A 267,577-nucleotide genomic window follows, 5' to 3' on the forward strand; every position below is an offset into this window, starting at 1 on the left:
TGGAACCTAAGACACAAATCAACCTATCTATGAAGCAGAAACAAACTCACAGATATAGAGAACAGACTTACGGTTGCAAAGGGGTAGGGTGAGTGGTTGAGGAATGGAGAGGGAGTCTGGGGTTATCAGATGCAAATTATTTATATAGAATGAATGGACAACAAGGTCTTACTGTATAGCACAGGGAAATATATTCTTACTTTGTGATAAACTAGAATGGAAAAGAATATAAAAAAGAATGTATATAACTGAATCATTGTGTTGTATAGCAGAAATTAACACAATATTGTAAATGAACTATACTTCAAATAAATAAATAAAATAGCCTCTATTTTAAAGTGGTCTGACTGTAGACAACTGGTTTGTAGCACACGTCATACTTGGTTCTCCATACAGGTTCAACAGCACCCAAGCTGGTCTATAGTAGAGGCTTTCTACTCCAACAAGATCAGTCCTCAATCATGACCTTGGATGTCACAGCAATATCAAATTGCCATAAAAGTTTCTTAGTATTTACTTTCAATTTCTGGACTTTTTGTCATGAACCGGTAACAGTTTTTAGACTACCAATTAGTCTACCAATGAATCAAGTACAACCCCCAATCCTCTTTTTTTTTTTAACACATGACTTCATCCAATCATTCATTTACTCAGCAAATAGCAGCTGAGCATCACGCATGTACCAGACATCAGGGCTAGAGGAGTGAATGCTTCAGAGAAGGTCCCTCCCCAGACAAACAAACATGCAATATAAATTCAGATTGTGACAACTGGTACTCAGAAACACAAAGCAGAGAAAGGGATGGAGAGAGGAGGACGGTAAGGATGCTATTCTGAGACACTCTGAGTAGGTGGAAATGGTGAACATCTGAGTCAAGAAATGAACAAAACATGGGAGGGGGCTGTGTATGGTCCTGGGAGAATTTTGGTATTTGGAGGAAAAGAGAAAAAGGTCAGTGTGCCTGGTGGAGAGACTCAAAGAGAGAGGAGTTAGGAAATGAGGATGCGTGGGACTTCCCTGGTGGCCCAGGGGTTAAGACTTTGCCTTCTAATGAAGAGCATGAAGGGTGAGCTCCTTGTTAGGGGACTGAAGTCCCACATGCCTTGAGGCCAAAAAATCAGAACATACACAACAGAAGCTATACTGTAACAAAGCCAATAAAGACTTTAAAAATGATCCACATCAAAAAAAAAATCTTAGAAAAAAAGAAAATTAGAATGCAGAAGTGAGGGGTGGCTAGATCACATAAGGCCTTTAGATAAGAAGTCTGGTTAAGACTTTAGATTTTATTCTGTGTTATGAGGAGCTGTTAGAAGGTTTGGGGCAAGAGAGTAAGTTTGATGTGCAAAAAAAAAAGGTTGGATCCAGTTAAAGTGAATAAATTTATAGGAATGACACCCAAGGATCCCCATCTTATGACATTCACAGCCTGTGTAGACCTCTCCAACTTAAAATAGGCCTGACCTTTGTAACTAATAGAATATTGCAGAAACGGAAGAGTGTGACTTCAGAGGTCAGTTCATAACAGGCCATGCAACTTCCTTCTTGCTTTTACTCTTGGGAAAAGACTGAAAGTCAGCTGCCATGTTGTGGAGATGCTCAGATGACCCTCCGAAGAAGTCCAGGCCCAGGGACTGAGCCCTCATTTCCTGCATTGGTTGGTGGATTTTTCACCACCAAGCCACTGGGGAAGACCATGGAAAAATCCACATGATGGATAATTGAGTCCTCCTAACAACCAGCCCTGACCAGTCAGCCACGTGAGTGAGCCGTCTTAGAAATGGATGGTTCAGCACCAACCACCACTGCCCCTCACCACAGCCCAGCCGACATCCTGACTGTAACCTCTTGAGAGATTCTGAGCCAGAACCTCCCCACTAAGCAGCTCCCAAGTCTCCAGGCCATGGAAACTATGAGATAACATGAGGTCTTTTAAGATGCTGACCTTTGAAGTAACTTGCTATGCAGCAACAGATAACTGATACAGGGAGTACTTTTGGAATCTTGGAGACCATTTTATGCAACATAGAGGGTAAGGGGATTCTGAGAGAAAAGCTGACTGGTACACCAAGGTGAATAGCACTTTGAAAGGGTGCCAGCCCCAACCTATATCAGTGAGAATTCTAGAAAGCAAGATGAAAGTTGCATCAGGGAGATGGAAGAGAATGCAGAGGTTGGCTATCACACGGAATACTTGGGAAAGCTCAGGGAAGGTCCATTTTCCACTTAAAGCGATCTCTAAAAAGAGAATAACCAATCCTGGTTGGACATAAGGCTGGAGAACTGTGAGTAGACCACTATTCATTCAAACAATATTTGCTGAGAACCAAGAATGTGGACAATATCATATACTAACAAATATATGTAGAATCTAGAAAAATGGTATGGTGAACCTATTTTCAGGGCATGAATATAGATACAGATGTAGAGAACGGACCTGTGGTCACAGCGGAGGAAGGAGAAGGTGGGATGAACTGAGACAGTAGCAATGACATATATGTGCTACCATGTATAAAGTGGATAGCTAGTGGGATGTGGCTGTATAGCACAGGGAGCTCAGCTCGGTGCTCTGTGATGACCTAGAGGGGTGGGAAGAGGGTGGGAAGGAGGCTCAAGGGGGAGGGGGCATATGTTTACATATAGCTGATCCATGTTGTTGTACAGAAGAAACCAAAACAACATTGCAAAGCAATTATCCTCCAATTAAAAATTTTTTTTAATGTTTATGGAACAATAAAAACTTTTTTCTTTATGCTCAAAGAACAACAACAACAAAAAAACAAGAACATGATAAGTGTCAGAAATGGAATAGGACACATCCCATTTGGATGGATGTTTCTGTCATGGGGGTCGGAGACACCAACAGTGATCAAATAATCCCACCAGCAACTAGGAGGTGCAGGTGAGCAAGTACATTGAAGGAGAAAAGGATATAAAAATATATGGCAGGGACATGAAAACTAGTTTGAGAAAGTTTTCCTGAAACTGAAATGTTTGAGTTGGATCTAAAGGAGATCTTCCTGAAAGGCTTCCTGAAAAAGTAATGTTTGAGCTGGATCTGAAGGACTAGGAGGATTAAGGGGCATTGACAGCGGGGAGGAACATTCCAGCAGAGGGAGCAGCATGCAGGAAGCCCAGAGGCCAAAAAGACAAAAAGGCCTTTGAGGAACCAAAGGCCAGTATGGTTGGATGCAGAGAGCAGAGGGAGTGAAACCAGAGAAGGCCAGGCAGTGGGCAGGGCCAGGCCAGGCCCAGCCTCACAGCATGTTAAGGATTCAGGTTCTTTCTTTTTAATATTTAAGATTTTTTAAAATTTATTTATTTTTTAACTGAAGGATAATTGCTTTGCAGAATTTTTGTTGTTTTCTGTCAAACCTCAACATGAAGGATTCAGTTTTTTAACCTAGTAGCAATAGGAGACAGAGAAGGCAATGGCATCCCACTCCAGTACTCTTGCCTGGAAAATCCCATGGATGGAGGAGCCTGGCAGGCTGCAGCCCATGGGGTTGCGAAGAGTCAGACATGACTGAGCAACTTCACTTTCACTTTTCACTTTCATGCACTGGAGAAGGAAATGGCAACCTATTCCAGTGTTCTTGCCTGGAGAATCCCAGGGACGGGAGAGCCTGGTGGGCTGCTGTCTATGGGGTCGCACAGAGTCAGACACAACTGAAGTGACTTAGCAGCAGCAGCAGCAGCAGCAATAGGAGACCAGAGAGTCCTGGTTCTGCCATTGGTTCCCACTAAGATCAACTGATGTTATATTGACTCTCCAATTCACTTTTGTGTTTTCTTCCCATCGTATCCATTTGGGACATCAACCAATTCCCCAGATGAGATGATTGTTGGTTGACAATGGTAGAAGATGGTGTCCAAAGGAGGCTCAAATTGATGCTTTTGAATGTGGTGTTGGAGAAGACTCTTGAGAGTCCCTTGGACTGCAAGCAGATCAAACCTGTCAATTCTAAAGGAAATCAGTCCTGAATATTCATTGTAAGGATTGATGTTGAAGCTGAAACTCCAATACTTTGGCCATCTGATGCAAAGAACTGACTCATTGGAAAAGACTGATGCTGGGAAAGATTGAAGGCAGGAGGAGAAGGGGATGACAAAAGATGAGATGGTTGGATGACATCACCGACTTAACAGATGTGAGTTTGAGCAAGCTCTAGGAGTTGGTGATGGACAGAGAAGCCCGGCGTGCTGCAGTCAATGGGGCCACAAAGAGTTGGACACGACTGAGAGACTTAACTGGAAAGGAGGTTCATCTGCATTTGTGCTTACAGATCAATGTGATCTCTGAGTTACCAGCCCCACAGCTCCTCCAGAAGTAACACTGGGGAGTCCAGGGAGGCAACTGTGGCCTGGCAGGATTGCTGCAAGGACAGCAAACCAGTTAATCCTAAAGGAAATTAACCTTGAATATTCTTTGGGAGGACTGATGCTGAAGCTCCAATACTTTGGCCTCCTGATGCAAAGAGCTGACTCATTGGAAAAGATCCTGATGCTAGAAAAGATTGAAGGCAAAAGGAGAAGGGGGTGACAGAGGATGAGATGGTTAGATAGAATCACTGACTCAATGAACATTAATTTGAGCATACTCTGGAAGATAATGAAGAACAGGGGCGCCTGGCGTGCTGCAGTCCAAGGGGTCGCAAACAGTCGGACACAACTGAACAACTGAACAATAACATCATTGCTCTGGGTTGGAGCTTTGGATGAAATTCAGCCCACCTGTCATTATTCCACAGAGTCTCCTTCAGGATGAAGGCTGTGTCTCCAGCCTTGCATTGTGCCTGAGAACTCAAACAAATATTTGCATTTATTAACTTTCCTAAATTTGTCAGATGATGTTCAACATTACCTACGATGGATGTTAATTTTTCTTCAAAGCAAGCACAGTTTTCTTGACTCTGAATGTGCATTCAGGAAATGGAAATGATCATTGCTTCAAGTGAACTGTTGCTCTGGAAAATTATAACATTTCATGCTGCTATGGGGACAGTCCACAACTATAGATTTGCATGCCAAGGCAATGTCATTGGGAAATCAACTGCGTGCTCAATTGCTCAGTCATTTCTGACTCTTTACAACCCCATAAACTAGCCCATCAGGCTCCTCTGTCCATGAGATTCTCCAGGCAAGAATACTGGAGTGGGTTGCCATTTCTTTCTTTAGGAGATCTTCCCGACCCAGGGATTAAACCCCTGTCTTCTGTGTCTACAGCATTACAGGCAAATTCTGTACCACTAAGTCACCTGAGGAGCTGGGAAATCATGGGGTTGTATTGAAAGGACTTTGACATTGTCAGCAATCATTAAAGCAACAAGCCTGGTTGTCAGAGGGGGCAGAGGGACCCAGAAGCTACACCATGTGGTGCCAAGTCTTCCTGGTTCCCAGCTCATTGGTGATCATCTCCAAACTCTGAAAGCAGATACCGTGGGATGAATGCTGCTGTAGCCAGTGAGGACAGTTTGATCCGTAATGAGATACTGCACCTTCCTCTGGCCGTTGTCACTGCACAGACTTGTCATCTGTAAAGAGAATGGGTCATCTGTGACTGATTCCCCAACATCCATTATCCCTGAACAGTCATTCTAGGTCAATCTCGGAGCTCAGTCTCCTGGTCAGTGACTGATTTAGAACAGCTGTGCTGTGCTCACTCTCTCATTGTGTCCAACTCTTTGTGACCCTATTGACTGTAGCCACCAGGCTCTTCTGTGCATGGGATTGTTCAGGCAAGAATAGGTTGCCATTTCCTTCTCCAAGTGATCTTTCCAACCCAGGGATCGAACCTAAGTCTGCTGTGTTTCCTGCATTGGCAGGCAGATTCTTTACCACCGAGCCACCTGGGAAGTCCCTGATATAGAACAGGTGGGAAAATTCCAGACTCCAGAGAAGACAGAGCAGGTCTTCTGGGGCTGGAGCCCTCGGGATAAGGAGCTTTCTTTCTGAGACTCCATTTCTTCATCTGCATCTTCCTTAAAGAGCTGTTTTCGAGGATTAGTTTCCGCTTATTAAGAAGTAAAACGGGTCGTTTCCCTAGAACAGTGACTTATAAACTTTTTGATCTCAGGACCACTTTGTATTAAAATATTATTTTAAACCAAATACCTTTTGGTTAGGCTTCCCAGGTGGCACTAGTGGTAAAGAACCTGCCTCCTGATGCAGAAGATGTAAGAGAGGGGGGTTCGATCCCTGGGTGGTGAAGATCCTCTGGAGTAGCAACCCACTCCAGTATTCTTGTCTGGAGAATCCCATGGACAGAGGAGCCTTGTGGGCTACAGTCTGTAGAGTTGCAAAGCGTCAGACATGACTGAAGTGACAACACACACATTCATTTCAAAACACAGTTTAAAAAAACATGATATAGTAATGTAGTTTAATGAAAAATAACTATATATTCCAAGACGAAAACAATTTTGTGAGGAGTGACATTGTTTTCCATTTTTGCAAATCTCCTAATGTCTGATATAACAGAAGACAGCTGGACTTTCATATTTGCTTCCAAATTCAAGCTGTAGGCTCGGGGTTGAAGTACATGAAGAAAATCACACAGATTAAGTGAGAAAATAGAGCCCCTGCCTCTAGAGAGGCTTCCAGGATCCCTCAGAAATTCTTGGACCACATCCTAGTATGCTCAGAATCACTACTCTAAAAAACCAAATATCCACGAGTTGATCCAGAGACAAGGTACTGTGTTTGCTAGAAGAGAAATCTTCCAGATAGGATTTGAAACCGAGGGTAGTCATCAGTTAGGTCTATTAAACTCGAACTTGCTTAATAAATAATGGACTATAACCTGTCTTTATTCATTGGGTTCACTTTAATTGTTGTACAAATATTTGCGTGTCCTCCAAGCCTCATGTAGTCAAAACAATAAGATGTTTGCTGGAGTTGTTTCTCAGGAACTTGGAGTCAGCTGTGTCCAGTTTGAGCTTGAGCCTGTTGAGTCTGGTTAGGACTACTGACCCTCCAACTGGTCTTGCCCAACAATGCAACCTCAGAACATGCTAACACCCCATTTTCTGAACATCCATCGCATGAAGAAGCCTGTAGCTCAGTTGCACCTGTGCAGAAAGACAATAACCTCACCATTCTCTTATTTCCAATCACCTTTTCCCTGAATCTTTATCCCACTAGTGTTCTGAACCCCAAGCTCTGAGGGAGACAGATTTGAGATTTATTCTCTCATCTCTTCACTTGGCTGCCTTATAAGTTAGACCCTTTCTCTGCCATAAATCTCAGTGTCTCAGCATCTGTCTTGCTGTACATCAGGCGAACAAACCTGATTGGTTAACCACGTAAGTTGGCTGTCCAGTCACAGAACAGGAGTCTGGGGATTTTAAAACTTCATTTGTCAATAGACTTCCATGCTGTTTAGACTTCCATTTAGTTTAGAACATACACTGACATTCTGAGGGACAGTGCCTGTGGTACACTGACAACTGACTCAAGGAATCACAGGATCTCAGAGTCTAAAGGACTCTAGAATTCTCTGCCAGTTCTGTGTCCTATCTCGTAGTTCAGGTTCTGTTCAAGCACCTCCCCTCAAAGGATGTTTGCTGCTCATGGGACAGTTCAAAGAAGCAAGGGGATTGGGACTCACCTGAACAGAGTCTTAACCTACCGTTAAGGAACTTCCCAAGATCACACAGTTCATTGTTGACACAACCCAGTGTTTCCTTACTTTGTATGTTAACTGTTTTTGAGCCCAGTTTATAAAATCATTTGTCCTTGTATGTGTCTACATTGAAGAAATATTTCCTTCTGGAAATAAACCAACCACTTAGTTTTGCATGGTATGATTTAAGCAGCCATAGCAAGTTTAGGAGCTAAGGGACACTTCTACTAAATGAACTGTTTGAATCGGCCTGTTAAGTTAAAGACAAGCATGGTTTCCAAATCAAAGGTTTCTTTAGTGTGTATTGAAGTCACTGCAGCTCATATGGCCAGTTGGAGCACTCCCACCTGTCTTTGAATGGCCCTTCCCTTAACCCCTTGCAAAAGTCACTGTCGGGAGCAGTGGGCAGGAAACCTCCTGTCCGGAAGGTCCATCCAGTGGTGAGATATTGATCTTCGAAAATCTTTTTGGCAAAGAGCCTCAATGATTCTGTTTTATTTTTTACATTTTTATTATAAAAGTTTTCATAACAAAAGCATAATGAATGGGATAAACCCCCATAGACCCTTTCCTCCAATTTAGTAATTAGCACTTTTGTTTCATCGCACTTGCTTTATCAAACCATTCTTTATCCCTCCCTTCTTCCTTTTCTTCTTTCCTTCCTCTCTTTCTTCCCCCCTTTGGTATTTAAATCTTATCCTCAATACTCTGTCATTTTGCCGTGAAAAATTTCCGTAGATATTTCTAAAGTATAAGGCCATTTTCCCACAATACCGTCATGTCATTTAACTTACACATTCCTTAGATGTATTAGTATATTTATACTCTAATTTCTCCACTCATTGTCTCCGATGTCCTATGGCTCTTAAGTTCTTTTTAAATCTGGAACAGCCACTACCTCTTCCCTCTGTTCTTCTTACGCCCTTGACTTGTTTTAGAAACTGGACCAGTTTTTCTATAGGATGCCCCACATTCTACATTTCTTTCATTTTTTTATTCTGAAGTCCTTTAACATATTGGTTTGTCCCTTGTTTCTCCTGTAAACTAAAGATGAGGTCTAAAGTCTTGATTAGACTCTTTGGCAAGAATATCTCACAATGGTACTTTCTATTGTATTCTATTTATGGATGTACTTTCTATTTTATCTCATACCATCCAATCTGGTTGTGCTACATTTAGTGATGCAGTCTGATCCCTCCATTGTAAACTTCCCTGTCAATCATTCTCCATTAGGTTTTGCATCAATTCAATTTCTGGGCCAATTATACAATTAGAAGTCGAAAATAGTGATTTTTTTCTACCACTTAAATTCAATTATTCCTTCTAAGTTTGTTAGCTGGGATTCTCCTGCAAAAAGAACTTTTCTTCATCATCTAGAGCTATTTAGGAACCTGAAAATGCAGTTCATATAGAATAAGCAGGATAAATGCTTATTTCTTTCCTTTTAATGATCAACTCTCAGAGTAAGGAGTTTGCTCTGGTCTACAACAAATACCAGACTGCGTTAACTAGCTTTAACAAATACCACAGATTGGGTTAACTAGCAGACACATATTTTTTTACAGTTCTGGAAGCTGCAAAGTCCAAGATCAAGGTCCCATCAGATTCGTATCTGGGGAGGACCCTGTTCCTGGCCTGTAGACAGCCACCTTCTTGCTGTGTACTCACATGATGGAGTGAAACAGAGGGAGCTCTGGTCCCTTCCTGTTTTTGTGCCATGCTGTGCTCAGCCACTCAGTCATGTCCGACTCTCCAGTCCATGGGGATTCTCCAGGCAAGATACTGGAGTGGGTTGCCATGCCATGCCTTTCTCTGGGGGATCTTCCCAACCCAGATATCGAACCCAAGTCTCCCACATTGCAGGCATATTCTTTATTGTCTGAGCCACCAGGGAAGCCCAAGAATACTGGAGTGGGTAGCCTATCCCTTCTTCAGGGGATCATCCCAACCCAGGGATTGAACTGGGATCTCCTGTTCTTAAAAGGACACTAATCCCACCATGGGGGCTCCACCTTCATGACCTCAACTAAACCTGAGTTCCTCTCAAAGTCTCCACCTCCAAAACTTTCACATTAGGGGTTAGGGTCTCAGCATATAAATTTGGGGAAATGCAAACCTTTGGTCCATAACAGTGTTGATGCCCCAGCTACCAGTAGTGGCTTCAGTGAATTTTGTAGAGCTACTATTTCCATTCTTCATTCTCACTCTGATTTTATTGTGAACCCATTGATTCATATATCTATATATATATATATACACATATATATGTATGTATATATATATTTGTTTGTTAAGTTGCAGCACATGGGATCTAGCTCCCTGATCAGGGATCAAACCTTGGACCCTGCATTGGGAGCCTGGAGTCTTAGCCACTGGACTGTCAGGGAAATCCCTCATTGTGGTTTTAATTTATGCTTCTCTACTGACATGATATTGAGCATCTTTTTATATGCTTCTTTGATATCTATATATCTTCTTTGGTGACTTGAATGTTTAAATCTTTTGCTCATGTTGAACTGGATTGTTTGTCCTATTATTGAGTTTTTTAAAAAGTGTTCTTTGTATACTCTAGGTACAAGTCTTCAAAAAAATTTTTTTTTAATTTTGGCTATGCTGGAATGGGAAAGACTAGAGATCTCTTCAAGAAAATTAGAGATACCAAGGGGACATTTCATGCAAAGATGGGCTCAATAAAGGACAGAAATGGTAGAGACCTAACAGAAGCAGAATATATTAAGAAGAGGTGGCAAGAATACACAGAAGAACTGTACAAAAAAGATCTTCATGACCCAGATAATCACGATGGTGTGATCACTGACCTAGAGCCAGACATCCTGGAATGTGAAGTCAAGTGGGCCTTAGGAAGCATCATGACGAACAAAGCTAGTGGAGGTGATGGAATTCCAGTTGAGCTCTTTAAAATCCTGAAAGATGATGCTGTGAAAGTGCTGCACTCAATATGCCAGCAAATTTGGAAAACTCAGCAGTGGCCAGAGGACTGGAAAAGGTCAGTTTTCATTCCAATCCCAAAGAAAGGCAATGCCAAAGAATGTTCAAACTACCACATAATTGCACTCATCTCACACGCTAGCAAAGTAATGCTCAAAATTCTTTAAGCCAGCCTTCAGCAATACATGAACCATGAGCTTCCAGATGTTCAAGCTGGTTTTAGAAAAGGCAGAGGAACAAGAGATCAAATTGCCAACAACCACTGGATCATCGAAAAAGTGAGAGAGTTCCAGAAAAACATCAAATTTTGCTTTATAGACTATGCTAAAGTCTTTGACTGTGTGGATTACAATAAACTGTAGGAAATTCTGAAAGAGATGGGAATACCAGACCACCTGACCTGCCTTTTGAGAAACCTATATGCAGGTCAGGAAGCAGAAGTTAGAACTGGACATGGAACAACTGGTTCCAAATAAGAAAAGGAGTACTTCAAGGCTGTATACTGTCACCCTGCTTATTTAACTTCTATGCAGAGTACATCATGAGAAACGCTGGGCTGAATGAAGCAGAAGCTGGAATTAAGATTGCCGGGAGAAATATCAGTAACCTCAGATACGCAGATGACACCACCCTTATGGCAGAAAGTGAAGAGGAACTAAAAAGCCTCTTGACGAAAGTGAAAGAGGAGAGTGCAAAAGCTGGCTTAAAGCTCAACATTCATAAAACTAAGATCATGGCATCCGGTCCTATCACTTCATGGCAGGTAGATGGGGAAACAGTGGAAACAGTGGCTGACTTTATTTTTTGGGGCTCCAAAATCACTGCAGATGGTGATTGCAGCCATGAAATTAAAAGACACTTACTCCTTGGAAGGAAAGTTATGACCAACCTAGACAGAATATTAAAAAGCAGAGACATTACTTTGTCAACAAAGGTCCATCTAGTCAAGGCTATGGTTTTTCCAGTAGTGATGTATGGATGTAAGGGTTGGACTACAAAGAAAGCTGAGCTCCAAAGAATTGATGCTTTTGAACTGTGGTGTTGGAGAAAACTCTTGAGAGTCCCTTGGACTGCAAGGAGATCCAACCAGTCGGTCCTAAAGAAGATCAGTCCTAGGTGTTCATTGGTAGAACTAATGTTGAAGCTGAAACTCCAATATTTTGGCTACCTGATGCGAAGAGCTGACTCATTTGAAAAGACCCAGATGCTGGGAAGGATGGAGGGCAGAAGGAGAAGGGGATGATAGAGCATGAGATGGTTGGATGGCATCACCGACTCAAGGACATGGGTTTGGGTGGACTCTGGGAGTTGGTGATGGACAGGGAGGCCTAGTGTGCTGCAGTTCATGGGGTCACAAAGAGTTGGACACGACTGAGCGCCTGAACTGAACTGATGCTGGGTCTTTGTTGCAGCACTCAGGCTTTCTCTAGGTGTGGAGCACAGGCTCTAGAGCACGCCTGCCTAGTAGCTAAGGCACACGAGCTTAGTTGCCCTGCAGCATGTGGGATCTTAGTTCCGCAACTGGGGATCAAACTCAAGTCCCCTGCGTTGGAAGGCAGATTCTTAACCATGGACCACAAGGGAAGTTGCCTAATATATTTATTTTGTGTTAATCGGTTCTAGTCGTTATCCTTTCTGACACACAGATTGTCCCATTTCAGGCCACGACAGCCTCACAAACTGAGTTTTTGACATGGCCCCGTTAGTCTTTAATGACGTCCTTTATTCTGGCATGAGAAGCCCCAGGATCAACTCAAACATTTCCTGCTTCAAATTTGAACTCAGCCATTTCTCTACAAAACCTTGTTTGTTTTAGCAGGAAATGGCATGTTCATTGTATCGAGCTGTTATGCTTCTGTTAATTTATTTAGGAAATACATATTTGTCAAAGAGAAAAAGCCTAAAATATTCACAGTGATTTTTCTGCTTCAAATTTAACATCATTGGGGTTTCTCTTAACTTCTTTGATTTTATATTTGTGTGTCTTTGCTGTTATACTATAAATCTTCATTCCTAAGAACAATTTTTATTGCTGCAATGACTCATTAAAATATGATACACATATAATAATTTCAAAATTGCAATGCCAATATTGCTATTAATAAGACTATTGAATGAAGTTTACATTTTCTTTGCAGTTTGATTTTTTGACCTTAGAATATATCCCAATAATGATGTACAGTTCAAATGTTACATTCAAAAGTGACTTGAAGTAGCTCTAATATTTTTGTGATACGACATCAAGTTGACATGTAATTTAGTACTAGTTTTTATTTGTTTTCAATTTTTAAGGAATGCTTCTTCCCACTGCCCCTCTCTCCTTTTGATTTAATTTTCTTTGTTGAATTTGTAAAATAATTCCTGATTCCAACCTCAAAGCTTTCTAGCAAGATATATTCAGAGAAGCCTCATTTCCTTTCCTGTTTCTGCCTCTCATTCCCCCTTCTTCCCAATATTTCTCCCGTTATTCGTCCTTCTTGCTTTGAAAAAGCAAGAAAATATGAGAAAGCGTTTGTGTGCATGTGTATTTCCTCCCTACCTTCACTCAAAAGGTGATATACTAGGATGTCCTTGGTGGTCCAGTGGTTAAGAATCCATCTTGCAAAGCAGAAGATTGCAATGCACTGCAAAACTAAGATTCCACCTGCTGAATCTGAGCATCTTAACTACTGAGCCCACGTGCCACAACAGAAGATACTGCATGAAGTGACGAAGATCCTGCGTGCCACAACTAAGCCCCAACGCAGCCAAATAAATAAATAGATATTGTTTAATGTGCTATACTAGATACACTGTTTTTCAGGTGATATTTTCATTTCTTTTGCCAATGTATCTTGGATAGCCCTCCATATATATATGTATATTGAGATGTTGCCTCATCACTTTCATGATATATTGTGCTCCATTGTCTGGGTTTTTCATAATTTAGTCAAACATTTCGTTATCGATGGGTATTGGGTTGTTTCCAATCTTTTACATTATAAAGAATATTGCAATGAATAACATAAACATGTCATTTTGTTTGTTTGCAAATATATCACCAGAATTCTTAGAATATATTTTTCTAGGAATATATAAATATATATGTAATAAATATACTTTATGAATAAATTTATAATTTATTTATATGTATATTTTATATTTATAAAGTATTTTCTATTTATATTAAATTAAATATTTATATAATAAAATATTTATAAATATATATTTCTAATAGAATTGCTGCATCAGGGGATAAATGCATATGGAATTTTGCTAGATACTGTCAAATGGTTCTCCATCTACCAAGAATATAAGAGAATTCCAATTTTCCCCACACATCTGCCTATGGTGTGTGCTGTCAAAGTTTTCACTTTTTGTCAGTTCGATAGGTGAGAAATGTTATCACAGTGTGGTTTTCTCATTTTATGAGTCAGGCTGAGCATCTTTTCACATCTTTAAAGACCATTCACTTTTCATTTTCTATGAACTGTTTGAAGCTTTCATCCATTAAAGTAAAAATCACTGGAAGCTCCCTGGCAGTTCAGTGGTTAGGATTCAGCCCTTTGACTGCCATGGCCTGGGTTCAATCCCTGGATGGCAAACGGAGTTCCCATAACCTGCGTGGCATGGTCAAAATAAAGATAAAAAAATAATATAAAAATCACTCCTTTTCTTCTCAACTTTTGGAATTTCTCTCTATAAATTTTTTAATCTGTAATATAGGTTGCAACTATTTTTCCCTGTCTGTTATTTGTTTTTTGGATTTGCTTATACTATTTTCATCTTTTAAGAAGTCTTTGCTTTGTTTTGGGTAGTTGAATTCACAGTCTTTTTTTTTCTACTGCTTCTGGATTCCAAGTCATAATTAATAAGGTTTTTCTCCCCTTCTACATTACAAAGGAGTTCACCTACTTCTTTTCTTGCATTTACATAATTTAATTTATAATTTAGATCTTTGGTTCACATGGAAATTATCTTGACATACTACATGAGTGACAGAATATTTTCCTAGTGTCTGTGATTGATTATGTTTTCAACTCAGTTGAAATGATAGATGTTCTGATTCATTGGATATTCATCATTAACATAAGATAATATCTTTTTCCAAATTTTCATCACCTGGTCATTGATAGGTTAAAATTCAAGAATATTCTAAAAGTTACAAGTCAACATTATGGGGGAGAGTTGTTAGCTTCTTTTTATCCTGTCATTTTAGAGCTTTTTAACCGTACTAGTTACATTTTTATCTCAATACCAGTGCAATGCATAATGTTATACAGGAAGCCAGGAAGAGAAAACTATTCTTCTCAGCCAAGCTGCTGAGACCATCTGCTTCCCCTTGATTTTGGATGCAGTATCATATACCAGATACAGCTGGGGATAGAAGAATCTAATATTTGCTATTGACAAACACAGTGGCTCACACATGTCACAAAACATTGCCCCTAAAGGACTTCCTTGGTGGTCCAGTGGTCAACATTCTGTGTTTCAAATGCAGGGGGCACAGGTTCAATCTCTGCTCAGGAAAATAAGATTCCTCATGCCACACAACATGGCCAAAAATAGTAGTAATAATTGGCCCTGAGAACATTTTCTGTCTTGTAACCCCATCGGAGGAATTGCTCTAAGTTACTTTTACTAATGCTGAAGTTGACACTTTAGATACATTAATTCAGAATAATCATGCAATGGATATTTCTGAACTTGGTTCAGTGATTTTTAAAGAATTTATAATGATGATAGCATAATAAAATGAAACTCAATTTGTGAAAATTTCCTAAGTATTTTGAAAGGTGATATATGCATTTAATTCAAACAGAAATGGAATTGTCAGCAAATTTTTATCAACAGCTGAAACTTTTCTTCTGCACGTTTTTGTCATAAAATCTGTGATTCTTCACCTCTTGAAGATAACTGAGGTTATCAGCAGATTGCAGAGCATGAATCTCTGTGTTGTTTTCTCAGTAATGGTGAAAGACCCCACATTTGCCAAACACTTTCAGTGGCCTCAGTAAGGGGGCTGAACCACAGCCATAGACTTCAAGGAAGTACATCTGTCTAAGAAAAAATCAAAATGTCAGCCTTAGGGACTTCCCTGATGGTCCAGTAGTTAAAACTCTGCCCTTCCACTGCAGGGGCTCAGATTTGATCCCTAGTCAGGGATCTCCTGTATGCCATGAGGCATGGCCAAAAAAAAAAAGTCTTGGCCTGATTCATGCTATCCTCTATTCAACCAAACCAGCTATGGAATTAAAGTTAAGTAATGCATTGATTACCAGTAAAGTGATTGATGGTGAAGGAGCAGAGTGAAAGAGCCAGCTTAAAACTCAGCATCCAAAAAATGAAGATCATGGCATCTGGCCCCATTATTCATGGCAAACAGAAGGGGAGGAGGTGGAAATAGTGGCAGATTTCCTCTTCTTGGGCTCTAAAATCACTATAGATGGTGACTGCAGCCATGAAATCAGAAGTTTGCTTCTTGGCAGGAAAGCTATGATAAACCTAGACAGTGTGTTGAAAAGCAGAGACACTACTCTGCCAACAAAGGTCTGTATAGTCAAAGGCTATGGTCTTCCCCAGTGACTCAGATGGAAAAGTGTCTGCCTGCAATTCGGGAGACCTGGGTTCCATCCCTGAGTCAGGAAGATCCACCCTTCCAGACAGACAGGGTGCTGCAGTCCATGGGGTAGCAAAAAGTTGGACATGACTGGGTGACTGAAAAACAACAGAAGTGATTGTTAACTAAAAATGACATTAGTGAGTGGATAGAAAGATCATCCCACAAAAAAATATCACAAGGAAGGCAATAATAAACAAAAGAAATAGTTGGAAACAAATATTTAGAGAGAATCAATAAAACCAAAAATTAGTTCTTTAAAAAATGTATAACATTGACAAACTTCTGTGATTTGGAAAAAAAAAAAGAGAGAGAGAGAGAGAATTCACAAATAACCAATATCTGGAATCAAAAGGAAATGATACACTGGGAATTTCCTGGCAGTCCAGCAGTTAGGACTCCATGCTCTTCTCTGCTGAGGGCCTGGGCTTAATTCCTGGTCTGTGATCCCACAAGCTTCAGGCCACATTGCCTCCCAAAAGGGTACACTATCAGTGTCCTAGACATTAAACAGAAAATAAGATATGATACACAAAAGTATGGCAATAAATTTGAATATTTACACAAAATGGACAAATTCTTAATAAAAGAATAGCAAAATTGACTTAAAGGGACCAAACGCCCAGTTATAAAATAAATAGGTCTTCCCTGGTGACTTAGATGGTTAAGAATCCGCCTGCAATGCAGGAGACCTGGGTTCCATCCCTGGGTTGGGAAGATCCCATGGAGGAGGGCATGGCAACCCATTCCAGTATTCTTGCCTGGAGATCCCCATAGACAGAGGATCCTAGCGGGCTACAGTCCATGGGGTCATAAAGAGTTGGACACGATTGAGTGACTAAGCACATAAAATAAATAAGTCACAGGAATGTAATGTAGAGCACAGGAGATATGTGTGCTCAGTCTTTCAGTCATATCAGCCTCTTTGTGACCCCCTGGACTGTAGCCCACCAGACTCCTCTGTCCATGGAATTTTCCAGGCAAGAATACTGGAGTGGGTTGCTTTTCCTCCTCCAAGGGATCTTCCTGACCCAGGGATTAAACCCACGTCCCCTGAATCTCCTGCACTGGCAGAAGGATTATTTTACTGAGCCTCCTGGGAAGCCCACAGGGGATATAGTCAACATTGTATTTGCTATAGAGGGTATAATCTATAAAAATACAAATCAGTTTGTTGCACACCTGAAACTAACATAATATTTTAAGTCAACTATACTTCAATAGATTCATTTTAAAAGAACAGGAAATACAGCGCCTGAAAGTTTCTACAACCATTGAAGAAATTGAATTGGGGGTAAGAATTTTTTCCATTAAAAATTCCAGACTCATAGTTCTAATGAAGTGGATGAACCTAGAGCCTATTATGCAGAGTGAAGAAAGTCAGAAAGAGAAAGACAAATATCATATATTAACACATATATATGGAATCTAGAAAGATAGTAACAATGACCCTACTTGCAGGGCAGCAAAGGGGACGCAGACATAGAGAACAGACTTTTGGACACAGTGAGGAAAGAAGACAGTGGGACAACTTCAGAGAATAGCACTGAAACATATACCTTACCATATGTAAAATAGATACCCAGTAAGGAGTTTGATATATGATGCAGGGAACCCATAGCCAGTGCTCTGTGACAACCCAGAGGCATGCGATGAGGAAGGAGGTGAGAGGGAGGTTCAAGGTGGGCCACATATGTATACCCGTGGCCGATTCATGTTGATGTATTGCAGGAGCCAATATTATAAAGTAATTATCCTCTAATTAAAATAGTTTTGAAAAGGAAAAAAAAATTCCTGACTCGGCTCTCCTGGTGACCTTCACCAAACTCTCATACAAGACATTATTCTAATCTCACACACATTCTTTCAAAGAAAAGAGAATTTGCCAACCCTATTTTGTGAGGCTAGCGTAACTTCAATACTAAACCCAAAGAAGACAGACAAGAAAGAAAGAAAATAAGCCAGTCAATCTATTCTTGAACGTGAAGACAAAAATTCTATTAAAAATCATTAACAAACCAAAATAAGCATTCTATTTAAAATGGATAAAACAACCAAGTAGAGTTTATTTTTTTATACCAGGAATGTTAATTTGGGTTATCCTTTAAAAAATTAATGAATGCATTCACAACATCAGAAAGTAAAGGAGAAACATCAAATATTGGTTCAATAAATGCAAAAAAGCATTTGACAAAACTGAATACATATTAATGACAAAATTCAGAAAACTAAAAACCTACAGAAAAGGCATTAATAGTAAAATGGTGAAAAGTCTTCGTTTGCTATCAGGGACAAGACAAAGATGCCTGCTCTAATCATTACTACTCAACATTGTAAAGGAGTCCAGAAATACACAGTAAGGCAATAAAAAGAAAAATACAGTGAATTAGGAAAATATAAATAGGAAACAGAGGAAGAATAACCCTGTGGTATTGGATTGACAGCCTAATGATGAATTCGTATGAAAATAACATAAATGCTAATTGTATCATATGTGTTTGTTTATCAGTATTTATTTTTGTCATTGTTCAGTCTCTCAGTCGTGTCCAACTCTTTGCAACCCCATGGACTGCAGCACACCAGGCTTCCCTGTTCATCACCATCCCCCAGAGCTTGCTCAAACTCATGTCCGTTGAGTTGGTGATGCCATCCAACCGTTTTATCCTCTGTTGTCCCTTTCTCCTCCTGCCCTCAATCTTTCCCAGCATCCAGGTCTTTTCTAATGAGTCAGCTCTTCGCATGAGGTGGCCAAAATACTGGGGCTTCAACTTCTGTTTCAGTCCTCCCAATAAATATTCAGGACTGATTTCCTTTAGGATCGTCTGGTTTGATCCAAGGACTCTCAAGAGTCTTCTCCAGCAACACACTTCCAAAGCATCAATTCTTTGGCACTCAGCCTTCTTTATGGTCCAACTCTCACACCCATACATGACTACTGAAAAAAATATAGCTTTGACTAGATGGATGTTTGCTGGCAAAGTAATGTCTCTGCTTTTTAATATGCTGTCCAGGTTGGTCGTAGCTTTTCTTTCAAGGAGCAAGCGTCTTTTAATTTCATGGCTGCAATCACCATCTGCAGATATTTTGGAGCCCAAGAAAATAAAGTCTGTCACTATTGCCATTGTTTCCCCATCTATTTGCCATGAAGTGATGGAATCAGATGCCATGGTCTTAGTTTTTTGAATGTTGAGTTTTAAGCCAGCTTTTTCACTCTCCTCTTTCACTTTCGTCAAGAGACTCTTTAGTTCCTCTTCACTTTCTGCCATAAGGGTGGTGTCATCTGCATATCTGAGGTTATTGATAGTTCTCCCAGCAATCTTGATTCCAGCTTGTGCTTCATCTAGCCCAATATTTTGCATGATGTACTCTGCATATAAATTAAATAAGCAGAATGATAATATACTGCCTTGTCATACTCTTTCCCAATTTTGAACCAGTCTGTCATTCCATGTCCATTTATAACTGTTGCTTCTTGACCTGCATACAGGTTTTTCAGGAGGTAAGGTGGTCTGTTATTTCCGTCTGTTTAAGAATTTTCCACAGTTTGTTGTGATCCACACAATCAAAAGTTTTAGTGTAGTCAGTGAAGCAGAAGTAGATGTTTTTCTGGAATTTTCTTGCTTTTCCTATGATCCAACAGATGTTAGCAGCTTGATATATATATATAATTATATATTTAAATCGGGCTTCCCTGGTGGCTCAGTGGTAAAGAATCTGCCTGCTAATACAGGAGTTGTGGGTTCAATCCTTGAGTTGGGAAGTTTTCCTGGAGAAGGAAATGGCAACCTACTCCAGTTTTCTTGCTTGGGAAATCCCATGGACAGAGGAGCCTGGTGGGCTACAGTTCATGGGGTCGCAAAGAGTCATGACTTAGCGACTGAGTACACACACATACATTTATATGAATGTCAAATTGTAAAATAAAAAGAGTCCTGGCTATCTAGCCTTGTGGTTTCCTTCAAGGAGGACTTTAACCACACAAATTTGGGGGTTAATTTTTTTTTTCAGTTTTTGAAAAATTTTGTTTTTAGAACTGCTTCACGTCACAGCAAAACTGAGCAGAAGTACAGGGATTTCTCATATAGCACCTGTCCTCACGCATGCATAGCCTTTCCCCTTTATCAGCGTCCAGAGGGACACAGTTGTTAAAACTGATGAATCCACCCAGGCACGTCATAGGTCCATAGTTATATTATGGTTCACTCTTGGTATTGTACCTTCTGCGGGCTTGGAAAAATGTATGTATGTAAAAACGGTATGTATTTGTTGTTGTTTAGTTGCTCAGTCGTGTCCAACTCTTTGTAACCCCATAGGCTGTGCCCACCAGGCTTCCTTGTCTATGGGATCTCTCAGGCAAGAATACTGGAGTGGGTTATCATTTCCTTCTCCAAATGACATGTATCCACCATTGTAATATCATACAGAGTAGCTTCACTGCCTAAAAATCCTCTGAGCTCTCCCTAGTCATCTGTGCCTCCTAAACACTGTCAATCACTGATCATTTTACTGTCTTTTTATAGTTTTGCATTTTACTAGCATACTTGGGGATTAATATTTTTTTAGATCACCTTTGTCTTTAAGATCTTTTTGTTGTTCAGTCGCTCAGTTGCATCCAACTCTTTGCGACCCCATGGACTGCAGCACGTCAGGCTTCCCTGTCCTTTACCATCTCTAGCCAAAACAAATCACTATGTGTAAAATTCAAGAGTAATAAAAATAAGTTTCTGTCTTAGAAGTGATAATGAAATCAGAAACTTCTAGTGTTGAAAGAGACTTTACAGTTTGTCTCGTTGATAAGGAAATCTTTTCTTTTTGTAAGTGCAGCTGGGGGTGGCAGGCTTAGAAGACCTGCTTCCTCCACACTGGAAATAATATAAGGGCATGGTGTCAAACAAATAGGAATGACCCACTTAGGGTGACTGATCTGGGCTGATTCAATGTAATTGCATGTTTACTAAATGGTATCCTAGCACCAGCTAGTGGCAAGAATTAATGAAAACATTAAACACAATGAAAACATTGCCAGGGAAAATAGAAAGACATTTGTCAAAAGGAAATCTAACAGTTTCTCAACCATTTTTAGGTGCCTTTCATAGTACATAGAAAGGGAAAAAGTGGAAACAGTGACAGATTTTATCTTCTTGGGCTCCAAAATAACTGCAGATGGTGACTGCAGCCATGAAATTCAAAGATGCTTGCTCCTTGGAAGGAAAGCTATGACAAGTCTAGACAGCACATTAAAAAGCAGAGACATCTCTTGCTGATAAAGGTCCATATAGTCAAAGCTTTGGTTTTTCCAGTAGTTATGTACAGATGTGAGAGTTGGACCATAAATAATTGATGCTTTGGAAGTGTGGTGCTGGAGAAGACTCTTGAGAGTCCCTTGGACAACAGGAAGATCAAACTAGTCAATCCTAAAGGAAATCAATCCTTAAGATTCATTGGAAGGACTGATGCTTAAGCTCTAATACTTTGGCCACTGGCTGCAAAGGGCCGACTCATTGGAAAAGACCCTAATGCTGGGAATGATTGAGGACAGGAAAAGAAAGGGGTGACAGAGGATGAGATGGTTGGATAGCATCAGCAACTCAATGGACATGAGTTTGAGCAAACTCCAAGACATATTGAAGGACAGGGAAGCCTAGCATGCTGCAGTCCATGGAGTTGCTAAGAGTCAGACACAACCTAGTGAATGAACATAGTAAAACATAGTACATGATTTTTATCCTCTCAACTAAGTAACACAAACATCTTTATTTTAAATGCTGAAGAGTGCTATTTAGCTAAAAATGGATGAGCAACTTACACAGCAGGGTTGTCAGAACTCCTGGAGAAAAACCAGGATAGGAGTGGCTAAGGAAGGCAATGAAAAACCTTTGTATTTGGGGAAAACAAAAACAAAAAACTACCCTTGAATATGTACAGCTGCAGGGAGTGTGTAAGTACGTACCAGTGTCTTGGTATCTCACCCTGAAGGATATTCTAGCTGTCCTTGAGAGCAATTATTAACCATTGGAACCCAGCTCATGTATCACATCCAACACCCTGTGATGGAAAATCTAGAATTTCAAATAGACTCACCAATCACATTCTGAGCCAGCTCTGACATTGTCTTGCAGGGTCTAAATAGACAGAGAATTAAGGGCTTCAATGGCAAAGTTAACATTGGTAACTAGCCTGCTTGGCCACTGTCATAAAGCTTACTTCTGTGACTCAGTCATGTCCAACTCTTTGTGATCCCATGGACTATAGCCCGCTAGGCTTCTCTGTCCATGGAATTTTGCAAGCAAGAATACTGGAGCGGGTTGCCATTCCCTGATCCAGGGCATCTTCTGGACCCGGGGATCGAACCCGCATCTCCTATGTCTTCTGCATCGGCAGGCAGGTTCTTTACCACTAGTCCCATATGGGAAGCCTGTTTACACACCCAGAAAATCTGTGGAGTCTAAATACATTTAGTATGAGTTCATGATGGTCATGAGGAAGGATTAAACTTGATGCAGTGCTCATACAGTTGGACACAACTGAGCAACTAACACTTTCACTTTGACTAACGCGCATCTTCTGTGACTATAAAGGAAAGGAGTGGAAAACACACTTTTGTTATCCAAGGGAGGTTCCTGTCAGACTAAAATCCCAGAAATAAGAATTACCTTTGTAAAAGTTAAAACACAGTTCAAAAGATTGTTATTGAAGAATAAAACTTACTGGTAAAGGCTTTTGTTCTGTAGTGGTCCTAGGATCTAACACATATTTCAAAAAAGATACACAAACCTGCTGTGTAATTTGTTTATACAGAGAAATTATATATGTGTGTGTGTGTGTGTGTGTGTATTAGTCACTCAGTCACATCTGATTCTTTGATTCCATAGAATTCTTGCCTGGAGAATCCCCATGGACAGAGGAGTCACAAAGAGTCAGATACGACTGAGCGACTAAGGACACACACACACATGGACTGTAGCCCGCCGAGCTCCTCTGTCCAAGGAATTCTCCAGTCAAGAGTACTGGAGTAGGTAGCCATTCCCTTCACCAGGGGATCGTCCCCACCCAGGGATTCTACCTGGGTCTCCCACATTGCAGGGATTTTTTACCATCTGAGCCACCAGGGAAGCCCCGTGTGTATACATATATATGAATATATGTATAAAATCCAAACACACAATGGAGTTCCTATGGGTGTGCTTTTGCCTTCTGAAAGATAATTGGCTCAAAGTATATAACAATATTGAGAGGTTGTTGCTGAGCCGTGAAAGATGCTGGGATTCTTGGCCTCTAGAGGAGAGGAATTCAATCCAGGGCCCTTGACGAGGCTTGATCACTCAGAACTTTTGTATAATAAAGTTTTATTAAAGTATGTCTGGGGAGGCCTTACAAATAGCTATGAAAAGAAGAGAAGCGAAAAGCAAAGGATAAAAGGAAAGATATGAGCATCTGAATGCAGAGTTCCAAAGAATAGCAAGAAGAGATAAGAAAGCCTTCTTCAGCGATCAATGCAAATAAATAGAGGAAAACAACAGAATGGGAAAGACTAGAGATCTCTTCAAGAAAATTAGAGATACCAAGGGGACATTTCATACAAAGATGGGCTCGATAAAGGACAGAAATGGTATGGACCTAACAGAAGCAGAAGATATTAAGAAGAGATGGCAAGAATACACAGAAGAACTGTACAAAAAACATCTTCACGACCCAGATAAACATGATGGTGTGATCACTCATCTAGAGCCAGACATCCTGGAATGTGAAGTCAAGTGGGCCTTAGAAAGCATCACTACCAATAAAGCTAGTGGAGGTGATGGAATTCCAGTTGAGCTCTTTAAAATCCTGAAAGATGATGCTGTGAAAGTGCTGCACTCAATATGCCAGCAAATTTGGAAAACTCAGCAGTGGCCACAGGACTGGAAAAGGTCAGTTTTCATTCCAATTCCAAAGAAAGGCAATGCCAAGGAATGCTCAAACCACCGCACAATTGCACTCATCTCACATGCTAGTAAAGTAATGCTCAAAATTCTCCAAGCCAGGCTTCAGCAATACGTGAACCGTGAACTTCGAGATGTTCAAGCTGGTTTTAGAAAAGGCAAAGGAGCCAGAGATCAAATTGCCAACATCCGCTGGATCATGGAAAAAGCAAGAGAGTTCCAGAAAAACATCTATTTCTGCTTTCTTGACTATGCCAAAGCCTTTGACTGTGTGGATCACAATAAATTGTAGAAAATTCTGAAAGAGATGGGAATACCAGATCACTTGACTTGCCTCTTGAGAAATCTTTATACAGGTCAGGAAGCAACAGTTAGAACTGGACATGGAACAACAGACTGGTTCCAAATAGGAAAAGGAGTACGTCAAGGCTGTATATTGTCACCCTGCTTATTTAACTTCTATGCAGAGTACATCATGAGAAATGCTGGACTGGAAGAAACACAAGCTGGAATCAAGATTGCCGGGAGAAATATCAATAACCTCAGATATGCAGATGACACCACCCTTCTGGCAGAAAGTGAAGAGGAACTCAAAAGCCTCTTGATGAAAGTGAAAGTGGAGAGTGAAAAAGTTGGCTTAAAGCTCAACATTCAGAAAATGAAGATCATGGCATCCGGTCCCATCACTTCATGGGAAATAGATGGAGAAACAGTGGAAACAGTGTCAGACTTTATTTTTTGGGGCTCCAAAATCACTGCAGATGGTGACTGCAGCCATGAAATTAAAAGATGCTTACTCCTTGGAAGGAAAGTTATGACCAACCTAGATAGCATATTCAAAAGCAGAGACAAAGGTTCGTCTAGTTAAGGCTATGGTTTTTCCTGTGATCATGTATGGATGTGAGAGTTGGACTGTGAAGAAGGCTGAGCGCCAAAGAATTGATGCTTTTGAACTGTGGTGTTGGAGAAGACTCTTGAGAGGCCCCTTGGACTGCAAGGAGATCCAACCAGTCCATTCTGAAGGAGATCAGCCCTGGGATTTCTTTGGAGGGAATGATGCTGAAGCTGAAACTCCAGTACTTTGGCCACCTCATGCGAAGAGTTGACTCATTAGAAAAGACTCTGATGCTGGGAGGGATTGGGGGCAGGAGGAGAAGGGGACAATAGAGGATGAGATGGCTGGATGGCATCACTGACTCGATGGGCGTGAGTCTGAGTGAACTCTAGGAGTTGGCGACGGACAGGGAGGCCTGGCATGCTGCGATTCATGGGGTCTCGAAGAGTCGGACACGACTGAGCAACTGAACTGAACTGACTGAACTGAAAGTATAAAAGAGATAGATAAAGCTTCTGACATAAACATCGGAAGGGGGCAGAAAGAGTGCCCCCCTGCTAGTCTTTAGCTGGATGTTTTATGTCTGTTCAGTTCAGTTCAGTTTAGTCGCTCAGTCGTGTCCGACTCTTTGCGACCCCATGAATCGAAGCACGCCAGGCCTCCCTGTCCATCACCAACTCCTGGAGTTCACTCAGACTCATGTCCATCGAGTCAGTGATACCATCCAGCCATCTGTTAGAAAGCTATTAATCAGATAAGAGAGATACCTCAGGCTGAGGGAGTTTCACCAGGCCCCTCTCTCACAACACACATTTTTGAGATAGGATGGCATGAGGTGTGTCCTCCCCCAGCCACAAAACAATTGATATGAATACTGGTTTGTTGAGTTATTATCAGCCCAAGGTTAGAGAAAAGAAAAAAAGTTAGTCTTACGTGGAACCATTTTGAAGAAAGGCAAATTCCAAAGCAAATATATAGTTTCATTAACATAACTTAAGAAAAACATTTCCATGAGATAAACGGATTGGTTAGCTCAAGGTTTGAGAAAAGTTAAGCTCAGCTGGAACAAGGTGTCATCGTGGCAACACAGAATTTTAAAAGAAACCTCCTTTTAATTTTGTATAAAGAAGGAAAAAATTCTGATGCTTGTAGTGTGTTTCCTCCCGCCACTTAAGGGAGAGATAAAAAATGTCTGATACTTGTAGCCTATTTCCTGCGTTTGGAAACCCCTGGCCTTCCTGCCTGTTACCTTCTCAATATTTTTTTATTGCTGTATAATTGCTATACAATGTAGTTAGTTTCTGCTATACAGCCATGTGAATCAGCTTTATGTGTACATATATCCTCTCCCTCTGGAGCCTCCCTCCCACCCCTCTCAGTTCAGTTCAGTCGCTCAGTCGTGTCCGACTCTTTGCGACCCCATGAACCGCAGCATGCCAGGCCTCCCTGTCCATCACCAACTCCTGGAGTTCACTCAAACGTCCATCGAGTCGGTGATGCCATTCAGCCATCTCATCCTCTTCTCCTTCTCCTTCTCCTCCTGCCCCTAATCCCTCCCAGCATCAGAGCCTTTTCCAAAGAGTCAACTCTTCACATGAGCTGGCCAAAGTACTGGAGTTTCAGCTTTAGCATCATTTCTTCCAAAGAACACCCAGGGCTGATCTCCTTCAGAATGGACTGGTTGGATCTCCTTGCAGTCCAAGGGACTCTCAAGAGTCTTCTCCAACACCACAGTTCAGAAGCATCAATTCTTTGGTGCCCACCTCTCTAGGTCATCACAAAACACTGAGTTGAATTCCCCGTGCTACACAAAAGCTTCCTGCTGCTAAGTTGCTTCAGTAGTGTCCGACTCTGTGCGACCCCATAGACGGCAGCCCACCAGGCTCCCCCGCCCCTGGGATTCTCCAGGTAAGAACACTGGAGTGGGTTGCCATTTCCTTCTCCAATGCATGAAAGTGAAAAGTGAAAGTGAAGTCGCTCAGTTGTGTCTGACCCTCAGCGACCCCATGGACTGCAGCTTTCCAGGCTCCTCCATCCATGGGATTTTCCAGGCAAGAGTACTGGAGTGGGGTGCCATTGCCTTCTCCCAACAGCTTCCTACTAGCTACTTTAAACACAGTAGTGTTTATGTATCAATCCTACTCTCCTAATTCATCTCACCCTCCCCTCCCTTTCCTGTGTCCACATATCCATTTTCTACATCTGTGTCTCTTCTCGCCCTGCAAACAGGCTCATCTGAACCATCTTTCTAGATTCCATACATATGTGTTAATATATGATAATTTGTTTTCCTCTTTCTGACTTACTTCACTCTGTGTGACAGACTATAGGTTCATCCATTTCAGTACAAATGACCTAATTCCTTTCCTTTTTATGGCTGAGTAATATTCCATGGTAGATATGTACCACATCTTCTTTATCCATTCCTCTTTTGATGGACATCTAGGTTGCTTCCACGTCCTGATTATTGTCAACTGTGCTGCAATGAACACTGAGGTGTGTGCATCTTTTTGAATTATGCTTTTCCCAGGGCATATGCTTTATAGACAATGTCTTTTAATGGCTGTGGCTTATAGGACTTTCAGATGTTAAAGACTCCCTTCTTGTTGAGTTCCATTGTGATGGTAAGCTCTTCTGGAGCTCAACTGCTACTCACAGGTGGAAAAGAAGCTCATAGACTCTGCATCTCCAAGAGTCAGGCAGCCTGCCTACCTCCCTGAAGACCAAAATAGGAGAATCACTAATCACAGTCACAGCCAAGCCCAGCTCTCCCTCCAGTTAGTCCTGCATTGTTGATGCCTCCACACCTACCTCAGCCCCAGTGCCTAGGACTCCCAGTTCACCGAGTCTACAGTCAGTAGGACCACAGTTCCCATCACATTCATACCTCCCGTCACTCACTGGTTCATCTGTTTTTTCAACATGTGCTTATTTAAAATAACTATATGTTAATATACAGTATTTGTTTTTCTCTTTTTGACTTCCTTCACTCTGTATGACAGACTCTTGGCCCATCCACATCTCTACAAATTATCCAATAGTTCATTCCTTTTTTATGGCTGAGTAATATTCCATGGTATATATGTATGACATCTTCTTAATCCATTCGTCTGTGTATATATATGTACCACCTGGTCTTTCCAGGTGGCGCTAGTGGTAAAGAGCCTGCTTGCCAGTGCAGGAGACATAAGAGACATGGGTTTGGTCCCCGGGGTTGGAAAGATTCCCTGGAAAAGCAAATAGAAACCCACTCCAGTATTCATGCCTGGAAAATCCCATGGACAGACAAGCCTGGCAAACTACAGTCCATGGTATCACAAGAGTCAGACACAGCTGAAATGACTCAAGACGGATATGTACCACATCTTTATCTATTCATCTGTATCATATATTAAGGTGTATAAGTGGAATCTAGAAAAATGGTACAGCTGAACCTATTTCCAGGGCAGGAATAGACATGTAAACATAGAGAAAGGACATGTGGATTCAGAGGGGAAGGAGGGTGGGATGAACTGGAAGATTAGGATCGACATACACTAACTACAGTGTGTAAAACAGCTAGCTAGTGGGAAGCTACTGCATCACACAGGGAACTCAGCTCGGTACTCTGTGATGACCTAGGTGGGTGGAACTGGGGGATAGGGAAGTGGGAGAGAGGCCCAAGAGGGAGACTATACATGTGTGTATATATACATATTTATATAGCTGATTCAATTCATTGTATAGCCGAAAAGAACACCAACTATACTCCAATTTTTAAAAAATAATAATATATATTAATAATAATTACATATATATAGCTGATTCAGTTCATTGTACAGCTGAAAAGAACACAACATTGTAAAGCAACTATACTCCAATGAAAAAATAATAAATACATAAAACCACTGTATGGTGAATGCTGACCTTTCAGAGATAAAACCCTCAGAACTGTCCTTACTGGCTTCACAGTTTAGCAGCAAGAAAGACCATCAACTGACAAACAATACACAGCAAAGGGAAATAGTCTTTACTTTCTAAATCACGCTAGCACCAGAGTAAGAGATTTACACGATGACCGCATTTAATTCTTGCACAAAAATGGTGTGAACACCAATACCATCTTCATTTTACACACGCAGAACAAAAAGAGGCTCCAGAAGGATGACTGATTTGCCACAGGTGATAAAGTTAGAAGTGGTAGAGATAAGGTAGGATGTCATCAGACTCCAGAGTCTGTTCTAATGCTTCTCTAACAGGCAACTTTTTTTTTTTTTTTTTTTTGGCCCAGTGGGATGCAAGCATCTTAGTTCCCCAAGAGGGATTGAATTCGGGCCCTCAGCAATAAGAGTTCTGAGTCCTAACCACTGGACTGCCAGGGAATTCCCTCTAACAGGAATTAAAAAAAAATAAATTTAAAAACCTTGCTCATCCTCTAACCCAAATAGATTTATGTATTATTCCCCATTGACATATATTAGCCTGGAATCATAAATAGCTATTTTATACTTTGGTTTATAGTTCAAATACTTCTGACTAAGCACACACACAAGTTTACAATAACAGAGTTAGTTCATTTCTTTCCATTGGTCCCCAAAATCGATGAAACTATCAGTCTTATCATATCACACTCACCATATTCTACATTTTGCTTTTGTTGAACATTTCCGGAAAAGCGCAAACACCATTCCATTGCCGCAACATGAAAGTTTAAATTAGTTGTTTTGGAGAAAAATGAGACCAGAAGAACATGTCCCTCTATGACATCTGCAGGGTTCCTCAGCCTCAGCACTATGGGTGTTTGGGGCTACATGCTTCCCAATCATAGGGGCCGTCTTGTCATCATGGGATGTTTAGCATTGTCCTTAGCCCTACACACTAGATGCCTGTTGGATATGGATGTGTGTGTGTGCTCAGTTGAATCCTATTCTTGGCGACCCCATGCACTGTATCCCACCAGGTTCCTCTGTCCGTGGAATTCTCCAGGCAAGAATAGTGGAGTGGGTTGCCATTTCCTCCTCCAGGGGATCTTCCCAACCCAGGGATTGAACCTGCATCTCTTATGCCTGCTGCATTGGCAGGTGGATTCTTTACCACCCAGTCTCCTGGAAAGCCCCACTAGATGCCTATATCACCCACCAAGTTGTGACAACCAGAATGTCTCCACACATTGTCAAACATGCCCATTTGACTAAATCACCCCCCAGGTGAAAACCACTGTTAATAATAATGACAACCTGAGAGCTTTCTGTATGCAGCACTGCTGCAGAAAGGAGACACCAAAGTCTTGAAGTAAATAGCCGTTTACCGTGTCAGCTGATCTGCTTTGACTCCCTGGGGGGGACTAAACTGGACAAGTCTGGACAAAGGCTACCTCCCAGGACCAACAGAGGCGGCGCTTGCTAATTTGAAAAGTGATTAAAAAGGCCGGAAGGTCACTCTGGTTCACTGGTTAAGACAGCTGCACCTGGTGGGTGGGAGCTCGCTGTGTGGTCCCGGCCCACTGCCAGCCCAGGTGACTCCAGTCTCTCCCTTCTCAGTTTCCCTTCCAATTTCCGTTGTGCACAGTGCCTTTCTTTACTTCTGTTCTACCCTGCATGACTAAATCATAATTATTCTCTTAGCTTCCAGCGATTAGTTAAAGAATATTAATCTGCGATTTGTTTGTACTGTTTAAATCAGCAGAGCACTGGAGGATGAAAAGGGCAACTTGAGTTTCCCAGTTTGTCTCTGTGGGATGCAATGGTAGAAAGAAAAATCACCTTTAAATAATCTTGCTAAACGAGAAGAGGTAACCAATTTTTCATAAATCTACACAGGGCTTCCCTAGGTAAAGACCCATCCTAAAGGGACTGAGACCAAGCCAATCACAATGTCCAGCACTCGATGTTCATACGTATTTGAAGAACCTACTATCCTTATGTAACATCTTCACCCAGCTTGCCTCTGATCAGATGCCTTGCCCTTTCCAGAAACTGCACCATTCTCCAGACTTTGCTTAATCTTTGTTCCCAGGTAAACTGCGAGCCCTGTATTTTAACACCGGTAGAGGCCTGTTTCCATGCAGCAACAGTGAATGGGATAAACCATGGAGGACAAATGTGTCCTGGTTTGTCCAGGACTTGCTGGACTTTGGAACAGAAAGTCTGGGTCCCAAGAAATCCTTCAGTTCCAGGCAAACCGGGTTGACTGGTTACCTTATCTTTGAAGGCAACCTCTGTATCTCATCTCCAGTGACCTTAACCCTCTCTTTACACACCTCCCACCATTAGGTCAGGAAGTGATACTGCATGTTTTGTTGTTTTTTTGTTCAGTCGCTCAGTCATGTCCGGCTCTTTGCGACCCCATGGACTACAGCTCACCAGGCTTCCCTGCCCTCACACTCTCCTGGAGTTTGCTCAAACTCATGTCCGTTAAGTCGATGATGCCATTCAACCATCTTATCCTCTGTCGCCCCCTTCTCCTCCTGCCCTCAATCATTCCTAGCATCAGGATCTTTTCCAGTGAGTTTGCTCTTCGCATCAGGTGGCCAAAGTACTGGATCTTCAGCTTCAGCATCTGTCCTTCCAATGAATACGCATCTTTTAAATACTTGAATAAGAGAAAACGGAAATTAGCTGCAACTCTCTAGCTGGCCACGAGGGGGCGTAGCATTCCGCGTAAACGGCTGCACATAAAGGAAGGAACGTTCCAGGTTAGGAGGATCAAGTTCAAACGGCTCCGTCAGTGAGTGCCCTAGGGGTAGAAATTTTTAAAAAGTCAAGTCAGTATCATTTCTGCCTCTTAAAATAACAAAACAAAAACCAGTGCTCATGAAACTGATGCTCCAGGCGACTTCCTCGGTGGTCCTGTGGTTAAGAACTGGGCTTGCAATGTAGGGGACGTGGGTTCCATCCCTGGTCAAGGAACTAAGATCCCACCCGCTGTAGAACAACTAAGCCACGTGTGTCACAACTACTGAGCTGGGGCGCCACAGCTAGATAGTCCGAACGACACAAGGAAAGATCCACATGACACAATGAAGATTCCATGTGCCGCAACTAAGACCCATTGTAGCCAAATAAATAATTTTTTAAAAAGAAAAAAACATGGAGAGAACAAGATGGAGGAGAAGTAGGTGGACATGGGAGTACATCTCTCTCCAGGGATACATCAGGAATACACCTTTAGACACAGAAGTGCATGCAGAACACCAGCTGAGAGCCGACAGGAGTACCTGACCAGCAGAAAAGAATATATAGAACCATGTAAAACTAGGTAGGACAAGGAACTAGGGGAAAAAACAGGAGTGTTAGTAAGACTGGACCTGCCCTTGGTAGGTGAGGGAACTGAAGCATGGGTCTGATCCCCACACGAGGGCAATTGTCTGATTCTGGGGAGAACCATTTAAAGCTGAGAGTGCAACAGCTGATCTGTGGCAGCCTAAATGGAATGAGAATCGGACAGTCCTTGCCGCAGCTATACAAACCTCAGACAGGGATGCAGGTCCCCTGGAAGGCATAGCAGCTGGGACCTGGAGTTTAGGGATTGTGGAGCAATCCCAGGGCAAGGGCTTGACTTCGGAGAGATGGATCCAGGGGATGATCAAGGGGATGTGAGAGAGGAGATTGTAGTGGGAAATGCCTGTGGAGGAAGGCTGGGCAGCGATGGAAGCAAAACAATACTGCTGAGTCACACAAAGCGGGTGGAGCCATCACCATAGCGTCTCTCTCCCCACACACCAGCACCAGCAGCTGAACAATAGAGAGGCTGGCGCTGAACTACAGAGTAGGACCCCACCCAGGGTGCCCCTTTAAGTGTTTGACGTGCAGAAAAACAGGGAAGGACCCCAGGCAAGGGAGCCCTCTAAGTGCGTGAACGGGTGGAACTACAGAGAAAGACTGGCCCAAGAGGCCTTCTGATCACCAGCTACAAGAGGCTCAAAAAAGACTCATGGGGCCATAACTCCTGCGGCAGAGGCAGTCTGTCCTGCACACTTGGCACCACCAGGGGCCCCACAAGCCAAGGAGCTGTGCCACCTTCATGCTCAACTCTCAGTGGCGCAGAGCTGCCACAGGCAAAAAAAATCTTCCTTCTATGCGCGCAGGGTCGCTTCCGTCATGTTCCACTCTTTGCGACCCTGTAGACTGTGGCCTGCCAGGCTTCTCTGTCAGGTTTTCCAGGCAAGAATACTGGAACATATTGGCCAATACTGGTTGCCATATCCTTCCAGAGCACTATATTTCCTGCTGCCCTAGCCGCCAACTCCCCTGAGTACCTAGTTCTGCCCAAACCCCTGCGATTCAAGTAGCTGCACCACCTCCACACCTGGCCCTCACAGGGGAAACCCAAGTCCTCCAGGGCAGCCTCAGGAGCAAACCCCAGTGACGACCCACATGCAGAGGTGGAAATAAAACCACAATTGAAACCCAGGGACAGAGTGGCTAATGAAGAAGATCCAAAACCTTCCCCCCAGCTGTACAAGCTGCAGATTAAATCCACATGATCAACTAGGCAGAATCTGTCTATGGAATATATAAAAGGCATTGAGAGCTCCCACAAAAGAAAACACGCTAGTTCTGACAGCTGTGGACATTGGAGGCAAGAACACACAGGAGTAGGACCAGATTAGAATCCGAGTTTCCCCCACAGCAGGTCCAGAGATCAGCACAGTGTTGGAGGGCATCCTAGGGAAGTGAGGCAGATTGTGACTCCCAGAGAGGGAAAGGACTCTGACAGCAGTGACTCAAGAAAGACATTTATTATTCTTACGTTTTGACTTGCTCTGTAAATTCTTTTGGATTCTTTTCCTCCTTTTTATCCCCCCTCTGTTATAGTTGTCAATTTTATTGGCACTATGAAATCTAATTAAGCTTTTGAGCTTTTTGTTTTTTTCTCAGTCACATTTTTTGTTGTTGTTATAAATCTCTGCCTCTTCATTGGGCTTTTGCAGGTCTGTGGAGTTTTCCTTTTTTTTTAATCTCTCTCTCTTTTTAATTTTAATTTTTTAAACCTATTATTATTTTTCTACATTTATTCCTTTGCTCACTTTTCCTATTGTTCTTTTCCTCTTGCAGTTAATCTCTAATGTATATAAATCTTCTTTATCCACCTCTATTTAACTTTGCATATCTATCCTTTCTTTCCTTTCCTCTCAACATATTTGTTTGGAGAAGGAAATGGCAACCCACTCCAGTGTTCTTGCCTGGAGAATCCCAGGGATGGCGGGGCCTGGTGGGCTGCCGTCTATGGGGTCACACAGAGTCGGACACGACTGAAGCAACTTAGTAGCAGCAGCAGCAGCAACATATTTGTTAGTTTTATTTTCATTGCTTTGCTCCCTGACAGGCACCTTGCTATAGTTTTGTTTTCCAGTTTGTGTTTTAGTTAGTTTTGTCTGGTAGATATACTTTTTGGTTTCCTTGTTGACTGGGTCAATATATTGTACTTTATTTTTGTTGGACTGTTTTGATTTTGCTTATGGGTGTATATGTATACATGTATATTCAGTCACACTTTTTATTGTTGTTATGGACCTCTGCCTTTACATTGGGCTTTTGCAGTTCTGTGGAGTTTTCCATCTCCCCCCCCCTACCCCGCCCCCCGCCTTTTTTCCTTCTTCTTTTTTCTTTTTAATAATTCTAATTTTTAATTTTCTTGAACCTATTATATTTGTTCCACATTTATCCTTTGTTTGCCTTTCCTACTATTCTTTTCCCCTTGCAGTTAATCTTTAATGTATATAAATCTTCTTCATCTACCTTTATTTAAGCTTACATATCTATTTCTTTTCTTTCTCTCCTTTCCTCTCAACATATTTGTTGGTTCTGTTTTCATTGCTTTATTCACCACTTGGCACCTTGTTTTAGTTTTGTTTTCTAGTTTGTGATTTAGTTTTTTTCTTAACCGGTAAATATAACTTTTGATTTCCTTTGTTTGCCGGGCCAGTCTACTGTACTTTATTTTTGTTGTACTGTTTTGACTGTGATTATGGATGTATATGTGTATGTGTATATTCCATTATTTTAATTATTATGTGCCTGATTTTGTAACTGCCATTTGTCTGGGGTTCATCTTTGGTTTCTCCCTTTTGGATATTTGTCTTAATCTCACTTAATGCCATAACACACCATGTGTGTAATCTTCATTCCTGACCAGAGATCAAGCCATGGAGCCTTTGAAGTGGGAGCACTGACTCCAAGACTCTAGACTCAGTTCAGTTTGGTTCAGTCGCTCAGAGAACTAATCCTAGGGAGTATTAAATAATGAGAACTCACACAAAGCAACCACTTGAATATAAGACCCAGCATCACCCAACCACCAGTAGCACTTTGTGCAGGACACCTCATCAAAAGGACAAACAAAGCAAAAATAAAAACTCAATCATCAGCAGACAAGATTACCACCTCACTTAACCTTGCCCATCAGAGGAAAAACAAACAAACAAAAGCTCAGCACAAATCTCACCCTATAGGAAGCTTACACGAACCACTGGACCAACCTCAGGAGGGCAGAAACAAAAAGGAAGAAAGAATTCAACCCTGAAGCCTGGTAAAAGGAGACCTCAAACACAATAAGTTAAAAGAAAATAATGAAAAGGCAGAGAAATACTAAACAAATGAAAGAACAAACTAGAAACATAGAAGTCCAAATAAATGGGGAGGAAATTAGCAAACTACCTGAAAAAGAATTCAGAATATTGATAGTAAAGATGATCAAAAAACTTGAAAACAAAATGTAGAAAACGTAAATCAATTAACAAAGATCTAGAAGAATTAAAGAATAAACACACAGAGACAAACAACACAATTACTGAAATTAAAAATACTCTAGAAGGAATCAATAACAGAATATCTGAAGCAGAAGAACAAATCAGTGAGCTGGAAGATAAAATCGTGGAAATAGCTTCTAAAGAGCAGAATAAAGTAAAAAGAATGAAAAGAACAGAGGATAGTCCCAGAGACATCTGGGACAATATCAAAACACCAATATTTGAATTATAGGAGTCCCAGAAAAAGAAGAGAAAAATAAAGGGTATGAGAAAATTTTTGAAGAGATTATAGTTGAAAATCTCCCCAACATGGGGAAGGAAATAGTCTATCAAGTCCAAGAGGCACAAAGAGTCCCATACAGGATAAACCCAAGGAGAAACATGCCAAGACACATACTAATCAAACTAACAAAGACTAAACACAAAGAAAGAATATTAAAAGTAGCAAGGGAGAAGCAAGAAGTAACATACAAAGGAAACCCCACACACTTAGCAGCTGATCTTTCAGCAGAAATTCTGCAGGCCAGAAGGAAATGGCAGGATATATTTAAAGTACTGAAAGGGAAAAATATACAACCAAGATTATTGTATCCTGCAAGGATCTCATACAAACTTGATGGAGAAATGAAAAGCTTTTCAGACAAGCCAAAGTTAACAGAATTCAGTACCACCAAATCAGCTTTACAACAACTGTTAAATGGGTTTATACAGCCAAGAAATACAAGAGAAGAAAAAAGATCTACAAAATCAACCCCAAACAATTAAGAAAATGGAAATAGGGACATATATATCAATAATTACTTTAAATGTAAATGGATTAAATGCTCCAACCAAAAGACACAGACTGGCTGAATGGATACAAAAAGAAGACACATACATATGCTGTCTACAGGAAACCCACTTTAGACCTAAAGACACAGATAGACTGAAAGTGAGAGGATGGAAAAATATATTCTATGCAAATGGAAAGCAAAAGAAAGCTACAGTAGCAATCCTCATATCAGACAAAATAGACCTTAAAATAAAGAAGATTGCAAGAGATAAGGAAGGCTACTACATAATGATCAAGGGATCAATCCAAGAAGAAGACATAACAATTGTAAATATCTATGCACCCAACATAGAAGCACTTTAATACAGAAGACAAACACTAACAGGCATAAAAGGAGAAATTGATGGTAGCACAATAATAGTAGGAGACTGTAACACCCCACTCACACCAATGGACAGATCATCAAAACAGAAAATTAATAAGGAAACACAAGTCTTAAATGATACATTAGGTGAGATGGATCTCATTGATATCTTCAGGACATTCCACCCAAATGCAGAAGAATACACTCTCTTCTTAAGTGCACATGGCACATTCTCTAGGATAGACCTCATCTTGGGTCACAAATCAAACCTCATAAATTTAAGAAAATTTAAATCATTTCAAGCATCTTCTCTGATCACAACGCTGTGAGACTTGATATCAATTACAAGAAAAAAAAACTGTAAGAAACACAAACACATGAAGATTAAACAACATGTTTCTAAATAACCAACAGGTCACTGAAGAAATCAGAAGGGAAATCAAAAAATTTCTAGAAACAAATGACAATGAAAACACAACAACTCAAAACCTATGGGATGCAGCAAAAGTAGTCTTAAGAGGGAAGTTTATACCAATACAATCCTACCTCAAAAAAACAAGAAAAACATAGAATAGACAACCTAAATTTATACCTAAAACAACTGGAAAAAGAAGAACAAACAAAGAAAAAAAAACCCCAAAATTAGTAGAAGGAAAGAAATCATAAAGATCCATGCAGAAATAAATGAAAAGGAAATGAAAGAAACAATAGTAAAGATTAATAAAACTAAAAGCTGGTTCTTTGAGAAGATAAACAAAATTGACAAACCTTTAGCCAGCTCATCAAGAAAAAAGGGAGAAGAATCAAATCAACAACATTAGAAATGAAAAAGGAGAGGTTACAACAGACAATGCAGAAATACAAAGGATTATGAGACTGTTATAAACAACTATATGGCAATAAAATGGATAACTTGGAAGAAATGGACAGATACTTAGAAGAGTTCAATCTTCCAAGACAACCAGGAAGAAACATGTTATGAACAACCCAATTACAAGCACTGAAATTGAAGCTGTGATCAAAAATCTCCCAAAAAACAAAAGCCCAGGTCCAGATGGCTTCACAGGAGAATTCTATTAAACATTTAGAGAAGAGCTAATGCCTATCCTTCTAAAACTCCTGCAAAAAATTGCAGAGGAAGGAACACTTTCAAACTCTTTCTATGAGGCCACCATCACCCTGATACCAAAACCAGACAAAGACAACAAACAAAAAAGAAAACTACAGGCCAACATCACTGATGAACATAGATGCAAAAATCCTCAACAAAATTTTGGCAAACAGAATTCAGCAACACATTAAAAAGCTCATGTACCATGATCAAGTTGTGTTTATTCCAGGGATGCAAGGATTCTTCAATATATACAAATCAATAATGTGATACACCATATTAACAAATTGAAATATAAAAACCATATGATAATCTCAATAGATGCAGGAAAAGCCTCTGACAAAATTTAGCACTATTTATGATTAAAACTCTTCAAAAAATGGGCATAGAAGGAACCTACCTCAACATAGTAAAGGCTATATGATAAGCCTACAGCAAATATTATTCTCAATGGTGAAAAACTTAAAGCATTCCCCCTAAGATCAGAAACAAGACAAGGGTGTCTACTTTCACCACTATTATTCAACATAGTTCTGGAAGTCCTAGGTACAGAAATCAGAGAAGTAAAAGAAATAAAAGAATCCAGATCCAGAAGTAAAGCTCTCACTGTTTGCAGATGACATGATAGTGTACAGAGAAAACCTTAAAGATAGTATCAGAAAATTACTAAAGGTAATCAGTGAATTTAGCAAAGTTGCAGGATACAAAATCAATATACAGAAATCACTTGCATCTCTATATACTAACAAAGAAAAATCAGAAAGAGAAATTAAGGAATTAATCCCATTCACCATTGTAACAAAAATAATTAAATATCTAGGAATAAGTTTACCTAAGGAGACAAAAGAACTGTACACAGAAAATTATAAGACACTAATGAAAGAAATCAAAGACAATGTAAACAGATGGAGAGATATTCCATGTTCCTGGCTAGGAAGAATCAATATTGTGAAAATGACTGTACTACCAAACACAATCTACAGATTCAGTGTGATCCCTATCAAATTACCAATGACATTTTTCACAGAACTGGAACAAAAAATCCCACAATTCATATGGAAACATGAAAGACCTCAAACAGCCAAGGCAGTCTTGAGAAAGAAGAAGGGAGCTGGAGGAATCAACCTTCCTTACTTCAGATTATACTACAAAGCTACAGTCATCAAGACAGTATGGTACTGGCACAAAAACAGAAATATAGACCAATGGGAAAAGATAGAAAGTCCAGAAATAAATCCATGCACCTATGGGTACCTTATTTTTGGCGAAGGAGGGAAGAATATACAATGGGGCAAAGATAGCCTCTTTAATAAATGGTGCTGGGAAAACTGGACAGCTACATGTAAAAGAATGAAATTAGAACACTTCCTAACCCCATACACAAAGATAAACTCAAAATGGATCAAAGACCTAAATGTAAGACCAGAAACGATAAAACTGTTAGAGGAAAACATAGGCAGAACACTCAATGACATAAATCAAGCAAGATCCTCTATGACCCACCTCCTAGACTAATGGAAATAAAAGCAAAAGTAAACAAGTGGGACCTGATTAAAACTTAAAAGCTTTTGCACAGCAAAGGAAACTATAGGCAAGGTGAAAAGACAACCCTCAGAATGGGAAAAAATAATAGCAAATGAAACAACTGATAAAGGATTAATTTCCAAAATACACAAGCAGCTTATACAACTCAATACCAGAAAAACAAACAACCCAATCAAAATGTGGGAAAAAAAACCTAAACATACATTTCTCCAAAGAAGACATACATATGGCTAATAAACACATGAAAAGATGCTCAACATCACTCATTATTAGAGAAATGCAGATCAAAACTACGATCAGATATCACTGCACACCAGTCAGAATGGCCCTCATCAAAAAGTCTACAAACTATAAACACTGGGGAGGGTGTAGAGAAAATGGAATGTTCTTGCATTGTTGGTGGGAATGTAAACTGGTACAGCCACTATGGAAGACAGTATGGAGATTCCTTAAAAAACTAGGAATAAAACCACCATATGACCCAGCAATCCCACTCCTAGGCATTTACCCTGAGGAAAGCAAAATTGGAAAAGACACATGTATCCCATTATTCATTGCAGCACTATTTACAATAGCTAGAATATGAATCAAAAATAGCTAGATGTCCATTGACAGATGAATGGGTAAAGAAGTTGTGGTATATAAACACAATGGAATATTACTCAGCTATGAAAAGGAATGCATTTGAGTCAGTTCTGATGAGGTGGATGAACCTAGAACCTATTACACAGAGTGAAGTAAGTCAGGAAGAGAAAGATAAATATTGTATTCTAATGCATATATACAGAATATAGAAAAATGGTACTGAAGAATTTATTTACAGGGCAGCAATGGAGAAACGGACATAGAGAATAAACGTATGGACATGGGGAGAGGGGAGGAGAGGGTGAAATGTATGGAAAGAGTAACATGGAAACTTACATTGCCATATATAAAACAGAGAGCCAATGGGAATTTGCTGTATGGCTCAGGAAACTCAAACAGGTGTTCTGTATCAACCTAAAGGTGTGGGATGTGGAGGGAGATGGGAAGAAGGTTCAAAAGGGAGGGCATATACGTATACCTATGGCTGTTTCATGTTGAGGTTTGACAGAAAACAACAAAATTCTGTAAAGTAATTATCCTTCAATGAAAAAAATAATTTAAAAAAATAAAAAAGAAATTGACCCTCTAGTCCGAGTACCACCAGGTCCCTGAAGCCTTGAATACATTATTTTTGGTCCTCACAAAGATCTTGCCAACTGGGAACTGTGGTTAAGTAGCTTAAAGTCACAAAATTGGGTGAAACCTCACAAAACCCAGCATGTTTCCACTATATCACATCACCCTATTAGTTCAAAGAGCCATGAAATGGGAGCATTCAAAACTGTTCCCTTGGGGCTTCCGAGGTTGCTTGGTGGTAAAGAATCTGCCTGTCAATGCAGGAGACACGGGTTCGATCCCCAGTCTGGAAAGATCCCACATGCCGCGGAGCAGCTAAATCCAAGTGCCACACAACTATTGAGCCTGTGCTCTAGAACCTGGGGAGCTGCAACTACCGAGCCCACACGCCGCAACTACGGAAGTCTGCGTGTGCTAGAGCCCGTGCTTCACAACAGGAGAAGCCACCGAAATGAGAAGCCTTTGCACTGCGATGACGACGAGTCCCCACTCGCCGCAACTAGAGAAAAGCCTGTGCAGCAATGAAGACACAGCATAGCCAAAAATAAAATGAAAATAAATGCATTAAAAAAACAAAACCAAAACTGTTCCCTTGACTTAAGACAGGGAGGGGGCTGTGACGCGGATGATGCCTGAAGGAAATCTTAGTCCATGCCCACCATGTGGAGCCCAGGGGAGGGGTGTGGGGCATCACTTCCCAGTGTGCACACCAACAAGAGGCTGGGTAGGAAATAGGAGCACCCCGGCCCCAGAGTGATGAGAGGCAGGGATCCCCAGTGTTTGTTCCTTTCCTTTTTCAGGACAGCTGAGAGCAGAGGTTATTATCAGTGCTGCACCATGTTTGGGAACTCAGAGCAAAGCAAATGTGACTTAGGCACAGAGTCTGGGGCTGTTCAGCCTGAGAGCTAACCAAGGAGTCCATAATGGAAACCTAGGGAGGAGGGCCAGGTGGGAAGGCTTGGTGCTTCAGGCACCCAGCCACCTGTGACTGCCGCCTGCCAAAAGGAGCTGGCAAAGCCAAGGCAAACTAAATTCAGAACTGAAATACCAAGCATACCCCTAGGGGGAAAAAGAAATACATCTGATGGTCGATGTTAAAGCAAAGACAAAGAAAGAGCATGGCAATTCTACTAATAGGCAAATTAAATGTCTTAACCCTGGGTTGGTGGGGAGGTGGGGTGTGGGCTTCTCTTAGAAATCTAAATTCAGTTTGATTTAGATTCCTTGCTGCTTTTCACACCTTACAGATGTGTTCAGGAGTCCTGGGGTTCACTTGCTCTTTCCTCTCTTTTTTAATAAGAAAGCTCAGCAATAGGTTTCACTGTGCAATAGAATTGATTTTCTCTTTTTTTGTCAGTCTCTACCATTTGGGCAGTCACAGCTTGGGAGACCTGCTGAGCTGTCAGGGAAAGGGCTCATCTTTGCATTACTTTAACCAAGACAAATATGGTTTTAAAAACTATAAACTAGATTACCATATCAGTCCCAACTTACTTGGCTTCCACCAAACGAACAAGGCTAACATTTCTGAATTGCAAATAATCCTTTCCTGTGGATATATTTTTATCCAGGGCAATATCCCTCTAATTCAAGGCTTGAAAATTGAACCCCACATGATTTCAAGAAGATGAGCACTTTTAAGTTGCAAAGCATGTTGCAGCCTAAAAAAGAAATATATATCCTTCCAAGAGAATCATCTCTCCGGTAACCAAAGGGGGAAAAAAAATTTCTGACTGACAGCTCTTTTCAAGTGCAAATGAGAGTGACAGCAAGAAGTTTAAGATTCTCATTAAGTGTGATGGTACTTTTACTCTTTCCATGTAAATATTGATATGTAATCTGGTCTCGCCCTCCAAAAGTCACTCATGCATACAAAGATGCTCGGTTTTTAATAAACGTGTTCCTTTTCTAAGTCCTGTAGTCTTTTCTTTATAACACCCTTCTCAGAGGAGCAGACAGTGTGATCTATGACCAATTTCAAGATGGAAGTACAGAAGAGCAACCAAAATATTTGCCCATAAACCAGCAAAAGGACCAATGTGTTTACATAAAAGAAAGTCTTATCCCGTTAAAATTTTTTTCAACAGGCGTCCTGAAAAGGGGTACAAAAGACATACCTCCAAATAGAACTGGAATGTTGTAAATCCACTGTGGAAGGGGATGGGACACAGGGGGAAAACTTCAGCCTGGGTTTCTCAAACTAGCAGCACCTGTAGGACGTTTAATGGCTTTTTGGTGTACAGACAGCTCTCCAAATTTATTTTAAAATTCAGCATATTTTAAATTTTATTATAGTTCTTTATGTTGTAAACAAAATAAGGCACATTTCTAAAATTAAGAATAATACTCATTTTTGTACTTCTCTGGTGCCACAGGGGATAAGAATCTGCCTGCAGGGGATGTGGCTTTGATCCCGGGTCCAGGAAGATTCAGCATGCCACAGAGCTACTAAGCCCATGCTCTGCAACTACCAAGCTCTCAGGCTCTAGAGCCTGTGCTCCACAGAAGCCACTGCAATGAGAGGCCTGTAGTGGTAGTCCCCACTCTCTGAAACGAGAGAAAGTCATTGTGCAGCAACAAAAACCCAGCACAACCAAAAAAAAAAAAAAAAAGAATAATAATTGTTTATATCAGTGAATAGAATAGCACTGTCCCTTCTTTTAAAAAGGTATCCAAAATAAATAAATAAATAAATAAAAAGGTATCCATAGTATGTTAATGATGGGTAGGTTGAGCCAAAAGTCTGGCTCCAAATTCAACCGGTTTCTGTTTTTCTATTTTTCATTAGTTGCTTTATTGGCTAGTGGCAAAACCAATACAATGAATATGAGTTCAAGCAAACTCCAGGAGATAGTGAAGGACAGCGAAGCCTGGCGTGCTGCAGTTCATGGGGTTGCTAAGAGTCAGATATGACTGAGTGACTGAACAACAACAACTTTCTCTTGCCAGTGATAAATCCCAAATTAGCTTAATCTAAAAACAGAATTTATTGGCTTGCATAATCAGAAAGTTCAGAGGTACTCCAATTTTAGGAATGACTGGATCTAGGTGCCTTAATGAAGTAATCAAGAACGAGTCCCTCTTCACCTCTTGACTCCATTTTTCTTTTTGGTTTTATTTTCCGTGTGTTACCTTAATTCTAGGCCCTCTGTCCATAAGGCAAGAAAGATGACCCCAAGCTACTCTAGACTTACATACCTTATTATGTAAAGTATCACATGATATACGCATAATATATTAATATACATACCTTATTGTCTATATTTCCAAAAGGACAGAAAATATCTCCTTCAACAAAAATTTTGCCCCCAAAAAGGGAACTTCTCCAGTGGTCCAGTGGTTAAGACCCTGCATTTACACTGCAGGGACCACAGGTTCGCTCCCTGGTCAGGGAATTAAGATTCCACATGCTGCATTGTAGGCCAAAAAAAAATTGTTTTTAAAGAAATAAACCGTAGAAAATCTCCTGAAGGGCAGATCCATGACAGACTCATCCTCCTAGATCTAAAACAATGTCTGTCCCAGGAAATGCAGGAACCCACTGGGCAGGCCTAGATTCCTCACCATCCTTCAAATTGGTATGGCAGCTACATGAATGACATGGTCTGGGAGCAAGGAAGGGCAATTTCCCACAAAACATTTAGGACATGAGTTTGAGCAAGCTCCAGGAGATGGTGAAGGGCAGGGAGACCTGGTGTGCTGCAGTCCATGGGGTGCAAAGAATTGGATACAGCTGAGCAACTGAACAACAACAGCAAATTAATATCAAAAGTGGGGCCTAATGTCTGGCAGGGAAAAATAACACTTGTCCAGTTCATACACTAAATGAGAAGTTCCTGACTAATAGTTTGCATTGTTGAGAATGGCAGTGGGTGGCTCACTCGGAGTGTATTGAACAAGCTAGAACAAGGATCAGAAATCACGGGCAGGTCTCCCAGGAAAGCTACTTTCCAGGGCTCATTCCCAGGCTACCACAACCAGAATGTCACATTCATTCTGGAAGATTCCCATTTCCGCTTGGGAAGGAGCCGAGTGTGAATTCCTGTCCCCTTTTCAGTTGCTGTTGGTATAGCAACCATTTCTTCCTGTTGCCTGAAGCATTTGGATGTGATATTAAGATTATTTTCAACAATACATCAATGAGTTATTTCTTCAGTGAGTATAGAAAAGTATTGGTTTTTCAGGGGAAAAAAGCAAACACTTAACTTTTGAACCACGTGCACCAGATTTTTGTTGTTTTTCAGTTGCTCAGTCATGTCTGATTCTTAGCGACCCCATGGACTGTCGCATGCTAGGCTTCTCTGCCCATGGCAAGAATTCTCCAGGCAAGAGTACTGGAGAGGTACCCATTCCCTTCTCCAGTGGATCTTCTAGACCCAGGGATCAAACCTGGATCTCCTTCTTTGCAGGCAGATTCTTTACAGTCTGAACCACGAGGGAAGTCCAGCAAGTCAAGAGATACCTGGAATAACAGGGCAAATTTGGCCATACAGTACAAAATGAAACAGGGCAAAGGCTAACAGAGTTTTGTCAAAAGAATACGTTGATCATAGCACACACGCTTTTCCAACCGCTGAAGAGATGACTCTACAATGGACATCACCAGATGGTCAATATTGAAATCAGATTGATTATGGTTTTTTGTAGTCAAAGATGAAGAAACTCTATACAGTCAGCAAAAACAAGAACTGGAGCTCCTTATTACAAAATTCATGCTTAAACTGAAGAAAGTAGGGAAAATAACTAGGTCATTCAGGTATGGCCTAAATCACATCCTTTATGATTATATATTGGAGGCGATGAATAGATTCAAGGGATTAGATCTGGTAGACAGAGTGCCTGAAGAACTACGGACAGCTGCTGCTGCTGCTGCTAAGTCGCTTCAGTTGTGTTCGACTCTGTGTGACCCCATAGACGGCAGCCCACTAGGCTCCTCTGTCCCTGGGATTCTCCAGGCAAGAACACTGGAGTGGATTGCCATTTCCTTCTCCAATGCATGAAAGTGAAAGGTGAAAGTGAAGTCGCTCAGTCGTGTCCAACCCTCAGCGACCCCATGGACTGCAGCCTACCAGGCTCCTCCGCCCATGGGATTTTCCAGGCAAGAGGACTGGAGTGGGGTGCCATTGCCTTCTCTGAACTATGGACAGAGGTTTGTAATATTGTATAGGAAGTGGTGACCAAAGAAAGAGAAATGCCCCACAGTTTGGTCTCCTTATAAATCCAAATCCCTTATGGACTTACTGTTAAGGACCATGCCATTTCATCTTCAGGTAAGAGGTTCCAGCTTGTGGAATATCCTACTTAAGCACAGCACCAATCATGATAGAAATGGTCTTTATTGGATTATCAAGTTTATGGAGAACTGTTTTCGTTATCATTCAGTTCTAAGAATTTCTTAATTTCCGTTTTTCATTTCCTCTGCATCCTATAGATTGTTTTAAGATACAGTTTTCCAGACATATGGTATTTTTGTAGTCATACTGCATTCTGAAATTCTAATTGCATTATGGCTGAAGAACTTGGTCAATATGGTGTATGTGATCTTGGTTCCTTTGGAATTTATTGAGGGTTCTTTTATGGCCTAATTCATGGTCTACTTTTTTGGATATTTTTTCCTTATGTACTGGAAAATATGCAAGAAAAAGATGGGGTTTTTTTTTTTTGGTCCCTTCTCTTTCACTGTATATTATGCTGAGCAAAGATCTGAAAATTCAAAAACTGCAATTAATAAATTCAAGATGTATAAATATCTGTATGTGTTACATATATATGCATACATATCATATACATCAATGCTTCAGCCCAGCAGGGACTTGTGGTACCCTTAAACACCAGTGACCCAGAATTTCCACAGGGAAAGGGAGATAATCATTGTTTAAGAGCATTTCGGGGAAGAACTGAGAACAGAACTTTGAAATCTTTCCTCCCACGTGATCCCTTAGTGACACTGCAGCTTCCACCATCCAGAATCGCATATACCCACAACCACATCAAGACAGGTTTTAGCCAGAGTTTCCAACCTTTTGTTACTATTTTCTGTTCTTACTTTATGGAAGCCACATCTTTGTGGCTTGTTCATTTTTCAATAGTTTCTCCAAGGTTGGTTTTGGGAGGAAAGAAAGAGCAGCCTGTATTATCTTGCCATTTTGACACTCTGCAGATCAAAGAAATGTATTCACTTAGCATTCTTTTCAGAGTCGTCTGGGATACGTTTGCTGTTGGTATTTTCCAGAGTACTTCCTGTTCATTTTATTGCACACTACGCTCAAAGTATGTAAGTCAATGACAGACATCTGACTGTCTTTACAACTGAAAAGTTGAGATATAATTCACATACTGTACTTCTTTAAAGTTCAAAATTCAGTGATTTTTAGCATATTTACAAAGTTGTAAATCATCATTATCGAATTCCAGAAATTTTTCATTACCCCCAAAAGAAATCCCATGCTTATTTGCAATTACTTCCCATTATCGAATTCCAGATATTTTTCATCACCCCCCAAAGAAATCCCATGCTTATTTGCAATTACTCCCCTTTTCTCTCTCCCCCTAACCCTGGCAAACATTAATCAGATTTCTGTGTTATGAATTTGATTTACCTATTCTGAATATATATTATAAATGAAAGCACACAAATGTGATCTTTGGTGTCTGACTTCTTTCACCTAATATTTTCAAGATTCATCAGTGCTTCATTCTGTTTTATGACTAAACAATATTCCATTGTATGAATTACAACACATTTTGTTTACTCGTTCATTACTTGATGGGTGGTTTGCACTTTTGGATATTACACACAATGCTGTATTGATTATTCATGTACAAATTGTTGTGTGGACATATGTTTTCAATTCTCTTGGATATATATCTAAGAGTGGAATTGATGGGTCCTATTGTAACTCTGTGTTTAACTTTTGAGGAATTGACAAACAGTTTTCCAAAGCTGCAGCACCATTTTCGAGTCCCACCAGCAATGTATGAAGGTTCCCATTGATCTAATTGCTCCCTGCCAACACTTGTTATTGTCTGTCTTTTTGACGATAGCCATTCTGGAGAGTATAAAGTGGTATCTCACTGGGGTTTTGATTTGCATTTCCCTATGACTAATTAGGTAGAACAGCTTTTCATGGCTTATTGACCATTTAAAAGTCTTGTTTGGAGAAAAGTCTCTTGAAGTCTTTTGCCTTTTTGAAAAACTGGGCTATTTTTCTCTTTATTGTTGAGTATACGTTTCTGGATTCTAGACCCTTACCAGATATATGATTTGCAGATATTTTCTCCCTTTGTCTGAGTTGCCTTTGTACTTTCCTGACAGTGTGCTTTTGATGGACACAAGTTTTAAATTTTGATGTCGTCCAAGTTATCTTTTTTTTTTTCCTTTAGTTTCTTTTGTTGTCATGTCTATAAAACCATCTACTCAAGTTTCATTTCATGAAGATTTACTCTTACATTTTCTTCTAAAACCTTTACGGTTTTAGCTCTTACATTTAGATATTTGATCATTTGATCCATTTTGAGCTGATTTTTGTGTTTGGTGAGAGAGGTAGGGGTTCAACTTCTGTCTTTAGCCTGTGGCTTTTCAGTTGTGCTGGGCTTCCCAAGTGGCCCTAGTGGTAAAGAACCCGCCTGCCAATGCAGGGGATGCAAGATATGTGGATTTGATTCCTGGGTCAGGAAGATCCCCTGGAGAAGCAAATGACACCCCAGTATTCTTGCCTGGAACATTCCATGGGCAGAGGAGCCTGGTGGGCTATGGACCATGGGACCACCCAGAGTTGGACATGACTGAGTGACTGAGCACATGTTCACTGTTTCAGCACCATTTGTTGAAAAGACTATTCTTTCCCTATTGTATTGCTTGGCACCTGAGTCAAAAATCAATTAACCATAAATATATGGGCTTATTTCTGGACTCTCAATTCCATTTTATTGATCTATGTCTGGCCACAACAACTGAGCCCACACTCCAGAGCCCTAGAGCCGCAACTTCTAAGCCCACGTGACTAGAGCTCGTGTTCTCCAACAAGAGAAGCCACTGGAGTGAGAAGCTACGCACCACAACCAAGAATAGCCCCCACTCACCACCACCAGAAAAAGCCCTCCCGCAGCAACAAAGACCCAGTGCAGCCAAAGAAACAAATCTTCTATTTTTAAAAGAAGAGTAGGTCATATTAGGGACATTGAATGACCCATTGGGCTTCCCTTGTGGCTCAGCTGGTAAAGAGGAGAAGGGAAAGGCTACCCACTCCAGTACTCTGGCCTGGAAAATTCCATGGACTGTATAGTCCACGGGGTCACAAAGAGTCAGACAGGACAACTGAGAGATTTTCACTTTCAATTTCAAATGAGCCATTTGAATTTGATTGTTAAGATTTTTTTAAATGAATTTTACCTTCAAATACTTTTCTCTCTGAAGTTCTGAGAGAATAAGAATAAATTGTTTCCCTTATTTTTATTACTTTGGCAAGGTATAATGTCCACTTCAGCTGCATCTAGTTTCTTTCTCTGCATCAGAGTGAGGGACACTCTTCAGGTTCATTTTCACACTACACTGAACTCGTCATGTCATCTTTCATTTATTCATTCTACAAACATGCTTGAGTACCTACTATATATAGGTAAGGCACAGTGACAGATACAGAGGAGATAGAAAGGGTATCTCTGGTGAGCATCTTGCTAGTATGTGACAGACGTGGTGACAAATACTTCATATACATTATCTCTGTCTTCACTACCCCCTGCTGAGGCAAGTTTATCATTATTATGATTATACCTTTGGTATTATTCTTGTTATTCACCAAGGCCTAGAAAGGTTGAGTGGTTTGTCCAAGATCATCCAGCCAATTAGTGGTGGAGGTAGGATGCAAACCCAGGACTAGCTAAGTGCAGAGTCCAAAACAGCCCTGAGAACTAGAGCCGGCTCTCCATATTACAGAGGTAAGTAACTCGCAGTCTCTACCGTCCTGCTTCTAATAGCTTCCTGGGGACAGACTGACATATATACCAAGTAACTGGAGGATGTATGCTAACACAAGGGTGGTTTAGAAGAGATACACATTCCAGGGGATCCAAAGAGGGCTTCCACCTGGGGATCAAGAAAAGCAGTAAGTTGAAGGCAGGAAGAAGAAGGAGGAGGAGAAAAAGAATAAGGAGGGTGAGGAAGAGAAGAGGAAAAAGAAGGAGGAGGGGAAGGAAGGAAGAAGAAGAAGAGTAAGAAGAGGAAGAGAGGGAGAAGGCAGTAAGTTGAATCTTGATGGCTGGGGACACTCCAAAGCAGTGAGCGAGGGAAGAACATTCTGAAGAGCAGTAGTGTCGAAGTGAGGCAGGTGCATGATGAATTTGAGGAAATGTGTAAACTGTCACTCACTATGTTTGCATGTGTGGGGAACTAAGGCTGGATGGGGAGATGGGAGCAGATGCTTGGGAGAGCAGAGCAGAGGAGGGTACATTTTAAGATGTGAAGGAGAGGGTTGGGAGGGGTGGATTTCTGCACACAAGGAAGATAACCATCCAGGCTGAGAGGCATTTCATTATTGTCTCTGTGAAGGTCAGATGGGTCTGGAGAAGGCAGGGACCTGAAAAGCTTGTTCCTCACCCTTTCAGCTCAAGGTTCTGGATCCAGACTTTCATATGTGATTGAGATATGGTTAATTAGATCCTTATATATCTAAGATTTAAGACAGGATGAAAGTTGTCCTTGAAAACCATTACGGAACTGGAAAGTTGGTGTTTACACCCAAATTCACTTTCAAATCTGACTAAATGAGGGTAATTTACTAATCCCATCAGTACCATCTATTGTATGTACTGTGTGACAGGTGTTGTGACAGGACTAAACTTAGCCCTGGACCCTGTCCTGAGATAATTAATAGTCTAGAGAGACAGAATGACATGTATACTGATAATTAGAATTACAAGGTAGGAAGGTGTAAATGTGATAAAAGCAGGCCATTAGCCCTGGGAAGTACAGGGAGTTTAGAGATGGGGGTGGAAGGGGCGGGATTTCTCTCCACCATGGGATGAGGAAGGACCAGGGAATGGCTCACAAACAGGCAGGTGAAGACAGAATAGGATGTGAGCACGTGGACCCACAGGAGAGGGGTTCTTGGGAGAAGAAGAGCTGGGAAGGAAAGCAATATGGAGTGGGGGTAGGGATGAGTCAGAGGGAATAAAGAAGACAAAGCTGCAAGGTTAGTTAGTGATCCTCACTTTCGGGAGAGCAGACTGTGCCTTAATCCACTGCCTGTGAGTTCCACTCCCATAGAGCCAGGACCAGGGTCTGTCTTGCTCTCATTAAATTGATGCTGAGTGAATGGATGAATCTTCACTAAGTAAACCTCACTTCAACATCTGGTCAGTTTAGTGATAGAGTTAGCAACTTTGTCATGATTCTGGCTCGGTTAATCTAAACGAGAACAGGGGGATAAAATCAGACAAAGAAGGCAAAGTGAAAGGAAAAACAGGGTAAGGTACATCAGGTTCTGTTCCTATGGAGTTTCAAAAGAAAAAAGTTACTTAAGAGTAAATAATTCTACAATTGGTGCTCTATTTATTTGTATTCTTGTTTTTGCTTTTAGATACAATTTCATATAATATTTTTCCTAATAAATGCTGTGTGTGTGCACATGCATGCTGGAAAAAAAAGAACTTTCCTCTAGGAATTTGTAAGTGCTTTAGTAGAAATACATTTCTTAATGTGTGTTATAAAATATTCCAAAGCAATAACAAATTTTCCCAAACTTCACATCAAGACTTGTCTGAGTTGCACATGTTAAATTGTAGCTAAACATGTGAAAATGCTAAAAGAGGTATAAACATGATGAAGCTTGTCTTTTTTTTTATTTAATGCATTTTTTTTTCCTTTTCATAAAATAATCCTCACTTAGAAGTTCACATGCACGGATAAAGAACAAAGTGTAACAGAGTGCAGAAGATTCAACAGCAAGTATTTCATGCTATATTTTAAGGAGAAATACTGTAGGTCTGTGAAAAACCAAGTTTATCTGCAAGCATGGCCTCCAATATAAAAATCACTGACAGGAAAAAAAAAATTCTAGCTGTTCAGTTTAGTTCAGTCGCTCACTCATGTCCGACTCTTTGCGACCCCAGGAACCGCAGCACGCCAGGCCTCCCTGTCCATCACCAACTCCCGGAGTCCACCCAAACTCATGTCCATTGAGTCGGTGATACCATCCAACCATCTCATCCTCTGTCATCCCCTTCTCCTCCTGCCTTCAATCTTTCCCAGCATCAGGGTCTTTTCAAATGAGTCAGCCCTTCGCATCAGGTGGCCAAAGTATTGGAGTCTCAGCTTCAACATCAGTCCCTCCAATAAACACCCAGAACTGATCTCCTTTAGGATGGACTGGTTGGATCTCCTTGCAGTCCAAGGGACTCTCAAGAGTCTTCTCCAACACCACAGCTCAAAAGCATCAATTCTTCGGTGCTCAGCTTTCTTTATAGTCCAACTCTCACATCCATACATGACTACTGGAAAAACAATAGCCTTGACTAGATGGACCTTTGTTGGCAAAGTAATGTCTCTGCTTTTTAATATGCTGTCTAGGTTGGTCATAACTTTCCTTCCAAGGAGTAAGCATCTTTTAATTTCATGGCTGCAATCACCATCTGCAGTGATTTTGGAGCCCCCCAAAATAAAGTCAGCCACTGTTTCCCCATCTATTTCCCATGAAGTGATGGGACCAGATGCCATGATCTTAGTTTTCTGAATGTTGAGCTTTAAGCCAACTTTTTCACTCTCCTCTTTCACTTTCATCAAGATGCTCTTTACATTCTAGCTGTACTGTTATCTAATATTATTATAATATACTTAGTACCAATGCTACATTTCCATTCTATTAAGCATGATCAGATGCCATTTTACGGTATTATTATATCTTTGTGATGATTAATTGTATGTATCAAGTTGGAGGGTGTTTTGGATGAGATTAGCATTAAGGGACTTCCCTGGTGGTCTGGGCTTCCCCGGTGGCACTAATGGTAAGGAACCTCTCTGCCAGTGCGGGAGATGTCAAAGATGTGGATTTGATCCCTATCCCGAGTTTGGGAAGATCCCCTGGAAGAGGACATGGCAACCCACTCCAATATTTGTGCCTGAAGAATCCCATGGATAGAGAAGCCTGGAAGGCTACAGTCCATAGTGTCGCAAAGAGTGGGACATGATGACTGAAGCGACTTAGCAGCAGTAGCAGTAATGTTCTCCACAGTGGCTGTACCAATTTACGTTCCCACTAACAGTGTAGGAGGGTCCCCTTTTCTCCACACCCTCTCCAGCATTTATTGTTGGTGGATTTTTTATGGGGGCTTCCCAGGTGGCGCTAGTGACTGAATGGCTTTCTTTGTTTTGCGTATGTTTGTTCACCCTCCGTATGTCACCCATAATAAAAAGTGAATTGCATATGATTTTTACTTAACTAGTTTTTTTTTAATGTGTATTTTTGGAGTGTTTCTCACAAAGTTAGAGATATCCCAACTACTCATTTTTAACCCAAAATATCCCTCTTGTCAATTATGAAACTTTCAATTATGAAGCTTTTATGCAGTTATTTATATAAACAATCAGAATAATAGATCTTAGAACTAGAAGGACTCTTAGGGGTTTGGTCTAGCTCCTTAATTTCACAGGTATAAAAATCAGACCAAAGATATTATGCACCAAACTTTAAGAATGTGTATGACCTTTAAGAAGTCATACACACTCAAAAATTCTTAACCACAAATTCTTAAAAACAAAAACAGAACACTAAAATAGTTTTCTAATACTGAATAGAGTATTAAAGAAACACTGGAACCAGCTTTACATTGAAGAGCCTTTCATAATCCTACATAAAAGATTAGTTTTGTTGTTGTTCAGTTGCTCAGTCATGTCCGACTCTCCGACCCCATGGACTGCAGCACGCCAGGCTTCCCTGTGCTTCACCATCTCCAGGAGCGTGTAAGGAGTAAAATATTTCTTTGCTTGGCTGTAACTATAATTGCCATGCTGCTGCTGCTGCTAAGTCACTTCAGTCGTGTCCGACTCTGTGTGACCCCATAGACAGCAGCCCACCAGGCTCCCCCGTCCCTGGGATTCTCCAGGCAAGAAAACTGGAGTGGGTTGCCATTTCCTTCTCCAATGGATGAAAGTGAAAAGTGAAAGGTAAGTCGCTCAGTCATGTCCGACTCTCAGCGACCCCATGGACTGCAGCCTACCAGGCTCCTCAGTCCACAGGATTTTCCAGGCAAGATCAACTATAAAACATGGTTGGGGTGTTGCAATTTGCGATATCACCTGAGTAAAAAAGAAGCAATTCATAGGAATGACTGTTACTTTTAATCCTATCAGGAGAAGAAAACGTTCCAAAAACATTGCCCAGGGTGTGTGGCTTTCTCAGGCATTGGGTGCTGTCTCTGAAAGTAGATATAACCCTGATTGGCATAAAAAGATGTTAAGAGGTTTCAGTCTTACTAGTTAATTTTTTTCGACATTTGTTCCCACATATTGTTAATATTAAACTTTCCATATTGCCATCTTTATATACTGCATCATGAAATACATATGGAAATAGGCAAGGTCCCTCTTTAGTCCAAGTGGAATCTGAGTTTGCTGATACCTTTAGTTCAAGTAACAACAATATGAGGTTCAGTTTTTTCTCATTGTTAGAGGGTTCCAGCTGGTTTTGGGCAAGATTCCTCCTTGGTTCTGTTAAGCATAGTCCTGATCTTATAATGGAAATACATTTGGCATGAACAGCATTCTTATTAAAAATAATAGGGGGAATGATATGTTATGGATACAACATCCCTATTTTGATCAGTGTATTCAACCTTTGTGCCAATAAATTTTTTCTCCCTTATTCAGAATGAAATTGATTTGCGTTCATAGATTCTCAGTAGGGGCAAAAATTGGTTTCTTGGGAGATACAAAAATCTAAGCCATAAAACATTTAAAAATTCTTGGCCGTACATTCTAAAAACAAAACACCAAAAACTTTTCAAAGTCTGAGACAAATATATTTAAGAAGAAATATAGGAGCTAAATTTATATTTAAAAGCCATTTATAAGCCCAGAAATAAATGGTTGCATATAAAGTCAAATTATTTTCAACAAGGGTGCCAAGATCATTCAATGGCAAAAATACAGTCTTTTGAGGACATTATGCTAAGTGAAATAAATGAGTTACAAAAAAGACACCTTAACACTACTGAACTGTACATTTAAAAATGGCTAAGATGGTAGATTTTATATTATGTGTATTTTACCACAATTAAAAAAACTGTTTAAAACCTTCATAAAATATTAATTTATTCCGTGTTACAATATTTGTTTGCTCGTAAGTGACTACAGCCATGGCATTTCACCAGAGTGTAAAAATCTCAGTTGTACAGCTCTTCCTGATCCAAGATCGAACTCAAGCCTCTTTTGTCTCCTGCATTGGCAGGTGAGTTCTTTACCGCAAGCGCCACCTGGGAAGCCCCCAGACAGATATAAGGTATAGCTATGATATTAAATTTCATGGCAGGGGAGGGACATTAAGGGGAAAAAATGTCTAAAAAAAAGACCTCTGAGATGGGGAAGGTAAGGAAAAACAAGTTGAGAAATACTCTTTTTCCTTAATGAGTTACTGCTTTGTACTTCAAAGGGGCTTCCCTTGTGGCTCAGCTGGTAAACAATCCGCCTGCAATGCTGGAGACCTGGGTTTAATCCCTGCGTTGGGGAGATCCCCTGGAGAAGGGAAAGGCTACCTACTCCACTCCAGTATTCTGGCCTGGAGAAGTCCATGGACTATATAGTCCATGGGGTTGCAACGAGTCGGACACAACTGAGCGACTTTCACTCACTCACTCACTTCAATTGGACAGACTCATGTCTAATGGTTAGACTGGAAAAAAGCAAAATAATCTACAGTAGGATTTCTCAGCATTTGGACATTTGGGGCCAAAATAGTTCTTTGTCATGGAGGGGGCTGTCCTGTATATGGTAGAATGTTGAGCAGCCTTCCTGGGTTGGGAAGGAAATCCCTGGAGAAGGAAATGGCTACCCGCTCCAGTATTCTTGCCTGGGAAATCCCCTGGAAGAGGAGCCTGGAGGGCTACAGTCCACGGGGTTGCAAACAGTCTGACATGACTGAGCCACGAACACACAGACACACACAGACACAGACACACACAGACACACAGACACAGACACACACACACTGGCCTCTGCCACTAGAGTCCACTAGCACCTCCAGTCCAGATATAACAACCCCATTTATCTCCAGACATCCACTTGGGGCAAAACCACTACTCCACAATTAATGCAAGTTAATCATAACTTGGACAAAGGGTAGGTTCTGAATAGGGGCTCAGGCTCAGGTGTCTCAGCCCTGGCAGGTATCAACAGGTGTTCTTTTCAGCGGTGACCTGTGTATGAATGCTTTATATTAAATGATGATCTCTGTGACAAAGGAATGCCATGCCTCCTGAACCTGTTTGGGAAGCTTTGGGAAGGTATCATTACTTCTATTGTTAGCCAAAGAATCTGGTGATGACAACAAAGTTTAAATGTTTGGGAGGGGTGGAGGAGGCAAACAGTCAAATTAAACTGGAAGAAAAATGAATTCACAGCTCAGGCCTAGAGTTCTTGCTAACATGGCTAGTGGAGGTGATGGAATTCCAGTTGAGCTATTTCAAATCTGAACAGATGATGCTGTTAAAGTGCTGCACTCAATATGCCAGCAAATTTGGAAAACTCAACAGTGGCCAGAGGACTGGAAAAGGTCAGTTTTCATTCCAAGCCCAAAGAAAGACAATGCCAAAGAATGTTCAAACTACTACACAATCGCATTCATCTCACACACTAGCAAAGTAATGCTCAAAATTCTCCAAGCCAGGCTTCAACAGTAGGTGAAATGTGAACTTCCAGATGTTCAAGCTGGATTTAGAAAAGGCAGAAGAATCAGAGATCAAGTTGGCAACGTCCATTGGATCATCGAAAAAGCAAGGGAGTTCCAGTAAAACATCTACTTCTGCTTTATTGATTATGCCAAAGCCTTTGACTCTTGGATCACAACAAACTATGGAAAATTCTTAAAGAGATGGGAATATCAGACCACCTTACCTGCCTCTTGAGAAATCTGTATGCAGGTGAAGAAGCAACTGTTAAAACTGGAAATGGAACAACAGACTGGTTCCAAATCGAGAAAGGAGTACGTCAAGGCTGTATATTGTTACCTTGCTATTTAACTTATATGCAGAGTACATCATGCAAAATGCCAGGATGGATGAAGCACAAACTGGAATCAAGATTGCCAGGAGAAATATCAATAATCTTAGATACGCAGATGACACCCCCCTTATGGCAGAAAGAAGAACTAAAGAGCCTCTTGATGAAAGTGAAAGAGGTGAGTGAAAAAGTTGGCTTAAAACTCAACCTTCAATAGCAACCCACTCCAGTATTCTCCCCTGGAAAATCCCATGGACAGAGGAATCTGGTAGGCTACAGTCCATGGGGTCACAAACAGTCAAACATGACTGAGTGACTTCACTTTTACTTTTCAGAAAACTAAGATCCTGGCATCTGGTCCCATCACTTCATGGTAAATAGATGGGGAAACAGTGGAAACAGTGTCAGACTTTATTTTCTTGGGCTCCAAAATTACTGCAGATGGTGACTGAAGTCATGAAATTAAAATATGCTTGCTCCTTGGAAGAAAAGTTATGACCAATCTAGACAGTATATTAAAAAGCAGAGACATTACTTTGCCAACAAAGGTCCATCTAGTCAAGGCTATGGTTTTTCCAGTGGTCATGTATGGATGTGAGAGTTGGACTATAAAGAAAGCTGAGCGCTGAAGAACTGATGCTTTTGAGCTGTGGTGTGGGAGAAGACTCTTGAGAGTCCCTTGGACTACAAGGAGATCCAACCAGTCCATCCTAAAGGAAATAAGTACTGAATATTCATTGGAAGGACTGATGCTGAAGCTGAAACTCCATACTGACTCCAATCAGTTCTTCACTTGATGTGAAGAACTGACTTATTGGAAAAGACCCTGATGCTGGGAAAGATTGAAGGCAGGAGGAGAAGGGGATGACAGAGGATGAGATGGTTGGATGGCATCACCAACTCAATGGACACGAGTTTGAGTAAACTCCGGGAGTTGGAGTTTCCTCAACTCCAACTTCCCTGTCAGGGAAGGACAGGGAAGTCTGGCGTGCTGCAGTCCGTGGGGTTGCAAAGAGTTGGACATGACTGAGTGACTGAACTGAACATGGCTAATGTGCTTTTATTTCACAGTTCACGTTTAAATTACAAGACAGTGCACAGGTTTTTATCAATCTATATTATTTATTGAGGGAACAAGTGTCTACCACTGTGCAGATAATGCAGGCATGTGCAACCTTGTTTTCACTCTATGGGGTGTGGAATATGTTTAGGACTTAAAATACACTCATCCACTCACACCACTAGCATTTGACTAATTGCTGACAGTGATTGTGTGGATTCATATGAAGATGAAACCATCAATATGGGCTCTACTCCTATACTGGGTTTAATAGTGTCCCCCCTCCCCAAAATTTATTTACACTCAGATCCATGTGATCTTATTTGTAAACACTGGGTTTACAGATGTAATTTGTTAAGATGAAGTCATATTAGACTTCTTGTTGTTCAGTTACTAAGCTGTGTCTGACTCTCTGCCACCTCACGGCCAGTATCACACCAGGCTTCCCTGTCCTTCACCATCTCCCAAAGTTTGCTCAGACTCATGTCCATCAAGTCAGTGACGTTATTGGACTAGGGTGGGTCTAAACCCAATGACTAGAATCCTCACTGGAAGGCCATATGAAGACACAGAGAGACAGAGGGAACGTGACCACGTGAAGATGAGAGATTTGGAAAGATGTATCCTCCCAGCCAGGGAATGACAAGGAAACCACCAGAATCTAGGCGAGGCATGGATAGAGAAGGACAGGCAAGCCTGGCACACTGCAGTCCATGGGGTCTCAAAGAGTCAGACATGATTTAGCAGTAGCCTCCAGAAATATGAGAGAATACATTTCTATTGTCTTAAGCCATCCTGTTTTGTGATACTCCGTTAAGGCAGCCCGAGGAATCTAACGTAACTCCTACGTGGGGATTTCATCAAAATGCTGAAGAGAGAAGAGGCGATGAGTGAATTCTAGATGAAAATCAAGGTGAAGGAAAACAGGGAGCAAAGAGTTTCCAGGACATAGGTGTGGGTGGTGAGAAGTGGGAAATTAGTGTGACACATGGTTCATGTTGATGATGAATGAGCTCTGTCTGGGTAGGTAGGACGGGCTGTCCTGTCTGTGCACACCCTGGGAAGGGACACACAAGAGTTTCCAATCTGCAGAAACAAATGCAAGTCAAGGCTTTACCTCGTCAGGGCTATCTGCATATTTCTCTACCTGATTTATTTTCTATTCCTTCTCATGCTGCTTGCTATTTCCTGCTGAAAAATATTTTCACTTTATGTCTTTGTTGCCAACATATATGTTTTATTCATGCTCTCATGGTGATGTATCAGTGAATTAATTCTGCCTTCAAGGAAGATGCAGTCTTTAATAAACTTCCCTTTGTATTCTCTAGAACAAAACTACACTGGCTTTGAGCTTGTTACACAAGCGGTTCTGAAATAGGAGTGAATGATGCTACTTAGGGACTTCTGTGTGGGAAATTCAGTACTTTTTAACAGATTTATTAATGTGTTTGGTTCTAAAAATGTGGTATAAGAGATGTGATGAAAAATCTAGATACAGTACTCTGAACCTTTTTAGAGGATGGATTACATTTATTTTAGGGGTCATGAATTTTTAGAAATGTTAGCATGTTGTAGTTGATTTTCTTTCTTTCTATATAATTCTTTGCTGCTGTTCCAATCCAAAAAATGTTACTAGACAAACCACAACTGTACAAAATAATAATTCATTCACTTTTGTGCAGCTCCTCCCCAACATTCCTCCCTTTAAAAAAAAAAGTGATTTGAGGGACTTCCCTAGGGGTCCACTGGTTAAGATTCCATGCTTCCAATGCAGGGGTTGCAGAATCGATCCCTGGTTGGGGAACTAAGATCTCACAAGCTGCAGGGTGCAGCCAAAAAGTAAATAAATAAAATAAAAAGCGTTTAATATTAGTTATATTACAAAACCACTATAATAAGTCTAGTTAACATCTGTCATCACACATACAGAAATTTTTTTTTCTTGTGGTGAGAACTTACAAGATTTTTTCTTAGCAACTTTCAAATATGCAATACAGTACTATTAACTATAGTTGCCATGCTGTACGTTTCATGCCCAGGACTTATTTGATGACTGGAAGCTTGTACCTTTGAACTACCTTCATCCATTTTGCCCACCCCTCACTCCCACCTCTGTTCTCTGTATCTATAATCTTTTAGTTTTATTTGATGTTGTTGCTGTTTTATTTTTTAGATTCCACATATAAATGAGATAGTATGATATTTATCTTTCTCTTACTTCACTTAATGCCCTTGAGGCCCATCCATACTGTCATAAACGATAAGATTTAATTTTTTATGGCTGAGTAGTATTCCATTTTGTTTGTGTGTGTCTATTGCATTTCTTTATCCATTCATCTATTTATGGGCACTTGGGTTGCTTTTGTATCTTAGCTATTATAAACAATAAACAATGCTGCAATGAATATGAGGGTACATATATCTTCTTGAGTTAGTGTTTTCATTTTCTCAGATAGAAATCCAGAAGTGGAATTGCTGGATCATATGATAGTTCTGTTTTTAATTTTTTGAGAAAACTCCATGTGGCTTCCCATAGCAGTTGTATCAATTTACATTAACACCAATAGTGTACGAGTTTCCTTTTCTTTACATCCTTGCCAACATCTGCTATTTCTTATCTTTTTGTTAGTATTCACCATAGGTATGAGGTGATGTCTCATTGTGGTTTTGATTTTCATTTTCCTTATGATTAATGACGTTGAGCACCTTTTCATATGCCTGTTGTCCATTGGTATGTCTTTGGAAAAGTGTCTATTCAGATCCTCTGCCCATTTTTTAAATCAGATGGTTTTTTGGTGTTGTTTTTTTTTTTTTTTTTTGCTATTGAGTTGTATGAGTTCTTTATATATTTTGGATATTAACCCTTTATCAGATATATTTTCTCCCATTCAGTAAAGTAATATTGAAAAATAAAAAAAGGTGTGGGGAGCAAACCTTCATGGAACACATACGGAGCAACAGGATGCTATTCTTATCTTAGTCTATGGCCATACCACCTTGAATGTGCCCAATCTGGTCTACTCTAGACTTACACTGTGCCCTGCTGCACTTGTAAGCAAGTCCAGTCTGCTCCACTAGACCCTAAGTTCTTGGTGTGGAGGTTGGTGTACCTCTGTGCTCTTCCTAGTGCCTAGAAAGTGTATTGCTAGGAGCACCTTGATGCCTGGGAAGCGGTCTGGCCAGCAGAGCAATTGTGGACTTTGACCCTGGACAAGTCCTTGAATTCTGCCTCTCTACCACTGTGCCCCCCACAGTCTGTGCTTTAGTGTCTTCACCTGAAAAACAGCAGCCACTGCTGCTGCTGTCCTGAGGATTACAAGAACATAGTATCAAGTTCACGCACAGATTAACCCTCAACAAAGGTTCCCGCCTTTTCCCCTTCTTACCATTACATCTCACCACTGTTAAGATTCCTCTACACATCTGGAGGCTGCACAAGTCTTTTCACTGAAAACGTGCAGCCAAAAGTGTCCATCATGCAATAACTTGTCTCTTTAGTCGCTAGAGTTTCTATCTTTGAACTTCATTCATTTATCTTTAATCTGAACCCAGAAACCAAGTTTCAAATCTTCTGGCTGCTGGTGCGCTTGCTCAGACGTCATTCCTTGTTTGGGTAAGTGACTTGGCAGAAGATGGTGAGCAGGGAGGGTGAGGTGGAGAAACTGGGAGAAGAGACTCTGGATCTCATTCAACACAACTTGCAGTCAAGAGGAAAGGGGGCTCAGTATTTCTTAAAAAAAAGTAAGTGATGTGTTATTTGACCAAAACATGAGTTCATTTGATGTTGTTGCCCTTAGACACTTCATCCTTTTTCTCCTCATGTTCTTCCCTGATAGTCCAGGGAGAGTATTTAGAATGGTCTCTTTATGCAGGTGGCTCAGCTGGTAAAGAACCTGCCTGTAATGTGGGAGACCTGGGTTTGATCCCTGGGTTGGGAAGATCCCCTGGAGAAGGGAAAGGCTACTCACTCCAGTATTCTGGCCTGGAGAATTTCATGGACTGTATAGTCGAGAGGGTCGCAAAGAGTTGGACACGATTGAGCAATTTTCACTTTTCACTTTATGCAGGTATTTAAAAAAATACTTCCCAATTACTACCCCAACTATCTTGGGAATAAACAGTTGAGAGCATGTAGTGACAGAGTTGCCTAGAGCAGTTCTCAAGTTTCTTTTAGTTTAGGGGAGTAAGTTAAATTGTTAGACAGCTTAGTAGGGAGTTAAGCTGTCTAGGTTCAAAACCTGGTTCTGAGGACTTCCCTGGTGGTCCAGTGGTTAAGAATGCTCCCAATGCTGGGGATGTGGCTTCTATCCCTTAGTCAGGGAACTAAGATCCCACATACTTTGGGGCAACTAGGTCACGTGCCACAACTACACAGGCTGCAAGAAGATCTCACGTGTTGCAATTAAGACCTGATGCAGCCAAAAATAATATTTAAAAACAAACACACCAATCACCCCTCTCCCCCCAAACCTAGTTGTTTCTAAGCTTTCCTGGCCTCCATTTCCTCATCTGTAAAGTGAGGACAGTGGTAATCACATATGGTTGCTATGAGGATGAACGAGAGAGTCCATGTAAAATACCCCGAAGCCAGTGGAGAATTACCATTGTTATCATCCAGGTAATCTGAAGTCCACTGACTTTCCCATTGGCAATGTGCTATAAGTTCTTTAATTTTGGCAGTAAAGTCTTTCATCTTTTTAGGAGCACTGCTGTAGCTCTCCTGGCTGGATGCTTAGCGGAGCTCTGTGGTTCCTATTGTAACCATATGCTGTCTTTCCAAAGCACAATGTCTTTGGTCCACACATATTTGCTGAAATCCAGCCACATCAGAAGAAGCAGGGAGAAGACTTTTTTTCCCATTAAAAGGCTCTGTCTAGCATTTCTTCTCGGAAAAGGCAATGGCACCCCACTCCAGTACTCTTGCCTGGAGAATCCCATGGACGGAGGAGCCTGGTGGGCTGCAGTCCATGGGGTCATGAAGAGTCGGACACAACTGAGCGACTTCACTCTTACTTTTTCACTTTCATGCACTGGAGAAGGAAATGGCAACCCACTCCAGTGTTCCTGGAGAATCCCAGGGACGGGGGAGCCTGGTGGGCTGCCATCTTTGGGGTCGCACAGAGTCAGACACGACTGAAGGGACTTAACAGCAGCAGCAGCAGCACAGTTCTGGGTATTGGGATGACAAATGACGATTGTCCTCTATAATGGTTCTGCATGCCAAGGTACAAAACTGGCCAGGACCTGTGCTGGATGTATCTGTGTAGAATTGAGTTTCATTCTTGTTGTAGATCCAAAATCTGCATTTTTACATTTCCATCCCTTGATACAGAAATGGCCATGAGATGTGATGAAATGTCTCAAAATCCTTCCTTCTTCCTTTAGCAATATTTTTGCTTTTTAAAACCTTTTCAAAGAGGCAAAAGAGTGATATTTAGCATATCAGACAGATAATGAACACTCATGAAATCACACTGTATTATCAATAGTTCATATATTTTTTGGATTAAATTGAGGAAATATTTATCATTTTTCCTGAGACGTGGTACAAATTGAAAAATATAAAATATTCAAGAGACATATGCAGATAGAAAATACACAATGGCTGAAGAAGAGGTGGAATTTAGGAGTGCTAAAGATAGGCTCAATGTAGCAGGCCAAATAATGTCCCCGGAATACAAATTCAAGCTTCCCAGGTGGCTCAGTGTTAAGAATCCACCTGCCTATGCAGGAGACTTGGGTTGGATCCCTGGGTGGAGAAGATCCCCTAGAGAAGGAAATGGGAACCCACTCCAGTATTCTTGGGAATGCCTGGGAAATCCCATGGACAGAGGAGTCTGGTGGGCTTACTGACTCAAAAACAACAAAGATATTTTCATGTCCTAGTCCACTATGGAAAGAGGATTTTGTGATTAAGTGGGATTTTGAGATGAGATTATATTGGCTTACTTGGGTGGGTCCCAAATGCAAATACATGTATCCTTAGAAGAGGAGGGCAGAGGGAAATTCAACTGCACACAGAGGAGGTGAAGAGAGGATGGAGCACAGTGTTAAAGATGCTGGTCTTGAAGACTGATGTGGCCACAAGCCTAGGAATGCTGGCCTTTGCCAGAGCAACAAGAGGCAAGATTCTCCTTTAGGGCCTCTAGAGGGACAGTGGTCTTGTTGATATCTTGGTTTTGGCTCAGTGATACTGATTTTAGACTTTTGGCCTCTAGAACTGTGAGAGAATGTATTTCTCGTGTTTTAAGCCACCCAGTTTGCAGTAATTTGCTGCAAGAGCAACAGGAAACTAAAACACCCATTTAAATGAACGGCAAGGAGGACAACCACTCTTTTCTATGTTCCACCATCTCTTGGCATGTTGCTTTCTAGTACACCTTCTGGTTCAGTGTCACTTTTAACTTATATGTTCCTTTATTTTCTTTTGCATTCTTTTGAATGCCAGATGGCACATAGCTTTTATTTTTTTTTAAGTTTATTTGGATACTGGTGTTTTGATTATGGTGGAATATGGGTGGTGGAGTCTCCCTCACTTATTTATCTGATGAGGTTATTATCTTCATTTGTTCACTATAGTGGACTAAGTCGTTAGCATCATCCCTTCACAATAAGACGATAATGCATGTGGACTCATCATGTTTTCTTAAAATTAAACCCTAGTTACATAAACAGATTTGTAGGCTCCTTCAGAAGTTTCAAAAGAGAGACCAACTGCATCTAATTTAGTGTGTCTCCTCCTTAGGGTGGGTCCTTTCCACAGGCGCCTTATGCCGCCCATTTCATTTAGATTCTTCCTGATTCCATTCTCAGGGCTTTATCTTCCAGGTTGTCATGGCCTTAAATACCATCCATATGGGATAGAACACAACTTTCTATCTCATCTTCAGCCTGCAGCTTTCCCCCCAACTTCGGACTCCTTGCCGACAACTTCCTGCTAGACGTAGCTCCTCGGAAGTCTATAATAGACAGCTCCGACTCAACTAGGCTCATCTCCATGAGAGCATTCACTCATCATCATCCAGGCTGTCTACTTCCTCATTTGTAAACAGTTAAGTTCCACAGGACAAGGCCAATGTCATGTTCTGTGCACTACTCCCAGCACGTAGCACACTGCTAGCCACATGGCCAGCAGACAAGAAATACTCTTGTAGAGAAGGCAATGGCACCCCACTCCAGTCCTCTTGCCTGGAAAATCCCATGGATGGAGGAGCCTGGTAGGCTGCAGTCCATGGGGTCGCTAAGAGTCGGACACGACTGAGCGACTTCACTTTCACTTTTCACTTTCTTTTTTTTTTTTTTTTTTTAAACTGTTGAGTTACTGTTTGAGTATTTTCTCCTAGTCTGTGGTTTTTCTTTTAGTCATCTTAAAAGGCCTTTCATAGAGCAAAAGTTCTAAATTTTTATTAAGTTCAATTTATCAAAAATTTTCTTTTATGGATTGTGCTTTTGATGTCAAATTTAAGAACTCTTTACTTAATCTTAGATCCTGAAGGTTTTTTTCAAGTCCATGAGTCATGGACTTGAATTCATAATTAAATCTTTAGGGAAAAATTTGAGAGAAAACCTTCAGGATCACTTTTCACTTTCATGCATTGGATAAGGAAATGGCAACCCACTCCAGTATTCTTGCCTGGAGAATCCCAGGGACAGGGGAGCTTGCTAAGAGGCCGTCTATGGGGTCGCACAGAATCGGACACGACTGAAGCGACTTAGCAGCAGCAGCAACGAAGGAACAAATAAACCCAGCTGCATCCTCCCCTTGGAGCTGGATCTTTGCGGGGTAGGCTAGACTGCTCCTTTAGAGAGGAGTGAAGAAAGGGGTCTATGTTTCCTCATTTGACAGGGACTTAGTGATGAAGCCATTTTCTTTTTCCCTCCAGGTCCTCGTAGTAACTTTCGATTGCTCAGAATCCTAAGCCTTTGGTGCAGGCAGACTGGTGGTGGCAAGCCCGGGCCTGGCCACCGGGGTCCTCGGGGTCCCTGTGAGGACGGCCGTGTGTCGGGACGTGTGCAGTCCCGGTGGTCGTGCCAGCGAGAACCGAAGTCGGGGCTCCCGGGCGAACACATCTCGGAGCCAGGGCGGCCCGGGTCGGGGTCCTCCGGGCGTCTGAGGCCGGAGTCGTGGTCCTCCTGTGGAGGCGCGTCGGGGGTCTGCGCAGTCGGGGGTCGCGGCCCTCGGCGACGGCGCGGGTCCCGGAGGTCGCGCGGCCGGCGCCGCCCGACGTCACTTCCGACCGGAGCCAAGATGGCGGTGGCGCGACCGCGGGCGCCGGGGCGGGCGGAGCGGTGGCGGCGGTTCGGGCAGCGGCTCTCCGCGCTCTGAGGCGCGGGGCGCGGCGGGTGCAGCCAGGTAAGAAGCAGCCAGGGCGGGTGGCTTCCGGGACGGCGGCGGGCTCCGCGCCGGGACTCCAGTCTCTGTCCGCGAGGAGCGAGGCGGCGGCGGCGGCGGGAGCGACACGCCGGGGACCCGGGCGCGCAGGGCCGGGCGGGCCGGCGGCGCGCCCCCTTCGAGGTCTCAGCGTCCCGCGCTCGCGGGGCCCCCTGCAATGAGGCGCGGTCCGCGGGCGGCCGGAGTCCGTCCCTCCCGCGCTGAGCACCCGGGCCCGGCCTTGGGCCCCGGCGCGGGGAAGTTGTGGGGTCCGCTTTGTCGCCGTTGGTTAGCCGCGCGCCCCGCGGGGAGTACGCGGGTGGGCTGCCGGGCGGCGGCGCCGGGCGGGCGGCTGCGACTCCAGCGGGATCCCGGTCCCGGGTCCGCGAGGGTGCCCACCGGTCCCAGGGCCGTTCCAATTTCAAGTGGTCTTGCTCTTTTTTTGTGTTCCAACAGAACGTGTCTCTCACACTTGCATTCTGAATTTGTTCAGTGTTTCGCGTCTTTGTGTTTCCTAAATCCACAAAGTGTAGTTTAAGCTCGGAAACGTTCTCCCTCCATAATCCCATCACAGACCCACCGGTGTTTTGTGTTTAACAGCGCATTTATCTCTTACGCATTTTGTTACTGAAGATGCCCACGAACCTATATTTGATGGTAGCAAGAAAGACACAAAGTCGACCAAGCAGGTCAGCGTCTTTCCCCTCACCTCCGTGGTGGCTCCCGACCCACGCGTAAACCCCTGTCCACCGTGTGTCCAGACACGAGCTTCGGAAACAATTCCACGTTGACCCGGGGAGTCCACAGTACCTCCACTACGCAGCTGTAATTTCCCCAGAGAGAGGACACGCATGCTGGCCCCTCATCTTCCATTGAGCGTTGTTGTTGGGGTTTTGGTTTTATTTCAGAACGCGTTTTGGTGAATCCCAGTTAAGTCTTTTAAATCCCTCTGATCAGACACTAAAATGGCCCTACCCAGAAGGCGATTAAAATATTAAAGTTTTTGTTTACTACAGGTTTATTGTTAAAAGCAGTCACAGTCTTTTAATAACAAACAGACCTTTTCAGTGGTTCTCTTAAGATGCCAGACTTCGTCTCGATTTGATCAGCTGCATGCAAGTATGTTGGGGAAATGTAGGCCTTTAAACCTTTTTTTTAAAACATGTTATGAAATGTGCTGTATAGATATTAAGGAGGAGGAACTGAGAGACATATTGTATGTTCCTTTTTAGTAGGGTCTTGTTTTTGAGGTGGCATGCAGCTGCCCCTTCGTTCTCCTGTAGGCTTCCTTACAAACACTCGTTTGCCCACATTGTTTACACGTAGAATCTCAGTATAGCCTTGAGAGGATCTTTAAAGAAAGTCCAGCTCTCATTTCAAGCATTGGAAACTGAGATTGAAATTCATAGTGGGACTGATGTTTGTGCACAGCTTCTAGTATTCCAGGGCTCTTTTTACACATCTTTTTTGGTTTGGTTTGAATAAGTTAATATATTTGAAGTGCTTAGAAAATCACCAAGTGCATAAAGCGCTCAGTAGAGGTTCGTTTTTGTTGATTCTGAAGATGTTTTTTTTTTTCATTGAAAAGTCGGCAGGTTCACATGTGTTTTTTCTCATTTTGTGGACAGTTCCTGAAACAACTGGGCGTAAATCTGTAATAACGTGTTAGTTTTGTAAGTACAAAATGGAACAAAAGATTCTCATTCTAGGAGAGTTTGAAAATGGAGAAAAACACAAAGAAGGAATAGAAATAGAAATTCCCTTCCCACTCAGATAACCACTGTGAACATTTTGGCAGACCTCCTCCTTTCTGTCTCTTGGTGTGCATGTGTATGTTTTCTTTCCTTGTTTATATTTATTCACTTCTGTATGTTTGCGCTTTGTACAGGATAGATATCATATGCTATATATTGTTTGTAATCTCTCTTCCTTTATGATATTGTGAGCGTATATCCTTGCCACTAAATCTTCAATGCGATTTTTAATGGCCACATTGTGTTGGGTGGGCCATAATTTATTTATCAATTCCGTATTGATCAGTAAGGTTTCAACAGCTTGAGATTTTCTTTTCGTTAAGATTTGTTTAAAAGGTTTTTCTATTATGGATTTTCAAGCCCTGTCATCTTTTAAGATACGTGAAAAATGTAAATTCTGTTTTTTAGCCTCTAAAGACTCATTTTTCCTGCCAGTGCAGTTTGAAGAAATAGCGCTCCATTTCAGCTCCGTTTTATTCTCCCTCATCTGGGTCTGTGCAGTTACAGACATACATCTGCACAAATATTCTTTTGATGATTATTTTACCTTAGATGTTTGTTTATTCATGGGACTGTTTCTTTAAGCTGCCCATCTCTTTTCAAGTTCCAGATCTGATTTACAAACCTTTTAAGTCCTGTTAAATCATAGACTTTCCGGGATGGAAAGCACCTTAGGTTATTTACTATTTTCATGTCTTCTGACTTGCTTTTCATGCTATTTTTAATCCTCGCACAGAAGAAAAAAAAAGCCCGTGGGCTGCCTTAGAAAACTCCGTAGTGGGGAGCAAAGAGGGAGTAGGTGGACAGTGGGGGAAATTGTCAAGCTTGTGTGGCAACATGTAGATCCAGGGAGTTTCCAGGTGATGGGGACGTTACCCGACAGTGGTGACTGCAGATCCTGCTGACATCTGTCCAGGGCTGTGCAGTTTGCCTAGAGCTCATCAGCTTTGCCTTCGCTCCTCCGAGCGTTTGCTTAGAGGTCTGGGATACTGTTCTGGCTCTCTCCCTTTGAAATTAGATGCTTATACTTATAGCCAATAATATCATCTTTATAGGGTGACTGTAAGTAGTACTTAGATCCCATTGAAACAAGGTTTCTTATCCTCAACATGGTTGTGGGGCTGGATCATTCTTTGTTGTGGGAGCTGTCCTGTACCCTGTAGGATATTTGGCAGCATCCCTGACCTTTGCCCACCAGATGCCAGTGGCACCCGCCGCCCCCTCCCCCCACAAGTTGTGACAATCCATAAACCCTCCAGACATTGCAAGATGTCCCTTTAGGGCAAAATCACCCTTTAGGGTGAATACCCCAGTTTTTAGCCACTGCTTTAAAGGAAGGCCCATCTCACTGGATGGTTGAAGCATAGAAGCGGTTTATGGAATCTGTTTAGTCAAAGAACTATTAAGAATATATGCCGCTGGTTTATGTGAAGTTCCACTTGAAGCCAGGGAATAGGCTTGTTACAGGTAGAAGTTCTTTTCCTGAGTTTGGTTTTATGACTTTGTCCATTTGATTTTTTTTTTTTTTAATCTTTTGGCCGTGCTGCATGGCACATAGGCTCTTTGTTCCTCCATAAGGGATTGAACCTGTGCCTCCTACATTGGCAATGCAGTCTTAACCATTGTACTACTAGGGCACTCCCGATTTTATGACTTTGTTGAATGGTCACTTTCAGCAGTTTTGCTTTGGTGCCCCTTTCATGGCAAGAGATAAAGAAACTTGAGGTAACATGGAAACTATGGAGAAGTTTTCCTGATATAGGATCAGCATTCCCAGTATGTAGATTAAATGATTATGAACTTTAAATTTTCATAGACTTGAAACATGGTGAATAATTTAAGCTTGTGGTCTATTATACTGCATAGCACAAAAACAGCGGTCTTCTAGAAAATGGAACTTAGTGGAGCAGCCCCTTGAATACTGCAGGAAGAAGCCTAATTTTTTCTAAAATTTCCTTTTTTTTTAAAAAAAAAAAAAGAAAAAAAAAATTCAGGGTTATGAACTGAAAGTGAAAAATTTGTCCTGAAGAAATAAAATTTACTTTTGCAGTGTTTAGCTAACTTTGTTACTTTATAACTTAAAGATAGGTTATTGATATTTGTGACAAACCTGCACCTTCCCCTGGGGAAAAATGTAAGTTGTCAAGTCTTCATTTGAATTCTTTAAAAGAATAGATAGTATAGATTGAATTTTTATCGTGGCATAAGTAGTCTTTAATAAGTTGTAATAGTAATAATAATAATGTTAGAACTCACTGATAAAACAAAAAAAGAGAGGTGCTCTTAAACCACATTTGGTAATGGAGTTGTTTTCTGAATGACAGAATATCTGAATGTACAGAATCACATTCATTCACTAGAATGAATGTTTATGTCATTTAACTGTTCTTTCTTAAAGAGAATGCCTTTCTTTCCCTACCTCCACTTCCCTGAAGCATGAATTAGATTTATTGTATGTAATAAAAATGTGGTTCTTTTGGAGTGAAATATGCTTATAATATTTTTCTCAGTACAGTATAATATTTTTTCTTAGATTCTTGGTTCATGTCATCTACTCTGTTTTCATTTATTAGTCCTTTGGAACATGCAACTGAATACTTATATATTTGCCAGCCATTTCGGTGAAAAGAATATTTTGTACCTCTTGCAATAAATCATATGATAGGCTTTGCTTTGAAAGAGCTAAATTATTTCTTGGCATAGCTTGCCTGAAATATGGAAAGCAAAATGCAACTGTTAGTTTGATTACAGTGGGCAGCCTGTCTGGAAATTGGTAACACCTACAGATTTTATATATGCTTGTATGTAGTTCCACTAAGACTATGTTAAATTCTGGTGGGAAAATTTTCTGGCATTTTCAAGTAATTTAAATGATGCCATCAATATTTGAAAAGAGTTGTGAGATTCATCAGCCCTTATTATATACAAGTATGAATGCTGCCCATTTCATAAGGCCTTTTAAGACCACGTAAATTAAACATACATTGGAGGATCAGTATGAAAACTAGATCCTAAATATTTCCCATTCCATGAGATTTATTTTCGGGACTTTGCCATCATCCTGAAAGGCCTAATATTAAAGTATACCTAAAAGAAGGAATTTTAAAAAGGAAGGAGTCTTAGGACAGATGTGTGAAGCTCTGTTACCTCTTGTTAGAGGTTGTTGAGCAGCTCAGTTCCCTCGTTTTGGGAGATGAATATTGTGTCAGTGCAATTCTCTGATAATAGAGTGCTGCCTTGATATACAGAATGAACTATATCCCAGGTGTGTTCAGGGACGGCATTATTTCTGGCAGTGGGAGGGGTAGGACAGTTATCCTCTCTCTCCTCTTTGTATTTGAAAGTGAGTACAGTGATTACCTCTATCTTTTATTCAGATATTTTAAGATGAACAGATGAATATGTGAGCAAGCAATTTGAGATTCTTTAGGTTTTTCAAAAACAATACTAGCATTTTGCTTAAATTTTTTTTTTAGAAGGGTTTTTTTTTTTTTTTTTTTGAGGGATGTTGTTGTTCTTTAGTCTATAAGTCACTTCCGACTCTTTTGCAACCTGTGTACTGTAGCCCGCCAGGCCCCTCTGTCCATGGCATTTCCCAGGCAAGAACCCTGGAGTGGGTTGCCATTTCCTTGTCCGGGGAGTATTCCCTACCCAGGGATCCAGCCCACATCTCCTGCATTGGCAGGCGGATTCTTTACCACTGAACCACCAGGGAAGTCCATTGAAGGCTAATGTGGTACAAGGGTTTCTTGGAAGAGAAATTCTTCCAGGTTATTTCTGAGTCCTAAAGTTTTTTTGCTTATCCCATCCTCCCTCTACTGAACATGGTGAAAGGGGAAACTTTTTTCCTACTTTATTCCATGCCTTTCACAAAGCCCAGTCCTTTGTTTTCTACACTCTTGCTGGGTATTTTTTCCCTTGGGATTTCCTCTGTCTCTGGGTCTTCCCCTGGTGGCTCAGAAGGTGAAGAATCTGCCTGCAATGCAGGAGACCCAGGTTCAATCCCTGGGTCAGGAAGATCCCCTGGAGAAGGGAATGGCTACCCAGTCCAGTATTCCTGCCTGGAGCATTCTATGGACAGAGGAGCCTCGAGGGCAACACGACTTAGCGACTAACATGCTTTCCTCTGTCCCTAGGCACCCCTTGTGGCTGAAGACTTCTAAATCTCAGTCCCCCTCCTTGAAGACAGTCTGTGCTGGGACTTTTTTTCCCGTTTGATGGTGGTTTTCCGTGGATGTCTGGCCCCTCTTCTCAGGGTCTGTAAAATGGAACTCGCCACCTTCCACTTAAATGCTACCTGTACTCCTGGCTTATCTGTCTTTAAAATACACTCATTCTTCTTGCAGTCACATTCCAGATTTTGTTGAACTCATCTTCACCATCTCTTTTTACCTCCTCTTAGGTTAGAAAACACATTCTGTTCATTCTTCCTCTGCAGCGTTAGTCACATTTTTCGTTTCTTTTCTGCTATCATCAGGGTTTCAAAGGTTTATTGCTTATCATCCAGATTCTTAGCCGCCTTGCCTGGCTCCAGTCTTTCTGGCTGCCCTTTCCTCTCCTGCCTCCTCACTCTTAACCTGTCAGTTTAACCTTCCTACACTGTTAGGCCTCACTTGGTTTGTGGCAGTTCTCAAACTTTCTGGGCCGTGTTACCCACCCCAGGGCAAAGCTGCCCTCCTGATGTGCAGCCCTGGAAGCAAGCTGTTTCCCTGGGCTCCTCCTGCCCGCATGCGTTCACTGGCTCTGTTTCTAAGAAAATCCTTGTTTCCATCTTTCTCTAAAGGCCCTCAGGACTTGTGTCAGGAGGGGACTGGGTGGATACTGACTTCTCCTTCACTATCTTTGAGGAACATTTCCTACAGGTCAAGTTTACTTTTAACCTGGAATTCAGACACCACCCTTTATTCTGGGAAAGATTGAAGGCAGGAGAAGGGGATGACAGAGGACTAGATGGTTGGATGGCATTACTTACTCAGTGGACATGATTTGAGCAAACTCCGGGAGATGGTGAAGAACAGGGAAGCCTGGCGTGCTGGCGTCCATGGGGTCACAAAGAGTCAGACACAGCTGAGCGACTGAACAACAACAGATGCCCCCAAGAACTGTCCCATCTGCAGTGGGACAAAACTGTGGAGCTCGGCACAGACCCTGACTAGAGGGGCACTGTCTGGCTTACTCCAGCCGCTGGCACCAAGAGGTGGTCCTTCATCCTCTGTGTCATATATTGAGTCCCCAGGTAAGGGGAGGCATTACTCTTTACCTTAAAACCAGAACCACTAATTATTTATTTTGAGAAAATGTGTTGTTCAGTTACTGAGTTGTGGAGAAGTTGAGGAAACATACTTTCCTTTAACAATAAAAATTCATATATGTATAAGAACTTTTTTTTATTTATTTTAATTAGAGGCTAATTAGTTTACAGTAATGTATTGGTTTTGCCATATATCGACATGAATCCGCCACGGGTGTACACGTGTTCCTCATCCTGAACCCCCCTCCCACCTCCCTCTCCATACCGTCCCTCCAGGTCATCCCAGTGCACCAGCCCTGAGCATCCTGTCTCATGCATCTAACCTGGACTGGCGATTTGTTTCACATATGATAATATACATGTTTCAATGCCATTCTCCCAAATCATCCCACCCTCGCCCCTCTCCCACAGAGTTCAAAAGACTGTTCTATACATCTGTGTCTCTTTACTTAAACTGTAGAGCAGTACACAAACATCACTCTGCAAACAGTTTTTGTTGTTGTTATTTAGTCGCTAAGTCATGTCCAACTCTTTTGCGACCCCATGAACTGTAGCCTGCTAGGCTCCTCTGTCCATGGGATTTCTCAGGCAAAAATACCGGAGTGGATTGCCATTTCCTTCTTCAGGGGATCTTCCCAACCCAGGGATCAAACCCAGGTCTCCTGCATTGGCAGGAGGATTCTTTACCACTGAGCCACCGGGGAAGCCCCTGCAAACAGTAGGTGTTGCTGTTACTTTAAAATGCTGTTAAGACTAGAAATAGTTACATATTTAGAGGATAGACTCCAAACTTCAGGTTTCATTTAAAGCAGGAGAGTTGCTCCCTACCAAAATAATAATAAACTCTTGGGAGAAAATCTCAAGAAATACACTGATTGTTGACCCTGCCATCTTAGCAAAATATAGTTGTTACTCTTATCTGGTGTAACTTGTAATTTTGCTATAGGTTGTTCACTCACGAGTTTCAGAAATCTCCTTGTCATTTATGTGTAGTTTGTGGAGGGTGAGTTTTCCTATATACTTGATTGTATGGGAGAAACCAGAAAGCCTCTGAGCAGCCACTTGTAAGATGACTATATTGACGCTCAGGTTTGAAAAGATGCGTACTTGAGTGGCAAGACCAGTTCCTCACAGTACTGAAGCGTTCGTCCCCTTTACAGAAAATTCACAAGTGTTTTGCAGGGTTCCTGAAAGTCCCTTAATTTTTAGTGTTTAATCACATCAGTTACATCTGCATTGGGAACTCCAGTGGAAGAATAGTAACTCAGGGGGGTTAATTGAAAGTTCATTTTATTTGGGGAATTGTGAAGTGAGCTGTCATGGGGCAACTCCTTGTAGAAAGTCTGTGTTTGAGTTGGAAGCTTGGCATTTGAGTGTGAGGAAAGAATCAGCTTAATTTTCTTTGTTCTTAATGCAACCAACATGGGAAAATGTTACAAAAGCATCATTTTATAGGAAATTCTTTGAGTTTAATGCTGTTTTGCAGAATATATGGAGAATACATAGTCAATAGTTGGTTAGTTATAATTTTCAGCAGAGAGATGGGAATTTTAATAATGATCTTGAATCTGTGCATAGTTCTCATCAGACAGCAGGGACTGGCTAGAAAGCACTTGTAGAATTTTTGTAGAAACCCAAAACAAAACCTAAAAGTTTTGATGTAGTAAATTACATGTTCAGCATAATATAGTGACATAGGTGTATACATTTAATCAAAATCATAAGAAAGTGAAAGTTGCTCAGTCATGTCCGACTCTTTGTGACCGCATGAACTGTACAATCCATGAAATTCTCCAGGCCAGAATACTGGAGTGGGTAGCCTTTCCCTTCTCCAGGGGATCTTCCCAACCCAGGGATCGAACCCAGGTCTCCCACATTGCAGGTGGATTCTTTACCAGCTGAGCCACAAGAGAAGCCCTTTCACTTTCGAGTAAGAGAGTGCATGTGATAGCCATCCCTAACATTACCAGGTAAATGATAAATAATCAGCACTTGCTATATATTTGTTGCTAGCTCTTTATTAGTGAATGCTTAGAGAGGTGTTTCTTGAAAATTTTCCCTTATATTAAAAAAAATTTTTTTTTCAAGTAAAGGAGAGAGATTCTAGGGGAAGAAAAGGCCCCTGCTGCTGCTGCTGCTAAGTCACTTCAGTCATGTCCGACTCTGTGTGACCCCATAGACAGCAGCCTACCAGGCTCCCCCATCCCTGGGATTCTCCAGGCAAGAACACTGGAGTGGGTTGCCATTTCCTTCTCCAGTGCATGAAAGTGAAAGTGAAGTCGATCAGTCGTATCTGACTCGTAGCGACCCCATGGACTGCAGCCCACCAGGCTCCTCCGTCCATGGGATTCTCCAGGCAGGAGTACTGGAGGGGGGTGCCATTGCCTTCTCGTACCATAATCTAAATTTGCATTCATATTACTCTCCTAGTTTATCTGCTGGTCTCTTATTAAATATTCTACTATGGTATTGTTTAACTTAGAGATATTTCAGACAAAAGTAATCAACCTCATCCCATCAGAGCTCTGTGGCTCTAAAGCCATTCGAAACAGCAGACCTTCTCGTCTTCCTCTCAGTTCTGGGGGAACTGTGTTGTCAATATCAAGTTCTCCTGTGTTGTGTTAGTTGCTCAGTCGTGTCTGACTCTTTGCTCTCTGTGGACTGTAGCCCACCAGGCTCCAGTGTTCCTGTACTTTCCCAGGCAAGAATACTGGAGTGGGTTGCCTTTTCCTTCTCCAGGGGATCTTCCCAACCCAGGAATTGAACCCAGGTCTCCTGCATTGTGGAGAAGGCAATGGCAACCCACTCCAGTGTTCTTACCTGGAGAATCCCCGGGACGGTGGAGCCTGGTGGGCTGCCGTCTATGGGGTCGCACAGAGTCAGACACGACTGAAGCGATTTAGCAGCAGCTCCTGCATTGTCGGCAGATTCTTCACCATCTAAGCTACCAGGGAGCCCGTCAAGTTCTACCTGGAGTAAATTCTTTAAACTCTGCCTCCTTATTTAGGTTGGTTGTCAGGACATTCTGCTCTATGAATTTGGGGACTCAGGCCCTGGGATATTTGTCTGTGGTTTTCAGGGTATCACTGAGGAAACCAGTTTATTGAAATGGGATAAATTACTGATTTATTTGTGAGCATTAAGTTCTTTATATCTCTTAATACACACTTGAGTTTGGGAAATTCCTCTCTCGATGCGCTGTTATACTGTTGCTTTTGCCTTGGCTAGAAATCATTCTAGAGGGTGAGAGGCATGAGCAGTTTTAAGCTGTAAGAGTTCATATTGTCCGATTTACCAAAGGGTTATTACCTGATAGCTCAGTTGGTAAAGAATCCGCCTGCAATGCAGGAGACTCTGGTTCGATTCCTGGGTCTGGAAGATTCTCTGGAGAAGGGAAAGGCTACCCATTTCAGTGTTCTTGGGCTTCCCTGGTGGCTCAGCTGGTGAAGAATCTGCCTGCAATGCGGGAAACCTGGGTTCGATTGCTGGGTTGGGAAGATCCCTTGGAGAAGGGAAAGACTACCGACTCTAGTATTCTGGCCTGGAGAATTCCATGGACCGCAAAGAGTTGGACACGACTGAGTGACTTTCACTTCACTCACCGAAGGGTTGCCAAATCTTTGTTGTATTCTCAAATCTGTTTTTTTCTCTTCACACACACACACACACACACACACACACACACACACACATACACCCTAATGAAAGTGATAAACATACCAGTTTTGATTTTTCACTTTAGCTTATTTAATTTGGTGACATTGTCTTTTTAAAGTAACGTTGGTATATTTTTCAGTGTGAAACTAAATGTTCTGGATGAGTATTCCAGTGATATGTATAATTTTAGAAAAGGAAAATGAATGACTTCATTTAGCAAATTCCTAGGCAGATTCAGTATTTATGAATTATGTGATTGTTCTAATCCCCAAGAATGGATGCTAGATGTTTTTATGTTGATAGCTAGAGTTTATAAATTGTAACTTGGTGATTCCATTCTTCTGGTAGGAATTGTGAATGGTAGTTTTTGATAGTACATTAGCTGTGTTTGTTAATGAAAACTGCCTTTGAGAAGTTGGCATGCTTTGGATATTTTAATTATTTTTCTAAAAGTTTCTTGGGACTGCAAGAATCTTTTGGTCAGAGAAAGTTAAGATTTACAGTGTAAATCTGTAAATCTACTTTGCTAAAAGGTTGATCATCTCAGTGTTTGCCACAATGACATTCATTTACCATGAGAGATCTACTTTATGTAGTGATTAGTTTTAGAATTATTTTTCTTTTCTTATGTAGGTCATAAACATTCCAAGACTTCTTTTACACAATGATATTTTTAAACCTTTTTTTTCTTTTAGTCCATGTTTCCATATTTTTGATTTTTAAAATTTTGCTGCGGTCATGCCAGTTCTCTTATTTCTGTTTTACTATTTGTCCATAAATTGTGTGTTGCTTTCTGAGTCTTGAAAGTTCGTTTCTTCTGAGTCTTGATGTTGTTGTTCAGTCACTAGGTTGTGTCTGACCCTTGGACTGCAGCATGCCAGGCTTCCCTGTCCTTCACTATCTCCTGGAGTTTGCTCATATTCATGTCCATTGAATCAATGATGCCTTCCTATCATCTCATCCTTTCTCGCCCCCTTCTCTTCCTGCCTCAATCTTTCCCAGCATCACAATCTTTATGAATCAGCTCTTCCCATCAGGTGGCCAAAATACTGGAGATTCAGCTTCAATATCAGTCCTTCCATTGAACACCTAGGACTGATCTCCTTTAGGATGGACTGGTTGGATCTCCTTGCAGTCCAAGGAACTCTTGAGAGTCTTCTCCAACACCACAGCTCAAAAGCATCAATTCTTCGGCATCAGCTTTATTTATGGTCCAATTCTCGTATCCATACATGACTACTGGAAGAACCATAGCTTTGACTAGGCAGAGTCAGCAAAGTAACATCTCTGCTTTTTAATATGCTGTCTAGGTTGGTCATAACTGGTTAGTTGCTGTCACGTGAAATGAGCGCAATTGTATGGTAGTTTGAACGTTTTTTGGCATTTTCTTTCTTTGCGAGGCATTTTCTTTCTTTGTGATTGGAATAAAGACTGACCTTTTCCAATCTTTATGTTACAATGTGGAATTTGTAATCTAAGAAAATAATTTTAAAATAACATTAGTTAATAATTTATTTTCCAAATAGCTCCCCAAACCTAAATTGAATCAAAAGAAAAGACCCTTATGCTGGGAAAGATTGAAGACAGGAGGAGAAGGGGATGGCAGAGAATGAGATGGTTGGATGGCATCGCTGACTTGATGGACATGAGTTTGGGCAAGCTTCAGGAGTTGGTGATGCCAGGTGTGCTGCAGTCCCTGGGGTTGAAAGAGTTGGACAGGACTGAGTGACTGAACTGAACTGAATATCAGTAACTTACAGGTGCGTTTCCCAGGTGGTGCTAGTGGTAAAGAACCCGCCTGCAATGTAGGAGACATAAGAGACACTGTTTCGATCCCTGGGTGGGGAACGTCCCCTGGAGGAGGGCATGACAACCCACTTCAGTATTCTTGCCTGGAGAATCCCATTGGCAGAGGAGCCTGGCAGGCTACAAAGTGGGGTCGCAGAGTCGGACACAACTGAAGTGACTTAGCGTGCACATAGTGAATGTGCAAATCAAGTATTTATATTCCTAATTCTTTGCCCTTCCTCTCAGACTTAGACTAGTCTTAAAGAATCTGCTATTGCTTTTTCTTTAAAGGCTTTTCATATTGTTTGGTAGGCTTCACAAGTCTACAAAGGACAGATACGACAGTTTGATGTGTTATATGTAGTGCATTAATGTTAGTCTGTGTCTTTCTTTTGTTTGATCTGCATTATCTCAGATGATGTGATAGAAGTATGGCTGGGCCTGCAGGGATGGTCTGACCCTGGAACTGCCTGTTTGTATGGGGTTTCCTGCATAGTTCTAGATTTTCTGGTCTCTGGCTACCGTGTCAGATGACAGCAGCTTAATAGTTGTTCAGATTGTCTTAATCTCCTAAGGGACCAGTATTTGAATAAAGACCCTCCTAATTATTTTATTGTTGCTGTATTCATACTGATTATATATAGTTAAATCATCTTTATGATATTACTAAATTAAATATTTGTACAGATGATTTATCCTAGAATTTGGAAGCAGTATCTTTAAAAGTTAAGTACATGTATGTTATTAAAACCTTTGATCAGTAAAATCAAGATCGAACTTTTAGTTTTCTAAGAGTATGTGCTGTTAGTGAAGTATATTTGGTGATAGAAATTCACATGCTCTAAATTTGTGAATCTGTCTAATGTAGTTTATCTGAAAAACATCAGCAGGTGGAATGGAAGGAAATGCAGACATTTTAAAGAAGTTTTGGTCAGGCATAGAAATCCAAACAAGAAACTAGGAACCTATGGTCCCAAAAGTCCAGGATTTTAAGTTTTTCATTATTTACTACTGGAAATTTGGAGGCACTTAATTATTTAGCATTTTATTTAAAGTTTGATAGAATTCCTCAGTTTCATTGGTAGGTGTGGAAAGATTCCTCTCGGCCGCTATACTGGTATGATTGATACTTGCAGTTACCATGTTTGATAAAACACAGACCCTGAGATAACTGTGTTAGAAAGGTAGGTATATAAATCAGTGCTGTTAAAGTCAACACTGAATGTAAAAGTTATGTAGAACTGCCATGCATTTCCACAGGGGTTTTGCAATCCTGGAGGAATTTAGGGAAGTTATTCCAATAACAGAGTTTAGAATCTATAGTTGCTTTAAAATGTATTATCATGGTGCAGCTAGTACATGATTACTACAGTTCAGAGGTTCTCCACCAGAAGGGGATGTGGGGATGTGTGGCTCAGAGGGAGCTGCTGGCATTGATTTCGCAGTGCAGAGCTAAGTGGCCTTAATGAAAGGGACAGTCTTGCACTGGAGTGAGTACTCAGCTCCAAATGCAGTGGTCCTGTGTTGAGAGACACTGCCAAAATCTTAGTTCTTTTCTTGTAACATCTCTTGTTTTTAGTATAGTTGAATATCCTAATTTAAAATATCATTTGAGAAGTCAGTGTTAGATTGCGATGTTTTTCATTATTGTAAAATATTTTAGATATATAATCTGATAGTATTGTTAGTCAAGAGAGAGAAAGAAAAAAAAAAAGAGGGTCTTGTTTTTAGCAATTAGGATTAGAAGTGATAGAGAGGAGGGTCCAAGCATACAGCATCAAGAATAAATAGTGAACCCTTAAAGATGTTAAGGTCTCTCTAGTTTTTGGAAAGAAATGATATTGTTGCTGCTATTTAGTCGCTAAGTTGTGTCTGACTCTTTTCGACCCCATGAACTGTAGCCCACCAGGCCCCTCTGTTCATGGGATTTCCCAGGTAAGAATACTGGAGTGGGTTGCCATTTCCTTCTCCAGGGAATCTTCCTGACCCAGGGGTTGAACCTGCATCTCTTGCGTTGGCAGGCTGGTTCTTTACCATTGAGCCACCAGGGAAGCCTGAAGAAAGGATGCTGCTGCTGCTGCTAAGTCGCTTCAGTCGTGTCCGACTCTGTGCGACCCCAGAGATGGCAGCCCACCAGGCTCCTCTGTCCCTGGGATTCTCCAGGCAAGAACACTGGAGTGGGTTGCCATTTCCTTCTTCAGTGCATGAAAGTGAAAAGTGAAAGTGAAGCCGCTCAGTCATGTCCTACTCTTAGCGACCCCATGGACTGCAGCCCACCAGGCTCCTCCATCCATGGGATTTTCCAGGCAAGAGTACTGGAGTGGGTTGCCATTGCCTTCTCCGGAAGAAAGGATGAATGCCATCTAATTTGGACAGAGAAGGAATAGGCAGTATAGAAAATCAGATTATTATTAACTCATGTAACAATCTGAATTACAAGTTTTTCATTAAAAAGTTGAGATTCATTGAAATAAATGAAAGAGTAAGATGTTTTAAGTACTTTAATATTTTAGCTCTTCATTTTTAGATGTCACAGTATCTGAGTTGTTTGGTTTGTGCCTGTGAGCTGGCAACTATGAAAGGGGAGGAAAAGGGAGGGAAAATGTATTAAATAAAGAGGGAAAATAAGTGAAAAGCAGATGGAAAGAAGGAGATAGCTTCTCAGAAAATGGCTGCTGTATCCTTCCATGTCCTTAGGATGAAAACCCTGGTGTCATCTTTGACTTCCTCTTTTTTTTTCATACATGGCATCAAATCTGGCAGCAAATCCTGGGGACTCTATTTTAAAAATAGATCAGGATCTGCCGACTTGTCACATCTCTGCTCTGTGGGCCAAGGCCCCATCATCTCTTGCCTAAATGGGGACATTAGCCTCCTAAGAGGTCTGCTTGCTTCCACCCTACTCCCGTATAGTCTCCTTTTAAATCTAAGACACGCCAGGTCGCTTCTGCCACCGTAAGCCTCCCAGTGGCTTTCCATCTCTGGATGAAAAAGCTGTAGCCATTCTGGTGAACGGTGCTTACCTTGCAAAGCTCATGTTTCAATCTGTCTCTCCTGTTCCCCACCCCACTCTGTGCCATTATGTCCTGCACTTGGCCTCTTGTCTGCTGTGTACAGTCTTCCTCCTCATGATGCTTTTCCTCCCTCCCTTGTTGACTCTCAGCTCCTCACCTGCTTTCTCAGTGAGGCCTTCTCTGACCATGTGATGGATTCACTGGCCAATGTTGAGATAGAGATTATAATCCTTGTCTCCCTCTCCAGGTGCCTGTTTTCCTCTAAAGCACTTTGATTATCTGACATACTACACGTTTTGCTTGCTTATTTGTTAGAGGGCAGGGATCTGTCTGCTCACTACTCAAAAGTAGAGCCTGGCATGTAGTAGGTACAAGGTGAGGCAGGACTAAAAAAGCTGGTGAAATATGGTTCAGAAGCCATAGCAGAAACCAAAGTTACTGAGTAATTTTAGCTTCCTTGAATCTCTGTCATTAGTTGAGAAACTAACCTTGTGAAAATTAACTGAGCTGGTTTATGTGATGGTAGCCCAGAGCCTGCTTGTCTTAGAAGAAGCTTCCTAATGATAATCAATGATTCTTATGAGAAGGAAAAGACGGAGCAAAGGAGATGGTAAAACATCTTTCCAAAGATCTTTCTCATTAAAACATTTGCATTTTACTACAGGGGTTTTTTCCTTCCCCCCCAAAGCTAGTTCTTCATGGCCAGTGTTAGTAAATCCATTTATAAAAGTGTAGTGAGAGGGTAGATGAAATCCCTGCCATTTCTTTCACTCCTGGGTGCCTCAGGTGTCACCAGGGCCCTCCTGGTGGAACTGAATAGCCATAATAGAAAAGGCTTAATTTCAGTGAAGAATATGTATGCTAAGGAAGGACATGTTAAATGTATGTGAGAAAGATGCTGAATATTATAAAGTTAAAGGAATGAACTTCATGGGTTAATTACCAGTTTTCTGAAATCATATTCACTGCATATTTACTTCTGCAGAGTATATATTGATTTGGCTAGCACAGAGCTTTCTAACAAATTGCAAGTTGTCAAATACATTACCTGTGCCAGTTATGAATAAAAACTAGTTCAGGTGACTAGGCCTTAACTTAAATATAGTGCCTTTGATTGTTAAAGGTGTTCAGGTGAGTGTGGCTAAAGACCTCAAGGAGAAAAACCTGAAATAATCCTTATTAATGAAACCGGGAGAAATATCAAAGCACTGTTCTTGATGATAGGGGGCAGGCAGTATATTTTAGGATGAAGAATGTCCCTAAGTTATAATTTCCTGGGGTATTAGCAGTTAGAACATGAAGTACAACGTAAGTCTTGTGACGTCTAGGAAAGAAACATGAATGTAGGTAAATCCGTGAAGAAATAGAATTCTATTTAATGATGTGTATACATGCATGATGAAAACAAGAATATTACAGTGGCAGTGCTACTCTCATGATTTCCATGTATTATGAATGACTCCTAAGACAGAAGGTTGCAGAAAGGACCGTCTTCAGGGATTGTTCTTTAGAAACAAGTATGTCATTTGCGTTTGCAAGAAATAATTCTGTCTTTCCATTCCTATACTATGAATAAATTGAAGAAAAATTTTAAAGGAGTAATTGTAGTTCTTTCCAAACAGCTTTTATTAAAATATTTGCATTTTACTACAAGGTTTCCAGTCTTTTTCTCAAAGAGAAATCTCCATGGAAATGTTAGTAAACTCACCCTTTCTACTTGAGGAACTTGAAAAACAAAATAATGTATAGGGGTCTAATTGTGTTTGTATTCAACACAGTATTGATATAAGTCAAAGAAGAACCTTTACATCGCTTAATAAATTACTCAGCACTGCTTTGTGTTTCTACTAACAAAGCTAATTTATTTCTTCTTAGGTGTGCTTCAGTTCCAAAGCAAAAATCTGATGTCATTCTAATGAGTCTGCTTTCAATTGTAGAGTACAATGAAGCCCCAGTAAAGGGTAGTAAGACATCTATTTTATTGTAGATAATAAATCTGTAAAGTAAGTTCTTAGCGTAGATTGAAGTTGATCTAGCATGGAGTTGCTTTATGAATAGTCCTTTGAGCAGACTCTACAGTTCTGTATGTGGTTTTAAATCACTGTAAATTTGTAGGCAGGTACATATCACAATTGTCTGTTTTTCTTTTTAGGGCTCATGTAATCAAAGAAGTTTCTTTGTTGTGTGTATCTTTTCAGAACACAACAGGAATTGAAAATGAATCAGGTGAGTTTAAAAATAAGAATTTATACAAATACATTATCTAGATGTTAGTCCAGTTCTTAATTTTTAAAAGATAGTAACACACACCTTCATTCCTCCTAGATTTTCCTTTCTGTTGCTTAACAACATTCGTTAGTTCGTCATTTTCATAGTGTGTGTGTTCATGGAATGGAGTGTGCATTGTCTTGCGTGAGTTGGTGTTTCTGTGGCATCTTAGGGCTTCAGTTCAGGCTTCCTTTTTCTTTGCTTTCCCTGGTGTTATTTTGTTTTTGTTTCGAAGCTTATTAAGCTTCCATTTTTAGTGCTTTTTATTTTGTAATAACTCGTTGGTTGCAAGGAGAAAATTGAAAGTTATTTTTAGAGACCAAAGCTAAATGGGAAACTTTAAGCCTTCTGTCCTTTAAAAACCAATTTAGAATAAAAACAAGAGGATGGATATTGAAACATAAGATGTGTTTCTCCCTACAGGAGGGTGTGGGGTTACCTGGAGATTAAATAATTCTGTAGCCTTAAGGGAGTTCTGATAAGTAGAACCAGTTACGTAGATTTTATATATTCTAACGTAGGATTCTTGTTTTCTAGTCTTAATATCTTTTCACTTGCAGTTACAGGAATGTATGGATATTAGAAGCGTTCTCTCTTGACATCTTTATAAAACTTTTTTTTTTTAATACGAAGGAAAGAACTTAAATATGTGAAGTCTGTAATTTTTGGTGCTTAGCTTAAAGCTCTCAGGCTTGAAAACATTTTGTACTCTTTATCAACTGAAACTTCAGACACCTTTTTTATCCTTTACAGGTGCCTCTTGCTGGAGATCACAAGTCCAATTTCATTAGGTGACCAGGTTTAATACATTCATGTCCTCTGTTGGGATTGAGAGATGTGAAATTTTTGGAATGGATTCTTTTGATTTCTTTTCATTACTTTCTTTATCAAAAATTTGTTGATTTTAATGCAGAGGACCATACATCATAAAAAATGAATCTGGCGAACACATGGGCACATGGTTTCTATTATTCTTAAAGCTTGCAGATTTACTGACATGCTTTTGAAGGCAGATTATTTTTGAAATGGTGAGATGGGGGAGGGGAAAAGAGAACAGAATGGATTTTTTTCATAGTCACTGTTCATCAAAGTTCTGTGCATATACATGTCATAAAGTTCATTTATTTTCCTCTTTTAAGATTGAGTCTTAATGCTGACCTTGTCTCCTCATGGAACTTGCTTTTCCACTGTCTCAGAGCTGTTGTTAGAGGAGCCTTGGTTCTGGACTGGAATGATGGTCAAACCTTCCAAAGCGGAATCGAAATATTGACATCACTTAGGTGGCAGCACTCTTCAGCGCCATTTATTTCAGGTGGCTAACCGTACTAAGCTAGTAATATTTTATTTAAAGCATATTTAGACCTGTGTGACACCTCACACTTTTGCTTTAATATTGCAGTTATAGCAGAAGAACTTGCATTTAAGGAAAGTCCACATGCCTTTCAAAGAGTTGGAGCAATAACCAGTTCTTTTTGGCTTTTTGACAATTTCTTGTAGAGGACTCCCTTTGATGCCAAATATCAGTGGGAAAGGGTCCTCTTATGTTTCTAATGGCTAGTGCATTTCTGATTTGGGTGTAACTTTAGTGGTTTGGTAGTGATGAAACTTTTATTTGGATTATAAAAATGTCTACTTTTTATAGTAAAATTTTCAGCATCTTTAGTTATATTTTTATTCTTTGAAGAGTATTAGTCTCATGATACTGAGACCTGATTATTATATCATGACATAAAATCTGTGAGTATTTTTCAACAACTGTCCCATCTCCATGATTTTTAAAAATTATGAATTGTTTCAGGACATTTGCTGTTTTTCCCTTTTGTGTTTATTTTTATTTTCAGCTACTGAAATTGAGCAGTAAGTGCCTGAAAAGCCTCAAAATAACTACACAAAAATTTAGATATTAAGCAAGTTTTAACTTGAACAGGGTTAATTTTTAATGAAAATCTTGATGATGACTTTAGGGTTAGATATTTCTCTCTAGGGCCTGGTCAACATTGCTTTGGTGAATCTTATGGTTGGTATCTAAGTTTCTAAGACAATATCATGGAGTCTGTTATTTATACATGCCTGACGGCTGAGTGTTAGGGACTGAAGGATCCTCGGAGTCAGCATACCATATTGTTTACAAGTGAGTCCTTTAGAAAAAACCACAAAGTCCAAAGCCTCCTGGCATTTTAAGCACCGACTGTTGAAGCAGTGTTTTGAACTGCTGTCTTATCAATCAGTATTCCAAGGCGTTGCAGGTGTAGCAGGCCAGGCTGTATCTCCACCCTCAGCCCTGGGATCCACAAAGCTCTAGGCCCACATGCTCTTTGCTTATTTTCTCTTTCTGTCTGTTCTCAGCACTTAACCTTTTCTTACTGTCTCTTATCTTTCTAATTTAGAACCCAGACTTTCCAGCCACTGTCTCCCCTCACTCTCCATTTTCTTTTCTTTCTACTTTCAAATCATAGATACCTTTGCTTGCTTCACTATCATTCCACACCCATCCCTGTTAACTTTGAGATGTTCCACAATTCTTACCTTTTCCTAAATTTTTCTAGGAGAAACCAGAACTTTATAAATGGCTGTCCCAGAGTTTAGAATGCTTTACTTTCTAGAACATCCAGGGCCACCAAGTTCCATAATATAAATATGTTCATAGTGGCTTAAAGTAGATGTGCTAAAGTTTAATGCCACTTGCTATCTAGTGAGTACTTAATCAACATGCCAGGCACTGTAGTGTGTGTTACATATATATTATCTCAACTCAAGTCTTTGCAGCCACTGTATGAAGAGTGTGGTGGTTTGGTCACTAAGTTGTGTCCAACTCTTGTCTAACTCTCTAGGAAGAGTAGGTATTATAAGTATTTTATGGATGAGGACATTAAGGCCAGAAGCCCATGATCTCTCACATAGTAAGTGACAGAGCTCTGAGTCACACCAGGCTGGTCAGATTCCACAGCCCAGGTTCTTGATTCCCATGCTATACTGCTGTACTGGTCAGGATGAGCTGTGTGATGCTGTACTTACAGACAGGCAGCTCCAAAATCTCAGCATCTTACACAGCAACTGTTGATTTCTTGTTCTTGCTAACATCCAGTGTGGATCTCAGTTCAGTTTCAGTTCAGTCGCTCAGTCGTGTCCAACTCTTTGCGACCCCATGAATCGCAGCACGCCAGGCCTCCCTGTCCATCACCAACTCCCGGAGTTCACCCAGACTCAGTCCATCGAGTCAGGGATGCCATCCAGCCATCTCATCCTCTGTCGTCCCCTTCTCCTCCTGCCCCCAATCCCTCCCAGCATCAGAGTCTTTTCCAATGACTCAACTCTTCGCATGAGGTGGCCAAAGTACTGGAGTTTGAGCTTTAGCATCATTCCTTCCAAGTAAATCCCAAGGCTGATCTCCTTTAGAATGGACTGGTTGGATCTCCTTGCAGTCCAAGGGACTCTCAAGAGTCTTCTCCAACACCACAGTTCAAAAGCATCAATTCTTCAGCGCTCAGCCTTCTTCACGGTCCAACTCTCACATCCATACATGACCACAGGAAAAACCATAGCCTTGACTAGACGAACCTTTGTTGGCAAAGTAATGTCTCTGCTTTTTAATATGCTATCTAGGTTGGTCATAACTTTCCTTCCAAGGAGTAAGCGTCTTTTAATTTCATGGTTGCAGTCACCATCTGCAGTGATTTTGGAGCCCAAAAAAATAAAGTCTGACACTGTTTCCACATCTATTTCCCATGAAGTGATGGGACCAGATGCCGTGATCTTCGTTTTCTGAATGTTGAGCTTTAAGCCTGCTTAAGAACCAAGGATGACCGAGGCTTTGTGTCAGTACACATGTCTTTTACTTAATTGGCCAAAGTTACTCCTATGGCTACATCTAATTTAAAACTCAAGAGGGGAAAGCAGTGCAAACCCATCACATGTTTAGGAGGAGAAGAGGACTATACTCTTTAGGTAGAGCCCCAGTGATTTCCCCTGCTTTATCGAGATATTATTGATGTATAACGTTGTGTGGGTTTAAGCCCTAATGGTTTAATACAGGTGTCTTGATGACTAACTTATTGAGTCACACAGTTTTTTTTAAGAACCATTATATAACTCATTGTTATGAATATATGAAACTTTCTGTCAGTATAATAGATTTATGATTTGCTATTGTTTTAGTTGCTGTCGTGTCCAACTCTTTGCGACCCCATGAACTGTAGCATGCCAGTCTTTTCTGTCCGTGGGATTTTTGAGGCCAGAATACTGTAGTGGGTTACCATTTCCTTCTCCAAGGGATCTTCCCGACCCAGGGACCTAACCTGCGGCTTCTGCCACGTCTCCTGCATTTCAGGTGGATTCTGTACTGTTGAGCCACCGGCAGCAACTTAATATATTGATCAGTCATCCACGGTATTGTCAGTAATGAGTAGCAAAGCAATTCAGCCTTCCAAACTTGTTCTAAAATTTTACATACTGAAATAAGCTTTTAGTCACTGATGCTGCAGATCCAACTCTTAGAATTGTGATAGGCTGTCAGAATAATGGAAAGATCCAGAGTGTATTACTTTAGCTATTCTGAATGTTCTCTCATCCCCTCTTTTGTCCTGCATAGACTGCATCCCATGTGTTGTGAATTCTGCCTGCAGGGAACTAGACAGGCAAGGGCTATGCTTTGTAACTTATCTTCTCTTAGAGGAAGACAGTTAAAAAGCAGGATGACAAACAAGATAATTTCAGATAGTGAAAAGTGCTGTGAAGACAGTGAAATAAGGTAGTGTTTATATAGAATATAAAGAATGGTGCGTGACAATGGGGGAAGGTTCTCTGGATTACATGGTCAGGGAAGGCTGTTCTGAAGAACTGATTAATAATAGAACAGAGACTCAAGTAATAACCAGGAACCAGATGTGTGTAGCTCTGGGGAAAGAAAGTTATTGGCAGTGTGAACAAATAGTGAGTGCATAGACGGAAGGTGAGAATGAGCTTGCTAGTTCAAGGAACAGAGAGCAGCCGAGGCTGGTGCTTGGTGAGCCTTAGGGACTTTGGATAGGATGAAGTTGATGTGAGAGGTGAGGGCCAGTTCTGTAGGGCTTCCCGGGTATTTTCAAATGGTAAAGAGTCTGCCTGCAATGCAAGAGACCTGGGTTCAATCCCTGAGACAGGAAGATCCCCTGGAGAAGGGCATGGTAAACCACTCCAGTATTCTTGCCTGGAGAATTCCATGGACAGAGAAATCCAGTGGGCTCCAGGCCATGGGGTCACAAATAGTCAAAGATAACTGAGTGACTAACACTTTCACTTCACTTTTAAGAGCCATGAGAAGTTATCTTTTATTCTGAATGCAATGAGGGGGCCTTCTCTGGTGGCACAGTAGATGGGAATCTGCCTGCCAATGCAGGAGACATGGGTTCGATCCCTGGTTCAGGAAGCCACATGCATCAGAGCAACTAAGCCCATGTGCCCACAACTACTGAACCTGTGCTCTAGAGTCCAGGAACCATAGCTACTGAGCCCATACACCTAGAGCCCCTGCTCCGCAATAAGAGAAGTTAACGACAGTGAGAAGCCCGCACGCAGCAACAAAGACCCAGTGCCAGCAGAAGTAAATACATTAAAAAATAAATGCAATGGGAAGCCACCGGACAGAGACATACTCTGATTTCCAGTTTTTTAGAATGTCACTCTTCCTGCCCTGGGGAGATGAGACTGTTAGCGGGCAAGAGTGTGCTAATATGTTTGTTCACTGCTGCTGCTGCTGCTAAGTCGCTTCAGTCGTGTCCGACTCTGTGCGACCCCATAGATGGCAGCCCACCAGGCTCTCCATCCCTGGGATTCTCCAGGCAAGAACACTGGAGTGGGTTGCCATTTCCTTCTCCAATGCATGAAAGTGAAAAGTGAAAGTGAAGTCGCTCAGTCATGTCCGACTCCTAGCGACCCCATGGACTGCAGCCTACCAGGCCCCTCCGTCCATGGGATTTTCCAGGCAAGAGTACTGGAGTGGGTTGCTATTGCCTTCTCCGTTTGTTCACTATTAATACCATACTTGAGGACGGTTTCTTCAGCTGGACAGCCTAATGGACCTGTCAGCCTTCTGAAAGAGGGCACTTTTAATGTGTTTTTGGAATTGTTTGACTGCTGTTCTCTTGCAAAGATAGTGTATGTGATTTTCTTGTTCTTTGTCTTATCTGCTTATCCTTTCTGCAGTTTCACTCATTCCTTAACCAAGTACAATTTAATGCTATTTCAGGAGACTGAAGCTCGTTTTATTTTTTTCCCCCAGCATCTAGAACAGTAACCAAGAATATTGTTTGCAAGTCTAAACAAAGAAGAATTGTTCATGGAATTTGAGTGTTTTAATACTCTCTGATTCAGATGTTTTTGCTGGTGACAGTTGCTGTGGTGATTAGTATTAGTCTGTTGTGCAGGAATATGTGAATATTTTTCAAGGTTTCATAGTATTGTGAATATACTATGTTGTGTACTTAATATTAAGGGATATTGAATCTGAACTCTCCTGTCACCTACTGCTGTTGCCCCGCACCCGCCCCCCCGCCCCCCGCCCCAACCTCCACCCCAGTGCTGGTTTTGGTCAAATCGATATGTAAGAAACAAGATGCTTTAATTAAATAGGTTAAAACTGATACAGTGACTTGCAATCAATCTCTGGGTGAAGTGTATAAAAGGAGTTACTGATAGAAATTTAAGTGAAATGTCAGTAAAGCTTGTTTCTTCTTATACTTTTAAAAATAAAGACATTAGTATGAGACGTCACATGCAGTCTTATGTAATAGCAGCCAGTGCCACTGCTCTGCTATGTACTAAACCCAGTGACTGTTTATCTGAGACTGTGGAGAGAAGGTGGAGCAGACTGATTCCAGGCCACATGTGGTATTGGATCAGACCTGTGGTCATTGTGAGGACCAGAGTGGACTTTACTTAGGGAGATGGGACATTTTTGGAGGTTTTTGAGCAAAATAATGCTTGACTTGGGTTAAAGAAAAACCTTGAAAAATTTTTTCTATGGCCTTGACATTTTTTTCTTTATTTTCTTTTTTGTTGTTGTTTAGTCACTCAGTCACATCTAACTCTGTGATCCCATGGACTGCAGCACATCAGGCTCCTCTGTCCTCCTCTGTCTCCTGGAATTTGCTCAATTCATGTCCATTAAGTTGGTGGTGCTATCAAACCATCTCATCCTCTGCCACCTCTGTCTCCTTTTGCCTTCAATCTTTCCCAGCATCAGGGTCTTTTCCAGTGAGTTGGCTCTTCTCATCAGGTGTCCAAAGTATTGAAGCTTCAGCTTCATCAGTAGTCCTTTCAATGAATATTTAGGGTTGATTTCCGTTAGGATGGACTGGTTTGATCTCCTTGCTGTCCAAGGGACTCTCAAGAGTCTTCTCCAGCACCACAGTTTGAAAGCATCAGTTCTTTGGCGCTCAGCCTTCTTTATGGTCTAACTATTACATCCATTCATGACTACTGAAAAAAACAAAATTTTGACTATATGGACCTTTATTGGCAAGGTGCTGTCTTTGCATTTTCATAGGCTAAGTTTGTCATAGCTTTCCTTCCAAGGAGCAAATTTCATTTTAGCATGATTTAAAGAGAGAGTGTAGGATTCACTTAGTTATTTTACTTTAAAATCAACTTTAAGGTGTAATTTATGTATAGTAAAATATACTCATTCAAAAGAGTGTTGACAAATGTTCACACTCATGTCACTACCCACCACTCTCAATATATAGGGCGTTTCCATCACCCCCAAAAGTTCCTTCTTGCTGCTCTGCACCCCTCGGCCTCCACCCCAGGTGACCACTATCTTGCTTTCTGTCCCTATGGTTTGGTCTTCTCCTGTTCAAGACTTTCAGGTAAATGAAATCATATAGTGTATGTTCCTTCGTGTTTATCTCTCTTTGGTCAGCATATGTTTTTTAGATTGATCCATTTGTTCTGCATGTTAATGGTTTATTTATTCCTTTTACAGGAAATCTTTATGGGAGACCATTTAACCATCTAGATAAATCTGTTTGTAATATTTCTAAAGATTTGGTGAAACTGTGGGATGGCTGCTATCTTTCATTTTTGATGTCTCTCCTGCTTTTTTTGTAATCCTAAAAATATGTATGGTGTAAAATATCAAAACCACTTTTGCGTTGTAGCATATCATTAATTTAGAATTTTAATTTTTGTAGGTAACTCTAAATACCAGTTTGATGTTAAAGACTTAAAAAAGCCTTCCAAGTAAAGTGATTCCAATCCGTTAAAAAAAGCCTTCCAAGTAAAGTGATTCTAATCCGTTATAACTTGAACCTCAATTAGAGAACGTGTAGTTCAGGCAACTAATGCATTGAATGATGACAGCACTTAAATCTCACTTTGAATCATGTATTCTACTAGGTAAATAGCAATTTTTATAAAATCCAGGACATTGTTTTTTGGTTAGAAAATGTTAGGTTATTTCTGGAATTTGAAAAAGAAATTAGCCACTCGAACAGCATTTCCTTACATAACTGTGGAGGGAACTATGACAGAAGGCTTATCTTCTTGTTCAGATGTTAATACTTCATTAGAGAAGGTTACAGGGTGGTTCAGCTCTGCCTCACCTTTGCTGTCCTGTGACTCATATTTCTCCTTCAGTCCTGGCTTTGCCTCTCCAGCTGTCTGAACTTGGGCAAGTCACTGCCTTCCCGGTGTTTGTTCTCACCTGTTAAATAGGGATAGTAGTGGTTCCCGTCCCATGTGGGCAGGAGTAAGCAAGTAGTAAATGTGAAGCACTGAGGCTTTATCACATCTTGTCACTCCCCTGCTCTGAACCCTGCAGCGCCCCGTGCTCTCCAAAGGCTGGTCTCTGAACCTTGGTGGTGAAGGTTCTGCAGCATCTGGTGGCGGCCGCCTCTGCTTTCTCCTGGCTCACTCTGACCTGACCTCTTTTGGTTCGTAAACTTGCCAAAGCCTTTGTCTCCTCAGGATGTTTCTCTGGAATGCTTAGTCCTCCCACATGGCTCATTCTCATCTTTCAAGACCAAGTCTCTGTATCATTTTCTCTGAGATGTGCCTGCCTCACCCCCAGCTACCCTAACTGAAACAGAGTTCCCTTCTTATCTCTGATTATCACAATGAGATGATTATCAGAGTTCACTGGTCCCAGTGGGAACTCCCCACCAGTCTCCTGCATTAGCCGGTGGGCAGGACCCTGCCTCCTCCTTGTTGCTTTCTTCAGTTCCTAAGGTAGCTGGTGCCGGCACGAGGGGCACCAATTGGAAATCTGTTGGAAAAGTGGGAATTGCTGCGCTATTTCAGGTTTAACGGATGGGCAGTGGGCATTGGAGGGAGGGATCAGATACAGCAGATTTTAAAGGCTCACCAGCAGTCTTTGACTGTTGACCTCCCTCCGTTCCCTGAGCCTTTTCCTGGCCTTTCTGACACCACGCCTGCCTTTGGGATGTCTTCGTCTAGGTCTCCTCTGCTCCTTTGACCCTCAAACAGTGGTGTCCTGAGGGCTGGTCCTCACCATTGTCTTGCTCTCTGCTCCCTAGTCTCATCCACTTCCTTGGACTCTGTTACCAGCTGAGTGCGTCTCCTCTTAAAGCCATCATGGCTCCGGTACCTCCTGGCACTTGACTGTCAGACACTTGTTTGTTTGACTGCTCGCAGTGACCACTGTTCTGAGCTAGGCATCTTTGCTGGGCTCTGGGTGTGAGGCAAGTGAAACAGACCTGCGCTGTGTGTTTGGGACCTGTTTGCTAGAGAGACCATAAACCAGGCCAGACTGTAAGTGTGTCAGAGTATAGTGTGCAATGAAAGGCAAGAGTGGGAAGCAGGCCTGATAGGGACCCTGCTGGGTAGGACTGTGGGGAACAGGCTTCCTCTGGGTAGGGAGGGGCGTAGAGTGTACACACACACACACTCACACACACACACACTCCCTTGGGAATCCCCAGGCCGGAGATTGCAGCAGCTCCACCATCACACACACACACACACACACACACACACACTTGTTTGGGAATCCCCAAACATTGCTGAGGTCGTAGCAGTCCCACCATCTGGGGCTTAAAAGCAAAGGGTAAGAACTCTGTTTTCCTTGTCCATTCTTACAGGAGCCCAAATGGGACAACAAGCTGTTGCTTTTAATATACCTCAGTTTGTTCTAGTCTCTTTTACTTGTTCTTCTTTAGTGATTAGCCATGAAACCCTTCAAAAAAGCCAAACCCTTGTGCCTGTAGGGGAACAGCCCCTCCCATCGTACTTAGGAAGCTGCGGGAGGTGAGGGGGCCTGACTGTGTGGCTCCGGCCTCCTCCCTGATTCTCTTGTCACCACACACTCCAGTCCTCTGCCTATTGGTCCTGAGCTAGGAGGTACCAGAAGGTCAGGGGTGGTCTTCCTTAGTCCAGCCATCCTCAAGATTTTTGTTTATGTCGATTATGTATTTAGATATTTCCTGTGAAATTGAAACAGGTTTTAGGGAGAAATAGATTCACAGGAAATTGTAAAAGTATTAATAGTAGAGCCTTGTGTGGTCCTTTGCACTCAGCTTCCCCTGATGGTAATGTTTTTACTCTAGTGCAGTATCAGCACCATGGAATCAACATGGCCCGGTGATATTAGTCAGACTGTAGGCCTTATTCGTGACTCAGAATATTGAAAACACAAGGTTAAACAATTGCACATTCCATTAGCCAGTGGAATGATGACATCATCATATGTCAAAGGCTCCAGAAAATTCCCCTGTACACACCTGAGAGTCAGAAAGGCAGGTGACATCTTAGTATGATTATAAAAATGGCCCTGACCGTATGGATGCCCAAAAGGGACTTTCCAGGCATCTCCGGGTTGCAGTGATGGTTTAGTAGTGAAAATGTGAACACCTGTATGGGTTTACTTTGGCTCCATGACTCTGTGATTTGGGAAAATTACTTGACTGGGCTCCTCTGAGGCATGGTGTTTGAGAGTCTTGCCCCTGAAGCTGACTGTTGAGGTTTGAATCCTAGCTTTGCCACTTACTCGCTGTGAGCACAGTCAGGTTTCAGTTTCATCTGTAAAATGTGGTTATAGCAGGACCCACAGCTAGCTGGTAGTGTAAAGATTACATGAGGTGCTGCAGAAAGAGCTTGGGATTGTGCCTGGTTAGTACCCTAGGTACTGTCAGTGTTTGCTGTGAATATGGTGAGGACTCTCTGAGGCCATGTGTGGAAAGTGTTTGGTAGTGCACAGCTTGGCCCAGAGGAAGGAGCGAAAGTCCTGGTCCCTGGGCTGCCACCATCCAGCCTGGAAGGTCACCCTTGGTCAGAGGAAGAGTATTACAGGAAAACATAGAGGACCTTTGAGAGGCTCTACAGCAAGGTCAAAACTGGAGACTCCAAATACCTGTGAGGTTTTTTGTGTTAGAAAGCAGAGCAGGAGCAGTTCCTCTGCTGGTAGTCTTGAGGAGGAGGCCTGGGTCAGCTGTGTTAACCGTTGTGTCTTCACTGCCAGCATGTGCCAGCACTCGGGAAGTGTTTATTAGTGACCGAATGATGGGCAGGAGGCTTGTGGCAATTGATTGGGGCAGAGAGGGGATACTCACTTTCTTTGACTTTGAGATAGGAATTTGTGACATAGAATTAAGGAGATCAGTTTATAATTAATAACGACGTAGCTTACTAACTTAATCTTACTATGGTAAATCTGATACTACCATTCCAGATCAGTTCACTGATAACTTGTTTCACTAAGTAGGGAATTCAAGGGTTCTTACGCTTTCTGTTACATAACAGGTAAGTAGAGAATCCTCATAGTTTCCACTGTATTTGTCACAGTGATCAGTGTCAGAAACCTTTGAAATGGGCCTGGGCCTTGATTCTGGGCTATTTCAAATCCTAAAAGATGATGCTGTGAAAGTGCTGCACTCAGTATACCAGAACATTGGAAAACTCAGCAGTGGCCACAGGACTGGAAAAGGTCAGTTTTCATTCCAATCCCAAAGAAAGGCAGTGCCAAAGAATGCTCAAACTACCACACAGTTGCACTCATCTCACACGCTAGTAAGGTGATGCTCAAGATTTTCCAAGCCAGGCTTCAGCAGTATGTGAACTGTGAACTTCCAGATGTTCAAGCTGGTTTTAGAAAAGGCAGAGGAACTAGAGATCAAATTGCCAACATCCATTGGATCATCAAAAAAGCGAGAGAGTTCCAGAAAAACATCTATTTCTGCTTTATTGACTATGCCAAAGACTTTGACTGTGTGGATCACAGCAAACTGGAAAATTCTTCGAGAGATGGGAATATCAGACCGTCTTACCTACCTCCTGAGAAATCTGTATGCAGGTGAAGAAGCAACAGTTAGAACTGGTCATGAAACAACAGACTGCTTCCAAATCAGGAAAGGAGTACAGCAAGGCTATATATTGTCATCCTGCTCATTTAACTTCTGTGCAGAGCACATCATGAGAAATGCTGGACTGGATAAACCACAAACTGGAATCAGCATTTCTGGGAGAAATATCAATAACCTCAGATATGCAGATGACAGCACCCTTATGGCAGAAAGCGAAGAACTAAAGAGCCTCTTGATGAAAGTGAAAGAGGAGAATGAAAAAGTTGGCTTAAAACTCAACCTTCAGAAAACTAAGATCATGGCATCTGGTCCCATCACTTCATGGCAAATAGATGGGGAAACAGTGGCTGACTTTATTTTTCTGGGCTCCAGAATCACTGCAGATGGTGACTGCAGCCATGAAATTAAAAGATGCTTGTTCCTTGGAAGAAAAGCTATGACCAACCTAGACAGCATATTAAAAAGCAGAGACATTACTTTGCCAACAAAGGTCTATCTAGTCACAGCTATGATTTTTCCAGTAGTGGTGTATGGATGTGAGTTGGACTATAAAGAAAGCTGAGCGCTGAAGAACTGATGCTTTTGAACTGTGCTGTTGGAGAAGACTCCTGAGAGTCCCTTGGACTGCAAGGAAATCCAACTAGTCCATCCTAAAGGAAATCAGTACTGAATATTCATTGAAAGGACTGATGCTGAAGCTGAAACTCCAATACTTTGGCCGCCTGATGCAAAAAACTGACTCATTTGAAAAGACCCTGATGCTGGGAAAGATTGAATGTGGGAGGAGAAGGGGATGACAGAGGATGAGATGGTTGGATGGCATCATTGACTCAATGGATATGAGTTTGAGTAAACTCTGAGAGTTGGTGATGGACAGGAAGGCCTGGTGTATTGCAGTCCATGGGGTCACAAAGAGTTGGACATGACTGAGTGACTGAACTGAATTGAACTTGATTCTGGGACAGCAGAGATGGGGTCCTGGGAGGCTGTTGGCCCCTCTGGAAGGAGGAGTGTGCAACCTGGCCTCTGCCCCTCTCATTCTGTGTGATTCATGCCTCTCCAGTGGCATTACCCTGCGTCCCTCCCCCGCCACAGCTATGGCCGTTCCACTGTCCCCTGCCCAGCTCTGGACTCGTCAGTCTCTGCCTGTCTGATCCCTGAACTCACCACACTTATTCCTGTCTCAGAAAGGTCCTCTCCTGGCCTGTTTTTCCTGCATGCTGTCACCCAATTTCCTTCTTGCTTCTCGAGAGGTCTCCCATGAGCACTCTGTCTGAAATACCCCCTTTCCTTTCTCCCTTCACTGTGTCATCTTCTCATTCTTGATTTCTCTTCAGAGCATCAGTAGCTACCAAGCACTGTATATCTTTGTTTAATTTTATCCATCTTCTTCACTAGAGTGACACAGTATTGAGGTATGTGTGATGCTTAAAACATTATTTGGCCCACAGAACGGACTCAGAAATCTTGTAATAAATCGAGACGCTCCAGTGTCTTTTAGACAAAATCAACCTGAGACATAGTCCCAGGCCTGTTATTCTTTAGTGTACGAACCAAGGTTACCCTGTTTTGAGTATAGTGTTACATGTGATATATTTTATATATATTTATATATATATATATAACCCCAGTTTCCCAATTATGGAAATGTTGGGAAGTGAAATTTTCTTTAAAATATGCTTTTATTCCAAAAGTTTACTTGTCAAATGATTGCTTGAAATTGAGAGCATGCCACGTTTTCTAAAAAAGAATCCTTATGTTGACCCAGAAATACCTATCTCAAATTCAGGCATGCATAGAGAAAATGCTTTCAGATAGATGACTCAGCTGTGCTTTCCTAGCCTTCTTTTTTCTAAAAAGTTCAAGTTAGCTTGCAAGAATCACTTATTCATTCAAGTATATAAGTGACAAGTGTTTCAGGTCTGCTGCTGAGTATTGGGAATGGAGCATGGAGTAAGGTGGATGCCATCTGTCTTCCCTGCAGTCTGATGGGGGAGGTACAGTAAACATAATTATACAAGCAATTATTTAAAATTGTGATAAGAGCTATGAAGGAAAAATAAGGAAGGAGAGAGGATGGTTCTGTTTAGGCAAGCCATCCTACCTCCTCCTACTTCCAACTTCGTAGAAAATGTTCCCTGCAGTTTCCAGCAGTAAGCACCACAGTGGAGGTTCTGACAGCCGGAGAGGTGAGAGGAAGGCCCTGGAGCTGGCCAGTGTCTGGAAGGAGGTCCTCGGGTTCTCGTTGAGCCCTGTTGTAGTGTGAAGGATACTAAAACAGGAAAAAAGCTTTCCTCTTCTAACTAAAGGAGCCCAAATTAAAAATCATGGATTTGCTGAAGGCAAGTAAGTATGTATATGGGAATTTTTCTTGTTTCTTTTTCCTGTGGTTCTTCTGCTGACGTCCTTTATATTCCCAGGTGTCTCAGAAATTTTAATATAGATGGCCTCCAACTTAGACTCAAGTTACAAATTTGCTGTGGGGATGACCATTCCTCCCTTAGGTTACCATCTCCTGTTGACATTTCTATGGAAATTTGGAGATTTTAGGGCAGAAGTTGTCAGATTGTATTTCAGCAGAATCTTCTCCTTTTGAACTCTTTGCTTTACTGAGGTATAATTGACAAAATTGTAAGATATTTAAACTGTGTGTACATTGTGGTGGTTCAGTATACCTACACATTGTGAAAGGATTCCTACTGTCCAGTTAATTAACACACCCATCAGCTTGCATATTTCTCTTTTTCTTTCTTTTTGGGAGGAGGAAGCATTTAAGTTCTACTCTCTTAGCAATTTCAGTTCTGTACTACAGTGCTATCAACCAGAGTCACCATGTTTTACATTAGCACCTCAAAGCCGATCTAGCAGAATTTTAACTGTAAACACCACAGTGGTTATAGGCTTGGGCTCTGGGGATAGACAGAGACTCAATTCCTATCCTTGGGCAGCTTGGACCACTTCCTAAGCCTCAATTTCCTCTTGTGTGTGTGTGTGGTAGTGGGGCAAGGAGCTGGGAGGAGGCACTAACAGGGCCTTCCTGTTGGGCTGTCTGGAGTAAACTCGGTCTTGCACACAAGATGGTTAGCACAGTGCCTGAGGCCCAAGGAAGTTCCAGTGCACATTGAGCCTTTAGTAGTTACCGTAATAGTGCCTGGCAGTATCAGTTTGAGTTAGCTGACACACTGTCTTTTCAAAGTTCCTGGGAAGGTTAGATGGTGTCACATCCTTTAAAATCTTTTCTAGGGTTCACTCCGAAAAAGGGGAAGGAAATTCCCACTTATGTACTAACTGGCTATGTGCTAATGACTGTGGCTATGACTTGTTAATATTGTTTAATTTATCCAAGTTAAACATAATTATTATGTAGCCTGGATATCAGTTACCAATGTAATACCTTTTCCCTCTTTTGAAAAATTTAGTCACATTTCCGAAATTCTGGTTTATAGATTAAAATTTTTTAAAAATGAGAGCATTGTATTTAGAAGTGAGAAATTTGTGTGCTAAATTTATTCACACTTTATCTACTAAAAAATACCATAAGATCATTTTCTGGGGCAGTTTTGATATTCCCATGTTTAGGAAGGTGTTGAACTTGTGCTTGGTGATACTGTCAGGACCAAGGCTTAATCAGGCAGGATGGAAGTGTGTGTGCTTCTGGAGAGCATGCACCGTCACATCTGCCCTGTCCAGGGAATGATCCCCAGGCCTTATGTGCCCACTTTTGCACATTCCAACTCAAAATAGCAGAGTAGACCTTCACAATGACTTGCTTGTTGTTGTGGGATCTATTTCTTTCCAAGCAGCCTGTTGATATATATATATATATTTTTTTTTTTTTAAGTTGAAATGCTAGGAGTACAGAAATTCGAATGATACTCTCTTCTTGGCACAAAGCATTCTTAAAACTACAAGATCTTCACTGTGGGAAAATTAATCACTTTATCTTGGAGTTTGCTGCTTCCCTGGTGGCACAGAGAGACAGGAAAGAACCTGACTGTGATACAGGAGACCTGGGTTTGGTCCCTGGATTGGGAAGATCCTCTGGAGAAGGGAATGGCAACCCACTCCAGTATTCTTGCCTGGAGAATCCCATGGACAGAGGAGCCTGGCAGGCAACGGTCCCTGGAGTTGCAAGGAGTCGTACATGACTGTGTGACTGAAACTTCCACTTTGCTGTTTGCCTATGTTGGTTCCTTTGAAAGTCCTTCAGAAATATTTCCCTCTGCAAAGTGAAATAAAGAACATTCAGACTACAAAACCTATCATTCTTAGCAGGGTCGTGATCTGCACGTCAGTTCTTTAGGGTTTATGTGGTGCCAGTTAATAGCCACCTGATCTTCCTTTGATTTGAAAGTTAGTTTTAGAATAACAGTCATGATCAATGAGTTGACTCGGTTCTCCCCTTTCTATTCCCTTAGATTTCTATTTTTTTTCTATTCCTTTAGATACAAATCTAATAGAAATTTATTTAATATTTACAATGAATTTTTGCATATACTTAGTAATTTCTAAATTCTCTATTTCTCTGAGACTGTAATTTTGTGGAGATGTTGCTGTTTAGTTACTTGGTGTACGGTGATACAGTACTGTTTCCTGGAAAGGTCACACTTCTGTGGAGGGCCCAAAATAAATTGTAGTGTTCTTGCTGGAAATTGTCAAGCTTTTGTTGCTGGAGGAATGAAAGCATGGATGGGATGGGGGTCCAGTTGGCTGGCATGGCCTTTACAGCATGTGCCAAAAGTGTTCACTTAAATAGAGAGTGTTAATTTTTTTTTTAACATCCTAAGATGCTGATGGTAGTCTTTGATTTAAAAGTAAGCTTAAGATGTAATTTGCTACCAGATTCTGTGGGAGATTAAAACAGTATGGTGCCGAAGGTTTACATAGTTTTAAAATGGTCACAGGTGGCTGGAGCAAACGAACACAGACATGCTTGAAGGTTACAGTGGTTTCCTTTGGAGACTTACAAGCAAAAAAGCACCTCCTGAAATGCTTGACATCATCGTTTTAGTCTGGCTTGCCAGCTTTAGGTTTCCCTTACATTTTTGCATATTTGTTTATTGGACCAGAAAAAAAAAGTCAAAACAGAACTGGGTTTTCTTCTTTTTGCTATTATTCTTCTGTTTCTTAACTTGCAGAACGCAGCTGAGCCTGTGGTAGCCACGGAGACCCTGGCCGAGGTACCTGAACATGTGCTTCGAGGACTTCCGGAGGAAGTGAGGCTTTTCCCATCTGCTGTTGACAAAACTCGGATTGGTGAGTGCTAGGTTCAGGGGAGGAGAGGGCAGGGAGAGTGGGCTGTGGCCAGGCTTCCTCTGGGGGCTTCTCAGGTGGGGAGCTCACTCCAAAAGCAACACATCTATACTCTTGGCTTGTTTTGAAGAGTTTGTTTTCCAGTTAAGAATGCAGGGTGGACAGGAACACCTTCACATGCACCCACCCTCCTTCGTGACTCAGCCTGAGCAGCCCCTTCCTCTGTGTCTCCCCAGGGCTCTTCTTCCCACAGAATGTATTCTGCCTCTGATTTCACTGTGATTTGAGTGTGATGATGGTATTATATTTATTTCATTATTTTGTATTTGTTTTCATATCCATCACTTGCATTGATCGTGAGTGCCTTCGTTTCTTATTTATCTTCATGCCTCCAGTAACTGACGCTCTTCATGGGCCTCAGTGGGTATTTGAGTGAATGATGAGTGTGTCCCAATGCTTCTTGCTAGAATTTCTTGTTGAATATAGCCAAGCTTTTTTGTATTGAGTCTTGTTTTTGTGTTCTAATCTTTAGATAGAAGGCTAAGGAAATAAGTTACAAAAGTTAGAGTACAGTCTTAGAAGAAATCATGTTTATGTCCTGTTTTCTTTTTTTAAAGATGTTCTTCTGATATTCTGATATATATGTGTGTGAATAAACTTTTAATAAATGCTTTTCCTAATTCTCGTTGAAAATTATTCAGTGAGTAATTTGTTCATGAAAGTGGTTGATTTTATCTCTCCACTAATTAGTTATTAGCTGGGATATCAAATGGAATTCATAGCAGACTTACAGGTGGTAGAATTAGTTCATCATAGCTGAGCCACTGGCTGAGACCACAGCCTTCATCTATACATGAGGAAATTGAGCCCAAAAGGTAAGGGAACATGTTCAAAGCAGTGCTGTCAGTAGAAGATACCGTGGCACTGGGTCCATTGACTAGGGCGTCTCCTGCTGTTCACCCACTGCTTCTGCATCTTGTTTGCCTTATGGTCACTGTGAAGACTATAGAAATACCCCTGAGAATACCACAAAGCAGTATACATCTTGGTTGTTTTAAACTCTGAAGAGTGAGTTAAGCTTTCAGGAAACATAGCAGAGAGCAAACAAACTTCGAAAATATTTACTACAGGGCACTATGTTTCTAACTGTTTAAGGGTTTTTCTTTTTCTTTTTTTTTTGACAATTTGAAATCTGTAGAAAAGGAGAAAGAGGAACTTTGCATTTTTACTGCATTTGATATTTTTTCTCTTAATTGTTGTGATTATCTCTTCTCCACGTGTTTGTGATTATGCTATCTGGGTAATTTTACATGTAAAAATTAAAAAAAAACCATAAGATAATCTTTCCTGCTTATAAAACAATATAGATTCTTTACAGGCTATTAGGAAAATACAGAAGACTGTTAAGAAGAAAAATAAAAATCCCCTTTGAATACTTGATTTAATTTGATTTTCTGTGATCTCAGTTAACATTGTTTTGCTTTTAGAGTGACTAGTCTTTTCAGTATTTTGTGAAACTGAATTGCTTTTAGTGCTTTAGTCTTTAACCACAATGCATTGTGAAACTGTTGGTTTTATTTTCTAGGTGTCTGGGCCACTAAACCAATTTTAAAAGGCAAAAAGTTTGGGCCATTTGTTGGTGACAAGAAAAAAAGATCTCAGGTTAAGAATAATGTATACATGTGGGAGGTAAGAAATGATCCTTGTCCTTTGCTTATCAGAGTTCAATACATTTTTAAAGGATTTGAAAGGATTTATTTTAAAGGATTTATCTTCTCAGGATTTGACCTTCTGAAATTAATCAGTCAACTTAACATGTTCTTTAAAATAAAGAATAGTTTTAATAGAAAATGTGTTTCCTTGGATACAGATTGCTGTTTACATTTGTAGTTTGAAAGTGCTTTGCTGTCTTCGACAATAAATGTCAAATTGGTGTTTTATTTGCCTTGTTCAGGTTGCTTTGCTTTGCTTTGCAGCTAAGAGTTTGGTCTACCACTTTATAGGCTTGCAGACGAACGTCAGTAAAAGACACACCAAGGTGGCTACTAATATCAATAAAGTACAGTTAGGATCTTTTCTGTCATTTAGAAAGTAATCTCTGTGTTGCTGAAACATTCAGAGTTGGACATTCTTAGCACACTGTGTATTTATATAGTTGTTGTTGTCTAGTCCCTAAGGAGTGTCCAACTTTTTTGCTACCTCATAGACTGTAGCCCACCAGGCTTCTCTGTCCATGGGATTTCCCAGGTAAGAATACAGGAGTGGGTTGGCATTTCCTTCTCCAGGGAGTTTCCCTGACCCAGGGATGGAACCTGCATCTCTGGCATTGGCAGGCGATTCTTTACTACTGAGCCACCTGAGAAGCCATGTTTGTATAGTGGTTTGACTTTTTAGAAAGGCTTTCATTCTGTTCGTTTCACATTCTCTCAATGATCCTGGAAGATGGGGAGCGTTCACACACTCCTTATGCGGGGAAGCTGTCTAGACCAGAGGGAGTGGCTCCCTTCTTGGGCACACGTGCAGAGAGTGTTGTCAGAGCAGAACCACAACCCCCATGTGTCCTGCTGCCTGACAATAAGGCAGTTAGAAATGTTTCATTGGTTTGGTGGTGGTGGTGTAGTCACTAAATTGTGTCCGACTCTTGCAACTTCATGGACCTGCCAGGCTCCTCTGTCTGTGAGATTTCCCAGGCAAGAATACTGGAATGGGTTGCCGTTTCCTTCTCCAGGGTATCTTCCCCATTCAGGGGTCGAACCTGGTTGGATTGAACCTAGGTTGGCTGTGTTGCAGTCCGTCTCCTCCATTGCAGCTGGATTCTTTTACCGACTGAGCCAGGGTTCAAATCCTGCCTTTGTGACCTGGGTAGGGCCCTTAACCTTTGGGCCCTAAAACCCTCCATTTAAAAATGGGGAGAATTAAAAATAATCTCATGAAGAAAGCTGTGAAGATAAAAATATCTTATTATTGTTTCTTAAAGAGTTGCCTATGAATTAAGCATTTCTATTAAATTTAATTCCAATCAGCAGCCTCCATGAAACTCCTCAGGTTCTTGTAGAACTCAGTGGCATGACTCCCAGCCAGAGAAGTTTTTTTGGTGGTGAGGAAAAGCATTCCTGTCAGATTGTCTTAGGTGGAAATCACATCTGTTTCACTTGTAAACATATAAAAGCCTAAAAATAAAATTCGCCTGGGAAATGTCTGGAGACAGTTTTAGTCAAGAAGTTCTGTGGTGTTTGTCCGTCTGTGGTATGTTGCTCTTTTTCTCAGTGCTGTGAACAGTGTTTCTTGCCTTGAGAATTCTAAGTTTCTCTCAGTAATTTTGAGAGTTTCTCTGAATCCCTTATAATAAATACAGTGATATTTAACCCAAGGGGACTTAGGAAATGGTGATTTACCATGGGAGTAATTACTTTGTTATTTCACAACTTTCAAGTTAAAAGAGTGCTGTATTTGTGGAAAAAATGCCCAACCAAAAAAAAAATTTAATTATTCAAGATAATGGCCAAATGCTTAAAAATGTCTTAACCACAAAATTATGTTCCAAAATAAACTGTATTTTTAATTTTAGAAGTTTCACAAGGGAAACCAACAGACATGCTTTATCAGGTTAGCATTCATCCTGGTGAGGAACCAGAGAACACCTACTCTAGTTCTGTGTGTATCTAAGGTTGAGCAAGTGTCATTAATATTAAACCTAAGTTTGTGGTACCTGCTTTACTCAACAATTTGATATTGTTGGGCATTTTATATAAGTTACTAATAGTGCCTTTTGTAAATTAGGTTTCATTTGCCTTGAAATTCCTAAAGTATGAATTCGTAGTAGCTTGTTTAAAAAGTATAATTTGGAGCCATGATGTATTAGATATTAGCGATTCAGTTTTTCCTGTTAACTTGTTAACATCCCATTGTTAATTTAAGATACTTCTCCTTATGTTCTGCCATAGTTGGGATTCTTTATAAAACTGCCAGTTCTTGTTACTCAGGTTTAAAGATTTAGTTCTTGTCAAGGCTGGATTTTCTTCCCTGCAATTAAAAAAAAAAAATTTGGATGTTGTTCACATGGTTTCAACTCTGAGGTCTATAGTCCATATAGAAACCTCTAAATCTTTTTGCTCTGTTAAAATAGAAGTAGATATATTTGACATACACATGTGGAAGTATGTATTTGGCAAAGTATAGGAAACAAAAATTATAATGTACATATTTCTTATAAAGAAAATAAAAATCCAGGTAAAATTTAGTGTTTCCCCATTAACTTATTCTAACTTTGGTGTTATCCTCTGACTTGCATCAGAATGCCTCCTCTTAATGTCACAGATACTGCTTATCATTAAAATCTCATTTGGCATTTGTTCTTCCATTAAAGCCCCTTAAGACCAGTTTATCTTTTAGCAACCTGGTCTTTTGCCTCCACTGGAACTCCATGAGAAAGTGTTAAATTGCTTTTCTTGAGCCTTTGACTATCTTATGCAGCCTTCAGTCCTCTAAGTTTCCACTGAAAGCATGCTATTATATCAGAAATAACAGGAGGGAAACAGGAGAGTATCCTCAGGGTGAATGCATGGAACGTCAGGTTCTGGAAAGAGGAGAGTACTCTGTGGTCAGTTCCTGGTGGGGAACTGCTGGCAGGCCAAACACTGGACTTCATGTACCCCACCACCGCCACACACACACACACACACACACACACACACACACACACACACACACACACACTGAGCAATGTGCAGTATTCTGAAGCCTTTCACATTCACTTCTGTGGGGCTTAGATTGTTTCTAATGAATAGAACTTTTGTTTTAATATGTATTTTTAAGAACAGCCTTTAGTTTTTAGATTACTTTAGGTTAACAGGAAAATTGAGCAGAAAGTTGAGTTGCTGTATCTCCTTCTCCCCCCTGCCCCCACCTCCATGAGACATGCACACACAGCTTCCCTCACTGGCTTCATTTCCACCAGAATGGGTTATTTGTTACAGCAGACACACCATTATTGCCCAGAGTCCATGGTTTACATTAGGGGCCACTCATGGTGTTGTACCTTCTAATAAGCCTTTTTTAAATTATAAAAGTAATATATGGTCATTGCAAAATAATATAAACAGAAAATTATAAATGAGAAAGTAAAAATCACGTGTCAACACCATGGTGTGCATTCTGTTAACTCTGCCTCTTTGCCTCTTGTTTTTCTTCTGTCTCACACAGGTACCTATACAAACACCATATCTAGACATTTCATACACAGTTAAGATCAAACCGTATATGTATGCAGTTTGTAACATGCTTTTGTATCTTAATATGTTATAGATGTGTACATGTCAAATGTATATCCCTCGTCAAATGCTTATCCACGTCATTATTTCTTATAGCTACCTAGAATTCCATTGTATCCTTCCACTGTTAAACCAGTGGACATTTAAGTAGTTTTAATCTTTGCATGATATTAATAATTCTTTGGGAGAGAAGGATTGGGAGTTTGGGATTCGCAGATGCTAGTATAGGATCAGAGAACAAGGTATACTTACTGTGTGGGAGAGGGCACTATATTCAATATAATGAAAAAGAATATACTTATGTGTATAACTGAATCAATTTGCTGTACCAGCAGAAATGAACACAGCACTGTAAGTCATCTCTACTTCCATAATATTAAAAAAGAAACCCAAATTCTTCCAAGTATGAAACTAACTGTATATACATATTTGCTCACTTGTCTGGTTATCTTCTTAAGATAAATTCCTAGAAGTATAATTGTTGAGTCAAAAGTTATGTACATTTTAAGTTTCGGTAAATTTTCCTAACACCTCAAAAGGGATTGCACTAATTTATATAGCCACCAGGGGTGAATATTCCTTTTTAGCTTTTTAAAACCAGCGTTGTTGATGTTTTTTGATAGTTTTTTCCCCTCTTTCTTATTGATGAAAACTGATAGTCCACTGCTTTGATTTGAATGTTACTATTCAGGCAACAAATTTTGAGTCCAGATAGTAGAGAGAAGAAATAGAATTGCATTTCAATTAAAATTGATAGAGAATTTATTTCTGTATAATGAGACTTTAAATATTGAATAGTTTTTTTTTCAGAAGTGAAAACAAACTTTTTATCATTCAGCACTGTTATGATCAGATACTAACAAGCAGATTTCATAATTTTTGCTATCTCAGTTCTTCTAATTTCAAAGTATTTCTAATTTAAAAATGGACAAAACTATAAAAGAGAATAGAGAAGTCACCCAGCTGCTTCTGTAGACCCTTTTGTCAGAAAGTACCACTCAGCTCTTACTGCTCCTTTCCAACTCCTACACCATGCAGAATGTCCTAAGAAAAGACCTAGCTCATGGGGGAAATCCAACCTGCCATCTGTTTTTGCAGTCTAAGAGCTGAGAATGGTTTTTACGTTGTCAAGTGGTTTAAACAAAGATCAAGTGTTTTTTGACACATGAAAAGTATATGAAATTCAAACTTCAGTTCATTAATAAAGTTTTGTTGGAGCACAGCAATGTTCATTTGTTTACATATTGTCTGTGGCTGCTTTTGCCCTGTAGTGGCCAAGTTGAGCAGTTGTGACTGAGACCGTATGGCTTGTAAAACCGAAAATACTTCCTAGCCCTTTGCAGAAAGTCTGCTGAGCCCATGTCTATGTGTGTAAGAGAGAGGGAGTGAACGTGGTGATGTCTGGGGTCTTAGGTTTACTGTGAAGCAGTGTGATTAATAGAAGGGCAAAGATTTTGAACCTGTTACTTAAAAGTGGGCTAGCCATAGAGTTGTTTGTCACAGAAACTGCTGTACCAGTCTTATTCTTCTCTTAGTACCTTCAGGAGGGTGGGGATGTTGAAGTACAGAGAATTAAGCCATTTTTCTGAATAAGTGAACTTGTTTCTAGATTGACAGCGTGTTAATGGTGCAAGGAGAAAATTGAGAGTTTATTTACTTATTTAACCCCTCTTTGTTAAGCTTACCATGTGGCAGGCACTGTCCTCAGTTCTGGAGCACTGAGCTTGGCATATAATACTTGTGGTATTATATAGACGAATGGCAATACCATGGGGATTTTTGTTTGTGAAATAAAGAATACCAGAAACACCCTAAATCTTCCCACAGATGACAGATCTGAAAGCAGGTGGCCTGCCTGGGGTTCTGAAACTGTCAGTCAGGATGCCCAGGTTTCATGGTTGCCTGTTCGGTGATCTTCCCACTAGCAGAGTCTACCTAGAGAGTCTTAGTCTTTGGCATGTTGTGGACCCCTTCGAAAATCTCCCCAGCAAATATACAAATGTACATAAACACAGAACATTTTGCGTACGATTTCTAGGGTTATATGAAATTTTTAAATGGCTCAGTGGTAAAGAATCTGCCTGCAATGCAGGACACATGGGTTCGATCCCTGGGTCGGGAAGATCCCCTGGAGAAGGAAATGGCACCCCACTCCAGTACTCTTGCCTGGAAAATCCCATGGACGGAGAAGCCTGGTAGGCTACAGTCCATAGGGTTGCAAAGAGTCGGACACAACTGTGCAACTTCACATTCAACTTTCACTTTCTTCACTTTGTAAACAGAGACTATTTACAGAGGAAAAACTATTGATTATATGGAAGTATCTCTCCTTAGGATCAAGTCAGCTAAGTATTTCTCGGTCTTTATAAGGATGTGGAAATAGATTTGTTATGTGACATTGTTGATTTAGAGCTGGGGTGTGAGTTGGACCTGCCTTGGCACTGTCTTTACCTGAAAGGACAAGAGTCTCACTCTCCTGTCTTGGCCCACCCTCACTTCATGGTGTGGTGGTACATGTGCAGTCTCGTAACTTGCACATATATTGAGCGTAATTCTGTCACATTTTAGAGATAAGTTCTGTGTATCAGTCGCTGAAGTTAACTTTGGTTGGAAACCAGTTGGGATTCCAACTAAGGTAGAAATTGCATGAAAACATTTTCATCCCAGTTCCAATTACAAGTGAGACTCAGTGAACATGAGAAGGAAGATGTATGTGTGATGATGATGACAGTGATGGGAAGAGGATGGGAGTGTGAGCCTGGCATTCAGCAGAGCGTGGCTGCCTTCCTAGCCTGCTCTCCCCACCCTCTTCCCTTTTTACTTAGAGATTACACTAAATTAGTGGAGGGAAGGTAGAAAATTCAGATAAGCAGAAGAGGGAAAATGAAAATTATGAAGAATCCCATTTTCCGAGGAAACCATTAATAACATATTCATGCATTTAGATTTCAGATCATTTTTCTCTTCATGTATTCATATGTTTAAGCCATATTTTTTATAAATGGCTTTATTCAATCATCAGTGTATTATGACTGTCTTTTCTACTGATTATTTATATTTCTACATCTTCTGGTCATCTTTTTCTCCTAATTATAGAGATAATATGTGTTTACTACTGAGAAAATTCTTAAGAAATACAAAGATTACAGAAAGTAAAAGTTTCCATATCAGTCAGTCATTCATACAACAGTATTTTTTAAGTTCTCTCTAGTATTCCACTATATTCCAGTATTACCATACTGAGCTAATCTGTGGTGTTCTCCATTTCACAATGAGTCTATGGTAAACCACACTGCTGTGGACATCTTTGTACCTACATCTTGGTGTGATTGCCTAATATCTCATGAGAATAAATTCCTAAAAGTGTATATGCTGATTAAAGTATGTGCATTTTAAAGTTCTTTAGTCAGTATTGCTTAGTTTGATCCAAAAAAAGATACCAATTTATTCTCTGATCAGCATTTTGGGAGAATTTCTGCTTTCTAATTCTGTGGGTTTTTTTTTTTTTCTCCTTAAAAAACAATTTTTAACCATTTTGCGAGTTTAAAAAATTACTTATTTTTGATTATTAGGTAAATTTACTTTTTTTCCTTGAGATTTTGGCCATGTGTATTTCTTTGTGAATTACTAGTTCGCAAATTAAAAAAAATTGAAGTGTTCATCTTTTCTATAAAATTGAGCATTTTAGTTTAAGTGTGACTTAGTAGATTACTTAGTCTTTTTTGTAACAAAATGAGCTCTACATAAAAACTTTACTCAAGTGGAACACCTTGCTCTTTGCAAGGGTCATTATTGACCTGCGAGCCAGGAAATTGTGGCACAGTCTTATTGTTATCCTCCAGGTGGTAGGTAGACGCTTGTTACTTCTCTCCAGGTGCCTTGGACTGTGTGGGATTTTCCAGCACCATCTCTGCAGTGTTGTAGCTGTGTCAGTATGTGCGTGGGAGTGTGTGGGGACTCTGCTGTCTCCTATGATAAATCAAAACAAGACTTTTCATCCCTAAGTTATTAAAAAGTAGGTAACGTGTATGGACTGACACTCTTTAAAGACCAACTAAATATTCCCATTTTTGTTATTTTATCATACTGGCAAACTTGGCAAAAGTATCTCATAAGCATTTTAAAGCACTTTAAATTATTTTGGTGTGTGAAGTTTAAATTTTGTGTTGTGATTCTGTCTCTTCCACACATACCACTTGGGGCTGCACTTTCTCTTTGTTTTCAAGGGTGAAGAGTGTGTGTGTGGCTGCTTGTGTGTGCGTGAGCCGAGAGTGAGTGTGACAGTGAGTTTGAAAAGGAGTCAAATGTGACCTGTAGCCTCTTTTCAGGTGGTGCAGAGAGGTTAAAGTAAACAACCAGCTGCTGAATAAACTCACTGTGGGTTCTTACAGAATAGTGAAAATACTCTCCTTGACATTTTGTGGGGAGTAAATAAAGTAACTGCAAAGCACTTTCTAGCATGATCCTTGTCGTGTAGGTGCTCATTAAATGACAATTACACATTTGTATATGATAATATCATTTCATTAATCTCATAGTTATTTGTTGAGAGCCTACTCTCTGCCAGGCACTGGGCAAAGTCTTAGAGGTACTACAGGGAATGCAAAGACTCAAATGTTTTCTCATGAAGCTAATACTCTGGTGTGGGGAAATAGTTACTAAGTAGGAAAATAGGAGCATAAGTACCATGAAGAAAAATAAATCAGGAGATGACTAGATAACTGGGGGTGCTGATGGGAAGAGAAGGCTTCATAGTTTTAGCTGGGATGGTCAAGGAAGGCACTGATAAACAGAGGTCAAGCAGCACTGGGATTAAGGCCATCTTTAGTACTCACCAAGTGAGTGACTTTGGGAAAGTTATATAATCTTTGATCCTTAATTGCCACATGTGGCAAAAAGGGGTAATAACCTGATGCATAAGGTTAAATGAGATAATATGGAAAGCATGCAGCATTATGCCAGATGTGTAACCCCTAGCAGGAAGAAAGTGTTGTTCATGGCCAGTAAGGTGGTCGTCGCCCTGGCAGTCCTGGGCTGGGAGACAGGCATGCCCAGAAGAGCCAAGAGTTGGGGCTTTGTTCCTGAAGGAAAGAAACCTGCAGTAAACAAACAGTGTTTAATGTGAAAAGAAGACATGAGCGGTGAGGGTCTTGACTGTAGGAAAGAAATGGAAGCATCAAGATTCTCTCCTTTCTTCCGAAGGAGAAAGTAGAAGACTCATTTCTTTTGCTTTGTTTTTGACAGACTGTCACCATTTGATTCTATTTCAGTGCCTAATCAAGTGTTTTACAGTCTAAATTTGGGAAAGTAGAACCTAGATGTATGTATGTCTGTATCTACAAAGTAAGAAACAGCTGCTCAATAGACTCTCTTTAAATGAAGGAATGAGAGCCAGAGGCTTCTAGGAGGAGCAGTTGATGGACAGTGGATGATCAGGGACGGCTTCTGTCTTGCAAGTGTGGAGTTGATCTGACTCCTCAAAAACAGGTCGGGATTTTGGTCTTGTTTCAGAAGGAAACTGGTATTTCCCAGAATACAGATTGTCTAGGGAGAGAAGTATTTAAGGTCAACAGAGTCTGCAGAAGAAGCATCATGCCCTGTCACCCACATCAGGTTCACACTGCATGCTTCCTTACTGAAATTTCTGTCAGCACTGCAGCAAAGGCACCTGCGGAGCTGTGGACCCCAGCAGGACTGGGCCCCACTCTCGAATTGCTGAACAGCCCAGGAGGCTCAGGGCATTTGGGTGCTGAGGAGCACTGCTGCAGGCTCACACTTGCTCTGTTACATGGAGAGGAGAGCTATCATTAGGCTTCATGTTCGTGTTTGCGAAGGATTTGGAGACCATCAAGCACATTTATTATATAGCACATAAAGTTTAGGAGAAAAAAATTACATCCAAATAGAAAAATAACTAATGAGGATTATATAATTTGGGACCTCAGTTTTCATTTTTATTTTCCTTTTTTATGCTGATTATTCTGTTGATGTGAAATGCTTTATGGAGTACTTCCATATAATGAACAGGAATTGTCTTAGAAGTTGAAAATGGAAACATTTAAAAGATACCCCTATTTTAACAGCTGTCCTTTTCCCCCATCCAAGGTCTATTACCCAAATTTGGGATGGATGTGCATTGATGCCACCGATCCAGAGAAGGGGAACTGGCTGCGCTATGTGAATTGGGCTTGCTCAGGAGAAGAGCAAAATTTATTTCCACTGGAAATCAACAGGGCCATTTACTATAAAACTTTAAAGGTAAGAGTGTTAGAATTAGTCTGCTGTTAGATACTCTACATGCATTTCTTCAAATGCTGTCCTTAGTCATGGCTATCAGTAACGACTTTGCAGACCTTGAAAGGGTTATATTTGAAAGGGATTCACCACCCTGAAAGGTCTGTGTTTTAATTATACAGTTGCCACTGCTTATGTGAGGAAGGGCACTAAAGCATGAAGATTGTGTTAAGTAATTATACACGGCATCTTTATTGATACTGATGAGTTAAGCATGTGGCAGATACTTCTCTCCTCTTAAGACACAAGTGCACTGGGAGCTGTCTGACGGGCCAGTTTATCTAACTGTACGAAACTCAGCAGCTCCAGCGGTTCTGTTAAAGAAAACACATTCTTAGTCTTCAGTCTAGTGTAGCTTTGGATTAGCTTTTCTTTTGCCTAAATCTTTGTAATATAAGTGTATTTATTAATTATTTTTGGCTGTGCTGGGTCTTTGTCACTGCTCAAGCTTCTCTTTTGTCACAGTGAGCGGGGGCTACTCTCTAGTTGCAGTGTAGGCTTTTCACTGTGTGGCTTCTCTTGCTGCAGAGCATGGGCTGTAGCACGTGCAGACTTCTGTAGTTGCAGCACGTGGGCTCAGGAGTTGTGGCTCCCGGGTTCTGGAGCACAGGCTTAATGGTTGTGGCACGCGGGCTTAGTTGGTCCATGGCATGTGGGATCTTCCCAGATCAGGGACTGAACCTGTGTCTCCTGCTTTGGCAAGCAGATTCTTTACCACTGAGCCACCAGGGAAGCCCTGTCGTTTCCCTGAATTTTATTCAGAATGAAAATTACACAGAACATGTTTCTTACTTCTGGTAAAGTTTTATTTGGAGACATTAATAGTGGAGATGAAAAAAAGAGGAAAATCATTTTTTAGAGTTTGTGGTGAGGTCAGAGGTCACTGAGTACATTCAGGAAAGTTAGAATTTGGAAGGGTTGTTATCTCTGCAACAAGCAAGCCCACATCTGTCTCCCTCATTTCCATGTTCTCCTGGAAGGCAAATCTGCACTCATCGTACAGGGAAATGTTCCCAAAGGCCGAGTCTTGAAGCTATAAAGAGAGAGGATTGTTGCTCTTTGCGTTCTGGATTAGATATGTTTACTAAAATTGCTGCAAGGCAAGTTTTTCTTTATTCACTTACTTTCATTAAAAATGACATAGATTGTAGGCCAGTCCTTGAAAAAAATTAATCTCCATGGAGCTGAAAACTCTTTTATGAGCAAGCATTTAAGATGATGGTCATCTTCGCAGCATGCTGAGTTTTGACTGTATCTCGCACTAGAACTTGGCAAGTTATCTTAGAGCTGTTTAGTTTTCCTTTGCTTTCCTTTGTATTTTTCCCTGTTGGCTTTAGCCAACAGGGTTGTCCTTTTTCTCATCTAAACCCACATTCTTACTTCTAGTTCCTGCAGGAAATACTTCTTTGTAGTACTTTCTTATTTAAAACTTCTGTAACCTTCTTTCCCATTTTCTTTCTGCTGGATGATTTTTCTGGCATGATTTCCTAGTAGGCATTACTGTACAGTTTTGTTACACTGGAGTCTGAGATTGGATTCACACTTTGATTCAAGAATTCATTCTGTTTCTCAAATTTATTTAAAGTGGAAGTTACATCTGATTACATCAGTGAGGAGAATCCTGGTGGAGAGGAAATACCAATGAAGGGTGCATATGAGACAGTCAAGGGAGTGGAAATGAGGTTCCAGGGCAGAGGAAGGCCAGGGAGACGTTGGGACACTTGGCAATGCTTTCATCAGACTTGAAGTTGAGGTGTGTTCATCTCTGATGGCAAAGCCAAGAACCTTTCAGAAGCAAGAGAGAATAGTGTTTGGGAGTGAACTCTGGAGCCAGACTCCTGGATTAAATCCTCACTTGCTCTGTGACCCAAGGCAAGTCACTGTAATTTTACCAGATGTGAAAACTTAGGCAAGTCACTTTCTGTGCCTCAGTTTCCTTGTTTGTACGTTACAGATAATTATATATTGACCTCAGAGGGTTATCAAGAGGATTGCATAGATGATTGTGGGTAGAGTTCTAGCACGTGATAAGTACTAAATAAATGGCAGCTGTTAGTTTTGGCAAGGCAAAATAGTGTCATGAGTAGGAGTAGGGACTGGAGCAGACTGCCTTGTGAGCAGATTTTGCCTTCAAGAGAAGCACAGGGAAGAAGACAGGGAAGCATGAGAAGTTACACCTTCTGTCTTAATTTTCTCATCTGTAAAAATGGAGGTAATAGTAAAATTAATAATGTTGTTATTGTTTAGTTACTAAGTCATGTCTGACTCTTTTTTGACCCTATGGACTGTAGCTCATCAGGCTCCTCTGTCCATGAGATTTTCCAGACAAGAATACTGGAGTGGGTTTCTATTTCTTTCTCCTGGGGATCTTCCTGATCCAGGGATCGAACCCAGGTCTCCTGCATTGCAGGTGAATTCTTTACCATCTGAGCTACCGGGGAAGCTGAACATTAATAATACAGTCATGAAAATTAAAGCCAACATGTGCAAGATTCTGTGAAGAGTTCCTTGTCTAACCTAAGTACTCAAAGTGCTACTAACTACCTGTACTGTCATTTTTACCTTTCTTTGTTGGAAGTCAGGGAGCTCTAATCTTTGTAGGCCTCCTCCATTCCTGACCTTTGATTTTGCTCAAGTATGCATCAGGCATTTTAGATTCTTTTACTAGTGATTATATTCTGCGAGATTAAGCTTTCTGTGGGTTCAGTTCAGTTCAATCGCTCAGTCGTGTCTGACTCTTTGCGACCCCACGAATCGCAGCATGCCAGGCCTCCCTGTCCATCACCAACTCCCGGAGTTCACTCAAACTCACATCCATCGAGTTGGTGATGCCATCCAGCCATCTCATCCTCTGTCGTCCCCTTCTCCTCCTGCCCCCAATCCCTCCCAGCATCAGACTCTTTTCCAATGAGTCAACTCTTCGCATGAGGTGGCCAAAGTACTGGAGTTTCAGCTTCAGCATCAGTCCTTCCAATGAACACCCAGGACTGATCTCTTTTAGAATGGACTGGCTGGATCTCCTTGCAGTCCAAGGGACTCTCAAGAGTCTTCTCCAACACCACAGTTCAAAAGCATCAATTCTTCGGCGCTCAGCTTTCTTTCTTCACAGTCCAACTCTCACATCCATACATGACCACTGGAAAAACCATAGCCTTGACTAGACAGACCTTTGTTGGCAAAGTAATGTCTCTGCTTTTGAATATGCTCTCTAGGTTGGTCATAACTTTCCTTCCAAGGAGTAAGCAACTTTTAATTTCATGGCTGCAGTCACCATCTGCAGTGATTTTGGAGCCCCCCAAAATAAAGTCTGACACTGTTTCCACTGTTTCCCCATCTATTTCCCATGAAGTGATGGGACCAGGTGCTAGGATCTTAGTTTTCTGAATGTTGAGCTTTAAGCCAACTTTTTCACTCTCCTCTTTCACTTTCATCAAGAGGCTCTTTAGTTCCTCTTCACTTTCTGCCATAAGGGTGGTGTCATCTGCATATCTGAGGCTATTGATATTTCTCCCGGCAATCTTAATTCCAGCTTGTGCTTCATCCAGCCCAGCGTTTCTCATGATGTACTCTGCATATAAGTTAAATAAGCAGGGTGACAATATACAGCCTTGACGTACTCCTTTTCCTATTTGGAACCAGTCTGTTGTTCCATGTCCAGTTCTAACTGTTGCTTCCCGACCTGCATACAGATTTCTCAAGAGGCAGGTCAGGTGGTCTGATATTCCCATCTCTTTCAGAATTTTCCGCAGTTTATTGTGATCCACACAGTCAAAGGCTTTGGCATAGTCAATAAAGCAGAAATAGATGTTTTTCTGGAACTCGATGATCCAGCAGATGTTGGCAATTTGTCTCTGGTTCCTCTGCCTTTTCTAAAACCAGCTTGGGTTAGGTTTTGTAAATAACTTACATGTGATGATATTCTTCTGGACTCTGTATCACCTTCTCAGCTATCAATTGGATAGTTGAGAAATCTCAACACTGGTTTTGTTTGTAATATGATTAAAAACTGTTTTAAATTCCTGAGGATTGTTAGCCTGCTCTCCATTCATTCACCTATTCATCAGTTCTTCATTGTTGTTGTTCAGTCTCTTAAGTTGTGTCCCGCCTCTGCATTCCCATGGCCTTCGGCATGCCAGGCTTCCCCGTCCTTTACTATCTCCCGGAGTTTGCTCAAACTCATGTCCATTGAATCGGTGATGCCATCCAACCATCTCATCCTGTCGCCTCCTTCTCTTCTTGCCCTCAGTCTTTTCCAGCATCAGGGTCTTTTCCAATGAGTCAGCTCTTCTTATCAGGTGGCCAAAGTATTGAAACTTCAGCTTTAGCATCAGTCCTTCTAATGCATATTCCGAGTTGATTTCCTTTAGGATTGACTGGTTTGATCTCCTTGCTGTCCAAGGGACTCTCAAGAGTCTTCTCTAGCAGCACAGTTTGAAAGCATCAGTTCTTTGTTGCTCAGCCTTCTTTATGGTCCAACTCTCACATCTGTACATGACTGCTGGAAAAACCATAGCCTTCGCTATATGGACCTTTGTTGGAAAAGTGATGTCTCTGCTTCTTAATATGCTGTGTAGGTTTGTCATAGCTTTTCTTCTAAGGAGCAAGAGTTTTAATTTCATGGCTGCAGTCATTGTCCACAGTGACCTTGGAGTCCAAGAAAATAAAATCTGTCACTGCTTCCACTTTTTCCCCTTGTATTTGCCATGACTTGATGAAATCCAATGCCATGATCTTCGTTTTTTGAATGTAGAGTTCCAAGCCAACTTTTTCACTCTCGACTCTTTCACCCTCATCAAGAGGCTTTAGTTCCATCTTCACTTTCTGCCATTAGGGTGGTATCATCTGCATATCTGAGATTGTTGATATTTCTCTCGGCAGTCTTGATTACAGCTTGTGAGTCATCCAGCCCAGCATTTTGCACGATGTACTCTCCATAGAAATTAAATAAACAGGGTGACAATATATAGCCTTGTTGTATTCCTTTCCCAATTTGGAACCAGTTGATTGTTCCATATCTGGTTCTAGCTGTTGCTTCTTGACCCGCATAAGGTTTCTCAGGAAACAGGTAAGGTGGTCTGGTACTCCGATTTCTTTTAGAGTTTTCTACAGTTTGTTGTGATCCACACAGTCAAAGGCTTTAACATAGTCAGTGAAGCAGTAGATGGTTTTCTGGAATCCCCTTGCTTTCTCCATGCTCCATCAAATGTTGGAATCTGATCTCTGGTTCTTCTGCTTCTTTGAAACCCAGCTTGTACATCTGGAAGTTCTTACTTCACATACTGCTGAAGCCTAGCTTAAAGGATTTTGAGCATTACCTTGCTAGCATACGAAATGAGTGGAATTGAACAGCAGTTGGAACATTGTTTGGCATTGCCCTTCTTTGTGGCCATTGCTGAATTTTCAAAATTTGCTGGCGTATTCAGTGCATCTCCTCAACAGCATCATCTTTCAGGATTTGAAATAGCTCAGCTGGAATTTCATCACCTCCACTAGCTTTGTTCATAGTAATGCTTCATAAGGCCGACTTGACTTCACACTCCAGGAAGTGACCACATCATCACAGTTATCTAGGTCATGAAGACCTTTTTGTACAGTTCTGTGTATTCTTCCCACCTCCTGTTAATCTCTTCTGCTTCTGTTAGGTCCTTGCCATTTCTGTCCTTTGTTGTGCCCTTCCTTGCATGAAAGTTCCCTTGGTATCTCCAATTTTCTTGGAAAGATCTGTAGTCTTTCCTATTCTATTGTTTGCCTCTATGTCTGCATTAATTTTGCAAATGCTGAGTGTCTGCTACACAGTAGGTATTCTTGTGTAGTAATGAACTGAACGGACAAGGTCTCTGGTGTCATGGAGCTTCCAGTTCATGGAGGAGGTGGCAGATAATAAACAAGTGAACAAGTAAACAAGGTAACTTCCAAGAACAGTAAGTGCATTGAAGATAATATAATGTGATGGAGTGACCAGACGGTCAGGGAGCTGCTTTAGCTCTGGTAGGTCAGCAAAGACCAAAGGTGGGCACACTTCCTCTCTCTCTGCGCAGCCCTGAGATGGAGCCAGCCATGAGAAGGTTTCTACAGGAAGTGTTTCAGGAAGAGGGTTCCTGGTAGAAGCAGAGGTATTGAAGTGGGAGTAAGATAGATGGGGGGCCAGCGGTTGTTTGGTTTTTCTTTCTTTCCTTCTTTTTTATAAAAGGAATAAAAGCTAGTTTGGTTGGAGAGAGGAGAGGAATGGTGGAGGAGGCTACTGAGATAGGCCAGGATCAGATCAGGGGTGGGGCTTCTGGCTTGTATGGAAACTAATGTTAGTCTTCAGTTCTATTCACCCATTTGAGAGTTGAGTCTGTCCGACTGTTGACTTTTTAAAAGATCATGCTGCAGGATAAGATTGTAGGTGGGTAAGCATTTGTGTGTTCTCATAATTCTGGAGTATTTCTCTTAATTTGTCCTACTGTCAGGAATATTGGTGGAAATTATTGCCTGTAGCTAATTGCCCTGGTAACATTTCAAGTTTATATTTACTAATATTTAGAGAAGAGAGAGTGCTTAATTCTATAAGCACTCTTATAGAACCTGTCAGAACCCAAAGGACAAGTTTAAAGTCTTTTTGTTGTTTTTTGTTAAATATCAAAATAATTTTTAAAAAAGTTTGTTTGGACTTTTGACTTTATGTTTTAAAATGTGGGTTTATATTTCCCATGTCTCGGGACATAAATTTTCTTATAAAACCTTAAATGTGCTTAGCAATGCAGAAGAAACAAACAGTACAGTAGAGACGCAAGCAATCGTTGATTTTAAAAGGTGTGTTATTTTCCCCTTCATAAATGCCTGTTTTTTGTTTGGCTGTCTTACTAAGTTGGGAAGCATATAGCTCAATAAGGTAATGGTTGTCTCAGTTGGTACAATTTTGAAGTGTGTTCAATAGCTAACAAATCAGGTTGCTCCTAATCTAGCTGCTCACCAGCTCATTAACCATTTAGAAATTTTGTATTAGTGGTAAAGACAGATATTGGAATGTTTTGTGTTTTTAGCATCTACGAAAGAGTACCCTCCTAAGTAGAGAGTTTGTGCTGATATTTATCAACTTCTTCCCGTTGCTAGTACAGTTAGTACTGTGCAGGAGGTCGAAGTGGAATAAATGTGAACACTTGGGCTGAGTTGAGGAGGAATCTTGAAGATGTCTGGTGGGTTCTTCTAGCCAGTGTTCTGGTTATATTGTTTTGTTTAGGAATAAATGGGTGATAGATTTTTCCTCACCCCTTTTCATGTTCTTTTTTACTTTGATTTTATTTAACACTACATATTTCTGCCAACTCTAATCACTTCAAGTGATTATATATGTATATATATATATATATATATCACTTCACCATTTCATAAATATGTGACTTGTAATAAAAACATAGAGAGGCATAGAATTAGTTGACTTATAGAAGCTCATTCCTTCAACTGCTGCTAAGTCACTTCAGTCGTGTCCAACTCTGTGTGACCCCATAGACAGAAGCCCACCAGGCTCCCCCATCCCTGGGATTCTCCAGGCAAGAACACTGGAGTGGGTTGCCATTTCCTTCTCCAATGCATGAAAGTGAAAGGTGAAAGTGAAGTTGCTCAGTCGTGTCCCACTCTTAGCGACCCCATGGACTACAGCCTACCAGGCTCCTCCGCCCATGGGATTTTCCAGGCCAGAGTACTAGAGTGGGGTGCCATTGCCTTCTCCGCATTCCTTCAACAGAAACAGGTTATTTCATAAGGGTGCCAAAAGGCATCCGTAATGGATATTTTAATGCATTAAAATTTTATATGTTTTATATAATTTTATACATGTTTTAGTTTTTTGGTTTAGGTATAACTGATTCAAGAAAGGAAAACACATTGGTTTAAAGACAAAAACAGCAGGTTTTAGCCATCCTTGGGGAAACAAAGGAAACAGTGGCTGGTTCTTTTATCTTAAAGAATTTAGAATATTTTACAATTTGGATAACATAAGCACTGAGTTCTGCAAAGAATGAAACAAAATATTTACTTTCAAAGGCTTTATCTAGAATAGAAAGTATGTTGAAGAACTATGTTGTTTCTAAGCTGACATCTTAGATGGAATTTCTCCTGCCCCTAAAACGAACGTATCCAATCCTCTTTTGTAAGTACAGTGCAGTGATATCAGGAAGCTTACACTAGCAAGGTATTTTATTAGCTAATCTGTACATTCCAGTATGAATCTGCCTGCAATGTGGGAGATCTGGGTTCGATCCCTGGATGGGGAAGATCCTCTGGAGAAGGGAATGGCTATCCACTTTCAGTATCCCTGCCTGGAGAATTCCATGGAGAGAGGTGCCTGGAGGGCTACAATAAAGAGTTGGACACGACTGAGAAAATAACACACTTTCACACTTTATTCAAATTTTGTTAATTGTTCCAATCAAGTCTTTTTAGGCAAAGAAAACTCATGGCATTCAGTTGTAATGTTTCATTAGTCGCCTTAGTTTGGACAGCACCTTAGTCTTTGTTTTTTATAACCTTTCAGTTTTGAGAGAACTGATCAGTAATTTTGTAGAATGTCCCCACAGTTTGGCCTTCTGTTAAGCTTCTTTATGATTAATTCACGTTTATGTATTTGGGTTAGAAATCTCTAGAGGTGATGCTGTGTTCTTTTCTGTGCATCATATCAGGAGGCATATGATGTTGACTTAGTATACTGTTTTTCACTTGGTCATTAATGTTTTATGGGAAGATACTTTGAGACCATGCAAATACTATATTATTTCTCAAACTTTCATCTACTAGTTTTAGCATCTATTGATGATTCTTGCCTGATCAGTTATTACTGTCATGAATGTCTAGTTGTGATTTTCTAATTCCATTATTTCTTTTTCGTTGATTAGTTGGGATCTACTGAAGGAAGAGCTTTCCTTATTTACTTGACTGTCATCCATTCATATCAGTTTGGACTCATGGATTTTTATTTTATTCACGGGGTTATAGGTGGAATCTTACTTGTTTTGATACTCTTGGAACTTTTTGACAGTTGAGTCATTGTGAGAGAAACCAATAAGCCATTTGCTTCAGTTTTATTTAGGAGTGTAATCTTTGCACTCAGTATTATCTTTTCTTCAAGATCTTATTCTCTAGGTAAAATCCGCATGATGGTGTATACATGGCTTTAAGAATGTTTTAGGAGCTGACACGTGAGGTATTTATAGGCATTTCCTTCTAAATTTCAAAGTTGTCTTGTAGACTCGAAGTGTAGTACAGAGGGTAAGGCAGCGAATCCTCCAAGGACCGGAGCAGGTTGGTAGCAGCGCAGAGATAACGCGCTGCCAGGGCGCTCACGTCCTCCGCACCGCCTCTTTTAGCATCTCCGTGATATAATTAGCTTTGCGTTTATAAGTGTGCAGCGGCATGTGGTTCTTATGCTTAACTTGCTCTTGGACTCTTGAAACCTGCGCTGATGATTAGTTTTCAGCACTTCTCTTTCCAGACTGCCCGGTTCTTTTAAACTACGCTTTACATTTTCTCATCAGCTTAGATTTCATGGGCAATATGGTTCCGTGGTTTTTTTTTTTTTTTCCCCTTTCTTTCTGCGAGGGTAATCTTGAGGCTTCTAACAGTAAGATTCCGAAGCATAAAGGAATTTTAAGTTTAAACCGGTCCTATCAGAACCCGACCTCCACCGGACGGACTCCAGGGGAGGAGGCGGCCAGGAAGTGAGGTCCTCCCTCCAGCAGAGGGTCCCTTCCCCTGCCGCCCGGCTCGCTGCCGCCGAAGCGGAGGAGCCCTTCCTGCCGGGTTGGCCTGCGGCGCGCCGCCCGGTCAAGAGCGCCGCCCGCCTGCCCCGCCCCGCCCCGCCCCGCCAACAAACGCCGCTCTGATTGGCCCGTCGCCTGTCTCTTCTCTTCCCGCAGCCAATCGCGCCGGGCGAGGAGCTCCTGGTCTGGTACAATGGGGAAGACAACCCCGAGATAGCAGCTGCGATTGAGGAAGAGCGAGCCAGCGCCCGGAGCAAACGGAGCTCCCCGAAAAGCAGGAAAGGTAGGAGCCCGCCGCTGTCCCGGCTCCCCGCGCGTTCCGAATCCGGGCCCGGGAGGCCGCCCGCGGCTCTCCGTGACCTTTTCCGGACCTGGTGCCGGCCCCCCCGGCGCTGCTGAATCACGGCGCCGGACGCCGCGCTCGGACTCTTAGCTAACTTGGGGCCGAGGAGCCGGCGCGGAAAAGTGAGCGGACGCGCACCGAGAGAGAGCCGGGGCCGGTTGTCATTTCCCTCTCCCACAACCCGGGTCGCGGGACTTGGGGGTGGGAGCGGCGACCGGTCCCTCCAAGCCGTGCATGCCCGATATATTCTTAGCTTTTTGTGCTATTCGCCAGCGACGCGTCACAGAATGTGTTCTGAGAGTGACATTTCCAGGTCCGCAGATTCGGCGGCCTCGTGCCCATCCTCCCGGACTGTGCAGGAGGGCCGGACGCGCTGCGGCCGATGCGCTGGCCTCCCGGGGCAGGGAGAGGACGCTGCTCTCGCCACCCTGGCCCCCACTCGCCGTGGCACTGCCGTCCCGGCTACACCACTCCAACCTGGCCGGGCAAGGCATTACCACTCCGACCCGTAGTCCTCCCCGGGCCGGGCCCTAGGCCACTCCACTCCACGCCGCGCAAGACCGCGCTGCGCACGACTGCAGCACTCTCTCAAGATTTTAGCACAGATATTGTTGAAATTAGGCCGTTAGCAAAATGGAAGTTGAACAGTGTGCTGTTTCTTTACTTTTGACTCAACTCCAATAGTTTTATTTTGTTTTCAAACAAAAGGTCTTTAAGTGTAGTCACACTTAAATAGAAGGCGGGGGATAATTTCTGGGAGGGAAATAGTCTGGTTGGATATATCATATTTCCAGCTGGCATTCTACACTTTCTTTTTTCCTTTTAATGGAGAATTTTAATATTAATTCGTGAGTCTTTCATAGAGCCCAGTTTGAATGTATGCCAAGGCACGGTATGGTAGTTTGTCAGTAATAGGAAAAATTTTTTTTGTGTTTTTGGTGGGTTTTTTTTTTTTTTTTGGCTCACTTTACGTCTTAAGTAAATTTTTGTAGCCATCTGAACTTGAGTCCGGTCCTTTACTTAGAACACTGAAGAGTGAATGGTGGAAGTCATACTGTAAATGAACTCATAGTGTAAACTTGATTTTGGAAGAATGTAAAAATAATATTTTAAAATGTAGGCAAGAAATCCATTCTGAGTGTTCCATTACATATTCTTTGTATTTCACAGTATAGTCAATAATCCGTCCAGGGTATTTTTTTGGGACTTCTCCTGACTACATGTTCTCTGTTTAACCTTGTATCTTAATAGTTTTTGATCATTAAGTGCTTTGATCATGAATCAGATGATCATGGTCTAGAAAATTTGCCAGGTGTTTTTACTGTTGTCTACTGTTTTATGTGAGTGCTCAGATTTTTGTTGATATTAGGCCTAATGCAAAATTGTTTGCAAACTCTTCAGGTAATTCTGATTGTTCCTTTATTTAGTGTTTGTTTTGTGTATAATTAATGTCACCAGCCTTTCCAGGTAAGTTGTGATTTGCAGGGGCTGGAGTTTGGAGGGCAGGAGATCTTTACTGTTACTAAGCATAATTAACTCATATTTAAATATAGTCATAGGTTAATAACTTCATCCTAAGGCTTTTCTTTGTTCAGCGTACTTTGGTGTGCAGGTTTAGAACATTTTATTACCTTTTTCTTTTCTTTTTTATTCCTTAATTTTTAAAATTTGAATGTGAAGGAAAAAACTGAAAGTAAACTTTTGTTAGTGGTACGTGAACATACACATCTTCGTTTTTATACCTGTCCATATTGCTGGGGTTTTGTGTTGAGTTCAGTAGTTCATATTTCTTATTACCCAGTTATTTATAACTACTCCAAGCTGTGTATAACCCACTGAATCTTAAGTTTTAGTTAAGTACATGAACCTCACTCTTGAAACTTAACTGTTTTGAACAGCTTACTGGTAAGGAGTCCTTTTTGCTCTTTATGATCTAAAGTTTAAATAGTCAAAACGTTTTTGTTACTCTCTGTAAAGCTAATTTATGGCTTACAAAGACCTGAAATGGAGAAAATTTTTATATTAACTTAGTTCTTTTTAGGTCTAATTTAAATGACTTCAGACATTTAAATACCTTTTCAGGCAATGAGGTCAGAGAATAAATCAACATATATTTCATTCAGTAGTTATATTAACTTAGTATTTCTGAAAGCCAGATGTTGAAGACGGGCAGCTGACAGGTAGATGGACCATGGACCTAACTTCATTTAGGTCAGGAGGCAGGCAGAGAGAAACAAAGGGTTGAATTCTTCACAGTTCTGAGCCTCTGCTCCTTTGCATGACAGCTGCTATGCCTACAGCTGTGCATTGCATGTGGTGCCTTTCAGAGTTCATCAGCTCGCTGGTGGATCATGAAGCGTGTTCTGGGCAGTAAAAAGCCCCGATTCCTTTACATACAAAGCGGCCCCTTCTCTTCTCTCCCTCTCTGTGTCTCAGTCACCCATTGAACTAATGTCTGCTAAGCCCTGCCATGTGCCAGTCACTCTGCGAGGTCACACAGGGCAGTCAGTGAGCAGAACAGCAGCAGTAGCTTTTCTCCTGGCACCTGTGGAGACAGGAGCAGACAAATGTTCAATCAGTAAGTTGCTGATCAGTGCCTAGGTGGTTGGCATGGAACAGGCCCTCAATAAATATTTGTTGATGGGCAAACAAAGACTCACACAAACCTGTAATGAAGGAAGGGAACATAGTGCTATGAGAACACAGTTCATATTGTCTCTGACCAGGGAGCATGCAGTTTTGCCAGTGGCCAGAGACGTACATATGTTAGACACTTTGAACTGGAATTATGCATTCTTTCCTTTGTAAGTAAGCCTAACTTACATGTCTGAGAGCCCCTGTAATGAGATTGAACATGAGAAGTTCCTTGAACAGATTGAAACTTTTCAAGTGGAGAGGAAGGGAGGGTTTTTAGTGTTGGCTGTTTCAGGTTATTCTTATTTGCTCCACGGGAAGACTGTGATCTGTGAGGTAACACAGGGCAAATTTAGAAGTCTTTATCGTGTTGATTTCTGTTCCTTGTTAGCTACGGTGAAAAATGAGGGATTGAATGTGCTTGCTAGCAGTAAATGATGTTGGCACATGTTCTTTTTAAAATACAAAATGTAACAGCAGAATGTCTCGGCTGCATCAGAGCCTTACCCATAGTTCTTTTTACTCTAAAGAAACGGCAGTGTCTTAATGCTCCTGGGCTTAGTGGAAGGAATGAAGAACACGGAACTCGGGTTTTTACCAGATGTGTGACTGGGCAAACCATGTCTGGGGTACAGTTTCTATAGATTTAAAAACAGGTGTCATAACGTGGAATGGCCCTTGTGCTACATAACCTTACTGGGTAGCTGTCAGGAGCCGGAGAGATAATAGAAAAGAACATCTCTGTGCAGCCTGTGGGTCCATGGTACCAGCAAGTGCCACTGACAGAATGTGGCTGACAGTTACTTATGTGGTTCTTGAGGAGCTACAGAATTGTGAGTTATTTAATCTGTCAGTGTTTATGGAGCACCTGTGAAAGCTCAAAGGAAGCTGGGGGTCCTCCGTCTCCCCTCTCATGGCAGGGCCGCAGTGTAGGCCACTTCACTCTAATTTTAGGCCTTATTTTAACCTGTTGACTTTCCAGTTCATAGCAAATTAGGAGGAGGAAATTAGAAGAGTTATTTGTAGCATCAAGTAGTTGTATTGCTGATAGCTAGACAGTTAAGACAAAGTTTATAACAAAAACATTAATGAACTATAAAGAGCACAGTTCCATGAGATCACTTAACAGGGTCACATAATCTTTTCTAAAAACTATAAATAGTCCCCGAGTTCCTGAGATCAGCTAATTTTTAGTGTTTATCTAAAAGACTTATAGTCACCATAGGACAGTTCAATTATAACCAACTTAAGAAAATGTTTCATCTCTTTCCATAATTTGTTCACATAAAAATCCTGGAGGTATTCCACCCTGCCCCCGCCCCCCCCCCCCCCCCCCCCGCCCCGGCCCCGATCCTGCCTGGCACACACACACACCTTGTTATTTAACAAGTATTGATATTTTCTGTGTCAAACACTCCTAGGTGCCAGAACTGTAACAGAGAACTAAAACAACCCACGTTCCTGCTTTCAGGGAATTTACACTCTGGGGAGTGCAGGGACAACCAGCCAACAGATGAACAAGAAACGTCTTGTAAAGTTAATAAAGTATGTGTATCAGGGTTGTTAGGTATGTCACTGGGGATGGTTGGCCAGGGGTAGCCTGTCAGAGGCTGTGACTTGATTGACATAGAGACGGGCTCTGTCAAGTCTCGGGACTGAGAGCTGCAGGAAGAGGGACCAAGCTGGGTGTTCTTTTAGCTATGTGGGTGCTTTATTGCTGGGGTGATGTATAGTATAGGGAGAGCCATATAGAAACCCACAGGGGTCTTTGTGTGAAACTCAGTTTTGCAGGGGGACATACTGGCCCCTTTCCTACCAGCACTGCACATAGTGCTGGATTGTTAGGGAGATTAGAGAGATGAGTGTGAAAGTCCAAGGAGGAGCACGTTGCCTGTGTTATGGGAGCTCAGTGCAGGTCGGAACACCAGAACCAGGTGTTCTGGCTGATGTGTGTTCAGGCTTCAGGATAGGGTAGGGATTGCCAAGAGTCCTTTGGGAGAGGAGGTGATGCTGCCTTCTGGTCGAATAGCTGAGCCCATTGGGGAGGACTCCTGTGAAGAATACTGAGGAGGGGAACAGGGAATGAGTTGGGGAAAGAAATTCACAGGGACATGAGAGGTCACACAGCTGGGCTGAAAAGCAGATAGAAACAGAGGTGGATCAGGAAGCTCTGATGGAGAGTTGGAGCCACATGGGCTGTACGGTGCTGAAGTTGGAAGGAGGAATGAGCTCCGAGAAGTGCTGAGGGGCACTGAGCATTCTTGTGGGTGATCCCGTTTAGCCTCTGCTTCTTTTTAAAATAATCTGATTGAGTGATTGATTGATTGGCTATGCTGGGTCTTTGTTGCTGAGCAGACTTTCTCTAGTTGTGTGTGCAGGCCTCTCGCGGTGGTGATGTCTCTTGTGGAGCATACGCGCTAGAGTGCATGGGCTCAGCAGCTGTGGTTTCAGGGCTCTAGAGCACATAGCCTCTACTTCTGCGTGGTAAGGCTCCAGGTGAGGAAATGGACACCCAGCGAGAGTGGATAACTTCAAGCTCTCTCTGCCAATGAATGTCAGAGGCAGAACATGAAGCCAAGTTTTCCATAAAACCTGGTTTCCACATGCGCAATACTCTGCTTTTTGTCCAGTTGTACATGTGGAGGTGGAGAAGGGAACAGCAACCCATTCCAATATTCTTGCCTGGAGAATCCCAGGGACAGAGGATCCTAGCGGGCTACAGTCTATGGGGTTATAGAGTCGGGAGCAACTGAGTGAGTAAACAGCAACAACATGTTGAGGACAGCAGCGGTAGAAGTGCTCGCCTTGGTTCCATTTAAAGTTAAAATTAGAGAATACATTTAGTGAAAGCAGAGAACAGGTGGGCTTCAGTGACATTTGATGTCTTGACCTGCCCTGCCCTAGCAGCCAAACAACTCTGAGGCTCCTTGGCCAAAGCTGAAGGGTGGTGGCTGAATGACAGAGGCCTGGCCATGGTACCTGAGGACGATGACAGATGGGCCCTGAGCTTTCTGGGGCCTGGTGGGCAGGTTCTGTGCCCGCTTACAGTGCACTCATCCCTTGGTCTTGTTGGTAAGTGTTGGAGCAGGGCGTGGGCCACTTGGAAGTGGCTACAGTTCTGTGGAGATAGGGCCCCGGCATTAGATGTTCCATGGCTTGTGAACTTGTCCCCTTGGACTCAAGTGAGCAGCGTCCTGGTTGGTCCCCAGGGGGAACTCACTGCTTCCAGCGGAATGATGCCTTTGCTCAGCACTGGGTGACCTGCCTTTGATGGTTGCCTGCTGAGTTGATCTTGCTATTTTTGCGGGGGTCTGTTTTTAAAAGCTCAATGCAGTTTCTGTATTTTTTTCAACAGTAAGATTCAGGGAATTTTTTTTCGATTTCTAATTCTACTTCTGCTGCTACTGAATTGCTCTAAATTTAGGGAAATACGTTGGTTGGTATTTTTGTGCCCTTGATTCTTACTATGTATAACTTTGTTCATAGGAAATTCATGGATTAACTAAAATTTTTCAAAGCATTTTGCAGAGTTTCAACTGCTTTGCAAAAATCCTAATATATAGCGTAATTGAGTGTGTTAGGAAATACGCTATGCTCTGTGTAAGGTTGTTATTCTGGTTTTTCTGTCCATATGGAAACTGAAGGTGAGACTTGCCTCATACAGGGAAAAAAAAAAGAATGAATTATGATTAAGTTTTCTAAAAGGTGAAAAGACTTGAATGTAGAAAGTTCCAGTAGTTAATTTTTAAAAATTCAATTGTAATTTGAAAGTAACATAAATAAAGAACAATTTGCTATGCTTTGCCTAGGCAAGAATACTGGGTTCTTTTTTTCACATTACGGATTCATTACTGTTTTTTAAAACTTACCAAGTATTTCCTTAGGCAGTTTTACATTCCTGTTTACAGATGGGCTGTTAACACTACATGAATTTCATGTTCATAGAATTACAGAGAGAGTATATATAGTTTTATATTTGAAGCTGCTTCTAAAGAACTGAGGAAAGGAATAAATACTCCCAGGAATGCCCTCCAGCTGGTTAAAAATTAATAGACATTTCTTACAGTTAAAGGCTGGGTGGCAGACTGGGAGTTGCAGCTTCAGACAGGCTCTCATGGTGCTCTTGCCTGGCATTCATAGTATCTGCTACATGCTGCCGAGGACAGTTCTCAAATTTGCTTTTATTAATGTTAATAATTTGGTTGGCATAGTTTAGGAAGTTGAATGACTTGGAGAAACAGGACTTATTTGAAAACATTACTGTTGTTTCTCAAAGTGAAGAAGATAAATACTGAAAGCAACCGTTTTTCTTTATTACCACTTAGATTAAACCCGTGTCAGATGTTACTAGAGTTCCTGGCTGAATTCATTCATTACACTGCGTTTTGATAGGGACATATCTCAGGATTTGATACTGTGCACACCATGTCATCATGTGATGAACTGCTGCTTTCTGTTGATGGTGACAGTGGCAGCATGTTTCTTGTCTGCCCAGCACTGCGCTCGGTGCTTCATATACATCGTTGCTCATCCTGCTCTTAGCCTTGCAGCGTGGGGAGTCATTCTTCTCCTTCATGAATGAGGACACTGATGCTCGAGGGCTTCCGTGATTTGCCCAAGTTTACCCAGCTACTGAATTAATTGGCTCCACTTTGCCTAAACCTAGGTTTTGTTCCTTAATGTTTCTAAGCAGGATGCCTACACAGAATAAGTAGCAGTGTTTTAAAAGGATTTGCTAATTAGCCAAGACGAATTTTCATTGCTCTCTTCAAAATTGCACGCCTTAATCTTAAATAATAAGGCAATGTGATTAAGTGAAATCTTTTGTGTTAGAAAGCTAAGTTATGGTGAAAACTAATGCCTTCAGTTATTTTTTGCTTTGGGGTTTATGGATTAAATAGATTTATTTTATTCCTTTGAGCATCTCAAACAGTTTTTGAAAAAACTAACAAATCAGATTTTAATCCCTTTCTAGCTCTTGTCTGTTAAATGTTCTTTTAATGACATATTTGCTGGTTTGAGCTTCTTATGAATATTTCATTTCTCTTAAGTTGTGTATTATTTTTGAAATCAGTTTTGAAACCACAGGAACCGAGTGAGACATTGTCTTGGCCTGACTCCCTCTGCAGTGCGGATGGCAGAGGCATTGTGTCTAGGATTGTGGAGTTCTTCCATCTTGTTTTGTTGGTTGTTTTTAAGAAGCCAATGATGTTTAGCGTCCTGCTCTGCTAAGTGTTCTCTTGTTGAGAATGACTGACTGATTTCCACTGAATAGAAAACAACTTTAAAAGTTCACTTGAGCTGAATGTTATAGATCATGAACATGTTTTAATTAGTATACTAGTTTTAAAAGTCTAGAAACTGATTTTAAGTGTAATTCTGATTTGTTTACTGGATAATTGAGTTAAAATATGCTTGTTAGTTTCCTTCACTCTTACGCTGTGACACCAGTAAAAGAGGGATTTTGTTGTGTCAGAATGCGTGTGTGCGTGTGTGTGCGCTCTCGTGTGTGCGTGTGTGCGCTCTCGTGTTCACTCAGTTGTGCCCGACTCTTTGCCACCCCTGGACCATAGCCTGCCGGCCCCTTCTGTCTGTGGGATTTTCCAGGCAAAAATAACTGGGCGTGGGTTGCCATTTCCTTCTGATGGGGGTAGGTTTTTATTTTTTACCTTTTCCTTTAAGAAGAATTCATCTGAACTGTTTGAAGCAGTAGCTTCTTACGAGGTTTTGTTTGCTGATAAAGCTGTTCCTATTCTAGGGACTTGACTCATTTCAGAGGAAAAGCAAGAAAGGAGACAAAGAGAGAAGAGTTGCCCTAACCTGTCTGTGTGCACTCCCAAATCCTCCTCACGTGGGGCAGGAGTGATTCGTCATCATGTGTATCCCACAGTAGAGTCTTTAGAATGTGTGTGCGTGTTTACAACTTAATGCTTCTTGGATTTGTAATTTGTAGGGTAGTTAGTTGTTCTGTAGAGATTTAGTAAGTCCATAACACCCTCATATGCCCTGTAGCCTGGACAGAACTGCTGCTTACTAATCTGAGCTTTCATTTTTTCATGTTTCTTAAGCATTTTTCTTTCTTATTTAATTTTCTCTAAAAATTAAGGGGAGGTAACGTTGTTTAAAAGGTTTAAAATTGGCACATATATTAAGAAAAGTCCTGAGGGATTATGGGTAAGAGACTAGACCATGCTCAGTATTCTGAAGCTCTTATTGTAGCTACTTATTTCCTCTTCCCATTTTTGTGGTCATGACCCTGAAATTTTAAAATATTTTTTTGATAGAAGTTTTTCACTGTAGGATGGTGTAGTTATTTTAATTGTTATTAAATTTAATATATTTTAATATCACAAAGAATATTTGAATAGTTTCAGAGGCAGGAAGTTTATTCTAATAATAAAATAACAGCATTGTGTGTGATATATAAAAATGTCACCTTCTAAAGTAAGATTATGATATCCAAAATCCTTGCTATTTTGATACTTTAAGGAATTTTTATATGTCGTTATTAGTTTAATCATTATCTGAATGACCAGAACCTGATTTCGCCCTTAATGTGGTAGCTGTGTGTTACCTGATAGGTAGAGTTGTAGAGGATTATCTTTGCTTTGGTTAAAAAGAAAAGCAGTAAATACTCCTTAGGCTAAAATTCCTCCTCCCCCTTATTTCTATTAAAGCTACAGTGATAAACAATCTTTTCCTGTTGTGCTTATAATCCTACCTCTTGGTACAGTCTTTTGTAGGTTTCCTGAGCCACCACATGCCACAAAAATGAAGGCAAACTGGTTTGTTCACCCTTGTTTAGAACCCCAAAACCAAATTATGTGTGCTGTTTGAAGTTCCAGGACAATTCGGAATTGAAATTTCTGTGCCTTTTGTTTTTCTACCATTTGGCCTCTTAGTTTCAATTTTCATTCTCTTGCCGGTTTGAGGTATAGAACATGCCTTTCTGGTTCTGTTTGGCTGTATTTTTGTTTTTAACCCATGAGGTTTTCACAGCCCATTTTTCTGTGCAGTAAAGCAGAAAGTCTCAGGTTCCGGTGAGGAATGGGAGGTCACTGCGCTCCACCTTCTGCCTTGGTCCCTTCGTGGTGAAGATGTGCGTGGTGGCATCAGTGGAAACCGTGTTCTCTCCCAGGTTTGTGCTGCCGCCAGCACAGTGCTCATTAGTTGGCAGTTGTGATTTTTGTCTGTTTACACATATGGATTGTAATTTTGTAGGATTAACACTGGAGGTGAAATTGCAGCTTCCCTTCTCACTGTCATCCAAACAAATAATAAAAAGCAGTCTCAATCTTGGTTGGATTTTTGAACAAGGGGTTTAAGATTACAGATCTGCTTGTTTTTAGGAGCTGTGCTGCACGCCAAGTTGCTTCAGTCGTGTCTGACTCTTTGCGACCTTATAGATTTTAGCCCACCAGGCTCCTCTGTTATAGGATTCTCCAAGCAAGAACTGGAGTGGGTTGCCATGCTCTCCTCCAGGGGATCGTCTCGACCCAGGGATTGAACCCACGTCTCTTTATGTTTCCTGCATTGGCAGGTGGGTTCTTTACCACTAGGGCCACTTGGACTGCCCTTTAGGAGTTATATTAGTTGCTAAAATACATTATTCAGGATGTATCTTTTTCGTTACATAGAAGTATTTGATAACAAGATCAAATTTGAGTGTTAAGCTTATTTAAATACATCTATTTTCAGTTTTGATTCCATCAAAATTACAAATTTAGGGATTCAGACTGGAAAATAATGTAAATTACTGTCTGTATGCCAAAGTAAATTAAATTCATGGTTGAATTAGAGTGTGGAAAATATTGAATCAAGAAAGAGTGATCCTTAACTAATACTATTTATGACCCTCTTCAGTTTTAGAGAAGTGAGGTCTTCTAAATCTCCTGGGCAGTTGTCAAGAAGTTCAGTTGCTAAGTGGTGTCTGACTCTCTGCGACCCCATGGACTGCAGCACACCAGGCTTCCCAGTCCTTCAGCGTTTCCCGGAGCTTGGTGAAACTGATGTCCATTGACTCTGTGATGCCATCCAACCATCTCATCCTCTGTTGTCCTCGTCTCCTGCCTTCAGTCTTTCCCAACATCAGGGTCTTTATCAGTGAGTTGTGTCTTCGCATCAGGTGGCCTGAATATTAGAGCTTCATCATCAGTCCTTCCAATGAATATTCAGGGTTGATTTCCTTTAGGATTGACTGGTTTGATCTCCTTACTGTCCAGGGGACTCTCAAGAATCTTCTCTAGAACCACACCCGAAGGCATCAATTGTTTGGCGCTCAACCTTCTTTATGGTCCAACTACTCACATCCATACATGACTATTGGAAAAACCATAGCTTTGACCATACGGACCTTTGTCGGCAAAGTGATGTCTGTGCTTTTTAATACTCTGTCTAAATACCTTTGTCGTAGCTTTTCTTCCAAGGAGCAAAAATCTTTTAATTACATGGCTGTAGTCACTGTCTGCAGTGATTTTGGAGCCCAAGAAAATAAAATCTGCGACTGTTTCCATTTTTTCCCCATCTGTTTGCCATGAAATGAGAGGGCTGGATGCAGTGATCTTAGTTTTTTGAATGTTGAGTTTTAATTCAGCTTCTTCACTGTCCTCTTTCACCCTCTTCAAGATACTCTTTAGATTCTCTTCACTTCTGCCAATAAGGTGGTATCATCTACATATCTGAGATTGTTGATATTTCTCCCAGCAGTCTTGATTGCGGCTTGTGGGTCATCCATCCAACTGACCTCCAGTCCTGTGGCCACTGTTGAGTTTTCCAAATTAGCTGCTGCTAAGTTGCTTCAGTCGTGTCCGACTCCTAGCGACCCCATGGACCGCAGCCTACCAGGCTCCTCCGTCCATGGGATTTTCCAGGCAAGAGTACTGGAGTGGGGCCAAGTTTGCTAGCATATTGAACAAATGTTGGTGAAATTGTTAAACTGTTTTCACAATAGATTGTTACGTTCCCCCCAACTTCTTTCTGTGTTAAAGCACTGTTAGGTGTGTTGCTCAGCCTTCACTGTTGCTTCCTTATCAGATACAACTGGATAAGTACTTTGCCAATGGATAACTTGTTTAAAAGGAACCTGACTTCTGTATGTTGAGACAAGAAGGGAAAATTTGCTGATGCAGCTAAACCTCTGAGTGCTGGGAGATGTACAGTGTGTGGATTTCATTGTGGCTTTCTACAACATAGCCTTAGGGTTACAAGGCCAGATCCAGACCCTAGATCCACCAGTTAACAGCAGTGTGACCTTGGACAGACTACTCTACACATTTTAATCTTCAGTTTGCTGCTGCTGCTGCTACTAAGTCGCTTCAGTCGTGTCCAACTCTGTGCGACCCCATAGACGGCAGCCCACCAGGCCTGGCCATCCCTGGGATTCTCCAGGCAAGAACACTGGAGTGGGTTGCCATTTCCTCCTCCAATGCATGAAAGTGAAAAGTGAAAGTGAAGGCGTTCAGTCCTGTCTGTAAAATGAGGTCATGCTTACCGTGTAGAGTTACTGTGAGCAGTAAGTGAGAGCCTCCCAGGAACATGGGTGGCGCACTGATTTTGGTCCATGCCATTGTAATTGATGGGCATGGGCAGTGGCAGAATCATCTCTGTGGAAGCGCTGCCTATTCCTTGGCCTATGGTAGTACTTCTGGATTAAAAAAAATGGACAGTTTCAACATCTTCTAACATACCCTTTAAAATTAAATCCATATATTTTTCTTTGGCGACACAGAATGAATGAAGTAGGTTACAAATTAGGTGAGAGTAAGGAGCTTGTTTGGATCTGCAAGTAGATACACAAAGGGACATTAGAGAATTCCTCAGGTGGTAGAGACTGCTTCTGTTTTGCATGCTGTCTTGTTTACTGGTTACCCCAAATAGGGTGAATTAGAGAACTCTGGGAATTTGATTTGTTACACAGGCAGAAATAAATATTTCACGGTTTGCTTGCTGCCCAAATGAGGGGCTCACTGTCTTCCTGTTTGTCTATCTTACCTTCGTGTGATCTAGATCACTGGTAACTCTACTGTTAAAACCTTATTTTCTGCAGGTGAGATTTTAGATGAATTTTGGATAAATTTCCTTAGAGTAAATTACCAGATACTCTTGAAGGTGACTGTGTTGGAGCTATTTCAGTACTATATATGACAACATAGGAAATCTTGTCATTTTACATGTTACTGGATATGAATTCAAGCAAAAACAAAAGTGAAAGAGACATTTTCTTAGAAGTTACTATTTGAGAATGTCAGTTTTATCTATTATGTGTTATAGTAACTAAATGTCCTGATTATCTTGCAGTATTTATTAGTATTATCTCAGCAGTCTGGGTTCTTTTTAGTCTGTCAGTAAACAAATTTACATAGACTCACAACTTAAATATGTAGTAACACAGGTGTCCCTGAGCCCCAGATGTTGTGTTTATGGCTGTTCATGACTATGGGGGAGCCTTAGGTGCTATCTGATTATCAAAGAGGTCTAAGGTTTCTTTCCAAAGAGATTAGGAATGTTAAGTGCACTAGTATGCTTAGTTAAAAAATTAAGCACAGAGTGTTTTTTAGAAGCAATAAAATCAGTGGGTTATAGACTTTCACAACTTCTGCTGTTAGAGCATTTATGTGTATTGATAGGGATGTTAGTATTTGGAATAATTCTGTCTCCTCTCAATTAAACGTCTGTCCTCATTGGACTTGTACATTTCCGTAATGATATCTGGGTGGGATCCTGTGAATCAGTGTAGAACAAATGAGCAAAACAAATGGATGAATTTGGATTTGTTAGGGAAGCAGAATGTTATTGTCTTCATAAGAAGGAACATATGCTGGCAATTTAGACTTGCAGGCGTGGGGTTTCTGTAATTTGTTTAGGAGAATCTACTGTGGATAATCCTTACAATTGATTCCATTTACTGAGTCTTTGTCAAGCACTGTGCAAAGTTCTTGATGCACATTATCTCACGTTCCCTTCCCTAAGATGGCATCAGGTAGTCATCAGTATGTATCACAGTTAGTTCTCCTCTGCCTTGAACACGATTATATCAAATCATTAGTCAAATCATGGCCCTTGGCTGCACAGTATAGTTGCAGTTTTGTGAATTCCCTTTTTTTGTGTGGTTCTTGTCCTGTTGTATTCAGAATACCACCCCAACACCAGGGAAGGAGAGGGGGAGAGCCCAGTCAGATCTCACTTACTTCAGGTCATCTCTGCAGGGAAGATGTGTGACCTTGGGACACAGGAACCTTTTAGGGGGACAGATGGAATGAGTGACTGAATTGAAAGTGAGACCCCTTTTCCCAGCATGGACACTGGCCTAGGAGGCAGCTGTGTTTCAAATCCTTGTCTTTTGTGAGCTCTTCCTCCCGGACTTCTTTGTTGTCAGGGGGCATTGTTTTATCCCTGCATTGGCAAAAGAGAGCAGCATCAACTTGAAACCCTGTGGGAAAGTCCTTGGAGGCTGGCACTGAGTACGATTTAGGGTTTCTGATGTCATCTCAGTCCTGAAGGCTGTGTTCCCACCCGGGATGTGAGGGAGGACCAGAGCTTGCAGCTGGGTTTTTAGCAATTCCTTGAGCCTCCTCACTTTACCTGGCTGGATGGCTATTTACATCACCCTCCTCCCACCCCGAAATGACCCCCCCCAACCCCATCCTTCCATCTTGCTTCGTTTTTCCTTCATTCCCTTCTTGTTATTTTTAAGGAAATCCATATTTTTCGGAAACATTTTTTTCCACTAGAAATTTTCTATTTATTGACATTAGTAGGGCCTTTCTGCACGGGGACTTGCTTTTCTCAAAGTTAGACATACAACTTCCATTTTAAATATCTTCGGGGCAGACATATATGTGTTCCCTGTGGGCTTCCCAGGTAGCACAGTGGTAAAGAATCTGCCTGCTCATCTCAGAAGATGTAGGTTCAATCCCTGGGTTGGGAAGATCCCTTGGAGAAGGAAATGGCAACCCACTCCAATATTCTTGCCTGGGAAATCCTGTGGACAGAGGAGCCTGGCAGGCTATAGTCCATGGGGCTGCAAAAAGAGTCAGACACAGCTGAGCTACCGAACAACAAAAATACGTATTCCCTCAACAAAGTGTCTTGTAGATAATAAGCACCCAAGAAAAATGATCCAAATTTCATTTGATCATTCCAGAAACTTTACAGTTATGTAGAGGAAAGATTTAGTAGTCTAATAGGCTTATACATCTGAGAGTGAGAAAAGTTGTTCAATAGGGTAGTGCGTGCTAAGTTGCTTCAGTTATGTCTGACTCTTTGCGACCCCATGAACTGTAGTCCACCAGGCTCCTCTGTCCATGGGATTCTCCAGGCAAGAAGACTGGAGTGGGTTGCTATGCCCTCTTCCAGGGGATCTTCCCAACCCAGGGACTGAACCTGTCTTTTAGGCTCCTGCATTGGCAGGTGGGTTCTTTACCACTCGTGCCACCTGGGAAGTCCTAAATAGGCTAGTAGGATTTTGCTTTTAGGTAGAGGTCAGTAAAAGAAAAAATGTGGAGTTGAATTTATATGTAACTTGTGATTTAAAAAAATAATTGCTTTGTGAAGAGAATACATTTGACTTCCTTCCATGCTTCTTGAATCTGAAAGACAACCCGGGCAGTTTTGAGTTTGCCAGAGGGGTGAACTTTTGCTGGCCCACATATGTGGCTGAGCCCCTGAGAACTCCTAGCTCTTTTTCAATAGGAACAGAGTGGTGTCAGCCATGAACTCTGAGAAAGGTGCATCTGGAGGCATGAGAGGGGCTGGAGGACGATTGAGTGGTGAACAGAAGGGAATGGGCTCATCTAGCAGTAGTGACAAAAGGTCTTAAACATTGCAGTGGCATGAAAGTGTCTCATTTCATGGTAGAGCCCAGTGATTCAGCAGAGTAGTATCTGTACATTCTTTTGTGTTTATAAACGGATTTCCTAAACCTTTACCAAAACGTGTCATATTAAAATGCCATTGCCTAAATTTTACATTTTCAGAGAAGCAAAATAAAAGGTAGCAAAGAAGACTCTCATAATTATCCTAGTTGACCACCAAAACATTGGTCCTTAGCTTATACCTGGAGAAAGCAATGGCACCCCACTCCAGTACTCTTGCCTGGAAAATCCCATGGATGGAGGAGCCTAGTGGGTTGCAGTCCATGGGGTCGCTAAGAGGTGGACACGACTGAGCGATTTCACTTTCACTTTTCACTTTCATGCACTGGAGAAGGAAATGGCAACCTACTCTGATGTTCTTGCCTGGAGAATCCCAGGGACTGGGGAGCCTGGTGGGCTGCCGTCTCTGGGGTCGCACAGAGTTGGACACGACTGAAGTGACTTAGCAGTAGCAGTAGCTTATACCTGGGAGGCACTCAGCATGGTTGTTTAGATTTTTGATTCAGATAGTTATGGGTGTGATACCCAAGTGCATTGAAACAAATAGTATGGCTGTTCAAAAGGAGGAGACAAATCAGTTTTTTGTTTGAAGTTATGTGATGCATGGGAAAGAGAGTTGAAGGATATATACCAAAAGGCTCACAGTGATAATGTGAATGCTTGGGCATTCAGTTGACCCTTGAAGACCACTGTGGGTTCCACTTATAGGTGAATTTTTGTCCGTAATGAATAGTATAGTACTCGGTGACCTAGGGTTGGCTGAATCCCAGGATGCAAAAATGCGGCTATGGAGGAATCACATATATGGGGGGCAGGCTTTAAGTTACGCACAAATTTTCTATTTCATAAAGGGTCAACGCCCTGAACACACACACACAGCATTGTTAAAGGGTCAGATGTATTTTAAATATCCTTTAAATCTTTGTTACTGTGTCTCCGTTGTGAATTTGGTTTTCTGGGAAGAGCACATTTTTCTGGACACTCCGCTGGTGTGTGAGGTGGGAAATGGGAAAGAAAGACACCACGGGCTTTTGCTGTGAGCACGGTGCCAGATTGTACTGATATAGAACCGCCCGCGTTAATCTCAACCAAAAGAAACATTTTTCAGTTGTCTCATTACTCTTGCTTTTGTCGGTATTTCATTTAAAAAAAAATTTTTTTTTTTGCATCATGTATTGAAATGTTTATCTAGAAAAATTAGAAAATACAAACAGATGGAGAAACGGGTATCATACCTTCATCAATAATCTCATCACTGGGAGCCACCTGCCAACATCTTAATGCAGATCCTTTTGGTTTATATCTGTGGGTGAATTGTAGCATGATTTTATTAATTAGTGATGTGGCTTGACCATTGTTCCTCTGAGCATTTTTGTAGACAAATGTAAAGAATGAATTTCAAATACTGCAATTGTGTTGATTCAGATTTAGATCTAGATTTTACTTCCTGAAAATATTTTTAAACCAAGTTTTGTAATTAATTCATCAGGATATAGCATTGTAAAACTTATATTGGACTTTGAGAGGGAAAAATAGCCTTTCTTTTCGTTAAGACTAATCAGTTCTCAAGGGCGTGGCTGTCCCTTCTGTTTTAGGGTTGCCAGGCACTTGTAACACACCACCTCCTTGCACAGCTCCCAGGCCTGATTTGTTTTGCCACAGGGGACTTATACCTGAACGTAAAGTTAGTTCCTTGCTTTAAGTTGGCAGTTCATTTTTTTTGTGGGCTTCCCCAGTAGCTCAGTCAGTAAAGAATTTGCCTGCAGTGCAGAAGACCGGGGTTCCGTCCCTGAGTTGGGAATATCCTCTGGAGAAGGAAATGGCAAGCCACTCCAGTCTCCTTGCCTGGAAACTCCCATGGATGGAGGAGCCTGATGGACTGCAGTCTATGGGGTCACAAAGAGTTGGTCACTACTAAGCGACTTTCATTTTCAGTCTTTAGATACCTTTTTTCCTTCTGTAAGACAAAGGCTAATGAAAATCCATGAAAAGAACTTGAGAAATTAAAATGATTATAAAACAGAACAGGCTAGCAGCTTGTTTAAGTTTCAGAGGTATTTAGTTAGTCTCTGAGATCATTTTGTTTATGCCACAAGACTTTTTTGAGGTTCCCAGGAGTGTAAGGAAATTTAAAGCTTTCTTAATTTGAATTTACTAATGTTTATTTGGGAATCCATTTCTAATATTTGGAATTAGCCCGCTAAAAGCCTTTTCTTAAAAAGAGAAATTAACAGCTCCCTTCAGAGGTGATCTTTGCTGTTCTTCCATCAGCCTGACGTTTGGAAGAGGTGGGGAGCCAGAGCTCCACGACAGCAAAGACTGTGCACCCCGCCCTGCCCCCATCCGTCTTTCGGGCTGTGAGCATTCCAGGAATTTAGACTGTGATCTGCAGTGCTGAAAAATCCAGAACTTTGTTCCATTGTTTCTGTTGAAGCAAAGCCTGGAGTCCTATTTTAATGCCATGAGCAACTTAAAACCGGAGAGGTTTTATTTTTATAATTTGCCTCCAGAGTTACAGACAGCTCTTCGTGAGAAGTTTACAGAAAAAGATTTGAAATGTTGCCCAAGCAGCATTCAGAATTTTTACTACCAGGTGTATTTCAAAGTTATTTTTTGTGCAAAAGAAATCTTTAGAAAATGTATAGCCTTATATATCACTTGTGTAAAAACCAACCGTGGTTGCATCGCACTGCTTCACATTTCTCTCTTTGAAACACCACGGCCTGATGGAGCTAAGGCCACAAGTGGCTTGTTTGCCCACCGATCTTACCTTGGCCAGTGGTAGTGGCCACTTGTGGCCATCTGATAAACTCTCTCTTGTGTTACGTGTAGGGATGCTGGTGACCTTACACAGGGAAGGCTTTCTGGTTGCAGTTTCTCACATCAGTCCTCAGGTTTCCTTCTGATGACTTCCAGGGTAGCAAATTCAGTATTTTTTGTTTATTTTAAGAATACATGAAGTATATTGAAATGACCTGTTTATTCCTTGTGGGAAACCTAGCTTTGTGTAACCATTTCTAGCTTCTCTTCTCCCTACTCATCATCACACCCACTGCAGAATGTTAAACTACTGCCAGATGTGCTGAGGCCTAAGACTGCCCACCCTTTAGCAGTTCACACAGAGTACTGTTTTGGCCATACTTTAAGCTAACAGTTTTGCTGTTATCCATTGGTTCCCCTTGCTTACTATCTGATCTGTTAGAGATTTTGTTTGTGGGTTTTTTTGTTTTAAATCCTGTGTCATTTAACATGAACTTTATGCCTTTTCCCCAGTTAGGCTTTTCACCTTATTTTGGACCTGCTGTCGTGAAAAACCCCTCCTTTGCCTTTCAAAAATTGAAAAAGATGTGTAATGACTTTGTATGTTCATGATGAATTTCTCAAACTTGCCTGAAATGCAGATGGTACTCTTAATTCATTATAAGGGTGAAATTGGAACCCACAGATTGTCACTAAGAAGGCTGTTAGAACACAGTGGATAGAATAGTGAATTGGATGAGAATAAAAGTCCCAATTCTACTACAAACTTGCAATGAGATTTTGGGCAATTCTTGTAAGGAAGTAAAGCTCAGAGAAGTGTATTTGTGAAGTTTGGTTAAACTGTCTTCATGGCTCCTTCTCCTCCAAGTCTTAGGGTTCTTCTCTTTCTTACCTTTTAAGGTAGCCCATTAATTGCATTATTCCACGTCTGTTCTCTAAGATCTGTATCCTCTACTTAGCTGGATACTTTATCGAAGCCTTGCTCCAGCCTTGTGTGAAAGCATCATCATCAGGTTTCCTGTGGGGAGCCTCTCATTTCAAGGCAGGAGGAAGAGGAAGATTTTTGCCAAAGAATGGTTAATGGAGGAGGACAGTCTGGTAATGGTATGAGGCCCAGGAGAGGAATTTTAAGCTGTAAAGGCCATCAAACTGTTTGATGATGAGAAGACACTGAGGGGCAAGTAGAGAACTTTGGGGGTTTGTGATTTCAGGATTAGAGGTAGCCATCCAGGTGGAATTGCGGCAGCAGGGGTGAAGGGCTGTGTGAGTGAGGAACTGGAGGTGGCAGTCACGCCCACCCTATGGTGGTAGGGTGGTGGTGGTCATGGTTGGTCCCTGTTCAGGCCAGCCCAGCCCCTTCAGGCTAGCTGATCTTTCATGGTGTGATTGTGGGTCTCACCTCACAGGTGGAGTCTTGCCTGGTTTGGAATCATCTCTGTGTCTGAATAAGAGGGTGAGCTCTCCAAACAAGGATGTGCTGGCCCTGCTTCAGCACACTGATACTGAATTCTGTCTGATTGTATGCTTCAGAGTTGGGTAGCTCCCCAGTGAGGAGGCAGGCAGTGCACGTAGAGTTACATATGGTTCTAAATTTAATTCATTTAAATCACCAAATGCATGAGCCTTCACTGTTGTGATGAATTTTTAATGTAACTTGAGCAAGCCTTATAGAATTTTGCATCTCTCTGATGCTGAACATTTTTAACTGAGACATTATTCTTTAGAATATCCTTGTTGTCTAGTTCATCAGAAGAGTAGAATATAGACAAGAACTTAAATTATTCATGTGATGCTTTAGGCAGTTTTGGTTTTGCACCTTACATTGCAGGCACCCAGCAGCTTCATGCTACATGTTGTCTTTAACGTGTAGTTGATGCAAATGTAGAATTTCTCTATATGGCAGCTATTTCTCTAGAAAATCCAGTTTTATTGATATTTAATGTATTTGCTTAGACTGGGGTTCTGTGCTGTTGACTGATACTTGTTTCTGGCATAACATAAAATGGAAATGGAAAATGTCTGCATTCTAATTTGATGGTTCCTTTTCTATAAATGTAGTGAAAGTCTTTCTATTTCTTTGCTTTCATCTACACTTGAAAGTGGGTGAAATAATGGATATAAAGTGGTGTGTAAAGAATAAGATATTTGTATCATGCCATTATTGGTTGTAAGAAATAAGTGTATTAATAGTTTAGTTAGTAGAGCACTTTTGGTACCGTCAGCCTTGGATTTTAGTTCTGACTCGAGAGGCGATTTAGTTGTGTGATCTCAGGCAGTTGACTTCATGCCTGTGGTCCTTGGGTGTCTCTCTAAAATGAGAGACATAGGTTGGGACTTCTGGCAGAACAGTACTTAAGTAGTAAGGACATCAGTCATGAGCATGGGATAGGCCGGAAGTAAGTATACCACATCCTATCCCCCACTGAGAACACAGAGGCTATTATTTGTGGAGGGGTCGGGGGGAAGCCTCGATGTAGGGGGTGACTGCTGTTTTCCTTCTGTTTCATTCAGTTTTCTTCATCTTTGTGTGTTTCTTTTCCTTATATACATAATGTTGTGTGCTGTCCTTCGTCATGTTCTGTGTCATTGTCTCCATTCCACTTTCCTTGTGTTTTCATTCCTATATCTTTCTTGTTTAGACCAAGTGGAGCACGCAGCTGGCAGAGCCTCTATGTAGGACCCTTCAGGAACCTGAGGGTAAGTGCACACGTGTACTTACCAGGCTCCCAGCAGCTCTGCCGGACCATTTCCCAGGCGCTTCCTGCCTTACAGACAAGAACTAACACATGCCCCTCCCTTTGCAGAAGTCCTTACAGGTTGTTTTCAGTTAGAAGTTGTTTTTGTTTACTTTTAATTTGATTACATGTAGAACAAAAACCAGCTATCGGGCAGAAATGTATTGATTTGAGGAAATGGAGTAGGTGCCACCAGGTGCTGTTACGGTATTTGTGAGTGACACTGGGCGTACCTAAGAGTGAGTCAGGGTTCCCAGGGTCAGACTGCTCTACTGTCAGAGCCTGGGTGGTTCCCGGGGGACCCTGGTCTTCAGTTTCTAGCACAGAAATAGCAGGTAGGACGGGGGATAGCCCCTGCATCTCTAGTCTTGGTCCTAATGGGAAGTACCTTGAGCATTAGAGGATTCTGATTAAGACTGAGGAAAACATTTTATGTATTAGATTATCTCAGTTCCATTAATTAGTGATGATTAGATTCATGGTAGACTGGTGTCCATCATAAATTAAGTCTATCAGTGTTCACCAAAGGCACTTAAGAGGTAAGTTTAATTGTTCCATCGCTTAGTTTTTAGAGTTGGCTTGTTAGTATTATCAAATACTTTAAAAATTTTAAGAAATACACAGACTGTGGAACCCCATAATGGTTTAGCCCGGTGGTTCTTAACCTAGAGAGACACTGTCTTTTGGGTGAGGCTTCAGCAGTATCTGGAGACTTTAGCTTGTCACAGATGCAGGGGCACACTGTTGGCATGGAATGGGTGGAGGTCAGTGATACTTCTGAATGTCCTGTGATGTTTCAGACAGCCCCACAGCAGAGAGCAGTCTGACCCCACGTGTCAGTTGTGCTGCAGTTGACGGGCTTGCAGCAAGCCTGGTGGGTGCTCTTGTTTGCTCTCCAAATAGACTGTCCCTACCGCATGTGGCTTCTCTTCACCAGGTAGAACAGGGTTTCCTGGTCATGGTTTTTAAAGAGGATAACAGGGGCAGCAAGGGGTAGGGGCAACGGGTAGAGGAGTGGGGTAGTTTGGTGATGGCATAGCTGCTCACTGATTAGGAGAGTCTAAAACTAAGATATTTGAAGTTCAGTATCAGCTAAGTGTTCTAATGTTCTTTTAGGCAGGAAACTAAAACAGCATTTTTAGCTATGTACTTTCATTCTTGGTACGTACTAATGAGTGGTATTATTAAAGCTGTGATTTGCTTTATGTAAATCTAGAAGTTTTACTATTTTAGTAGTCTGTACATATAGGTCAGTTTGCCTTTTTTAAGCTGAAGAGTTAGGGATTTAAAATGGTACTTTGTTTTTTAAGACTAATAAATCAAATGGCTGATTGTTAAGTATCTTATACTTTTTTCTTGTTGCATCTCTTAAATATCTATCAAAATATGGAGGTGTTTTTGATGGTTAGTATTTGTATTGTAGTTGATGTTTCTGTTTTTAATTATGATTTTTTAAAACCAGTTTTAAAGCACTATCAAGTGCTTTCATATAGCACTTGATAGGTTTCAGAAAATTTTCTGCATTGTTTTTTAAGAAATTGTAGTACAAGTTGACACCTGTTCTATTAAATTTTATAGTGTGACTTAAAGGTTTATTTATAAGAGGTGGAGTTTAGACCTCCCTTTTTATTTATTCATACTTGCAGAAAGTAGAAAGTAAGGTTGGTAGAAAAGGGTTATATTGTTTAGCCTGTTTGAAGAACATGAGGTGGTACTGATGTCTTGTAACTATTTGAGGATTTTGATTCAGGGAAAACACGTTCTGAATATAACTTTTGAATCAGGCGTCTGCAGGCACTGGGACCCCTTTCCATGAACCCCTTCAGACTGGTACTGCAGTTACTAGACCAGTTACATTCATAGCCAAGTAATCTTTTGTGTTTGCCTTGTTTGCTACCGGTAGTCTGATATGGGCCAGGCACAACACACAAACAGCACGGCGTGTATCATAGTGAGGATAAGAAAACTGGTTGAATCCATATTCCTTTAAACACACCTGGATTCTCAAGAGCCTTTGTCATCATCAGATTTAGGCTAAGTGCTGTTAAGTTGGCAAAGGGTGAAAGACTCGAAAGAAGAGGTTACTTCTTACCAGATGAAAAGGTGTGTTCATATCCTTGCCCCTTGCAGAAGGGATTGGTTCATCACATTTCCACCTGGAGACACGAATTGGCCAGCTACACACAGACTGTCAGCTCGTTTCCACCGGAGTGTGGTTCCAGTGAAGTACACGCTTGTGTCACGGGTTCAACTTCAGCTGCCTTTAGAAATGAATGGAGTGAGATGTTACTAGGAATTTGAGTTTTATATAATTGCAGGAGACATCTTCAGTTTTTTTTACAAGCTGAAGAGTTAGGGATTTAAAATGGTATTTTGTTTTTTAAGACTAACAAATCAAATGGCTGATTGTTAAGTATCTTATACTTTTTTTCTTGTTGCACCTCTTAAATATCTATCAAAATATGGAGGTGTTTTTGATGGTTAGTATTTGTGTTGTAGTTGATGTTTCTGTTTTTAATCATGATCTTTGTAGTGGTGATATTTTGTGTCTCTGACCTCATTTCATTTGTTGTCTTTGTTTTAGTTAGTTACTCTCCTCTGTAGTAATTCTCTACACTAGTGTTAAGGAGAATACCATTTTCCAGAAGCTATGAGTGGTTTCTAGTTTCTAGTCATTTACTAAATCAAAGATGAAGGTGTCAAGAGCCTTGTTCTGAAGAGAAAAGACAGTTCCAGGAGCTGTTGAGGCCTGGTTGGGGGGAGTGTCACAGAAAGAGAAGGAAAGTTTAGAGGAAGGTGGGTGGAACTTATTCTGAATCTGAAAACTGAAAAACAAAAGCTCCCAGGAGCAAGAAATGTAGAATTTAAAAAATGGAACAGGGTTACAAATTCTGATTAAATCCCAGAGAGGCGGAGCTTCCAAACCTTCAGCATTAGTACTTCTGTAGAGAAAATGGCAACCCACTCCAGTATTCTTGCTTGGAAAATCCCTTGGGCGGAGTAGCCTTTCGGGCTGTAGTCCAGGGTCGCAAAGAGTGGGACAAGCGACTTCACTTTCACTTCTTTTTCATAGTAGTTCTGTAGGGAAATGTTTGTCCATGTTGAACATCTTGGTGACTTTAGTTTATTGTTCCAACTCGTCAGAAATTTGTTGTATTTTGATGTTATCTTTTGAACTCTTCTTACTACTTGGAATGCAGCTAGCATTTCCTGACTTCCGTTCTCTGAGTTGTTAATGAAATACTGAATTGTGCTGAACCTAGAGTTGAGTCCCTCCAGACCCTGAGAATGCCGAGCCGGCTGACAGTGAACTGTTCAGAATTACTCTGCATTTGATATTTGAGCTGTGGTGTGTGGTTTGGTATCCCTTGCTGTTCAGCAACATCTCTGCTTCTGTTGCTTTACTTTGACAAGTCTGGATAGTCTTTTCCCTGATGTGCTTCTTACAGATAACTAGATTTTCGCCAGTTCCTGTTACTTGTGTGGTGTTGAAATTTAGTGCTCTTCTCTAATTTTCCTTGGACATTCAGTTTTGTTAACTCTTCTGGAATATATTACATATTAGTTTGATAGCTGTTATAAGGGGAAACATTACCCAAGATTCTCAAAAGTAAGGATTTGTGGGTTTCTATTTTCTTTGACATAATGTAGAGGTATTCATATTCATCATCTGTTTCTTTCTTCAGGAATCTGAGGTGATAATTGCCTCAGAAATAGTTTGAATTAGTAATTGCCTCCAAAAATTCAGGGTAATAGTGACCAAATGAACAGACAGACAAGCAAACAAATAAATAAATATTGTGTTTCAGGGAAGAAAAAATCCCAAGAAAGTAAAAACAAAGCAAACAAAACCGAAGACATACAGCTGAAGACAAGTGAGCCAGATCCCAGCCCTGCAAATATGAGAGATTCTGCGGAAGGTAAGCTTGGAGTTGGACCTGTAGGATGCGGGCGTGTTTCCCCACCAGCTGCTTTGACTTTTATCTCCCTGCAGTGCCCTTCTTAGAATCACCCAAGAACTGTAAAGGGTTAAACAGCAAGAAGGCCGCCTACATTTAATATGGCAAGCTGAGCCTTACTCGTCCCACCTCCCCTTCAGGAAATTATTGAAGACCTTCCTTGTTCAAGATGAAGTTATTCCCTGATTAAAATGAAACGAAGTGAAATGAAACGTACTATGTAACTGTATTTATAAATAATTCATAAAGTTCAGAACCACCAGAACAAATCTGTGATGCTAGAGGTCAGACTGGCAGGGACAGGAGGAGCCTTCTGGGGTGCCAGTGCCAGCTGATCACAGTGTTGGGGTGAGCACAGCAGTGTATTTACTTTGTGAACATCTTATCTTGCAATATTCTTCTTTATAGTTTGTACTTCAGTTAAAAACTTACTTGAAAACACAACACCTTGGGTTGTATGTGTTAGAATGAAAAGGATAGAGAATGAAGTGTTTCTCTTTTTGGTTAGAATTTAAATTTCTGCCTTATCTCTTTGTATTTCTTCCTATAAAATTTTCTTCTTTAGAGCTTTTTCTAAAAATTAATACTCTAGGCCCTCCATGATGTAAGAATTCCCAGAGACGGGGACTGAAGTTGCTCAGGAAGGCAGGTTGCCCTCTGCCTGATGCAGTTAAGACACCACAGTGACACTCTGGCCAGTGGAAAGGGTGGGGAACAACGTGGTCTTACATTGTTATGTGGCAAAATCATACAGAGACTGAGCTTGCCCAAGAGTTCATAGTGACCCAAATAGGCTGATTTCAAAATACAGACTATGACTCTTTCAAAAAACATTTGTAGAGAAAAAAAGAAATACTGTAGATGCCTTTTATAATCTTTTTATTAGCACTGTTTGTGGGGATGACATTCTTAAAGGATTATAATTTTCTGTGGCATTTTAGGAAGCAAGAACAAATACACTTCCTAGAGTCCTATAAAACTAAGATCTGCCAGCTGATAGCAGGTTTGCTAAGACATTTGTTGGAACAACAACAAAAAGACCAAAGAACCTTACTACCGGTAGTGGTGGAATTAAAGAACAATCCAGCAGAACCCTCTCCCCTTCAGCAGTTCAGAACAGTTAATTTTTTTCCTGATATAAGTCCAGGTCCTGTAGAAATAAAAGATGCTTAGTGTCTACGTGTTTGTGGAACAGCTGGTCAGTATTTGATTGGTTTGTCAGCGTCTTGCACATGTTCTCTTTGGCCCTCAAAAAGTGGTCGGTGTGTGGAGCAAGTGGCCAGACTCTTCTGTTGTTTCCCAGGCCATCCTTTAGGTTTAAAACTCAGCAGACCTCAGTGAGTGTGTGGACGCAGTTGGGTTCATAGAGCTGTGTGCATTTTGGTTCATACTACTTTGGACAGCTTTCAATCTGGAATTATTTACCAATCATAGAATATTTCCATTCAAAGCTATGGATTTTGGCTGAAGATAAATTCTGTAAAGAAATTTTTGAGCCTTAGAGATGTTATTTGTTATTTTCATTTCTGTTTTCTCATTTAGGTTTTTTTTTTTTAAGTGATGTACTGGGTCTTTGTTGAAAATGTATTTGAAAAGGGAGTTAGCTCTTGGGAACCACCATCAGATGACTGGTTTCCCAGTTTGTGGAAAACTCATGCAATGTAAGAAATGCATCTGGAGGAGAGAAGGCTGGAGTGTATGTAGAGGCAGAAACCTCGTTGCTAGTGGATGAGGTGGTAGGTAGGAAAAAGTTGGATAGACCTTCTTAGGAAGCAGGGGGAGGGCCAGGACAGAATCGTTGGCTCATGTTAATACCTCATATGCGCTGAGTTTGGAAAGATTGGCCCTTTAAAAGCCTCCCTTGTCCCTTGTATCTAGGCAATCACAAAGTCTGACAACAGGACTCTGGTGTCTTATCTCGCTCTGGCCACTTTTTTCCTGCCTCTTCTGCTTTTCTCCATTGCTGTCTCTCGGTGTAGGCAGCCAGCATCTCCCTCTGCTGCCACTGCGTCGGTATTGGTTTCTGCCTCCTCCCAGTCCCTTAATACACACTGCAGCCACGTCTCCCCAGTGGCACTCTTCTGCCTTAAAATATCTTACTGGCTCCCGACTGCCTCCAGCTCAGTCCACACTGATTTACAGTGTGCTGCGTGTTTGATGGTTCCTGCTTGGTTTTCCTCTTCTATCCTTGCAGCCTCCCCATGATTGATTAACAAAGCCACCAGATATTCCTCCCTTGTGTTTCTGTCCTTAATCGTTGTTAACCATGTACTTCCATGCGCTTAACCATTAATTCATTGGAGTGGTGTTGCCTGCTTGCTTAACTCCTGGTAAAGTAAAGCCCTGAAAGGATGAGGATCTTGGTGGCCTTACTGACGTTTTGTCCAGTGAATGAAGGAAGAGCCAGTGAATAGAAACAGGAGAAGTCAGAGAAAGCTGTTTCTTCTACAGAACCTTTCATAACTCTTCAGGCACTTACAGTAAAAAGAGGTGCAATTCAGCAGAGACTTAGGTGGTCCTGCAGAGAGAGCAGTGCCGTGGGCTGTCCCCACCAGCATTAAGGGCTCTGTGATAGCTCCTGTCTCAGAGGCCCGTGCTGTCCCTGGATTCCCTTCCAGCCACTCCCTCATTCCTCTGCTTTCCTCTACAGCTGAACTTGAAAGAGTTGCTTCCAGTCTCCCTGTCTCTTCTTCTTTCTGTCTCTCCTGGCCTTCAACAGGCATTTGTCCCCAATGCTCCACCAAAACTGTTGTCACCGTTGTCACACCCCTACCTGGGCAGATCGCGTGCTCAGTTCTCAGCCCTGTCTTACCCAGCCTGTTAGCAGTTCTGGATACAACTGATCACACCCTCCTCAGTTTAAGGGCTACCCTTCTCTTGGCTCTCCAGATCCTCCCTGGCCATTCCTCTGACCCCTGGGTACTGGAGTCACCTGGGGGACACAGCCATTCCCCTATCTGCATTCGCTTTGCAGGTGACCTCTTCCAGGTCCATGCTCCAACTGCTGTTTCTAGTTTGAGGACAGTCATATATAGCACTTAGTATCTTTACTTGGATGTCTTATCAGGCACCTCAGACTTCAACACATCCCAAGTAAACTCTCATTTCCCCCCAGTACAAACAAACGCACACAGACCAAACTTGCTTTTCCCTCAGTCTAGTGAACAGGATAACAGCAGTTGCTGCGGAATCTCTTTGACCCTTCTGCTACCACCACCAGCCCCTACCCTTCCCTGCCCCTGTCCCACACCATAGTCAGCCAACACACTCGGCTTGTTAGCTTCCTCTCCAGAGTACATCCAGGGTCTGGCCACTTCCCACTATCTTCAGGCCACTCCAGTCTCCCCCGCCTCCCCTCCTGGCGGGTGTGGTCCGCCTCTCTCGTCTCCCTGGCCCCCTACAGTTTTCTGTCTTTCACGTAGCACCAGGAGTGAGCCTCCTGTATTTCAGTTGCTCTTCTGTTTCTCTATTGGCTTCTTGTTTCCACTTAGAATAAAGGTTAGCAGCCTATAAGTCTCTGCATGAGCTGATATTATCTCCTGCTCTCCTCCTTCTCTCCCTGCGCCCACCCCCCTCCAACTTCCTGGCCAATTCTTGAACACATCTGACATGTTACTGACTCACAGCTTGCACATTTGCCATTTCCTCTATCCAGAGGACTTCCTTCCACCAAATATCTGTGTGACTGATTTTCTTTAGATCTCTCCTCACCTATCTTGCTGGTGAGTCCTTCCCTGACCACCTTGTACCATTAATCTCAGGTTGGGCTAGACTGGGCTCCTCTTGGGCATTGGGACTCAGAAGTGACTTTAGATTTCTTTTTCATTCTCTGAGGCACACCTATTGTTATTGTTCAGTTGCTAAGTCCTGTCTGACCCTTTGCAACCCTACGGACTGCAGCACGCCAGGCTTCCCTATCTTTTCACTATCTTCCAGAGTTTGCTCAAACTCACGTCTATTGAGTAGGTGATGCCATCTAACCGTCTCATCCTCTGTCATCTCCTTCTCCAGCCCTCAATCTTTCCCTAGCATCAGGGTCTTTTCCAGTGAGTGGGCTCCTCGCATCAGGTGGCCAGAGTATTGGAGCTTCAGTGAATAGTCCTTCCAGTGAATATTCAGACTTGATGTCCTTTAGGATCAACTGGTTTGATCTGCCTGTGGTCCAAGGGACTCTCAAGAGTCTTCTCCAGCACCACACTTCGAAAGCATCAATTCTTCAGTGCTCAGTCTTCTTTATAACCCAACTCTCAAATCCATATATGACTGCTAGAAAAACCATAGCTTTGACTCTATGGATCTTTGTCAGCAAAGTGATGTCTCTGCTTTGTAATGTGCTGTCTAGGTTTGTCATAGCTTTTCTTTGAAGGAGCAAGCATCTTTTAATTTTGTGTCTGCTGTCACCATCCACAGTGATTTTGGAGCCCAGGAAAATAAAGTCTGTTACTGTTTCCACTGTTTCCCCATCTATTTGCCATGAAGTGATGGGACTGGATGCCCTGATCTTTGTTTTTTGAAGTTTGAGTTTTAAGCCAGCTTTTTCACTCTCCTCTTTCACCCTTTTCAAGAGGCTCTGTAGTTTCTCTTTTCTTTCTGCCATTAGGGTGTCATCTGCATATCTGAACTTATTGATATTTCTCCCAGCAGTCTTGATTCCAGCTTGTAAGTCAGTTTGGCCCAGCATTTCACATGATGTACTCTGCATAGAAGTTAAATGAGCAGGGTAACAGTATACAGCCTTGAAGTGAAGTGAAGTGAAAGTCGCTCAGTCGTGTCTGACTCTTTGTGACCCCATGGACGATACAGTCCTTGAAATTCTCCAGGCCAGAATATTGGAGTGGGTAGCCTTTCTCTTCTCCAGGGGATCTTCCCAACCCAGGGATCGACCCCAGGTCTCCTACATTACAGGTGGATTCTTTATCAGCTGAGAAACAAGAGAAGCCCTATACAACCTTAAGATACTCCTTTCCCAGTTTTGAACCAGTCCACTGTTCCATGTCCAGTTTTAACTGTTGCATGTTGACCTGCATACAGGTTTCTTAGGAGCCAGATAAGGTGGTTTGGTATTCCTATCTCTTCAAGTATTTTCCACAATTTGTTGTGATCCACACAGAAGTCTTTCAAGTAGTCAATGAAGCAGAAGTACATGTTTTTCTAGAATTCCCTTGCTTTCTCTATGATATTGCAGATGTTGACAATTTGATCTCTGGTTCCTCTGCCTTTTCTAAACCCAGCTTGTACATCTGAAGTCCTCCGTTCAGGTGCTGCTAAAGCCTAGCTTGAAGAATTTTGAGCATGACCTTGCTAGCATGTGAAATGAGCACATTTGTACGGTAGTTTGAACATTCTTTGGCATTGCCCTTCTTTGGGATTGAAATAAAAACTGACCTTTTTCAGTCCTGTGGCCACTGCTGAGTTTTCCAAATTTGCTGGCATATTGAGTGCAGCACTTTTAACAGCATCATCTTTTAGGATTTCAAATAGCTCATCTGGAATTCCATCACTTCTACTCACTTCATTCATAGTAATGGTTCCTAAGGCCCACCTGGACGTCACACTCTAGGATGTCTGGTTCAAGCTGAGTGAGCACATCATCCCGATTATTCTGGGTCATCAGGACCTATTCTGTACAGTTCTTCTGTGTATTCTTGCCACCTCTTCTCAGTTTCTTCTCCTTCTTTTAGGTCCTTACAGTTTATCATGCCTATCCTTGCATGAAATGTTCCCTTGCTATTTCCAGTTTTCTTGAAGAGATCTCTGGTCCTCGCTAATTTAATAAGGCTCAGAAGAGATGGTCTCCAAAGTTCCTTTTACATGAAAAATGCAGATCACATAATTTTGGAAAATGTTGTAGCTCTTGATATATAGTTTTGGTGAAGAAGAAGGGAACAAATCAATTACATTCAAGGCAGACCACTAAGAATATTACCTGGTAATATGTTGAGCAATTTTCTTGTTTCAGTTTGGAATCATGAAAAATTAGAACTCATGACTAGGAAGATTTCAGTATCAGCTATTCCCAACACAGTTTTAAGCAGTACAGTTTCTGTAAACAAAAGCATGTTTATATCTGTGTGAGGAAACACAGAAGAGCCTGAGTTGCTGTGGGCATCTGTTGCTCAGATTGAAGCCTCCCTCACTGCCCACTGAGCTTCCTGGTGCACTGCAGTCGTTTGTTGAATGAATGAAATGGATTTATATCCTGTATAACTTCTTAAATGAGAATGTAGAGTGGTCCATTGCTATGATCTCCCTTACGCATTTTAGATGATAAAGGAAGTAACATGGATAATGAAAGCTGATCACCAGTGGCTAGTGTTTGACCTTACTTCTGCCTCCCTGTGCTTTCCAGGCCCCAAAGACGAAGACGAGAATCCTTCTGCTTCCACCACCGAGCAACCAGCCGTCCCTCAGGAGGCGGTGAGTCAGGATGTGCCTCCGGATCTCGCCCTCCCTCCCCCTGCCCACGAGCCCCAGACAGGACCAGACGCGGAGCTGGAAGCAGCGCTCTGTGAGGCGAACGAGGTGGTGGAGGAGGAGGAGGAAGAGGAAGAGGAGGAGCTGGAAGAAGAGGGGGACGAAGCAGCTGATGTGCCAAATGAAAGTTCCCTGAGAGAGCTGGAGATCCGGTGTGACGAGAAGCCCGAGGATTTGTTAGAAGAACCAAAAACGGTTTCAAAGGAAACTCTGGCAGACTCTGCGGAGGCAGCCCCTGTCATGAAAACTCCCAGAGCCAGAGAAGAGGCCAACGGGGACGTGTTTGAAACATTTCTGTTCCCATGTCAGCACTGCGAGAGGAAGTTCACGACCAAGCAGGGGCTGGAGCGGCACATGCACATCCACATGTCCACGGTCAACCACGCCTTCAAGTGCAAGTACTGCGGGAAGGCCTTCGGCACACAGATCAACCGGCGGCGCCACGAGCGGCGCCATGAGGCCGGGCTGAAGCGAAAGCTCGAGGATCCGGCCGGCGGCAAGGCGCCCAGCGACGGTGCTCCTCCCCAGGACGATGCACAGCCCCCCGGTCTTGGGCAGGACGGTCTCACCTTGAGCTCAGAGAAGGCGTCCCAGGACTCAGTGACTCCTTCCGTTGTAGAAGAGAACGGCGAAGCGAAAGAGCTTCACCCGTGCAAGTACTGTAAGAAGGTTTTCGGCACTCACACGAATATGAGACGACATCAGCGCAGAGTTCACGAGCGGCACCTGATTCCCAAGGGGGTGCGGCGGAAAGGGGGCCTCCTGGAAGAGCCACAGCCCCCAGCAGAGCAGGCCCCTCCCACCCCGAGTGTCTATGTCCCCAGCACAGAGCCAGAGGAGGAAGGGGAGGCGGACGACGTGTACATCATGGATATTTCCAGCAATATCTCTGAGAATTTAAATTACTACATTGATGGTAAAATTCAGACCAGCAGCAGCACCAGTAACTGTGACGTTATTGAGATGGAATCCAATTCGGCAGACTTGTACGGAATAAACTGTCTGCTCACTCCAGTCACAGTGGAAATAACTCAAAACATAAAGACCACGCAGGTCCCTATAACTGACGATCTCCCTAAAGAGCCTTCCAGCAGCACAAACAGTGAGTCCAAGAAACGGAGGACTGCTAGTCCGCCCGTGTTACCCAAAATTAAAGCCGAGACTGAGTCTGATCCTGCCACACCTTCCTGTTCCTTGAGTCTGCCTCTCAGCATATCAACCACAGAGGCGGTGTCTTTCCACAAAGAGAAAAGCGTGTATTTGTCATCAAAGCTCAAACAGCTTCTTCAGACCCAGGATAAATTAACTCCTCCTGCAGGGATTTCAGCCGCTGAGATACCCAAATTAGGGCCCCTCTGCGTGTCTGCTCCTGCGTCGATGCTACCCGTGACCTCAAGCAGGTTTAAGAGGCGAACCAGCTCTCCCCCCAGCTCTCCCCAGCACAGCCCCGCCCTGCGAGACTTTGGAAAACCAGGAGATGGGAAAGCCGCGTGGACTGAGGCAGTTCTAAGCTCCAAAAAACCCAAATTAGAGAGTCACAGCAACTCACCAGCATGGAGTTTGTCTGGGAGAGATGAAAGAGAAACTGGGAGCCCACCAGGCTTTGATGAATATAAGGTGTCTAAAGAGTGGGCAGCTAGCTCTACTTTCAGCAATGTGTGCAACCAGCAGCCACTGGATTTGTCCAGTGGTATGAAACAGAAGGCTGAGGGGCCAGGCAAGGCTCCGGTCCAGTGGGAAGCTGTGTTAGATCTCAGTGTGCATAAAAAGCCCTGTGGTGACTCTGAAGGCAAGGAATTCAAAGAAAACCATGTTCTGCAGCCATCCTGCAGTGCTGTAAAGAAAAGGAAGCCCACCACCTGCATGCTGCAGAAGGTCCTTCTCAACGAATACAACGGCGTCGACCTCCCTGTAGAAAACGCTCCAGATGTGTCTGGAAGTGCCAGTCCCTGTAAACCTCTAGATCCTCAGCCAGACTCTGACCGTGGTCTCAACTCCAGCTTGTCTGCCGCTGTCGTTGAGTCTCTTCCTGACGTTTCCTCGTCGTCACCTGCCCTGCAACCATCTTCCCTCTCTTGCGGGCGGCTGCCGCCTCTCCTGACCCCCACCACCCCCTCCTCCCCTCCACCCTGCCCTCCCGTGTTAACTGTGGCCACCCCGCCGCCTCCACTGCTCCCTACTGTCCCTCTTCCAGCCCCCTCTTCCGGGGCATCCCCTCACCCGTGTCCCTCTCCACTCTCGAATGCCACCGCCCAGTCCCCACTTCCAATTCTCTCCCCGACAGTGTCTCCCTCGCCGTCCCCCATTCCTTCTGTGGAGCCCGTTATGTCCGCTGCTTCACCGGGGCCTCCAACACTCTCCTCCTCTTCCTCCTCCTCTTCCTCCTCTTCTTTCTCATCTTCCTCCTCCTCCTCTTCCCCTTCGCCACCTCCTCTCTCAGCAGTGTCATCCGTGGTTTCCTCTGGGGATAATCTGGAAACCTCTCTCCCCATGATATCTTTTAAGCAGGAGGAACTAGAGAGTGAAGACCTGAAAGCCAGGGAGGAAGCCCCATCCACCACTGAGCAGGAGATCGTCCAGGAGACATTCAACAGAAACTTTGTCTGCAACGTCTGTGAATCACCTTTTCTTTCCATTAAGGATCTAACCAAACATTTATCCATTCACGCTGAGGAATGGCCCTTCAAATGTGAATTTTGTGTGCAGCTCTTCAAGGTGAAAACTGATTTGTCAGAACATCGCTTTATGCTCCACGGCGTTGGGAATATCTTTGTGTGTTCAGTGTGTAAAAAGGAGTTTGCATTCTTGTGCAATCTGCAGCAGCACCAGCGAGATCTCCACCCGGATAAGGTGTGCACTCACCATGAGTTTGAAAGTGGCACCCTGAGGCCCCAGAACTTTACGGATCCCAGCAAGGCCCATGTCGAGCACATGCAGAGTTTGCCGGAAGACCCTCTAGAAGCGTCTAAAGAAGAAGAGTTGAACGATTCTTCCGAAGAGCTTTACACAACCATCAAAATAATGGCTTCCGGAATAAAGACAAAGGATCCAGATGTTCGATTGGGTCTCAACCAACATTACCCAAGCTTTAAACCACCCCCATTTCAGTACCATCACCGCAGCCCCCTGGGCATTGGTGTGACGGCCACAAACTTCACTACGCACAACATCCCACAGACGTTTACCACCGCCATCCGCTGCACCAAGTGCGGGAAAGGCGTGGACAACATGCCTGAACTGCACAAACACATCCTGGCATGTGCCTCTGCGAGTGACAAGAAGAGGTATACCCCCAAGAAAAATCCGGTCCCGCTGAAGCAGACTGTGCAACCCAAAAATGGCGTAGTGGTTCTGGACAACTCTGGGAAAAACGCCTTCAGACGAATGGGCCAGCCCAAAAGACTGAACTTTAGTGTGGAGCTCAGCAAAATGTCCTCAAATAAGCTCAAGTTAAACGCGTTGAAGAAAAAAAACCAGCTCGTCCAGAAAGCAATCCTACAGAAAAACAAGTCCGCAAAGCAGAAGGCTGACCTAAAAACCACTCCCGAGTCGTCCTCGCACGTCTGCCCATACTGCCACAGAGAGTTCACGTACATTGGGAGTCTGAACAAGCATGCCGCTTTCAGCTGTCCCAAAAAACCCGTTTCTCCTTCCAAAAAAAAACTTTCCCACTCTTCCAAGAAAGGGGGGCACCCGTCACCTGCCGGAAGTGACAGAAACAACAGCAGCAGCCACCGCAGACGGACAGCAGACGCCGAGATCAAAATGCAGAGCATGCAGGCACCTCTGGGCAAGACCAGAGCTCGAAGCTCAGGCCCCTCGCAGGTCCCGCCACCCCCCTCGTCCTTCAGGTCCAAGCAGAACGTTAAATTTGCCGCTTCGGTCAAATCCAAAAAACCAAGCTCCTCTTTAAGGAACTCGAGCCCTATACGCATGGCCAAAATGACTCACAGCGAGACCAAGAAGCCCAAAGCTGCAGCCAAGAACCATGCAGCTCCCCTCTCAGGCAAGATGTCGAGGAGCCTGCATGTGCGGGCGCAGAAGAGCAGAGCCGTCTTACAGAGCAAGTCGGCCTTGGCCAGTAAGAAACGGACAGACAGGTTCAGTGTAAAATCCAGAGAACGGAGTGGGGGGCCGATCACCCGAAGCCTGCAGCTGGCGGCTTCTGCCGACCCGAGTGAGAACAGGAAGGAGGACGGGAGTGGCAAGCAGGAGCTGAAGGACCTCAGGTAAGCAGAGCTCCAGGGTCAGAGGAGTTCAGAGCTCAAGAGCAAGGGGGGAAAGACAGTTGGAAGAAAACACTTGCCCAATGGCTCCTTTTCTTTTTTCCTGCACGATTTTGACATAAGCATTTAAAGGAAATAGCTGTTGCTTAAGGTGTAGGCAGACGTGGAGGAGGGTCAGTGCTTTGGCTGCTGCAAAGATGGACGCATAGCTTTTATTTCACATGTAGGACTCACAAAGTGGTACCATTTCTTTAATAGGGCCAGTTATGAACTGGATTTAAAGCCATGAAAAGCTCCCCAAAGTACCCTACTATGAAACGGTGAAATTCTCTCAAACTTCCTTTATATCTTGGGTGGTATCCCAATGTCACTTGTATTAACTCTCCCATCATAGATGTCTTCTTATGTTCTGATGTATTGCGGAGTTCATTAAAACCATATTACAATCTGATTTAATATTTCTGTGACTTAAAGAGTGGTTGTAGCAACTGAGACTACTTTTTATTACTCATGCTTTCTTTTATTGTATTTTAATTTTAAAAACTTGCCTCTTAGTCAAAATAAATCAAAGCACGGTACCCTATTCCTTTTAAAATGCTGCATGTCCGTGTCTTCTCCTGTCCCCCCCACCCCCCACTGGCTCATGTCTCCAAGCATAGGGTGTTAAACAGCCAGATTCCCACGGCCAGGGAGGGATGAGGAGAGAGTGCATGCTGAGGCCAGACCCTGTGGTTCCAGGTGTGGGTGGGGACCCAGGGCAAGTCACCCCACTTGTCAGTGCCTTTGTTTCCCCAGTGTGATGTCAGAGCTCATCTTAGATCCAAGGTGATTTCTCTGTTTATTCTGTGTTCTAGGGCAGGAGTTAGGTTTGTTGAGTTGACTTCTTAAACTCTTTAAGTTACTTCGCCTGTGAGTGGAGTGTACTTTTGGTATTCCTGCTGCTTCCTGCATAAGCCTGCAGGTCCATCTCCTGTGCAATTTTTCATCATCAGCTAGAATTTCTGTGAAGTGTTGAGAAATCCCGTCCTTTCAGAGTGAGCTGTGTGAGTCTAGGCTGTTGGCTGTAACTTTGTGTCTCAGAATCCTTTGGTATTTTAAGCGAACAGAAGCAGAGTTAACTGCGGGGGGCGGAGGATGACTGCTGTCTGGAGAGGTCATGGGGGCTCAGAGAAGCTGTTAACCACCACACAGTCGATGAGGCAGAGTTCTTGGTGCTGGTGCCGTAAGTCATGGCTGAAGATGGAGAGAAGGAGAGAAGGATCATTAGCCGAGGGCAGACTGGAATGATGGACTGTAGGAATAAAGGATCAGATTTTTTTGGTTAAGCTTCTTCATAAAAATTACTATAGCTCTCACTCAGCATCTGGTGTCTGACCCTGGCGTGTGCGTATACAGCATCTTGGAGCTTAGTCCTGGCGAAAGTAAACACCTGTTGATCAGCTGTCCAGACTGCCTGCCGGTAGCAGCCTCACTGTGTACCTCCTTGTACTCGGTCTATGTTCTGGAAGTTCAACAACAACAGGATATTCTTGAGCTGTGCTTCCCAAGGTTAAAGAACCCAAAACATGCTGTCATTTTCACAGACTGTGCTAAAAAAACGTTTCCCAAGTGGTTGATGCTTTAGAATGTACTGCGTATTCCTCTTTATCTCCAATAGTATCTGAAAGAGTCACTTATTTTGTATTGGATTCCATTTATACAGTTCAAAAGTAAAATTGATATGGAAAAATTAATATTGTATAAAGGAAACCTGAGTGAGGTTCATCCAGTGGTTTTGAAAGGACCCTTAAAGACTGCAGAGGACCGAAGTGCCTAATAAAATTGTGTTTCTGTTTTTTGCTCCAGTTAGTTTTAATTATTTTGCTTTGTTTGTGAGTTAACATTGCTGGCATGAAATTTGACCTAAAAGGAAACAAGAATCAGATAAGAGGTGGGTAAATTGTTCTGGCTGTGTATGGTGGCTGCAGGCTTCCGTGGAAGTGGCCACAGCTTTGTGTGAGACACAGGAGCTGTGCTGCGGACGCGCCTGAAGGACGCGCCTTTCCCAGAGGCCACTTACAAGCGATCGTAAAGTGTTCGGGGGAATTACAAAATGAACATTCAGTGGGACATCATATTTTGATTATCTGGGCAGAATAGTGGGCGTTTCTTCAGAGAGCTGTGGTCGTCTCGGTACCTTGTAGTGAAGTTGGTGTAACGCCGGGGTGCTCGGCGCAGGCCTGGAGGGTGTAGTCGTCCATCTGTGTCAGCCCCAGGCCCCTAGCAGAGGCCTCTCTGTTCACATTTGTTACCTACACTGGCAGGGAGTTTACTAGACGTCTTTCCTTTTCAGTGTATTTCTACTTTGAAATTTTATTTAGGGGGGATTTTGTAGTGCAAGTTTGGAAATACCCGCTTTCATTCTGTTTTCAGTGTTTTGCTGTACTCTCCCCATTGCACATTCAAGGACTTACCCCGGAACTGGCAGCACACCCTTTTCCTGTGTGTGTTTCATCATAACTGTGATTAAGGGCTGGTCCTCAATGCACAGGCGTTTTACATTCAAATACCAGTTTAGAATTCCACAGATTTTCAAGTATACACTTGCAGTCAGCCGTGAAAACGACGTCAGTTTTCCATCCCACACTGAGGGCTCAGCAGAATTTGCCGTTCGGTCATTTCCTGGAGCACAAGCCATTGTGCCATTCAGGGTGCGAAAGAGGCATGTGCTCCAAATCCTTTTCTTAGGACAAAGCTGCAGAGGCATACTCCTCTCTAGATTGTCCTGTTACAGCTCTTAATCCAGCACATTCTTTATTGGGCTCACCTTCACTGGTTGGGACAACCCACTGGTCGCTTGTCAGTGGAACTACATTTAGAGCTGTTTCTGAGGGCTCATTTCCCCGGGCTGTAAGACAAAAAAGACAAGGAAAGAGGTATATTTTCTGCTCCCTTCTTACCCATCTTTAGTCTTTGTGAGTCCCAAGGCATTTTTATGTTCTTCAGTACTGCTTTTAGAGAACTTTTTTTTGTTGTTGTTTTTTAAATACTGTGTTCCCATTGCAGCCAGTTAAGGACATGTAAATAAGTGATGGAGAAGTAAAATAAAATTCCAGACCAAGTTTTTCCATTTACCACGAAAGTGATTAAAAGAGGAAAACGGTGCTGATTTCTCACATCCCATCTCTGCCACACCAACCCAAGGAGATCGTCTGTGCCCCTCCCAGCACATCCCTGCACCTCTTCCTAGTCTGGTGTCTGACCTGTTGCTGTTCCTGTTGCTGTCTTCGCATTTGTCCCATGGTCTCCCTACCTTTTCTTATACTTGGTCAGTTCATAGCAGGTTGTGTCATGTCATTTATCTTCAGTTTTCTTATTTTCTAGGAACTTCCTGTAGAAAAGTCCCCCCAAATAGAACAAACCTTAATAATTGACTAAATATCTTGCATGCTCAACTTAGGATAAGCACTACGGCAAAGGATACGAAACCTACCAAGCTTCTGAGACCAGTTGAAGCTGACTCAAAAATCCTAACACACAGCTGATTGCCAGCGGGCTTCTTGTTACCGTGGGTAGAATCAGGCACGCACTCCTTCGCTGGCACCCAACCTGCAGGCTGGGCTCGCAGATGATTGAGATGCACAGCGGAGGGCGCTGTGAGACGGGCTGGCTGACCCAGCTCCTGGTCCCCGGGACTGGTAACTCAGACCTGAGTGTGGCCCTAGTTTTTGGCACATAGCAGAGAAAGGAACGATTTGAACCCGACCTTGGAAAGCAAGTTCTCTGTTTCATCAGTAGTCCTGAGTGTAGGTTTCAGGGGTGGCAGATTGGATGCATTCGTTTTATAATGTTTTGGTCACACATACCAGCTCTTGATGCCTTTCCTTTAAGTCAGTTGTAGACAGAGGCATTGAGCTTCTTTCTTAGCCTGTTTTCTTGTTTGTTTGTTGTTTTTTAATCACAAGCCGATTGCCAGCATAATGGAGAGGAAACCAGATTGGATATGGACTTTTTTCTATGCCTCTTCCAGTGTCATGTTTATATATCCAAATGGACATGATCCTCTCAGATTATATCTGGCACTAATTTGTAACTGTTGGAAATGGTAGCTGTATGTCAGTGCCCAGGATACATCGCAGGCTTGTGCAGATGTATGTCTACACATAAGTGTAAATGAATTTACATGTCAGGTTTTACACTTCAGTCTCTAATAGAGATTTAAAAAGCCCAACAAATTGGCCTATTTCTGAGTGTATAGGTATCATTTCTCCATGCATTATCTGCCTTCCCCCTGATTAATGATTGAGTTGGTGGAAAATGGCTAGGTTTTATTCATGTTTTTTTGTTGTTCTCAACTTTAAAAGTAATCTACCTCTTAAAATTTGTAGTTTAATACTTGTTTGGTGAATTTGTGCCACTTTAACCCTTTCACTATCATTCCCATTTTGTTACATTTCTGTTATGGGGACTTTATGTTGAAATATTGTATAAAGCATTTGTAGCAGTTTAAAAATAAAATATTTAAAATTATTTAAATTGTTTTGGACGCTTCAATTGTATTATATGTGATTTACATTTTACATTTTTGTTTGAGTTGTTAATCTGGAGAGTGTTCTTGTATTGAAGTTTGCTGTTAGTAATTTTATTCTTGTTGGAGAGTGATATAAAAGACTATTCTAAAGAAAACATTAAAATTTACAAAATGACATACAAAAGGGGTTGTCCTTTGATTTTAACCAATGTAGCCTTGAGAGAGAGAGAGGTTAATAATTATAGACAAGAGTGGTGTTTGCTATGTTTTCCCCTTCCAGCATGAAATAAATCATTTGAGCTTGTCAAATGTATGGAAAGGTTTTTTTATGCTGTTGCTAGCAAGCACTTCATGACGAGGGGGAATTCAAATGATGCATTTTATATCATTGTAACCAATAAAAAACTTTCTGAAAGCTGTGAAAGGACTGCATTTTGTACATCATTGGGGTCAGTTAAGGGGGAAAGTGAAGGTGCATGTAGGAGGGGCGCTCCCAGGCTGCATCGCTGCACCGCTGAAGTGCAGTGCTGAGCCCCCCAGCCCGCCTCCTCCCACTTGTCTCTACTTGACATTGATTGAATATTTGTGAATTCATGTCGATTCTGTACCACCTCAAGGGTAGACATGCAGCCAGCCGCTGGTGCTAAGTGCGTAGACAGAACTTAGCTTTGGTAAGAGTGAAATAATTGCCCACGTGAAGTGTCATCTTCCTTTGTATACTCGTGGACATTTCACTCTAGTCTGGAGACTTTTATTTTTATGAATCTGCAAAGAATGAAACAAAGAAGTTGTAACATTTGTATTAGGTTGCTGTGAAATTGTTGGGTTTATTTTTTTTTTTTTTTTAAGATTAAAAATGGCTGAAACAGTTTCATAAAGTCCTCCATGGGAGTACTTGTTCTGATACTTTTTATCTGCCTGTGTCAGTGCTGTTCAGGAAAGGGTGGTAAAGCTGAAGGTGTGATCAGCCTCCCTCAGTGAGATGTTCACACTTGTGACTTACGGATTCCCAGCTTAGAAAATCCCAAAAGGCTTAGGAGGCACGTGTGTGGAAGGAAGAGGCGGAGGCACGAAGCGGCTTTCAGCATTACCCCTGTAAATGCTCTAGAAGCCGAGTGCTGAGCCCAGAACCCAAGGAGGAGCCCCGGGTGCTGTGAGCTGGAAGGGGCGCTGCTCTGGGAGCAGGGAGTGGCTGTCCACCTCACCCACCTGCTGTCCCTCCAGGCCCCTGACAAAGCACCACCTCCATCCCCCTCCTCGGTGGCTTAGCCTTGGGCAAGTATTTTGCTTCACCCAGAGTGGGAAATGGGCAAGATGGTCTCCCGAGTTTTCCTTCTAGCAGGAACTCCTCCCAGGCTGTGTATGCTTCCGTATTTCCCATCGGCTCTGAAAGAGCCGGGTGAGGGCTGTCACGTCCCCCTCGATGTGGGAATACTCAGATACTTAATCAGGTGAGGGTCCCCAAGAAGGCGCTCAGGTCCTCCCTCCACAAGAATGGCTTAGGGTTTAACTCTTTGTGGAGTGGAAAAATTTTTAAAGCTATTAACTAAAGCCTTATGCCCCTGCAGCTGTTTGGGAGCATCCGGCAGTGTCTAGGCTGGCTCTTTTAATTTGGATGTTACCAGTACTTTGTCACGCAGTTTTTAAAAAAATCACAGTAAATTACTGAGTACCTATCGTATAGCAGGCTGTGTTCTAGACACACATTGTGTCCAGTTTACATCAGTGGACAAAAAGTCCCCACCTTTGTGCAGCTTGCGTGTGGTGCCTGTCTCTAGTTTTTATTACCTCAAAACCTCTCTCACTTCGTCACAGTTCTCCCAAGGCTCGGAGGCCAAGAAGATGCTTCTACCTTAATATTTGAGGGTGGATATTTAAACTGGAGACTTTTAATACGTTAAAGCAACTCTTCTAAAATTAATCTCACAGTGCATTTGATTAGATGGTTAGATAGCATCACTGACTCAATGGACATGAATTTGAGCAAACTCGGAAATAGTGGAGGACAGAGGAGCCTGGTGTGCTGCAGTCCATGCAGTCGCAAAGAGTCAGACATGACTCAGTGATTGAACAACAGCAAATGCATTCGTTATTTTATTTCTGTGTATTTTGGCTTGCTATCTGGCCTCACTTTGAATTGATGGACTTACCATTAGAAACACTTATAAAGGACACTTTGCCTTGAAAGTGGGTTAGAGTACAGATGGGTGAGGAAAGGCTGTAAAGTGAAGAAAGTGTTAGTAGCTCAGTCTGTCCAACTCTTTGCGACCCCATGGACTGTAGCCCACCAGGCTCCTCTGTCTATGGGATTCTCCAGGCAAGAATACTGGAGTGGGTTGCCATTTCCTTCTTCAGGGGATCTTCCCAACCCAGGGATCAAACCCAGGTCTCCTGCATGGCAGACAGATTCTTTACCGTCTGAACCACCAGGGAAGCCCCGAGGAAAGGTTGACTCAGATATAAAAGCCACAGTTAAAGTAATCCAGAGACCAGGCGGAGGATTGAGGGAAATGGTCTGCCATTTCTGTCATTCATTTTGGAGACATTGCCATGGCCTCCTCTCTCCCTGGCCGCATGAACCCTACTGCTGCTGCCCCTTTGGGGTCTAGTCTCTCTGTGAATGTCCTGATAGAGCACTACTGAGAGGAGTGTCTTCAGGAGCCTCCAGAGGGTTATCAGGCCCCAGCTCGGCATTTCTCAAACTTAACCCAGAGGTGGCACTCAGGCTCCCAGCTCCAAGGACCTAAAACCAGCCTTTTAAGTAAAGTGAGACCTTGGGGTGTGACCTGGGTAGTGTGTCAGGTCACCATCCCAGGTGACTTGAGTGCACACTGCAGAATTTCAGAATTTACGTGGGAAAAATAATGACTATGCACCTCTTAATTGCTGAAGTACTTGTGTTCTCAACATTGGCAGAATAGGTACTAACAGCATTGTTCACATTTTCTGAAAGCTGGGGGTCTGGTCTTGAGCCTGGGCTATATGCCTGTAGAAGACAGAGGTGATAGGTCTCCAGGGGAAAAGGAATGGCCAGGCTGTTGTGCAGTTTCTTGCTGAGCGTGTTGCTCAAAGGCTTCTCTTGGGGCCCCACCTTCCTGGTGTCTTGACCCTTTCCTGGGAGTTTGCCTGCAGGATCAAAGGCCTTAAATACGGCAGTGCTGTGGAGTTTAAAAAAGAAGAAATATATGTTGGTGAAAATAATGACATCCGTATTACCATTGAAATTCTTTATAGACAAAAATGGCTAGTATTCAAAAAACGTTGAATGGAACAGAAACAGGTTTGAGTGAGTGTGATATGGGGACAGTGTGAAGCTGCTCACCCTTCAGGCAAATGCCCACCCAGAGTTCTGTTTGAGGGCTGCCCAGCATGGCTCCATGCCACCCGCTGCCATCCACTCCCTGCCTCCAGCCACACCAGTGGCCCTCAGTTCTCCCACTCCCCTCCCTCGTGCCTCTTCCTCTCCATAGGTGATGGAGGTGGTCTGATAAGCCCTGGGGTGAAGCTGACAGTTTCCAGGTGCTTGCTTTGTGCGAGCTGCTGTGCAGAGCGTTTTCCAAAGTTGACAAGAACCCCACGAGGTGGGTATCGTTTACAGATGGGGGAACAGACACCAGGAACGGGGAGTGATTTTTGTTCAGAGGTCACACAGCTCTCAAGTGGAAAGCTAGGATTTGAACTGCCTCCAAGCTTAACAACCTTCCTGTTGATCATTTTTATAGTTGTTTTTTTTTTTTTTAAGCTTCATTTTCTCTAAATGTAGAATACAGGACTTGCTATCGTCTCTAGTGAGGGCTTTTCCAGCATCAGTGAGCAGGTAGATCCATCCCTTCTGGGAAAGGCTTCCTGGTGCAGCAGGACTGTTGATAGTGTGGAGCTGCTCATGGCAACACATCTAGTTTCACTGTTTTAATTGTGGGCCATGCTTCTTCCTCCATCGTAGAGCTTTCAGGTCCACTTGGCTTCATGGTGGTGGTTTAGTTGCTGAGTTGTGGCTGACTCTGCAACTGCATGAACTGTATGTAGCCCGCCAGGCTCTTCTGTCCATAGGATTTCCCAGGAAAGAACACTGGAGTGGGTTGCCATTTCCTTCAACAGATACTCTTCCTGACCCAGGGATCAAACTCACATCTGAATTGTAGGTGGATTCTTTACCGATGAGCCACCAGGGGAGCCCAGTTGGCTTTTTAGATCAGTCTGATTAGTCGACAAAACTCTGTTTAATAATAATAATGTTCTTTGATTTTGGAAGTGGTTCTAAAGCAAGGTTCACCAGGAGTATTCTCAGATGTCATGTGAGAACCGTGACCCGTTTGGCCAGAATCAGAGTTGCTCGGGGCTTCCCTTGCCATGTCAGCACATAGTCCATTGAGTGCAAAGAAAGAAAGTGAAGTCGCTCAGTCGTGTCCAACTGTTTGTGACCCCGCAGACTGTAACCTACCAGGCTCCTCCGTCCATGGGATTCTTCAGGCAAGAGTACTGGAATGGGTTGCCATTTCCTTCTCCAAGGGGTCTTCCCAACCCAGGGATTGAACCCGGGTCTCCCGCATTGGAGGCAGATGCTTTAACCTCTGAGCCACCAGGGAAGCCCCTATTGAGTGCAAAATGAAGGGTTAAGTTTTTGTCAAAAGTTATTTTTAAAATATTGGAGCTTGAAGGGTGTGTAGGTTTTATTTACTTTCCTGATTAAAAATAAGAATTGGAAAAAAACCATTGTGATGCTACAGTAAATTATTAGCTGCTGCAAAAGTGACATTCGGTTGTGAACCATTAAAGGACTTGGGAACACTTTTATTGAACTTGCTGAACCACTGGGGTGATAGGATTTGTATGAGCTTCTGTTTTCTGCCTTATTTGGGCCAGCTAAATTCCGTTTTAAGTGTCTTAGAGAAAGCGACCTGAAATTCAGGCGGATGGTCCAGAGAACATAAAAGCTTTTAATGGAATAAGTTCATGCCTGAATATGTCTTCACAGGTCCAGCTTAAAACCCACAGCAGGATACCAGACAAAGCCGACGTTTTTGAAAATTCCTTGATAGATGCTACCCGGGTTACTCAGTAGGGTGTCATTTCAGTATTGAAAGAAAGCTACAGATAGGGTTTAAAGTATTGCTTTATGTCCTGAATCAGAACATATTTAAGCATATTTGCATGTCAATGTTTAGATAAGAGCCTACTGTATGGTAAAGTTATGTTTAGATGACCTCTTGAGTCTTAGCATTAAATCTTAAGTGTAAATTTTAAGTAGAAAACATTTTTAAATGACCTAGAGTTTGTTTCACAGGTAAGTTAATAATAGAAGGGGTTTAGGCTTTGGGATACAAATCTGGCCATTTTTTTAGGTTAAAGTAGAATTTAAATTGAAAATTGCATTTGTGTCAGAACTTAATACTTGCCAAAAATATAACATTTTAATATTCTCTATTGGAATGAAGTTATTTAAAACTCATGTGGATTCAATTTTCCTTGCAGTAACATTCTCTTCTCACTTGCTTTTTATAATCACGTCCAATCCTTGCCAGCCCAGCTCGAGTTTAGGGACATTTTCAGATGGCTTCTATTTCCAAAGCTATTATTGGGCCTGTGAATTCAGGCACATTTTCCTATAGTGATTCAGCCAGCCAGCCATTCAGAAAACAGCTTTCATGGTCAGTCTGGATCAGGAAGGTGTTGGTCAGTAGATCTGACAAACTTTGTCCCATATACAGCAGTTTTCAGAGGACCCTTGGGGTGTAACTGGACACCATTCAGCAGCTGAGGGTATTCCTGGCTGTTCTTCCCTCCAGACACTAACTCCCAGAAGGCTCTCCCACCACCTGAGGTAGAACAGTTGCCTTCATTTACAGAGAAATCGACCGAGTCTGACAAGGACCACATCACCTGCATTCTGCCCCACTGCAGTGAACGATTCCAAACCCCGCTGGTTCCAGCTCTTGGCCGCTGTGTGAAACCATCTGATTCACTGGGGTTTTACGTAGATGGGCTTCCCCGGTGGTGCAGTGGTAGAGAATCTGCCTCCCAGTGCAGGAGACTCAGGCGACATGACTTCAATCCCTATGTCAGGAAGTTCCCCTGGAGGAGGAAATGGCAACCTGCTCCAGGATTGTTGCCTGGAGAATCCCATGGACAGAGGAGCCTGCTGGGCTACAGTCCATGGGGTCGCAAAAAGTCAGACATGGCTGAGCACACACATCCTACGTAATCACTGCATTCCCAAGTGACTGGCGCTGATGGGGTTCTGTTGGGGAGAAGTTGGGGAGCATGCCAGAAATAAACATCGGCCTTGAATGGGTCCCACGTGTCACGGGTAGGACAGGCCGCTGGCTGAGCCCCAGGCCTGGTCTGTGAGTGGCTGGGCTAGAGGAGATGGTGTGCCTGTGAGGCTGATGGTTGTGGTGGTGATGGTGACCACTGTCGCTCAGTGATCAGGACTTGAGTCCTCACAATGATAGAGCCGGGGAGGCCCCGCTGAGGAAACGGATGGGATGTAGTGACCTTCCTTGGTGGAAAGAGCCGGAACGTGGCAGGTGATGACTGCTGAGGAACAAGTTGCTGAAGAAACTGCTCATGCTTTCCAAGCCCTGGGAAGGAAAAGAGATTCCTTTATGGAAACTGACAAACCTCAGTTTGTCTTACTGTTGTTTCAGAGAAACACTCCCAAAGGCCCTCAGATGGTCCTTGCTCTCCATCTGGGCCCCCAGGCACAGCAAATGAGCCTGGAGCACCTGAGGATGCAGAGGTCTCCAGGGAGCTCTGGATGCCTGGCCTCCCAGGGCCCCGCAGGGTTTTGCTGAGACTTCATTTCAGGCACTGGGATGTAGCTAAGGACGCTGACTGGCCCCAGACCCTGAGCTGCTTATCACCTGTCCACCCGACCTGAAGTACTGCCCTCGTCCCTCCGTCTCCTCCCTCTGCTCTTCTGTTCTCAGAGGCCCTTCACTCATTCATACATTCTTTTCTTGATTTGTTCGCTTGGTTTACTAAATGTGCCCCCTCCTAGAATGAAAGTTCTCCCTGAGCAGGAACTTCAGTGTGTTCACTGCTGCATCTCCAGCTTCTCCCACACTGCCTGCCAGGTAGCAGCTGCTCAATAAATGTTTGTCAAATGAATAAAATGTTTGACTGTGGCTTCATCCCCTTATCAGCTCTGTTAGCCTTAGGCAAGTTCCTTAACCTCTGAGCCCAGCTTTCCTTTCTGTAAATAGCAGTAACAGTCCATCTGACCAGAAAGGATGGTTGTGAAGATCACAGGTGTGCCCGCCCTTATGTGGGTTGCGGTTACCTCCGGAATCTGTTTGAATCACGGTGGGGGCTGGTGCTCAGGTGCAAAGGGCTGGACTTTGGCTAACGGTGAGGTTCCATGGCCGCACAGTCCGTGCTGGCCAGAACCTTCCTTCTTCATCTCTTGCCTCCACCCAGAGAAGGAGCTCAAGTGGCTGTCACTCTGGCTTCTGCTGCCCGTCACCCTGGGGCCCTTTGCTGTGTCTTAGGCAGGTCTATGCTTCATGTACTGACTTGTTCAGTCGCTCAGTCGTGTCCGACTCTGCGACCCCATAGAATGTAGCACGCCAGGCTTCCCTGTCCGTTACCAACTCCTGGAGCTTGCTCAGACTCATGTCTATTGAGTTGATGATGCCATCCAACCATCTTGTCCTCTGTCGCCCCCCTTCTCCTGACTGTAGCAGCTTCCCTTTCTCCCATCAGATAATGACCATAAAAGGAAATCATTTTTCAGATGATAGTGGGAGAAAAAAAATTCTGTCATCCCCCCGTGTAACTTATTTTCTGTCAGTTTTTAATTTCAAAGTTAAAGTGTAAATTTTTAAAAGAGTTTGGAAGAAAACACTTCATTAGCTCTGTGAAACCATGAAAATTTAACGAAGGGACCCCAGTTCACCGAAATGAGAAGGATGGTCACTGATATTTCAAAGCACTTGATGATGGCCACTGTTTTCAGGGCCTTACACATACTGCCCCATTTAATCATTGTACCAGCCCTATGAGATACTTTTATATTTCCCATTTTACAGATGGGGAACCTGCAGCACAGAGGTTATGTGGCTTGTTAGTACCCAGCTGCCCAGGTGTGGACAAGAAGCACAAGCTAATTTGAAGGATTAAACTTATACTTGAGGTGAACGAAAGTCTTGGTCCTTTCTGTGTGCGTGCTCAGTCATGTCAGACTCTGAGACCCTACGGACTGTAGCCCGCCAGGCTCCTCTGTCCATGGGATTCTCCAGGCAAGAACACTGGAGTGGATTGCCATGCCCTCCACCAGGGGATCTTCCAACCCAGGGACCAAACCTGAATCTGCAGCGTCTCCTGCACTGGCAGGTGGTTGGTCCTTCCTGGTCAAGTCCGATTTGTATGTTCTTGGGAGACCACGCTGAGCAGTCTCAGCCAGCTCGGGTGTGAGGAGCCACCTCGTCTGCCAGCTTTGTTAGGGGATGAGCAGATCCAGGCACCAGAGAATTAAACCTTGCTCCCTGGCATCAACTTTTTAGTTTTTTTTTTTTTTTTTCTATTTTCATAAGAGTCTTTCCAAGCCATGGTTGGCAAGTGGGTTTTGGGTTTCCATCTGTGCAAGGGGAGCAGCTGCCAGGGGTGCCATGAGCAGGATTCCAGGCAGGGTCATGCTCAGGGATCCAGGCCGGGCTGAGTGCCTGGTGTCCGTCTTGGACACAGGAAGGGGGATGCTTCTATGCACAGACGTTTTGCTGTCAGGTCTAATGAAGCTGCTACTTCCCTCACTTTTAAAAATTGCCCAGAACATCATTTCACCTTTCCTGGAAGGCTCAAGGTGACCAGCACCTTGTCTTTTGTGGTGGTGAAGTGACACTCTCAGAGTTCAGGTGTGCAGGATCCAGAAGCTTGAGATGTGGTTCAAGTATTTTTGGAGAAGGTTGTACTTCTCACCGTCTCCTTTTTCATCTGTTATTTGTGGATATTGTCTGTACTCCCTGGCAGCCTTTAGATAGTTTCTGATCATTGCGGGCTGGGAAGCTGGATTGGGGCCCTATTGATGTGGTATGTAAATAAGGAGGTGGTTGTGTGTGCTCAGTCATGTCCGATTCTTTGCGAGCTCATGGACTGTAGCCACGGACGGAACAGTCCTCTGTCCATGGGATTTCCTAGGCAAGAATACTGGAGTGGGTTGCCACTTCCTACTCCAAAAGCATCATTCTGACTCAGGGATAGAATCTGCGTCTCTTGCATCTCTTGCATTGGCAGGCGGGTTCTTTACCACTAGCATCACCTGGGAATCCTCTAAAGAGGTGCTTAGGACCTGAGAACACCCAGGGACCTCCCTAGTAAGCAAAGTGCACTGCAGAGAGGGGAGTGTTGAGTGTAAAACACACTGAACTTGAACAGTAGACTCCATGCTTGCTTTTAAGCTCACAAAAGCACATGCTCTACACATGGAGAGAATCAAAGGAATGTTCTGGTGACAGGGCACACAGTTAGTTCCTCAGCAAAAGTTTATCGCAGGAGAAGCACCTTAATTCTGCATTAAAGGTACATCTTTTTTTGGGGGGCATTCCTGTGGTATGTGAATTCTTAGTTCCCTGCCAAGGGATTGAACCCAGGCTCCCTACATTGGAAGCGCAGAGCCTTAACCAAACTGGATCACCAGGGCATCATTCCCTGCACCTTGATCCTTATCCGTTGCCTCTGTCCTGTAATCTCTGTTTGGGATAAATGTTTTATTTGGTGCCAAGTGCTCACAGGTGATTGAATCTGTAAGGAAATGCCTGGATATTCGTTCCATCCCAGGACTTGCTGCCCAGGCTGCTGGCCCTGCCTGTGGACTGGATTTCCCTCTTTAATTTATGATATTCCTCCAGAAGCTTTTCAGAGTTTCTCTTATAATCAATGCATGGGCTTATAGGTGTTTTCTCCTCCTACCTCCTTCATTCACGTTTAGACTCCTTTGAATGAATTTTAACCAGTGAGTTTGGTGAGAGGAAGCCTGGGTTAACTTGGCCTTCACGGAGGGGCCAATTCCTTTGATGTACCTCAATAGATTGGCATCAGATACTGTAGCTGATTTGTTGGTTCTGTTAAGTTACTTCATCACAGTAATTAACACTAGTGTTAATCATTTATAGCCTTAAAAACTAAGACATTTTAGTTGTTTAGCCCACTGGTGCTGGCCAGCAGCAGGTGTTCCATTAAGGTAATGTTCTGAATCCGGCTGGGCAGGTGCTTAGAGGGGAGAGTAGTTTGCTGGTCTAGTAGGTATCGTCTGGTTAATTTCAGCCTGAGGTGGTAAATTTCCTGTGTTCCCAGCTGTGTGAAGGGGACCTAGTTTGGATTATTTCACCGGGATGTTCACTTAGGGGACCACCTGCATCAGAAAACCACCTAGGAGGCTTATTAAGAATTCCAGACACACTAAATCACCATCTTTGGCGGGGGCGGGTGGTGGGTCTTTAAAGTCTTCATTTTTATTAGCTTCTACAATGAGTCTTACCCAGACTTCAGAGTTCCCCTTTGGGTCTTGTAAAGGGGGGAAAAGAATGACATGGTATCACCACATCTCATCATTTCATTTGCTTCTGGTTTCCATTTTTAATTATTTTCCTTTTCTTTTGCAGTCTTTTTGATATATTCATGACATTTTTCATCTCTGAATGCTTATATAATAAAACACCCTGTGACAGATGAGCCAGGGCCACCTGAGAATTAGTCGCTTCTGAGGGTCAGAGCCAAGGTGACCCTTGAGGATCCCTTGCCTTGGTCATTGTTGCTCTTTGTGTATCTTTTTGAGGGGAATATATGACGTTAGGTCATTAACTGGTACAAGACTAGTGTCACACAAAGCCCTGCTGGTGCTGTGTTCATGCCACCCTGCACCTACTGCAGCACCCAGCACACAGTAGGCACTTAGCGTTGTTGTTGTTTACTCGCCAAGTCGTGTCTGACTCTTCTGTGACCGCATGGACTGTAGTTCACCAGGCTCCTCTGTCCATGGGATTTCCCAGGCAAGAGTACTGGAGCGGGTTGCCATTTCCTTCTCCCATGGATCTTCCCAACCAAGGGAACGAACCTGTGTTTCCTGCATTGGCAGGCGAGTTCTTTACCACTGAGCCACCAGGGAAGCCCCAAAACGAAGTCTTCCTCCCTCTGTCTCCAGTTTTACTTCTGACATCTACTAAGGAGTCCCTCTGAAGTAGACCCTCTACAATACATGGCCATGGCTGGCTTCTCTTGCATGTTTTGTTATTTTTGCTCAAAACGAGGAATGCCTCCCTCTGAGAGCCTAAACGCTGTTTGGTTTCATGATGCCATACTCACTAGACAGGGCTGTGCCAAACAAAGCTGTTGCCCAGGCTGGACTCAGAGCACATCTCACCTGGGCTGTTTCTCCATCTCACCCGTGGGTCAGAGCTTCTGTGTAATGGGATCCAGCCAATGGAGTCAGAGGGCTGCACACAAGCCCTTGAGGAAGGCAGCACAGAGGTCTCCCATTTGCAGGTCATCAAGTCACATGTTCACCGTGACCTAAGGAATAATTGGCATGGGTGCACTTTGCAGAGACAGGAGCCAGAGGGTTGGGTGGTGCCAGACATCTTTCTGAACTGCTCTTAGGATCCCAGCTGTGGATAAAACAAGATAAGAGCCGAGGCTCAGTTGGTTTTCGTTTAACCAACCCGGCATGTGAATGGATGCTCCTCACTCCCCCGATGACACAGGGAGCATCCAAGCCCTCTGATGCTCAGCTTTAAATGTAGCCAAGAGTCAGCTCTACTTGTTTCCAAACCTGTTTATGCCACTATTTTAACAGTGTTTTATAATAATACAAACATAATCATGTGTATGGCTTCCCCGGTGGCTCAGTGTTAAAAGAATCTGCCTGCGAAGCAGGAGATGCAGCAGGAGCGGTGGGTTCAATCCCTGGGTCAGGAAGATCCATGGAGGGGGAAATGACAACCCACTCCAGTATTACCTGGGAAATCCCATGGACAGAAGAGCCTGGCAGGCTACAGTCCATGGGGTCGCAAAGAGTCAGACATGACTTGAGCTACTAAAAAACAATGATTGTGTTTATAATAAACATTATAATAAATATGCCAGTATTATTGGATGTGTATGATTTAATTAAATAGTATCCGAGCCCATGAAATATGAACATAGAGGTTTTTTTAATGAAAAGCAAAGTCGGATGCTGAGAGAGGCTTGTAATTTGCTTAAAAACCTACCATCCAATTAGTTGTGGGTGAGAAACGTTGAAAAATTCACATAAAGACAGAAACATTTTGCACTCAAGTTGCTCTTAAAAATTTCTTAAGTTCTCGCTCCACTTGAAGCAGCAAGTGGAGAACAATAACTATGTGATGCATTATCGGGTTTAGTTAAGAAAGATGGTAGATCTCGGCCCTTCATTCATTCATTGATTCATCCACTCACTCCAGAATGCAGGGCCAACGCCTGCTCTCATGTGTTGGGCATCGTTCCAGGAGGATGTCGCAGAGAGCAGAACTGACAAAATTCCCCACCCTCATGGAACTCCCGTCCCCCTGGGAGAGACAGACGGCGAACAAGCGAGTAACTGCATAGAGTGTCAGCTGATGAGTGCGGTGGGGAGAAGTGAAATGGAGAGGGGAGTAGAGTATTGAGTGAAGTGAGGGCTACCATGTAAATGCAGTCTGACTGTAAAGGGACTATATGTATATATAGAGAGAAGAGGGGGTGGGGAGGGAGAAGGGAAACGACGCCTGTGGACATGGGGCAGGAAAGCCCTTAGCAGAGGAGACAGCAAGTGCAAGGGTCCTGAGGCAGCAGCATCTGTGTTCAGGGGACCAGGTCACAGGGAGGACCAGGAGAGGAGTGCAGGGAGGTAACCAGGGACCAATTTAAATTGGCTCATGCAGTTCTTGGGAAGATTTTGCTTTTATTCTGAGTGAGTTGGGAGTCATTGAAAGGTTTTGAAGGGAACAGTCATATGATATGACTTGCTTTTTGAAAGAATCACTCTGGCTGATGTGTTAAGAATAGGCTGAAAGGGGCCAATAATAGAAATACTAGGAGGTGCGGACAATAACCCAGGTAAGAAACAGTGGGTTGGACTGGAATGTAGCAGGGGAGGTGGTGAGTAGCAGTGGGATTCTGGATATCTTCTGAGGGCAGAGCCTAAAGATTTGCTGAGGACTGGACGAAAGAGAAGTCAAGGATGATGACAGGTGTTTCTGCCTCTGCATCCAGAGGGATAGAGTTGCCATTCAGTGATTAGGTGATGGAGCCAGTTTGTGGGGTACATGTGTGCTGGGAATTCAGTTTAGGGGCATGTAAAGTTTGGGATGCCATTAGACACTCAAGGGGAGGGGAGTTGAATACACAGGTTTGCGTTTTAGAGGAAGGGACCCAGCTGGAACTGTATTAATAAATTTGAGAGTCCTCAAGAGTACCCATGAAACTGAAAACCATGTAGCTGGCATCCTCAGGGAGTGAGTACAAATAAAGAGGAGCAGCCTAGAACTGAGGCTGGGGGAGCTGGGCCTGCTGTGCCATCTGATGCAGGGGACTTTCATAGGCCACAGGCTCCTCTCTTGCATTTGAGTAGGTGCTCTCCGCTTTGCACTCCTAAGTGGTTCTCCTCTTCACCATTGTAGAACGTTTTGGGGCCCGCGGTGCTGGTGGACATGGCCCCTAGCCTTGTCCAGGTAGACATGCCAGCCACAGTCACCCCAACTTTGCTGCCACTCCTCCAGGGGGGTGGACCATTTCCGCCTGAGAAACCATCTGCAGCAAGCCATGGGGACCCCAGGGCCACTCACAAAACTCTCGGACCAGCTTCCTGTACCAAGCATGAGATCCCAGATCGGTAGTTCATGGTTCAGAAAAGGCCAGAAGAACAGACTTCATGAGCTCTTACCCCAGTCCTTTTCCCATCTGCAAACTCCCCAAATCCCCTGGTGTAAAACTTGCTTTGAGACTCGGGCAGAAAAATGAGGATAGGAAAGGTGAGGGTGAGGGTAGGTAGTAACAAAGTAACAATCCCCTCTCTGTCCTCAGGAGTGGCCTTCAGAGACAGAAATGATCCCTTCTAGAAACCCTGTCTCTCTTCTTGCTGGGGTAAAGTAAGTTACACCTTTTTTGCTTTCTTTTTCATTCCCTCCCCTCCCACCTCCAAATGAAGCAAAGCAAAGGACAGCATGGTAAAGTGAAGCCAGTCCCGGAATGTGTCCTGTACATTCCACGGAACCCAAGGCTCAGTCAACAGAAACTATTGGGGGTGGATGCAGAGCACCCCCACCCCTCAACACAGTGCTTCTGCAGTCAGGTCCCTTGTCTGAGCTCTTGTATCCTCTCTTTTTGCTCCTTCCTGCTAATCGCACTTTGTAATTTTATATTTGCTTTTGTATTATGCAAGTAATGACCTTCTCCTTCCAGGTCACACACCCCAGTGTTCTGGACACCAGGTCTGTTCGCTTTACTGCTCTAACGCTGTGCCCGGCATGGGGTCTGGTACATAATAGATGCTTGATGGATCAGTGCTGATAATCATGAGGATGCTCGGTCTTGTTTAGTGTGTGGACACGGCTCACTTGCCTTCATAGGCCCAGAGGACACCTCTCCATGATGGCACATGATACCGTGTGTACATGTGCAGAGTTGAAAATCTGGCTCCCAAAGAGAATAAGAACTCAGATTCAGGACGTGTTGCTTCGTGTGGCTGATCTTAGAAATCTTCTGTCTAAAAAGGCTAAATTAAAAAAAAAACACCAAACTTTGGAGTGCTTAAAGGGTACCCTCTGAGGTTCACCATAACCCAAACCATCCCCTTGCAGTCACTGTGCCTTCAGAGTTCATGTCTGCCTGGCACTCCACTGTGCCTCCAACACCAGGCAAGCACAGAGCAGTCGGTCAATACATAGTTATCAGATAAATGAGGAACATACTTTTGGGGTGAACAACATCCTGCATCCTCCTCTTGGGAACGTACACTGCCTGTGGGCATGTGAAAAACTCAGAAATCCTGCACAGACATGTCTGTTTGACTCCGTGACCCCGTGCTCTGGAGTAAGTGGCTCTGACTTCAATCCCACATCTGCTTCTCGCCAGCCAGCTGTGTGTTGTTGGGCAAGGTGCCGAACCCCTTAGTGCCTTTTTTCCTCACTCATACACCGAGGCAGTACTCATCTCACAGGCATCTCGTGGAGACTGCATTTGTTATTCCATGTCAGGCCGCAGGCACTGCGCTCAGCATGCAGTCAGCATGGACATGCTGGCTGCTGTAATGAGCAAGGGTAATGGGAACCCGGGAAACATCTGGGCAAACCTGTTCCACTGAACCTCAGTTTGGGAGATGCTGATCAGGAGGAAGGAAAATCAGGAGGGATTTCACTCCCCGTCTGCAACCATGAGACTGGAGGCTCCTCAGGAGTGTCTGGGTGGTGCCTTATATAGGGAGGGAGCCCTCCACAAGTGAGCGGTTCCCAAACCAAATGGAGTGCAAGATCCTAGTGAGACCCAAGCAGCTCAGAGAGGAGTCAACGGCTTGCGTCCAAGTCATTTATCATCTATAGGTCACCTCCATTTCCTGCTCTGTAAAAAATAAAAAAGGGTGAAACTGTCCCAACCCTGGCCACTGGACCCCCTCTTTGAGGTCAGCTGGGATTCAGGGTGCAGGCCTTGAGGATCTCGGGGCAGAGATGGGGAGAAGGTGCAGGGGCAGCCTCTGTCCAGTCCCCTTCACCCTTGAGGAGGATGCCTGCAGGCCCACAGCACCCCTGCCCTTTGGTCAGCATCATCACCCACTGACTCACATCTGGTTCAGGCACATAGCAAGCGTGTCTTTCCCCTGGTTGTGCCAGCCCTGCGTCTGGGACGCCCTGCCAGCCCTGCGTCTGGGACGCCCTGCCAGCCAGGCACGCCCACGCCTCCCAGGACAGGCTAGTCAAGATGTCTTGGGTAGCAAAGAGCCCCTGAGATCCCACAAGGCTTTCCATCAAGGCAGCCCCCTCTTCTCGTTGATATCCTCGGACAGGCAGCAAGCATCAAGTTCTAGAAATCCTGTGATCAGGACTCTCAGTTCCAACAACTCCAGATCATGCAAGGGTTTATCCCTGGAGTTGACTTAATCTTTTTAACTTCTTTGGTCTTAGACAACTTTAAAAGATGGAGTGTTCGTAATAATTAAATTTTAGTGTCCTTATAGAATTTTACAGTTTCAAAGAGCGTTCCCATCTGGACCTCATGGGAGCCGGTTTCTGTCCCAAATTGGGAATCTGTTTTCTATGCATCCATCAGTCTTGTCACACTTGCATTTGTTCCTGTTTTCTTTTTGGCTTCCCTCCCGTTCTTACAAGTTTCCTTTTGAAGAAAGCAGACTGTTTTGGCTCATCTAGAGAAGAGAAGGGCCAGCATCTGGGCTTGAACCGAGTGGTTCCAGGAAAAAAAAAAAAAAAGGCAGCGGCAGAGATGTAGCCAGGGGTCAGAGCTGAACACCAAGGAGGCTGCTCATCCACAGCTCGCACCTCACAGACCGTGACATTTCCTGCAGGTGTGACATCCTTCAGACATGACCCGCTGCTCCGAGTGGAGTGGGGAGGATGTGTTGGGGACCCTGGTTTGAGTGGGGGGGTGAGAGCAACCTTCTGGGAAGACACTGCCTTTGATGATTTGGTCTTGGAGCAACACAACCAGGCCCAGTTAGGGTTGGACTTCATGGGGAGCCCAGATCCTGATCTGCCTTTATCGTTTAGGGAACCGTCTCTGAGAACACCTCCTGGTGGCAGGTGGGCAGGTGGGTGAGAAGTGCATAGACTCTCTGTACTCTCCATGATTGAGTCCCCAGGGGGCAGCAGGTGAGCGGAAGCAATGACAAAGCTGGGAGGCTGCCTGGCCCCCAGGGTTACTTTTGCCCAAGTCCATCAGGGCCTCATGCTGCCCTTCCTCATTGTCCCCTACAAAGCAGTGCGACCAGGCATGCCCCCTCACTCCTTCCCAAGAAGAGCTTGCTGTGTGACCTTGAACAGGTTACCATCTTGCTCTGGTACATTGTCCTCACCTGAGAGTGATGGGCTGCTGACTTGGCCTCTGGGATCCCCTGCCCTTCGCCTATCCTGGCAGGACCAGAGGCAGCCACGGCCAGGTTCTCCCAGCCAGGAAACTTCCTTTGGCAGGGGCCATTGCTGGCTGGGCCAGCCTTCCTATTGACCGGCTTGTGTTATGAGCTGTCATGTGCTTGGTGTTTGGAGTTAAAGTCCAACAGGGTTGGGGAACACATGGCCTCTGCAGATCTAAGGAAATGAAGTGAAAGTGTCAGTTGCCCAGTCGTGTCCAACTCTTTGCGACCCCATGGACTGTAGCCTGCCAGGCTCCTCTGTCCATGGGATTTCCCAGGCAAGAATACTGGAGTGGGTTGCCATTTCCTTCTCCAGGGGATCGTCCTGACCCAGGAATCGAACGTGGGTCTCCTGAATTGCAGGCAGTCTTCACCAGAGAAGCCTGAAGACACAAGAACCTGGCTTAAAAGCCTCAAGACCCAGGCGTGGTCTTTTGGAGCCAGCCCCAGCCCATGGCCACCCTCAGGGCTGATGAGAGGGAGGGGAGCTGCCTGTGGAGAGGCAAACTTCAGTTCTGGGGTCAGATCTCTGAGAATCCTGCCTTCCTTTCTAACTTTCCCTCTTTCCATTCTATTTGCACCTCTCTGTGACCTACAAGGAGCTACAAGGAGTTGCTCCCTTGCAACTGTCCCCTCAGCCATAAAAAGGCACAAGAAGCCATCTCACATGGTTAAGGGAAGATCAAATGGGAAAAACCACCTAAGCTACCCGGAGAAGGAAATGGCAACCTCTTCCTGTATTCTTGCCTAGGCAACCCCATAGACAGAGGAGCTTGGTGGGCAACAGTCCGTGGGGTTGAAGAAAGAGTTGGACATGACTTAGTGACTGAACAGTAAACAACAATCTAAGCTACCAGGGCCCAGGATGCCAACCTTCTGAGTGTTAGTTGAAGAACCACAGCAACTGCCTAGGCCAGTGGTTTTGAATGGCTGCCCCATCCCCTAAGGACCACTTTCATTTCCCTTCCCCCAGCCCTCCCACTGCAAAGACTTTCCTTGTACAACTTCACTAGGCACCAGGTCCTGCCCCAGATTTCAGAACTAGGCCACCACCGAGCACGCCGCCTGCAGGGGTTTTCCCCCAGCCCCGTGCTCCCCCAGTTTCAGCACACAGGTGCCTTTCCAGGGACCTTAATTAAAAATGTAGGTTCTGGGACTTTCCTGGAAGTCCAGTGGTTAAGACTCTGCACTTCCACGGCAGAGGGCACAGGTTCCATCCCTGGTCAGGGAACTAAGATCCCACAGGCCGAGCAGCATGGCCAAAATAAATTTTTTTTTTTTTTTTTTTAAAATCTAGATTCTGACTCAGAAGGTCAGATGAGGGCTGAGTAGCTGTCTTTCTAACAAGCTCCCAGAGACTACTGATGCTGGTCTGAGGACCACACTTTGAATAGATGGATTCAGACTGAGGCTCTCAATAACTGGCTTTTAAAAAATCCTCCGTGCCTGGACTCCATACCAGCTAAATCAGAATCCATGAGACAGGAGAGGGGCAGGCACCGAGACTGTTTCCTTGTCTCCAGTATTGGAGTCTGAGACCCGCTGCCAGGGCTCCTCTGAGCTGACATGGTTCCACCCAGAGCTGCCTTCTGGCTTTGTGGGTGGCCATGTGGCTGTTCAGTGGGCAGAAGGTCACTCTTCAGGCCCTTTGGAATATTGAAAAGAGCTCTTTGACCCCTGTCACTATAAGGACTGTGTCTGGAAAGGGGCCCAAGCTTTGGTGTCAGGTGGTCTTGGCTTCAGAGCTTGACTGTACCCCTTTTGGCTGAGATAGCATGTTGGGGCCTCCTCACCTCTCTCAAGCCTCTGTCTCCTCCTCTCTGAGATGCAGGTCATCACCATCCCGTCCGAGAATGAAGGCCCTACAGTAACTCCTGGGGCGTAGTTGTTGTTCAGTCGCCCAGTCACGTCCAACTCTTTATGACCCCATGGACTACAGCAGGCCAGGCTTCCCTGTCCTTCACCATCTCCTGGAGCTTGCTTAAACTCATGTCCGTCGAGTCAGTGATGCCATCCAGCCACTTTGTCCTCTGTCGTTTCCTCTTGCCTTAAGTCTTTCCCAACATCAGGGTCTTTTCTAATGAGTCAGTTCTTCATGTCAGGTGGCCAAAGTATTAGAGCTTCAGCTTCAGCATCAGTCAGTCCTTCCAGTTACTATTCAAGGTTGATTTCCTTTAGGATTGACTGGTTTGATCTCCGTGCAGTCCAAGGGGCTCTATGCTCCTGGAGAAGACCAGGGCATAGTAGGCACTCAGTAAATACAAAATTACCTTTCCCCCTTGTTTGACATCCTCATTTTACGAACAAGACTACCATGGTTCACAGAGGTGGAGGCATCTCCAGAGGTCACATAGCAAGTTATGGGTGGTGGTTCAAGGACTGAAGTTCAGGCTCCGGCATCCCAGGACTGTTCCTCTACTCCCACCCTTGACTCTCAAGCTGGGGGCGGTCCCATTCGAGTGGGCGGGGCCTCCCTGGAGCGGAAGGTGGAGCCTGCTTCGGATGCCAACCATTCCCGGAAGTAGTGGGTACCAGGAAGCAGGTAGTGATCTATTGAGGCTTCCCCCACCACCAGGGAATGTCAACGTCATCTCAGCTTATCTCACCTGGGCATCGGCTTGCACACCCTTTGCCTCTCCCTCGCTGCCTGCAAAAGTGCTGAACGTCAGACACTTAACTTGAGATGAATCACTGTCTTGAGAATTTACGGAGGGTTATGTAAGACTCCGCGGCGGCTGCGTGGCCAGCCAGCTCTGGGGGTTGTGTCCTGAGAGATCCCTCCTGACCTGAATCATGCAGGCGGAAGAGGCAAACAGGGGGTGCAGGCAGGGATCTCTGCTCAGAAGGCCCAGGCAGCCTGGTGGGGAGCACGGTGGGGACCCCAGAGACCCAGAGAGCCTGTCCCGGAACCGGCAGCCCCTCCCTTGACCTAAAACTCCTTGGTGGGACTCTCTGGGCCCCTGCCTCAGTTCCTCTCCTCCCCATCTCTCTTGAGCTCACTTCTCTCAGGTGTTTGTCTCCACCATGTCCTGGAAGCTGCTGTTACTAAGGTTACCCACAGCCTCTGGGCAACAAATGCTGCGATCGGTTCTCTATCTTCCTTGACACGTCCGCAGAGTTGGACACCTTTAATTCTTCTTCCTCCTTGAAATACATGTCGACTTGGACACCACTCTCATGGTGGTGTGGACATCCGCTCCTCCACATCCCATCCTGAGTCCCTGCACCCCTACCCTGGAATTTGTCTAGACAGGGGGTGGCTCTCCGCCCCCCCTGAGCCTGTCCAATCCACCTGAATGCTGACCCAGCCCAAGGTCATTAGTTTCATTTAACTCACCCTCTTTGAGGTCTCCTTTGGGTGTCTAGTGAACGTTGCAAAGGTGATCCTTTCAAAACATAGCTCCCAACCAAGTTTTCTCTTGTCTTCCCCTTCTCCGTTAAACAAACTACCCACTCTGGAATTGGTCTAGACTCTCATCCACCTGCCCCATCCCCCACATCCAGCTCCAAAATGTATCCCAAATCTACTGCTCACTTCTCAATGTCCTTGGCCACCATCTTGCTGGACTAACCAGTCTCCCAGCTCTGTTCTTGCTTATCCTGCTGTGTCCAACACAGTGGCCACATCGGGTCACGTCACTTGCTGCCCAGAGGGATAGTCTGGCTCCCAACTTACCCAGGCCTATAAGACCTTCCCCTCCGCCCCCTCTTCCCTCTCTGACGTTCCGGCCGAGTGAGGAGATGCTCTCAGGAGATGGGGGCAGGTGGGCTCAGCCTCCCCAGGTGTCAGGAAACCTGGGGGCAGCCCTCATCCTTCTCACCTTCCCTCACCTACAGGCACCACCCATATGGCACGTGTCCCCAGTCTGACCTGGGAAAGCGGCCTCTTGTGTTAACTACTCTTCCTGGACAGTTGCAGCGCATCTGGGCATCTTTGCATATTCACCAGCTTTGGACTTCTCTGTAAATTGCCTTTTCATGTCATTAAATGATCTGTTCAGTGATTGGCAGCTTTAGCTCATTTTTATTAGGCACGTCTTAGTTTCTGTTGTTGCTCCTTCATTTCCCTCTGCCCCCAGATAAGAGATCAGGTATGGGCCCTGCTCCTTGACGTCACCTTCTCCCCAGGTCCCCAGAGCCCAGCGAGTTCAAGCTCTAGGAAGACCAGCCAAGGTGCTGCCCTGCTTCGCCTGTGAGTCATCAGCTTGTGCAGACACCCCATGCAGACAGACCAACCCTGTTAGATCCTCACCAGGTCCTTGCATCACTCTCTCTGCTTGGGACCTACGCTGGGCCCTTTTCCACATCACCTTTCCCCATCTTCTTCCTGACCCTGGTCTTCCCTCCTGCTCTTTCTATTTTGTTTCTCTTGTGTAGTTCAGGGTATCTGCTGCCTCCTTCACCAGAAGCCAGTGGGGGTTGAGAGAGAACATGGTTGCTTGGGAGCCCAGAGGCCCCAGTCTCGGCCACCTCGCACGTGGCGTTGGTCTCCCTCTGAAAACAAGCGCTTTCCCCTTTAGGCATCACTAAGTCACACATAGACCATGACCAGGTGAAGACCTCAGTGTACACCACTTACCAGAGCTTTCTTGGCAAAACACTTAGCAGGTAGCAGTCATGCCATCCATCCAGCAAATAATGAAAGGCCCCCTACTGCGTGCCAGGCATGGGTTTAGATGTGGGTCCATCAGGGACTAAACGCCTCCAATGGAGCCAGAAAGCAAATGGCAGTTAGACACCAAGCGTGTTGGTGTGGTGAATACAGTAAAGAAAGAAAAATGGACTGGAGGCTGGGAGTGTCAGGGCAGAGAAGTTGCTATTTCAAATAGAGTGTTTGGGAAGGAGGTGCAATGAGAAGGAGGCCCTTGAACAAGAACTTGGAAGAGAGACGGAGAGCCCTGTGACTGCTGGAGGAAGCGTTCTGGGAGGGTCTGCAGGAATGGACCACTGGAAACAGAAATGACACCCTCAAGAGCCAAATGGGGCAACTCTGCCCTTCCGGTGCCTTCAGCACGGGGGAAGGGTGGTTCTGACAGCGAAGAAGTGGTCGTCCTGCCCTTTCTGGGCACCTTGGGTTCTGGATAATGAGCGTCACCCATCTTACAAGGTTCTGAGGTGGGATGCTCGAGGGGCCCACTAACCAGGGTTCTGGCTTCTGCACTGAATGTGCACAGATTTCTGTGTCTGAAACGCCTGTGTGTGGGATGTCTAGGGTCTAGGATCACTCACTGCCTTTTTTTTTAACTTTTTAATTTTGTATCAGGGTATAGCCCAATTAGCAAAGCTGTGGTAGCTTCAGGTGCACAGCAGATGGGCTTAGCCATACATAGACATGTAGCCGTTCTCCCCCAAACTCCCCTCCCATCCAGGCTGCCACATAACATTGAGAGAGTTCATGTGCTGTACAGTAGATCCTTGTAGCTATCCATTTTAAATATAGCAGTGTGTGCATGCTGATCCAAAACTCCCTAACTGTCCCTTCCCCCTGGCGACCAGAAGTTCTAAGTCTGTCACTCACTCCTTCATTCAGTATGTTTTGAGGGCCTGCTGTTCATACACGCAGAACTAGGTGTTAAGGCTGCAGTGATGAGCAGACCCAGCCCGATTCTGTAGTCCTAGACCCGCAGTCACCACTATCTCATAGATAACGTGGAGCCACCCTTGGAGGTGAGGGTTGTGTGGGCTGAGAACTCAGGGGGCCAGCCCTGGACCATCTGCAGGGCACTGGTTCCCAGCCCACCCCCCACCCCCGTTGAGACCCCTGTGGGTCTTAAAAGATGCTGCTGCCTGAGGCCACCTCAGAGATCTGATGTAATGGGCCCGGGGGCAGCTTCAGGGGACTCTGGTGAGCATTGGAGGCTGAAGGCCATGGGGAGGAGGGCTCCACGTCGATGTGCTGAAGGAAGTCTTGTGAAGCTGGGGAAACAGGAGCCAAAGGAATGAGGTGGCTGGGAGGTTGGCGGGGATGGGCTGTGCGTGTAAGAGCTTGGTCCCTGCTGGGAGCCTGGGGTTCGGGGACAGGTCACAACTTTATGGGAGGGGAGCCAGTGTGGAGGCTGTGCAGAAGACCTGACCAGGTGATGGAAGAGAGGGAAGAAGGCGGACAGAGCAGGCAGGGCCCAGCAGGCCTCCTGCTTCCATGTTCCCTCTCCTCCCATTCCCTTCCCAGGACATTCAGAAACATCCCCCTCTTGCTGAATTCTTCTCAGAAGGCCAAGGATCCTTCATTCCCAGTCCCTCTCTATCCCGGCTCTGCATTAGCAAGCTCCAGGGGTTGTCTCTATTTTACAGATGAAGAGACTGAGGTTTGGAGGCCAGGAGTCAGGGAGGCTTTCCAGCGAGTATGAAGGTGGGAACTCGCACTCAGGTCTCTGATGGCCAGGCTGCCTCCTCCACCCCACAGCAGCGACAATCAGAACACCATGCTCATTGATACTGCTCACTGATACTGTATTTTATTGGCATCATCAACTCAACGGACGTGAGTTTGAGCAAACTCCAGGAGATAGTACATCAAAACCCTAATCCCTTAAAGAAACACCCGGATGGTGACTTAGTGTCCCTCTGCAAAATTGTGGCTCATGGAGCTGAAAGACCTGGACTTTGCTCCCCAGAAAAGTCTCCATCTGTCTGAGCCTCAGTTTCCTCATCTGTGAAATGGGTTTAAAAGCACTTATTCCTTCCTTCCTGCACTGCTGGCAGACTCCAGATTTAACAGAAGAGAGAGCATTTGGGAATCACAGGGGTCCTTGTGCATGTCAGCCCATGTTATCTTCCATGAGGCAGGGCAGTGTGTGAGGGGTGGTGAGAGGCACCCACATCTGGGGACCTCGCCCCTGACCAGGTGGACACCCACGGTTGAGAAGCAAACCTGCTCCTGAGTGTCGATGGCTGTGAGGCTGCAGGAGCCTGAGAGTAGAAGAGAGCATAACGGAGCAGAGGTGCCCATGGCGGCTGGAGAAGGCTGGGAGGTCAAGTATCACCTTTGATTGATTAGGGTTTTTTTTTTTAATGTTTATTTATTTTTGGCTTCATCGGGTCTTAGTTGTGGCGCTTGAGATCTTTTGTTGCAGCGGATGGGTTCTAGATCACATGGGCTTTGTAGTTGTGGCATGTGGGCTTAGTTACCCCGTGGCATTTGGGACCTTAGTCCCCCAACCAGGGATCGAACCCACAGCCTCTGCATTGAAAGGCAGATTCTTAACCAGTGGACCACCAGGGAATTCCCTGACTGGTTAGATTTCTGAATGTTTGATAGATGTGTGATCATGGTGACAGTGAGAGGAAGAAACTGGAAATTGAGGATGCTAGCCTGTTGTCCCCACAGCTGCCATTTGTCCTGCTCTATTCCCCTGGAGACATTGCCCCAGAGAAGGGACAGGGTGGGGTACCTGCCACGTGCCAGGATTGTCCCTTATTCTTTGGCTGGACAAGGTTCTGCAGGTCATCCATGTTTCCAGGCAACCTGGCAGCTGACTGTCCCTTCCCAGCACTGGGTTAGCTGGCCGAGGGGTCTTGTCACCCTGGCGTGCCCTCCACGGGCCACCTCATGGGCCTTTTAGTCTATCTGGGGCACAGGCTTGCTGCTGAGCATGGGGTCTCTGTTTTCTGCCTTAACTCTTGCTCAGTCCAGATTGCACAGTGCAGGGGAGGAGTTGAAGCAGGGGCAGCCCTGAGCCACGGCTGCGAGCTAGGTCCTCAGAGGGGGTCCGGTTTGTGGAGGGGCAGAAGTCTTCCCCTGACAACTTCTGTGTTGGGCTGTTTATACGTTCTTTTATTCTGGGAGAGCTTCCCAGGTGTCTCAGTGGTAAAGAATCAGCCTGCCAATGCAGGAGACACAGGAGGCTCCAGTTTGATCCCTGGGTCGGGAAGCGCCCCTGGAGGAGGACATGGCAACCCACTCCAGTATTCTTGCCTGGGAAAATCCCATGGACGGATGAGCCTGGTGGGCTACAGTCCATGGGGTCACACAGAGTTGGACATGACTGAGAGACTGAGTACGCATTCTCGACAGGCCGTGGTGCTTTTAGTATCTGAGCAGATGGATGGTTGTGGGGGCATCCTGTGCATTTTAGGATGTTTAGTTTAGCATCCCTGGCCCCGCCTACCAGATGCTGGGTGTCAGTATCCCTGCCCTCAGGTGTGACGACCCCAAATATCTCCAGACATTGCCAAATCTGTGCCCTGGCTGAGAACCTCTAATCGAAACCTTGATGTTTCACCTTTGAGATGGATCTCATTCCTAGCTCAGCCCTGTCCAGCAGAGCGGGCGGCAGCCAACACCTGGAAGAGAGCAGCACACCCACCTCACTTCCATTCTTCTACCCAGAGAGGCAGACTTGGGACCCAGAACAGGTTACTTGACCACTCTGTGCCTCCGTTTACCCGTCTGTAAATAAAGGTTAATAGAGTATCCCCCATGTATGAAGAGTAAGACACTTGGTATACGTAACATAGCACAATTCTGGGCACCATATGTGTCGTTCTTGTTTCGGCTGTGCTGCACACAGGCTTTCTTTTGCAGCAGATGGGGGGTTAGTCTTTGTTGAGGCGTGCAGGCTTCTCTTTGCAGTGGCTTCCCTTGTGGAGCACAGGCTCTAGGCACGTGGGCTCAGTAGTTGTGGCTCACGGGTTTAGTTGCCTTGTGGCCTGTGGGATCTTCCCGAACCAGGGGTCAAACCCATGTCCCCTGCATCGGCAAGTGGATTCTTGACCACTGGACTATCAGGGGAGTCCTTGTGTAGCTCTTATTCAACAAATATTTGTTTTTGTGACGCTAAACTGAGGATGCAGCAGTGAACAAGGCAAGGGCCCCGACCTTGAGACTGCATAGCTCCTGAGGGAATTGACACATGATTCTGTGACTGTGACTCAGTATAACAAGTGCTGTGATGAAGAAATAGGAGGGGCAGTGGGAACCCACAAGAGGGACATCTCATCCAAGAATTAGAGAAGGAAGGCTTCCTGGGGGAGGTGGTATTCCAGCTAGGATTTGGAAGATGAGTGTGAGTTAGGTGGATGAAGGAAGGGGAGGAATGATGGTCTTGGTTACCTTTTTTTTTTTTTTAAATAGAGTATTCGGGTTTTTATTTTTATTATTATTAGTTTTTTTGGCCACGCCACACAGCATGAAGAATCTTAGTTTCCCAGCCAGGGATTGAACCTGTGCCCCCTGCGGTGGAAGCGCAGAGTCTTACCTACTGGGCCACCAAGGAAGTCTCTGCATTGGCTACTTAAAAAATAATAATAATGCTTTCCTGAGAAAGAAATCCTATTTGAAGGGCTGTAGTAGCAAATAGGACCAAACGGTGTCAAGGGATTCTGGTTTACACCCTCTCTGAGACCCCTGACACAAACGTTCTTGGCACAGTGAGACTGGGATGGCTGCCAGGTGCAGAGTTAATGGCCTGGAGGGGACCCAGCCCTCCCTCCTCTCCTTTCTGCAGGCGATGGTTGTAACTTGGTACCAAAACATACCCAGATGCTTTTTTGCGGGAAGAGCGATGCCCATGAAAGGAGGTGGGGAAGCAGTCAAGCTGCCGTCTGCATGGCAAGTGTCCATTCCTGGCTCACCTGCCCATCCAGCTGCCGTCTGCATGGCAAGTGTCCTTTCCTGGCTCACCTGCCCATCCAGCTGCCATCTGCATGGCAAGTGTCCTTTCCTGGCTCACCTGCCCATCCAGCTGCCGTCTGCATGGCAAGTGTCCTTTCCTGGCTCACCTGCCCATCCAGCTGCCGTCTGCATGGCAAGTGTCCTTTCCTGGCTCACCTGCCCATCCAGTGGGGTCCCCAGGGTGGGCCTTCCCTGTGCAATATCTCAGAACCTGGCAGTTAGATGCTTCTCCCGGTCCGTGCCTCCCAGCAGAGGGAAGCGGGTAGATGGAGCACGGTGGTTGTTAAAACTCACCTCCCATTGGCCTGAAGGTGCCCGGAGAGGGCATCAGCACAAGGCCCTCCAGGTGCTGCCTGGGACACCCACTGGGCTGGGCCCCTGGTGACGCTGTGTGTTATTCCTCTCCCACACAGCTACAGTCTCCGCCTGGCATCCCGATGTCCTCCGCCAGCTGCCCCGTACATCACCAGACAGTGTAGGAATGTCAAGGCCACAGCTGCAGCCCAGCTCCAGGGATCCCTCTTCAAAGAGTAGGTGCTTCGCCTGCTCCCTGACAGGTACTCAGAGGGTGGGACAGCCTCCCAGGGCTCTAGGGGCTGGGGGCGGGGCTTGGGGTGGGCTGGGCAGGAGAGAGGGGGATGGGCATGATAACTCCTGGAGCACCGTGCTATGTGCTCAGTGGGGCAGGAGGCCTTCCTGCTGGGACTGGGTGAGAGTGTGGACCCTGGACCACTTGGTTCAATCCCAGTTCTGTCACTTATGGGCTGCGGGACCTCAGCACGCTACTCTCTCTCTCTCTGAGCCTCAGTTTCCACATCTATAAAATGGGGGTGACAGTAGTACCTATTTCATAGGATTGTGAGAATTGCAAGTGTCAGATGTATGAAAGCACTTAGAACCTTGCCTGGCACAGAGTAAACACCAGGTAAGTCCAAGTATTACTGATCGCATTCAACACTTGAAACCTTCAGTGGCTTTCAGCCCGGAAAAGGCTATTCCATCAGGTATTTGAAAGTGGAAGTAACATTAATTCATAAAATATAAAACTGAGATTTATGTTGAACCAGAAGCCTCTGTCTAGATTTTCTGATGATGAAACCTGAATTTATTCGTGGAAGCTGGACTTTTCCTCTTGAGGGGCTGGGCTTTGCTACTGACCTCGAGCTGGCTTGGGTTTCTCTGCTGGTGACATGGCATGTCTTCTTTCATTGTGTCCCAAGACCAGCATTTCAAGTACAACTGGGGTGACTGTGCTGTCGCTTCAGTCATGTATGACTCTTTGCGACCCTATGGACCTCACCCCTGCCAGGCTTCTCTGTCCATGGGATTTTTCCAGGCAAGAATATTGGAGTGCATTGCCCTGCCCTCCTCCAGGGGATCTTACTGACCCAAGGATCAAACCCATGTCTCATAAGTCTCCTGCATTAGCAAGCGGGTTCTTTACCACTAGCGCCACCCAGGAAGCCCAAATGATTGGGGCACTGGTTAAAAATACAGACCCCAGGATACCACTCCAAGTCACTAAATGAGCACTCTGGTGAGCAGGGCCTGGGAATTTGCATTAGCAGGTGGTCCTGAAGTTCTGGGACCCACTCAGGTTCGGGGATGCCTGCCTAATGTGGCCAAGGTTGTTTGGAATAAGAATGCAGTTGTTTAAGGCAAGAGGGGCTGAGTTTTGAAGCTCTGGGGTCTTCTGTGCTGAGCCTTCCTCCCTCCCGCCTCTCCTCTCCCCAGGCTCGCTCCCTTTTCCCTCCCTCAGCAGGTGGAGTTTCTGGCCTTATTTCTCTGGGAGTTCATTCAGGAGGGGACCGGATGTAAAACCCACTTCCCCATGAGAGCCTGTCTGTGGAGCTGACACTGAGCCTGCCTCTTGGGACCCAGCTCCCGAAATGGGAGTTGAGTTGAGTCAGGAGTGCAGTGGAGCAACGGTGCGATGGGTGCTGCTCAGGACTGGGTGGCCCAGGACACCATCCCCGCACCCATTTTACAGAGGGAAGAATGGGGGCCCCGAGAGGAGGGGTTTTGGCTAGAGTGTTCTGGAGAACAGGCAGGCAGTGCGGGCTGAGCAGTTCCCTACTCTGGTCCCAGGCGTGTCCTGGGATCACCCCTGTGGCAGCTATGTGGACTTTCATGCTGATGGGCTGGCTGGATGTGGCTTTCAGCCCAGAGAAGGTGTTCTTTGCAGCCTGAGGGAGGGTCAGGTGTGGCTGGAGTGATTTCTGCACAGACTGGGGCGTTTCTGTCGGCTACTACATCTCAGCCGTAAGCGGGCCTTGCAGGTTCAGGCCCTCCCCTGGGGTCCGTGTGCGCCCCTAGACAGGTGTGTTCTTTTCCACTTAGTTTCAAATGAGTGCAGCTTCCCAAGCTGGGTGCTTGGATGCCTAGAAGCCCAATTTTATTTGCCTCTGCAGCTCACAGCTTCTTCTGTTTACTCACCAACAGTGAATGCTCAGAACTCAACAGTTTAATTTCAAAGGGACTGAAATTTGCTCCTTAAAATCTTATTTAATTTTTTCCCTAATTTTAGAATTTTTATGTTTTAAACTTTTAAATAAGTATGTCAGGAAGATTCCCTGGAGAAGGAAGTGATAACCCTCTCCATTATTCTTACCTGGGAAATCCCACGGACTGAGGAGCCTGGTGGGCTACAGTGCATGGGGTCGCAAAGTCAGACATGACTTAGCAACTAAACAGCAACAATAATAAGTATGTATAACTTATTATTTAAAAATTTTTATTTTTAATTGAAGGATAATTGCTTTACAATATTGCCTTGATTTCTGCCATATATCAGCATGAATCCATCCTAGGCACACATATGTCTCCTCCTTCTTAAACCTCCCTTCCACCTCCCACCCCTTCCCACCCCTTTAGGTTGTTAGGAGTCCTGGTTTGGGTTCCCTGAATCATACAGCAAATTCCCATTGGCTATCCATTCTACACATGGTGTGTGTATGTTTCCATGCTACTCTCTCTATTTGTACCACCCTCTCCTTCCTCTCTCCCTCCTGTGTCTATAAGTCAGTTCTCTGTCTGCATCTCCATTGCTGCCCTGAAAATAGGTTCATCAGGACCATCTTTCTAGATTCCATACATATGTGTTAATATACAATATTTGTTTTTCTCTTTCTGACTTACTTCACTCTGTTTAATAGGCTCTAGGTTCATCCACCTTATTAGAACTGACTTGAAAGTGTTCCTTTTTAAGACTGAGTAATATTCCATTGTATGTGTATACCACAACTTCTTTATCCATTCATCTGTTGATGGACATCTAGGTTGCTTCCATGTCCTAACTATTATTGTTAATAGTGCTGCAGTGAACAAAGGGATCCTCTGGTATATACCTAGTAGTGGGGTTGCTGGGTTATGATAGCTTTATTCCTAGTTTTTTAAGGTTATCTCCATTCTGTCTTCCATAGCGGCGGTATCAGTTTACATTCCCACCAACAGTGCAAGACGGTTCCCTTTTCTCTATACCTTCTCCAACACTGTTGTTTGTGGATTTTCTGATGATGGCCACTCTGACCTGTGTGAGGTGATATCTCATTGTAGTTTTGATTTGCATTTCTCTAATAATGAGAGGTATTGAGCTTCTTTTCATGTGTTTATTAGCCATCTGTATGTCTTCTTTGGAGAAATGCCTGTTTAGGTCTTTGCCCACTTAAAAATGACTTAAAAAAAAATCTTACTGATACTATTTGTCTTAGTTTGCTTGGGCTACCACAGAAAAATACCACAGACTGGGGGGCTTAAGCAATAGACATTTACTTCTCACATTTCTGGGGGCTGGAAGGCCAAGATAGAGGTACCAGAATCATCAGGTTCTAATGAGACCTCTCTTCCTGGCCTGCAGATGCTACTTTCTGGCTGTGTTCTCACATGGCAGAGGGAAGAAGCCCTGGCATCTTTTCTTACAAGGGCACTAATCCCATCATGAAGGCCCCACCCTCATGACCTCATCTAAACCTAATCACCTCCCAGAGGCCCCACCTCCAATTGCCATCACATTGAGAGTTAGAGTACGATCGTGGGCAGGTGGTGGATATTGGAGTTGGGGCACAATTCAGTCCATAGCACTATTTAACACAGTTCCAGAATGATGTTTTGAGATGCCATGGCAAAGGATTTTAGCACAGGAAGGGATGTGTAGGCCAGCACCCTCTATTTATGGAGAGAGGAAGCTGAGACAGAGGGGGTCAGTCTTCTGATGCCTAGATGGACCATGGACTTTGTGGTCTGTGGCCAGTGTACATGCACTGGACTTTGTCCTGAGGAAAATGATAATGTCCTCAGAGCACCCAGGACTGCTGTTCATCCTCCTGCCCTCGCCCAGGTAGAGGCTCTGTGATCAGCCTACTGGACAGCCTGACCCAAGTGAGGGACCAGCACAGAGCAGCCTGGCTTTTCTCCAGCACCTGCCTTCCACTGCCGCCTCCTCCGTGTTCTCATGATGTCTCAGGCAGAGCCCAGCGCTTTCACTTCCAGGTGTAACAAAGTGCCACATTGCCTAGCCCAGCGTGAAGCTCCCACTGTACATCCTGTTTCACCTCTGTCTCTTTCCAGTCCTAGGCACCAGCCAGACTTGTGCCCAGGGGTCTAGGAGGGGCTGCCCAGGGTAGGGACTAGGAGCAGCTGTCTGGGACAGGGACTGGCACCTCTCACTTGTCTGGTCAACATATGATGCTCCTCCTGGCTGTCACTGCTCCTTAGCTAAGACTGCTGGCCTTGGGGCAGGTTTCCTGATGCTGGCCCTCCCATGGGGTCCTGGGATTGGATGGTGGAGGGTCTCCATGAGAGGTGAACTTCCCTCTGGCACAGCTTCGGCCAGCTGTCCTTCAGCTCCAGTCCCAGGGGTCCAGTCTGCTGCTGTGGTCTCCTCCCTGGAGGGCTGCCTTTCAGGTCGGGGGCTGGCAAGATGGCTTCTTTTATGGATCCCACTTGACAACCCACAGGAAACTCACATAAATGAGCCACACCTGGCCAGGGGGAATACAGGCTGCTGCACGCTGGCCTGCCTTCCTTCCTCCTGCTGCTCCTGCTCAGATGGGCAGGGCGCATGCTGGCCTCCACCTGGAAAGAGGCTCCCTCTCTCTAAGGCACCTAGCGCCACCAGGAGCAGCTCTCTCTCCAGCCCTGTCAAAGGGTCTGTGGCTGCGGGGAGTAGAAATTGACACAGGAGCACACTTCATGGAGTTGAATCACCATTCCAATAATCCTGGCAGGTACTTCACTTCTTGTTTCAATTTGCCCATCTGTAAATTGGGTTAACAAAATTCCACACTACACCCCTATATATAAGGGACTCGAGCATCTGTGGATTTTGGTATCCTTGGGGGTTCTGAGGGCTTCCCAGGTGGCTCAGTGGTAAAGAACCCACCTGCTAATGCAGGAGATGCAGGAGACATGGGTTTGATCCCTGGGTTGGGAAGATCCCCTGGAGGAGGGAATGCCAATCAATTCCAGTATTCTTGCCTGGAGAATCCCATGGACAGAGGAGCCTGGTGGGCTACAGTCCATAGGGTCTCAAAGAGTTGGACATGACTAAACATGCCACACATCAACAGGGGTGCTGAAGCCAATCCCCTGTGGATAGCAAGGGATGAGCATACCCCTCTCACGGTTATATTGTCAGGACTGCAAAGGTTAGCACATGGAAAGCACTTAGTATGCCTGGTATGTAGTAAGTCTTCCTACAAATCAGAGGTATAATTATTATTCTTTTCACTGAATTATTGTATTATTATCAGTAGTAGTAATAGCAATAGTAGATAGTACCTGTAGTGGTAATAGTAAATGATGACCAGTTCCACTGGATGAGAGACCTGAGCCCCTGAACTTGGCCTAGCCCAACCCTAGGCTTATAGTCAACCCTGGGCAATAAATGTCATTGAACAGTCACTCATGGGCCTGGCTTTCTGTGCCAAGTACCGTAACCAGGGTTTTCTTGGAGGCAGGATGAGGGGTAAGCCACTCCCTCGGGACACAGGGCACACATAGGCTCGGGACAGGGCTTGACCCTGTCTCTGTTCATCAGACTGACCTTGTAAAGGTTCCTTCTCCTCTCTGAGCCTGTCTCTTCATTGAAACGGGGATCTGTGTCACCTGCTACCAGGGTTGTTTAGTGTGTTAGCATGAATGAAGTGACAGCGCAGTTACTTTGGAAAACTGTCTGGCAGTATCTGCGGATGCTGTACCTATGCCTTCCCAGGGCCCAGCGGTTATGTTGCTAGGGGTACACTCAGCAGAAGTGTATACACATGTGTACCACATGTTCATATGTTATATACGCACACCCTACTGCCCAGCATGTCCTCTTGGCATAAATACGTACACATGTGCACCATACATGCCTTTTAGACACATGTAAGAATGTTCTAGCGACATTACTCATGATGGCCCCAGACTAGAAACCACCCATCTGTGCATGGGCAGTGGACTAGGCAGATGAAAGTGGCCTGACCTTGTACCAGAATCCATAGCATAGACTGAAGAACCAGGGCCACGTGCTCGATGAGCGTGTGCATCCTCAGGTGGGTGCCTCTCCAAAACATGCAGAAGCCAGACCCAAAAGGCACATGTGCCAATTGATTCCATTTATTTAAGTCAAAAAATGGGTTATGGCTTCCCTGGTGGCCCAGTGGTTAAGAATCCAAGTGCCGATTCAGGGGAAATGGGTTTGATCCCTGGTCCCAGAAGATTCCACAGGCTGCGGGTCGACTAAGCCCAGGCTCCTTAATAAGAGAAGCCACCGTGATGAGAAGCCTGCTCACTGCAGCTAGAGAGCAGCCCCCACTCCCTGCAACTAGAGAGCCTGCTTGCAGCACTGAAGACTCAAAAATAAGTAAATAAATAAAGAAATAAAAAATAGCCCCAAACAAGTAAATAAATAAATAAAAACAGGTGAAAGCAATCTATGGTAATTAGGTCAGGAGAGTGGTTATTCTAGGAGGTGAGGGTGGGCGGGTGTCCTCAAGAGGTGCCTGGGTGGGGCTGATGGGAGTTCGGTCATGTTCTGTTTCTCCGTCTGGGTGCTGGTCACACAGGTGTGTTCACTAACAGTTCATCAAGCCGTGCTCTTTCTGTACAGGTGGTATACGTCCGAAAATAATTTAACTAGAAAAATTCAGTAGAGGGACCATGCTCAAAGAGGTAGGCTCTAGAATATGTAGCCGTCATTGTTATTTTTCTTCTCTTTTTCTCCTCAGCACCTGAAGTGACCTGGAGTCAGTGAAGCCAAAGGGACTGGCCTTCTGCCCTGCAGGAAGTACCAACCTATTCCAGATCCATGAGCCTGCGAGAGAGGAGTGCGTGTGTATATGTGTGTGAGCGTATGCGTGTGCCTGTGGTCTTCAGACGAGGGTCCTGAACCCCAGGGAGGCTGGAGAGTAGCTGACTCGGCACCGAGGATGACACTTGGGTGCTGTCCCGGGCCGTGACCTGCAGCTCAGCCTTCCTGTTGGGAGGGGCCCCTCCTACTATGCAATTTTTCAAGAGCTCCTTGATCCTGCTTTTTGCTTCTCCGGTTGTCTTTTGCCACGGCGGGGATTTGGGTCTGGCCCCGGGGGTCAGCTCCAGCCCTGTCCAAGCAAGGCCTTCAGGAGGAGGCCAAGTTCCCTTTCTGGCCAGCTCCGCTCCCGCCCCCTCCTCCACGGCCCCCCTTATCTCCCCCCACCCCTGCCTTCCCTCACCCCTAATGTCTCTGGGAATCTGTAGCCTGTAGACACTTCGGAGCCTCGCTGATCATCCCCCTTGGCCCTTGCACTTGGAAGACTTTTCTCTCTGCCTGAGCAATCTGAGCTGCTGGCTCTTGAGTTGTTTCCAGATTTACCATTCTCATCCGTCAGGCCCCGTGCGTCCGGGAAAAAGTCCTGGTCTCCATTTATAGATCAGACTCCTCCTGTGGGAGAGGAAGAGGACAGGAAGGGATCTGGTCAGGGCAGGGGGTGAGCTCCTCATGTACTTCTTTGCCTCACTTGGTGGGACCATCAACACCTTTAGTGTCTGAGCTTCTCAAATTGGCTGAAAAGGGAAACAAACAGAAACTGGGAAATGAAAAATAAGTTGGACGATTAAAAAGCCTGGGGGTTGGGGGGCTGGGGAGGGGGGAAGAGATTTCCGGAGACCGTCCATCGCCTGCCAGGGAACAATGGAGCTGGCTTCGTCTCTGATGGAGCAGTCCATGTCTCGGAGAAACGGGTGAGCTGAGCTAGGAGTTTGGACCCAGTTCAGTGAGGGTCTTGGGTTTTGTGCCTTTGGGGCAGACCCCAGACAAGGATGTCTGAGACCACTTTGGCGCTGTCTTCTCAGCCCCATTTTTGATGGTGATGCGCCAGACCCAAAGTGGAAAGAGGGGACCCTTTAGAGTATGTAGGAATGGTCATGCAAAAAAAAAAAAGGGACTTTTTTCAGGGCTATTATGGTTGATCTTGCAACTCTGTAAATATGTATGTAGACACTTTTAAAAGCACGTATTTATGTCCCTGACTGTAAATGCCCCATTTTTAAAGTTTTATAACTTGTGTTATTTAATGAATCCGTCGACTGGCTGCAGCATGGGGTCTGATAACGGTCCAGGAGGAAAGTTTTGTGAGAGCCTCACGTGGGCAGAAAAGTGCTGATCGTTGGCTTGTTCCCATCCTTTTTCCCACCCACCCAGCTACAGACCGTGATTTGTTTTAAATTCTCACAAACTGGAATCCTTTAGCCCACTCCTAAAATTAACCCTCATGAGCATGAAAATCTGTGGCCGTTTTTTATCCTAACGATACAATTTTGTCCCCTCCATGTTGACACTTGTGAACTGTACCCCAGCCTCTCAGTTCTTGAGGGTTTTTTTTCCTTTCAGCAGCGAGGAAGGCCCACGAACCCAAAGCTTGGAAAGTTGCCTTCAGCCAGTGGAAAATTCTGGAAAATGTGGTGGGAGGGCTGGGGGGCACTCATTTTTTTTTGCATGTGCAAACGTGCTGGTCATCCTCCGACCCTCAGACTATCAGGAGAACTTTCACGAATGTTCCAATCATGAAAATGGGGGTGGGTGGGTTGGTCTTTTTGTTTTTTAAAAAGCGGTGTTTCCTGGTCAGTGATGGTCTTCGAGCGTGGGTTTGGATTGCAGAAGAGGACATGTGAAGAAAATTAACAATGAAAGTTAATTTATCTGCCATGTGAAGAAAATTAACAATAAAAGTGTGAGGCGAGATTGTGAGGAACAGGTGTGGGCGTTATCATTTTGGTTCTGGTACTTGGAGTTCTCTGTGGCTGAGGGGTGGGAGTGGCTGGGGGTCCTCGAAGGTTCCATTCTAGCTATTAGAGAAACCTAAGGCTTCCAGGAAGCTCCCCGTGGAAATACCCCGGCTGGTGAGGAAGCTCACTCTACATTCATGGCCCTCTCCCACCTGCCAGCCAGTGAGTTGATAAGCCATGTGGCTGAGACTAGAAAGGCCTCCTGTGATTGCAGACATATTCTTTTCTTTAAGCAGCCTCATTGAGCTCAGATTCACATACCATGCAATGTATCCATTTATGTGTATACATCATTTTTAGTATATCCACAGAGTTGTGCAGCCATCACCATCATCAGTTTTAGAACATTTTCTATCACCCCCCAAAAGAAACCCCACACCCAATAGCAGTCACTTTCTTATTTCTTATTTCCAAGCCCTTAGCCCCAGGCAACCACAAATGTGCGTTCTCTCCCTGCAGATTTGCCTATTCTGGATATTTCATGTAAATAGAATCATACGAAAAGTGGTCTTTGTGACCAGCTTCTTTCACTTTGCTTATTCTCAACGTTCATCCAGGTTGTGGCATGTCTTGAGACTTCATTCCTTTCTATGGCCAAATAGCCCATTATATGGATATGCCACATTTTATTTATCCATTCTTTGGTTGATAGATTTTTGTGTCGTTTCCACTTTGGGGATATTAAGAAGAATGCTGCTATGAACATTTCTAAAAAGGTTTTTGTGTGGATTATTTTTTTTTAAAGTATATTGCTGGGAAGGAATTGGTGGGTCATATGGTAAATCTATACTTAACATTTTGAGGAACTGCCAAACTTCTCCAAAGTGGCGGCATTATTTTACATTCCCACCAGCAGTATCAGAATTCCAATTTCTCCACGGTATCCCTAGTCATTGTCTTTTTAACTTTTGCCATCTTCGTGGGTGTCAATACAAATGAATTCTTTTGAAGAGCTAACTATCCTAGCAGAGTTGAACAGGGCCTGGAGGGGAATTCTGATGGAAGGTGAGAGATAAGCACCTTGGGTTTGGTGCTTATTTTGGGTTTGGGGTGGGTAAATGGTAGGAGGTCGGCCCCCATATGGAGGCCCATGCCCTGATACTGCAGAGGAGTAGGAGGAAGAGCCTCGATTTCTGTCTTTTCACTTAAACACTTTCTCTAAAAAGATGTGAAATTAGAATTTTCTAGAGAAACAGAACCAATGGTGGGTGGGTGGGTGGGTGTGTGTGTGTGTGTGTATATATATATATATATGTATATAATTAACTATGGGAATTGGCTCACAAGATCAGTCACTCGGTGGTGTCCAACTCTTTGCGACCCCATGGACTGCAGCACGCCAGACCTCCCTGTCCATCACCAACTCTCAGAGCTTGCTCAAATTCATGTCCATCGAGTCAGTGATGCCATCCAACCATCTCATCCTCTGTCATCCCCTTCCCCTGCCTTCGATCTTTCCCAGCATCAGGGCCTTTTCCAATGAGTCAGTTCTTTGCATCAGGTAGCCAAAGTATTAGGCTGAGAAATCCTATGATCTACCCCCTGCAAGCAGGAGACCCGGGACAGCTGCTGGTGTGATTTATTCTCAGTCCCAAAGCCTGAGAACCTGGAGAGCTGATGGTGTGACTCCCAGTTCAAGCAGTGAGTCAGGACAAAAGGGTGAATGTCTCCTTCCTCGGCCTTTTGTCCTATTCAGACCCTCAGTGGATTGATTGTATGAGCCCACTTACACCAGGGAGGGTGACCTGCTTTACTGAGTTCTTACAGAGTCCAGGGATTCAAGTGCTAATCTCACCCACAAACACCCTCACAGACACACCCAGAAACAATGGTTCATCCAGGCACCCCACTGCTTGCTCAAGTTGACACAAAGTAACCCTCACACATGACTTTTCATTCTCTGAAAGAAACTTATCTAGAAAGCAAACACAGTGGCACCTCCCAGTGAGGTGAAATCTATGCACACAGGCTTCTCCACCTTGGCTGACCCCTGGGCTGGACCAGCAGAGAGAAATTTCCCACAGGCCTGGCTAAGGGAGGACTCACAGGGGTCATGGGTGAGGGGGCGGGGGAGTAGATGCAGAGAAAGGAGGCAATTTCGATATGAAAGGGCCTGGTGCCGAGCTCAGCCTTGGGTGCTTTGGCGCATAGAGGTGGGACTCCTCATCCAACCTGGGGCATTAAGGAGGGCTTCCTGGAGGAGGACTCTTGCAGACCTTGACTGTTCTCCTTACCTAATCTTTACATCGGGCCTTAGAAAGATTCATGGTTTCTTAGTAATTGCAAATAGCCTTGCAATAAGGAATAACAACAGAATTCATTAATGGACTACTTTTCAGCTCCATCACATACCCTCACACACATAGTTCCTCTCATTCTAGTAAACCTTGACATGGATGGGGCAGGTCTAGGGTCTCTTGTACCAAATGGCACCCTGAAAGCAGGCAACTCAGTTCATACCTGTTCAATATCAGCTGGGATCTGAGCCAGCCTCCGACTCCCAGCACAGGGCTGTCACCCATGGGCACTATTCACTGTCACTTGCCAGACGTGCCCTGACTTCCCCTCTCCTGTCACTTACCCAGCTGCATGGTACCTCAATAGCCAGTTCATAGAGAAGACACAGAGGTTCACGATAGGCTATTTATCCACGGTCACACAGCTGGCAGGTGTAGGTCAGGAAATGGATGCAGGCCCTACCGACCCAACGTTCACTATTTCTCACTCTCCCCTTACTGCTCCTACCCACCACCCTTCCCCAAGACACCTGCAGGTGGAAACACGGCTATGGAGGTTGGTCCATAACACAGGAATCCCCCATTACACAGGAGTCAACTGTGGAACTTTGCTCCAACCAAGACATGTGGTCATAGGATGTGAGGGTTTAGAAGCACAGGCTCAGAGGTCCCCAGGCTGGGTTAAATCTCAGCTCCAGTCCTTACTGGCCGTGTGGCCTTGGGTTAGTCACTGACTTCAGTTTTGTCCCTTGTTTGCTGTACGAGGGACTGACCACTGTACCCACCTTCCTGTGTCCTAATGGGTATAAATCAGCTACGGCTGTGTCTCTTTAAGGTCAGTTAATGTACTAACCTCCGGGATCACCTGGCTGATAAACAAGAGGGTCTCAGCCTCCATCCCCCACATCCCCTGAATCAGAATGCTCAGATGGGTCTGGGCCTCCTGCACGGGCAGCAAGTTCTGCGTGTCCCACCAAGTTTAATGCCACAGAGGTCAAGGACTAGGGTCATAGCAGGAACTGAAAATAATCATTCAGCCTCAGCCAGACCGGGGACTCAGGGGCGTCACTGGGGCCTCAAATTCGCATCAACCAGCATCAATCTCTGATGATTTCCTGGAGCATCAGGCTATACCTGACGCTGCTGGGAGACGGAAGACCTGCTCCAGAAGTGGATTCCTTCTAGGAGCTTTGCAGATCGTGTTGGAACTGGCCGTCCACCTATGTCCGGTGAGAAACAACAGCAGAGCGTTGCTGGGGACAGAATCAGGAAACAGGGAAATCGCGCGGCCGCCTTTGGCTGCGGCACGAGGGACGAGAACTATCTGGAATTCCCAGGATGGGTTAGACCCAGACGCTCCGGGATGGTGGGGGAGACTCTGGCGAGGGCTGGAGTCACCACTCCTGGAAGCGGGTCCACCCAGGTCTACGCGTCCGCGAGGTGGGAGCCGGCGACCGCGACCCAGAGCGCCCCCGAGGCTGTGATGCTGACAGCCGCCAGCAGAGGGGGCCCTCCACGCGCCGCGGCTCAGGGGCCGGGGAGCCAGGTGTTTCCAGTTACCGCTGATTAAGGTCAAAGGAGCCCCGAGGCCACAGAGCTGCGTGGCCGGGGGCTCAAGGAAAGTTCCTAAGCTCCCCGTTCCGAAGACAGAGGTTTGGCACCCTTACCTCAGTGTAAGGCGACAGCAGAGAAGCAGTGGTCTGGGGAGACGCCCAGCGCCCCCTGACCCGCTGGGCCCTGGGAGCAGAAGTCCACGAGGCCAGGGGTCTAGAAATTTCAGAATGCCCCAGCAGCCTTGCCTCCCCGCGGTTGGGCTGATAACGCTGACCCCCAGGTGCTGGAGACGGTGCCCTAGAAGGCGCCCTGGCCCCAGTGTGCCCCGATTTACGCCCTTGCTCGTGAGGATGGGGCAGGACGCGCCCAGCCAGGTGGGAAACCGACCCTGCAACCTGTTGTCAAAGGATTGGAGCGCGAATTAATTTTGTCTCTTGTCTTCCTGGTCTGCCCTCCTACTCCAGTGGCTGGTCAGATAACGGGCAGGTTTACTGTAGGGTGAGGCAGGGGACGTCACTCCAGGTCAGGTGCTCCCTGGTTATGGACTTCCATGCAGGGTCTTGGGGAGGGGCGCTGGTGAGCTGTGACAGCACAAATCTCCTTAGATTTTACACCATAAATGCCTTACCTGACTCCTCCTAGCCCTGTTTTGGCAGCCTGTGATACTGTGTGTGTTCCCTGGGCTGTGCTTACCACTCTGAATTCCATCATGTCCCTCTAAAAACCCCCCAAGGATTTTTGAACACCTAGAATAAAACCCAACTCCTTTCTAGTTCAGAAACCCCTCTGGCCCCAGCCTCCCCCTGCACAAGGCTCTCCCTTTCCCTGCTATCTCTTCCAGCCATAGCAGTTTTCAGTTTGCTCCTGGCCTCTATAAGCTCTCCTCTGCCACAGGACCTTTGCACATACAAATCTTTCTGCCAGCATTGATTTTCCCTCCAGTAGCCATATGGCTCTCAGCCTAAATATCATCCCTGCAGCTTCCTTCCCTGACTGCTCAGTCATTTGGTCTTTTTTCCACTGCCTGAGATGCTCTAGTTTCTCAGCTTCTCTAGAGTGTCAGCACTATGGGGGCAGTGGGACCTTACCTGTCTATCTCCTTGCTGACTATGATGTCCAACACCCAGTAAGCCCCTAGGATTCACTGAGGATCCATTGAGAGGTATTGCTGGGGTAAAGTGTCCTTAGAGGAGCCCTTGATGAGCTGGGAATAGAAACCAGGTGTGTAAAAAGGCTGGTTTGCAGCCTCTAAGGTGGGTGGAACATTCTGCCTGATTCTGTACCATGGCCTGCTTCTGTGGGAAGAGGGGAAAATGAGGGGATTTTTCTCTTAAATACCATTGCTTCAGAGGTAGGGTTGCCAGATAAGGTCCAGCCTGTCCAGTTATGTTTGAATTTCAGATAAACAAGGAGTGACTTTTTAAAGTGTAACTACCCAAATATTGCAGGAGGCCTACTTCTACAAAACATTTTTTTGTTCTTGATCTGAAATGAAAATGTAGAACTGAGTGTTCTCTGTTCTTATTTGCTAAACCGGGCAAGCCTGTTCATCGGGCTGAGGCCCTCCATGATGCCCTTGCCTTCTGAGTCATCTGGCCGGGGGTTCCAGCTGGTCACCATGCACTCGCCAGCCAGCCCTGGCCCTCAGCCCAGCCACCGGGGCAGGGACTCCCCCGCCAGCTCTTAATTACAGCTTGAGCCTTGGACGCGAAGGTCACCAAATGTCAAGTGGGACCCTGAGGACTCTAAAGAGCGTATAAGTGGCTCTTGACGCCTGCCTGCTTCTTAGGGTTGTGGCTCTGACCTTTGCTTTACGTGTAAGTAAGTATTTTTTTAAACCACCTCGCCTTCTGATAGGAAGTATTCCTTGACAGAGGGGCAAGGGAATGGAGCAGTTTGGGCTTCAGCTGGCAGCATGTTACAAATGCCATCATTCTTGGGCAGGGAAGGGCTTCTGCAGCTGCAGGCCCCCTGCCCCTCCCTGGGCAAAGCTGAGTGAGCCCGTCCATGCCAGCTGCTGTGTGGCCCATGTCTGCTGCATCTCACTTAAGTGCTGTTGTTAGGTGCTCCTGGCAGGGTTAAGGTGCAGAGAGATAGAAAGCAGGGGCGTGGTGCTCACAGATGCTCACATGGAAGCCCAGGAAAGGGCAGCCTGTACTGTGGGCCCTCCGTCCCTCTGGGACTTCTTAGGCCTGGGGTGTGCCCAGCTCCTAGTGAATGCTTAACCTGTGTGTGCTACCTTACACTGAGGCACAGTGTCAATGCTTCTGTGATTCCTTAAACAAATATTATTTTTCTTTATTGTTTTGGCCACATCATACAGCATGCAGGATCTTAGTTCCCCAACCAGAGATCAAACCCTGCTCCCTGCAGTAGAAGCACAGTCTTAGCCATTGGACTGCCAGGGAAGTCCTGAATTTTTAATTAAAAAAACTTTTTTTAATTTATTTCTATTTTTGGCTGTGCTGGGTCTTTGTTGCTGCAAGGGCTTTTTTAGTCCAGTTTCACCCAGTGGGGGCTGCCCTCTGGTTGCGGTGCACAGTCTTCTTACTGTGGTGGCTTCTCTGGTTGCAGAGGATGGGCTCTGGGGCATGTAGATTTCTGTAGTGGTGGCTCCCAGGCTCTAGAACACAGGCTCAGTAATTGTGGCGCATGGGCTTAGCTGCTCCATGGCACGTGGGATCTTCCCAGATTAGGGATTGAACCCATGTCTCCTGCATTGGTAGGTGGGTTCTTTACCGCTGAGCCACGAGAAATTTTTTATTTCTTAACTAGAAATTATACTAGTAACTTGAGAAAAACTAGAGAAAATTCCAAGAAATCCTGTCACTGATGGGCTCTTTAGTACCTAATCCTTCAAGTTTTTATGTAAACGCATTAGCTAACCAGCTGTGCCACCAACCAGCTGTGTGACCTTGATAAGTTATTGAACCTCTCTGTGCCTGTCTCTTCTGTACAGTGGAAATGACTGTAGTCCACAGAAGAGAGAGCTGAGTGTAGAGCTGGTGTGGGCCTCAGGGTGTACAGAGAACATTAATCTGAGGCTTTGCTGTATTAATCTCTCCAAGGCCTCCCCAAGGATGCATGGCTTGTTCCTTGCCAAGTTCACTGTAACCCATACCTAAGTCCTGAAGTCCAGAAACTTTTACCTGTGCACGCTCCCACTATGGGCACATCAGTCGGGGTTATTTATGTTGTGGTAACAAATAAACCCTTGGGCTTCTTTGGTGGCTCAGATGGTGAACAATCTGCCTGCAAAGCAGGAGACATGGGTTCAATCCCTGGGTTGGGAAGATCCCCTGGATGAGGGGATGGCAACTCACTCTAGTATTCTTGCCTGGAGAATCCCTGTGGTCAGGCTACAGTCCGTGGGGTCACAAAGAGTCGGACATGACTGAGCGACTAAGCACAACAAACAAACCCTTAGTGGCTGATGCTTGCCGTATCCCGTTGCTTAGTCATGTCCGACTCTTTGTAACCCTATGGACTGTAGCCCACCAGGCTTCTCAGTCCATGGGATTTTCCAGGCAAAAATACTGTAGTGGGTTGTCATTTCCTACTCCAAGGGATCTTCCTGATCCAGGTATCAAACACACATCTCTTGCGTCTCCTGTATTGGCAGGCAATTTCTTTACCACTGAGCCACTTGGGAAGCCACTCATGGCTGATGATACGTGCTTATTATTTGTTCCCATTGCCTGTTGATAGCAGATTGGCTAGGCCACTTCTCCCACATTTGGTAACTTCTGGATCAGCAACCAGACAGAGAAGCTGTTATCTTTTATTATTAAAATTTACTGTAAAACAAAACACAAATACAAAAAAAAAAATCACACAGAACAACGTACAGTTTGGTGAATAATATAAATTCCCCCCTAACTACCATCCAGGACAGGAACGGAACTTTGCCAGTCACCCAGTCCCAATCCCAGATGCCCTCTTTCCCTCCAAAAGTAACCATTGTCCTGGCTTTCATAGTGATGACCTCCTTGTATTTGTTGTTAAGTTTTTTGGCCATGCCTTGCAGCTTGTGGGATCTTGGTTCCCTGACCAGTGATTGAACTGGGGCCCCTTGGCTCCCTGCATTGGAAGCACAGAATCTTAACCATTGAATCACCAAGGAAGTCCCATGGGGTTCAGTTCATTTTAAACTTTATTTTGAGATTAATTGCTGAGTCATGTGTAGTTGTAGGAAAATAATACAAAGACTCCAAGTATCTTTTGCCTAATTTCCCTCAGTGGTAACTATGGTGTAATATTTATATTACCAAGTCCAGGCTTGCTCTGCTCACTGCACGAAAGGCCAATAAATCCGAGATGTGATGTTGAGGCAAGAAATACAACTTTATCCAGAAAGCTGGCAGACTGAGAAGATGGCAGACTAATGTCTCAAAAGAAACCATCTTATCAGGGTCAGGATGCCAGGGTCTTTTATAGAACAGAGATTGTGGGAGATGAGGAAATAAAGTAAAAAGGCTATTAACCTTGCAAATATCTCCTAGAATGGCAAACCCTGGGGAGGGGATGTGTTAATCTTCCTTCTTGTAGCCATCCACAAGTGAACAGGCTCATCAACAAAGGCACTTTGGTTTAATATTCAGGCTATGGGGCAGCATTCCCTGAGGCAGACCATTGAGTACAAACAGTATCCTTTTAGTGAACTTTGCTTTGGGAAGCAAAGTTAGAGTAAAAGAAACAGATCTAACATGGAGTCAGAATTGGCCCTTCCCTGCAACAATTACACAGCCCAGAGAATGACCTTGTTTTCCATCTCTGTCATTTCAAGAATGTTCTATAAATGGAGTCATTTATATACTCATTTATTTACAGTATATACCCATTGAGGATCAGCTTTTTTCATCCAGCTTAGTTCTCTGGAGATTCATCCAGCTTGTTGGGTGAATCAGTAGTTTGTTCCTTCTTACTGCTGAATAGGATTTCATGGTATGGGTAGATCACCGTTTGTAGAACCATTCACACATTGAAATGCATCTGGGTTATGTCCAGTTTGGGGACTATGATGAATAATGCTCCTAGAAACTGTTGTGTACAGGTATTTATGTGAATGTGGTTTTCATTTCTTTGGGGTAAATTCTTGGGAGTGCAACTGTTGAGTTCCTGGCCTACTTTTGTTGTTAAGGAATTGCCAAACTGTCTTCCAAAGTGCCTGGACTATTCTGTGTTTCCCAGTGTAGGAGTGACTCACTTTCTCTGCGTCTTTGAATGGTATTTGGTGTTGTCACTATTTATTGTCATTGTGGCTTTGATTTGCATTTCCCTGATGGCTATGGATCCAAATCTTTTCATGTGTTTATTTGCTATCTGTATATCCTCTTTGAAATGTCTGCTCCTGTCTTTGTCCAGGTTCTAACTGGATTGTTTGGTTTTTGCTATTGAGTTTTGAGAGTTTTTTTATAAACTCTAGACTGTAGTCCTTTGTTGAATTTGTATTTGCAAATATTTTCTTCTAGTCTGAAGCTTGTCTTTTTGTCCCATTAACAGAGATTTTCACAAAATGAAAGTTTCTAATTTTGATGAAATTCAACTTACCAATTTATCCTTTCATGGATCATGAATTTGATATCAAATCTCTTTGCCCTAGATTCTAAGAATTTCTCCTGCTTTCTTAATTTTTATTTTCCTCCCAATTTTATTGAGATAAATTGAAATATAGCACTATAGAAATTTAAGGTGTGCAGCATAGTGATTTGATTTATATACATCATGATGACCACAATAAGTTTAGTGAACATCCATTATCTCATATAGATATAAAATTTAAAGTTTGTGTGTGTGTGATGAGAACTCTTGGAATTTACTCTGTTAACTTTCTTATATAATATACAACGTGCATGCATGCAAAGTTGCTTCAGTCATGTCCGACTCTTTGTGACCCTCTGGACTGTAGCTGGCCAGGCTTCTCTGACCATGGGATTTTCCAAGCAAGAATACTGGAGTGGGTTGCCATTTCCTCCTCCAAGGCATCTTCCCAGCCCAGGGATTGAACCCAAGTCTCAGGTCTCCTTTATTGGCAGGTGGGTTCTTTACCACTAACACCGCCTGGGAACCCCATAATATACAACAGTGTTTATTATCTTAGTCATGTTGTACATCACATCCCTACTACTGACTTATTAAGTCTGTACCTTTTGACCACTTTCACCCAATGCCTCCTCTCCTCACCCCTGCCTCTGGTTACCACAAACCTGATCTCTTCTTCTATGATTTTGTTTTTGAAGCATAGTTGACCTACAACTGTATGTTAATTTCTGGTACATAACATAGTAATTCAATATTTCTAAACAGTACAAAATGATCACAATAAGTCTAGTTACCATCTGTCACCATACACAGATATTATGTTATTATTGACTATGTTAAAACATATTTTCTTTATTAAAAGTTTCATAGTTTCATATTTTACATTTAAGCTGGTGATCCATTTTGAATTAATTTTTTTTTTTTTTTTGGCCTCACCACGTGGCATGTGGAACTTTCCCAACCAGGAGGATCAAACCTGTGCCCCCTGCATTGGAAGCATGGGGTCTTAGCCACAGGACCACCAGGATAATCTTTGAATTAATTTTTATATAATATGTGAGAGTTAGGCCAAGGGTGTTCACCCCCTCCTTTGAATATCCACTTCCTTTAGCATGTTTATTAAAAAATGCTGTGATTTCCTCCACTGAATGGCTTTTGCATCTTATCAAAAATCAATCGGGCATATTTGTGAGAGTAAGCCTATTTCTGGATTCTCTGTTCCATCAGTCTATGTGTTATCTTTTTCTTGTCTTCATATGGGCAATTGACTGTGTGCCAATATCCAATTTTGATTAATTGCAACTAATTACAATTAGTTTTGAAATTAGGTAGAGACTAATTCCTCTAGCTTTATGCTTCCCCCCTCAAATTGTTTATCTATTATAGTTCCTTTGCCTTTCCATATAATTTTAGAATTTGAGAATAATCTTGTCTATACCTACAAAAAAAACGTTGCTGAAACTTTAATATGAATTATTTTAAACCTATATATCCATCTGGAGAGGCTTGACATTTTTACTGTGCTGAATATTCCAATTATGAACATATGTCTCTCCATTTATTTAGATATCCTTTGATTGCTTTTATCTGTTAGTTAACTACACTAACTATTGTGTAGTTTTCAGCATGAAAGCTCTGAACATGAATCGTTAGATTTTATCTAATATTTTGTTTTGAATGATTGTAAAATAGTATTGTATATTTTAACTTTTTTCATGTGTTCCTTACAAGTATAAGAAATATAATTGATTTGTGTGTGTAGATCTTGTATCTTGTGATTGATAAGCTCACTAGTCTAAGAGTTTTGGGCAGATTCCTTGGAATTTTTTGTATAGACAATCTTCATCTGCAGATAGAGACCATTTTATTTCCTCTTATCTGAATGCTTTTTATTCTTTGTATAACATTGAAATTCATTCTTCTCTAAATATTTGGCGTAATTCTCGAGCAAAACCATTTGGACCTGGGAATCTCTTTCTTCAGGAGTTTTTGCATTATAAATTCAATTTCCTTAATAGCTACAGAATTATTCAAATTACCTATTTCATATTGGGTGAGTTGTTATAATTTGTGTTTTTAAATGAAGTGAATCTGTTTCTTGAAGTTGTCAAATTTATGTGTATACAGTTGTCCCTTATTAACCTTTTGATCCCCATCTCATTCCTGATACTGTTTTTATTTTCTTCTTTGTCTGTCTTGATGGAAGTTTATCAATTTTATCCATCTTTTCTAAGAACAACCTGTTTGTTGCATCAGTTTTCCATACTGTTTTTCTCTTCAGTTTCATTGATTTCTGTTCCTTAGTGTCTCCTTCCCTCTGCTTTTGTTCTTTCTGGCTTAGTTTGTTCTTCTTTTTCTAGGTTTTTGAGCTGGGAACTTAGATCACTGATTATAAACTTTTCTTCTTTTCCAACGTATGTATTTAGTGCTATAAATTTCCCTCTCAGTGATAGCTGTGTCCCAGAAACTTTGATAGGTTGTATTTTCATTTTCATTCAATTTAATATATTTTTGATTTCTCTTGAGACTTACTCCTTGACCCATGAGTTATTTAGAAATGTGCTGCGTAATTTCCAAGTCCTTGGAATTCTGTTATCTCCTATCACTGATTTCTGGTTTGAATCCATTTGGTCAGAGAATACACGACATATGATTTCAGTTCTCTTACATGTGTTGAGGTTTATTTTTTTCAGTTTTATTGACATATAACATTGTTTTAGTTTTAGGTATACAACATGATTCTATCTGTATGATATTTATTTATTTATATATGGCTGCAAATTAAAGCACATGTAACCTGAAGCAATGGCACCCCACTCCAGTACTCTTGTCTGGAAAATCCCACGGATGGAGGAGCCTGGTGGGCTGCAGTCCATGGGGTCACTAAGAGTTGGACACAACTGAGTGACTTCACTTTCACTTTTCACTTTCACATATTGGAGAAGGACATGGCAACCCACTCCAGTGTTATTGCCTGGAGAATCCCAGGGACGGGGGAGCCTGGTGGGCTGCTGTCTATGGGGTCGCACAGAGTTGGACACGACTGAAGCGACTTAGCAGCAGCAGCAGCAGCACTATGTGGCTTGTAGGATCTTAATTCCTTGACCAGGGATTGAACCCAGGCTGTAGCAGTGCACCAGGGAATTCCTTATGTATATTTATATGGGGCTTTCCTGGTGGCTCAGAGGCTAAAGAATCTGTCTGCAATGCAAGAGACCTGGGTTCAATCCCTGGGTCAGGAAGATCCCCTGGAGAAGGAAATGGCAACCCATGCCAGTATTCTAGTCTGGAGAATCCCAAGGACAGAGGAACCTGGCAGGCTACAATTCATGGGGTCACAAAGAGTCGGACACCACTGAGCAACTAACACTTTCACTTTCATACACACACACACACAAATATTTGGGCTTCCTAAGTGGCGCTAGTGGTAAAGAATCTACCTGCAATGCAGGAGAGGTAAAAGACATGGGTTATTTGGCAATATATACATATATTTGGAGGGGCTTCCCAAGTGGCACAAGTGGTAAAGAACTTGACTGCCGGTGCAGGAGACATAGTAGATGGGGGTTCAATCCCTGGGTCAGGAAGATCCCCTGCAGGAGGGCATGGCGACCCACTCCAGTATTCTTGCCTGGAGAATCCCATGGACAACGGAGGCTGGTGGGCTACATTCCATAGGGTTGCACATAGTCAGACATGACTGAAGCGACTTAGCATGCACACATATATATTTGGAAATATATATATTGCAAAATGGTTACCACAATCAATTTAGTTAATGTTATCACCTCGCATAATGATAAAAAACTTTTCTTGTGATGAGAACTTTGATTTACTTTCTCAGCAGCTTTCAATATGATATAGTATTATCAACAGTATTATCAACTGTAGTCACTATCAGTTCAGTCAGTCAGTTCAGTCACTCAGTTGTGTCCGACTCTTTGAGGCCCCATGAATTGCAGCATGCCAGGCCTCCCTGTCCATCACCAACTCCCGGAGTTCACTCAAACTCATGTCCATTGAGTCGGTGATGCCATCCAGCCATCTCATCCTCTGTCATCTCCTTCTCCTCTTGCCCCCAATCCCTCCCAGCATCAGGGTCTTTTCCAATGAGTCAACTCTGTGCATGAGGTGGCCAAAATATTGGAGTTTCAGCTTCAGCATCAGTCCTTCCAGTGAACACCCAGGACTGATCTCCTTTAGGATGGACTTGTTGGACCTCCTTGCAGTCCACCATAGTGTACATTATATCCTGCAAACTTATATATCTTATACCCGGAAGTTTTTAACCTTTTAACCACCTTTACCTGGCGGCTCAGACGGTAAAGCATCTGCCTACAATGCAGGAGACCCAGGTAGGATCCCTGGGTCGGGAAGATCCCCTGGAGAAGTAAATGGCAACCCACTCTAGTATTCTTGGCTGGAGAATCCCATGGATGGAGGAGCCTGGTGGGCTACAGTCCATGGGGTTGCAAAGACTCGGACACGACTGAGCGACTTCACTTTTACTTTCACTCTCACCCATTTTGCTCACCCTTCACCTCTGGCACCATCAGTCTGTTCTCTGTGTCTGTGATTTCACCTTTTTCAGATTCTACATGTAACTGCAATCATACAGTTGGCTTAAAACTCAACATTCGGAAAACTAAGATCATGGCCTCTGGTCCCATCACTTCATGGCAAATAGATGGGGAAACAATGGAAACAGTGACAGACTTTTTTTGAGGGGGCTCCAAAATCACTGCAGATAGTGACTGCAGCCAGGAAATTAAATGACGCTTGCTCCTTGGAAGAAGAGCTACGACCAACCTAGATAGCATATTAAAAAACAAAAGCATTACTTTGCCAACAAAGGTCCATCTAGTTAAAGCTTTGGTTTTTCCAGTAGTCATGTATGGATGTGAGAGTTGGACCATAAAGAAAGCTGAGCGCTCAAGAATTGATGCTTTTGAACTGTGGTGTTGGAGAAGACTCTTGAGAGTCCATTGGACTGCAAGGAGATCCACCCAGTCAATCTTTAATGAAATCAGTCCTGAATATTCATTGAAGGACTGGTGCTGAAGCTGAAACTCCAGTATTTTGGCCACCTGATGTGAAGAACTGACTCACTGGGAAAGATTGAAGGTGGACGGAGGAAGGGGACGACAGAGGATGAGGTGGTTGGATGGCATCACTGACTCGATGGACACGAGTTTGAGCAAGCTCCAGGAGTTGGCGATGGACAGGAAAGCCTGGTGTGCTGCAGTCCACGGGGTCACAAGAAGCTGGACTCACTGAGTGACTGAACTGATTCTAATAGGCATGAAGTAATATCTCCTCGTGGTTTTGATTTACATGTTCCTGATGAGTAGTGGTTTGAGCACCTCTTCATGTACCTGATGCTTGATCCTGTATCAAGTTACTTGACGCTATTCTGATTTTTAATACCTGTTTTTCAGAATTTTATCTGATCTTTATCCCTAATATTCAGAAATGGCACAGTGCTTCTAGGCCTGGCTCCCCTTTTCCTTTGTTTACCTGGTGGGTACTCTGTTGGGAGCTTGAAACTTTCCTTTTTTTTTTTTTTTGATATGGACTCCTTTTGTTAAAATCTTCATTGAACTTCTTATAATATCACTTCTGTTGTTAATGTTCTGATTTTCTGGCCTTGAGGCATGTGAGATCTTAGCTCCCTGACCAGGGATTGAACCCACACCCCCTGCATTGGAAGGCAAAGTCTTAACCACTGGACCACCAGGGAAGTCCTGAAAGTTTCCTATTAAAAAAATTATTTAAAAATTTAAAAAATATTTTTTTCCTCTTTCCAGAACTTCTATTGTTTTAACGTTTAGTTCCTGGATTAAATATCTAGTTTTCTTTTTATGAAAAATTTTGATCTTGATTCTTCTATATTTTCCGTTACTTTATTAGTACTGCTGCTGCAAATCGCTTCAGTCGTGTCCGACTCTGTGTGACCCCATAGACAGCAGCCCACCAAGCTCCCCTGTCTCTGGGATTCTCCAGGCAAGAACACTGGAGTGGGTTGCCATTTCCTCCTCCAATGCATGAAAGTGAAACGTGAAAGTGAAGTCACTCACTCGTGTCCGACTCTTAGCGACCGCATGGACTGCAGCCTACCAGACCCCTCCATCCGTGGGATTTTCCAGGCAAGAGTACTGGAGTGGGGTGCCATTATTAGTACTACTGCTCACCTATTTGTTTTCTACTTTAGTCACTTCAAATTCTTAAGAGCTACACACTTTTTCTGTTCCTCTGCATAAGTACCCATAATTTCATGGGTACAAAATCATCTCTTATTAACATTTTTTTGCAACCATACATAACACATTGAGTTTCTACAGAACTGCTGTCTCAAGTTTATTTAGACATTATGTAGTTCTTTCATATTCCAGGCACTGTTCCAAATAGTTGTACAAGAGTTCTCTTCCTGAATCCTCCACCTGGGAGGTAGGTATTGTGAAGCGACCTAAAAGTCATTTGTCCGAGTCTCACAGCTGACAAGGGGCCAGGCTGGGATTGGAACTCAGGCCTTTGGCTCCAGAGCCCACTGTGGTTGGGGACCAGAGTCCTGCCTCAAGGATCAGAGCTTCTGAGCAGTCTTGTCATAATCGAGTGATGCTCTCCAGATGGCTGGAAGCTCTACCTGCATGGGGGGACGTCTGTCTACTTGTTGGCCTTTCACAGTTTTTGGAAGGGGTTCTGCAGGGACTCTTGAGTGCTTCTGTCTATAGGTTTTTCCTTTGTGATTACTAGTTTTCTAAGGAAAATCCCAGGAAGAGGATGTGTCAGGGTGATCAAATTGCCAGCAGTGAGAGCTGAGTGGAGAGATACCACATGCAGATTTATTTATTTAAATGTTTATTTATTTATTTTTTATAAACAAAACTTTTAACCTTTATTTTACTTAAAAAGAAGAACAAGTCAAAGAGTTTGTAAAATCCTTCAGGTCACATTTCCAGGGCTTAACATCCCTAAATGTTAAGAAATCTTACTGTATGAAAATTCTTAAACATTCCCAAACTTAAAAATTTTTTTCCTTACAGATTTTGGTCATGCAACTTGTTGAGTTCACTTAGGACTCAGATACCTGCTGCTTCTTCTCTGGTTCCCACATAAGAAAGCAGTCCCAAAGACAGGAAGTCGGTGGCATCAAGCTGGCCAGATGAGCCATGTTGCCATCAAGCCAATTAACAAGACATGCCCAGATAGTGAGCCATCTGGTTTTTACTTCTAATTGGAGAACTGTCTCCTCTCATTTGATACAGAGGCAGTTCTTAGTCAGAAGTTCTATGACAGGGATTCCTAAAATAGGATGAAAAGTCCACAGTTTACAAAACTCAGATTCCTGAGCCTAACCCCAGAAATCTCTCTGAATCTGGAGGTGAAAAACTCCTCAGGTGACAGCACCCTCAGGTTTTTTTCTTTCCATGACAATCCTGAGCTTTATTCACATAGATGCCCGGGTTCCACCGAGAACCCTGTGTAATTTAGCCAGGGGATATGTATATTTTTTCCCATGTCCTGAGGCGAGCAGGATTTTAGTTCCCTGACCAGGGATTGGATTTGGGACCCTGTGGTAAGAGTGTCAAGTCCTAACCACAGGACCACCAGGGAATTCCCTGTACTTCTTTATAATAGAGAAAAAGTCAAACATGATTATCTCATTCTTTCAACCCTAATGGTACCAATATCACACCTGTGATCCTGGTTTAGTTCTGTCCCCAAAGGAGGCTTGACTAAAAGAATTAAATTCCTTGGAAGCATACCTGAGAATACCAAATGACATAGTATCAGATGAATTATAGCAGCTATTAAAAAAAGAAAAAGTAACAAATGAAAAACAGCTGGGTTAGTATGAACAGGTTTTAAAAAACTGCAGAAGGGATTCCTTTTTGTCTTCGTTAGGATGAGTAGGCATTATTGTTGGGATTCTGGAGCAAAAAGCAATCCTATTCCGTGTGTGTCCAAACCTTAAACTCTTCACTCTGCTACCCAGCCACTCCTTCTAACACACTGATGCACAGGGAAAAAGCTGTAGATGCCACCAGTGAAACTGAAGGCTATTTTTCAACCTTAGATTAAATTAGACAAAGCTGCTTCAAACAGTATATCTGGAGTGATGACGTCACAGACACCAGGAAACCCTCCAGACCCACTGGTGTGATGGAGTGGGTGCTTCCTCTGCGTGTCAGTGAGCCTGTGGTCTCGCTGTGATAATGAACATCGGGGTGGCAGCATCCTCACAGCGCTAGGGGCATTTAGAACCTGAGCGCGGCACTCTGCCGGTCCTCGGAAAGAGAAGGGCTGCTTGGACCTACCGATGGCGGGCCCGCCCTGCCTCTTCTCTTCTAGGATGGCCGCCAGGTCCTTGGGCACGGGCTTCTGCGGCTGGCTACTGAGCGTCTGTTCCAGCTCTGGGTTTTTCACCTTTAGCAGCTGATTTGCCTTCTTGATCTTCTGACTGTACTGCTTGGCCATCAGGAAAACCCTGCTCCTGGTCTTGTCTACATTGTCCAGCCTAGGCTCAGGGTTCTCTAGGTCCGCTGGGGACAGGCTGCCGCCGGCCACATCATAGGGACTCTCTGTGGGCGGCAGGTCACTGGCCAGCGACAGCTGGTGGAGACTCAGGCAGGAGCTGTCTTCGGCGGCCGGGGCTCGGTCCAGGGCGCAGGGGGCCGGCCCGGGCCTGTCTCCGGGCGGCGGGAGTAGAGCCCAGCCCGCGGGCAGCGAGAGCGGGGAGCGCGAGCTCAGCTCCGGGGCGCTGCCCGCCAGCGGCCGCTCCTGCAGGTCATCTTTGCTAACCGGAAACGCGGCCAGGAGCCGGTCTCTGGCTTTGACTTCGTTTTTCTTGATGTAATTTTCCAAGTCATTCCAGATTTCATCTACTTCTTCAGACAGTTTATCAGAGATGGACCGATCCGCTGGGGCCAAGTTGCAGCCGAAGGAGTTATAGAGCAAACTCAGATAATCGTTATCGGAGGGGCCTGGGGCGTAGGGCGCCTCGTCCTCACTGAACTGGAGGCTGTCCTGGGAAGCAGAGGCCCGCACACTATCACAGCACCCCAAGTCGGTCTCCAAGCCCAGGAAGGTGCTCCTTGCAGGACGCTTCGGGCTGCTGCCCTTGAAGTCCCGGGAAGGCGCCTCCGGGAGCGCAATGGTGTCATAGACATTCTCCTCCATCACCTGGAGGTCGTGCACGCTTTGGTTCCAGGCCTCCCTGGCCGGGAGGGCTCCATCTCTTTATCTATTTGGCTGCAGCGGGTCTTAGTTGCGGCCTGTGGGATCTTTTAGTTGTGGCACATCTGTCTAGTCAAAGCTATGGTTTTTTCAGTAGTCATGAATGGATGTGAGAACCGGACCATAAAGAAAGCTGAGCGCTCAAGAATTGATGCTTTTGAACTGTGGTGTTGGAGAAAACTCCAAGGGACTGCAAGGAGATCAAACCAGTCAATCCTAAAGGAAATCAGTCCTGAATGTTCATTGAAAGGACTGATACTGAAGCTGAAACTCCAATACTTTGGCCACCTGATGTGAAGAACTGACTCATTGGAAAAGACCCTGATGCTGGGAAAGATTGAAGGTGGGAAGAGAAGGGGACGACAGAGGATGAGATGGTTGGATGGCATCACCGACTCGATGGCCATGAGTTTGAGTAAGCTCTGGGAGTTGGTGACAGATAGGGAGGCCTGGCGTGCTGCAGTCCGTGGGGTCGCAGAGTTGGACACCACTGAATGACTGAACTGAGCTGTCTGTAGTATCATTAGTTTCAGCACGTGGGATCTAGTTCCCCAATCAGGGATGGAACCCAGGCCCCATGCATTGGGAACATGGAGCCTGAGCCACTGGACCACTGCAAAGTCCCCTTGTACAGAGTTTCTCTTAACCTCCCTGTTTTCATTACATTCTTTGTTCTCACCCTTAGCTGTGATTGACATTCATGAGTCCAGGGACTTTGTGGTTAAACTGCTCCTGGGAATGTACTTGACATTTTCTTCTGCATAACAGAAAGGAGTGGGGGCAATCAAAGTGTTTCTTACAGACTTCCAGCCCAGCTCCCTGTTTCCCAGCCCTCCTTTCAGAGAAGCCTTGTACCTCCAGTACCTGAGGCTTTCTGGATTTCCATGGCTGGATTGTAACCTACACTGCAGGCTACACTCCTGCCCACTACCTACACTGCAGGCACCCCATTTTCAGCTTTCCCTGCCTTAAGACAGATAATTATCTTTGTACATCATTCTTCCTGCTTCTGAAGTGTGTTGATATTTTTTGTCTTCTATCACATCCTTCCTCTGCCCCTGTGGGTTTCTACATTAAAAATAAATTACTTTATAATTCTATTGGAGTTTTGGGAAGGAACCGACATAAATGCATGTTTAATCTCTCACGTTTAAACTACTACTTTAACCAGAAGGAAACACCTCATCCTTACAATTCCAAGCTAAGCAAATAAGTGAAGATGTCTTGAAAAAGAAGAAATGACAGGCATTTAGAAAACAGCTTTGCACAGTGTCTGGTAGCAAGTCATGTGTCATCTCTATGGAGAAGGCCCCACTCTATGTTAGAGGAAGAGTGAAAAGTTCTGATCTGGGAGAAATAAAAGATGAGGCAGGGATGGATTAGGGAATTCTACCTCTTCTAGGTTTTGTGTTTTCCAACCGGATCCCTGGGAACGTGTTTCTAGCAAAGGATGCAATGGATGTCTGGAGTCCTTTTCACATGTGAGATCAGTTTTTACACCCTGTAGTTATATAAACATACGTTCAATCCAGAGACACCTGGAGGAAATAGCACCTCTCAGTTCTTGGAGCCTGTGTTGTTGTTGTTCAGTCGCTAAATCATTTCTGACTCTCTTCAGCCCTGTAGACTACAGCACACCAGCTTCCTCTGTCCTTCACTATCTTCTGGAGTTTGCTCTGACTCATGTCTATTGAGTCAGTGATGCTGTCTAACCATCTCATCCTCTGTCATTCCCTTCTCCTTTGGCTGTCTTCCTTTTCCCAACATCAGGGTCTTTTCCAGTGAGTCTGTTCTTCACATCAGGTGGCCAAAGTATTGGAGCTTCAGCTTCAGCAGCAATCCTTCCAATAAATATTCAGGGTTGATTTCCTTTAAGATTGGTCTCCTTGCAGTCCAAGGGACTCTCGAGAGTCTTCTCCAGCACCACAATTCAAAAGCATCAGTTCTTTGGTGCTCAGCCTTCTTTATGGTCCAATTCTCACATCTGTACATGACTACTGGAAAAACCATAGCTTTGAATAGATGGACCTTTGTCGGCAAAGTGATGTCTCTGCCTTTTATTACTCTGTCTAGGTTTGTCACAGCTTTCCTTCCAAGGAGCAAGCATTTTTGATTTTCGTGGCTGCACTTACTGTCCACAGTGATTTGAAAATGATGGCTTCACAGTCTTTCAGATGGTGAATCTTCATGGTATGGAGTAGAACCCAGCATTTTTTCTAGCTCAGCATCCATTTCTCGTCTGATGAAGCCTTGATGCTCTGAGGGCACATCTTCCCCACCTGAGTGGTTTAGTTAGGACAGGTTGAGTCAGTTGTCTGCAGAATGTTTAGTCGCTGATGGGGACCCAAGCTTTGCCTATCAGATGCCCTTGTCTGAGACTTTGAATTCTGAGAGAGTGAAAAAAAGCACCAGGAAAAAAAAATGGTTGGCAGTCATACATCTCAGCTGGTGTTCCTTGAGCAGACACTTGGGCCTTGAGAAGGCTCTCCCAGGTTTTGCTTCCAGGTCCCTGCAGATGTCTTATATGTTCTTGTACCAATTAGAGTTTTGGTTGCAAGATAGCTCTTGGAAGGATAAGGCACCTTAACATTGGTGGGAGGCTGGAGAACCAGACTTGGAACATGGGCGTGGACCAAGGCTGTTTGTAGGGTTAAGGAAGAAGAAGCATGAAAATAATATTTCAGTAGAAACAGTCCACCAGAGCATATTGGCAGCTGCTGAGTAAGATATGCTGCTGTGTCATCAGGTTACCCATCCCTCTTCCCCACCCCCCTCCTCCTATTTGTTGTTTAATCACTAAGTTGTGTCCGACTCTGCAACCCCATGAACTGTAGCCCACCAGGTTCCTCTGTCCATGGGATTCTCCAGGCAAGAATACTAGAGTGGGTTGCCATTCCCTTCTCCAAGGGATCTTCCAGACCCAGGGATGGAATCTGTATCTCTTGCATTGGCAGGCAGGTTCTTTACCACTGAGCCTCCTGGGAAGCACCGTAAGAAAAAATAGAATGCTATAAAAATGCTCACAAAACTTTTCAAAAGCTACATTTGAAGCAGTAAACAAAACATTTAAGAAACATTAAAAAAAGTTTTTTTTAAAACCTAACAAACAACTTCTAGAAAGTTCTGGGTATGGAGACGCCCAGAATTCACAGTTTCCCTGGGGCTTCTGCGACTTCTTCCACAGTTAAGACCTCTTCCTTGTTTCATGTGTCAATGTCTCCCAGAGGATCTCATGGTCAATTTGATGGTTATTGTTCAATTTGTCTTTGATCTGTGGAACCAGCAGGAATAACCTGTGCATCCCTAGGAACCTTTGGAAAAGGCAGCTGAGGTTCAGGCCACAGACAAGAGTCCCCAGGACAACCAGTATGTAGACATGCACCCAGTTGGATTCTGGTTCTTCAGAGCCAAACTCAGTGGGCTGGCTCCAGGCACCCCACTGGATTTTCTGGGCGTCTGCTGCCCTTATCTTCACAGTAAGTTTTGCTTTGAACCCTGGTTTCAGGAAGTTGTATCTATTCCCCAAGTCACAATCAGTTGATTTCTACTGCTGCTGGTATCATGCTGTCTCTGAATGTCCAGCCGGTGCCAGAATCCCCTGTTGGACTGTGTCTGTCCTGGGCTTTTCCCACCAGCTGAGGCAGTGTGATTCATTGCAGTGGATAGTGATATTGTCAGGTGGGTTGTACTGCTCTGTTTCCTTTAACAGCAGAACTGAATCGGAGAATTGGATTCTTGTTTCTTGGCTGGTACCATTAACCAGGAAGTAACTGTACAAAGTTAATCCTGAGAGGTCTCAGAGGTGACATCCCACATGGGTCCCCGAGTCTTTCAGGTAATGAGGACATTCTCTTTCGATTTTTTTTTTTCTTTGAGTCTCGTGTATACAAGAAATATTAGACATCATTGGGGCCTGCTTGGCTTTTGACCCAGGGGCATTTCATGAAATCCGCATTGTAGATAAGACAGGAGAACTTTTGGGCAGCCGTGCCTCTGTGTTAGTGTAGACCAGCATTTCTGAAAGCAGTCTTTGGTTGATATTTACTTCAACAGGGGGCGTGACTCACCTGTGGAGAGAACAGTCTGGAAAGGTGCACTGATATTCCTTGTCTTTGAGTTTTTTCTTAATTTGCCCCTTCTCCTTGTGAATCAACACATATTTCCCATAGGTAGCATTTTTCTTGTAGTTCCAAATTAGTTTTATTGTCTTTGGGTCAAACTTCACATTTAGACTGCAGTTCATTTCCAGGATTGGAAGATTCTGGTGCTCCTGGGTCAGTAGGAGTGCAGGGTCCAGCAGCATGGACCCAGGGGACCCGCGGGCTGCCCAGAAGTCATGAAAGTGCTTCAGATCCTGATGCATGCCTGGGAGATGGAGAGGCAAGACTTAGTCTGGTGCTGGATGGCCGCTCCATGGGAGCCTCATGAGAAAGGCTGTGCTACCTTTGAGCTGCCCCCAGGAGACATTCTTGGCTCCAGTCATCCCTCCACAGTCTGGGTCTCCTGGGTGTTAGACCGCACCCTCCCCCAGGCTCATATCTCTGCCTCCTCTCTCCTCCCACCTACACTGCCTAGTTCAGCTTTCAGTTTCCCTTCCTCTATAGCTCCTCTGGAATTGTTCTTAATTGTCTCTACTATTCTTTCCAGATTCAGTCCCTGTTAGGAGGGTGGGGTTGTCCAACCTTGGATCACTTGCCTGCCTTCTGATTGCCAGGGGCTGAGGGAGAAAAAGAAAGACCCTCCTTTGGGCTTCTGTAGTTCAAGACTGAGACAATGTACCACAGATGATGGGAATTTCCCCAGAATAAGAAAGGAAGTTGGAGTCTATAGACAGCCAACATGGGGCAAGCCCACCATGCTGCTGATTTCCATTCCAGGTCTCCCTATCTTTGTATGAGTTCTGCAAATTCCCAAGTCCTTTCCAATAAATTCTCTTTGTTTACTAGCCAGAATGTGTGGTAGGCTCTGTGTCTGGTACTTAAAGATCCATAGGTGAAATGTGTCTCATGGCTCCCAAGTGAATTCTGTTTACTGCATCCTAAAAGTTTGAGAATCTTGGAGTCTAGACTCCCAACTTGCTCCTGTACCACTGGGTCAACTACAATGTCAGGGGAGTAAATAACCTGCATGTCTTTGGCTGATAGCAGTTTAGTGAGGATGGCCATGGAGAATATTCTTTATGTTCTTGACCCAAGAGCAATCTGTTGACATTGAAGCGAAAGCACTGGGGCTTAAATGTGGGGCTGGGGAGGGAGACCTTGTGGCCAGTCCATTCTAAGGTGGCCCATTCAAGTCTGAGTACTCTTCTTCAAGGAGTTCCTTATTGTGGGAATGGGAAGGCAATGTCACGTGACAATGAACATGACACCACTTTGCCCTTTATAGGGACACCTTTCTTTATTGAGCTTCACTTTACTGTGCTTTGCAGGTACTGATTTTTTTTTTTTAAAACAAAGGGAAGGTTTGTGGCAACCCTGCATTGAGCAAGTTTGTGGGCATCATTTTTCCAACATTACTTGCTCACTTTGGGTCTCTGTCACATTTTGGTGGTTCTCATAGTATTTCGAGCCTTCCACTAGTGAAAAAGATTACAACACCCTGAAGGATCAGATGATGGGTAGCATTTTTTTAAGCAATATTATTTTTTAATTAAGGTATATACATTGTTTTTTTTTAGATAACATGCTATTGTATACTTATTTGACTATGGTATAACATAAACATGTCTTTTATATTTACTAGGAAATCAGAAAATTCATGCGACTCAATTTATTTTGATATTCACTCTGTGGCAGTGATCAGGAACCAGACCTGCAGAATCTCAGAGATATGGCTGTGCTCTGGTTTGGTTAAGGATTTAGCCAGTTCTGGGTGGTGAGGATGGAGGAGAATCTGCTGAAGCTGTGTGTAAAATACTTCTGTGCACACACGTTTACTTTTTAGAGGAATGATGTGTGTTTTTCAGGAGCTCACAGCTCACAGTCCAAAATACCCCCAAAGACTTCCTTGTTTTCTGAATTCTGAGCTTCTTAAAAGTGACCTCTTAGATAGTGATGATGGTCACATAACTCTAAATTTATGAAAAGCCGTGGGGTTCTATACTGTAAATGGGTGAATTTGGCAATTGAATGATATCTCCAAAAAAGCTGTTAAAAGTGGATCTTTTAGTACATATCCTTTTTTTTTTTTTTTTTTTAAAGCTAAGCAGCAGGCTCATCTTCAGAGAATCTGGGTGGTGGTGAGCGTATCTGTATGCAATTGCTCGCTTTTATGAAGCACTTTGACTCTGGATACACCCAGCCGCAGTACACTTGTGTTTCTAAGTGAGTTGTTTGGCCCCTAATCCTGGCCTGAGGACCGTGTCTAATTCCATGGTGGGTAAAAGCTGATGCCTTTTTATTTATCACCCTATAAATTGCAGTGCTTAAAGTCATGGGAGAAGCCACCAGTGCAGTGAAGGTTCAGCCAGTTCCTACACTTAACATGACTCCCAGGAACTGGTATTTTATGCTCTGTTAAGTGATTAAGTGTTAGGTGACTGATAAGGGTTATTTGGGGGCAAATGCTAAGTAGTAATGTTGGGACTGTTGTGCTAAAATTAAAGCCGCAGTAGGAAAAAAAGGAATCTGGGGCCCATCTGTGGTCCCACATAGTACATCAGAAAAGAAGGTCAACGGAGAAGGCATTAAATGAAAAGAACTCAAACGTTCTTTGCATGTAGCCGTCCAAATGCAAGTCTGACCGTGTTGCATTCATTTCCGGTTTGTTCTCTGATGGCTGCCCACCCCAGCTGCAGAGAGTCCATGCCCATCACCATGGCATGGGTGGCCCGAGGGCCCTGCTCTTGAGTTAGTGTCAGTTTGCAATGTAGATGTGGCCCACCCTAATCTAGTATGGTCTTATAACTTTAGTACATCTGCAAAGATCCTATTCCCAAATAAGGTCACATTGATGGATCCCGGTGGACATGGATTGAGGGGGGATACGGTTCAATCTGGGCTTCCCTGGTGGCTCAGGCAGTAAAGAAACCGCCTGTAATGTGGGAGACCCAAGTTCAATCCCTGGGTCAGGAAGATCCCCTGGAGAAGGGAATGGCAACCCACTGCAGTATTCTTGCCTGGGAAATACCGTGGACAGAGGAGCCTGGCGGTCTATAGTCTGTGGGGTAACAAAGAGTTGGACATGACTGAGCGCACGTGGTTCAACCCACTGTACGAACTCCTCCTCCAACTGTTCCCGCCTCACTAAATAGCTCATATATCCTCTCACTTGCCTGCTGGGTAAGCCTGGAAGCCGTTCTAATATTCTTTCTTTACCCCCTTTCCTTCTGTTTCTGAAACATATCTTCCCCCATCTGCCTTTCTCTCTTTGCAAATCACCATGGTCCAAGCTACCATCCCCTGACTAAAACAGCCAAAAGGCCCTCCCTGCTCCCTCTTCTGCCCTGCTGTGGCCCAACTTCTCTTCTGCAGACAGAATGTCTCTCTGAAACTTAAACAAGGACATTCTCTGGCCTGCACGCTTCCCATGCCTGCCCATTGGGCACAAGAGGAAACTCCAAAGCCTGTGGACCATGAGCACCCATGTGGTCTGGCCTCTGTCTCTGTGCCAGCATCATCTTGTGCCCCAGCCACAGTGATGGCTTTTCAGTGCCTGGGTCACATTTGCTGTGCTCTTTCCTTAGCACATGCCCTGCCATTCTTCCCCTTCACTGCCCTCCGCCTCCATCCCCACACTGTTACTGGCTAATTTACCCATCAGTTAGGTGTTTGCTTATATGTTACGCTCTTGTAAGTGAAAGTGAAAGTTGCTCCACTGTGTCTGACTCTTTGAGACCCCATGGACTATACAGTCCATGGAATTCTCCAGGCCAGAATACTGGAGTGGATAGCCTTTCCCTTCTCCAAAGGATCTTCTCAACCCAGGGATCAAACCCAGGTCTCTTGCATTGCAGGTGGATTCTTTACCAGCTGGGCCACAAGGGAAGCCCTAAACATTTAAGAAATGACTTAAGAGTCTCGAGAAAAGACTTGATAGGGCCATGACTCCTGCGGCGGAGGCAGTCTGTGTCCCTGCACACTTGACACCATCAGGGTCCCCGTAAGCCAAGCAGCTGCACCACCTTCATGGTTAACTCTCACTGGGGCAGGGCTGCCACAGGCAAAAGAAGAAAAAGTCTTGTGTCTATGCATGCAGAGTCGCTTCCGTCCTATCTGACACTTTGGGACCCTGTAGACTATGGCCTGCCAGTCTTTTCTGTCAGAGAGGGGGTTCTCTAGGCAAGAATACTGGAGCGTATCGGCCAATACTGGTTGCCATACCCTTCTAGAGCACTCTATTTCCTACTACCCTAGCCACCAATCCCCCTGAGTACCTGGTGCTGCCAGACCCCTGCTACCTAAGCAGCTGCACCACCTCCACACCTGGCCCTCACAGAGGCAAACCCAAGTCCTCCAGGGCAGCCTCAGGAGCAAACCCCAGTGGACGATCCACATGCAGAGGTGGAAATAAAGCCACAGTTGAAACCCAGGGGCACTGTGGCTAAGGAAGAAAAACCAAAACCATCCCACCAGCTGTACAAGCTGGAGATTAAATCCACATGATCAACTAGGCAGACTTTGTCTATGGAATGTATAAAAGGCATTGAGAGCTCCCACAAAAGAAAACACACTAGTTCTGACAGCTGTGGACAATGGAGGCAAGAACACACAGGAGTAGGACCAGATCAGAATCTGAGCAGCCCCCACTGCAGGTCCAGGGATTAGCACAGTGTTGGAGGGCATCCTAGGGAAGTGAGGTGGACTGTGATTCCCAGCGAGGGAAAGGACTCTGACAGCAGTGACTCAAAAAAACATTTATTATCTTATTTTTTGACTTGTTCTGTAAATTCTTTTGGACTTTTTTCTTTTTCTTTTCCCCTCCTCTGTTGCAGTTGTAGATTTTATTGGCACTAAGAAATCCAATTAAGCTTTTGAGCTTTTTTTTCCCCCTCAGTCACATTTTTTATTGTCATAAACTTCTGCCTCTATATTGGGGTTTTGCAGTTCTGTGGAGTTTTCCTCTGTTTTTTTCCTTTTTTTTAATTTTAATTTCTCAAACCTATTATTACTTTGTCTACATTTATTCCTTTGTTTGCTTCTCCTACTGTTCTTTTGTCCTTGTATATATTGCATATTCTTGCATATTCTCCTTTAACATATATAAATCTTCTTTATCTACCTCTATTTAACTTTGCATATCTGTTCTTTCTTTTCTTTCTCTCCTTTCCTCTCGCCATATTTGTTAGTTTTGTTTTTGTTGCTTTATTCCCCAATTGGCACGTTGTTTTAGTTTTGTTTTCCAGCTTGTGCTTTAATGAGTTTTGTTCTGGTAGATATAATTTTTGGGTTCTTTTGTTCACCAGGTCAATCTATTGCACTTTATTTTTGTTGGACTGTTTTGATTTTGTTTATGGCTGTATATGTATATGTGTATATTCAGTCACACTTTCTATTGTTGTTATAAACCTCTGCCCCTACATTGGGCTTTTGCAGTTCTGTGTAGTTTTCCTCCACTCCACCCTTTTCTTTCTTCTTCTATTTTTTTCTCTTTTCTCTTTTTTATAATTTTAATTCTTAATTTTTTTAAGTTGGATATATTTTTTCCTACCTTTACTCTTTTTCCCGCCTTTCCTACTATTCTTTCCCCCTTGCTGTTAATCTTTAATGTATATAAATCTTTGTCATCTAACTCTATTTGACTTTGAGTATCTATTCTTTCTTCCTTTTCCTTCCTCTCAACATATTTGTTAAGTTTTGTTTTCATTGCTTCCCCACTTGGCACCTTGCTTTAGTTTTGTTTTCCAATTTGTGCCTAAGTTAGTTTTGTTCTTAAATGGTAAATATGATTTTTGATTTCCTTTGTTTGCCAGATCAGTCTACTGTACTTTATTTTTGTTGGACTGTTTTCACTTTGCTCATGGGTGTATATGTGTATATTCCAATATTTTAATTATTATCTGCCTGGTTTTGTAACTGCCATTTGTCTGGGATTCATCTTTTGTTTCTCATTTTTGGATAGTTGTCTTAATATCACATAATGCCATAACACATGACTTGTAAAATCTTTGTTCCTGACCAGAGATCAAGCCCTGAGCCTTTGGAGTGGGAACACTGACTCCAAGACCCTAGACTACCAGAGAACTAACCCTCAGTTCAGTTCAGTTCAGTCGCTCACTCATGTCTGACTCTTTGCGACCCCATGAATTGCAGCATGCCAGGCCTCCCTGCCCATCACCAACTCCCGCAGTTCACTCAGACTCACATCCATCAAGTCAGTGATGCTATCCAGCCATCTCATCCTCTGTCGTCCCCTTCTCCTCCTGCCCCCAATCCCTCCCAGCATCAGAGTCTTTTCCAATGACTCAACTCTTCGCATGAGGTGGCCAAAGTACTGGAGTTTCAGCTTTACCATCATTCCTTCCAAAGAAATCCCAGGGCTGATGTCTTTCAGAATGGACTGGTTGGATCTCCTTGTAGTCCAAGGGATTCTCAAGAGTCTTCTCCAACACTACAGTTCAAAAGCATCAATTCTTCAGTGCTCAGCCTTCTTCACAGTCCAACTCTCACATCCATACATTACCACTGGAAAAACCATAGCCTTGACTAGACAGACCTTTGTTGGCAAAGTAATGTCTTTGCTTTTGAATATGCTATCTAGGTTGGTCATAACTTTCCTTCCAAGGAGTAAGCGTCTTTTAATTTCATGGCTGCAGTCACCATCTGTAGTGATTTTGGAGCCCCCCAAAATAAAGTCTGACACTGTTTCCACTGTTTCCCCATCTATTTCCCATGAAGTGATGGGACCAGATGCCATGATCTTTGTTTTCTGAATGTTGAGTTTTAAGCCAACTTTTTCACTCTCCTCTTTCACCTTCATCAAGAGGCTTTTTAGTTCCTCTTCACTTTCTGCCATAAGGGTGGACTAACCCTTGGGAGTATCAAATAGTGAGAACTCACACAAAGGAAACCACTTGAATACAAGACCTGGTATCACCCAACGACCAGTAGCACCCTGTGCAGGACACCTCACCTAAACAACAAACAACACAAAAATACAAACCAAATCATCAGCAGACAGGAGTACCACCTCACTCACCCTTGCCCATCAGAGGAAAAACAAGCAAACAAACAAAAACTCAGCACAAATCTCACCTTATATGAAGCTCGCACAAACCACTAGGCCAATCTTAGGAGGGGAGAAACCAAAAGGAAGAAATAATTCAACCTTCTTCAAGGAAATAATTCAACTTTCCTTAAAGCCTGGGAAAAGGAGACCTCAAACACAGTAACTAAAAAGGAAAGAAAGAAAGAAAAAGCAGAGAAATACTGCACAAATGAAGGAACAAACTAGAAACACAGAAGTCCAAATAAATGAGGAAATAGGAAAATTACCTGAAAAAGAAGTCAGAATAATGATAGTAAAGATGATCAAAAACCTTGAAAACAAAAATGGAGAAAATGCAAGAATCAATTAACAAAGACCTAGAAGAACTAAAGAATAAGCATACAGAGACAACAGAATTACTGAAATTAAAAATACTCTAGAAGGAATCAATAACAGAATATCTGAAGCAGAAGAACAGTCAGTGAGCTGGAAGATAAAATGGTGGATATAACTTCTGAAGAGCAGAATAAAGTAAAAAGAATGAAAAGAGCTGAGGACAGTCTCAGAGACCTCTGGGACCATATCAAATTCACGAACATTTGAATTAAAGGGGTCCCAGAAGAAGAGAAAAAGAAAGGGTATGAGAAAAATTTTGAAGAGATTATAGTTGAAAAATTCTCCAACATGGAGAGGAAACAGTCAATCAAATCCAAGAGGCACAAAGACTCCCATACAGGATAAACCCAAGGAGAAATATGCCAAGACACATACTAGTCAAACTAACAAAGACTAAACACAAAGAATACTAAAAGCAGCAAGGGAGAAGCAACAAGTAACATACAAGAGAAACCCTATATACTTAACAGCTGATCTTTCAGCAGACACTCTGCAGGCCAGAAGGAAATGGCAGGATATATTTGAAGTACTGAAAGGGAAAAAAATCTACAACCAAGTTTACTGTACCCAGCAAGGATCTCATTCAAAATTGATGGAGAAATTAAAAGCTTTTCAGACAAGCAAAAGTTAACAGAATTCAGTACCATCAAACCAGCTTTTCAACAAATGTTAAACTGACTTATATAGTCAAGAAATACAACAGAAGAAAACAGATCTACAAAACCAACCCCAAACAATTAGAAAATGGCAATAGGAACATATATATCAATAATTACTTTAAACGTAAATAGATTAAATTCTGCAACCAAAAGACACAGACTGGCTGAATGGATACAAAAACAAGACTCATATATATGCTGTCTACAAGAAATCCACTTCAGACCTCAAGACACAGATAGGCTGAAAGTGAGAGGATGGAAAAATATATTCCATGAAAATGGGAAGCAAAAGAAAGCTAGAATAGCAATCCTCATATCAGACAAAATAGGCCTTAAAATAAAGATTACAAGAGATAAGGACACTACATAATGATCAAGGGATCAATCCAAGAGGAAGACATAACAATTGTAAAAATCTATGCACCCAACTTGAGAAACCTATATGCAGGTCAAGAAGCAACAGTTAGAACTGGACATGGAACAACAGACTGGTTCCAAATAGGAAAAGGAGTACATCAAGGCTGTATATTGTCACTCTGCTTATTTAACTTATATGCAAAGTACATCATGAGAAACGCTGGGCTGGAAGAAGCACAAGCTGGAATCAGGATTGCTGGGAGAAATATCAATAACCTCAGATATGCAGATGACACCACCCTTATGGCAGAAAGTGAAGAGGAACTAAAAAGCCTCTTGATGAGAGTGAAAATGTTGGCTTAAAGCTCAGCATTCAGAAAACTAAGATCATGGCATCTGGTCCCATCACATCATGGCAAATAGATGGGGAAACAGTGGCTGATTTTATTTTTGGGGCTCCAAAATCACTGCAGATGGTGACTGCAGCCATGAAATTAAAAGACGCTTACTCCTTGGAAGGAAAGTTATGACCAACCTAAATAGCATATTGAAAAGCAGAGACATTACTTTGCCAACAAAGGTCCGTCTAGTCAAGGCTATGGTTTTTCCAGTGGTAATGTATGGATGTGAGAGTTGGACTGTGAAGAAGGCTGAGCACCGAAGAATTGATGCTTTTGAACTGTAGTGTTGGAGAAGACTCTTGAGAATCCCTTGGACTACAAGGAGATCCAAACAGTCCATTCTGAAGGAGATCAGCCCTGGGATTTCTTTGGAAGGAATGATGGTAAAGCTGAAACTCCAGTACTTTGGCCACCTCATGCGAAGAGTTGAGTCATTGGAAAAGACTCTGATGCTGGGAGGGGTTGGGGGCAGGAGGAGAAGGGGACGACAGAGGATGAGTTGGCTAGATGGCATCACCGACTCGATGGACGTGAGTCTGAGTGAACTGCGGGAGTTGGTGATGGGCAGGGAGGCCTGGCGTGCTGCAATTCATGGGGTCGCAAAGAGTCAGACATGACTGAGTGACTGAACTCAACTGATGCACCCAACATAAGAGCACCTCAATACGTAAGACAAATACTAACAGGCATAAATCGAGAAATTGTAACACAATAATAGTAGGAGACTTTAACACCCCACTCACACCAATGGAAAGATCATCAAAGCAGAAAATTAATATGGAAACACAAGTCTTAAATGATACATTAGATGAACTGTATCTCACTGATGTCTTCAGGACATTCCATCCAAATGCAGAAGAGTACACCTTCTCCTCAAGTGTACATGGAACATTCTCCAGGATATGGAGAAATCTCACAAATCAAACCTCAGTAAATTTAAGAGAATTGAAATTGTATCAAGCATCTTCTCTGACCACAATGCTATGAGACTACATACCAATTACAAGGAAAAACTGTAAAAAACACAAACACATGGAGATTAAACAACACGTTTCTAAATAACCAACAGGTTACTGAAGAAATCAAAAGGGAAATCAAAAAATTTCTAGAAACAAATGACAATGAAAACATGACAACTCAAAACCCATGGGATGCAGCAAAAGCAGACCTAAGAGGGAAGTTTATAGCAATACAATCCTACCTCAAAAAACAAGGAAAACATTAAATAGACAACCTAACTGTACACCTAAAGCAACTAGAAAAAGAAGAACAAAAAAACCCCGCAAGAAATCATAAAGATTAAAGCAGAAATAAATGAAAAAGAAATGAAAATAACAATAGTAAAGATTAATAAAACTAAAAGCTGGTCCTTTGAGAAGATAAACAAAATTGACAAACCCTTAGCCAGACTCATCAAGAAAAAGAGAAGAGTCAAATCAACAAAATTAGATATGAAAAAGAGGTTACAACAGATAATGCAGAAATACAAAGGATTATAAGAGATTATTATGAACAACTATATGGCAATAAAATGGATAACCTAGAAGAAATGGACAGATTCTTAGAAAAGTTCAACCTTCCAAGACTGAACCAGGAAGAAATAGAAATTAGGGACAACCCAATTACAAGCACTGAAATGGAAGCTGTGATAAAAAATCCCCCAAGAAACAAAAGCCCAGGACCAGACGGCTTCACAGGAGAATCCTATCAAACATTTAGAGAAGCGATAATGCCTATCCTTCTAAAACTCTTTCAAAAAATTGCAGAGGAAGGCACACTTTCAAACTCATTCTATGAGGCTACCATCACCCTGATACCAAAACCAGACAAAGACAACACAAAAAAAGAAAACTATAGGCCAATATCACTGATGAACATAGATGCAAAAATCCTCAACAAAATTTTAGCAAACAGAATTCAGCAACACATCAAAAAGCTCATACACCATGATAAAGTTGTGTTTATTCCAGGGATGCAAGGGTTCTTCAATATATGCAAATCAATCAATGTGATACACCATATTAACAAATTGAAAGATAAAAACCATATGATAATCTCAATAGATGCAGAAAAAGCCTTTGACAAAATTCAGCACCTATTTATGATTAAAACTCTTCAAAAAAATGAGCATAGAAGGAACCTACCTCAACATAGTAAAGGCCATATATGATACTGCTGCTAAGTCACTTCAGTTGTGTCCAACTCTGTGCGACCCCATAGATGGCCTCCTACCAGGCTCCTCTATCCCTGGGATTCTCCAGGCAAGAACACTGGAGTGGGTTGCCATTTCCTTCTCCAATGCATGAAAGTGAAAAGTGAAAGTGAAGTCTCTCCATCGTGTCCGACTCTTAGCGACCCCATGGACTGCAACCCACCAGGCTCCTCTGTCCATGGGATTTTCCAGGCAAGAGTACTGGAGTGGGGTGCCATTGCCTTCTCCACATATCTGATAAGCCTATAGCAAACATTATTCTCAATGGTGAAAAATTGAAAGCACTCTCCCTGAGACCAGGAAAAAGACAAGGGTGTCTACTTTCACCACTACTATTCAACATAGTTCTGGAAGTCCTAGCTACAGCAATCAGAGAAGAAAAAAATAAAAGGACTCCATATCAGAAAAGAAGTAAAGCTCTCACTGTTTGCAGGTGACATGATATTATACACAGAAAACCCTAAAGATAATATCAGAAAATTACTAGAGATAATCAGTGAATTTAGCAAAGTTGCAGGATACAAAATCAATACTCAGAAATCACTTGCATTTCTATATACTAAAAATGAAAAATCAGAGAAATTAAGGAATCAATCCCATTCACCATTGCAGCAAAAAGAATGAAATATCTATGAATAAACTTACCTAAGGAGATGAAAGAACTGTACACATAAAATTATACAACATTAATTAAAGAAATCAAAGATGACATAAACAGATGGGGAGATAGTCCATGTTCCTTGGTAGGAAGAATCAATATTGTGAAAATGACTGTATTACCAAATGCAGTCTAAGGATTCAGTGTGATCCATATCAAATTACCAATGGCATTTTTCACAGAACTAGAACAAAAAATTTCACAATTCATACGGAAACACAGAAGACCCTGAAAAGCCAAAGCAGTCCTGAGACAGAAGAATGGAGCTGGGAGAATCAACCTTTCTGACTTCAGGTTATACTACAAAGCTACAGTCATGAAGACAGTATGGTACTGGCACAGAAACAGAAATACAGACCAATGGAACAAGATAGAAAGCCCAGAAATAAATCCATGCACCTATGGGTACCTTTTTTTCTGCAAAGGAGGCAAGAATATACAATGGGGCAAAGACAGCCTCTTCAATAAATGGTGCTGGGAAAACTGGACAGCTACATGTAAAAGAATGAAATTTAGAACACTTCCTAACACCATACACAAAGATAAACTCAAAATGGATTAAAGACCTAAATGTAAAACCAGAAACTATAAAACTGTTAGAGGAAAACATAGGCAGAACACTGATGACATAAATCAAAGCAAATCTATGACTCTCCTCCAAGAGTAACAGAAATAAAATAAAACGTAAACAAGTGGGACCTGATTAAACTTAAAAGCTTTTGCACAGCAAAGGAAACTATAAGCAAGCTGAAAAGACAACCCTCAGAATGGGAGAAAATAATAGCAAATGAAACAACTGACAAAGGATTAATTTCCAAAATACACAAACAGCTTATATAACTCAATACCAGAAAAACAACCCAATCAAAAAGTGGGAAAAAGACCTAAACAGATATTTCTCCAAAGAAGACATACACATGGCTAACAAACACATGAAAAGATGCTAACATTGCTCATTATTAGAGAAATGCAGATCAAAACTACAATGAAATATCACCTCACATGAGTCGGAATGGCCCTAATCAAAAAGTCTACAAACAATAAATGCTGGAAAGGGTGTGGAAAAAAGGGAATGTTCTGGCAGTGTTGGTGGGAATGTAAATTGATACAGCCACTATGGAAGATGGTATGGAGATTTCTTAAAAAACTAGGAATAAAGCCACCATATGACCCAGCAATCTCACTCCTAGGCTTATACCCTCAGGAAACCACAATTGAAGAGACACATGTATCCCTTTGTTCATTACAGCACTATTTAAAATAGCTAGAACATGGAAGCAACCTAGATGCCCATCAACAGATGAATGGATAAACAAGTTGTGGTTTATATACACAATATACACAATTCCATAAAAAGGAATGCATTTGAATCAGTTCTAATGAGGTGGATAAACCTAGAACCTATTATACACACTGAAGTGAGTCAGAAAGATAAATATTGTATTCTAATACATATATATGATACGGAATCTAGAAAAGTGGTACTGAAGAATTTATTTACAGGGCAACAATGGAGAAACAGACATAGAGAATAGACTTATGGACATGGGAAGAGGGGAGGAGAGGGTGAGATGTATGGAAAGAATAACATAGAAACTTACATTACCATATGTAAAATAGATAGCCAATGGGAATTTGCTGTATGGCTCAGGAAACTCAAACAGGTGTTCTGTATCAACCTAGAGGGGTAGGTTGGGAAGGGAGTTTCAAAAGGGGGGGATATATGTATACCTATGGCTGATGCTGGGAGGGATTGAGGGCAGGAGGAGAAGGGGACGACAGAGGATGAGATGGCTGGATGGCATCACTGACTCGATGGATGAGTCTGAGTAAACTCCGGGAGTTGGTGATGGACAGGGAGGCCTGGCGTGCTGCGATTCATGGGGTCACAAAGAGTCGGACACGACTGAGCGACTGATCTGATCTGATCTGATGGCTGATTCATGTTGAGGTTTGACAGGAAATAGCAAAATTCGATAAAGCAATTATCCTTCAATAAAAAATACATTAATTTTAAAAAAGTAATGACTTAAACGTTTCTCTGATCCCTTCATCTAAATCAAGTCCCCCTACTGATCTCATCCTACCCTTGATTTTTCTGTACGGCACTTGGCCCTTGGCAATTATGCTTTTGTGACTGCCTGTTTAATCCATATAGACTCTCTTAGACTGAGCTTTGTGAGGGCATAGGTCATCTTGTTAACAGCTGTATCTCCAAGTACTGTGAAAAATGCCTGGCAAAGAGTAAAGGTTCAAGTATTGGAATGAATTAATCTTAGCCATATCCCCCCCTCTGTCCCCTCTCCTCAGTTAATTATCTATCCACTGGATATTTGAATGTCCACACTCAAATATGTGTGCCTGGGCTTGTGCAAGGCACTAGAGAAAATTAATGTGTAATCTAGCCTCCTTTGTATATTATTTCCTTTTATATACACTGACCTATAACTGCTCAGAAGCAGACCTCAAACCGTAGAAAAGAATGAGCAAGCTACATGTGCCTGTTCTACGGTTCATGTGGCCTATTTGTCCATGCTGTTGTTGGAGAGGAAAAAACTTTCTCCTCTAACCTCTTATGTTCAGTGACTAGGGCCTTTCAAATTAAGCTGACAAAAGATTAACAGGAGAAAAAGATTTATTTATTTCACATATGCAAATTCAGTGAAAACCCCAAATAGATGTTGCAAACTGGAAGCTTATATATCATTTTAAAAAAAAGTGATACATTCATGGAGAAGTGACAAGGCAAAGGAACTGCGGCTAAGTCGCTTCAGTTGTGTCCGACTCTGTGCGACTCCATAGACGGCAGCCCATCAGGCTCCCCTGTCCCTGGGATTCTCCAGGCAAGAACACTGGAGTGGGTTGCCATTTCCTTCTCCAATGCATGGAAGTGAAAAGTGAAAGTGAAGTCGCTCAGTCATGTCCGACTCTTAGCGACCCCATGGACTGGAGCCTACCAGGCTCCTCCGTCCATAGGATTTTCCAGGCAAGAGTACTGGAGTGGGGTGCCATTGCATGGATAGTAAATTGTTGGAAGGTAAATAGATGTGGGAAAACAATGGAAGGTAATTGTTATTTTAGTAACTGTTATGCATATTCCTCTGGTGCCATCTCTGGACTGGTAAGAGTCTAGAGTCCTCTCTGGTGATTGGGAGTGGTTCTGCCTCAGAAGACTCTGTCACTGAAGGACTCCCTGATGGTCCAGTAGGGAAGCCTCTGTGCTGCTTCTGCAGGAGGCCTGGGTTTGGTCCCTGGTAGGGGAACTAAGACCCTGCATGCTGCACGGCCAAAACAAACACAATTGTTAAAAAGGTGTCTTTTGAGATGGGCCATATTCTGTGTCTGGAATATGTATCTCTCTAAATCTACTTCTTACCTTAAAAAAAATGATGAGTAGTGGTTTTGCCCTTTCTGATATGAGAAGTGGGAGAGGAACTCCTTTGCAAAGGGGGGAGTTTGCTTCAGCAGATAGGGGGAGGCTGATGCTAAAAGCTCAGCTTCTCTGAACACTGGTGCCTAATGGAATCTCAGAGTTTTGGGTGAAGTAGAAAAGGAGTCCCTTGGACAGCAAGAAGATCAAACTAGTCAATCCTAAAAGAAATCAACCCTGAATTTTCATTAGAAGGACTGATGTTGAAGCTGAAGCTCCAATATGGACACCTGATGCAAAGAGCTGACTCATTAGAAAAGACCCTGATGCTGGGAAAGATTGAGGACAGAAGGAGAAGGGGACGACAGAGGATGAGATGGTTGGATGGCATCACCAACTCAATGGACATGAGTCTGAGCAAACTCCAGGAAATAGTGAAGGACAGGGAAGCATGGTGTGCTGCAGTCCATGGGGTCACAAAGAATCAGATACAACTGAGTGAACAACAACAGAAGCAGTTTTATTACTTTGCCAGGCAAAAAGGGGGCCACAGCAGGCTAAAATCCTCAAAACTTTGTATCCCAACTTTGGGGGAAAAGTAAGAACTTTTATTGTAATTGTTCAAAGAGGGCATAATCAGCTTGTGGACATTCTTCTAATGTGTTGGTGGTGAGGTAAGAAGTTGACATCATCAACATTTAGTCCAACTGGTCTGGGGTCCACATGCTTGTGAGCAGCTTATCACTGTTAATCATTAAGTTCTTCCACCTGGAGGAGGTTTCAGTTTCTGCAGAGCAGCTCAGAGATTCTGTTGTGTGTATCCTTTGATGGGGAAACAGAACCTTGCCCCAAGGCTGCTCTTTCTCCCTGGTCGTGCATCCTCTCCCTTCCCTAATTACCAATGGCTTGAATCAGCCCATTGGAACTCAGGGAAAGTCATGGAGGCTGAATGAAGACTGTTTCCTCTAATCAAAGAAATGAGAGACACAAAGGCCTTGAGCCCTGGAGTCCCACAGGGCCCTGCATGAGATCACTTAAATACGACTTATTTGGGGTGGTGTATTCTGATCCCCTTGACTGTTTCAGAGTCTTTCCTGTTTAGCTTCTAGCATGTCTATGAGACTTCTCATCTCCAAGGATGAATCTAGGAGGTATACTATGTACCTTGCATGTTTATTTTATCCATTTTCCATTAAAAGGCACAGGCTTCCCTGGTGGCTCAATGGTAAAGAATCTGCCTGCAAAGCAGGAGACCCAGGTTTGATCCCTGGGTGGGGAAGATCCTCTGGGGGAAGGCATGGCAACCCACTCCTGTACTCTTGTCTGGAAGATCCCATGGACAGAGGAGCCTGGTGGGCTACAGTCCATGGGGTTGTGCAGAGTTGGACATGACCGAAGCGACTGAGCACGGATGTGCATTAAAAGCACAGATTCTTTTCTAGGTGAGAAGTTGAGATTTGGGAAGAGTTTCACACAAGTGGTCCAGCCCACGGTCTGGCCAGGGAATTTGACCTTGGAGCTGACTGTGCTCCTGTCGCTGTCTGGGTTCTCCAGGAAGCAGATTTGGAGCCAGAGTTCTTGCTCAGGGAGCTCATTAGGGTGTGCTCTGGGGTCCACCTCTGTTGGAGGGAGGACAATGGACTGGACAGAGGGAGAAATCAGGCCCACAGTCTCTGCCGACCCCACGGGTTACTTGCAAAGGGCAGCAGAATTTGTTGAGGTTCTTGAAGGTTGGAATTACTGATAGTTGTTTTGAGAATAATCTGGATGAACCAGCCGTATTGTTCCAGGTTCCCAGGTGCATTTATTCCTGAAGGTTAGAGACTCTCTTGCTCTGTGTGGCAGAAAGACCTGGGCTGCAGGTTGTAGATCCAGACCTTTGAAAAGGGCAGCTAAATAGTAAAGGGATTGCTTGCAATTTAGCTGCAGAGCTAAGCCTCAGTAGTGAGCAGGATGAACAGAAAAAGGGTATCAGGGGAAAGCTGGGCTGAGTTTCTGCTGTCAAAGGAGAAAGTCAGTAGAGCCTCTCCCCGCTCCCCTCCCACCCCTGCCAGATAGTACATGCTTGTTGCTCTGTTGATCTGCCTTCGAAAAATGGGCTCATCTCCCACCTTCCAGAATAGCTTAGGGGGTCATTCTTACCCAGGAGATCAAACACAATTCTCCTTTATCAGGGCTCAGCAAGCTTGTTCTGAATGTGTGTACATTCTGTGCATACATTCTGTAAATGTGTGGACATTCTTCAGGCTAATTGGCATTTGGAAAAATGGGAATGTCCCCTTCCTTCCCTGTGGGGGACCAGCCTCCATTAAGATCTTGCTGGGTGCCAGGCTGTGTGAAATGCTTTGAGTAGCTTATTTCACATAATCCTCACAGTCTCACGAGGTGGAACAGATTCATTTCGTGTAAGAGAAAGCCAAAATTTAGACAGTGTAACTGAATTGCCCAGGGCTAGACAAATTAGCAAGCAGGAGTAATTGACTTCTGTCCTGGGTCTACTTCCACAGCTTTCCCCATGGTCTTTGCTCCTCCTGTTCCCAGTAGACTTCCTCTCTGGTTTCCCTGCAGGTTTCTTCCTGGGGTGCAGGCTCCTGGGAGTACTGTGGCTGGAAAGGGGAGTGAGCAGCTAATGATAGCCATCCTGTGTCAAGGATGAGCTAAGCCTTCATTTAGGTGAGGCTGGCAGATGTTGGCCTGCAGGGCAAATACAGCCCACAGCTCTTGAGCTAGAATAGTTTTTGCATTTTTAAATGGATGAAAAAAAATCAGAGGGAGAATACTTTGCGACAGCTGACAATTATATGAAATTTAGATTCCAGTGCCTATTAAAAAAGTCCTACTGGAACACAGTCACGTCCGTTGTAGCTTTCACTCTACCAGGTCAGAGGTGAGTAGCTTGCAATGACAGAGGCTGTGTGGCGTACAGCACCTAAAGTATTTACTATCTAGTGCAAATGTTAGTTGCTCAATCGTGTCCAACACTTTACGACCCCATGGCTCCTCTGTTCGTGGAATTCACCAGGCAAGACTACTGGAGTGGGTTGCCATGCCCTTCTCCAGGGAATCTTTCTGACCCAGGGATAGAACCTTGTCTCCTGCATCGCAGGCAGATTCTTTACTGTCTGGGCCACCAGGTTCAGTTCAGTTCAGTGGTTCAGTCGTGTCTGACTCTTAGACTGCAGCATGCAAGGCTTCCCTATCCATCACCATCTCCCAGAGCTTGCTCAAACACATGTCCATCCAGTCAGTGATGCCATCTAACCATGTCATCCTCTGCCACCCCCTTTTCCTCCTGCCTTCAATTTTTCCCAGCATGAGGGTCTTTCCCAATGAGTCAATTCTTTGCTTCCGGTGGCCAATGTATTGGATTTCAGCTTCAGCTTCAGTCCTTCCAATGAATATTCAGGGTTGATTTCCTTTAGGATTGATTGGTTTGATCTCCTTGCAGTCCAAGGGACAATCAGGAGTCTTCTCCAACATCACAGTTCAAAAGCATCGATTTTTCAGCGCTCAGTTTTCTTATCGTCCAACTCTCACCTCTGTACATGACTACTGGAAGAACCATAGATGGACCTTTGTTGGCAAAGTAACGTCTCTGCTTTTTAATATGCTGTCTGGGTTGGTCATAGCTTTTCTTCCAAGGAGCAAGCATCTTTTAATTTCCTGGCTGCAGTCACCATCTACAGTGATTTTGGAGCCCAGAAAAATAAAATCTCTCACTGTTTCCATTGTTTCCCCACCTATTTGCCATGAAGTGAGGGGACCAGATGCCTTGATCTTAGTTTTTTGAGTGTTGAGTTTTAAGCCAGCTTTTTCACTCTCCTCTTTTACTTTCATCAAGAGGCTCTTTAGTTCTTCTTCACTTTCTGCCATAAGGGTGGTGTCATCTGTTTATCTGAGTTATTGATATCTCTTCTGGCAATCTTGAGTCTAGCTTGTGCTTCATCCAACCTGGCATTTTGCATGATGTACTCTGCCAACATCCGCTGGATCATGGAAAAGGCAAGAGAGTTCCAGAAAAACATCTATTTCTGCTTTCTTGACTATGCCAAAGCCTTTGACTGTGTGGATCACAATAAACTGTGGAAAATTCTGAAAGAGATGGGAATACCAGACCACCTGACCTGCCTCTTGAGAAACCTATATGCAGGTCAGGAAGCAACAGTTAGAACTGGACATGGAACAACAGACTGGTTCCAAATAGGAAAAGGAGTACATCAAGGCTGTATATTGTCACCCTGCTTATTTAACTTATATGCAGAGTACATCATGAGAAATGCTGGACTGGAAGAAACACAAGTGGGAATAAAGATTGCCGGGAGAAATATCAATAACCTCAGATATGCAGATGATATCACCCTTATGGCAGAAAGTGAAAAGGAACTAAAAAGCCTCTTTTTTTTTTTTTGGTTTAAAATAACTTTTTATTGCCCAGGATATTTTTTTCCTTGTGTCATATTTTGTCTGTTTTATTTGTTTTTCTTTTCTTTTTTCATAACTATAAATTCAAGCTTAGGGAAGCTTGCCTTTATCTTGAAAAACAAAACAACAAAGCTTTCATATCATTTGCAACCTGGTCCCATTAGAAGAGACAGGTGGGTTATCTGGTAAGAGTAAGATTTATACCACGAATGGTGCAGGTCTAGGTCTGGTGGTACTGAGAGAAGACAATGGCATTCTTGACAAAATTACAATCTGCTGGTGGCGTTTGCGGAAAAGAAGCCCTTGCAAATTTCTAAACGACAGTAAACTCTTATTAGGAAATTCTAAAGTGTTTTACAGGCCAAAAAGGGAATGAGGTTATTAGTAAAATGCCTCAACAGAGTTGGAATAAAATACTGGATTTGAGAGTTACTGGAACTTGGATACGTAAAAAGAGGGTGGAGGTTGGGTCATGCTTACAATGGTCTCAAGTTCAAATAAACTACTGTGACAAGACACCACTTCACAAGTCACACGCTGGCCCAGGGACTCTTCTCCTCCCTTAGTAGGTGCTGGCAGAAGGCGTGCTCAGTCGTTTTCCAATGTAGATGCCTAGCCCCAAAGCCAAAACATGGGAGAGGAAGAGAGATGGAATGAACACCTTGAGAAACTCTGCGGAGAAGATCCCCCCTTTCTTCATGGCTCCACTTTTCCTCATGCTTAAGGAAACGGAACGCTTAGGGTGCCTGAAGTGGAACTCCTTGGGTGGAATGTTTTCAGGTCTACTGGACCAGTCGGACACCCTGTCTACGCTTTTCTTCAGAGCATCCACTTCTTTCTCTCCTTCTGCAACTTCTTCTTCTGACTGAGAGCTATGGTCCTTGCTGGTGTGCATTTCCACATCAAACATGATCTGCCCATCTTCTTGTGGGGAAGGGCTGTCGCAATGAGAACTGCCTCTTGAACTGCTCTGTCCGGATTCATGCTGTGCGTCCAAAAGAATCTTCTCCATGTCCCCACTGTGGATGGAGGATGAGGAGGGTACGTGCTCTAGCCCCCCATTCTTCCCATTGCCATTATCATTGCCATTGCTGCTGTTCATGGGGAGCTCTACCCAGGAACTGTTGAGGCCGGCAGGCGGTGGCAGAGACTGTTCGCCTTCCTCACAGTTATTGTTGTTGTTGTGCGGGGGCGGCGGCTGTTCTACTAAGTGAGACGACATTGTCTGGCGGCTGGAAAAGCTGCGGCCCCGCAGCAAGGACCGTCTCCGGTTCTCGGGCAGCAACACGACCCTAAAAAGCCTCTTGATGAAAGTTAAAGGGAGAGTGAAAAAGTTGGCTTAAAGCTCAACATTCAGAAAACTAAGATCATGGCATCTGGTCCCATTACTTCTTGGGAAATAGATGGGGAAACAGTGTCAGACTTTATTTTTTTGGGCTCCAAAATCACTGCAGATGGTGATTGCAGCCATGAAATTAAAAGAAGCTTACTCCTTGGAAGGAAAGTTATGACCAACCTAGGTAGTATATTGAAAAGCAGAGATATTACTTTGCCAACAAAGGTCTGTCTAGTCAAGGCTATGGTTTTTCCAGTGGTTCCATATGGATGTGAGAGTTGGACTGTGAAGAAAGCTGAGAGCCAAAGAACTGATGCTTTTGAACTGTGATGTTGGAGAAGACTCTTGAGAGTCCCTTGGACTGCAAGGGAATCCAACCAGTCCATCCTAAAGGAGATCAGTCCTGGGTGTTCATTGGAAGGACTGATGCTAAAGCTGAAACTCCAGTACTTTGGCCACCTCATGTGAAGAGGTGACTCATTGGAAAAGACCCTGATGCTTGGAGGGATTGGGGGCAGGAGAAGAAGGGGATGACAGAGGATGAGATGCCTGGATGGCATCACCGACTCGATGGACATGAGTTTGAGTGAACTCCGGGAGTTGGTGATGGATAGGGAGGCCTGGTGTGCTGTGATTCATGGGGTCGCAAAAAGTCGGACACGACTGAGTGACTGAACTGAATTGAACTCTGTATATAAGTTAAATAAGTAGGGTGACAATATACAGCTTTGACATACTCCTTTCCCTATTTGGAACCAGTCTGTTGTTCCATGTCTAGTTCTAACTGTTGCTTCTTGACCAGCACACAGATTTCTCAGGAGGCAGGTAAGGTGGTCTGGTATTACCAGGTTGGAGGTTATTTATTATCTGGGACTTTGCAAAAAAAAAAAAAAAAAACAACTTTGCAGACCTTGATGTAGATAAAGAAGAGTGTTTGCTCTTCCAGATAGACATGACTTCTTAAGCTCTTCTGGGAGGTGGAAGGAGATATGGGACAGTTTTCAGAGAGCAGATTAACTGGCAGCTAAGTACAGATCCAGATCATTTGAAGTAAATATGTGCACATTTGCATTTTTCTGGAATGTTCTTTACATTCACACTGTATTTGCTTTCACATGAGCCCTGGTGATCATGCTCTGGACAGCTGTCATTAGATAACTGGCACCCTAGGTCATGGGCTTCCCTGGTGGCTCAGACAGTGAAGAATCCACCTGCAATGCAAGAGACCTGGGTTTGAACTCTGGGTCGAGAAGATCCCCTGGAGAAGGGGACTTCCCACTCCAGTATTCTTGCCTGGAGAATCCCATGGACAAAGGAGCCTGGCAGGCTAATGTCCATGGAGTGAAAAAGAGTCAGACATGACTGAGCAACCAACACTTTAACTTTTTTTCCCACCCTAGGTCATAGCTTCTATGTATGACACAAACAGTTCAGAGTGCACAACCTCAAAATGTACCACTTTGACTTAATGATTATTTTGAGCCGAAGGCAGTTGAGAGGAAGCTTACATAAGACAAATCCTCTGCCCTCTCCTTTCTACTGTTCTTAATCACTCAGGACAACTCTTAACTCTCTTTGGTCCAGAGATGGCACCAGCAAACCTTACTAAATCAACCCTTATCCTCAATTATTTTCCCCTATATATTTAAAACCTTCCCACAGTTTGCCACCACTAAACCCGTTTCCTTTGTCTTGTTACTTTTTGACAAATGTATTATCTTTTGTTAAGATGTTGCTGCTGCTAAGTCGCTATAGTCCTGTCTGACTCTATGCGACCCCATAGACGGCAGCCTACCAGGCTCCTCTGTTCCTGGGATTCTCCAGGCAAGAACACTGGAGTGGGTTGCCATTTCCTTCTCTAATGCATGAAAGTGAAAAGTGAAAATGAAGTCTCTCAGTCGTGTCCAACTCTTCGTGACCCCATTGACTGCAGCCCACCAGGCTCCTCCATCCATGGGATTCTCCAGGCAAAAGTACTGGAGTGGGGTGCCATTTCCTTCTCCATGTTAAGATGCTATAGAAGCCCTAAGTTCTAACCACCCCTTTGAGTTCCTGGTCATTGACTTTCTCCCATGATCAGGTGTGCTGTTAAGAAACTTCTATTTATTTTTCTCTTGTTAATCAACATCTTGTCAGTCTTAATTTGCAAGCCCCATTGGGAAACCTTGGAGGGTAGAGGGAAGAAGTCTTTCGTCCCTTACAGGCTCTAGACTTAGATAACTGGGATGGAGGACATGGTGACAGCAGAGTTAAACTAAGGCTCTTCTTGCACAATATGGTTATGCCTTAGGGAAAACATGGAAGGTTGGACACACTCTGACCAGAGGGGAAGTTAATACATAATGACCACTAACTGTGTTACATGTATAACCTGTTTAAACACTTAAACATGTTTAAATCTCAAGAGTCCAGAGAGGGAAATTACATGATCTTCCTCTAAGGATGCTGAAGGTAAGACTGGCTTCTGTGATGTGTTCTTAGATGTTGTTATTTCTCATATCTTGAGCACTTGCCCAGGTGCCAGGTACAATGCTGTGGATACAGAGACAAAGATGCAAATTCTGTGCTTTTGAGTAATATCTAACGAATTCTGGAGTTGGCGTCCAAATTCAGGTCCATGTGGCTGGACTCACATCCCTAAGCAGATTCATCAGTGTGTGTTGTGTGTCAGATTGACAGCTCTTGACACAGCAGATCAAAGCAGCGTTACTCAGTGATCAGCACAAGGAGTTTCCACTCAGTAAACCAGTGAGCAGTTGCTAGGTGCCAGATCCTGTGTTCGTTGCTGAGGGTATGGAGATGAATGACAGCCACTGTTCTCTGTCAGTAGCTGCAGAGGGAGGGTTGGGATGTTAGAGAACCTCAGGGCTTCTGGTTATAAGCAACAGAAGCAAACTCTGGCTAACTTCAGCCAAAGACAGTGTGCACTGGGAGGCTATGGGATGGTTCACAAGTCTGAACAAGAAGCTGAACAGCCAGGCTTGGAAAGGACAGAAATGGGCAGCAGCTAGAAGGATCTAAGGAATAGGAAACATAGACAGTCTTTTCCAGGGTTGATGCCTTTGATTCTCACTGTTTTCCTTACCTTGATCAATATCAGGTTGGCTTGGCATGAGAATTTGACTTGTCTTTGGTCCTGTGTCCACCCCTTTGGCTAAAGTGGACAGGTCTCTGGACTGATAGCCCATGGAGGATGTGTGCAGTGTGGAGGAGACCTTCTAGAGGACATTGTTTGTGCTACTGGAATAAGGTGTAAGTGTCATTGGGCAAGTGGAAACGAGATTCCCTATTGTGCTGTGAACTAAAGGAATGGAAAATGCTCAACTCAGCCATGGAAGTCAGGGAAGACTTCCTGGAGGAAGAAACAAGCTGAAACCAGGGTAACTAGTAAAGTTAACCACAGGGCAGGAAGGAAGGAAACCATCACAAGCTAAGGGAATTGCAGATGCAGAGGCCCAGTGTGAGCGTGCATGGTCAGTCATGTCTGACTCTTTGGGACCCCATGGACTACAGCCTGCAAGGCTCCTCTGTCTGTAGAATTCTCCAGGCAAGAATTATGGAGTGGGTTGCCAGTTCCTCCTCCAGAGAATCTTCCTGACCTAGGGATTGAACCTGCATCTCCTGCATTGGCAGGCAGATTTAAATTTTTTTTTTTTTTTTTAACTACTGAGCCACCTGGGAAGCAGTAGGGGCCCAGACACAGGGAATTACCTCCTCCACCAAATAATGGCTCTTGCCTGTTGGTCTCTGGGAGTGATGGATCATTTTGCCCAAGGAGTTCAGCTTTTAAAGATCAGGGTCCACGATTTCCCATCCCCTTGAAGTCCTTCAGCTTCCCAAGGTCAACTGAACATTTCAGAAAATCTCAGACCATTACTCCCTCCTTCCCAGGGAGTCTGCAGGATTTAAAAAAAAAATCTTGAGCCTCTTGCACTGAGACTAGATAGAAAGAAAAATGCCGTCGCAGTCTGGAGAGTTCTTTATTATTCTGTCCTAGCTGCAGTGGGGGAGGCCTCTGGTCAGGAGCTGCCTGAACTGATTTGAGCCGGCATTTGCCACAAATTGTGGCTTGACGTTTATAGCAGCTGTGATCTGTGCGTATTGATTATTTAGGAAAAGGAATGAAGCCGAGATGGCTGAGCAGCTGCCTCGTGAAAAAACCTCGCTCTTGTCGCATTTCATCCTAAAGTGAGAGGGGTCCCAAAGTCAGAAAGGGGCAGGGGCATTATCGAATTTCCATCTTGCCGTGTCTGGGCAGATAGCGAGCAGCCTTTATTCACCGTCTTTGATTAATCAGCTCCTCTTTATTCATGTGAAAAAGCCACTGTCACCCAGGGGCTCCTTGGAAGGAATTATCATTCTTTGCCTCTTATGCTCAATTGTTCCTGTATTGTGTTCATTGGGCTAATGAAAGCCGAGCAAATGTCTCTTGTTGGCGGTGCTGTGATGAATTAGCACTTGGCCTGCAGACTGTATTTCTCTGATTAAGCTGATGAGTTTGTTTTCTCCTCCTCTCATCATTATGAGGACAGTTCTTCCATGCTAATGCCCGTGGGAGCTGTGGGGAGGAGAGGGGGACACTGGCCAGTCCCCCTGAATTCAGACAGCAAACACACAGATAAAAAATAAGACCTGCTATAGCACTGACTGCAGCAGAAGCCCAGGTGATGCCTGCAGGTAATTGGCTAACTACCTCCATGACCTACGGCGACTGTGTCCCTCGGCTGCATAGGGGAGGTGGACAGACCCCAGCATGGGCTAGGATTTGAGGCTGAGCTCTCCTAGAGCCCATTCCTGGCTCTCAGACATGGTTGCCCCTATCAAATGAGAGGGTTGGGACTTCCCTGGTGGTCCAGTGGTAAGGATTCCACCTGCCAATACAGGCGACATGGGTTCGATCCTTGGTCCCAGGAGATTCCACATGCTGCAGGCAACTAAGCCTGAGTGCCACAGCTGCTGAAGCCTGCGGGTCCTAGAGCCTGTGCTCCACAATGAGAGAAGCCACTGCAATGAGAAGACCGGCACCACAACTACAGAGAGAGTAGCCCCTCTTGCTGCAAGTAGAGAAAGCCTGCATGCAGCTGTAAATAAATAAAATTTGTTTAAAAAGAAAGTTTTTTTTTTTAATGAGAGAGTTGAATTAAATGAGTATGTCAGTGGCCAGGCTGTCATAACAGAGAACTCTAGAGTGGGTGGCTTAGGTGGCAAAATTCCTTTCTCTGATTTGGAGGCCAGAAGTCCAAGATCAGGGTGAGAGTGGGGTTGATTCCACCGCAACCTTTCCTCCCAGCTTGCATGTGGCCATCTTCTTGCCGTGTCCTCTCATGACCTGTCTTCTGTACATGCTCCCCTGGTGTCTCCTTCTCTTCTCTTAAGGACACCAGTCCTGTGACTCAGGGCCCCCACCCTTATGACCTCATTTAACCGTAATTACCTCCTTAAAGATCATGTAATTGAATGTGGTCACATGGGGGTTTAGGGCTTCAGCATGTGAATTTGGGGGGTACACTTAAGCCCATAACAATAAGAAATTGCAAATCAACAAGGTGGGGAAGTGATTGTCCTCTCTGCAGGGGGATCAACTATTGGGTGAAGCAGAAGATATTAAGAAGAGATGGCAAGAATACACAGAAGAACTGTACAAAAAAGATCTTCACGACCCAGATAATCATGATGGTGTGATCACTGACCTAGAGCCAGACATCCTGGAATGTGAAGTCAAGTGGGCCTTAGAAATCACCACTATGAACAAAGCTAGTGGAGATGATGGAATTCCAGTTGAGCTATTTCTAATCCTGAAAGATGATGCTGTGAAAGTGCTGCACTCAATATGCCAGCAAATTTGAAAAACTCAGCAGTGGCCACAGGACTGGAAAAGGTCAGTTTTCATTCCAATCCCAAAGAAAGGCAATGCCAAAGAATGCTCAAACTACCGCACAATTGCACTCATGTCACACGCTAGTAAAGTAATGCTCAAAATTCTCCAAGCCAGGCTTCAGCAATATATGAACCATGAACTTCCTGATGTTCAAGCTGGTTTTAGAAAAGGCAGAGGAACCAGAGATTAAATTGCCAACATCCGCTGGATCATGGAAAAAGCAAGAGAGTTCCAGAAAAACATCTACTTCTGCTTTATTGACTATGCCAAAGCCTTTGACTGTGTGGATCACAATAAACTCTGATCACAATAAATTCTGAAAGAGATGTGAATACCAGAGCACCTGATCTGCCTCTTGAGAAATTTGTATGCAGGTCAGGAAGCAACAGTTAGAACTGGACATGGAACAACAGACTGGTTCCAAATAGGAAAAGGAGTACATCAAGGCTGTATATTGTCACCCCGCTTATTTAACTTACATGCAGAGTACATCATGAGAAATACTGGGCTGGAAGAAACACAAGCTGGAATCAAGATTGCCGGGAGAAATATCAATAACCTCAGATATGCAGATGACACCACCCTTATGGCAGAAAGTGAAGAGGAACTAAAAAGCCTCTTGATGAAAGTGAAAGTGGAGAGTGAAAAAGTTGGCTTAAAGCTCAACATTCAGAAAATGAAGATCATGGCATCCAGTCCCATCACTTCATGAGAAATAGATGGGGAAACAGTGGAAACAGTGTCAGACTTTATTTTTCTGGGCTCCAAAATCACTGCAGATGGTGACTGCAGCCATGAAATTAAAAGATGCTTACTCCTTGGAAGGAAAGTTATGACCAACCTAGATAGCATATTCAAAAGCAGAGACATTACTTTGCCAACAAAGGTCCGTCTAGTCAAGGCTATGGTTTTTCCTGTGGTCATGTATGGATGTGAGAGTTGGACTGTGAAGAAGGCTGAGCGCCAAAGAATTGATGCTTTTGAACTGTGGTGTTGGAGAAGACTCTTGAGAGTCCCTTGGACTGCAAGGAGATCCAACCAGTCCATTCTGAAGGAGATCAGCCCTGGGATTTCTTTGGAAGGAATGATGCTAAAGCTGAAACTCCAGTACTTTGGCTACTTCATGTGAAGAGCTGACTCATTGGAAAAGACCCTGATGCTGGGAGGGATTGGGGGCAGGAGGAGAAGGGGATGACAGAGGATGAGATGGCTGGATGGCATCACTGACTCGATGGATATGAGTCTGGGTGAACTCCGGGAGTTGGGGATGGACAGGGAGGCCTGGCATGCTGCGATTCATGGGGTCACAAAGAGTTGGACATGACTGAGCAACTGAACTGAACTGAGAGAGGACTCTTTTTTTCTAGCTAATATCACCTCTTACCCCCATTCCTGCTTGAAACATTCATGCCAGAATGAGTTACTCTCACTGGTGGTCACCTCTCTTCTGCATGTTTAAAAAACTTTTTTTAATTAAATTTAACTAATTTACTTGGCTGTGTTGGGTCTTAGTTGCCCTGTGACATGTGGGATCTTACTTCCCCTGCCAGGGATGGAACCTGAGTCCCTTGCATTGGAAGATAGATTGTTAACTGCTGGACCACCAGGGAAGTTCCCTCTTCTGCATGTTGAGTTGTAGCAAACTCAACTAGTTACCCACCCAAACATTGTACCCATTGCCTTTGATGGCAGAGGTGTCTGCCTAGGGCTGCGTTGTGACTTGTGTGAGTTTCTCCTTGTCCTCATGGCCCTGTTCGCAGTGGTCTGTTTCACTGTGCCCCCAGGTATTCTGTGTATAACGTGTTGGGAGTGCATTGGCTTCCTCTGGCTGCTGTAACAAACTGCCATAAACTTAGTGGCTTAGAGTAACACACATTTATTCTCTTACTGTTATAGAAGACAGAAGTACAGATAGTCTTACTGGGCTAAAGTCAGGGTGTCAGCTGGGCTGCATTGCTTCTGGAGGCTCTAGGGGAGAGTACATCGCCTTGACCATGTTCCATGGTTTGTGACCGTTTGCTCCGTCTTCAAAGTGCGTCACTCCAATCTCTTTCTGTTATCATATTGCCTTCTGTTTTGTTGTTGTTGTTTTTCAGTTGCTAAGTCATGTCTTTAATATACTATACTTGTTTTTCTCTTTCTGACTTACTTCACTCCATTTAACACATTCTTGGTTCATCCAGCTGACTGCAACTGACTCAGATTCGTTCCATTTTATAGCTAAGTAAACAGTCCATTGTATGTTGCACTGGGTGTTGTGGCTCCCAGGATCTTCACTGCTGCATGGGGACTTAGTTGCGACATGCATGTGGGACCTAGTTCCCTGACCAGGGATCAAACCTGGGCGCTGTGCAGTGAGAGCATGGAGTCCTAGCCACTGGACCACCAGAAAAGTCCCCACATTGCCTTTTTTAAGTTAAGACACTTGTGGTTATATGAGGACCACATGGATAATGATAGTCCCCCCACCAATGTCAAGATCTTTAACCTAATCACATCTGCAAAATCCTTTATGTCATATAAGGTCACATGCTCTCAGGTTTTGGGAATTAGGATATGGAGTCCTTGTGGGGGCATTACTCAGCCAACCACAGAGGGGATAGATAGCCACATATTGATTTATTTTATTGTGCAGGGGCTGCTTTTCTGCCCATTTTTGCTTTCGTCATAGAAGGAATAATTTTTCTTCAATTTGATGTGGAGTGGAGGTAGGAAGTAGGGTGAATAGACTCTGAATTAGTGGTCCTCAACATGTGTTCCCCAGATCAGCAGCATCAGCATCTCCTGGTAACCTGTTAGAAATGCAAATTCTCAGCTCCTACCTCAGACCTCCTGAATCTGAAATTCAGGGAATGGGATCCAGCAGCGGATTAAAAAGCAGAGACAACACTTTGCTGACTAAGTCTGTCTGGTCAAAGCTATGATTTTTCCAGTAGTCATGCATGGATATAAGAGTTGGACCATAAAGAATGCTGAGTGCCAAAGAATTGATGCTTTCAAACTGTGGTGTTGGAGAAGACTCTTGAGAGTCCCTTGGACAGCAAAGATCAAACTAGTTAATCTTGTATGTGTTAGTCACTCAGTCATATCCAACTCTTTGTGAACCCACGGACTGTAGCCCACCAGGCTTCTCTGTCCTTGGGATTTCTCCAGGCAAGAATACTGTAGTGAATTGCTGTTCCCTTCTCTAGAGGATCTTCCTGACCCAGGGGTCAAACCCTGGTCTCCTGTATTGCAGGCAAATTCTTTACCATTTGAGCTACAGGGAAGTCCAATCAATCTTAAAGGAAATCAACCCTGAATATTCTTTGGAAGGATTGATGCTGAAGCTCCAATACTTTGGTCACCTGATGTGAAGTGCCAACTCATTGGAAAAGACCCTGATGCTGGGAAAGATTGAAGGCAGGAGAAGGGGGCAACAGAGAATGAGATAGTTAGATAGCATCACTGACTCAATGGACATGAATTAGAGCAAACTCTGGGAGATAGTGGAAAACAGAGGAGCCTGGTGTGCTAGGGGTTACAAAGAGTTGGATACGACTTGTTGACTGAACAACAACAAATCTGTACTTTCACAAGCTTTGCCTTGTGATTTTGCCTTTGTTTAAAATTTTGGTATTGCATTCATGGTGACTTTTTTCTTTCTTTTTCTTTTTTTACATTGCTTTAATTTTTAAAAACTATTTCATTTTTGTCTTGACTATTGAGTGTTTTGGTGCCATCTTAACTTTTGCACCCGAGGTAGGTGCCGCATGTGCTTCATCCTCACACTTGCCCTGGAGGAGATAAGATCTGTCTGTGTCCTCACAGAAGGACCAGGTTCTGTGTAACAGACACACTAGACCTGCTCGGGGTGATCAGCAGTGTCTCCTATGAGTCTGTGATGTCAGAGCCGAGAGCGGGGGCCAGAAGGAGTGAACTCAGAGAAGAAGAGGCATCTCAGGTGGAGAGAACAGCAGGTGCTGTTTGGAAGCAGGATGTTTGGAAGGGACATAGCAGATAGGAGGGACCAGAAAGACCCCTGTGCCATGCAACTCCTAAATGTTTCTTAAGCTCCTACAGCAAGCCCTGGGTGCTACTGGCCTTTAACAGTCCAGAATTTCAACCCACATATTGACTTGAGGGAGCCTCAGAGAGGCAGCTAGAACAAGGTTAGGTCTTAGACTGCCTGTGTGAGGTTGGCGAGGCATGCCCCAGGCGGTCTTCCTCCCAGAAATAGTTTTTGGCACCCAGCAAATAAGGTAGGGAAAGCACAAAAGGCTGTCTGTCTCATAAAAGATGCATTTAGCACAGGTTTCTATTGCAGCACTAATAGCGTTAGCCGTTGTGTCGAAAGTAAGAGAAGACAATTACCCTGTTTTAATAACAAGGCTGACAGCACAGTTTTAATCCCAGAGGAGCCTTACTTTGAGAGTTGTCTCACCAGTAAATTCTCAGTCCTAAGCTAGCTTGTAACCTTACATTCCTATTTACCCAGAATGGTCCTGGTTTATGTCTGATTGCCAATATAGTTGTTACCAGCACCCCCTTTCACCTGCAGGTGCCCCCATCAGATTATAAACAACACGATCACCATAGTGATAGAGAACTGAGGAAACTAAACCCAGACAGGATGCTGGGCTCCCCACCGGCTCCTTAGAAAAATCCATCTCTGGCAAAACCAAGTGAAGTGAGTGAAAGTATTAGTTGCTCAGTCATGTCTGACTCTTTGTGACCCCACGGACTGTTGCCTACCAGGCTCCTCTGTCCATAGCATTCTCCAGGCAGGAATACTGGAGAGGATTGCCATTTCTTCTCTAGTGGATCTTCTCGAACCAGGGATGGAACCCGTGTCTCTTGTACTGCAGGCAGATTCTTTACCACTGAGCCACCTGGGAAGTAGCCCCCAAATTCATCAAATCTCAGACTGTCCATTCGTCCATGGATGTTTGAGGGCCTGTCCTTGCCAGTGCTGCTTCTTTGGAAAAATGTCTATTTAGGTCTTCCATCCATTTTGTGACTGGATTGTTTGTTTGTTTGTTTTAATATATTGAGCTTCATGTTTGTATATTTTGGAGATTAATGCCTTCTCAGTTGCTTCATTTGCAAATATTTTCTCTCATTCTGAGGATTGTCTTTTTGTCTTATGGTTTTCTTTGCTGTGCACACACTTTTAAGTTTAATTAGGTCCAGTTTGTTTATTTTTGTTTTTATTTTCATTACTCTAGGAGGTGGGTCAAAAAAGATCTGAAAACCAGGCAAAAGACTTCCTAGGAACTGAGACCAGAATTTTTTTTATACTCAGGAAGAAGATTAAGTAGAACAAGAGGAAACAAGGACGTCCTTGAGATAAAGCAGTGTTCACTTTCATTTAAAAGCTCACTTCTCCAATGGGAAGCTTTTTCTATTAATAGTAACAGTGGGTGGTGAATAGAAATTCTTGGTGAAAGCTAATACAGTGCCCCAACTCAATGTTTATATCTAAAATTACAACTGGACAACCTAGTTCTAGACACTGAAGTTAAAACAACAGCTCCTTCTGTATTCCTGCTGCTGTAGGGTAAGAGTTGTTAAGTTTGGTGGGTATCCACCCAGACTTTCAGAAGTGACTTTTATTGAGGTGTGACAACAACAACAACATTACAACAAAAACACAGATTCTAAGATGATGCTCCTGTATTGAGAGAGCTTTGCAAGTCCTCTGAGTCCTTCCACTGAGGTGTCCTCTCAATCACCCCTTCTCCTTTTTCCCTAAAAATGACCACTGCTGCTGCTAAGTCACCTCAGTCGTGTCCGACTCTGTGAGACCCCATAGACGGCAGCCCACCAGGCTCCCCTGTCCCTGGGATTCTCCAGGCAAGAACACTGGAGTGGGTTGCCATTTCCTTCTCCAACAAAATGACCACTATCTGACCCCTTATGACTACAAAGTCCCACAAGATGAAACTAGATGGTATCACCCATGTAATTATATCTGGCTTTCCCTTTCAACCTTGAGACTCCTCCATGTCTCATTGCATTAGTTCACTTTCAATCCTGTGTATATTCCCTTGTATGAATACATTCATTTATCATATACTACTGAAAGAATCTGCCTGCAAAAGCAGGAGATGGGAGAGACATGAGTTCAATCCCTGGGTCAGAAAGATCTCCTGGAGAAGGAAATGGCAATCTACTCCAGTATTATTGCCTGGAAGATCCCATGGACAGAGGAGCCTGGCCGGCTACAGTCTATGAGGTTGCAAAGAGTCAGACACGACTGAGCGGATGTGCGCACGCACACACAGACACACTATTGGTGAAAACTGGGGTTGTTTCCTATTTGGAACTGTTATGAGTAAAGGATGCTTCTGTGGACGTTCTGGTAATATTCTGGTGTACATGGGTATGTATTCTGCTAGGTGTGTGCCTAGGATAAGGATTGCTAGATCGGAGAGTAGGTAGATGCTCAACTTTAACATGATGTCTGGCAGTTTTCCAAAGTGTTTTTCCACTTCCACCAGCAGTGTATGAGAGTTCCTGTTGCTCTGTACCTTTGCCAATACTTGGGATTGTCAGTGTAAAGTTTTGGCAATTATGATGGTTGTGTATTAGAGTTTCCTTTTGATTGTAATTTGCTTTTTCCAATGAATAATGGGTATGAGCATCTTTTCATACAGGTCGTTTTACATACCCCCTTTATGAAGTGCTTGTCAGAGTCTTTTGTTTGTGTTTTAATTGAGTTCTTTGTCTTGTTGATTTAAAGGAGTTACTTCTATACTATCATGAGAATAGGAATCTTCTCTTGGCTATCAGTGTCTTATTATCAATTTTTCCTTATGGCTAGTGCTTTTTGTGTTCTGTTTAAGAAGTCATTTCCCACCCCAATATCAAAAAGGTACTCTTTATTATTGTCAAAGAGTTTTAATTTCACATTGGAGTCTGTAGTCTACCTAATAATTGCCTTCTGTGTATGGTGTGAGGTTGCGGTCAAATTTAATTTTTTCCCCATATGGATTTCCCTTAATTGAGTACCACTGAGCATCTCCACTGCTCTGGAGTCAACCTGTGAACCCTTTATTCTCATCTGTTGGTCCATTTGGATATCCTTGGGTCAATATCATACTGTCTTAATTACCTAAGCTAAACATCCATCTGGATAATGTGGTAGAGCATGTCCTCTCTTTTTGGGTAGCCTTCTTCAAGAGATTTTGGTCCTTTGCCTTTTCAATTAAATTTTGGAATCAGTTTTTCAATTTTCACAGAAAATTTGTTCAAACTTTAATCAGATTAGAGATCAATTTGGGGAGAATTGGGAGTTTTTACAACATCAAATCATTATATCCATAGTTCAATTAGCTGTATTTCTTCATTTGTTTAGGTTTCTTTACTTTCTCTCCATCTTTTATAGTTTTCTGTAGAGTGTTCTCTTTCACTAGATTTATTCCTATTCGTTATTTGATATATCCCAATGCTATTATATTTAAAAATTTTTGTTTTCTGTTTTATGTATAGAAATACAATTTAGTATTATATATATACCTTCCAGATGATAACCTTGTTGAATTTATTCTAATAATTTTTCTTGTTTTTGAATTTTCTACAACAATCTTGTTGTGCGAATAGAGACAGTTTTATTTTTTCTATTTCAAACCCCAAATCTCCATCTCTCACTTTCTTTTTTTGGCCACACCATATGACCTGTGGGATCTCAGCTCCCTGACCAGGGATGGAGCCCTCACCCTCTGGATTGGGAGCGTGGAGTCTTAGCCACTGAACCTCCGGGAAAGTCTCCATCAAATCTCTTTTTTTTACTTCTAGTGTAATGTTGAGTAAAAGTGATAATAGTGGCCATTCTTTCATTCTTGATCATCAATATTTTACCGTTTTGAATAATGTTTTCTATGGACTTTTTTTCTGAGTTGAATTTGTGGCCTTTTATTTATTTATTTGGCTATTTCAGTCCATATCCTGGCTGGGAGGAGACTGCTTAGATTTTTTTACGTAATCAACTTTATATTTTAGAGCAGTTTTAGGTTCACAGCAAAACTGAGAGGAAGTTACAGAGACTTTCCACGTGCCCTGTGTGCTGCCCCCGCCATGTATAGTCTCTATTATCAGCATCCTGCACCATAGCAGGATATTTGTTACAATTGATGAACCTACACTGACATCATGTCATCATCATCCACAGTCCATAGTTTGCATCAAGGCTCACTCTTGCTGTTGTACCTTCTATAGATGTGGACAACGTTTTAATGATACATATTTGCTATAACAGTGCCTTGAAGAGTACTTTTATTGCCCTGAAAATCCTCTGTGTTCTGACTCTTCATCCCTCTCCATGGGATTTTTAATGCTCTTTCTCAGATAAAGGAAGAGATTTCTTTTTATTCCTTTGACATTTTTTTGAGAATTGAAATAAAGTCTGGTGTAGGGAAAAATTTTGTGATGTTCCACATTTTTTTTTTTAAAGGATGTATATTTGGCAGTTGTTGGGCTTAATGATCTGTATACATCCATTGGTCAATGTGTTAATTATGTTCAGTTTTTCTGTATTTTCTCCTTTTTGTTTATGTTTTCTACTTTTCACTCATTGTATGTTTTTAAATTTTTCCTTACAGATCGTCAGTTCTTTGCATTATGTTTTGAGGCTTCTTGAATAGCTTATTTTCTTATTATGTTAAGACATTTTTGATTGCTAGATTTGCTTATTTGTTCTTTGAGTCTATTTTGACTGATAGTAACAGAGATACGGGCTTCCCAGGTGGCTCAGTGGTAAAGAATCTGCTTGCCAATGCAGGAGACTCAGGTTTGATTTCTGGGTTACAAAGATCCCCTGGAGAAGGAAATGGTAGCCCACTCCAGTATTCTCGCCTATAAAATCCCATGGACAGAGAAAGCTGGCAGGCTACAGTCCATGGGGTCACAAGAGAGTCAGACAGTACTTAGTGACTAAACAAATACAACAATAGGGATACATCAGCCTTCTTTTCAGTTTCTTTTTCTCCCTGACATCTTTTGGGTTGACTATTTTCATGTTCATTTCCCCCCTCTATTAGTCTGCTTGTCTGCTCTTTTACTCTACATACTTTCAGTGGGTATACTATGGGCCACAACATACTTTCTTGGCTATAGAAATTAATAATCCTACTTTTTTTCTTGGAAAATGCAAGAAAGGATCTTAGAACTTTCTATTTCTGTTTACCCTCTCTCAACTTCTCCTCCCTTTTTTTAAAATTAAAACTTTTATTTTATATTGGAATATAGCTGATTAATGATGATGTGATAGTTTCAGAGGCAGAGCAGAGTGACTTAGCCATATATCACATGTATCCATTATTCTGCAAACTCCTTTCCCATCCAGACATTGTACACTGTCTCAGATTCTAAGCTGTTTTGCTCTATATTTTATTTCAATGTATATTTAAAGCCCTATTCTATATTTTAATATATTAATATGTAATAAATTACTCTTAATCATTATAAATTTGTATGATGTTACACGCTAATATTGTTGTTGTTCAGTCACTGAGTCATGTCCGACTCTTTGCAGCCTCATGAACTGCAGAATACCAGGCTTTCCTGTCCTTTACTATCTCCTGGAGTTTGCTCAAACTCATGTCCATTGAGTCAGTGACACCATCCAACCATCTCATCCTCTGTCGCCCCCTTCTCCTCTTGCCCTCAATCATTCCCAGCATCAGGGTCTTTTCCAATGAGTTAGCTCTTCATATAAGGTGGCCAAAGTATTGGAGCTTCAGCATCAGTCTTTCCAATGAATATTCATGGCTGATTTCCTTTAGGATTGACTGGTTTGATCTGCTTGCTGTCCAAGGGACTCTCAAAAGTCTCCAACACCACAGTTTGAAATCATCAATTCTTTGGTGCTCAGCCTTCTTTACGGTCCAACTCTTACATCCATACATGACTATTGGAAAAACCATAGCTTTGACTACATGGACTTTTGTCGACAAAGTCATGTCTCTGCTTTGTAATATGCTGTCTAGGTTTGTCATAGCTATTCTTCCAAGGAGCAAGTGTCTTTTAATTTTGTGGCTGCAGTCACCATCTGCAGTGATATTGGAGCCCATGAAAATGAAATTACATGGTTGAGAGCAGAGAGAGAGCAGGCTCTCCTATCTCTTCTTGCTGCTGCTGCTAAGTCACTTCTGTCATGTCCGACCCTGTGTGACCCCATAGATGGCAGCCCACCAGGCTCCCCTGTCCCTGGGATTCTCAAGGCAAGAACACTGGAGTGGGTTGCCATTTCCTTCTCCAATGCATGAAAGTGAAAAGTGAAAGTGAAGTCACTCACTGGTGTCTGACTCTTAGTGACCCCATGGACTGCAGCCTACCAGGCTCTTCCATCCATGGGATTTTCCAGGCAAGAGTACTGGAGTGGGGTGCCATCGCCTTCTCCAGAAGGATAATTGCTTTACAGAATTTTGTTGTTTTCTGTCAAACATCAACATGAATCCTGGCAATTTCGATTCCAGCTTGTGAGTCATCCAGCCTGACATTTAGTATGATATGCTCTGCATAGAAGTTAAATAAACAGGGTGACAATATACAGCCTTGATGTACTCCTTTCCCAATTTAGAACCAGTCCATTGTGACATGTCCAGTTCTGTTTCTTCTTGACCTACATATAGGTTTCTCAAGAGGCAGATAATGTGGTCTGGTATTTCCATCTCTTTAAGAATATTCCATAGTTTGTTGTGATCCACACAGTCAAAGGCTTTAGCATAGTCCATGAAGTAGAATAGATGTTTTTTTTGGAATTCCCTTGCTTTTTCTATGATCCAACGAACGTTGACAAATTGATCTCTGGTTCTTCTGCCTTTTCCCCAAGAAAAAGAAATGCAAGAAGGCAAAGTGGTTGCCTGAGGAGGCCTTAAAAATAGTTGAGAAAAGAAGAGAAGCAAAAGGTGAAGGAGAAATGGAAAGATATACCTAACTGAATGCAGAGTTCCAGAGAACAGCAAGGAGAGATTAAAAAAAGCCTTCTTAAGTGAACAATGCAAAGAAATAGAGGAAATCAGTAGAATGGAAAAGACTAGATGTAATGTTAATTTATACTTATTTACTTAATTGTAGACTTAGCTACAATTAATCTCTTCATTGCTTTTTATTCATTCCTACAGCTCTGAGAATTACTTTTCTTTTTCCTGAAGAAACCTCCCTTAGTATTTTTTTTTAAACCAGGTCTGCTGATGTTAAATATTCCTAGATTTCTTTGATCTGAAGATGTCTTTACTTCCCTTTCATTCTTGAAGGATATTTTCAGTGAGTGTAGAACTCTCCGTGGCAAGTATCTTCTTTTGCCACTTTGGAGTCATCATGCCATTAGCTCCTGGCTTCCCTGGATTCTTTTTTTTAAATTGGAGTATAATTGCTTTACAATGTTTTGTAAGTTTCTGCTGTACAACAAAGTAAATCAGCTATATGTACATATATCCCCTTCCTCTTGAGCTTCCCTCCCTCCCCCATTCCAGTCTGCTAGGTCATCACAAGAGCACTGAGCTGAGCTCCTTGTGCTAGACAGCAGGTTCCCACTAGCTATCTGTTTTACGCATGGTTACATATATATGTATATATGTCAATGCTATGCTCGCAATTCACCCACCCTCCCCTTCCCCCACTGTGTCTGCATGTCTGTTCTCTACATCTGCATCTCTATTCCTGCCCTGCAAATAGGTTGATCTGTACCTAGTTTGTGTTAAAGGCAGATGCAGGTCTGTACCACATCTTTCAAGGTTATTTGATCTTTCTTAACCCCTGGTCCAGCTGCTTTTAAGACTTTCTCTGTTGCTGGTTTTCAGTGCATTCCTGTGACATGCCTACATGTGGTTTTCTTTTTATTTATCCTGCTTAGGGTTCATTGAGTTTTTTAAATTTCAGTTTTGTCAGCTTTTTCAAATATTGTCAATGATCTCTTCTGAGTGCTTCTATTCCCTTTCTCTTCTCTCCAGCATAACAGTTAAGCCCATGTTAGACCTTGTAACTGAATCCCCGTGTCTCATTCTTTCCTCCATCTTTCTCATCCTTTTGTTTCCTCTATTCATTATTCTGACTTTCTTCTGTTTTTTCCAGTTTACTAATTCTTTCTACCTGTTTCTAACATCAATTCAGTTACTTCCTTTTTCAATTCGGTACCTTTTTGTAGTTTCCATTTCTCTGCCAAAATTCTTCACCTCATCCCATTTCTCTCTCCATATTGAGCAAACTTGTTATGGTCTGTATCTGATGCTGGACTTATCTGGATTACCTGTGGTTCTCTTTCTGTGATCTCTTTTCCTTGCTTTTTGATCATGTTGTCTTTATGATGTCTGTTATTTTTCTCAAACCTACAGAAAAGCTGCAAGAATAGTACAGAGAACTTTCCCCTCTCACTCCATTTGGGAGTATGTGGCCGACATCGTGCTCCATCACTCCCAAATATTTTAGAGTGCACTTCCTACCTGTCAAGGATATTAGTATAGCCATAAAGCACATGGAATTAACATTGATCCATCATTACCATATAATCTATAGACTGCACTCAAGTTTTACTAGAATAATTCAGTATCCAGGTTGCATTTGGTGGCCTCACCTCTTTAGTTGCTTTCCATCTGGAATAATTCATCAGGTTTTCCTTTTGTGACATTGCTGCTTTTGAAGATTGTTATTGTTATTCAATTGCTAAGTGGTGCCCAACTCTTTGAAACCCCATGGACTACAGCATGCCAGTGTCCCCTGTCCTTCACTATCTCCTGGAGTTTGCTCAGCTTCATATCCATTAAGTTGGTGATGCTATCTAAACATCTCACCCTCTGCCTTCCCCTTCTCCTTTTGCCTTCAGTCTTTGCCAGCATTAGAGTCTTTTCTAATGAGTCAGCTCTTCACATTCTGAAGCTCTTAGCATTGGAACTTCAGTTTCAGCATCAGTCTTTGCAGTGAATATTCACAGTTGATTTCCTTTAGGATTGACTGGTTTGATGATTACAGGGCAGTTTCTCATTTTATCTGATTTCCTCATGTTTAGATTCATGTGATATATCTTTGTGATATATGTTTGATACATCTATGAGGTATTATTGCAGATGTGATGCTGAGTTTGTCCATTGCATCCTCTGGAATGGTACTTGATTTTGGTTTACTAATAATGTGAACTTTGGTCATTTGATTAAGATGATTTCTTAATTAGATTTCCCCAACGTAAGGCCCCTCCTTTTTTTCTCTTTGCAAGTAATAAATGTGTTATGGGGGCATAGTATAAGTCTATTGTTTTGCATCAAATTTTTATCCACTAGTGTTTGCAGTCATTGATGTTACTTTCCTGAATTATAGCTATGAATGTCTGTCAAATGGCACTTTTCCAATTACATCATCTTGAATACATTTATTGGTTGCTATTCTGCCATAAAGAAGAGCTTTCTCTTTACCTATCTCTCTATAAATGTATTTGTGTAAGTGTGTATTTGTTTATCCATTCATCCATCTGTTTATCTGTATGAACTCTTAGATTTCTGTGCAGTGGAATTGACTTCATTATTATCTTTTTTTTAATGCTCAAATTATCCTTATCACCATTATCTCACTGGCCAGTGAGAACCCCTTTAAACTGACTTATATTTCTTTTTCGAATCTTTCCATCCATCTTTGAGCTTTTCCTTAATTTCTAGATGAACATGATGTCAAACTTTTCTATGTTCTCCTTGCCCCAGCCCTGGAAGCACCCAGCCCTGATATTTTATAGGGAAGAATGATGTTTAGAGCCTACATCTTGGTTTTTATGGCGTGTCACTGCTCCCAGGCCTTTCCAGTGAACAGAATTAAGGAATATAGCATATATATAAATTGACATACTACATATATGCACACATCTAAATCTAGATTTATCTGTTATATACATATGTGTATGTGTGTGTGTGTATACAGTGTGTTGTTATTCAGTCACTAAGTCATGTCTGACTGTTTATAACCCCATGGACTGTAGCATGCCAGACTTCCCTGTCCTCCACTATGTCCTGGAGTTTGCTCAGATTCATGTCCATTGAGTTGATGATGCCATCCAACCATTGCATCCTCCATGGCCCCGTTCTCCTTTGTGTGTGTACTAAGTCGCTTCAGTCGTGTCTGACTCTTTGTGACCCTATGGACTGTAGCCCACCAGGCTCCTCTGTCCATGGGATTCTCCAGGCATGAATACTGAAGTGGGTTGCCATGCCCTCCTCCAGGGGATCATCCTGACTCGGGGATCAAATCTGCATCTCCTGCATTGCAGGCCAATTCTTTACCCAATGAGCCACCGGGGAAACCCTTTCCTCCTTTGTGTGTATGCTCAATTGCTCAGTTGTGTCCAGCTCATTGTGATCCCATGGACTGCCAGGCTCCTCTGTCAATGAAATTTTCCAGGAAAGAATACCAGAGTGGGTTGTCATTTCCTGCTCCAGGGAATCTTTCCAACCCAGGGATCAAACCTGCATCTCTTGCATCTCCTACATTAGCAGGCAGATTCTTTACCACTGTGCTACCTGGGAAGTCCCCTCTTCCTTTACACACACACACACACACACACACACGCATATATAGTATTAATCATGAGTTAATACCAATACTTACAATTTCTATCTAACAGCATAAATTTTATTCTAACTTTTCTCTCTTCTTTAACAGTAGGAAACCAGACTCCTATTGTCTTCAACGTGTTTGCTTATTTGTTGGATCTCTCTCCTCCCCCTGCCCCATATGTAACCAGTCTTTGGTTGCTGCTGCTGCTCTGTGTGGATGTCTTCCTCACCTCACTTGGCCACTGACCCTCCTGCCCTCTCTCCTTACCCCACAAATGCTCCCTCATCTTGCTTGGGCTCTGACTCAGCATTGAGCTTCACCCCCTACACCTTGGCATGGATTTCTTTCTTTCTGTCTTGTCCTGTCTTTTGAATTGAATGGAATTATTCAGAAGGGAAAGAAGGGGAAATAGATACCTGGCTATTTTTGATTTAGCACTAGAAAGTATATATGAAATTATAGAAATAAGATAAGACCTAGAGTTGATGGTAATGATGGTATTGCTCCAGCAAAACATTGTTTCCTTCTATAGGTTCTGTCACGACAGAATTAAGGGACTCTTTTATCTCTTTTTGGCCCAGATTTAGTCATCAGTGACTTCCATAGAAAGAGAAAAGATTATCCTTTGAAATGAGTCTGTTCAGAAATTTAAGTTCCCTTTGAGCCAATTACTATTTTATTCTTTGCCACCATTTAGATTATTAGGATAACTTAGTACTGCATCAAAGCATGATTGTATAATGGGTGTTAGTAAGAACTCAGGATCCTCATACATTCCTGATAGGAATGTAAAACGGTATGTCCATTTTGGAAAACAGGCTGGCAATTCCTCAAATGATTCAACATTGTTGTTCAATCACTAAGTTGTGTCCAACTCTTTGCAACCTCATGGACTGCAGCACGCCAAGTTCCTTTGTCCTCCACTATCTTTTGGAGTTTGCTCAAATTCATGTCCACTGGGTCAGTGATGCTATCTAACTGTCTCATCCTCTGCTGCCCCCTCTCCTTTTGCCTTCAATCTTCCCAGCATCAGGGTCTTTTCAAATGATTCAGCTTTTTTGCATCAATTTGCCAAAGTATTGGAGCTTCAGTTCCAGCATCATCCCTTCCAATGAATATATTTCCTTTAGAATTGATTAGTTTGATCTCCTCACAGTCCAAAAGACTCTCAGGGATCTTTGAAAGCATCAGTTCTTTGGTGTTAGCCTTCTTTATGGTCCATATCTCACATTCACACATGAATACGAGAAAAAACGAGAAAAAACACAGCTTTGACTATAGGACCTTTGTCAGCGATGCGATGTCTGTGCTTTTCAACATGTTACCCTGTGTCTCAGCAGTTCTAGTTATATACATGTGAGGAATGAAAACATGTGTCCATACCAAAGGTTGTACACAGTGTTTATAGCAGCAGTTTCATAATAGCCAAAATGCAAACATGACTCAAATGTAATTCAGTAGATGAATGAGTAAATAAAATGTGGTATATCCATACAGTGGAATATTATTCAGCCATATGAAGGAATGAAGTACTGATACATGTTACAACTTCAGTGAACCTAAAAGCAATACATTAAGTGAAGGATGTAGACTTTTGATGCAGAAGTCTACATATTCTGTGATTCCATTCATGTCTCCAGAATAGGGAAATTTATAGAGATAGAAAGGTTAGTGGTGACTTATGATGAGGGGGGCAGTTGTGCAGAGGGTGATAGCTAAAATGTCTGTGTTTTTTTGAGATCATGAAATTATTCTAACCTCAACAGTGTCAATGGTTGTACATTTTTGTGCATATATGGATACCAATGAATTGTACACTTTAAATGGGTGAATTATATGGCACATGAATTATAACACAGTCAAACAGTTTAAAAATTTTATAAAAGGAAAAACATTTATTGTGACTTGCTAGGAACTTGTGTCAAATGGAGACCTTTGAGAGCCAACAGCACAACTTTTCGATAAAATGGAGAGTAGTTACTGCAAAGCAGAGAACCAGTAGAACTGTTTATCTTATAGATTACCTATTAATGTCTATATTTTCTGGCTGTGTAATCTTGGGCAAAGTACTTGAATTTTCATAAGACCAAATTTCCTCCTCTGGGATGGGGACATGCTGGTATCTGTTATTAGACTGTCTATGGAGCTCATATTAATATGATGGCTCATGTCATGTAGCACATTCTACTTAATGGTACTTTGCTACGAGACATAAAGCAACAAGTATCTCTGAGCTCAGTGTCATGTTTTTCTAAATTGTCCTTCCCTTAAAAAAATTATTTATTTATTGTATGGCTTTCTCTAAGTTGGGGCAAGTGGTGTTCACTCTCTAGTTGCGGTGCATGGGCTTCTCATTGTAGTGGCTTCTTCTGCTGCAGAGTACAGGCTCTAGGAACGTAGGTTCAGTAGCTGTGGCACATGGGCTTAGTTTCCCCAAGACACGTGGAATTTTTCTGAACCAGGGACTGAACCCATGTCCTCTGCTTTGGCAGGCGGATTCTCAAGCGCTGAACCACAAGGAAAGCTCTACCCTTCCTTTCTATAATGGTTGGCTGTGGTACTCTGCAGCTTTTGGGAGCTGTGGGTAATAACAGCTGATGGGTTGACCCTGATTTATCAGAGAATTGGTTCCTAACTCCTCTGGGACTATGAGTCTGCGCAAAGTCAGGGAGTCCTCTAAGGGAGGACAATTTAAAGTCTATAGAATTGGAAAGGTGCCAGGGGAAATCTTAAGAATATCGATAGGATCATTGATTTGAAGCAGAGCAAATTTATATCCTTCCTAATCTTAAGAGCTCTCAGCAGACTTTGAAACCTTTCCAGTATAACATGGCATTTAAACTAGTTTTGCCCAAATGACTTTGTGCCAAAATCCCCTCCCCCAACCCAAATCCCTTCCTTTTCCTGCTGACAATTCCACATCTCTTCTTAGATTCCTCTCCAGTACTCTGTCCCATAAGTATTTCCCTGAGGGTATCTGTATGTGATGGCAAGACCTTTCCTGACCCATAATTCACCATGTGATATGTTCCCACTTGGTTGGTTAATTATTCTTTGTGTTTATCACATGTGCGGAGATTCTGAGTGGTTTCTCACACTGTCTCCTCCTGCCTCCCCTCCTCCCCCACGACTTTCCTTTATTCCTTCTTCCTGTAGCCAGCATAGTGTCAGGTGTCAAAGAGATATTCAATAAATGATCTTTATCAGCACAGAGGTAACAAAAGTCCTTAAGTCAGTTACTGTCTTCTCTAGGCTTACTTGCTTTTGACTTTTATCTTTGGAGGTGTGTTTGGTACCTGAACACATCTCTGTGAAGAATAATAGGCTTATATTGTCAATGAATGCAGACCAGGGCTGAGCAGCAGGAGCGCGTGCATTTCACATAAAGGGGGACCTGCTGTTCCAGTTTATTCCCAGCATGAGATACACAGGCTCAACAGCAGCAAGTTGGACTTCTTTTTTTTTTTTTTAATTATTTATTTAATTTTGGCTGTGCTGGGTCTTGGTGGCTGTGTGGGCTTTTCTCTAGGTGCAGCCATCAAGGGCTACTCTTCTGTTGCGGTGCTCATTGTGGCTTCTCATTGTGGCGGCTTCTCTTGTTGCAGACCGTGGGCTCTTGGGTGTGCAGGCCTCCGTAGTTACAGTGCTTGGGCTCAGAAGTTGTTGTGCACAGGCTTAGTTGCCCTGAGGCATGTGGAACCTTCCTGGACCAGAGATTGAACCCATGCCCCCTGAATTGGCAGGCAGATTCTTAACTGCTGGACCACGAGGGGAGTCTTAAGTCTGATTTCTGAAAAAAATTGAAATCTAGATGTCTTAAAATGTTGACCAGCAACTCTAAAATGTTAGCATTGACAACATAGTATGGGGGAATGAACAGGACAGGAGAGACCCCAGGAATAGACTCATGTAAATGGAAATTTGATAGATAATGATAGTGATGTTGAAGCAGGGAAAAGATGGGGTGGGAAAGATGTTTGGGGGAAACTGTTCACAATCTTGACAAAAATAAAACTGTATCTTACCTTATACCGGGTATGAAAGCACTCTCCAGATAGACAAGAACTAAATGTAAAAGGTAGAACCATAAAGGAGGCTGACTTCACAGCCCAGAAGAAGGGAAGGATATTTTAAGCAAGGCCTTCAAAACAGGTAAGTCAGAAGAGCCATGGATCTGACCATATTAAAGAGAAGTATTTCTCAATAAGAAAAGACACCATGGTCAGAATTAACAGTTGGGCAAAGATATTGGCAAAGTTTAAATGGATATCTAGCAAAGTGAGGGAACCTACTGTGCAAATCAATAAGAAAGTCAAATATAGAAAAACGACTAGAAAAATGAGCAAAGGCTGTGAACAGGCAATTTCCTGAAGAGGAAGCCTCTGGTTAAT

General features: G+C 43.2%; 1 protein-coding gene, 1 long non-coding RNA gene and 2 pseudogenes across 13 annotated transcripts; 1 reads left to right on the forward strand and 3 right to left on the reverse strand.

Annotated features, from left to right (window-relative positions):
- Window positions 1-66,095: 66,095 nt before the first annotated feature.
- Window positions 66,096-199,235, forward strand: PRDM2 (PR/SET domain 2). Of its 11 annotated transcripts, none has more exons than XR_015143238.1 (11): window positions 66,096-66,232; window positions 83,867-83,940; window positions 101,414-101,531; window positions 103,114-103,217; window positions 112,904-113,056; window positions 122,986-123,112; window positions 147,983-148,093; window positions 154,482-158,835; window positions 177,359-177,423; window positions 190,440-190,583; window positions 197,235-199,235. XR_015143238.1 is itself a non-coding variant. In XM_086343797.1 (11 exons), the coding sequence occupies exons 5-10, from the start codon at window positions 103,209-103,211 to the stop codon at window positions 190,558-190,560; spliced, it is 4,875 nt and encodes a 1,624-aa protein (XP_086199923.1). In that variant the 5' UTR covers window positions 66,096-66,232; window positions 83,867-83,940; window positions 84,736-84,773; window positions 101,414-101,531; window positions 103,114-103,208; the 3' UTR covers window positions 190,561-190,583; window positions 197,235-199,235. The 11 variants fall into 11 exon arrangements, 10 of the variants coding, with proteins under 10 accessions (XP_086199923.1, XP_086199924.1, XP_086199914.1 ...); XM_086343797.1 differs by lacking the exon at window positions 177,359-177,423 and adding an exon at window positions 84,736-84,773; XM_086343798.1 differs by lacking the exon at window positions 177,359-177,423 and adding an exon at window positions 144,078-144,135.
- LOC147356410 (uncharacterized) lies at window positions 196,608-204,261 on the reverse strand. The gene is made up of 3 exons (XR_015143239.1): window positions 204,149-204,261; window positions 197,718-197,926; window positions 196,608-197,320 (listed from the first exon to the last, which is right to left on the reverse strand). It is a non-coding gene; the product is annotated as an uncharacterized LOC147356410 (long non-coding RNA).
- A 16,723-nt stretch (window positions 204,262-220,984) lies between these two features.
- On the reverse strand, window positions 220,985-222,330 carry LOC147356411 (granulocyte-macrophage colony-stimulating factor receptor subunit alpha pseudogene; annotated as a pseudogene).
- A 19,101-nt stretch (window positions 222,331-241,431) lies between these two features.
- On the reverse strand, window positions 241,432-242,749 carry LOC147356412 (BCL2/adenovirus E1B 19 kDa protein-interacting protein 3-like pseudogene; annotated as a pseudogene). Its single transcript, XR_015142729.1, has one exon. The product of XR_015142729.1 is annotated as a BCL2/adenovirus E1B 19 kDa protein-interacting protein 3-like pseudogene (transcript).
- Window positions 242,750-267,577: the final 24,828 nt, after the last annotated feature.

Source organism: Bos grunniens, chromosome 16, assembly GCF_055505025.1.
Source record: "Bos grunniens cultivar Pamir isolate PY7600 chromosome 16, Bosgru_T2T1.0, whole genome shotgun sequence".
NCBI classification, from domain to species: Eukaryota; Metazoa; Chordata; class Mammalia; order Artiodactyla; family Bovidae; genus Bos; species Bos grunniens.

What these genes read in the sequence shown, in the direction of transcription:
- PRDM2 (XM_086343788.1), top strand. An exon ending in TGTTGACAAAACTCGGATTG is followed by an intron (nt 101,532 to 103,113) that starts GTGAGTGCTAGG and finishes TTTATTTTCTAG; the next exon opens with GTGTCTGGGCCACTAAACCA. An exon ending in ATAATGTATACATGTGGGAG is followed by an intron (nt 103,218 to 112,903) that starts GTAAGAAATGAT and finishes CCCCCATCCAAG; the next exon opens with GTCTATTACCCAAATTTGGG.